This window comes from Festucalex cinctus, chromosome 8, assembly GCF_051991245.1.
Source record: "Festucalex cinctus isolate MCC-2025b chromosome 8, RoL_Fcin_1.0, whole genome shotgun sequence".
Taxonomy (NCBI): Eukaryota; Metazoa; Chordata; class Actinopteri; order Syngnathiformes; family Syngnathidae; genus Festucalex; species Festucalex cinctus.
The window spans coordinates 16,155,318-16,419,024 of record NC_135418.1 but is presented as its reverse complement, the minus strand read 5'-3'; the positions used below and the strand labels follow the sequence as shown (position 1 = coordinate 16,419,024).

Sequence of the window (263,707 nt, the reverse complement as noted above, 5' to 3'; positions counted from 1 at the left end):
CTGCCCCAGAGCAGAGAGGAAATGGGTGTGCGCGAGTTGGGGCGGAGGAGCAGAGAGGCGAGAACGATAGCCATTTTGATTTTATTATCTCAAATGTATCAACTTAATCACAGCTCCATTCTCCTCCGGTCCTCCCCTGGGCTTCTGGAAGACACTGAAGGAAAATTGGAAAAGTATCACAGGGCCGGAGTTGGAGCCGAGTGGAATGGACAGTTAGAGTGGGGGCTGGGGGTGTAACAACCATAAAGAGAGAGAGGGGGAAAGAGATAAACCTGTTAATTTTTCATGGTCAGGCGGTCATAATCTGAGTGTTGGGTGCCCTTAGAGCCAATTTGAGCGCGTGCATATGTGTGCGTGAAGGAGGAGAGATGGATTGAGCTTCATTACCGAGACTTAGGGGACCCACCGACGCCCCTCACACCCCCCTCTGCCCCTGACTGACTTCCGAAATTTATAATAGTCGCTATCATAAAGGCACATTATCCTCTGATAGGCGACTGCACTTTCTTAAGGCTATAAAAACACTCCAACTTAATTTATTTGCCATATATGGCCACAGATAGAAGTAATGAAGTGACAGAAAAGTGTCGGATCAAGTTTTTTTTTTTTTTTAAATCCCCAAGTCCACAATTTGCAAATTATATGACCACTGGCGCAGATAGAGAGTCAAACAAAGGCGACAGCATCTCAGCAACTTTCAACCGCTTTGACTTTCTTCTTTTACCAAATTGACTTTTTGGTGCGACGAATCCGACTCTGTGCACACGTGCGGCGGCGTACAGCTGTGCGTGTTTGTGTTTGTGCGTGCGAGCGAGAGTCATGCTCCGTGAAATGGCGCGGTGTCAATGACAAAACACCTGGCACTGTTTAAATAACATTTTTCTCGAACATGAGCTCCCTCCGCACACACTCGGAGCTGCTTAATAATGACCATAATCAACCATCCTCAACACACACACACAGTCTGGCAGCACATGGCCATGTAAGGGGAAAAGCAGTATGTTTACACTAAAACACTGCTTGTCTGAGAGGCTTTAGTGCTCAGGCAGAGTGGGTAGCCTTTTTAACAAGCTTCTTTTTTTTTCCCGCTAAAAAAAGAAGGAACAATAAACAAAACAAGCACACACAGCAGCCCTTCTTTCCATTTATTTGATTTCCACTGCAAAAATAACTTACAGTTTCGGTGATTAGGTCAAGGTTAAAAGTTTCAGCAATAATTTGTACAAGTAATTGAAATGACTTGACTTACAAGCAGCTGCCACCATTTCTTCCGCTGGGGGGTGAATGTATGCGTGTGCGTGTATGTGTGCATCTGCGGGTCAGAAAGGCAGCATTTGTTCTGTGAAGCCCTATAAACATGTGCGATCCCTTTTAAGGGATTGTTTAGATTGACGGAACGCAAAAATAAACGTTCTCGAGGAGGCCGGTACACTCCACTGAAAGAGGGATCTCCTCGACCGGCATTCAAATGTGTGTGCGGATCGGTGTGCATTTGTGTGTATTGAGTCTAAAATGACAGGTTCTTTTTTGGGACTGTTTTGCTGAGCACTGGACTCTATTTCATGACCTCCCCCTTTCAGTTCTTCTCAAATGAGTGGGGGGGGGGGGGGGGGGGGGGCGTGGGGGGTCGTGATGCCCCCCCGGGAAGCATGTTTTTTGTTTGTTTGTTTGTTTTTTTGCCGTACTAAAATAGTGTAACTGCAGATCCTTTACAGTAGGAGGCAGTGACGATTTCAGGCAATCTCATGTATTTTTTTTTTTTTTTTTTTTTTTTTTTTTTGCATTTCAGGAAAATTGATGCTCTTCAAATCTTTTCTGTTACAGACCAAAAAAAATTAAAGGGACTCCTTGAGCCATTTTCAGTCGTAAAAAGTGAATATTTTGTGTGTCATTAATGTGGTAATTTCATTATTTTTCATGTACAATTAATACTTTTAAAAAGTATTTTTTCTCCTTGCTGTCATCTGATGATGACATCACCTGTGCTGAGGAAGTAGGTAATGACCAATCATGGCTCAGTTTGCTTACCAACCCCAGAAAACAGGTGAACCATGATTGGTCGTTAGCTACTTCCTCAGCACAGGTGATGTCATCTTTAGTCAATAGCAAGTAGAAAAAATTGTTTTTAAAGGTATTAATTGCACATGAAAAATAATGAAGTTATCAAATTAATTATGACCAAAAAAACTATATTTCTCTTTATTTTTTTTCTTTAATTTTAATAAGGATACAATGTTAATCAGAGGTGAATTTGCATAGCAATATTAGACTTTTTTATTTTTATTTTTATTTTTTACCTATTGTATTTTATTGACTGTTTATTTTTACAGTTGGTTTTACGATTTATATTTTAGCGTGCAGATCTCAATGTGCAGCACTTTGGAAACGCTTGTTTATAAAAAGTGCCATAAAAATAAAGTGGATTGATTGAAATGATATGATTTATAATCGCAGTGGACAGTTGGGTGGGTGTAAAAAAAAAATCTTCTTCGTCGTGGTGTGCATGAAATGTTTTGTTCTTTTTTTGTGCAACAGAAAATAATTGAGAAGCACTTCTCTACCTCCATCTTGAGCATTGTAAAAACTAGGGATGTTTGATACCACTTTTTTTCACTCATTTCAACTATTGAGTAGTCACGATACCAAGTACTGATACCACTAGCACATTTGAAATCTAGAATTTGTTTAAAAAAAAAAAAAGACAGATAATTTTGAAGGGCCTATGCTATATGATCCAATATCGCATTTTTTCCTCTTAAAATTGCATGACATTAATGATGATTTCCGATTCTTGTAATTTGAAGTTCCTAATCATAAAACGGCCACAAGAGGACGGGTGATGCGTGTATCAGTTGCCATTGCGAGGACCAAAACCTTGAAATTAGACCTTGAGTGGCTCAGCAACTTTGATTTTTCTTCCTTAAATTGGGGTTCTTCAAATTTACCCAAAATGTATTATGGTCAATTTAAGGTGGTTGAATGTTACAGTAAAATGCTGCAGTTTAATTATTATTATTCTTTTTTTAAAACAGGCAGACAGTGCCTTGATTCATATTTGTAGTAATAAATACCCAATTCTTTTTTTTGGTGTGTGTGGTTTTTTTTTTTTTTTTAATCATTTGTTTATGTACAGTTTCTGTTGATGTTGTGCATGACATGTTATTGTCATCTTCCGCTGAATTTTTGGGGAAACTGTCTTAACCCTTTAGCTACCAGAGTGTTTTGCAGTAAAATATTCAGATTTGATATTTCAAAAGGTTGTAGCATGAAAATGGTTCGAGAAAAAGGCCAACTTTAAATGCTCCTTGTAACAGATTTGCTACTTTGGTGCTTAATGGGTTAAAAATGGATGCTACTGCTACAATTCCTTCTTAATCACCATCCCATAGACTCAATAACTCCCTGCACACCAGCAGAAACATCTCCCCATATACTGTCTTTTTTTTTTTTTTATTCATAACACCCCTCCTCATGCAGAGGAGTTGTTGTGTCTGGGTTGCTAGCAACATGTGGTACATATCAACCCTCTCCTCCTCGCTCGCCCTCTCACTTCTTCACACATAGACACGCACGCACTTTCTCGCCCACAGGTCTGCTCGCGGAGCGCCCGTCTCCTTGAGAACGTGCAACTTTGAGGAAGTGGGGTGTCGTCCAATTGTGATTTAGGTCATAGAGAGGCAAGGATGGGAGGCTTCTCCGCGCTTTGTTTATTTGAAGCGGGAGCCATTACTGCTGTCTCTGGGGCTGTATTTATACACAGACACAGACCAGACGCACGCCGACACAACTGGACTCTGCGCATGGTTCTGTCTCGGTGTGTCAGAAAGTTCAAGAAAGAAGTGGCTGTGTGTTATCGTATGTGCGCAGTGTACAGTAAAGATAAACTGCAGTGATTTGTGTTGGCCTGCTTTGAGAAGTCTTCATCAGCGGGCCTCAGTGGGATAACTTTAGCAGGCCACTCACTACATTCATAATTTAACGAATGAAAGACGTCTAATCAAGCACCTGGTCTAAAATAAGCAAGCAAGTCCAGCTGTGGTGTGTAGTTATGCTGATGTGTCGTGAATGTTAGCTGGGTCCAACCTGTGGACCTCTTGCACGACACCAGCGAGGGGGGATGGGAGAAAAAACAAACAAACAAAAAACATCAACAACAACAAAATAGACAGATTGTTAACATTGAAATTGTGAATGTTCAATGTGGAGTTACTGAAATTAGACGACATTAGCAGGGTTGATTTCTGATTTCTTTTCTGAATTTGCGTTTGCATTGAAATTTTGCATAGAATTTCTTTGTAGTCTTTTTTTTTTGTTTGTTTGTTTTCTCCATTCACATATGCAACATATGCAACAGCATCATTCTGAGTGGGAAGAATGCAACAGTAGAAAATTTTAGGCTGTAGCTGACAACTGCCAAAGAGGAGTAAGAAACAATAGAAAACTTGTCAAAAGTTGAGCCAAAATTGTTTTTTTAAATTTTCATTTATTGAATTATTTCTTGACACTGTCAACTCAAATCATTTTTTTTTAATAAACTTTTTGTAAAGGCACAATTTTTAGGTCTAGCTCAAGTTTGTACCTAATTTTGTGGCTTGTGTGCTTATTGAGAACAAAAAGTCATGAAAAGGCTCATACATCAATTGGGTTAGGTATGCATTTTTTTTTGCTGTTGTAATTTTTCGTAACCTCCTGACTACCAGCAAGTCAAATTTGTACTCTGTAGTGGACCTTTTTAAACCTGAATATCTCCCATCCAATGCATACGATTGAATTAACTCTTTTGTGCTCTATTGAGGACATTCAGAGCTTTCAAATGATACCAAATGTGTATGGGTGGGGCTTTACTACCTTTGATTGCATCATAAAAGAAAATGGCTTCCCTCAGTGCAAGCACTTTTTAGGGAAGAGGAAAAGTAAGTGTATAACACTTTTTATTGAACAAATTTAGGCTTTAAATGTTGTTAGCATGTTTTCTATAAGACTCTTAAGAACACATTAAAGTATTGTTTGATTTATTTTAACTGTATTTGAGCCTGGCATTTAAGTTTAAAAAAATGTCCTCTGTAGTGGACACATCATAACTTAAAAATAAAAACTTTTTTTTCCCCAAAAATTTCTTTTGCAGTATTCCAGTTATTTCACAAAGATTGGGGAATATCAAAATAAACATGTTTGGACTTTTTTTTCTTTTCTTTCCTGGTAGTCAGGATGACTCTGCAGAGCTGGACTGGCCATCTGGCATAAAGGGCACATGTCCGGTAGGCCGACATCTTTTGCAGCCAATGCAGTGCTATTTAATTATTTTTTCACCATCTCTCGTTTGGTTCTTGCAGTCAATGTCAATTCTAACCTTTATTTTCCACACCATAGCTAGCAAACAACATGGTTGAGAAGTCATTGTTTGTCAGATGATCCACAGTCATGTTTTCATGAGATTAAATGCACTTCATATCCAGAACCTTGCTTAACACATCCATCCATCCATCCATTTTCTTGACCGCTTATTCCTCACAAGGGCCGCGGGGGCTGCTGGCGCCTATCTCAGCTGGCTCTGGGCAGTAGGCGGGGGACACCCTGGACTGGTTGCCAACCAATCGCAGTGCTTAACACATTCATAATACAAGTAATGAGCAAGAAAAAAAAGAAAAAAAGAAAAAAAAACTAATGTAAAATGCAATTGCCGATTTTTTTCAACCCTGTGACTGTTCAACATCCCTAAACATGACGTGTGTGTGCATATGTTTGTTTGCGGGTCCGTGTGTGTGTGCCTGCAGCCTGGTTGCGTGGATCCGGTGTGGTGTAAACTAGTCCCATGGCGTCTGCTGCCTGTCGGCCATTACTTCAAGGTTGCTGCAGCTTGTAAAAGCCTCGTTAACACAAAGGCCCGCTCACATGTTAATTGGCTAATTGACTAATTAATTTTTACATAAAGGCGTGCATGGGGAGAAAGGCTGCCTAATTGAAAGTGACTATAGGTTTAATTACGTGAAAGGGTTTGGAGGAGGAAGTCGTGAAGGTGCGAAGCTCAGATATATTTGTCTTCTTTTGTATGATGCCATTTTTATTCCAGGCCGTTTTGCGCGCATCCGTCTGTTTACTCCTCCTTTGTCGACAAATAATTGCCTGGCAGTGAAAAGAGCAAGTTCGTCAGGATCACAAACAGTCTGACGCGTGAGTGCGTGGGCGAAAAGATGCGCAGCCAGATACGCGGGATTGAGTCACAAAGATGGCAAATAAAAGATAAAAGCCGCGACAAAAGTGCTGCTTGTTCTCACAAACTCCTCGCTCGACTCTTTTGACTGCGTGCGGCGCGGAGACAATTTGAGGGTAAACGCTAAAGAAGCCGCACCTTGAACCATCTGCGGACATCTTTTGCAGGCAGGCATCAGTGTGATCATGCATTCACATCCACAGTAATCCAAGTCCAATTATTGAACGGTACGGAAAACGGACAACGACGTGAGAATGTGCGAGCGGACGAATGTCTGTTAATTCAATTCCGATCCAGCGCTCTCTAAAACGCCACCGCAAATTAAATCGGCCAGGGGAGCAGACGGCTAACAAAGGAAATTAACAATGATGCCGCCTCTTGTATTGGGGCATATGGATTCGCTGCATGTTTGCCGCGTGTGCGTGGCTGCTGTCTCACGCCGTCGTGCGCCGAGAGGAAGGAGGGGCGTGAGGGGCAGTTTTAATCAAGAAATCCATTCCACTTTGCTAACCCCTCTTTACTTCCTCCTCCTCCTGCCCGTCCTCGCCATGGCGGGCTTGTGTGGAAACACAAGTGCTAAATTACCCTGGAGCAGTCAGACAAAAACATCTTGTTGGCTTCTAAATTGCTTTGCATGCATGTTAATTGGAGAGAAATCCCTGCAGTGTATTTAGGTTTGTGTGTGCATCGCTACTGTATCTGTTTATGTAAGCGTGTGTACGTATGTGTGTGTGTTGGGCCAGCTATTATAGCTGCGACGCCTTTCCGAGATTGGGAGGTTATCTGTTTTTGTTGGTTAATTGTGAAGCTGATAGTATCGAGGGTCCGGGCCAATTCAAGTGGGCTTTCAGCCAAATTACCTCAGTAATCGTCTGTGTTCAAGTCCCTGGGAGCCCTCGCCAAGATACGGCCTGCCAAGCCCCCCCCCAAGTTCATTTCGGAAGGCCAGATCGGACCCCTGCTTTAGACAGCTTACACTGTAATTGAAATGATTTTTTATTTTTTTTTTTCACACGGCGTTATTGGATTGCTGACAGGGTTTCACCCAAAATTCCATTTGTGGTCAATTGGATCCTGTTTGTTTTTAATTAATACAGGCAGCTAATGAAGTCAGAGGGGATCTTAGCCAAACGATCAGAATTTCCTCCATGTTTCCCTGTTATCTTTTAACCAAGTAGGCTTTAGAATTGGAGCATGAAATTGTTTGAAACTAGGAGAGTAATTCGTTTGGATGGAGTGCACCAAATAAAATAGAAGCCAAATACAAGCAAGAAGGGGCCGTGGAGTTTTGAATCTATGATCATCGAGTATGTCGAGAAATTTCACAGACTAAAACCAGAGATTATTTTTAACTAGTTTATCATGGCAAAGAAATGAGAGGCGAATCATAGTGGTTTTGTTTACATGGACGGCAATAGCCCAAATACTGATGTTATTTACAGTGCGCACTATAAAGTGAACCTCCACATGCTCATTTTTATTAAAAGAAAACATAAATACCCAAGAGGATGTTTGCTCCCCACCACCACCCCCATAATTCTTTCAAACATTTCTCATGCTGTCTCACGCCTAATTTTAGAATTTTTTTTTTTTTAAAAAGAAGCTTATTTTTTGTAAGTGTAGAATGAATGTATTTTATTTATCTATCTATCTATTTATTTATTTATTTATTTATTTATTTATTTATTTATTTATTTATTTATTTATTTATTTATTATTATTATTATTATTATTTTTATTATTATTAGGCAAATATAAGTGAACCTCAAAAAGCCTCATTAAAAAAAATTTAAATACTATGGCAAGTCAAAAATGTTGCTGTCTTTATGTTTAAAAAAAGCAACCTGTCAGTATCTGGTGTAACTAAAGTAACTTGTAATCTGATTTAGTTACATTTTAAAGCAAGTAATCAATAAAGTAATTCCCGGTAAGTTACTTTAAAAGCAAATAGTCAGTAAAGTATACTTTTTCAAGGTAACTGTTGCAGCACTGCACTCGGCTGCCTGTGTGACCTCAAAGTCATCTGCCATTTGTGATTGGATGAAGTGGGACTGGGGGCGGGACCAGTGGAAGGAGGAAGAGGATCGCAAGCCTGTCTCAGCGGGATGGAGACTGACGCTTGTTGGATGTTTTCTTTGGCGATATTAACCGTCCATTTTGAAAATATTTGAGGACAGTCTCGGATATTTAACAAGTGACGGTGCTGGTGGTTTCATTTTAGAGAAACACTGCTGTTTGGTGCGAGAACCCACCACCAGTTGATTTCAGCGAGATATCTGCCTTGTTGCCAAAACACTATTGGCGATTATTCAACAGTGTGGCTGAACTTCCCAAAGATGATCATGTTGTTCTCTGTTCACCACAAAACTAGTTCAAGCTGAATCATCAGCATGGTTGCTGCCTATCCCATTCCAATCATCTGAATTATTAAAACTCATTCACTGCCATCCATTTGAGAAAATTTCAAAATTTGTAATACCCATGTGATATTACGTTCAATAATTATCTAAAAAAAAAAACGAATCTACCAAATGACAGAATAGACTCCCTACATTTTGTCCCGTCCCGTTTTTTTTATTTTTTATAATTGACAGTAGAAAAATGTAGGTTTGCCAAAATACAGCCATTTCTCCCATGGACTTTGAAACTGTGTTTATTTCCTATAAAACGGGGCAATGATGTCATCTGCCGGTGGTTGGGCATCAGTAAAGTTGTTTCCAAGTTTGATATTTACTGTGGAGCATAGTCAGATTAGCCCCCATTTATCTCCGCTCTAAAAAATACAATTGACAAGTATATTTGTCAATGGCAGTGAATGTTAGTCGTCAATTTATCAGTCATGATACACAGCTTGAGTCCCAACCTCCAGTCCTATACATCACAAGGGAAGGTTTAGTCACATTTTAAAGTTCAAATTTAATCCAGCAAGTTTAAAAAAATGACCCAAATCGTTTTTATTCATCCTTCTGTTCTTCTTGCTGGACTGCAGGCCAAGAATCCCCAGACAGTGACCTCATATCTCGCCCCATATCCCTCACACACACCCACACACGCAGTTGTCGTTCCCTTTCCTTTCGATTTACCAGTCAAAGTATTCTGTTTGATTCAACATGCCACTCAAATCAAACCGCTTCCTATTCCTCGGGTGTGTTCTTGTGACAACACGTCACCGTCTTCTAGCAATCATTTAGCTTTTGCTGTCACTTTGCCTCCAAACGCGTGATGGAATATTCTGCCACACATCACAAACACGTCGCGTAAAGCAGACAATTACACACGCACGCACGCGCGAGGAGCCGAATGAGAAGCTGCGAGCGTGAACACTTAACCCTGGAAAGATTCAATGATGGCGGATAAAAGAGTGATTTGTGTTCCGCTAAGGGGAAAATGAGTAATCCTATCATTCAGCGTGACATGCAACACAACACGCCGCATCAGTCACAGGGAAACACGGGCGCACGCACACAACACTAAACACGGCCTATCAGGATGATAAAAGCGCTCCTCACCCACACAATAAAGTGTTTGATTTTTCTATTTTCCGTGTCATGCGTTTTCTCTTGACGCGGCGGTAAACCTCCGTTCCCTCCCGCAGGCAGCGCTCCTCACACAACGGCAGTCATATTTGTGTGTTCATGTAAATATCTTAACTAATCTCTATAAATATATTTATGAGACTTAATACCTTTGTGCTGTCATATTTAGCAGGCGGAATGAGCGTAGGGTTTTACACTCTCATAAAGAGACACGCACACACATCTAGCTTTGGGTAGAAGCCAATCACTTGGTCTTTCTTTCTTCCTGTCAGGGCATTAATTCTTGCCCATATTTCCATCTGATTATGGTCCGGTTATACCCGCAACTAATTGAACATTAAATATAAAGAAAGTTAATGAAAATGTCCTTTATCCCCTCCAAACTAGGCCTGAGAACGCATCTATTAACACAAATTAATCTGGCCCGGGTGCATGTTTCAGGGGAAAAGATATATGCACAGTTTGCTGCTCTCATCGAGGACCTAAATTATCCTACCTCTCTGAAAGCTGGATAACAAATTACATGTTGCTTTTCTCAAATTTAAGCATTCTGGGAAGTCGTGCAGCTTCACAGTGAGACAACATTCTGGGATACTGAGAATTGGGGTGTGGGTGTGTGCTCGTGTTTGCCTAAAAATTGGCAGAATAAGACGAAAAATGCTTCAGTCCTTTTTTAATACATTATGAGGAAAAACAAACATTTTAGTTGAATGACTATACTTCCACCGAGCGAGTTTAGTTCACCACGGTACAGTTAAGATCAGGTTTTCATTTTCACTTGTGATGGGTGAGTATCGATACGAAGTATCAGTATCCATTAGAAAACAGGCCCTATTTCAGTGTATCGATACTTGCAACACCAACCGATACCAGTATCAGACACCCTCTTATAGAAATTACTAGGGATGTTAAAAAAATAATAATAATCGATTCGGCAATATTTTACAGTGCACAATTCGCGTATCGAGTCAATATGGGCCGAATCTATGTTTTAACATCAATTTTTGATGGAAATATTCAACAAAATGTCTTACTTGGGGTTAGGGTTCACACTTAAAGCATGGAAGAATGTTATATTAATGGAATATTAATCCTTAATATTTTATTTCAATGCTGTTCAAACATGAAACAGTTTGCAAACTGAAATACATTTTCATACAAATCTTACACTGTACATGTATAAATTTACTGATTAGTATTTTCTAAATTTGAGTTAAAAAAATTGCAATTATCAACTTATAAATTCACAACAGGATTAATCTGTATTGAATCGAATTGTGACCTATCGTGATACGGATCAAATCACCAGGTACTAGGAAATTCACACCCCGAGATATTACAAATGAGAAGAATAGAAAATTGCCATTAATTTCATGCAATTTTATGGGTAAATTTTATTTTGTGATGTATAGGTATTTCTATCAAATTTTTTGTCATTGTTTATTTGGTGAAATTTCATGCATCAAAAGAACTAGTAGTATCGTATTGGTACTTGCTATCGGTTACTCCAGGATTGAGTACTCATACTGGTGTCGGCCTGAAAAAAAGTGGGATCAAACATCCCAAATTTTCATCGCAACGTGTGTCAGTGGATTTGCTAACAATGCACTGTGTAATTTGCCAATTAATAATTGTAACATTGCCATCAATATCACAATAATTACACAATAAAAAAAAAATATATATATATATATAAAATTAGGGTGTGTACTATATAGTGTTGTTCCGATACCGTTTTTGGCCCCCAATACGGATTCCGATACCCAGTACTGCAGTACCCATACCAAGGTTTTTTTTTTTACCATGAAAAAGCTGCCCTGCCATTGGTTCAGAGCTTTCAAGGGCCAATAGGATATCTTGGCTCGGGATGCAGTGAACATGTCACACATCAGAGAATGTCGTACACAAGCAAGACACAATATGCTGTATCCAAAGTCCTATATTAGAGTTGGAAATAATGGTATCGGCATGTAGTATCGGGGTCTCTCCCGATACAAGTATCAGTATCGGAACAACAATAGTAATATACAAGGGGGTTAATAAGAAACAACAAATTTTCACGTTGTATAGTTTACCAGTACCTATACAGTACCTGGGGGGTTATTTTAAAAAAAATGAAGTAAAAGAAAAAAGATTTATATCATATTTCATACACAGCATAATGTGCTTCACATACTGTAAAATAAAAGTACAACCTTTACAAACAGTAAAAAACAAAAACAAAACATAAAAAAAAAGAAATAAAAGAAATAAAAATATCCATCCATCCATCCATTTTCTGAGCAGCTTGCTCCTCACTAGGGTCGCGATGGGTGCTTGAGCCAATTCCAGCTGGCTATGGGCAGTAGGCGGGGGACACCCTGGATTGGTTGCCAGCCAATCGCAGGAAATAAAAATAGCTTACTAAAATTACTTTTAAGTGCCTACAGTAATAGAATATAATTTTCAGAAACATGATTTTAAAAGTACTTGGAAACTTAATCACAGGTAAATTAAAAGAGCTTTGTTATTAACTTATGTTTTGAATCATTATTCATTCATGTTATTCACTTTGATATGATAATGTTTTTTGGGGGTCACATACGCGTGTTATTCACACATTTTATTATTTTATGTTGATGAAAATAAACCTGGTGTGCTATGTGCTACCAGAAACATGACCTAGAATACTTGGAATGACCGTATGTTTTGTAACAGGTAATTTGGCGAACAATTCCGCTGTCCAATCATTGGAAAGCAGTGCGTCGAGCTGTCCACGAATACCAACGTATACTCCTGTGATGGTCGCAATGCAATAAGATGCGTACTGAACTTAAAACCACTTGGTAGAAGCAAGGCTTAAATGACCCAATATGTCATTTACACTTCATACGGTGAGCCCTATCAAAAATAAAAGCCTCTCCATCATCTGGAGTTATTGAATAAAACATATTTTGCCAAGTTAAAAAGCAAACTGTCAGCATTAAGCTTGAACCTGCAGTCAATTGTCTTGTTAGTTTTACTCCTTCTGTGCTTTTCCCTTTGGAAAGGCTTCCTGTGCAGTTGGCTCCAGCAGCGCTAAAGACACCCGCTGAGCATATGGCCAAAAGATAGTTGGACGCACAAGGAAAAAAAACAAAACGGCTTTTTCCCAATGAACGCGTGGATGCTTTTATTCAGATGAAAGGAATAAACGCAAAGGCATTTATTTTGTCCATAATCCCACTAAAAAGCCTTCTCCATTCCTGCAACCCCCTCTGGCTCCCCATATTAGCATCTCTTCTGGACAGCGAGGGGTTAACTAACCCATTTAAGGGGAACCACAGAAAACAATACTTGGAACCCTGAAAGACAATGGCGATGCCTTTCTCCTCCGTATTTGTAATTTAACATCAAAAGGCTCCTCTCCAAGCGACCTCTGAGAGCCTGCATCTCTTTAATGAAGCGCCCCACCCCCCTTAATCACATTCAAATTGGTTAGTGTTCAGAAAATAGAAATATGTATTAGATAGCAATAAATTTTCATCATTGGCTAAGCCTGCTTCTTAATTGTCCTGTCCCAAGGCTTGGGAATTTCATTGTTCGTTAGGTGCTTAAGTCCCCCATCTCATTCAGTCTCTCTGACATTACTGCTGAGGGCTCTAATGCCCAACTAATTTGAATGGGGATTTACATGATAGAGCAGGGAGCATTAAAATGTGGACGGGAGCGAAGAGAAAAGAGCAGGGGAAAAAGGGGAAATGGCTGCTTTCACTTAAAAAGTCACTTTGTTCAAAGTCAAATGACAGTGTTTAAAGATGCTCTATCGCTCCCTCCTCAGGATTTTGGACAGCGGTGCCAAGTTTAATGGTTCGTTATCTTAGCCCCTCTCCGTCTCGCGCTCCCTCTCTCGCCCTCTGATGCCAACCATGCTCCTTTGGAACCCTGCGGTTTCAGAATATACATTGCTTTAGAGTGGCTTTGAATTATAAAACACCTTTAATGCCAACAGTTGTGACCAGAGGCGTTCAGATTTAAGCTTGTCTTTTTGTACATCCACACTCCCCGTGCTAAGAGCAGCTAAGAGGATTCAGAAGTTCAGAATTATCAACATTTCTGCTCAACAGGTATCAGCTCGTCTTGCGTTTTAATAAATTGTACATTCCAAAACATAAACTTCAAACTGATAACATACAGACTCCATTATGAAAAAGTTTTGCTATCATTGCAGCATTCTTAGCTAACATCAAGCTCGCTTGAAGTGCTAATGCTTCGTATTTCTATGCGTTTTCTGTGACTATCACCACTATACAGTGTTCCCTCGTTTTCCGCTGGGGTTAGGTTCCAAAAAATACCCGCAATAAATGAAATCCGCGAAGTAGTTAGCTTTATGTTTTACAACTCTTATAAATGTTTTAGGGCTCTAAAATCCCTGACCGCACAATTTAGACACTCATTGAGGCATTTACATGTTCTCACATTTCTCTCTTGTTCAAACTTTGACAATGTTCAAACCTTCATAAATTGCATAAAATGGGTATATTATTGTAAAAAAAAATATGCAAAATTGCACTTAAAAAAAAATCCGCGATACAGCGAGACCGCGAAAAGTGAACCGCGTTATAGCGAGGGAAGACTGTACACACACTATCAAATGCATGTCATTATCAATGGCTAGGTTTGAGAATCATAATTGTCACAGAGACACGACTTCGGGGGGATTAGTGACGTGAGGCTACATTTAACTATTGCTATTACAAACACCCTTTTCAAACACTTTGAATTAATATTGCCTGTTAAGTTGTTTTGAACTGTTTGACAACATTCAAGTGATGTTTCCCATCCAGACGGTCAATTCACATCTTCGCTGTTACATATTATTCGTATCATATTATTCTGTAGAAACCACATTAGTGTCATAATTCTGGATCAGGAAGGGATTTCCTAAATTAGTTGGAACATCCACTTAGTATTCATGTCATCATTTTGGATATTTTATTTTGCTTAATAACCTGTTAAATCACCATCTGTCGCAATAGTTATTGAGCTAACACCCCAATGCTGCGGTAGGTAACCCTGGTCCTCGAGAGCCACTGTCCTGCCTGTTTTCCGTGTCTCCCTCTACCAACACAGCTGATTTGATGAAGAGGATCGTTATCAGGCTTCACACAGAGTTTGCTGATGATCTGTTAATATGCGTCAGCTGTGTAAGGCGGAAAAGTGCTATATAAATAAAGGACAATTAACAATGGCCTGTGACTTTCCAATATAACGTAATCTGTAGGCTATGGACTAAGGGGAGACATGTGAAACTCTCCTCAGAATCGGCTTGGTTCTATGTAGTCTTCACGTAGGTGTCATATATGTAAAATAAGTATATACGTAAAATGTCAATACTGAGAAAGGAAGAAAGTAGTTTGTGCACAATACTGATATACACTGAAACACGTCTAACTTGAAAATTGCCAACAACTTGAATCACAACGTATTCTTGCCTAAAACATTGTGTTGAACAAAAGTGGGGCATATTTTTGAAAAATGTCATGTACACACATTGAAGCAATACTATGAAATACATTCATTTGTTTGTACCTCCCCCTACACTTATGAAATGTTAATGTTAAAATAGTGCAACAAAAACATGGGCTGTGTGGCCGAATGTGCACCCTACTCCCAATGAGTGCCCATTGAGGGAGCACGCCATTTTGTAGTCGTGTCCTAATGTCCAGGGAGCAAACGATGCGACGAGAAGAAAGTAAACTAGCTGTCCGAATCGCCAAACAGAATGAGGGCACTACATATTAAACCACTATATAGTGAATGAGCAGTTAGGGGACAAGGGTGGACATTCGGACACAGCCATGGTTAGAAGCTAACGATGCTATATGCTAAACCATTATAGTACAGTAACATTAGTCGCTATCCAACTGCCAATACAGTTTATGAGCTAAGAGAAAATTGATTTTGGTCAACCTCGTCAGTTCCACTGTAGAATTTTAGTCTTCATGTGATTCTAGTTTGTCCCAGTTAAGAAAACCCGTGCCTGTCACAGTTAGCTAATATTAGCGTAAAGATGAGAGGTAAAACACCAAATTATAACATGATGTCACAACCTCATATTTACCGCAACATTCTGATTTTTGTTTTGCTATGTTTTGCTTCTAAACACGGACACGCTCTACCTAGAATTTCTCATAATTAGTGTAATCTTCTTTGACCCGCTTGTCACCTGTGATGAGAAGAGGTTGCGGAGGGTCGCAACTAATGAGAGAGAAGGCTTGACCTTAGACATGGAGTCATCCTGGAACAAAACACACAATAGTGCAGTGAAATCTTGCTGAAGAAGAATGCCTCATTACTTAATTACCCTCCAGTGTTGACAGCGGACTTTATTCTTACGATTCAAGGGGATTACACATTGTTTTTTTTTAGTTTTGATGACTTGCAGTTTAACTTGGTGGACTTTCACTTTTGCCATTGAGCACCCTATCAATACTTTACTTTACAATATATATATATTTTTAACCATTTGGTATAAGTTTTAAGTAACTTTAGCTTTTTATCCAGAATAATGCTACTTAAGGCTTGGTGTACTCAGATCTCAAATAGTGGGCATATCAAGATTCCTATATATTGCTAAGATCTCAAATAGCAGACGTTAAATAGCGTATTCAAAATGTATAACAAATTACTTATAGTATTCGCAACAGGATTAAAAGTCATGCAGACAACCATATTTAAGAAAGTTTTGCGCTTTAGGTAGCTCTAATGTTTTTTATTCTGTGGAAAATTTGGGAAAACAATTAAATTAAAAGTGATGGAATCGGAAGTGCCTCATATAAGCCATTTGTTGTTTGATTTAACCCCAAAGTACGTGTGAATTGGATGTGACTGCCTATCCTGCATAATATTGAATGTAAAACATGAAAACCAGCTCTGAGAAATGACAGAATCAATTCCTGTTTAGTTGAAAAGAAATTTGTCATATGTAATATGGCATGACTCCTTCTTGTGACTGGCTCCAAATCAACCCTTAAATATTGCAATTCAGGAACTCCAAAATTATATGGCTGAGTAGACAATATATCTCCGATAATTTTTGTGTGTTTAGACGAGTGAAAACATTTCCCTGACAACTCTCACCTTATGGTATATATAAGGTATTCCAAGCCGCAAAATCAGCCACTGCAGTTCGTCTCAATTATGATAAATCAAGATCAGTATGCTAAATGAATCATATTTGCATATACTCCACCCAGAGAGTGCAAAATGAATTGCACAGCAATTTCCCAATTCGTTGGTCAGCTTTCACATCTGTTTACATGAGCAATGAAGTTGACACCCGCTTTTTTTTTTTTTTTTGCAAGTGCAACCCGTTAGTAAATCAGCCTCTAAGTGTCCTCAGTCAAAAGATGAGATTCAAGGTGTGAAGGGTTAACTCCGGTAATCACCTCTATTGATCTGTGTGTGTTAGAGGAAAAATCTCTGGTTCCAGAGCAGCCAGCCATGAATGGTTATTGATCCTATCATAAAGAGCCTCTGTCTCTCGAGCGTACGGCTTTTTAGGTAATCACTGATGCCTGTTGTTCTCTTTTTATGCCCTTCTGACCACTTCACATCTTACACCTGTCCTCCTCATTTTCCCTTTGGTATTTTTCAAACTAAGTGCAATCCAATAACCACAAGATAATGTCCTTCCCATTTACTTATTAATCCCCTATTTATTTTTTGTCTATAAATATATTGGATAGGTACCGATAAGTTCCTGGTCAGTGGTCTACAGATTTCAGCCATATAGTCTTTTATCAAATACTGTCTGAAATGTAATGTCGGTAATGTAAATTGTTCATAAGGTGGTAGAGAAATCAGTACAGATTTATTTTATTTGTAGTGTTTGTTTTTTTTATCAATCTTAGATCATTTAAGACATCTGACAATCTTGTGTTTTCAATTGATATCAGATTTGAACCTACATGACTGAGGTGAAATTTATGACGAGAACCTTGCAACCAATTAAATTTTCTCCTGATCTTCTTGAAACTTTTAGGAAATTATATAAACAACATATTTTGCTTGCCTGTGTTCAGTTTGAAGCGCACTTTGTAAGTGCTTGAACAAATGATCTTAGTACTCATTCAGTGATTGGAGCAACATGATCATTGCTTATAAGTAAAAATAATAATAACTAGATCTGCATCTTTCCAAAATGATCCTATTGTAACCGTTGTTGTGTTCAGGTCAGCTAGTGAAATTACCGTACACGTTTTCTGCTCCTGTGCTAATAGATTCAGCATTCTCGACGACTGCTATAAATGATTTTCTTCGCACTGGCTAAGCTGCATTAGCTGGACTGCCACCACTGATAGCTCCCAACTTTATCAGTGTGATAAAGCTCCGCTAGATCCTGCATTAGAAACAATCAGCCAATCTCCACTTCAGTTTTGTGTCTAGGTGGGAATGGCTGCCACATATTGTTGCCGCTGAGACAAGACTGAGAACAGGATGACGATGCGATCCCACGATGTCTGTGTTTGATAACTCGCGCACACAGAGAGGGCGAGAGACGCAGCGGCCAAATGTCTGATGGTCAAAGTAAAAGTCGATTATGTGTGTGTGTGTGTGTGTGTGTGTGTGTGTGTCCGTTATTGGTGGTAGTGTTTGGGCACATTTTTACCTTTCAACGGCTTTTTCGCAAGGGTCGAGAGCGCTTAATTTGAGGGCCACTCATCACCAATGGGAAGCACATGCACACGTGCGAGCACACGCATCCTTGGACTGGCATGCAAACGTGAAGCAAAGTATATTTTTATTATGTGCACACAGGCTTATACAAATAACATGCCTATACACGCACACACCTTCGCTCACTAGGTGCACACACACAAAGACCCAGACAAATGAGACCTGAGTGGAATAGTTGGTGTTTTTTTTTGCTATGGTCATGATTTCCTTCAGGGCTGTGAAAACACGCTACATATGGAGTCCATCTCCTCTACGGCTTACTGTAGAGACAAAAACACACCCAGCATCAACACGTGCACTCACAAATACAATCTTTCCATTTTGACTTCGCCACTGTAATAGTAAAGATGGCCTTCCAAGGTTTTCTGATAAATATTGCGATCAAATTCTTTCATAGGAAATAATGTTTGACCGAATGAAGACTGGTCGAGAGCATACCACTACTGTGTTAAGTGAGGAACACAGAATGTGAGTGAGTGCTTTGCTTTCTTCCCGGTGCTCTGTGTAGATTTGAGAATTGTTTCATATGATTCGTACTACTTTTATTATTTTATACTATTTCAAAAACAACACAGCAGAATTGAACTTTTTGGGGGGTGAATTTTCTTGTCTTTGTTTCAGTCTCTAAAAGTCTTGGTCTTGTCTTGGTATCGATATCCAAAATTTAAGGTCTTGTCTTAGCCTCAATGCTCTCTCGTCTCGATTGGTGAGGTCAAGCAACTACACTATTGTTTACCATTTAACCACCGAATCCCAATCCCATTCGAATGTATTACTAATTGTACTTTTGCCGCAAAACAGGTCAAATCCAAAAACTGAAAAATTCAATTTGATTGTAATGGTAAGTGGTAAACGGGAGTATCGTATTTTTCGGATTATAAATCGCAGTTTTTTTTCATAGTTTGGGTGCGACTTATAATCTGGTGCGATTTATGTGTGAAATTAACACATTATTATATCATTTCACATGTTATTTTCACACTAAACCGCAAGAGGGCGCTCTAGGCCTGTGTTGATATGTTCAACATTGCATCGTCTACCTCCCGAGTTGGGGGAGTTGTTTAAAAGTGACACCGAGGATGAAGATTTCATTGGATTTAGTGATTTGGTAAACTTGTTAGCATGTTCTTTATGCTAGCGTTATATGAATAACTTGTAGTGATGGGAACATAATTCACCCACGGAACGTTGGGACGAAGGGAGAGTTCTGGGTGGGAAGGTTTTGTTTTGTGGAAAAGGGGAGTTAGCCTGTTAGCTTCTAGCTGACTGGGGAGTTGCTGTTAAGACCTCAGAAGCTGATGTCAATAAAACGCCAGCCTTTGGCTCCGTGCTTCAACACTCCGCCTCCAACTCCCGTCACTGCTCGCTACAAACTCTTAATATGTTACGTCGTTACTGACATTACCAGGCATGTCAGTCATGTAACGTTAGTATACCGTGCACTTATTCAGCCTGTTGTTCTCTCTTTTATTTTTATTTTGAATTGCCTTTCAAGATGACATGTATGTTTTTGTTGTTGGATTTTACCAAATAAATTTCCCCCAAAAATGCGACTTATACTCCAGTGCGACTTATATATGTTTTTTCCTTCTTAATTATGCATTTTTTGGCTGGTTCGATTTATAATCCGGAGCGACGTATAATCCGAAAAATACGGTAAGAGCGATTCATTTGCATCATGTGTTGTCCAAAGCGTTTTAGGAAACTTCATACTTACTTTTTTGAAACCATATCGGAGCGTAAATGTGCATCTACCCATGCAAGATGTGCCTTTTTAGTTTAAAATAACGTGAAGTAATGACAATGGCATTGATACATTGCAAAGATAAGCCGTGATATATTGGGGACAATTATAATTCACAATCAAACAGTCGCCATTATAACGTTTTTATCAGCTCTTGTTGATAAGTATGCTTATGCTGCATATTTCATCTGTGTTTGCAGTATGAGTGAGATAGATGATTTGATAAAGTACATCAGAGCTGGAAGCTATTGTGGCATGTCGTAAAAATCAATAGGAAGCATTTTGTTCTTTAGAGCAACTGTCTATTGGGTTACCGTCACTAATGTGTTATCTACTCCGGGGGGATGTTTGTGCGATTGTATTTATTCATTAACATCCTTATCACCAAGAAAAAAAAATTGCATCCGGCCCGCGTCTCCTTCCCTCACTTCCGCGACTGGGTCAGGGTGTGGAAGTATTGACCAGTTGCTGAGGGAGAGCAGCTATCGATTGTGACTTATCCAGCTGTTTATATTTGAACCCCGGGTTTAACCTCCCATCGATTGACACGCACCTCGCAGTCGGCAAGGTGTTCAACTTTGCTTTCCACTAATGGGTCGGAATGCACAACAGTGTCCCTCTGCGTGCGCTTGCATGTGTGTGCGTGAGACTGAGAAATGTAGTGTAAACGTAGCCACCGATTCCCTCACTGATCTGCCATGGCCAATAATAATACAATGCAGACATTTGCACGAAATAGTATTTTTACAGTAAAGGAAGATTTACAAAAGCTATTCACGTTTCATTCAAGCAATATATTAATGCATAGCTGACTATTACGCTTGAGACACATTTCAGTCTCATGCCAACAAATCTTGTGCTAAATTAGAGGAAATCTTAAGAAAGCCCCTTTGTGGGAAAAAAAAAAAGTTAGATGACTTAAACAGGCAGTCTCTGCAAAAAATGAGAATGAAGCCTTCTTCATTCACTGTATTTTTTATATTTACGTTTAGAAAGTGCAGCTTACAAAATGCTTTTCCTGTAAACATTTACAAATAATGGAACTATAAATGCTGTTAGTTTTGTAAAGGTTTATCATACCTTTACTGGTACATGAACTGCTATATGCAAAATGCCATTTTGAAAAAAAATAAAATACCTTCTACTGTAAATGTCTTGTTAAGGGGGTAAACCACTATTAAAAGAAAATTGGATACAAGTCCAAAGCAAGGTGTTTCTGAATCTGTCTTTTAATCATGGTCAATAATTGTGTTGAAAATATAGTGTATCTCATGCTTAAATATATTCTAGCAACCCTTGTGGGTGGGTCGCGGGCTTGGTAGTTTCCCATGGTCTGAATGGTCCATGAAGGCAACACAAACTTTTGCTTTCGCAAGCTACGTGAGTTAGCGAGCTGTTGTGGTCTGGCGTGGTTACGGACTACAGTAACTTGCAAATTGTCAGTAAAAACGTATTAGTTTTTCGTTTGGTCTGATTATTTCATTGATTATTAGATTTGCCAAAAAAAGGAATAGCACAGTTTTCACTTCGTTTTCACAGTTCCGCACCTTCTATTCTAAGACATTCATAATATGTATCATACTGTGTTGGGAATGTTACTTTATAAAAGTAATTAGTTACAGTTACTCATTACTTGCGCAAAACAGTAACTGAGTTGATAAAAGTAATTAATTACCATGCAAAGTAACTGTTTTTACTACTTGAAAAGAATTGCTTCATATCAAATAATTTTTATTTTTTTTATTTTTTTTTAAGCAGTTTTAAAATTCTACATAAACTTTCACTTACCATGTAACTAAAAATAGGGTCTACTAAGTACTTATTAAAGTTACATATTCTAAACTGTACTTAAGTACAACTGTACACATTCATTTTACTGTCAATTATATCTGCAATCCATTTTTGTCTCACACTGAGAGGAATGGAAAAAATCGTTAGCAGAGGTGGGCAGTACTGATGGACTGTCTGTCAGTCTGTCACGAATGGAATAGCTACCTTTGTCTGTCTGCTCTAAAATATTGGTGACAAAGTGATGTGGTTAAAATAAAATGACAGACTAATGATGACACAAGTGTGCCCATGATGCTGACGAATGACGGACCAGCAACATTTTGAAAATTGACAACCTCTTCTTAAAGTACAGAGAGTGAAAATCAAATTAATTATAGTGTATTGGTACAAGTTATAAGCTTACAAAGTACATGAAATGTAATTTTTAAAATGTTATATGTTACTTTGTATTCACCGTCCTGCCGTGTTCTACTCACAGTGATCTTGCGTGTGCGCGATGTGAGTTGTAGTTATTCGTTGATCATCTTCCTAGGACTTCTCATTCAGTGATTAATTCAAGTATGCTGTCCCGGTATACAGTATAAGCAAATCTACATTTGTGTTCAGGTTCCAAAATGTGAAAAATATTTTTAATAAAATGTGTGTGTGCGTTTGCATATTCACGTCTGCCTACGTTCTCTCTCCGTCCCCATTTGAAGGCTTGTAATGAGTCATCAGGGAGAGCTGATGTGAATTATTAATATTCAATCATGATGCTGTTCGTGTATTAACTGATTCTAGAGGAGGAGGGGAGGACAACGGGAAACTGAAGCGCACACACCCTCGAAAGAATACACACACAGATCCGTGGTGATGGTTTTGCAAACAAAATATCCTGTGTCACATATTTAAAGGAGAGTTTTGGGAGAGCACCACTAGCTCAAAATGAATTTTAAAGTGATGGAATTGGAAGTGTTAGTGGGAAAGGCAACAAACATATTACTAAATGTGTTGCGCTTATAATTTGAGTTAAGCCGTGCTTTGTTCGATTTAATTCACGCTAACTGAGTGGAGAAAGAATTGTGACATTGATAAGAGTTTTGACTTGGCATGACTCCTTCTTGTGATTGGCTCCAAGTCAGCCTGTAGATCTTTCAGATGCTACAAAATTGCATGGTTTGTGATAATGTTTGTTTCTGGCATTTCAATAATGCTGCCACCTCTTCCTGGTTTGCGCCTGCCTTTCAGACACACTAATTAAAAAAGAGCCAGTGGACCTCGTCTTGGTTTTTGCATGTACCTCCCACAACATCCAAATTAAATAGTGCGGTGATTTACCACATTTAGCAGACGTAATCCTGTTTGCGTGTGATCAATAGATCAGCTTTTTTAGCACTCAAAACCTTAGATCCGGCCCCCATTTAGTAAATTTGTGACAAATATGTGTGAATGGAAAGGAATTTCTGCGATCGTGAGTCAGTGCGTAAGACAGGTCAGAGTTCAAATGGTAGAATGCTGTATTCAGAGCAGATTAAATGAAGGTTTTGTTCAGTTTGCTCCAGATGTTGGGTCTATGTGTTTTATTTTTACATTCTTGGCCTGTGGCCTGTATATATATTGGATTGGGCAGGGAGTATATAATATCAGTGGAAAATGCTGCGGTCTGGTACCTTTTAAATAACATTTCCTCCTTTTTCTGCTGCTGTCCTGTTTTTCTTTCCATTTTGTCTTTTATTCGGAAGGTGGTGATGTTTACAAAAGCGCTCAAATGAGGCTGGCTGTGCGGCCGAGGGGAATCACTGGAGACCCCCTAAACTCACACACACACACGCATGCAGGACACACAGAAAACATACACATAAGGCAAAATCGAAGGAATGGGTGAAGAGGAAGGAGGTCTTAAATGATGAGGGTCAGTCGGGCAAACGCTACTTCTCAGGGTGGGCCAGCTTGGACTGTGAAGGATGTACTTGTACTAATATTTAGCTCACTCCTCTTGCTCCAGTGCAAGGAATTATACCAAGGGTGCTTAGGGAGCCACATTTTGGATTTTACTTTCCTCATTTTCTGATTTATTTGCGAACAAATGTGGTCCGAAGTGGGCTAAAATCTGCACCCGCTAAGTTAATGGAGTTGTAAAGCTGGATAGACTCGTGGGAAATATTACCACAGGGCTTGAAATGCTCGTCTGTGTGTGTCTCGGTGGTGACCCCCACTTCTGTTTGGAACGGCGTACTACTCAGTCACATGCACCGTCGTGGTGGGCCCTGTCATCACTAATCCTGTGCCTATAGTAAATGCTATATGCATGTATGTAAGTGTATATATAGCTTCAACATGTCTATATTATAACAGTGCCATATCGTACCATCTACGATACACTATTTTTTGAGAAGTGACATTTTTGACCAAACGATATATTGACTATTAAAGATTTTGCCACTGGCATATCCTTCATCACACTCAAATATTATGAGGTCAAACAGAGACAGCTAAAGCAGGAAATACACATTTGTTTCACCGGTCAAGCAAAATCATGTAGTAAAGTGGGGATGTTCAATACCACTTTTTTGTCAGACCGAGTACCGATACCAATACCGATACCAAGTACCGGTACCACCAGTACTATCGATACGTAAAACTGACCAAAAAAAAAATCAATTATCCCAATACTACGATGCCGCATTAGGGCCATCTATAAATATATAAATATTTTTAGAGGCGGAGCTAATATTTAGAGAAAAAAAACAAAATTATGAGAAAAAACACTTGAATATTTGTGACATTATAAAGTGGCAAATTAAATTACCCAATTCCAACCCGTAATGCTTGAGTGTCAGGCAGGGAGGCAATTGGGTCCCATTTTTATAGTCTTTGGTATGACCCGGCCAGGCGATTGAACCCACGATCTCCCAGTCTCAGGGTTGACACTATACCACTCGACCACTAAGTTTTTGGTTTTTTTGAAATTTGCAAGAAAAACTTGAATATTTTTGGCAAATTTGTGAGAAAAAAAAGCACAAATTTATGAAAAATTTGATGCCATTTGATGATTTGTGCCATTTGATGGAGGAGGCAGCAGTGTGTTGATATGATATAGTTAATCTCTGCTAAAGCAATTACTATCAACTTATTTGAAAACCCGACCAAATGGTATGATTTAGTGAGTTCTTCCACCTTAGGTATTTTTTTACACTTGAGAATTGAGACTTGGCACAAACATCCGAGTGGGCTATGTGTATTTCTTGCAAGTTTCTTGAGCTTGTTTCTCGCAAATCTGCGAGTTTATTTCTCCCAAAATTTTTTCAGTGCACTTGTGATGATGTAGTCGGCCGCACAGTGCCTCAAATTATAATCGTCCTTATTATTTTTAAATTGCAAACTATACTCGAATCTACAAGAAAAAAAAAAGAAATGAATGTGTGATGTTACAAATCGTTACACAATATGTGCACGTTTCAATATGAAATAGTAAGCAATGAATCCTGCTCTCTTCAATTTAAAGTCACTGTAGTTTCTTTTAAACATCATAATAACTACTGTAGGTGTTACTCCACTAACACGAACACCCTTGAAACCAGTATAGCGATGAGTCTTGAACGCAAACGACAGGACCACGTCTTGAATTTTACTATTTAATAAAACACAAATAAAATACAAGTACGTCCAATAAAGATCAAATCGTATGGTCAAAAAACTATGTCACTTCTATCGTGAGCTGGTTTCATCTGTTCCATGTCCAACTTGTTGCCGTTCTATCAATGCACATTCGCGAGTCACGTGACGCTGCAAATAAAGTAGTTCCAATAAAGAAATAATTAAACAATTTGTCTCTTTGTACTTTTCAACCAATAAATTCTAATATACGCATAAAATAATATTTGTCATTACTTTTAGCTAAATTATCCAATATCAAATGTGTAAATATGACTAACGACGATATACAATATATAGAACATACTACAAATTAACCAATGCACAATTGGCCCCTACATTATCCGGCCCCTAATTGGTTAGGCAGGCAGGCTAAACAATTAACACTTCTAACAAAACATCAAATTACAATAGCTTTGTTCATAAACAAACTATTGAAAATCCTCCTCTCATCATTTCTTTTCTTTTTATAAAGTTCCTCCTTTCTGAGCTGCTTCTTCTAGCAAGCACAGTTTGTTCACTGGTCTCTCCAGTACGTTGGTCTTGGTTCGTATCCTGACTCGTCGCACCATTCCACTTGCGTCCGGTAGAGTCTCGACCACTCTCCCCAGGATTAGTGTGGCAACTCTGCTGTGCTTCGATATGATTGCTGGGCGTTTGGCATTTTCTGGCATGGCTGACTTGTTGAGCCTTCCGCCAACCCTCAAGGTGTTCTCGTCAAGTACAGGATCGAGTCTGAACAACTGACTGTTACGACGAACTTGTCTTCCCTTTTGCAAAATTTGGAGTTCGTCACTGAAATGTTGTCTCTGGCTGTACTCGATTATTTCCAACTCTGCGGCAATTAAGTCATCCAGCGTGAGCTGTTTCTTTTCCATTTTTGCTTTATAGTTTTTCATGTCACTTTCAATCTTTGACCTTTGCTGCTCGGGGTCCTTTTCTTTTTGGTTATTACGCTCCAACTCTTTTCTTTTGTCTTTCAATTTTCGCAAAGTTTTCCTTACTTCTAAAATCCACGACACAGCTCTTTTGAGTTTCTGCCACTCTGAATAGTAATTAATCAGCTTGTCCAATGGTTCCACTTCGTCTTTCACTCTGATCATGTTAATTGTCTCTATATTTTTTATTTCAACATCATCTTGCAGACTTTCTTTCCTTTGCATGGGTTGCTCCGGCCAGTCACACTCATCCTTAAGCAAGAAATCTGGTCCGTCAATCCATGCTTTTAATTGTGTAAAATTCTTGGCCTTGACACCTCTACTGGATAGATCTGCTGGGTTTTCTGTGGTTCTGACGTACTTCCACTGTGAAGGTTTGGTGGCTTCTCGGATAATGTGTATTCGATTCGCCACAAAGGTTTTGAAGCGAGCAGTATTGTTGTCTATGTATCTGAGCACTGTAGTGCTATCGGTCCAGAAGATGGGTGGCTGTAGTGGAATTTTAAGTTCTTGGCGTAACATCTTGTCCATCTTCACAGCGACCACTGCTGCCGTCAGCTCTAGTCTGGGAATAGTAACCTGTTTGAATGAGGCTACTCTTGACTTGCCCATCACCAGAGAACAACACTTCTGTCCTTGCTTGTTCTTCAGCAACAGATAAGATGCGGTACCATATGCGTACTCTGATGCATCCGAAAAGTGGTGCAACTGTGCTGAAACAGTGTGTCCAAAATTTGCAGGTTTTACGCACCTGTTCACGTGATAGTTGAAGAGGTGGGTAACATCTTCCTTCCAGCTCTTCCAATCCTTTTCATGTTTCTCACTGATGTTTTCATCCCATCCGTGTTGCTCTCTACACAGATCCTTCAGAAGAAGTTTAGCTGGCAAAATAACAGGAGACAGCAAACCAAGGGGGTCATAGATTGAGTTGACAACTGCCAAGATTCCCCTTCTGGTCATCGGTTTGTCAGGCAGTTTGATGCTGTAGATGAAGGTATCTGTTTCTGTGTCCCACTGTATGCCAAGCGTTCTCTCCACAGGTAGCTCTTCATAGCTGAGATCCAAATTTTTTATTTGAGCTCTGTGTTCTTCCGGTACTGACTTGAGCACATTTCTGTTATGACTTGTCCATTTTGTCAAAGTAAATCCGCCTTTGGCACACAAGATGCAAAGGTCTTTAATCAATGTCACTGCTTCCTCTTCTGTAGCAACACTTTTCAAGCAGTCATCTACATAGAAGTTGTGCAGGACTGTTTGTACAGCTTCGTGTGATGCAGTGGCTTGGTTATCCTCTGCAGTTCTTCTCAGTGCATACGATGCAACGCTTGGAGATGAGGTGGCTCCAAAAAGGTGAACTGTCATCCTGAACTCTTTCAAGGGCTCATTAAGCTTTCCGTCTGGCCACCAAAAAAAGCGTAGAAGGTCTGCGTCATGTTCTGGTACCTTCACTTGATAAAACATTGATTCAATGTCGGCAGTCATTGCAATTGGCTCCTCACGAAATCTCAAAAGGACGCCAATTAGCGTGTTCGTCAAGTCAGGACCTTGTAGTAGTCGACTATTCAGGGACTGGTCTTGAAAAGATGCGGTGCAATCAAAGACCACTCTCATCTTTCTCTTCTTGGGGTGGTAAACCCCATGGTGCGGTATGTATGACATCAGGCCATCGTCTCTGTTCAGTTGCTCAGTTGGGACTTGAATGGCATATCCCTTTTCTATGATAGCATCCATGAAGGCCTTGTAGTCTTCATAGAAGTTAGAGTCCTTCTTAAACTTCCGGTGCAAACTCACCATGCGCTGCTCTGCCATACATCGGTTGTTCGGCATGGGTAGTTTGACGTTCTTGAGTGGCAATCCCACACAGTAATGTCCATTCTCATAGGTTGTTGTTTTTTCCACAGATTGCATGAATTGTTTGTCATCTTGTGACATCTCTTGCTTGTCATCATAGATGCGCTCTGGGAAGTCTGTGTTGTACTGCTGTACCAGTAGCTTTTCAATTTCCACCACTGTGATCCTATTCACTGAACAACGCTGTTTTCCATCATTGTCATTTGGTTCTTTTCTCACAGGACCATTCACGACCCAGCCAATAGCAGTTTTCACAGCGTAAGGTCCTCCGTCCCGACTGTTTATAATGTGCCATGGCTCCATCGCTCTTGAACAATTTGCTCCGATAAGTATGCCGACTTCCGCTTGAATCTCTGGTAGGTGTACTTCACGGAGGTAAGACCACTTTCGTATTTCTGATTGCTTGGGAATGTTCGAGTTGCACACTGGAATGTCACCATGAGTGTACGCCTTGGGTAACTCGATATACATTCTTTCTTCCAGTCCACAAACCTCCAAGTCTGTTATTGCGTAACTACTTATGCATTTCGGTCCTCCAGATTTGCCTTGACTCATGGTGCTCAGGAGTATTTGGGTTGGTTTCCCTTTAACATTCAACTTCTTGCGCAGGTCTTCTGTGATGAAAGTTGCTGTGCTTCCCGGGTCCATAAAAGCATACGTTTCTACATGCTTGTCACTCTTTCTTGATTTGATTTTCACCGGTACTATTGACAGCACACATTCACTTTCTCCGGCCCCAATGAGGCAAGCAGACTCTTGTGCAACTGCAGCCTGTGGGCTAGGATCTTCTTCTTGAGCATCACTGTTCTTTTCTTGGGAGGCAGAATCTTCTTCTCTATGCTTATGGAGGATGTCCGGGTGTTTTAATTTACACTCTTTGCATTCAGTTCTTCTCTTGCAGAATTTGCTGATATGTCCCAAAGCTAAGCATCCAAAGCATGCTCCTTTGGACTTCAAAAACTCCACTCTGTCTTTGTAGGGTTGATTCTTGATTTTGCTGCATGTGGCTAGGGTGTGAGCTTGCTGACAATACATGCATGGCTTCTCAAAGGCATTTACTTTATTATCTTGTTTCGTTACCTTCTCTTCTTTTCCTTTGACCTTTTCTGTGGAGACATTCGTTGCAAAACTTTTACGTTTTTCTTTCTTAACTGTGGGCTTTTCAATGTCATTTTTTCCATAGGTGTTTGAGTGGCTGTCTGGAATTTCACCGAAGAGAGGGTCTGTTACTATTTTTGCTTGATGCTCAATGTAGCTCACGAGGTCATCAAACTTTGCTCTTCTGCCTCGCCTCTCTTTGATGTTGTAAGCTTCAGCACGCCATCGCTCTTTAAGTTTGTAGGGCAACTTTGAGACCACAGTTCGTAAGTTGGTGGGGTTGTCCATTTCCTCCATTGATTCTATGTCCTCCATAGTATTGCGACATCCTACGAGGAACATTGCGTAGGCATTTAGTGCCTTACTGTCTTCAGACTTGATCTGCGTCCACTTCAACACCTTTTCTATGTACGCACTGGCAATTCGTAATTCATCTCCATAATGTTTGTGAAGCAGTTTCTTTGCTTCCTTGTAACCTCGACTGGGTGGCATATGAACACAGCTGCGTACCAGTTCCTGAGGCTCATCACTTGTAAATTGCTCCAGGAAGTACAATTTGTCTCGATCGTTGTCCGTCTTCTGTTCTATTGAATGCTCAAATGCTTGAATGAAGGACTTGTAATGTAATACATCACCCCTAAACACTGGGATATCTTTGGTTGGCAACTGAGACTGCTTCTGCTGCTTTACAAGCAACTCTGTGATTAGATTCTGTTTTTCCATGACCTTCAACATGTTATCTTCTCTACATGTGTTGGACTGCAAGCTGAAGTCTTGTCGAACTAATTGTGCTGCTTGGATGCGCGGCAGTTGTGGCTGTCTGTGAAAGTTCACGTTGTCCCGTTGAAGAGACAGCACATGAGTCACTTCCTGTTTCACAGTTCCTTTGCTTCTTGCCCGCTGCGCTTGGCTCACACCATCTTCTGATCTTTCATATTCGTTAAGCACCTTCAGCTTTGCACTACTTTCTGCCAACGCAGTCTCAATCTCAAGTTCTTCTTTTTTAGCTTTAATTTCAGCCATTTCTTTCTCCAGTTGCTGCCTTTTCCTCATTGCCGCGGCGCGCTCCAACAATGCTGCATGCTCCGCTTCTTGTCTCGCACGTGACGCCGAGACTCTAGACCATGCTGATGAGTTGCTTACTTGTGACCCTTGTGGGACATCAGCTTGTGATGCACTATCATCTGGTTGAACACCATTTTGCAGCTCCTCTTCAGTTTTAAACTCCTTCTGTTTTTGCACATCATCTTCCTGTTGATAATTTTCTTGACTATTTTCTTTTAAGTAGGACATGTGTGTAGTAGCTGCAATCCACTCTTTAGTTGTTTTCATAAAGTGTCGTATGGGTTCCATTTTGGGTTGAAACCAATTTTCTTGGTCAAATATTTGCTCATCTTCAGGTAAAAGGCTCATTATTTCTTTGTTGTGATGATTGAATTCCTCTAACAAGCAAATAAAGTCTTTTTCCATTCTTTCTTGCACCAATGCAACGTTTTCCACATCCTTCATCAAAGCTGTCATTACATTCATTCTGTTAGACAACTCTCTTAATCTTTGTCTTCTCAGGGAAATGCATCTTTGCAATTTTTCTTCCATTCCTTTCTCTGTTAGCCTACGTGACCTCCCTTGTTCCAGCTCTGTTGTATTTATTACACATTGAAACTCCTTTTCTTCATCCATTCTATCAATTGCGGAGTGGCTCATTTTGCATGCAACGTTCAAAAGCACCGTTACTTCAGTGGTTACTTTTCTTCATAAAACGAATGCAAACAGTTTCTCATTCAATGCCAAGCTCTGCGTGGACGAGTTAAAGTCGTTTCGTGTTTATCCGCCGGTGAAAGTTACGTGTTACTTTCGTTTTCAATCACATCGGCTCCGTGCAGCTAGTTAGCTTGCAGCTAGCGCTAGCTTACGCTAACTTTAGCTTCGTTCGTCGTAGCTTTCTATCTTCACCCCTTTTCTAGTGGGCATAAAAGACACGAAGATTTCTCTTTACCTTGCTTCGTAGTCTCAACGGATTATTTCCTTTCCTACTTCCAAGCTTCTCCCGTGTCTTGTATCCAGCCGCCTTTCGTCCTGTCCGGTGACCGTTCCTCTCTCTCTCTCTCTCAGCCACTTTTTTCTTCCCACAGTCCGGAGTGGCGCTAGCTTGTTAGCGAGTTTTTTGACTAAATGTAGGTGTTACTCCACTAACACGAACACCCTTGAAACCAGTATAGCGATGAGTCTTGAACGCAAACGACAGGACCACGTCTTGAATTTTACTATTTAATAAAACACAAATAAAATACAAGTACGTCCAATAAAGATCAAATCGTATGGTCAAAAAACTATGTCACTTCTATCGTGAGCTGGTTTCATCTGTTCCATGTCCAACTTGTTGCCGTTCTATCAATGCACATTCGCGAGTCACGTGACGCTGCAAATAAAGTAGTTCCAATAAAGAAATAATTAAACAATTTGTCTCTTTGTACTTTTCAACCAATAAATTCTAATATACGCATAAAATAATATTTGTCATTACTTTTAGCTAAATTATCCAATATCAAATGTGTAAATATGACTAACGACGATATACAATATATAGAACATACTACAAATTAACCAATGCACAATTGGCCCCTACAACTACATTAAGATATTCCCTAGTCATTGTTGCAATATAATTTTGAGGCTATAAAGCCTGCTCCTCAACTGGCTCTTATCATCATGACCATTGTTTTAACTCCTAATCATAAAGACATCTACAAACACACGTTACCCAACTTCACAGAATTCTCCTGAAGTGCGGCCTCTTCTCGAGAAACGACTCCCAACTGTCACAATGAGAGAGTTGCTGCTGCACTCAGAGCAGCTCAGTGGCGGGGTCAAAGGTCAGTGGCAATGGGGGAGTGGGGTTGGGGTGGGTGTAGCATAGTACGGGGCGTGCACTGAGAGATGAGGGAGCGAGAGAGGAACAGCATCTGGATCCAGAAATGTTTCCCAGCCAAGTTACATTTGTTTAGTCTGAAAGAGAAAAGTGTGAAGGCAGGGAGGGGCTTAAGACTGAGAGGAAAGTAAAAAAGGAAGCGTGGGGCGGTCAGGTGTGAATGAATTGTTGAAAGTATTTGGACACCTGGCCGTAAAACATACAGGAAGTGAAAATATGGAGATGGCCACACCCTTTGCGGTCTGTGGGAATTTTTGTCCATTCACCCACAGCAACGTCATTTGTGAGTTCTGTTGCAATTCATTTCAAAGGTCGTGATAATGCTGGGGTCAGGGCTGCCACACCAAACTCATCTTAAGTTTTATGCACTTGGGCACTGCCATGCTGGAAAACAAACAGGACCTTCCTCAAACTGTTGACAAGTTAGAAACACAGATGTGTCCACAAATTGTCAGTCAACAACACATTTGGAAACACACACCTGCAGTGGAACTACAATGTTACAATGTAAGCACTTCAATTAGTAGCTTTTACATAAGTCTATGCTACACTTGTTTTTATCATCCTTTATTAATACAAGTGACTTTGAAAGGTGTGAAAGGCAAATATTAAATTGTGTATTCAAGAGAAAGGAAATAGAAGCAGGGGTCAAAACTTAACGTCATGTTGGTAATAAGGAGCTAAACTGCGATGCCAGCTTTATAAACAGAAATACATCTAAGTCAACAGTTAGCATTAGCGTTAGCCGCTTAGCTTACCAGCTATCGGCTGCTGTATGGCTAGATTTGCAACTTGAATTTGCTTGATTGATCTACAAACCGGATACACTGACAATTGGCAAAATTGGTGCACAATTCTTCTTGCTACTAGGAGTAGATGCAAATAGATTAATTTAGCACACAGTAATTTGTCAAACTCTATATGAATTGTGGTGGCCACCTAATTTAGCACCCATGTTTGGGACTTTTGTAAATCAGGCCTAAGAGCAGTATATATTATTTCTCTAAACATTTGGTACTCCAGATATTAGTTGCAGCCAATCTTTGGTCAAACAATCAAATCTAACATTGTTTCTCATGTCTCATTGTACAAGCACCATTCTGAGCTATGATGGCCAACATTATCCACCTTTTGTCTGAAACAGCCAACAGTATATATATGTATAGTTGATGAAATCTAACAAAATAACTAAAACTAAAATACAAATAAAAATTTTTTTTTTTTTTTTTAATGAACTTGCTGCTTTTTTTGCTTAAATGAAAAATAACTATATAACTAAAAATAGATTTTATGTTTAGAAAACTAAAACGAATCATAATTCAAACAAAAGCGTCCTATGTTTTCATATCGGTCAATTTATTTAATACGTGAGCTTTCAGGGTTTAATGTGTTTATTTCGGTATGACTGCATGGTCGGACAGAAAAAAGGTCAAACAGACATTTGAAAAATTTTACTTTATTTATTACACTTTACATTCATGCTTTATAACCTTATAACAAGGCACTTAAAGAAAAATCTACAAAAAAATAACCCTCTAAAAACTAATTAAAGCCAAGGTTATTTTAGTTAACTAAAACTTACGAAACAACTATAACTAAAGAAAATGCTTTAAAAAAAAAAAAAGAAAAGAAAGAAAACTAACTGAAACTGTATTTTATGTTTAGAAAACTAAAACTAACTATAGCAAAAATGGCTTTCGTTTTAGTCTTTGGTAATTAATTTAATGCATGAGCCTTTGGGGATGATTTTAAATGTGATTCTTAAGTAATTTATTTTGATATTAAACAGAATAAGGACGTTTGAAAGTGTTTCACGCAGAAGTGACGTAATCTAGCAGCAGCTAATAGGAAAGCACCTTCAGATGAGGTTAGCTCCCTGGTGTTTTTTAAATATTGCATACAAGTAATACACATTTAAAAAAAAAAAAAAAAAAAAAAAAAAAAAAAAACTAAGTCTAATACTGCAACTAACTAAAACTAAGCATTTATTAAATAACTAAAACTAATAAAAACTAACAGAACTATCCTGAAAACTAATTAAAACTAACTCAATTTAAAAAACAAAACTCAAAATGAACTAAAATAAAATAAAAAAATCCTAAACTATAATAACCCTGATTAAAACTAACACTAAAGTCAAAACTAAATAAAAACTAACTATAATGGAAAACTCTAAACTATTATAAGAATATTCCACGGAATGTGAACTTCAAACTTGTTTTTAGTGGCGCTTAAGTATGTGTTTGTGCATTACGCCTCGAACAACCTTCACCTCACCCATCCCCCATCTCACCAGCTTTCAGATGGTGGCAAGGTCAGCCTCCTCTTGACCTCCGCGTTCCACAGCCCGGCACCACGAAAAGACCACACACACACATAAAACACACACAAACATCACCGTCACCCTGTGAGGAACGCAGACAATTAAGTTGAAGGCTTGATGCATCCCAAAGGCAACAATATTTTGGGGACCCCAACACATACATTCTGCATTATATATAGGAGTATGTACAGTAAGACAGACCACCATAAAGGCTTTTATAGTGTGTGAGCATGTGTGCCCTCGAATACACTGCAGTTGACCGTGTGTATGTGAGCAAATGGGATTTCATGTCGAGGCTGCTGACAATTTAGCAGTAATTGTAAGTGGAGACCTACTGAACCGGGTAAAGTGAGTTTTTTTTGTGTTTTTTGGACATCAATCTTTATGGTTTCAAGACCTTCGACCTTTTGTCTTGCCTGTGACCTAATCAAAGGGAGAGGACAAAACAAGCATCCTTCAGTCATTCATCACTCCATCTCTGTCCCCTTAAAGAGCGCTCTGTCTGTCGTAAGGAGAAATCAATGTGGACGGAGGGACACAAAGACCACAGGAACACACACACACACATAGCGCTAATGAAGTAAAAAAAAAAAAGGGAAAGAAAGAAAGAATCTTCGCAGAGAACTTCTTTACGAGTACTGTGGAATGGCAGTCATTTGTTGGGGTCCAAAGTTCTTGACCTTGAGAAGAATGAAATGAAAGGATTTGAAAACTTTAAAATGAAGTGTTGAACTCCTTCATCTTTAAAAATGTGAACAACCGTATATAGTACTCATCAAGTGTATGAATTGAATACTGCACATTGGAATTTATTGTTCACCAAAGGCGGTGATTCTGTCAGGATGGCAGTATACACTTGAGGCAAAGGAATGATTGACTGCACCAATCAGGAACATCTTTCATGCTTGAGGTGGAAATTGTCAGAGAAATGGTTTTATCAGAACAGGACGAAATTGGGAGCTTGTCTTTGCCTCTCTAGACTTGATCCTGGAAGAGACATTGGGATAATGACCCATTAACTTTTGCTTTCTTCTTCTTTTGGTATTTTTCCATCCATCCATCCATCCATCCATCCATCCATTTTTTTAACCGCTTGCTCCTCACAAGGGCCGTGGGGGTGCTGGAGCCTATCCCAGCTGGCTTCAGGCAGTAGGCGGGGTCCACTCTGAAATGGTTGCCAGCCAATCGCAGGGCAACCAGAGACGAACAACCATTCACACTCGCAAGCACACCTAGGGATAATTTGGAGCGTCCAATTAACCTGCTATGCATGTCTTTGGAATGTGGGAGGAGACTGGAGTACCCAGAGAAGACCCACGTAGGCAAGGGGAGAAACAACTCCACCCAGGAAGGCCGGAGCCTGGACTCGATCTTGCGTCCTTAGTGCTGGGAGGTGGATGTGCTAACCACTCACCACCGTGCCACGGAGTATTTTGCTAGACTAGTGCAAAAAGAAGAGAGTGTTTGCCCTGTTGTGCACTCTTGTGAGAGGGAATGCAGCTGACTGCCAGCTAACCGAAGTGGCTCACACGTGTCATGTTTATATATGGAATATGATGAGCTCCGAAACTGTTTGCTTTCACCAAAATTGCGTTACACCACCTGCACCACAATTTAGACCTGCTTTTAACTAGTCTAAATTCTAATCTACTTTTGGTCACCAAATTGCCAGATTGTAACAGAATACGCCGGAATGCCTATCGAGGTGCAATGTTATCTGCCAAATTCACCAAACACGGTCAACTCGACTTACGTCAGCATGAAATTGAAGATGCACCCATTTTTACGCCGAGCACATGGGCAACTGCCTACGAAAATAGGGCTCACAGGCCTCTATTTTTATGACCAGCCCAAGTCTTGCGCGAGGTGCGGTTTGAATCTGCATGGAGGAAGGGTATGTGTGTTTGCGTGAGTGTGTCATGTTTTGGTTTTGTGGGGGGTGGGATTTTGTTTTCTTTTGGTGTTTTTGGGTGTTTTGTCATGTGTTCCTTGTCTCTTCCCTTGTCCCGTTATGTCAAACCACGTCCACCTGAGTGTGTCTTCCCTTCCCAGTGTATCCACCAATCAGCTTCCCTTGCCACTTGTGTCTTGCCCAGCTGTGTCTAGTCATTGTCAATTAGCCTGTGTGTATTTGGTCACCTGTTTTCCGTTCGGTTCTTGTGGAGTCATTGTGCATGTTCATGTTCATGTCCCTGATTTCCATGCCATGCCTTGTGTTTGTTTTTGATCTTGTTAATTTTTTCCATAGTCCCTTGTTTACATTGTTTGTTAATTAAATCCCTTTTTTACTTGCATCCCTGCCTTGCCCTGTTTTTGTTGCCCCCTGCATTTGGGTCCTGCCTCCAACACCGCCACATCGTGACAGAGTGTGCGCACGCTCATGTGTGGTCTTCTGTAATGGAGCAGTACGTAATCCTCGTTAGCAACCGCCACTAAAACCTGAAGGGCCTTCAGGATATGAGCACCGGTTTCAAGAGCCGCATTTGCCACCGCATTCTTGCAACCAAAAACACAACACTCAAGTCTCTCTCTCACGCACAAGTACACAAAATAGCCCCAGCACACACTCTCAACAAGCACTTTTGTGTGTGGGCAGCTAACAGGATTGTCGAAACAGGATTCCGCGTCCTCAGTGGAGCTGAATGCAAATGTAGTCATTTTGCATCGGAAAGGCTATACCCAGTTTTTCGTCGGCGTGATGAACTAAGAAATGGCCTCAAGGTGATGACGGTGCGAAGATGATAGGCAGTCATTCTCCTTTCCATCCACTTTTAGCGCTGTAAACAGTTGGCATCATGTAATATTTTGTTTCACCTTCCTTGTGTTGCCCATGATCCTGTGTTGTTTTAATGTTTGGTAACCCAGATCCACCCCCACCCCCACCCCTTTTTTTTTTTTTTTTTTTTTTTTAATTAATCACCATCACACACGACACACACAGGCACAGCAATGAAACTTTCTCCTGGAGTTTTCACAGCGAAAACCAAACAAACATAAAACGCATAAGATGGATGGCGGTACGGAGGAGGAGAGAAAAGAGGGAAGTTATTTTCTCAGGTTTTTGAGGCTGCGCCGCATGCACTTCTGACAGGTGGGAGGGGAGATGAAGCGTGCATTGTGTGCACTTGCTAATTGGCATTGTTAGCGGGGACCATTCGCCGTGAATGGCGGAGATAGCATTAGCGCGCTTTCTGCACAGTGAGCGGTACAGATAGGCAGGAAACGCGCGTCACAGGCAAAGGCTGCTTATGCTAAAGGTACGTAAGGTCTGATAAACTTGTAGGTCTTTAATGGGCTCAGTGGGAGGAGGAAGGCGAGGGGATGGGGATAAAAATAAAAAAAAGGTCTAAAGTAGAGCGCAATAGTCAGGCTATTCTCTAAATACTCTGAATAAAAGCTCTATGGGACTCATGAAGCCAGGTGACACACGCAGCAGATAATGAGCCATTGTGTTGGTGTGCGCGCGCGCGTGTCAAACTTGTGTGCACTTGAGGTGTCAGGTAACACGCAAGGTGTGTGTTACAAGCCACTGGCCACATGAATACAGCAATGGATACATTTACACACACACACACGCACCTGCATATACACACTTCGGGCTGTTCTTTTTTCTAAGCGCTGTACAGCACATCTGATTTGTTTTGTAAAAATGTGAGAGTACGTGATCGCCCCAGGAATGCCATCCACCTACACTATATTTCAATTGAACTTCAAGAAAAAAGACCCTTGACTCTGTATTGCTCCTAGTCTCTATACAGTACGTATATTTTACACAGAGCTATTTCAATGGCCTCACTTTCAGTGTGGTTGACAGTGAAGGATATGACTATGAATCAAGGTCCAATGAACTCTCCAAGATTCTTGAAATCCCTTCACACAAAAGGGTCGCATGACCTGAGGAAGCTTTTGTGAGGTCGCATAAAAACAAAAGTATATTTTTTTCCATCTCAAACATATTGCAATAACGTAGGTGAGCATTAAAAACAACCCGAGATGCACCCTCATCTCGACCCCTCAGGTGACATTGCATTAGAAACCGTTATCATTGTAATTGCGTTGCACCGTGGGCCCAGGAATACTTCAGAAAGTAATTGCCAGTCATCGATGTTTGTCGCTATATCTATAACTTAAAACTCTACCACGCAAAGCAAAAGCCGGATATCCAGTGCCGGACTGGGCCATCTGGAGGGGTGGGAAAATTCCCGGTGGGCCATCCTATATTTCGGGCGTGAATCAGCAGGCAGGATGTGGTGGACCATCCTATATTTCGGCGGCAGGAATCGGCAGGCAGGACTGGCAGGCTTTCGGGCATGAATTGGCAGGCGCAGGAGGACACGTCGTTTCAAAATAGCACAGGCGGTACAGGTAGTAGCCAACAAATAAAGATTATTTAAGCCATCTTATGTTCACTGTCACATTGTCATTCAACTGTAAATCCAATCACCCTTACAGGCCATTATATATAGCACTAAATGTCTGCCTTTGTTACTAAGGGTGTCACCAAGTTACAATAATTTAACATCAAAAATAGCAAAACTTGAATCCACTAATAGAAACAATAAAGAATATAACTATATTTAACCTTGTCTGTACAAAAATAACACATAAAAGAGGCAAAACACAATCACAAGTGTTACTCGTAATAGTAACAAATAGGGGTGTTAAAAAAAATCGATTCGGCGATATATCGCGATACTACATCGCGCGATTCTCGAATCGATTCAATAAAAAAAAAATCGATTTTTATTTTTTTTTATTTTATTTTTTATTTTTTTTTAAGAGCTCAGAATTGTTCATTCGGTAGTCTTACCGATTCAACGTCTTATCATCATTGCCTTTTTTTGTTTGTTTGTTTGTTCTTTGTGTGTGTGAATCGATTTTTAAACTTCCATTTTTAATGGAAAAATATTCAACAAAACGTCTGACTTCGGGTTAGGATTCACACCTTGAGCATGGAAGAATGTTATATGAACGGAACATTAAGCCTTAATATTTTATTTTAATGCTGTTCAAACATGAAACAGATTACAACCTCTATAAGACTGAAATTTCAGATAAATAAATAATACATTTTCATATAAATCTTACACTCTACAAGCTTACTGATTAGTATTTTCTAAATTTTAATGAAAAAAAATCGCAACAATCGAGTTATAAATTCGTATCGGGATTAATCGGTATCGAATCGAATCGTGACCTGTGAATCGTGATACGAATCGAATCGTCAGGTACTAGGCAATTCACACCCCTAGTAACAAAGCATGGTGGGAAAGCCTCCTTTGGTTACCATTGCTCTCTTCAAGTCAGCTCAGTCGTGTGCACCAGAAGTGGTGAGAACACATTTCAAAATAAGAGTACTAACAGGAAGTACACAGTTAGCTGCCTTAATTTTGATTTAACTTCTTTCAGTAAGTGTTTATTGGGAAGTGTAAAATGTCTTCTCTCATTTGATGTACATTTGCTTCGTGGTTCCTTTTTTTTTTTTTTTTTTGCCCATTTTATGTTCACATACTTGGTCAAATAAACAAAGTCCGTGCTCTTGTAAGAGCATTTAATTGTAAATTACATTTTTGATCAAATGCAATATGAATATCATTGGAAGGAATGCTCATATATTTTACATTGATACACAAACTGTAAAATTGCAAATGTGAACTAAAGCGGGCCGGTCTGAGCCCTAAAACTCCAGGGCTGAAAATGAGTCCCAGTCCGGCCCTGCATATACCAACAACACCCAGAAATGCCGCCGGGCCCGAGCTCATCCAAGATGGACTGACGCAAAGTGGAAAAGTGTGCTGCGGTCTGACGAGTCCACATTTCAAATGGATTTGGTTAACTTGGACTGTTAATGCTGAAAATGCTGAATTTCCTGTGGTGCTATTTGCAATTGGGACGCTAACCTTCGCAAACTGAATGCCTCATTCACTCCAAATCTTCCTCTCTTAATCACGTTGTTTGTTTTAGAAATGAAATGAGAGTTATGTTTGGATGTATTGGGCTTGGCGTATGCCGGCAATTTGATTGCGGAATCAAGATGGCCTGAAGCAAAGCGACTTCCCCTTTCCCGTATGTTGCTTGTATGGATTTACAGTTGCTTCTAATGAGCCTCGTTATTTCTTACTCCAGTCCATTACAAATCCCTTAAGATAGACAGCATGTTGTTGGTCTGTATTATCCTTCTCGAGCTCAACTGAGTAGCATTTCATTCCGCTGCCAGCAGTCATAATCCTCCGACCAGCACGGCCCTCATAGAGAGTCAAACAGATGATGTGCAACCAGATGGCAAACGTAAGATGATGCCGGCGTAATGATGCATTTGAGTCGCAGTGGTAAATAGCAGTTTATTTAACAAGCATCACATCATAGCAGCACTTTCACCCTCTGCCATCGCTGTGTTTCTTCCTCCTCTTCATCCCTCTCGCTCTTCTGTCGGCCTCTGCGGTTACAGCAGAGAGCATTAATAATAATAACAATGATAAACAGAGAGCGGCGATAACCACAGCAGTGTGTGTATAAGAGGCCCTCACGCTCCGCCGGCTTACAGCGCTTAGCCCCCATTAAAGACGGGATGCTGAGGGGCGGGTGGCGGGAAAATAAAAAGCTGTTATTTTGCATGATATTAACCACATGAAAGCGTGCCAGGACAGTAAAACTGGCTGAAGACGGAGGGGGGTGGGAGAGGGAGATGGCGGAATAAAGTAAATAGCGGATGGCGGACTTATCGGGCAGAGCACCGTCAAGACGCGTGCGCACGCGTGCGTTATCGTGCGCAACACTGTCAGGCGGCCTATTGTTTGGGAAGTGATAAAAGGCAATTTCCAGAGTCCCTTGTAGAACCGCATGCTTGGCTTAATTTGAGGGCCATTTTCCATAACAATGTTGACAGTTTATACCGTACATCTCTTCTTCTGTAGAAAGTCTTCGTCTGTATTCCCTTGTTTCCCCTCCTCATCCTTCCCGTACGCGTCTTTTCACTTTGTACTAACCTGCATTCATGTCTGTGTTTATTAGTATGTCACCCCCGTGTTTGCCGTATTCCCTTTGAGGAGGCAACAATAGCTGATAGACTAATACCTGTCAGTAACGGCGCGCGGCTTTCTGATTGGAATGTTTTTCCCTCTGCCCCGTCCTAATCTCGTACTGACACAGAGCATTGCGAGCTGCCATCAGAGGAGAGCGTGTCCTCTCATCATGGTGAGAGAGGGCCTATTAGAGGAGCTGAGGGTGATGGGAGCCAGGGAAAATAAGGGAAGAGATCGCAGGTTCAGGGCAGGATAATTGACACGGATGCTCCGAATGCCTGTGGAGGAGTTTTTTTGTTTGTTTTGTTCCCCCCCCCCCCCCCCCCCCCCTCTCAAAGGCCTTTAGAGCAAAAAGCAAACAAGACTTTGTGCACAAATGCGCGTTCGCAAACATGTACAGTGCATTCATGTGTTTTCAAAAACTCACGTGCTCTCATTTGCTCGTCTGTGCGCTGCGCCCTCGAAATAAAAACTGATACCTGTTATCCATAGTGTGTGTACATAGCAGACAAAGGGCAGAGAACACAATTCTGACAAAAAAGGAAGACTGCAATCTTGTTTCTTGACTTTGGGTGAGACAGGAAACTGTACAGCAAAATGAAACTATCAATTATACCTTCATAGATTCCCACTTTCTTGATGGCACTCGGCCTATTTCCTTGGCCAGTCAAACTGTGCTATTTATTTGCGACTGTGCTCACTGTACGAAGGAAACCTAGCTAGTTGTCGTAGTAAAACGTGGTGCATCCAGCTAAACCAGCACGCATGTAATAGGGCGTAACATAAGTGTGTGGTGAAGTCCTTCCGAGTTGTCTCACATTCTGCTGCATCTTCTCCTGATTTGTCACAGATCTCACGGTTAGCTTGGGTGCATGCTAGCTGTTTCGTCATGTTCAGTGTAGCGGAAATTACTGCTGAGGAGGGCTTACCTCATGTCAGACTTCCTTTTTCTTTTGTTGCCATAAGTATCGGTGGCTGGTATCGGTAGCTTCCATGAGTACCGGATATCTAAAATAAAGCTGTTATCAGCGTGATAATTTCGAGAGGAAAATAGTGTGCTGTTAAGCGCAGATTAAATTTAAGTAAAAAAAGAAAAAAAAGTGGATCTAAAAATGATCATTCTTTACTCAGTGAAAATGTGATTTTGTCTTTTGTATTGTATTTATTATTTGTAATATAATCATAATTTTGTTCTTCAAGCAAGCAAAAATACAAAATTACATATTTTAGAGTTCGATCATTTCTTTAGTCTGCTCAATTAAAAAAAAAAAAAACACTGGAAAAACTGGAACATTCATATTAAGCATTATTTTTTACTGTATTGCAATTTTTCTGTGAAAATATTTTGTTTCTATCTCATGTACTCAATTTAATGAGACATCTTGTCTTGTGGGATTTGTGTCTTTTTTTTTTTTTTTTTTTTTGGCAAATGGTATTTGTTACTGTGTCCAAACAATTTTTAAGTACTGTACTATTATTTGTCAAATTCATTTTGTGCTACAAAAATCAGTCCAAATTAATCTTACAAAGTTTTTAGATTAAAATAAATTTGCATCTACATTCTGAAACCTTTTTTAATTGTAATTGAGAAATTGATTAAAACATATTTTTGATCAATGCCTCCAGAATATGTTGTGGACAAATGTTGCTTTTTACTTACTGTACACATTAGGTGCCGTACACCTGCACAATCTAATGAAATCCAAACACGAGCTGCTTTCGAAATTCTTTTACACTGAAAACATGACTTCCGCGTTGGATACTCAGTTTTCATTAACCATGTCAAGGAGAGGTTTTAACATACCAAGAAAAAATTTTAATGTTATTGCAGCTTGCATTGTAAAGCTGCATGGCATGTATAATACATCAATATTTTGATATTAGAATATGAAATGTATGAGTGACATCTTAGAATAAACCTCACGAGCATTTTGGGATTTATTTAAAAAATAAAGTGCATTCGAAATACCATTACAATTAATTATGATACTCTATGCAACTAGATATGTTAATGATAAAACTTATATACTATTTGACAGTATCACTCAAAAGGGAACTTTAAATTCACAAAGTAAAATGTTTACAAAGACTTTGTTTTGGTCAGAAACATTTTCCATTTTCCCACTTTGGACTTTGCTTGGGCCATAGTTATTTATTGTCATAGAATTGCTGAGAGAAAGCCAGAATGACAGTATACAGGAAGCTGTTGCTTTTCTTCTTTCAGCCCTCAAACTTGGACTCACAATCGAGTTGGCTATTGGCAAAGATAAAGCTAAGGTGCTATCTGCTTACTATAATCTATATATAAAAAAAAGAGGAGAAAAGACTGGTGGCCATTCTATTCCTTAAACCTGTTATCATTTTCCAAAGCTGAGCTGCCGCTTGCTTTCTTCCCTGCTTCAAGGCTGTTTTATTGTATTGCAAGCAGGGAGTCTTCTTATTGTAAAGTATTTTTTTATCATCATATTTTATTGTCTGGGGAGACATCCTCGGGCTGGTGGTCTCGTGAACAAAGCCAATGAGGATGGGATTGATAAAGACACTTTAATGGGACGCTATCTGCCCTTGATGGGACTTCAATACCAAGTGGATATGTGACAAACTACTCTGCGCTTGAAATGTTGCAGACAGAAAAAAAAAAAAACAACATAAGGAAGACTTTTGAATGGAACATTAGAGACATTTCTCCCTCATGTAAAGCCTTTTGGAGGACTCATAAGGTAAATAATGTGTGCGGGGACAGGCCCGAACAATCGTTGCTCTCCTCACTTGATCCTGTCCTCCTCCCCGTTACAAATGGCCGCCCGTAGGAAATGAGAGGATTGTTATTTCAAACTTAATAATGTTACACGACTCCATTAAGAAAACGCTGCTCTATCAAACTCCCACAATCTCCGCAGATAATTTAATCACCAAATGCCAAACTGCCACGCCACATTTAGGTGTAATTTTCATCCATGCAAAGGTAATTTGTTTCGGTATTATGAATTAATTAAAGCCTAACAAAGATGGAGGAGGCTGTAGAATGTCTAATCAACAGACCCTTGAAGACTGATTGATTCTTGCTCCTCCACACTGCGGCCTATCATGCTTTGTCCTCCGCGTCTCATCTCGAAATTGCTTCTACCTTTGCGTAGTGGCTCTGTTTTCCTCTTCACATCGTACACTGTTTGCGTGAGTGGGTTGATGTGGACATTAGAGAAGTGTAGGCGACGTCTTGTGTAGTCTGTCCGATGGTCGGATTCTGCGGGCGCCAGTCCCGTTTTTTTACTTGGCCACATAGCATTTAATAAGCACCATCTGTGTTACTATAACGGTTGTTTATCACACTTTTGGGAATTATTTATATATATCCATGCAGAAAACTTAATTCATCTTGGGTTAGGGTAATACAATATTAAGTGTTTGAAATATTGACACTTTGAGCATTTTCATTTTGGGGTGTACTCACTTTTGTTACCAGGGGTCTAGCTGTCAATGTCTGTGTTTTAAATTATTTTGAGGGAATAATACATTTTAAGATTTAAGATGTCATTTTCAGTGTTGTCCCATAAAAAGCGATGTACTGACTTTTGTGATATACTATATACTTTAAAATATGGATGCTATATACCCCTTTTTTTTTCAGACCAAATCCAATATGACTACTCAACTCTTCAGTAGTCACTGATACCGATACCAGGTACCAATACCACTAGTACTATTGATAAATAACATTTCCCCCTAAAAAACAATGACAGATAATTTTAAAGAATGAACTATATATCCCAAATAGCATTTTTCCTTAAAATTGCGTGAAATGAATGGCAATTTTCTACTCTTCTAATTTGTCATTATCAACAGTGGTGTAGTGGTCCCTGGAGAAGTGGGTATACAGTGTTCCCTCACTATAACGTGGTTCACTTTTTGCAGCCTCGCTGTAGCGCAGATTTTTTTAGTCCAATTTTGCATGATTTTTTTTTTTTTTTTTTTTTTTTTTTTTTACAGTAATGTACCTATTTTATAAAATTCATGAAGGTTCTAACATTGAGAATGTTTAAACAAAAGAGACATGTAAATGCCTCGATGAGAAAAGTGTATAAATTGTGTGGTGAGGTGTTTTAGAGCCTTAAAACATTTATAATAAATGTAAAACATCAAGCTAACTGCTTCGCGGATTTCATTTATTGCGGGTATTTTTTGGAACCTACCCCCAGCGGAAAACGAGAGACCACTGTACTCACAATTTCACTTTTTTAGTTTTTAAAGTAGTCTAGAAACTACGTCCTTTTTTAGAAATTGTGATGTAAGAAAAATTACTTGTACTTGCTACCAGCCTAGCTACTCTAAAACTATAGATCATGTAGGTTATTATGTAACCGGAGACGTCCAACCCGAGGATTGAACCCACAACGCGAGCAAGTGTCCGGTGTATGAGAGCATAGTGTTTCCCATAAGCTAAAATTTTGGGCCGCTGTAACTGCTCAGGATTTTATTTGAAGGCTGTTGTTCCCGGCATGAGCCGCCCTAATCCGGGTATCAGTACTTGGCCATCTCTAATTTGAAGCATAATGCGAATCTTTAAACAGTTCAGAATGACCAGAACAGATAGATGATCAATTCACGCCGCTTTCGCTAGCTGGGTGTAAACATTTGTGTTAATTGTATTAATTTAGGAGATATAGGCCTACAACTGTCACGGATGAAGGTGTGTGGATGTGGAGGATGGACCCAAAGGCGAAGAAACAAGGCAGGGAAACAGAACGGAAGGGCAACGTGAGGAACTTTATTTCCAGCAAAGACAGTGACAGACAGGACGGAACGGAACGTGAGCAGACTGGTTGCCATGACTGGACTTAATGCGGACATACTGGGCATGACGTGGACAAAATTGGCAGGACAGACTTGGCAGGAGGTGCGTGAGACACTTGACCCAACAGCAACAAAGCACACCACGACACGACAGGACAGGACAGGACAACGCGTGAACAAACACCACTGACTAAATACAACACTAACGAGACACTAACAAGACACACCTGGGAAACACAGCAGGCAGAGGGCACTAATTAGCAACACACACGGGGAGGAGACACACACACAGGTGGACGAGGTTAACTATGACAAGACTAGGGGAGACAAAACCGGACAACAGACAAACACCCAAAACCAAACCAAAACCCAACCCCCCCAAAACCGAAACATGACAACAACACAAGATAGCAAAGGAGATGATGTCAAATGTTAACTCAGAACTTCATGAGTATTCTCGGAGCTGCCAAATGTACAACCATTTTTTGAAACTAGATTTGTTGTGAATTGAATGAGCAAGAACATAATCCATCTGAAAGGAATTTCCAACCAAACTGTTTTACACGGTCGTGGTCAAGTTCAGGTGGATACAAATTTAGTTCCATTTTCTTTGGACTTTCAGAGATTAATTTAAAGCCAATATAAGACACGGGGAGATTAATTTAAAGGCCAATCCAAAATCTTGTTGTGATCCTTATCAGCACGCTTTTCATTTATACATTTTTAACGCGACACTTCAACCGTCTTGAAGGTGCTTCGATCATAAACTCTATTGAATCACATCTTACTTCGTTTTTGTCATGATGTAGCGTCCAGTTGATTGTAGTCACTATAAATGGAGTGATGCATGACATTTTAGTCTGATATTGTTACATTCCTTTTTTTTCTACACTGTATATGCTGGCGTGAAACGCATCAGGTTGTCACTCAATCATTCCTGCAGCTGCTTGTCCCAGGGGATAATATTGTGTTTTCACATACACGCGCATGCCGCAGGGTACCTGAACGCGTCCTTTTCACCCCTAAACACGCACTCCCAGACGCAGAGCACAGCAAATAACACAAGAAACTATAAATCAAGGTTATAACATGCCAAAGTCATATGCAGACAAGCCCTTCTCACGCACACGCCACACATGTCACTTGTTATCTGTTTTTCAAATCTCCTGTACACAGTCTTCCAGCTGCACATACACACGTGCATGCACGCTACAAAAATGTTCACACCCAGACGCATACAGTAAATACAACAAATACCTTCGCATCTGCTAGCAACAACACACCTCAAACCGAACCCTTGCTTATGTCAATATTATTCCTGCCAAGGTTGAGATATGTCGGGCATTGGACGTGGCGAAGACAATAGACTCTTGGTTTCTTGACTGAAACTAATATTTTCCAAACACCAAGTACACAACCCACGTTTGAATTGTGGCAAAAAGTGCCGTAAGGAACGTTTTGTTTGCCAGATAGCTGTAGGTGCATTCCTTTGCACTGTCAAGGGGGGAGGTGTTTGGTGATTTCAAAAAAGAAAACTGTGAGAGAAATAGTTAAGCAGAGGCTGGGGTCAGTGTGAAACTGGTGCACTTCAGATAAATCAACCTTGTAAAATAAACATTGTTTCGTGACAGGCAGGAACCTTTTTGATGTTTGGGCTTTTCAAGAGGAAACTCAAGTCGGGTTTGCCCTAAACAATCACAACTACAGTACATATTTAAAGGGTCTACTAATATTAACAATCATGATGAACAAAATAAGTTACAAATATTGACATCCCCAATTTTTGATTGTTCAGCATTTCAAGACATTTCTTATTTAAAAACGAAACATGACATTTGCCCCAATTCAAAAAATAGATTATTTTGCCTGGGAAGACCTTGACAGCCTGACCTCAACACTTTTGGAATAAGCAGAAATTGTAATCACGATGAATAGATAAACTTCCCTGCAGGCAGAAAGTATTCCCATAAGAGTTTCTACTTTAAAATTACATTATAGGACACTATAGGCCTTTATTCTATTAAGCCAGCCGCACAAAGACTACATTTTACAAGCAGTGAATAAATCAATTTCAAAACCCAAATATTAGCAATATTCAGGTTTCGAAAGGCCATGTAAACACTTACAAAACCCCAATTATGCTCTTTGAGTTTTTTAAAACATGGATATGACCCCTATAACGTGACCACCAGAGATGGGCACTTCCGTCGTTATGTCGGCCCATCATTGACGGATGCCCACCTTTCGGCGAGTGCTTTATGAAGTGAAGCCTCAAAAAAATACGGGGACTGACAAGGGCCGTGTGTGCTGACATCCGTCAATTACAGGCCGGCGTTACGACAGCAATACCCACCTCTGCCGAATACTTGATCATATAAACAAGGGGTGGGCAAACCTGGTCCTCGAGGGCCGAAGGGTAATGCAAGGGTTAAGCTTACTGTCATGACTAGGGTCACGCAAGGTTTATGTTTACTGTTATGACTAGGGTCATGCAAGAGTTATGCTTACTGTCATGACTAGGGTCAAGCAAGGGTTATTTTTACTTTCATGACTACTGGTCATGCAAGGGTTATGTTTACTGTCATGACTGGGGTCACGCAAGGGTTATGCTTGGGCCATGCAAGGGTTATGTTTGGGTCATGTTTGGGTTTGGGTCACCGTGAGGTCAGGTGTCTGTTTTAAACTGATGTAATCAGCATCTAGTTTCAACTTGTCAGACGGTATGTGATGTCAGAAGCTATGTGATGTCAGGAATCTTTAATCTCTTTATCTGGTCAACAGCCAATCAGAGAATTCCATGTCAGTCCTGTTTCCTACATGTCTAGCCACAGTCAATCAGATCGATTCGCTGTCTATATAAGCCTGACTGAGAAGTGTGTGTTTTTGTCGAATTATTAACTCTTTTCATGTGTGCACCGCCACAGCCCAAGTTAGCTTAGCGTCTCGTGATTCTCGATACATTCTCGTTGTTTCTCGTCTAGTCAAGTTTGTTCTATGCCTCTCGATGTTATGCGAATAAAGAGTTAGAATCTTATTTGTGTCTGCGTTTTTGAGATCCAACCCCAGAACAGAACGGGAACAGTTGATTCTGTCCCCAACTGATTATATGAAAGGCATGCATTTTAAACAACAGAGCAGGTTTGCATATTAAGAAACGATGATGATTCAAATCCTATTTGGCCACTTTACATGCCTAGTTAGTTAGACCCCAGGAACTCCTGCTGTTAATCTGGTGGCTTGAAGCAGATGACCAATTAAAAATCCTTTGGCAAATACCCAATCAGTGCTGTGAGGATCTTCCTCTCCACAGTACACCACTGTTTTTTTCACAGTCCTCTCCCCTTTTCCATTGTGCCCATCGTGCTGAGCCACGGGGGTCTTTTCACTGCAAATGGACACACGACGACACTCCTGCATGCACAAAAGCACATACACACACACACATGCGCAGCGCACCTTATTACTCTTTATTAATCTGCAGGACGTTAATTGAAACCCCCCTGAGTCTGAGCCACACCTGTATTCCCGCTCTCATTATCATCCAAGGTGCCTTTGGGAGGGGGGTTGGGGGGGGGGGGGGGGGGGGGGGGGATGGTGACAGAAAGGACTTGAGAATCTCTTGTGACAGGCCAGTTCTACATCTACAGATCACAGTGAATTCAACTTAGCACTTGCTTTCTGTCTCCTTGGTAATCAATTGGAAAGAAGAAGGCCGCCAAGATCAAAAGATGAATCTATGAATGCTTGCATGCACAATACATTCTGTGACTTCTAATTTTCATGTGGTCAGGTGCGTTTCAGTTTCTTTACATCTGCCATCACATGGAAATGCCCCCAACAAATGATTGTTTTATGCTCGGTATTAAGGTAGTGACAGATAAATACTGCAGGTGCAGACTGTGAGACGCTTTTTGTCGGGAGAGCACACGTACAGGACTCCTGGATCTGGATCACATTGCCTGGAGCTGCTACAGGTGGACAGGCAGATGCTTTGAGTCACAGTTCCCAATTTACTCACACACACAACAATATAAAAAGCTCTGAGGTCTTTGGTTCTTTCATCTGGACCAAGGCATCAAATCTTATAGTGTGTTTTGCATTTGGTCCTGGTTCACTTTCTATTCAAACTGGTATCTTTTAACGGATACTCAACACAAAACCAACTTATTTTTTTTTGTGCTGATAAATGTTTGTCATCTAATTCTGTCTACATGTCCTGGTCATTATTTTTGACATTTTAGTGCATGTTTGTCGAAAGATTGAATTTGAGGAGAAACTGTCTGTGTTGGCGCCCTCTTCAGGTTAAAAACTGAGATAAACAATTGGCTGTTGGCCTCTAATTGGACAAACACTGATTTACCAAGTTATGTGCACAGTATGATGTAGTCGCTTTGCCACCCAGCACCTCAGTCTTGTACATGCCTCCTTAGTAGAGTCGAGTCTGGCAAGTCCTTTTCACACTGCACTTAGTAGAGCCGATTACATTAACTATTAATGTGCTGCCACGGTGCAATGCTGGAATGCTTTGTCCTCTCCAAAACAGCTTGTATAACAATGGTCGTAATAGCCTGTATTGTAGAATGATACATGGTCTAATACTCAAGTAGAATACTTTAAGGATAATGATTACAATAAATGCTTGTTAGAAATATTTAAGAGGAATGTAGCAAAATAATATTCCAAAGTAATTTGTAAGAATAACGTGCGGTCTAATGAGGCACGAATAATATTTTAAAGGGACCGCAACATGAAAAATCAACTTTTTGGAGCTTTTAGCCATGTTAAAATGCTAATTCTTCACCAAACACATGACCGAAGTGGTGTTTTCCTCCATTCACCCCTCTATGAGAAATTCTAGGTCTTTCTGCTCTCCAAGCACCAGCCCCTTCCAACCTGAGAAAATGAGCTGTTTGCATTTTTTGACGTCATAAGGTGCAGGCATACCCCCGCACCGCCTCTGCAGACTAAATGTACATCAACTTTCTCTGAGATCTCCACGGGATAGTGACAAAAGTAGCCTTTATCAGTAAACATTCTGTCCAAATGAATTCAAAGTAAAACCTTTGCAGTGTTAAACCTAACTGAACGAGTAGAATAGTGGTTAGTGTGTTAGCTATGTAAGCAGCAAGTCCCTGGTTCGGAACTAGCCCAGGTTTGTTTGTTTTGTTTTTTTCCCTCCTTTTCTCTCTCTTCTTCTCTCTCCTCCCCTCGTCCTCCATGATTTCTTATGGCAAGGAGCCATTTTGTTTCAAATGTTTATTGAAGAATTGGGTTGCGTCAAGTTGGGTGGTGTACGCAGATGAGTGCTCAAACGCAGAGCTACAACAGCAAACTACAGTCGGGGGCGCGGAAATCACACGGGGAGAGGCGGGGTTTTACAAACCGGGCGTTTTACTTCCACGTTACAAAAGTGCAAAACACCTAATATTTCATAAAAATGACATCGCCATGGTGTCAAAGGTAAGATTTAATCATTATATGCTTATAGTTAACTTTTGGAAGGGCTTAATATACCGTGGTGTAATCCCTTTTTAAACCGTATGACAAAAATGATATTTAGAATGCCATAACATCAGTAATACTTGAAGTACTATAACAAATCTTTCTCTTGACATCAGTTAGTCTGAGGTCACACGTCACATAGCGGAGCACAAAGTGTGTGTCTTCCAATTTGTGACACTGCACTTTGAATTGAAAAATGTTGAATTCCAGAACGACGTCAGTGACGTCAGACGGTGTGTCCAATACGGGAGGGGTTGACGGAGTAATTCCAAAATCCAAACAGCAAAATATTTGGACAGACTTGGAGAGAGACCTCCGCTTGTTCCAGGGCGCCATCATCCCTGATTTCTGCCCAGTGGGGAACACCAAGAAAACTAAGTGCAGCGTGAAAAGGCATTTGTCCTGTATTTTGTGACAAATGTCAAATTCCCAAACTAAAATTCCCGAGAGCTATAATTGAGAATATATGTTTAAATTTGCTACACACGGAGCCAACTTGAAAAGACAATACTTACAGTACAATACAGGAATGAACAATTATTGTCACACATCACCAGTCTTCTCCACCACACTTTCATGCACTCAAAGAGGGATTTTTCCGAAATGCAACAGGTCCCCGTGGTGACCCTCTTGAGCTTGGGAAAGAGGAAACGGAGCACACAGAGAAAGGTCAGGTGAGATTGTTCCAACACATTGTTGTTTAGTTTCTCTCTCAAAATAAATCCTTGCTACACTTACGATACATCTAAAAGCACTGATGTGCACAGACTGTGCTGCGCAGGTGTTTGAGGTAAGCCCCCTCGGTCCAGACTAACCAGGCCAGGGTTCAGTTTACTTTTCTGGTGACAGAAGTTATACACTACGATGAAAAAGTGTGGGCACATGAGCGTCAATATGTGCCAGGAGGGAAGAGGATCCGATTAATACTACTCTGAAAGTAATTACCTTAATTAAAGCAGTAATGTGTGGAGGCAGAAGGGAGGCAAGAGTGGGGAAAGGAGGGGGGGGGGTGGACAGGAGAGAACCTGCCATCTTTTATGGAGCAGTTTAGGGACTCTGTGATTTAAGGGGCACACTCAACAGTGTGTGGGCGGTGGGCAGAGCAGCAGTTGAGGGAAGGGGGTTGTGGGGGGGAAAAAAGTGGTTTGTTATGGCAGGATAACAGGATAGGGGATCGTTAGCGATGGAGAGATTGGAGGATTGTGGAAAGAAAATCTGTTTCTTTTGCCACTTTGTCATAGCTGGAACATTTCTTTGTACATAGAACACACACAATTGTTCCTCTTGGAGTCAACATAATCTCCCAAGAATTTACTAATAAATCATAAATCATAAAAAAAAAAAAAAGGAAAAAAAAGCTGAACACTATACTCTGATCATGTGGTTTTAACTATATATTATTACTTTGTATCGTGTGAAATGGGTAGTAAATATTTGAAGATAAAATTGATGACTTTTAAAGGGATATTGTTTAACTCATTTGCTCCTAATAACGTGTAAATACGTTTTTTTAATGTTCTAAGTGTCCCGAAGACGTATTTATACATATGTTTGTTTTTGTTTGTTTGTTTTTTTATGCTAGAGCATACAGAAGGCTTTGATGCAGCCTCTCAACTGCAAAGAACGGTTGCAGAAATGGTAGTTATTACACAAACGGCCAGCAGGTGGCAGCAGAGCAAAGGAGATCAACCAGGGCCATGTAGAAAAAAAGCTAAATTACTTACAATTTTGAATAGATTTGTGAAAACTGATTAAACTTAGCTCACTTCTAATGCTAATTGCTGCAAAACGGAAACAGACACATACTTTTTTTCCCTGATGAAAGAAGAGACTTTAATCTTTCTTTTGATAGATCCCATGCTTTTATAGCAATAGAACACAATATTCTGTGGGCCTTGCAAAATCAGTCAAAATCCAGTTAAACGTCCGGGAGCGAACGGGACTGCTTCTGTGAAAATGGCTGGGAGTGAATGAGTTAAGTAGCTTGCATGTCAGTTTTCACTGTCGTTAGCAGGCATTTTTCCAAGTTCAGGTTCTAGATGGGAGGGGCATCTTATTCACCATGAGCTTCATTTCTTGCGACAGCATTGATAGTGCAGTGGTTCACGTCACTGACTTTCATGTTGCTGGCAATCTATGCCCATTCAAAATTGCCTTGAACTTGACAGTCAATCAATCAAGGAGGGAAGAATAATTTGTCATCAGTGAAACTTGGGGGCCACATAGGACCATACGCTTTGTAACCTGATGTATGACAAAAAAAAAAAAATGCTATTGTAAATCTGTACAGTTATGTGCTCTTAATCTATACCATTTTTTATTCTAAATTTTTAAATGCAGTCCACTATCCTAAACCAACTACAAAATAATCACATACTTTTTTTTTCTTTTTTTTTCACACCCAGTGAAAAGAGCTCTCTTGCATGAAAATGACCATTCAAGGACGGCACAAAACTGGTGAACAAGAAACCAACATTAAATCATTTTGCACATTTCTTCACGAAAAACAACTCACTCTAAATGTTAACACTGTATTATTGAGGTACTATATTTGTCTTGCATATCACCCTAAAGCTGCAAAAAAATAAGACCGACTCACGTCATATTATAGTATAAGAGTATCTAAATTATGTATGCCATCTAGTGGTGTATGGTGATATTACAACTTAAGTCTACAGTTGATCCCTGCATTTTCTTTCTTTCTTTCTTTCTTTCTTTTCATGTTTTGGATTTTTTTACACACTTCATAAAAAATTTATATAGTGTTTATCAGCATTTTTCAACAATTTTTTTTTTTTTGGGGGGGGGGGGGGGGTTGTAAAAAAAAAAAGACACAAATAAAATGTTATTTATTTATTTATTTATTTATTTATTTATTTAAATTAATCAAGAGGCCACTCAGAGTATGGTCACGACCATCCCCAACCCATAACCTCCGATAGAAAATATGCATCCAAGAGAGAGAGATTTTACACTTGTGTATCTCGTGTACTTGTGTATGTGTATTAGGACTGCTTCTATTGTGCATTGGATGGGTGTTGTTTACCATCCATATGTACGAAGGGCCTACTATGTGTGAATGACAACATGTAACTGTGTTAACTCACTGGATAAACATGCACAGTAATCTTTTTCGCATCTTACATACAAGTTGGATGATTGCTCGGGGGAGAAGGAAATCAAATACAGGCCTGTAACAGTCTCTCATGTGTCCTGCACACATCTTACAGGTGCGTGCACGTGTGTGAGTTTGAATTGAATAGCATCTCCTTCGATGTAGTGATAATAAAAATAATAACATCCCTGACAAAATATTCATAAAGGTAATGATGAATGCCATATTTCTCAGAGAGATACATCAGACGACGTCTCGGCTAAAGGAAAACAGAGAGCGACGTTTCCCACACCCTCAAATTATCTGCCGCTTTCACAACTCACTGATAGCATAGATGAGAGCTGAGGAAAATGGACACACAATTATGCTCACTTGTCGTATATTAATACTGCTTCTTGACATCTTCCATGGACCCTGGGCTGTCATCTCTTTGTCTGCTTTAATTGAAAATTAATGGTTAGTGCGTTGCCAGGGCAACCGCGGCAGCAATGATGGTAAGTGAGTAACGTTGGAGCAGACACCAGTGGCATTGTTTGTCCTGTCTGACCTTGGAAGTCAAAGTAGAGGACAGGCAGACGAGGACAAAAAAGACATTAAAAAAAAAAAAGAATGGAGTGTTAAGGGTTGAATGCTGCGCGCTGGAGCGGGGAGGAAAAATAAAATAAAGTTATTGTGGCCATGCTTTTTGCCAGGTAAGGAGAAAAAAAATCCAGTCCAAGGGGTGACTGAAGATATGATGTCAAAATGCCAAATGGAGAGAATTATGTTTGAGTACAAGAGAAGAAAAGGACTGTGAGTTTTCTGTGGAGTCTTTGTGTTGATGGAGTCAGAGGGCATCTTATAGCGCCATAATCATCTGGACACGTGTTTGTGTATTTTTGTGGATGTGTGTGGACATGTTGGTCCTTATGTTTACAAATCAGCCAAATGGACAATGACATAAAGGCCAACTATCTTCACATTAACACCAATGCATAGATGTCAGTTGTGGGGGCTACAATATACTGTAGATCAGAGATGTCCAAACTACGGCCCGGGGGCCATTTGCGGCCCGCCGTCCATTTTTCAGTGGCCCGCGACATATGCTAAAAATGGCATTTGACTCAGTTCAAATAAAATAAACAAAACAAAAATGTTTGGAGATGGTCAAAGTAAGAAGGGAGGGTATAGAAAAACAGGTGCCACTAAAGGTTATTTTAGTTAACTAAAACTAATGAAAAAAACAAAAATTAAAAAACCAATATTGTTACAGAAATAAAATAAAACTGAAAATGCTTTTTAAAAAATGAAAACTCACTGAAACTACATTTTATGTTTACAAAACTAACTAAAACTAACTATAATTATAGCAAACGTGTCCTTCGTTTTAGTCTTTGGTAATTAATTTAATGCATGAGCCTTTGGGGATGATGTTAAATGTGATTTTTAGTTGATTTATTTTGATATCAACCGGAATAATGATGTTTGAAAGTATGTCACACAGAAGTGATGTCATCTAGCAGCAGCCAAAAAAAAAAAAAAAAACTAATACTAATACTGAAACTAACTAACTAAAACTAAGCATTTTTTACTATATTAAATAAATATTAATAATATTAATATAATTTAAACTATAATAACCCTACTGCCATATTTCAAATAAATTGGTTTATATACTGTAGCATTTTTTTAAGTATGCAAAAACACAAATAAATTATTTGTACAATTTTTAGGACTAAACATAATTTCTCTTCATAACATTATGTGGCCCTTGCGTCCTTCTGATTTTCTGTATGTGGCCCTCAAATGAAAAAGTTTGGACACCCCTGCTGTAGATAGAGATAAAGGGTTGTTGCTAATGAAATGATAATACTTTGTTGAGAGGTGACAGCAAAATCATTGAGATTTCATTTGTTTCACTAGTAACCTGCATCACTCACAAAAATCTTATCTGTCTGAAATGATTTATAGCTGATCAAAGAAAAGTGGACCAATCATACATTTTAGATGACTCAGTGTTACTAGCTGTGTTTGTGGTTTAGATGTGACATAGGTGAACAGAAATGGCAAAACTTGAAAACATTTGAAAATGTCACATCTATAGTTTAGTTTAACTGGACAACCTCTCACCATTAAAATATGAACAAAACATCTTCAATTCAATTCAATTCAATTCAATTTATTTCATTACTTAAAAAAAAGAAATGAAAAGAGACAGAAAGAAGTAAAACTTACGTTATCTGCCCCTGCCCCTAATAAAATAATAATAATAATAATAATAATAATAATAATAATAATAATAATAATAATAATAATAATAATAATAATAATAATCAACACAAAGTAAATGACAGCAAGCGGTCAAGACGCTTTCAATATAGCAATTCTATATAATAATTAAGCAGCATGTCCTTGAGCTTTCTGTATTTTTTCCAATAATTGAGCTTTTGTAAAGTTTTTAAAGATACAGATAGACTGAGAAGATTTTGTTGTCCAATCCAGATTATTCCATAAACTGACACCGTGAGTTGAAATGCATCGTTCTTTTTGTTTTGTTCCATTTTTTTTTTTTTGAGAAAATATCTGTTCTTCTTAATTTATACTCACTTTCTCTTTCTCTTTTTTTTTTTTTTTTTTTTTTTTTTTACATTTAATTTGTATATTAACTGGTAAACTTTCATGATGGGCTTTAAACATCATCTAGAGATTGTTAAACTCCATCAGTTCATTACATTTTAAAGTTTTTGTTGTATAAATAATGTTCTTCGTTGTATAAATAATGGATTAGTGTGATCTCTGTATCCGCAGCCGCAAACGTCACAAATAGCACTTTTGGAATCGGTCTGGGATTTGGCTGCACACCCCCACACTTCAACGCAATAGGTCAGGTATGGAACAATCAATTAATTATATAACAAAAACAAAGCATTCTTGTTCAATTATTTTGTAGCCTTGTGTAAAACCGCTACAGTTTGTAATACCTTAGATTTGACATATTCTATATGTGGTTTCCATGTTAGTGTTCATCAGTCATAATACCTAAAAACTTTATTTCATTAGTCCTTGCACTGACAGTGTTGCTTCAACATCAATATTCCTAAAGCTAAAAATCATAAATCTGGTTTTAATCATTAATCAGGTCTTCTCAACAGAAAAAATAAAATAAAATGTTAGCAGCCACTTCAATGCCGCAAATTAAAATGCTGTTTTCTCGTGCTCTGGTTAATCATAGACCCTAACAGTGTCCTTTGTAACACCTGCAGTTACAGACTGAATGGTAAACTGATTTCAAACTCTAGCACCAGACAGGCGTGAACTGTAAAACCTCACATTATGCATCACTCATATTAACTTAATTAATTTTTAAATGTAAATATTGACAGTAGTTAAGATGTATGCTATTACTGGAATGATTCACACTCTAAAATATTTTGTCACATCACAATCAGTCACAGAACTAGTTGCAACTTGTCAGAAAGTGTGTAGCTAATAGATTATCATCGATTTGAAACAAAAAAAAAAAAAGAAAAAGGGAGGGGGGCAGTGAATTAGCTTGTTCTTGCACGTCAGTTGCTCCAGTGTTTCAAAAATTATTCGAACAGATGTACTTTACTTTGGTAATAAGAAAAAAAACCATAAACATCAGTTGATCTTTTTTCAGTTTTACATTGTGAAAAACTTCCATGGATCATTTTGGGAGGTGTTTCAGTACAGTGTTTTTCAAAATGACTGACAAAAAAACAAAAAAAAGATTAAATTAGAATTTTAAGGACACTCATTGAGTAGTTTTACACCCCTGCAAGCTGCTTGAATGCAATAATAGCACTTGGTAAAGTCTAATTTTCTGCCAAGGGCAAACAGCCCTAATTTGGATTGGCACCAAATGATGCTCCAACCTCATGCACATGCCTGCAACTAACTTAAGATGACAACTGTATTAGCAGCACTGGCGACGTACTTGTAAACAATGTGGAAACTACCGACTACATTTTTGCAAAAATATTATTATTCTTCACAAGATTTCCCGAAATATTACTGTCACCAAACCCAATTAAATAAAACAGCCGAGTGTCTGCAGGAAAGCTGTGACTGTTTCTTGAGCGGATGACAGATGGAGACTTACTGAAAGTCTCAAACTATGAGTCAGTTTGTGTGAGGCAAAAAAAAAAAAAGTCACTTCATGTGGATGATATGGAAGATTGAGGTAAGAAATTGGGGATGGAGAAAGATAGAGAGGTTGTGAGAGCGAATGAGGCCAATGGATCACTTTTCCATATTGCATGTGTAGCTGAATCCATCATCTTGGGGAGCCATTATATGCGTCATTCACATCAAACTTTCCAAATTAAAGAGTCACCTCATCTCCTCTACTGTACTCTGCTCGCTAATCCACGCCCTCCTTCTCTGTTACTGTTTAGCCTGCGTGCACCCTCACGTGCACGCCAACTTCTCCGCTCTTTGGAGTAAAGTTGCTGAGAGGGCTCATATATGATGTTTTTGTAGCTGCAGCGTCGCCTCGGGATGCAAAACACATCTCCGAGCTGCCAGATGAGGCCTTGGTGGTTATCTTATCTGATGCGAAAAAAAAAGGGGGTGGTGAATTTTATTTGCATGCTGCATTGATGTTCAAATAGCTGTTTGAATGCTTCCTCAGCAGCCCGGACAGACTGTGATTGTGTGGCTGGCGAGCAAACAAGTGTATCAGATGATATCAGCCGTGCCCTACTTAACTAGCCCGGGTGAGACGTGCAAGCGCGTCAGACTGTGTAAACTTCACTCCACTTCTACGTACGTCTTTCTCGAACTTCGCTTCTCAGTAACAAACAAGTCCGCAACTATGCATCTATTTAAGTCTCAAAATCCACCCATTTTTGTCCATCTCAGGGGGCGGCCATTTTCCTACTTGCTGTCGACTGAAAATGACATCACAGTTACTCAGGGCTCAGGTAATGACCAATCACAAGTTGAGCCATGATTGGCTGTTATCCGAGTCTTGAGCAACTGTGATGTCATTTTCAGTTCACAGCAAGTGACAAAATGGCCGCCCCCTGAGATGGATAAATGCAATATTCATCTGAATACTGTGTTTAGATGTGTTTAATGGAGGTAGATATTAACATATTATTGGTTGAATTTCCTTTAAGCTGCAAAATCCACCAATTTTATCCATCTAAGGGGGCGGCATCACAGTTGTCCAGGGCAGGTAACAACCAATCAGTGCTTAGCTTGTGAATGTCACATGAACAAACTCAGAAAACAGGTGAGCTGTGATTGGTTGTTACCTCAGCCCTGAGTAACTGTGATGTCATTTTCAGTTGGCAGCAAGTATCAAAATGGCTGCCAGCTGATATTTTGGGGAGGTTCTGTTTGGTTCATGTTCCACAAACACAATATTCATCAGAATGATGTGTTTAGACTACTAGTGTGGGCATATATTAAAATCCACCGGTTTTTATTAGTGTTGTTCCGATACTGTTTTTTGGCTCCCGATACCAATACCGATACCCAGCTTTGCAGTATCGGCCGATACCGATACCATACCGATACCGAGTTTTTTTTTTCCTCAACATGAAAAAGCTGTCCTGCCATTGGTTCAGAGCATTCAAGGGCCAATAGGATATCTTAGATCGGCATGCAGTGAACATACCCATACCAGTGAATGTCGTGCACCAGCAAGACACAAGATGCTGCATCCAAAATCCTATATTAGCGTTGGAATTAATGGTATCGGCATGTTACTTGTGAGTAGTCACCGATACCGATACCACCGTTTTAATGCAGTATCGGCAGTTTTTAGTTTTTATGCATCTCAGGGGGCAGCCATTTTGATACTTGCAGACTGACATACAGTACTCAGGGCTCAGGTAATGACCAATCATGACTCATGGGTTTTCTGAGCTTAGTTAAGTGATGTTCACAAGCTGAGCCATGATTGGCTGTTACCTGAACCCTGAGCAACTGTGATGTCATTTTCAGTCAACAGCAATTGGCAAAATGGCCGCCCCCTGAGATTGTGTAAAATAGGTACATTTTGCTCCTTATTTCATATTCCACTAATTGAATATGAATCAGAATGCCGTGTTTACACTAGTGGCGCTGCATAGAACATATTGGAAAGAAATGTTTTGGGTTTGACTACCTCATATTACAGCTATAAAATAAAGTCTGGCCTGGAAGTTGCTTGATGCAGTTTAAAAAGTTGTAATCTCGCAAATCAGACTGTACTCTTTGGCCTCACACACACGCGCCCGCCTGCCAGAGGGGCCTGTCTGGTTTTCAGACGGACCTGAAAATGACAAAAGGAGAGGCGAGTACGGGAAAAGCGATGCGAGAGGAGGAGAAACAAGAAGACAGATGAAAGGAAAAGTGAACGAAATCAAGACAGTTATTGGAGGAAGTGTGAATTTTAAAATATGGAGGCGTCACATCAGGGCGAGTGGCGGGCTTTTATCCATCACTGTATTGTGTCCTTTCTCCTTTCAACAGACTGCGAGAGATCTGTTTTCACATTTCACCAACAATTTGAACCAGGAAAGGTGAGTCAGGACGCACATGCAAAAATCTTCCCAGCGAAAACTTCTTTCTTTGACAGACTTGTGAGGTTTGATACCCGCGATTCGACACTTAATCCTAGTTCCAATTTAAATAGAAGCTAAATCATTGTCTTTTTCTTACTTCCCATTCCTGCCTGGGTGATGTCGCCCAATCTCCCGCAGAAAAAGCCTGACCTCTGCTTTTTTTTCTCTCTCCTTCCTTAAGATTGGTTTTAAATACTCAGCAGATTAAGGCACAGGCATGAAAGCTCACATTAGCCATATATTTAAAAAGAGAAAAAAAAAATCCCCCCTGGTCGATAATCCATGTATTTGTCAGAATCAAACACAGGGGAATAGAAAAGGGAAGCAATGACATGATGGCTAGCCAGAGCCAGACATATTGTGAAGGGGAATTAGAAAGAGAGAGATACATTTAGCACGAAAAAAAAAAAAAAAAAAAAAAAGTCCTTCAGGGTGATTATTGAAATTCACTCAACAATGCCTTCCATGAACGTTTTGATGTAACAAAAAAAAAAAGCACTGTGATGACCTCTGATGCTTTTCACAATCTGTTTTTGTGAACACAAACACACATACATTCACCTGGAGCAAAAAGGGAAAATGATGAGTACTTGGTACTGCATAGGATGTGCAGAATTCACATACTCCAAGTGCATTCCAGGTATAAGATGTCTCAAATATTTTAATGACGATTAAATACAGTGCTTTAACTCACTGTTAGTAGACAGGCTGAATGAACGGTTTAAATGCATGGCACATCAAATTCTTCAACAGAATTTTTTTTTTAATTTATTAAAAAATAAATTCTAATTATAAATGGGTTGCATCTTTGTTAGTCTGAAGCAAAGAGATGAATAGTCCACGAAACCGAGGTGGAACTCAATGGAAGTCATTGAGCGTTTCAGGCCACATATTATACACATTCCCCAAATGTCAATACATCGATAGTAAATTCCACATTGCAACTTTTATGAACAAAAAAAAAAAAACGCTTTTGATGATCTTAAACCTCCAAGGCTGTGAAACCTACTGGACATGAATGTTTCTTTCTTTCTTTCTTTTGGTTCAAAAGAGAGCTGCAGTTTAACATGAGGTTACGAAACACGCATCTGCAATGAGAATGGCACTAAATAAAAGCTGCACAAAGAAAACTGTTTTATTTTCAATGTCAAAATACTAAGAGGAGTATTTGTGCATGTGAGTTGTTGTTTTTTTTTTTTTTTCTCCCAGCTCACTCCTCAAGTACAGCGGACCAAAGCGCAATATGTTCCACAACCAGAGTGGAAATACAGTGGTGACTTGAGATATGAGTTTAATTTGTTCGCTTAACTCAAACATTTTCAGCTCAAATCATCTTTCCCCATTGACATGAATGGAAATTACATTATAAAAACTTGTGACAGTAAACCTCAACAGGAATTTTTTCAAGAATTATTTACTACAAAATAGGGCTGGATTTTTTATTTTTTTTTAATGAATAATCAAATTGCATTGATTCCTTTTCATAGCCCTGATTCATAAAACCATAAATTGATACTTTAAATCTGTCTTTTCCCCCAAAATTCATGTCAAAATAGAATTTTACTTAACATGAACTTAGAATTTTACTGAAAGGATTACATTTATCTATTTTTTGGTAGCATGCGGTTTTCTAGAAATTATTAGTTACTTAATGTTTAGGAATTTATCGTTTATGTAGGGCTTTATTTTCGCTCTCTCTTCTTTGCGTATATGTAATGGATAAGGACTTATAACTCATACAGACTTAGATATCTGTGCACTTAAGATAAACATGTTTTGTTTATTTTCTATTGTTTAACTTTTATGTTAGTAGGAACAACTTAGTATTATATAGGAACAACTTTAGTATATTATTATTAGTATATTATTAGGGAAAATGACTAGATAATTTTTTTGTACTTCTTCCTACTCCTTTTGAACATGTAAATTATGATACTATTGACAATTTCTATTTCTTTTCCTTTTCTCTTTTTTAACTACAACTTGTATTTTATATTTGTGATGTGTTTATATGTTTAATAAACCCAGTCAATCAATCAATAAATCAATCAATCAATGAAAAATATTTATATTTACGAAAGACCTGATTTATTGCACAGTAGGACAATTCAGAATCTTTTTAATGACTTACAATTCTATAAATAAAATGAAATTAAATATTACATAAACATGTATTAACGCAGATTAATCACACTATTAATTTTGACAACAGATGATCATTCATCTTGACAGCAGATGGTTACGTGACAGGTCGCACACGTGTTAATAAACAATAAGCAATAGACATAAATAATTACATGCATTAAAGTAAAGCATTTAATAAATGTTTGCATATGACATTCACAATATTTGTTCATGTCAAATTGTTGGGCTCATTTTCTTTTCATTTTAAATTATGCAAGTAGTTAATTGATGAGAAAAAGAGGAGGATGAGAGTGTTCAGTGGATCAAAAAATGTTGACGACGTTCTCATAGCATTTAATGTGCAAACAATTAACACATAACAGGTGCTCTTCAAGTTTGGCAGGCAAAAAATATTGAAAAAAAAACATTTTTAATGAAGTGATTATCAAAATTCTAAAATGTGATTAATCCTATTTAAAACAAGTTGAATTGTTTGACAGCTCGACTAAATATATGTAGGGATGGGCGAGTACCGATACCAGGTATCGGTATCGGGCCGATACCAGCCTTTTTTCAAGTACTCGAGTACTCGTGACGCAGACGAGTACAAGCGACTGATGGCAGAGGGGGAAGACGTTAAGTGAGTCCTCCTTGCCTGTAACTGGCGCTAGCTTGTAGCAGTTTTTCACCAAAACTTCACCGGTTTAGAAACACTTCAAAATTGTGAATCTTAAACTAAAAGCATTTTTGTGTTTTATTTTGAGCGTTAAGACTATTGAAGAGTGACTGTGCTGTTTTTTTTTGTCGAAATTAAAGGAAGTATATTTGTTTAAAAATATCTTTTAGTGTTTTGTTTATTTTGTCAAAATGTACTACTGGTATCGGCAGTTGGTATCGGTATCGGTGAGTACTGAGGGTCTGAGTATCGGCATCGGTCTGAAAAAAAGTGGTATCGAACATCCCTAAATATATGTAATCCTTACCGAAATCAAAAATCAATCAAAGTGAATCATAAATCGAATCAAATCAGACCCTTGTGAATCAAATCAAATCGATTTTGGAAATCTGAATTGATATCCAACCCTACTGCCAAACTGTTGCTTGTTGTGAGTTGAGTTGAGTTCACCGCCAACACTTGGATTTCAATTTTTTGACTGGCAAGTCAAAGCAAAAACAGCAACAAAAAGCAGCAGAACGGCACCAGCATAATCAGCGTATCAATTGTTCATTGGATCTATGTCGGCAATTTAAGGATATTTTTAGACTTCAAGTGCCGTCAGTAACTCATCATCCTCACATTTTATAAATTATATTAAACTTTGCAGTGTTATAATAACTCATTTGAGAAAATAATTTACATTCTCTTTTCTGTTTGATTGGTGTGAAATAAAACAGTCCTTCCTGCTATCTATCACCTCATCGCTATACATGCTGATAGAGTCTTGAGCTGGTTATTGTATCTGGGCTGTTCTACATGTCAGCTTAACACTGATGGCCACACTAATGTGACACAGCACTCTGGGTTACATCTTTTTCTGTTGGATTAAACAGATTGTGAAACACACACACATGCTCGCATTCCAAAAAGGTTACTGAAGCAAGCCAGTCTCATCCTCGTTCTCCCAAATACGTCGCGGCCTCGCTCGCGCCTTGAACCAGTGACTTGCAGCACACAATGAAGAGGTACAATCAGAGCGCCGTTTCTCCATTCGAATGTGTGTGTGAGGCTTTCGGAGACAAAGACCCCTGCTGGAGGGAGTCCTGTGGGAAAGGCGTGCGGCCGGAAGATGTGAGCGCACTGGCGAGTGATAATGTCAGCTCGAGAGATACGGCGTGTCATTTTACACAAGCGCGCATCAAAAGTGACAGTGCGGGAGAAGACAGCATGTCATTTGTTTGCTTTGATACAAGATCGCCCAGGGGAACGGACTGCGTGTGCGTGCGAGTTGTGCATCTTTGCAGGTCGCTACATTTATTGATACAAGAAGAACCTAAACTCACAAGAATTTAGGAGCGAATCCGACAAAAGTGAGGCCTCTGGTATTGTAATGGCTGAATGTGAGGCAGCCATTTTAACAAAATATGCAAATTAACTGAATGGCAGTGACAGCGGCAGTTAAAGCTGCTAAATGGCGGCAGCAAACTTCACAAAGAACTTTGGCATATCATATATAATAATGCCACTCCCAGTAGAGGTTTACTTACAAACTAAACATAAAACAAAGAGAATTACATGTTGTGTTTTAAACAAAGCTAACTTTCTCTTATTAAAATTCATACGTTAATGCTAACATACAACGTAGCATTTCATAGATGGGCTAACAAAACTAGAGTTGATATCAAACTGTATAATTTGACCAACTTATATTAAAAAAGGGCGGCATGGTGCATGAGTGGTTAGCATGTACGCAAGATCGAGTCCAGGCAGGTGGCGTTTGCATCTTCTCCCCATGCCTGTGTGGGTCTTCTCCGGGTACTATGGTCTCCTCCCACATTCCAAAGACATGCTTGGCAGGTTAATTGATCACTCTGAATTGTCCCTAAGTGTGCTTGTGAGTGTGGATGGTTGTTTGTCTCATTCGATTGGCTGGCAACCAGTTCAGGGTGTACCACGCCTACTGACCGAAGCCAGCTGAGATAGGCTCCAGCACCCCTGCGACCCTTGTGAGGAGTCGGTTAAGGAGATAAATGGATGGATGGATGGATGGATGGATATATTAAAAAAAACATACAAAAAAAAACACACCCATGCACATATTCTTGATCTTCTGCGAAAACAACACATAATTCTTCTGTGTTTCATCAAACCAACATTTGTAATGGTATTTTAATTATATTGCCCACTGGTGGCCATGGCACACATATCAGAAGGAGCAGCACAATGTCAAATGAAACATCATAATGTTGAAACTATTTAATACTTAACATTCTATTTTATAAGGTGAAGTATCATAGAGTGCTATTTTTCTTATCAAAGAACGTTACAATATATTTTTTTTGTTGGTCTTTTTTTAGCTCCTAGAACGGATTACTGGCTTTCCCATTCATTTCAATTGGCACAGATGATTTGTGAACCCACGATTTTGTGTTACCACCGTGGTTCAGTCCCTTGCACATTAAGGCACTACTGAGCTTAAAGAGTGATTGTTCGTTTTTTTTTTTGTTTTTTTTTTAAATTTTGCCCCACCTATAAAACTCTAAAACAGTCAGGCTAACAATCTTAAATTCCAACCATGTCTAAAATTTCCACTCAGAAGTCCTGTTGTGTGTAGTCATCACCGAGGACAGACGAGTAACATACCCCGTGATTGGACGTAAAGTGGAATGAAAGCCAATCAGCTAGCTAAGTGAAGGTTGTACCGTTCCTGTCACCCGCATTGTACTGAGCACTTCTTTTCTATTTTAAGAGGACACCTAAGCAGGGCACACTCTGACTGGCTGTAAACGAGTAGCCTCTTTGAAGTTAATTGTTTCTAATTGACTTTTTTTTTTTCCTCCTTCTTCAGCAGCACTGATGCACAGCGGAGGGAGAGTGCAAAACAAAAGAGACACTGCAAACACAGATGCCTCTTTTGCCTGTGCATTGTCATAAAAAAAAAAAAAAAAAAAAAAAAAAAAACTGTACCAGCGTGTTTTATTTAGCCCCTAGGACAACATGAGTAGCTCACAGGTCTGTTTTAAAAATATCACACTTTGACTTACTAAGAAGAATTAAAATAGAAGACGAGTGTTAAAATGTATTTATTTATTTATGTATCTATTTATTTATTTATTTAAACTTAAGATGGTACATACTGTTTATTTAACCAAATAATAAAAAAAAGGTTATTTTGAGCTGCAACCTGAATAATAACTATATATATATATATATATATATATATATATATATATATATATATATATATATATATATATATGTATGCATTAAATTCACTCTAAAAAAACAGGTCCACCTCAATCATTCATCTTGTATGCTCATCTGGCGCCTCCATCACTTCTCAATGTTTTCCATCCCATTTAGCCCGGATCAGTTTCAAGCCAAACATCAAAGAGACATTTTCACGGTGTATGTGAGCTCAATGGTACATGAAAACACGCACATATGGTGAAAGGATTGAGAATTACACCAATCAAAAGCAAATCTGGTTGTTAATAAACAAATTCAAACATTGACTTTTCTGAGCGAGGATAATGAAAAAAGAGATGGTTTATATGTGTGACAATCAAAGTGTGTGTCAAATTTCTGTCTCTCGCCTCTGCAAGTCGTCACGCACAGCTTCAACTGTTGTGTTTGGGTTGGTGTGAGTGTGTGCTTGTCACTGACACACACATATATACATACGCACAAACACACATGCAGGCTGAACACTTCTTCCCAGACTTGTTGGTCACAAGTGCCAAAAAATGAAGGCAGTCCTTGAGGTATTGAATGAGACCCTCCCTCACTTTTCTTTGGCTCTCTTTGCATGCCTGCATGTGAGTGTGTGCACAAACATCTTGTTAGCACATCTATGACTTCCTCAGACTAAATTGGGACTACAAATTATTCCAACCTAAGGCCGTGCAACGTGTGTTTTGTTGTGCAATGATGCTCACAAGGACTAGTGTTCATTTAATCAGCCATTTTAAAATTAAGTCTCAACTTTAGTCCAGTTTTTATTTTTTATTTTTTTTATTTTTATTTTTTTTTTATCACATTTAGTCAACATCCTGGTTTTGGCCGATGACATTTTAGCTTTTATTTTAGTCAAAAAAAAGTTTTACTCAACAAAAACTGTCAATTTGTTTTTTATCTGTTTAGTCCGAACAATCATTTGACCCTTTTACACTTTTTTTGGATTATGTGTGGCATATTATTTTATGTTCGTTTCGTTTTTTTGCTCCTAGATTAGCTCATACTTCTGTTTTGACTAAACTTCCAATCCAACTGAAAGAATGTTTCCCATCTTTTAGCACAAATTCAGCTTTAGGACGACTACTTTAAGTGGCTAATATCGCTACCTGCTAATAGCTAGTAAGCTAGCCAGCATCAGTTTGCAGTCCATTTTATGTTATTGTTGAAATATTGATTTAATGTTACGTTATAAACAACCGCCACAAAACTCTATGCTAACACTAATGTGTTAATGGCGGATTAGATCATAATTTCCGTCTCGTCTTTGTTAGTGAACTAAGATGTACAGAAATTTTAGCCCAGTCTTCATGAACTACATGTTCATCTCGTCTTTATTTATCCACGAAAGTTCATGTTGATCTAGTCCTTATTGTTTATTAATGGAGTTTTTGTCTCGTCTGCATTGATGAAAATATTTTTGTTTAGTTTTTATTAGCAGTTAGCTGTGCTTTGAGTGAATAATTGAAAGTTGTGATGAACTTTCTCGTTCACTGTTTTGCATACTTCCGTAAAACATTCACACGTGTGAGCACTTAGCTTGCGTATGTTTGTATAATTTGTTCTACACGCAATATCTTGTTTATTTGTATTTATTTTGGGCCTCCCCTCAGCTCACAAGGCATTGTGGGAGTTTACTGGGGCTTGTTTGTAAACATCAACAGCGGCAAGTTGTTTTGTAGTGCCGCTTTAGTTTACCACAAATGTTATTCCCAGAAGGCTGCTAAATCTCACAGTTTGTTAATACCACGCATGCCACACTCCCTCCCCGCACCCTCGCCTCTCTAAACGCTGTAATGCTCGCACATAAACAAACAACGCAACAAGGGAAACTGATTCAACAAGAAAGGGGAAGCAGGGTGGAATTTTGCTTCTGCACACATGCCACAATCAGCCCGACTGTGTACTGGAGGGATCAGCAGCTCTGTGACACTTTGGGTGAGCACTGCCATATTTTTCTTTAATTAAGCTTGGAAAAAAAAACTTGTAGTACAGCCAACCTAGCTCATGAAGCCACTTGTGTTTTAATTTAATGACCTGTCCACATTGATAAATTTTCACCCTGATTAACATGGGCCACAAGGGTTCCGAAATTCCAATGGGAGAGATGAGAACCAGACTTACTTTAAGGCGCTTCTCATCCAGTTATGCAGCCTGCCCCTGTCAAGCCTTTGCCCAGTTTTGTCACTTTACATCATCATGGCCCAAACTGCTTCTTGCCTCAAAAGTCACACAGCCATATATTGTACTTTTACTCAAGCAGAGAATGTTTCTCTGCATTAGTGGAACATGAGTTATGAAGCAAAATCTAGCCTGTTTTTTATCCATCTCAGGAGGCGGCCATTTTGCCACTTGCTGTTGACTGAAGATGACATCAATGTTGCTCAGGTCTCAGACAACAAGTTACAACCAATCGCAGCGCAGCTGCAGAAAACAAGTGAGCCGTGATTGGTCGTTGTCTGAGCACTGCGCAACTGTGATGTCATCTTCAGTCGACAGTTAATGGCAAACTGGCCACCCCTGAGATGGATAAAAACTGCTGGATTTTGCTTCATAACTCATATTTCACAAATGTAATATTAGTCAGAATGTCATGTTTACACTAGTGAGGTCACATATAACATATTATTGTGAAGAAATATTTAAGGTTGACTTCCATTTTAAAGGGAGCGTTACCTCAAGACAGTGTTTCTCAATTGCGGTCCTCGGGCCCCCCGAGCCAGCCTGTTTTCCATGTCTCCCAATTGCAACGTAGGTGAGGATCGTTATCAGGCTTCTCCAGAGCTGGCTGATTAGCTGTCATTGGAATCAGCTGCATTGGGAATTGTGAGACATGGAAAACAGGCTAGCTAGGGGGGGGCCTGAGGACCGGAATTGAGAAACGCTGCCTCAAGATGACAGGGTGGACAGAAATTTCAGGGACACAGACAAATTGTCCAATATGAATCTGAAAGTAGAAAAAGCATGATCATAATTAACTGGTTTATTAAATTACTTGTGAACAATTAAACCGTGCAAAAAAAATAATTGAAAAAAATCTAATGGTTTAACTACCGTATTTTCCGCACTATAAGGGGCACCTAAAAGCCTTCAATTTTTTCAAAAGCTGACCATGCGCCTTATAATCCAGTGCGCCTTATATATGGATCAATATTGAGCCGCAACAGGTCTCGCTGTCAAGACGCTATCGGTGACCCTGCACGATCGGTGACGCGCATGCACAGAAGAACCCGCCATCTTGGATTGCTAGCTAATACTAATACTTTACCTCAGAGAAAATAACAAAACAGCAGTTTATTCATTTTGGGAGTGAATGGAGTTGTCAGAAAGCTGGTTTGTAATCTATTAATAAAGTTTGACTGACCTATCTGACTGTTTTGTTGACATTCCCTTTAGCGCAGCACCATCTAATGGATGCATAACGTAATCCCAGCGTCGACTATAGCGCCATATATATGGAAAAAGTTTTAAAATGTGTCATTCGTTGAAGGTGCGCCTTATAATGCGGTATAGTGCGGAAAATACGGTACTTATTTGTACACAGGGTAGTTGTGACACACCAAAATCATATAGTGTACTTTCAATCCAATTCAAATTTAACGTGACTGCAACGAATGAGAAAAGGATCCAGCTGGACATGCACTTTCACACATAAACACACACGGATGTACAATATACATATTTTTAGCCTTATTGATTGTACTAATGACTATGTTGCTTTACTGCTGTGGTGGCCCTTTGTGAGTTTTGCTCTGATAGACTGCCATCATTTTCCAGTGGTTCAATAGAAAAAAGGTAGGAGGCTGAATCCCTTTTAATAGCCCGTGCCAAATGATACCAAGATTCCCCTCTGAGTTATAACACTTTTTTCCCCTCCCTCCTCGAACATTTTTTTTCTCCTTTTGCAACGACAGGCATGATGTAATTCCCAAATTTCTTCAGAGACAGTAATCTCAACACTGATTATGCTGTCAATTAGTAAATGAATGAGGCGGTGAGGGAGAAAAAGGTGGTAATAACTCTGCAAAAGGAGTTGTCAGGCTTCCAAAGTACATCAAGGACATAGTGAGCTACGCAGACAGTAAAAATTGTCCAATCACAATATAACTGTCTATTTGCAAGGAAAGCATAGAAGAGCAGTGAACCCATTTAAACTACTTTTTTTTTGTGGAATAGAGTTTTATTTAAAGACTGACATCAGTTCTTTACACTTAAATCAATATGCTGAGAAAGAGAGAGAGACATTAAAGTTATCTACATTTATAGCTTCCTCGAATACGTACTCCCGACTGCTGGATTGTGCCGCGTTAAGGCAATTATATGCACCTGTTTGCATTTAAAAACACTGCAGACATGTCAGTGCAGGAAGGCAAGACAAAATGTTCATGAAAGTGAAATGTTCTGTTTGAATCTTTTTTTTTTTTTGTGAGCTTCAGCACGGCAAACCATCTGTTGTTCCCTGACTACATAATGGCAAGACTCAGCCGGGATGCGAGGATGTCAAAAGGTCAGTAGCTTCCCCTCACGCACACACAGCAAGAGAGAGAATGTCACGACTATGTTTTGTCAATTTGCTATTTTATCCTTTACAATTAAAAATAAAAACAAGAAAACACACATCACAAAAGTTGATGTTCAACATTCCTGGGATTTTAAATAAATCTCTTCCCATAGATTTTTCTGTTTCAGGCTGTCAGCGTCAATGTGTGCAATGTCTTTATTATCTAATACTTTGAAAAGTAATCCGAAGGCTGTCACTGTTGCTTGCTTTGAGGCTAACTAGCAACTAGCCACAAACTAATACAATATCAGCATCATATTTTTATTGATTTTATTTTTTAGTGTCTTTAAGTAGCTATTGAACTTGATTTCAGGACGACATTGTGTTGTTGATGTTGGTAACAAACGTTTGCAACACATTGCAACCAGAGTGACGCAAAACGTGAGTTAATTAAGTCAGCAGTCACGCAGCAGAGCTCTGCCAGGAAGAACTTCAAAATAAAAGCAACCAAGGCACCAAAGTAAGTGTGTTATTGCATTTGGAAAGATTTTATTTTGACGTTGGCCTCACCACTGGCTGCCGTCATAGATAGCATGAACATTTTGTTGCTGCTTTTAGTTTGACTTTTTTTTTTTTTTTTTTTTTTTTTTTTTTTTTTTTTGCTCGTCTATACACACACACGAGCATTTATTTATTTATTTATTTATTATTATTTCTTAATATATACTACTTAATTACATAAATTTGTAGACATTAAATATGTTGGAATGTAAGTACACCTTTTTCTCATGTTATAAAATGCTTCTTTTTTTTAAAATTAATCTGTAGCCTGTATACAGTAATCTGGTGGGACGATTTAATATTTCTAAAAAACAAAAACAAATGTGCATGGGATTTTACGGTATATGTTGTTGGAATGTGGAAGGAAGCCGGAGAAACTCAATCATGGCGGCAAAGTACCAACTTGTCACAGGAATGTCTGCTGCTGAGATTTGCACCTGCAACCTCACCAAAAGTGGTGTGCCACCTTGCAGGCAACTTTGAGAGTTTTTTCATTCTTAAGTCGGTTGCTCATTTTACAATAGTTGTAATTTAACGTGCTTTGTAAACCATTGTTTAATCAGAGAGGCTTTTGACCTTTAACAAACACTTTACAAAACACTTTCAGAAAAAAGTTGAATAGACCATCTGTCGTTTTTTTTACATTAGGGATGAAGAACGCAATAAGAATCACTCAAGACGTGAAGCACAAGTGATTGTTGAGCTGGAAAAGACGCAAGAATCCCCAAAGTAAAATCAACTCACTCGGCATGAGGAGGGAAAAAGAGAGAGAGAGGCGCTCTTTCCTATTGTAGTGGCGTTTTGAAAAGCCGCACCTGCTTTAGAGGCATTACGGTAGAGCCCGAGCTGTCCCCTTGCAGTACGCACACACACTCGCGCGCGCACACGCACGCACGCGCACGCACGCTGCCCTGGTGATTCAAGGCTGATTTCCAGCGAGGGAGCGTCAGAGTTGATAGCAAAAAAGAGCGGAGCGGCGGCGGAAGAAGTTTGTGGCTCTGGGAAAAAAAAAAGAAGCAAAAGACAAAACCGGGAGAAGCTTTTTTTTCTTTCTTTTTTTTTTAGGAGATAGCGGGAGAGGCGAGACAAAACGCGAAGTTGCGCACGGTGGCACACTTTGAGCCGCGCAATTGTTGTGACTTGACTCCAGAGGCGCACAAAAGAAGCCAACAACAAGAACAGGACTAACTCGCGAGCACGCTTTTGTCGTCTTCGCTTCACTTCTTCACGCTTTATTTCTCATCATTTTTTTTTTTTTTACTGTTATTTTTTGAAGTTTTTTTTTCTCCGTGTGTGTACTATATCTCCCCCCCCCCCCCCCACCGGCGTGTGGCCTTTTTGTTGCCGAGAGCGAGTGGACGCACGGGGGGCCGAGAGGAGCCGGAGCCGGGCTGCCCACATGCTCCAACCGCTGGCGTGAAAGTTGACTTCTTCCCAACACGAGAGAACAGGTTCATGCACAGCACACACACGCTTTCACGCTCACTATCGCATTTGTCTGGTCCACGCTGCGAGAACAGGCCACTTTTGCCACTTTCCTCCTCGTTTGTCAACTTTTAAGTCGCTCGAAGCACGTGGAAAGGTGTTTCTTATTGGTTTCAATGTGAGCACTTTTACGCATTATCGTGATTGTGTGGGGGAGTTGCTCTTTCACCCTCCTTTTTGCATTTTCAAAAATGTGCTCTAAAAGGGGGATTTTCACCTTGTGCTAAAACCCCAAAGGTACCCCTGCAGCTGCTTCACAATTTATGAAAACCATTAAAAAAAAAAAAAAAAAAAAAATGTTTTTACAAAAAATATTTCTAGATACGTATTTCCTTTCTGAGGAATGAACTTTGGGTTAAAACTGTTAGTCTTTTATTTACAAGTAAATTGTAACTTCACTTAATTAATCCCCACACGTCTTTTGACCATTAACGCCGACGTGAAGTTATGTGGTGGTAATTTTACAACACGTGAGCTTTAACGTCCTCACTTATTTAAAAAAAAAAAAAAGTGGTTATTTTAATTTACGTTTATCTTTGTATTACAGCGGGTTTTTTCTTCTTTTTTTAATGCGACTCTCACTGATGATAATAAACTCATTGTGCTAAAAAGAAAGAGTGAAAACGACGGGGAAAAAAGGCTCTCTAGTCAAAAGGTCAGGGAACAATACCTTCTTTTCAAAACCGTTTTGACTTTTTGAAATTTTAACCGCCATGTGTGAGCTCTCTGCTTCTAAGTGAAGATTTGTTCATTTTTTGCACCATCCAAAAATACAATTGAAACAGAAGAAAGTTGCACCTACCGTTAAACTTGAAGCAATTGTATTTGTATTGGAGCTACTTAAAAATATTTTTTTTTGTTTTAAAATTTGAGAACCATATGCATTCCTTAATTTCAGAAATATCTTTTGTTGTTTTTGATTGTAATACAAATACTAAATACTTATAATAAATAAATAGTATAAATTTGTACCTTCATTTAATTAACAACTTAGAGGTACATGTTCCTTTTGTGAGTACTTAAATTGCTTGTGAAATATCAAGTGAACAAAAATGGTTGGAAACCCGAAACAACAATTAATTGCTGCTTATGCGTCAGTGTGGTGTCCAACCTGACACCCGCCTCATTGCCACTTGATTGATGGGCTCCGAGACATTTGTCAAATTTGATTTTATTTACCATGTCATCCATCTCTCAATTTTTTCCGTCTGTTTTGTTTCCACTCCTTCCTCGCTGCCCCCCCAACCCCCCCCCCCGACCCCCACCCCCGTCTTAATTGCACTTGAACAAAAGATGCAAAAGCTCTCAATCATGCTTCCTGACCTTGTCACATCGGTGCTGTCAGACAGGTACTTGGTGGCGACTGCATGCCTACCAATCAATTGGAATTTCGTGTATAAAGGAAAGGAAAAAGGCCAGTAAAAGTCTTAAAAGTGAGATGAGAACTATTTGTTAAATATTTCCATTACTTTCAATGAACTGACAAAAAAGAAATAAATATATTAAAATACAGCCACTTAAAGAACAAATGTCAGGAATCATCACTTTATGTCAGCAGCATATTTTACACTCTTCTTGTGTGTTTTTTTTTTTTTTTTGGGGGGGGGGGGGGGGATTTGATTCAAAATGGTGCATTTTAAATGACCATTCACATTTCTATTTAATTTTATGAGGGAGATAATCAAAGCCATGTAACGGTGAAGATGGTAATATGTGTTTGTCTTGTTCAATCTCACCAATTTAAAGGCACATTGAAACAAAAGTTGTTTTTGAGGAGGAAAAACTTTGTGTGTGCGAGGCTGACGTTCTCTTGCCCTTGTCCACTATTGTGCAGTTGTCTGCCCGTCAACACCTTTTCTCCCCCCCCCTCTTCACATTTGCCTCCACACTTTTGCTCCTTTTCTCTTTTTCCCTTCTCGTCTCATCTATCCCGACAGCTGTGTCTTTTCCGTGTCACGTTTTGCATGTCGTACACTGCTGGTCTATCAGCCCGAGTGTGTGTCTTTCTGACTGATGTAAAATTGCAATGAATATCATATGCTTAAAAAAAACTCTTCATCCAGATTAAAAGCCAAGCCATGATTGTTTTAGTCCATAAACTCACTCAGCGGGTCCTCTCACCTCCATCAGAAGGGCTAGTGATAGTATGTGTACAATGGGGAGTATGTACAAAAGTGCTTTTTTTTTTTCTTTTTTTCCCTAATTCACCTGCGCTGCTTCAGTGAAAATGGACACCATTTGAAGTTTTAAATGTCCTGTGCGTCGGCTGTGTCCGTAATATGCTGCTCACCCCAGCCCACAAGTCTGAGTGGGCTTTTGGATGCAAAGTGATGTTGAAGAGTGCCCATATATGACACTGCCATAGTAAACATGTTGCTTTTCTTTCTATGGTGCCACTTAGCTGCAACCAAAAGTGAAATGGTAACATTTTCATTAAGGTTGTAGAACAAGAAAAAATGGAATCATGATAAGCGTCATTAAAAAAATGTTTGACAAGATGTAACAATTGTGTGAACATGTGTTCAAAAAAATACATTTTATTTCAATCATTGCTCTTTTTTTTCAGCAAAAGATAGATCAGCTCAATTATTAAATTTGTGCAGCAAGTGGTAGAATGTTCAGGTTGCATATTCAAGTGATTGACGGCATGGCGAAACTGCCGCCACATTGCTTTTGACTGAGTCCTGATTATACATGTGGTTCAAATTGAGCTTGTTATTTAGGAAAAGTCGAGGGCTCAACGCTCGTGTGTGTGTGTGTTTGTGTGAGCGCGTTTAATAAATCCCTGCACATTTTTCAAAGATGAGATGTGTTTTCCTGACGGGTCAGGAGGCAAGCGTCGTACTGTAAAGTTGCAGGAGAGCAAGGCGAGGAAGAACAAGGGGAAGAAGCAGGGTGGGGTGGATGAAAGATGCCATGAGACACATCTTAAATAGATGTCGGCCACCTGTGAGCGAGACATGTTCGCTTTTGTTGCCTTTAGAGGAGCTGTCATGGCCTCAAACAGTTTTGAAAATTATTCCCATTGATAGGATGGCTTATTGGGTTTCGATTCAAGTGTCTGACATGAGACGTATCCAGCCCATTAACAGCTGATGGATGTGGGAAGGAGTGACCCAACAGTTCGAAGCGGAAGGGACTGTTTCCTATGAGCGGGTGATGGTGGGCGGGGGTCGGTGTGAAAAGGGAAGTGAGGGACAGAGATAGAACATACGAGTGAAAAGGCTGGTAGGAGCGTCCAAGAGTTCTTGAGGCGTGGGTCATTACAGCTGAGGAAGCATTAGATCAGCCTCTCCAGGGTGCGTTTGGCACCTGAGGCCATGGTTGGAGCAAAGAGCTGGAACTGAAGGGGTGGGGCACACTCGAGTGTGTGTGTCTGTATTTGGTGGTGGTGGTGCTGTCAGTGTGAAGTCTGGAGGAATGAGAGCGAATCGGAACGCAAGGAGGCGGCGGTACGAGCTTTTCAAGTTTGGCTAAGGATCATGAGGTCAGAAGCACACTAGATGCTAAGTGCGTTAGCCATTGTCTATCTAAAACAAATGAAACACTTTAATACGAACATGGAAGCGCAGTTTTCCTAATTGCCCTCATAAAATAAACTCTGTGGTAACATTCACGATGGAGTCGATGGTGAAGCAGATGTAGTGACTTTTGTAGCGACGCTGTCACTTGCTAATCTACAGACGCTAAAGAAGAAATATGGCAGAAACTACAATGAAAGTAACCAAAATTCGCCAGGGAATCCATCCCAGTCAGTAAATTTACCTGAAGACTGCTATAAAAACAGATAATTAGAAGGATGGCAACTGAAAAACTGATGAGCGTCCGCGTTTAAATGGAGCATCTTGATGAACAGTCACGAATCGGTCGTCGCGCTTACGCTAACTCCGCATCGCCGCTGACAGCTTTATTTGTGTTATGGATTTTCCTTCACTCCGTCGCGACTCCCTTTCCTCCCCTTCCTATCCCCGCAGTCGGCTCCCCTCGCCTCCGAGCCTCTGACCTTTTTGTAAGCGCTTCATCAGAGAGCCGTTGGTGTTTTCTAAAGCGCCGCGACAGACTGACAGGGCGGCCGTCAATCGAGCGGAGGAGCCAGCGAGCAGATCAGTGGAAAGCTTCGCCCGGAACAACAATGTGACTCAACTTTGCGCGCCGGCGCTTTAATGTGTATTGAAAAAAGGATGGTAGTGAAGGCTTAGGTGACAGCTGCGAAGTGCGCGTCTCGCTGCATTATGGCTACGCTGAGGCGCGTTTCATAAATCGTCTGACTGGAGGGACGTGCTGCCGGGCCTCTCCAGTGCAAAATGCTTTCACTCCAGCTCTCAGTTTAAGTTTAGTTAACCTAATTGACACTTTAAAATACACTCGTTTGGTCTTCTCATTTTTTACTTCACCGTCAATTTGAGCTTGTTGTTGTTTTACTCAGTTTTGAGTTAGTTTTACATTTAATTTTAACACTGTGGAAAGAGTTACTTTAACACCAAATCTGATCATGACCAAATACATTCAGATAGTGAAGTTGCTTGGCATACGTCAGAAGATTTGGCCTGAGCATATTTGCTCCTGTCCCACGTCACGGTGGACCGGTGAGGTAATAACCATGTCAACGCATCTCATTACGTCTCCTAATCCGTCAAGTATCGGGATGTCGGCGAACGCAGGCAAAAAGAGTTGCAGGGGCTCTTTTATGGTATTAGTATTTGTGGTATTAGTTCCGGGGGGGGGGACACGGGATGCCGACTTAAGCTATTAGCATGTGAGGCGCCGCGCGGGATGATCCATCCCCTGACAGGACGAGCTGTTAGCCGGTGTCGGGCTAAATCACAATAGGCGGCCCGGCTTGACGGATTGACGGAGCTTTTGACACCCGTCTGGACCGCCCTTTTCCTTCCTCCTCCGCCGTGTGTAACCTCACATGGGAGATTAGAGGAGGCCTGTGCTTGGGAACTTTGAGTCTTTCTAAACAGTTTGCTTATCTTCTCCACAAGAGGAAAACAATAAAAGAGGTTTCTTTTTTTTTTTTCTTTTTTTCTGGGCAGGCTTTAGTCGGTAGGGGTGCAGCTACTATCAGGAGTTGAGGGGATGCTGTTGCGCTTTGGATACACTCATTGTGTGTGTGGGGGTGTGTGTGTGTGTGTGTGTGTGTGCATGCACATTCAATTAACTGCCAATCACTGCGTGACCCTCCACCTCTCTCTCGCTCTCTCTACTCTCCGGACTGAATTCCTCTGGTTTTAGGTTCTGTTTTTCAAGCAGCTGTGACGGAGAAGAAAAAGCAAACAGGTCATCAGTTTTCCGAACTTGTATGTATTCTTTAGGGCTAATTCATCACTGTGAGGAGATATTCTTTTTTAAAGATGATTTCATCAGCGGTGCAGTTGAGGTTTAAAGTGTTGAGATCTTTGGTGTCGCTATTTCACTGGCTGTTTTTGCATTGAAACTGGTGTTGGCGTCTGTGTGCGGTGGGCATTGTTGGCCGAGAGACATCTGCCACTAGATTATTCCCAGCTGTTATCTGAATAATTGTGTAATCCCCTCCTCCCTAGGACCCTTCCTCCACCTTCCTTGCCTCCCCTTGTCTCTTCTTCCTCCACGGCAGGGAGGGATGAGCCTGCTTTCTGAGCCACTTGATTATAAATGCGTGAATGCGGACGTGCACTGGCCACTTCATTGCAACTGTCAATACTCAATTCGATTCAGACGGGAGGAGTAAAATAAGAAACAAATTCCTGATTATATTGTACAGGTGTACCTAAACCTATAGATATATGTTGTTGTCAGCGGTCATTTTCTGACATTTGTACAAGGATTTGAACACACCTGCCTCCGACTTCGCCCTTCCTTCCCTCTTGGCTCTCGGGGAAATAAAAGTATCGTAATCCCGCCAGATCAAGATTGCTGTCCAGCGCGGCTTTGCCAGCCTGTGAATTAGAGACAGCTCTCATGTTCCTAAGGACGGAAGGCCGTGCGTGTGTGCGCGAGTGTGTTTGTGTTGTTGGGCTTTGAAGACTTGCGGGATTGAGAAGGGATGCGATAGGAGGGCTCTGTCAGAAAAGAAAAAGAGCAACTGAAAAGTCGGCACAAATGAAGAGGGAGGGTTTTATTTTGTGGTAACTAAATTGTACACGTCTATTCTATCTATTATTTTGTGAAAACATCGTTTATCGGTTTCAGTTATCATGTATTGCTTTGTTGCAAAAGAATCACACTCATTCTAAAAAGAAAGAAACACTTTTTTTTTTTTTTTTTTTGTCTCTCTCTTGTTCAACAATTCCAAACTCAAGGCCCGGGGGCCAAACACGGCCCGTCATATCATTTATGTGGCCTGTAAAACTAAATCATGTGTGCCAACTTTCATAATTCTTGCTAAAATATGTAACAAAATTTCAAATTGTTATGTTGTCATAGATAATAACGTTGAGATTTTGCAAGATTTTTTTTTTGGTTACAATTTTACGGTAACTTGAACAATAATTGAACAAACTATTATTTTGGACTTCTGATTTCAAAACTGGTAATTGGTAAACTATCAAATAATTTTGTATATGTAATTATTAGAGCTGTCAAACGATTACATTTTTAATCAGATTAATCACATCTTAAAATTTTGATTAATCACAATTAATCGCTTAATTATAAAGGCTTTTTTTTAATCAACATTTTTTGCCCATCAAATTTGAAAAGCACCTGTTATGTGTTAATTCTTTTGACATTTATTGTTATGAGGACGTCTTCAACGTTTTTTGATCCACTGCACACACTCGTCCTCTTTTTCTAATCAGTCAATTACTTGCATAATTTAAAATTGGGGGTGACCCAAATAGTGTGACATGAACAAATATTCTGAATGTCATACACAATAATATTAATAGTGTGATTAATCTGTGTGAAAATGTGATTAATGCAATATTTTTTTGTGATTAATCAATGAGTTAACACTTTAATTTAGCACTAGTAATTATACAATGCGGCTAACCACAAAAATGATTTTGACACCCCTGGTATATGTTATGCTTCTTTTTTGTGGTAATCAAACAAGCTACCTTCCTGCGTTTGTCTTTTTTTTTTTTTTAACATGAATAATATAGCTCCTTAACTGTGATTTGTTTCCCACTGTTCTTTTAGTTACCCAAGCTCCGATAGGCCACCTCCATCTTGAACTTCCAACTTTCTTTTTTTTTTTTCTTGTTTGCTTTTTCTTCCTTCCCTCTTCACCTCCTTCTCTGTCTCTGCCTCACTCCGACTCTCGCCGTCAAACCCGTTGTCTCTAATTACGGCGTCTCTGCGTTCCCTCTCAGCCTCTTCATTACATCCCGGCTGTCATCACAGTTTACTTCCAACATTTGCTACCTCTCCTCGCGCTTGTTCAATAGCAATCATTTCATTCCGCGGCGGTGATTTGACAGGAATGCGCCGCAAGGTCAATCAATCAGACCCTTTAGCAAATTCAACACAATACAGCTGAAGCATTGAAAATGGAGACGTTTCAGACGCATTCCCATCTCATTTGTTAACTAAACATTTTCATGCTCAGCCCTCGTGGATTAACACAAATTTCTCATTTGGCTGCCGTGTAAGCTCATAGATTTTTCTATGCTTTCATCATATAAAAGGTCACAAATTGTGTTTGCTGGTCTGAATACACTGCTGGCTGAATGAACATTTTGTCACTACACCTGCTTGTCCCTGAAATAAATTAGATGGTGCACTGACTATAGAGTACAAAATATGCTTTACTCCTCCTATTAAGTTTTTCGTCAGTAAGTAAAAGAGGAGCGCCGCGTTGAAAGGCGCCCGTTTGGCTAGCGAAGGTCGGAGCCGCCGCATTGCAACCTGTAGTCATGTGCTGCTGCGGCTTTGCATTGTCTAAAGGTCACTTAGTAACAGTTTATCAGGGCGGGCAACAGCGACGAAGGACGAGGATAGATGGGACAGGAGGGTGGGGGGCAGGCTGGATTTTTTTTTTGGAGGGGGGTGTTTCCAGTAGGGATCTAACGATAACGGGAATGTCGTGATATCACCATATTAAACCTGCCACATCTGTTAAAAAAAAAAGTCAGGTTGATTTCCATTTGTGTAGTTCAAGCAACCCCTGGTGGCTAGTTTTTTAGTGCAGTTTAAGTTTCACAAGGCATGTTTTGGCCCTTCTATGTTTAAAATCCACGCTAATGGTCAGAGGAAGTAATATGCTTGTGAAGCGAGTCAATATGTGGAGGAACTCAATGTGTGCTTGCATTAGCAAATAAGTGCCTCAATATTAATTGTTATTAGAGATTGTAGGTTGTTTATATGCATTGCTGTTATGTACAAAAGCACAATATTGTGCTTTTTTTTTTTTTTTTAGTATGAGCTCTTTTTTTTTTTTTTTTTACCTTTTTTTAATATCGCCAACATCCCCACAATATCGTGAGAATTATCGTATCGCGACTTTCAAATTGTGATAATATCGTATCGTGATGTTTGGATGTCGTTCCATCCCTAGTGTCCATCAGGGCTTATTTTCTACTAATATGCTCAAGCTGATCACCTGGGCCGTACAGTGCACTGATTGACCTCCAATGTAAAGGTCAAGTTGAGGTGTAATACCCCTCCTATACTGCTTGCCAAAATTTGAATGTCTCATCCTTTGCCCACACACAGCATTAATTGAAGGGGAAATTGATAGTTGTGTGCACTTTAAGAATTCTCCCGTCTCCCAGGGAGAGAGATGAGGGCAGCTGGTGTAAAGAGAGGAAAAAAACAGGGGGACTCAAATCCTGACAGATGGAACTAGGAACAACTCCACCCCGGAGCTTTAATGGGGGCCGACTGGCTGATGAGGACACACGTTGATTGGTCGATCTTGAGATCTGTCTGGATTGTAATATTCATTCCATTGATGATCCAATCACAGAAATATTCCATACTCCTCTCTTTCCGACTGATTCTCCTCCTCGTGCGCCCCCTCCTCCTTCCCCCCCGTCCCCCACCTCCCAATCCCTGCTCGCCTCCCTGAGGAGGCCGGGATGGACAGATGAGCCGAGTGCGCTGTATCTGTTCGGTTCTGCTCTGCTGATCGCTGAAGTAGAGAAGAGAGAGAACTTATCTTCTTCGTCTGATGGCGCTCAATGGACTCTCTCTCTCGCTCTCCCTCTCCTCCTTTGAGAGGGGCTTTCCTTTGCCAGGGGCAGAGATTTTATAATTAGTATTCCTCCAGAAATAGAAAACTAGTTTTCTTAGGTGAAGTCACCCTCTGATGAGTAAATCTAGCCGGATATGGAATGAAATGAAATCTATGTCAAGGAACTCTATTTTTATTACTTTCTCGTGTTCACTTTTGCCCAAACAAATATATCCACCTGTGCCACCCAGCCAATAGTGCATGTGACTGCATCTCCATATCAACTTGGTCTTTTAGTTTATTTCACAAGGATTTCTAAGGATGGGCGAAATTTCCCTGATCAATTAAGGCAGTGTTGTCCAAACTACAGGCCATTTGCAGCCTGCCGTCCATTTTCTAGCAGCTCTTAGCATACACTCGAAAAATAATAGGGTAATAGAAATAGCCCAACTTGAGTTGGGAAAAAAATAATAAAAATACCCGACTTTTTGAGTCATTTAACCCAAACTTTGGATCAATTTAAATTGAAACCCCACAAATTGTTTATTTGAATAATTGTGAATTGGGTCAATTGTTAACCAAACTAACTTTGAGTTGTTTAGCCCAAAATGTTGGGTCAGGTTCAATTGATAACCCACAAAGCAACCCAATTAAAACAAAAATAGCTGGGTCATAAATAAACCAAATTGGGTCAAAAATGGGCAGACCCATATTTCTAAGACATTTAACCCAAGGTTGGGTTCAAATTAATAACCCACAAAGCATGTCAGGGTTTTGTGGATGTTGCGGACCCAAATGAGGAGAGGCAGAGCGAGGAGGTCGAGGTAATGTCCAGACAAAAGGCTTTTATTACTTAAACAAAAACAAGGTGGCGCACAAGGTGCCGACAGGAAACAACGAAAACAACAAAGTCCTAAATCCAAGCAAACTCAAATAGCATGATAAAGAATTGGCAAGACGGTGGAATCAACAATGGACCAGCAAAGACTCAAACAAAAACACGAGAATAAATCCACACGAACTAATTACACAACAAGTGACACCTGGACAGGACACACGTGGGAACTGATTGGCTGAACACAACTGTGACAAGCACAGGTGTACTAAACGAGAGACATCGACAAGAAACAAAGAAAACACAACTGAAGTGTTAATCAAAGACAAAACATAACAAAAACCCAACCCAAATCATGACAAAGCAACTCAATTTTTAGTGGTGTTTTGCGGGTTATTCATTCGACCCAACTTTTTGGGCGAATTGAATCATATAAATTAAAATGGGTTAAAAAAAAAAAATGAATTGACCTAACTTTTGAAGCTATTTAACCCCAAATCTTAGTCCAAATTGCAAAGCAAACGATGTTTGGGTTGTTTTGTGGGTTATTCGTTTGACCCAACTTTTTGGGTTAGTTGAATAAAAAGTTTAAAAAAAAGTTGGATCGGCCCCGTTTTGACACAGTTAGTTTAATTTTGACTCAATTGTGTTGCTAATGTATGTAGAAATAACTTTTTCGCCAGAGCCTTGAGCTCAATTGGGTGCAGGTGATGAAATAGTGCAAATAAAGTATTTGCAACGAAATTAGTCACAACGATTCTTTCTGTAATTGAATGAATGAATGAAGATGTTTCATTTTCAGAAGCAAAACTGTTTTCCTCAAATTTCTTCTGCCTGTATCATGGTCTGATTTGTGAATGTATCACATGAATGATTGACTAAGACCCTCAAGTAAACAGCTTTAAAAACAGTAATCTAATTATCAATTACTCTTACTTTGATTCTGCCAGGCCAAAATCATGAAAAACAAACAAACAAACAGTTTGCCTTATCACCTTTAACTCGAAATTGTGCAAGTACCGATACCAGCAGGGCTGGACTGGCCATTTGACATACAGGGCAGATGCCTGGTGGGCTGACCTCTTTTGGAGCTGATGCAGTGTGTTTTAATTATTATTTTACAGTCCATTATTACAGTCCATTAATCTCTTTCAAATATAGATAGCAAGCTGAAACATCATCAGTAAACACCAGGAGCAGAACTACATGGGCCAGATCGGGCCGATGGGCCTAAGTCAAAATGGCAGGGCCAATTTTTTGGTGTCATTTCCGTAATGGGCCGATAACAAACTTTGTTTACCGGTACTTAGTATTGGTATCAGTGACTACTCAAAAACATGAACTCTTTTACTGCCACACGTTACCAAAGAAAAACTTTGATATGACAGAGGCTTTGATCATTGACGAAAATAGATACAATGCTTCCATCTGCTGGCCATAGTTTAGAGTGTGTTAGATTCCACAACCCATTGACCAGGCAGCGCTGCACTTAGACGTTGCACTGAGAATAAAAATTTAAAAAATTGTTGACGTTATTTAACGTTTATGGCAATATACGTCGTAATTTTACTGATCGTTATTAAACGTTTTTGGCGGTCAAAGAGATAACAATCACTTGATTAATGATCTGTTATTATTTCAGTGGACTCAATATTTTCTCTATTCCACACAATCAATCGATTACCATCCTGTTATGGTAAAACGTGACTTCATCACTTCCTGTTTTTGCCGCCTCCTCCCCTTCTCCTTTTGCTTTCTCTGTCCATTAATGAGAATGTGTTAACGAGAAAGAAAGATCTATTGGGTGTAGCGCGCCGACTTATCAGTACAGCCGAGGTTCGGAAGAGGGGAGAGACAGAGAAAAAAAAAAAAAAACGTCTTCAGCGAGCCCTTCAAAGAAGTCCTATTCTTGTGCTGGTGAATGTTTGATGAGACACTGAAAAGTTCCCCTCCAACGTCATGCTGTCTGAACAGGGGAGAACACAACCGTTCTTAATCATGCGGCACCCAAACGAAAGAAAAAAAAAAAAAAAGACTTCCAACCCGATTTAATTAACTGATAAGAAATGGCTTCAAATTAATTTTTCAAGGATGTTAGATTTTGATTAAGAAGAAACTCTGAAAAGAAACAGACGAATAATCCGTTTTTTTTTTTCCATCAACATGCTCAAATTCCAACCGGTTAATATGATAATTGCGGCAATTAGGGCAATTTTTGTTGCGTACCGCTAACGGAATCTTCACATCTTATTAGCACGTTTCGATTTTTTGGAGGTGCCTACCTCTTCATTTTTACTATTCTTTATCCATCTTGGGATAAAAAACGATAAGAAACGAGAGAATGAGTCCTTTCATGCCGCTTGATTGCAGTTCGGAAATGGACTTTATTTCTGCCGGTTTTACATTACAAGGCTGAGATGGATCTTTAGATTAGCGTAGCTAATAGCCGCTGGCTTCACAATCACAAGCAGGCAAACGAACTCGCCATTTCTAATCCGTCAAGTTGGAAATCGGTGAGAGGGAAAATGGAAGATTGCGCCGTTCACCTGCTAGTGGCCATCAAATGCGACTGCGTGCGTGCGGATGCTAAGGTATTAAAAAGGAGGTGAAGAGGGGCCAGAGAAAGTGCTGGCAGGGGGTCGGGGGACTTTACAAGAGCTGCAAGTTCTTTACTTCAAAGACGCCTTATAGCTTGGATGGACAAACGCGCACGAGAGGTCCCTCTCTCATGAGATGAGCGTCCATCTCATCCTCGCTTCCCACTCACTGACAAATTGTTTGGTTGCTTGAATGATATGCTGCTCATATGATACATTTGGCAACACACGCACACAAACACAAAGCAGGTATTCCTGGCCAAAATCCCTGGATCTAGCATACATATTCAATTAGCAAAACTCATTAGCAAAACTTGGCATTTGTTGTTGTTTTCCTCCCCTCTCGCCGCTCGCCTCCTCGCGCCGCTCCTTGTTGCGCAGAATTAATGGTTTTGATATGCTAATTAGCGGGTAATTTAATTTCAAAAGGCCTCAATTAACAGCAGCGTTGTGGACACGAGGAAGTTAAGCAGCGTAATCTAATTTGCATTAGTAACGAGCGGGGAGTAATTAGTCTCTAATTAGCCACTTCAGACAGCACTTGTGTTTACTTTCCTAATGAAGTGGAGGGGATTTTTTTTTCTCTTCTTCATAGGAAAGCCCGTGAGTAAGCAAGCGTCTTTATGAGGTGTTTGCATGTAGGTGTGAATACGTGATACGTTTGTTTACCTGGATGATGTTGGAGTGTTGCGCAACAACTAACGATGGCGACATTAGGCCGCTTGGTCATTCAGAAGCCGAAATGGGTTGAGCATCATTGGGTCAGAGAAAAATGCTCTCGTAGGGTTTCTTTTTCATTCACATTAGTTGTTGTCTTCTGTTATTTTTTTGTTTATGTGGAGCAGGGCTGTCACGATTGAACATTTTTAGAATCGATCATTCTATCGATTAGTCCATCGATGAATTAAAGTACATTACAAAATTGTTTAATTTATTTTGATTTAGAGGTGTAACATAAATCAGCGATTTTTGACAATAAATCAATTATCAAATTAATTGACCACTATTTTAGTAATCATAGTTTAGTCATTGATTAATTTAAAATTGTCCACCCACTCAACAGTCATTATTCCATCCATCCATCCATTTTCTTGACCGCTTATTCCTCACAAGGGTCGCGGGGGCTGCTGGCGCCTATCTCAGCTGGCTCTGGGCAGTAGGCGGGGGACACCCTGGACTGGTTGCCAACCAATCGCAGGGCACACAGAGACGAACAACCATCCACACTCACACGCACACCTAGGGACAATTCGGAGCACCCAATTAACCTGCCATGCATGTCTTTGGAATGTGGGAGGAGACCGGAGCACCCGGAGAAGACCCACGCGGGCAAGGGGAGAACATGCAAACTCCACCCAGGAAGGTCCGAGCCTGGACTCGAACCGGAGACCTCAGAACTGGGAAGCGGACGTGCTAACCACTCGACTACCGTGCCGCGTTGTTGTTGTTGTTATTGTTATTATTATTATTATTATTATTATTATTATTATTATTATTGTTATTACTATTGTTATTATTATTAACTAGCGTGATATTGCTTAATTGTTTACCTGTAGTTATTTTTTTTTTACATTTCTTAACGATACCAAATAAACATTTGGTTTAAAAAAAAAAGAAAAAAAAGAAAAAAATAGTTTTATAATCCATTTTAATGCAAATTAAAATTGTATCTGATTATTTGATTAATTGATCTAGTAGTTATTTCTTTATATTTCTTAACAATACCAAATAAACAATATTTGGTAAAAAAAAAAAAAAAAAAAAAAGTAAAAAGAAAGAAAAATGGTTTTGTAATACACTTTAATGCAAAATAAAATTTTATACGATTATTCGTTTAATCGATCAAGTATTTATTTCTTTATATTATTTAACGATGCCAAATAAACATTTGGTTAAAACAAAAAAATCAAAAAATAAAATTTAAAAAAATTTAAAAAAAGAGAGAAAAAAAGTTTTTGTAATACACTTTAATGCAAAATAAAATTTTACCCGATTATTCGATTAATTCGAATAACCAACAGAAAAATTGATTTTAAAAATATTCAATAGTGACAGCCCTACTAATTTGATTTAAAATGTAATCAGTCTGCTTTCATGAATGACGACAGAAATCAGAGGATTCATGTTGAGAGGGTGAAATTATGAATAAAACAGTGATCTATTCATTTGATCACCAATTACTAGTCAATTAATTACATTTTTACCCCTCTGTTTGTCATTTGTGTTGTGGGCCACCTCATAGTTCTGATTTCTTTTGGCGGGCCAGTATAATATATGAATCCGAAATATGTCAAGTATGAATCGCTTTATGAAACACAACTGATGAATGGTTAGTTTTGAAATGATGGGCCATTAAAAATGGTTTTCTCAAATATTATTCGATTTATTTAAAAAGATGGATGCTAACAAGAAATGCTTGCACTATCTTAACATTTTTTTTATTTTTTTTTTAAACAAGAAACACCAAGTCAATGCACGTGATTTAGTTTGGAGGGCCACATAAAACGATGTGGTGGGCCGGATCCGGCCCCCAGGCCTTGAGTTTGACACCTGTCGAGCGTATGTCGTTTGAGGGCAATTTAGTCTATATTTCAGTAAGTTTAAGTGGGGGCAGGGAATAAAATGTCTAAATTGGCTCCTGAGCTGAAAGATTTTGTGTCAGTTAGCATTAGCAATTAGCATCCGTGAATCGAAACCAGCATGATGTCGCTGTATGAAATCATCATGTGTGCTGATTCTGTCTTTTCGGGAAATATGTACTTGCCTAACTTGCAAAATGTTTGGATAATCTTGGGAAGAATTTACTTTGGGAACTGAAGGGAAAACACCGGCCCAGAAAAATGCTTTCATCAGCGACACTTTCCACTTTTCCATTCACATGCGCATCAATAACAATCTGAAAACAACATGTGTCCTCCTGGGCTTGATTTTTGAAAGGCTCTCAGGGAGCAAAATAGCCGAAGAGGGGGAGCAGCAGCTGCCCTATGAGCCCAAAATCTGTTGTTCGGGGGAGGTGGGAGGAGCAACAAGCACTGAATGCTCAAGCCCAACTCGTCTTTTTGTCACCCATAATCCATTGCATGGGATTGCTTCCTTTCCTGTTGGGAAGGCGCCTTGCGATCAGCTTTTTTTTGCGAAAGGTCGGAAAGTGAGGCAACTTCCTGCTTCAAAGTGACTCGTCAGACCGCCGCTTGGCACGAACATACACAATCACAATCATGCGTATATAGTGTTATATAGTGCTAAAAAAAAAAAAAAAAAAACTTGACTTCAATAAATAAATAGGATGAAGTCTGTTTGGATGTTTGACCTGGGATATGGAGGACCAAAACTGCCAAAATTCAAAATAAATAAATAAATAAATATATATAATATAAATATAAATATAAATATATATATATATATATATATATATATATATATATATATATATATATATAGTTATTTATTTATTTAGTCATTTGTTTATTTTGAATTTTGGAAGTTTTGGGCCGTCCTGCCGAGTCAAAATGTTATTCAAATGAGGGGGCGTTATGTATTTATTTATGGATGTATATATTTTTTGCTCTTTTATTTCCATTTATATTTCTTTTTTTTTGGGGGGGGGGGGGGATATTATTTTAGAATTCTAGTTTTTGAGATCCATTTTTATTTTCACTTTTAGATTTTATTTATTTATGTAGTCATTTATTTCTTCTGAATTTTGGCAGTTTTGGTCCTCCATCGTACGGAAGTGTGCCAATGTGGAGTAAACATTTTTCAGTGGTAAATACAATCAAACGTTTTTGAAAATACATTCAAATGATTATTTCAGTCATCGATTAATCGGTTGATTATTTATTTATTTTTTTAATTAATCGATGAATTTCCATCTTTTTTCAAAACCAGGACATGATTTTAAATCAAGAGTGCAAAAACATATTAATCATGATTACGGATAGACCGATTATCGATGCCAATATTTGGCATTTTGACAAATATCGGCATCGGCCTTTTTATGAATCTGAAGGCCGATCAAGCTGGTATCACAAAAATAAATAAATTAATGAATAAATAAATAAACAAATTAATTAATTAAAAAAATCAAATTATGTTGAACTTTTGGAAAACTTTATTTACAGTAGAAAACTTTAGGGAACTATTCACTTATTTATTTATTTAGTATTTAATTTAGCTTAACACAAGCCAATGACCCTGGCTGCTCCCTGCAATTTTTTCAATAATTTTTAAACAAAGCTGTCAAGGCTTTTTTTTACTCTGTAGCACTTCTGAAATCTAAAGTGCATTACAAATAAAATTATTATTATTATTATTATTATCATTATTATTATTATTATTATTATTATTATTATTATTATTATTATTATTATTGTTATTATTATTATTATTAATTCTTTACGTTTAAAATTAAAAGAAAAAGTAATTTTGAAAAATTTCAAAGCTAATTTTTTCTCTTTTACTGCAAATGAATATCGTCTTGAAATATCGGTTTATCTGTCTCCTTGACTACTAATAATCGTGATCAGTATCGGCCTTGAAGAAAACCACATCGGTCTGTCACTAATGATTGCGTTACCAGTTTGGTCTGTAACGTGAGCAAACAGGCTGTTATTTATTATATCAATAATATAACGTCATTCTTGTTTCTCCAAAAATATGACTTAAAAAAAAAATCATACGATAACAAAACTCATTTGAGAGATAGGCCTATGTGTGTGTGTTTTTTTTCCTGAAAAATTTAACTTTTCTTTTGAGCATGCAACTTTATTGTTCTGAAATGAAACCTTTTAATCTGGAAAAACATTTTTTTCTTTTTTTCTAAAATTACTGGAACAATAGGACTTGACTTAAGGAAAAAAACAAAAAACAACTTTATTCTTGCAGGACTTCTACATTTTTTATTTTTTTTTTCACAAAAAAAGTACTTGAGTTACTGTTTTGGTCTGTAAAGTGAGAAAACAGGCAACATTGTTGATGGTTGTTTTCCAAAGTAAAAGTACGTGTTAATTGTGTTTTGATTAATCGTTGCACCTCTAGTTAAAAAGCTCTTAAATGTGTATTTTTAAGCTGTATTTGCAAATAGGTTCCACGTACTGAGCTTTCCCCAATCAGGTCAAATTTCCAGCCACCGACATTGAGCTCCATTCCCTCCAAACAACATCCATAAATGGGCAAAAGTGATTTCCAAACGAGCTGACCCGTACGTCGGCCCTGCGCTCGGATCGGCCCGCACCCCCGCGAGGGTGGCATCAATCACAATGAAAATGCATATGCATGAGCCTCTGAGGAGGCGGGGGATAAGTGCGCATGTGCGTGATTGCCGCACGCTATTGAGGCTTCGTTAAGTGCCTTTTATTTCATTGAGTTCAAGTTAAGGGCCGTGGACGAGCCGTGTTGCTTTTGAATGGAAAGAAAGAGAAATACACTTTTTTTTTTTTTCCCCCCTCCTTTTTAGTGGTATCCTGTGCGTGCGTATAATGTGAGCTGCTTTAACCTCTGCTTGTTTTATGGACTTGTGCGCGGCTCCGCCGCCGCTCGATTCATTTACACACCACTCACGCCGGCTTGCCAAATCTCCCCGCAGAGCAGATATTGCCCCGCGAGGTAAATAAATTACTTCCATCGATTGCTGTAGTTGTCGAGTGACTTTATCTCGCGCGGACTTGTCCAGATACGCATCAGCGTGTGACAGGGGGGGGTCTTTCTTTCTATTTTTTTTTCTATTTTTTTTTTTTTTTTTTAAATAATGTGCCACTGTGTCTTATTTGACGTGTTTGTGCGGGTGGCAGGCTAAAATCAGATCTTCCTGATGGCAATCTCGACTTATTTAAAACCTTCGTCAAAGTTACGTGTCAGTCTGTGTCTATTCCAATTGAAACATTATGCCTGGTGCATATTGAAAAGCCGATGCCATCGGTCACTATCAGTATGCTAAAGGCTTGACAGTCGATTATTTTGATAATTCATTAGTTGTCGATTAATCAATGCCGACATTCATCAAAACGCCAAATATGAGCAAATATGAGCTCATAATCGGTCTAATCGAAGTATGCTAAAGACTCGGCAGTCAATTATTATGATAATCTTCTGATAATCGATTAATTTTGACACCCTGAGATATGCCGAATATCGGCACCCATAATAGCCCGGCCGATAATCTGCGTTGCCCCATTCAAAGTATACTAAAGACTTGGCAGTCAATTATACTGATCGATTAGTTGTCGATTAATTGCAGACATTTGTTCAAAATGCCAAATATTGGCACCGGATAAAACGTCCTGGCTGATAATTGGTCTCTCTCTAGTCATAGTATGCTAAAGACTTTGACAATCGATTATTTTGATAATCAATGAATCGATTAATTTTGACACCCCTAACTGCCGACATCAGTAAAAATGCCAAATATTGGTACCGATAAAACGTCCTGGACAGTAATTGGTCTCTCCCTAGTCAAAGCATACTAAAGAATTGACAGTCGATTATTTTTATAATTTACTAATGTCAATTACTCGAGAAATTTTTACACCCGTAGATGCCGTCCTTACTCAAAATGCCAAATATCGGAAGCAATCATTGGCCCGGACGATAATCAGTCTATCCTGAATCAAAGTATGCTAAAGACTTGAGGAACGATTATTTTGATAATTGATTAATTTTGAGACCACTAGCCGCTGACATCACTCAAAACGGCAAATATTGGCACCCGATAAAATGTCCTGGTCGATAATTGCTCTCTCCCTAGTCAAAGTATGCTAAAGACTTGACAGTCAATTATTTTGATAATTTACTGTCAATTACTCGATTAATTTTGACACCCCTAGATGTCGTCCTTTCTCAAAATGCCAAATATCGGAACCGATCATTGGCCCGGACGATAATCAGTCTATCCTGAATCGATGTATGCTAGACTTGACAATCGATTATTTTGATAATTGATTAGTTGTCGATTAATCAGTTAATTGCCAACATTTGTCTAAAATACCAAATATTGGCACCAATATTCGAACCAGCTGATAATCACTCTATCCCTAGAGAAAGTATGCTAAAGGCTTGACAGTCGATTATTTTGATAATCGATTAATCGATTAATTTTGACACCCCTAGGTGCCGACATTAGTCAAAATGCCAAATATTGGCACTCGATAAAAAGTCCTGTCCGATAATTGGTGTCTCCCTAGTCAAAGTATGCTAAAGACTTGACAGTCGATTATTTTGATAATTTACTAATGTCAATTACTCGATAAATTTTGACACCCCTAGATGCCGTCCTTACTCAAAATGCCAAATATCGGAACTGGATATTAGCCCAGCCGACAATCAGTCTATGCTAAAGACTTGACAGTCGATTATTTTGAGAATCGATTAGTTGTTGATAATTGGCTCTGCTGATAATCGGTCTTCCCCTGCTATAAAGAAATATCAAATCAAATCCTCGTGGATGCCAGCCTGTGTGTGTATTTTTATCTCCATAGACGACGTTTATGCGGGAGCGTTGGGTACATTTTGCCGCCAGGGCCCAGATGTGGCGGCGTAGCTCGAGGTTACAAGTTCAGTGTTGAAAGGCGGAGGGTGTGCGCGGGTGCGTGTGTGTGTGTGTGTGTCGGCGGGCTGGGCCCACATGCGGTTTTAATAGACGCTATGCTGACATGACTGCAGAGGCCAAGAAGCCACCGTTAAAAAAGTTTTGGAAAAAGTGTGAAAGTATGCCTCATCTGTTTAACAGTGGAACAACTGACCAGCGTTCGCAGACCAGCTCATCCATGTGCTCACATTCGATTTCATACACGATTGTTCTTGTCTTTGAGCTTGGGTGCATTTTTGGGAAGTTCACTGCTCTCACAATTGGGATTTTGGAAGCTAGTTTTATTACCCAAACACTCCATTGATACAACACAGAATCGATGAGTGCAACTAACTTTTCCATCATTTTCATGAAATTGACAGTGCAAAAAAAATGCACTAATGTGATTTAAAAAAAAATGTTTACTTGTTTGGTTGCTAAAACATTTGAGAATATTTACTGTGGAGAAGCTGAAATTCGGAGTATTTGGACAATTGCAGGTCTCTAAACAATTGATCGATTATCAAAAATAATTAGATATTATTTGATTTTCAATTAGTTGTCAAATAATTGATTCATCGTTTCACCGCTAAAGTCAAGAAAAAGATTAAGGCTGGTCAAATAAAATAGAGAATAGATAAGAGTAGGGCCGCAACTAACAATTATTTAAAAAAAAATAATAATTTGACGTCTTTTGCCGTCAATGGCAGTGAATGAGTTAATTAATATGGCGATAATTTTGTCAATGAATCAGATTTTAAAATATGTTTTATTTTTAATTCTTTATTTTGAAATAGGATTTTTTTTCAAATTGACAAAAAAAAAGATTGATCAAATAAAATAGAGAATAGATAAAGTAAGGCTGCAACAAACACTTTTTTGTTTTATTTAACCTGGTGATAATTTTGCCAATCAGATTTTAAAATATGTTTTAATTTTGATTACTTAGTTTGAAATAGGACTTTTTTTTTTTAATTGACAAAAGACAGATTAAGATCAAATAAAGAATAGATAAGAGTAGGGCTGCAACTAACAATTTTTTTTTTTAAATCAATTAATCTGACAATTATTTTGATTCGATTATTTGATTAATTGTATTTGGAAAATTATGTTTTCATTTCCATCTCTATATTTAAGAATAGTTTTGTTATTTTTTTTCTCAAATTTACAAAAGAGAAAAATAAAGAATGTTCAAATGGAATAGTGACTAGACAAGAGCAGTCTGAATGTGATGACTCAACAGTGTGAGTTATGACAAATTAATTTTGACAGAAGCTCAGCAGCTGATGTCCGACAATTATTCGTTTGGTCCTTTGCTTGATTCCTTGAGATTTGTCAAGGCGAGAGCCAGACATGAACAGAACAGAAGCACATTTTCAAAGAAATGTGCGGCAAAACATGATTAATTGAATTGCATAAATAAGTCATGAAAAACATAATAAAACATAAACTCCATCTTCAGGGCTTGTTGGGCCTCCTTATTTATTTATTCTCTGCTTAAGTTTTATTGCTCTGATAATGAACAAAACTGGCCTAACCTGCATATTTCACTTGTGATTTTTTTTTTTTTTTTTTTTTTTATGTCCCTGGGCGCTTCCATGCAAATGAGTGGTAGGGAAGCGAGCGCAAAACAAAACCAAAAAAAAGAAAAAAAAAGATTTGAAATAAAGCTTGAGATGAAACAATACTTGCACTTGGATGTTGTTCTAATTGGGCCAAATGGCCGTGTAGTGTTTTCAACGAATATATTCGTCACACCGTCATAATACCCTCCACGACCATCGTGTGGAAAATGTCTACATTGGAAGAACTCGTTCTACTTTTTAGTTGGGTTTTCAAATAAGGACATAGTCATTGCTTTAGCAGAGATTAATCATATCATATAAAATATCCAAGTTTATTTTTTGTAAATTTGTGAGTTTTTTCCTGACAAATTTACTACTTTATAATGTCGCAAATTTTCAAAAAAAAATTCATAAATTTGTGAGTTTTTTTTTTCTTTCATGTTTGCTACTTCCTAATGTCCATATGTCCATATTTGTGAGTTTTTTGTCGCAAATATTCAAAAATTTTCTCATAAATTTGTGATTTTTTTTCTTGCTAATTTGCCAACTTATAATGTCGCAAATATTAAAAAAAATTCTCAGAAATTTGTGAGTTTTTTTTTTTTTCAAATTTGCCACTTTATAATGTTGTAAATATTCAACAATTTTCTCATAAATGTTTGAGTTTTTTATCTCATTATTTTGCCACTTTGTCGCAAATATTCAAAAATGTTCTCATAAATTTGTGAGTTTTTGTTCTCGCGAATTTGCCACTTTATGTTGTAAATAGTCAAAAAATTTCCCATAATTTTTAGTTTTTTTTTCTTGCAAATTTGTCACTTTATGTCGCAAATATTCAAAATGTTTCTCATAAATTTGTGATTTTATTTTTCTCACTAATTTGCCACTTTATAATGTCGCAAATATTCAAAACTTTTCTCATAAATGTGTTTTTTTTAATTATTATTTTTTTGAATCAAATTTGCCACTTTATAATGTCGCAAATGTTCAAAAATTTGTGAGGTTTTTTTTTCTCGTGAATTTGCCACTTTATGTCGTAAATAGTCAAAATTTTCCCATACATTTTTTTTTTATTGCAAATTTGTCACTTTATGTCGCAAATATTCAAAATGTTTCTCATAAATTTGTGAGTTTATTTTTCTCACTAATTTGCCACTTTATAATGTCGCAAATATTCAAAACGTTTCTCATAAATGTGTTTTTTTTAATTATTATTTTTTTGAATCAAATTTGCCACTTTATAATGTCGCAAATGTTCAAAAATTTGTGAGGTAAATAGTCAAAATTTTCCCATACATTTTTTTTTTTTTATTGCAAATTTGTCACTTTATGTCGCAAATATTCAAAATGTTTCTCATAAATTTGTGGGGTTATTTTCTCGCTAATTTGCCACTTTATAATGTCTCAAATATTCGAGATTTTCCGCATAAATGTGATGGTTTTTTTTTTTCTCGCTAATTTGCCACTTTATAATGTTGCAAATATTCAAGATTTTTTTTAAATAAATTTGTGATTTATTTTTTCCTCCTAATGTCGCATATCTGCAATTTTTTATCTGGTAAATGTGTGAATTTTTTTCTCTGAATAATTAAAATTTCTTAACATGAAACAATTAGTCAACCTTGTTTTTAATGCCATCGAAATATTTTCCACATTTTCCTTTCAAGCCATTCCTATCGAAAAGGCCTTCAAGGCAACGCCGACTAAATAAACAGACTTGAGTTGCTGGAGCTTCCTCATATCTGCGCTCTGGTTAAAAATTAAAATCTCAAGCAGCATAAATCAGAAAGGGGAGAAAATTAATATACAGCGAGGGAAGATTAATCAGATAGCCGCGCTTTCATTGTCATTTTCTCCTTTTTGTCCTCAAGTGTGACAAAAACATTATTGAACATCTTTACCTCGCTTCTCAGCCACTCGGGCTAACCTAACAATCTTTTCATATTGCCGCTTGTATATTGTAATCCTGACAGCACTTGAAATATAATTCTTTCCCCCTATTTGAAATCATGAATGTGAAATTGCATGAAGGCGGGAGTGTTAAATGGACATATGAATGCGAGGGTAAATCCGGCCCTATTAAGCACTTTTCTTATTATTTCTGAAAGTGGAACGTGATAATTAGTTTGGTGGCAATCCTATAGCGGGGTGGAGGGAAGGGTCTCAATAGTTGAGCCAAATTAATTTCTTCTGTCACCTTCAGCATACGTTCCTCTTAATAGGTTTCATCTATTTCACGGTGATTAACTTTTATTTTTATTTCACCACTTGACTGTGATACCGATTTTTCTCTTCTTTCCTCAACGATTCTGCTCGGAACGGCGTCCGTGTCCGGACGCATGGCGTCATGAGTGCTTGGCTCCCGACTCGCCGTGATCTGAGGGATGGCGGCGGGCCCTTTTCCCAGGGGTCCTCGCAGCTGCGGCCCGCTCGTCATGTGATCCGAGCGTCTGGCCCGATCGCCCTTTTCCTTTTTTTTTTTTTTTTTCTTTCCCCTCAGGAGTCGCTCCAAGTCGTTTTCGTGCTAAAAGTTAACAATCATTCCCGATGTTAAATCCATCAGAAACGTCCGTGTGCCACGAGGTTGCTTAAATAATCTCCCCTGCGTGCGTGCGTGCGTGCGTGCGTGCGAGTGAGCGAGCGCAGCTTAGGGTGGGCCATGGGAACGCGGAATACCTGAGAGGATTACAAGCATCCCAAGGACACTTTGTGTGGGACTCCGATCCAAATGTCATTCCGCTTCATTTCAGATGCGTTTGTGGCAGCTCAGATATATCTGCAGTCGTTTCGCACAAGTTGTTTGCGTACTTTGACTGGGGATGGACCGATTATTATTTGGCATTTTGACCAATGTCAACATCTAAGGGTGTCAAAATCAAGTGATTAATTGACAACTAATCGTTGATCAAAATAATTGACTGTTAAGTCTTTAGCATACTTTGACTATAGGATGGACCGATTATCAGCCAGGCCGATAATCGGTGCTGATATTTGGCATTTTGACCAATGTCAACATCTAAGGGTGTCAAAATCAAGTGATTAATTGACAACTAATCGTTGATCAAAATAATTGACTGTTAAGTCTTTAGCATACTTTGACTATAGGATGGACCGATTATCAGCCAGGCCGATAATCGGTGCTGATATTTGGGATTTTGACCAATGTCAACGTCTCGGGGTGTCAAAATCAATTCATCGACAACTAATTGATTATCAAAATAATTGACTGTCAAGTCTATAGCATACTTTGACTAGGAAGAGACCGATTATTGGGCTGGCCGATTATCAGTGCGCATATTTGGCATTTTGACGAATGGAAGCATCTAGGGATGTCAAAATTAATTAATTAATCGACAACTAATTATCAAAATAATCGACTGTCAAGTCTATAGCATACTTTGACTAGGAAGAGACCGATTATTGGGCGGGCCCATTATCAGTGCCCATATTTGGCATTTTAACAAATGCCAGCATCTAGGGATGTCCAAATTAATGAATTAATCGACAACTAATCAATTATCAAAAAATAATTGTCTGTCAAGTTTTTAGCACACTTTTTACTAGACCGATTATCACCTGGGCCAATTATTGGTGCAGATATTTGGCATTTTGACCCATATAGGCATCTATGGGTATAAGTTAATTGATTAATCGACAGCTAATAGGTCATCAAAATAATTGAACTGTCAAGTGGATAGCATACTTTGACTGGTGAAAGATTGATTATCGGTGATCGATTATCAGTGCCGATATTTGGCATTTTGACAAATGTAGGCATCTTGGGGTGTCAAAGTTCGTCAATTAATCCACAACTAATCGATTATCAAAATAAACAACTGTCAAGTCTGAAGCATACTTTGACTAGGGATAGACCGATTATCGGCTGGGTCGATTATCTGTGCCGATATTTAGCATTTTGACAAATGTAGGCATCTTGGGGTGTCAAAGTTCGTCAATTAATCCACAACTAATCGATTATCAAAATAAACAACTGTCAAGTCTGAAGCATACTTTGACTAGGGATAGACCGATTATCGGCTGGGTCGATTATCTGTGCCGATATTTAGCATTTTGACTATTTTCTTGGGTTTTTTAACAAATATGCTTCATCAAAGTTAAGTTCTTGAATTTTGACGCTAATATTTTCTCGGTTATTCGCCTCCTTGACTACTAATAATCAGTATCGGTCCTGGAAAAACAAAAACAAAAAACAAAACAAAACATCCATCTATGACTAACTTTGATTGTATGGCTGGTGTTTTATGTGTTTGTGTGTATATGCTCTGATTAATTATACATGCTTTATGTTTTGCTGAAATCGCACACGTTTTCCTGTCTGGTTTCAACTTACACTGGTAAATTACACCCAGTCACTAAAATTACATCCTATAGAGTGTGTGCGTGCGTGCGTGTGTTTCCCCTCATTGCTGACATCATCTCACAGAGACGCACTCCACGTCAGCTTTGATTAGTCTGAATGAAGTCCAACTGTTTTTGTGTTTTCGTCATTTAGGGGAAGAAAAATGGAAATGCAGCTGTTTTCGTGCGTGCGCGTGTTTGTGTGTGCGTCTGAGCGGATGGGTGTGTGCGTGTGTTGGCGGCAACGATTGTGTGCAGCGTTGAGTGCGTAAGAGTGGTTGTCAACCGGAGCCGCTTGCGCCCGTTTGAAGGTAAAGGAAGCTGGACGGGACAAAAAGTCCCCAAAATAAGCAGGCTGGAGTTTGCCAATTAGCGCGCCGCAAACGTCGGTTGTTGTTGTTGGCGTGAGATGCGAAGGAATCGTTGCGTCGGTTGTGTGCGCGTCTGCTGTGGTAGGTTGGAAACGATCCCCATCTGGGACCAGTTGCTTTCTTCAATATTCTTCTGGTACCTGCACTATTTTTCTAACTTGTGTCTTTTGGTCGACTTTTTTTTTTTTTTTTCAGCATTTTGGAAATGTAAACATGTCTAAAATACATCCAGATGTGACCAGATGTGCTGCGCCACCACAAACACTGGGCAGGGAGCGCGTGTGCGCGTTGTATGACTCTTTGCCCGGCCGTTTGCAAAACGATTGGCTGGTTTTGTCAAACGTTTTTTTTTGCTTTTTCAAATCGTTTGGCTGCTTGCATGAAACGCGCTTTTAAGTGAAGGAGAGTCGGCGTGCGACAAAGGCAGCAATTTTGCAAGAATATTGACCCTAATGGGTGCTCAATTCTGTATCTGACGCGCACACGCACGCGGGCAGACATTTTGTGTGGCAAAGCTCCATTTGGATTTGTCGCTACAAGAGGTTGGAATGAGTTCAAGCGCTTTGTGTAGGCGAGGTTGAGAAGGCTGTAATTGTGGGCTAAATGCTGTAAATGATTGTTTACCGCGTGTTCGCATACACACACATGCGCAGAATAATATTAGAACCATAATTAGGCTCCATTTCACTCACATGGTCCTGCGCACACACAAACACACAACTTTCTGATTTTTCAGCAGTGTACATATTGTACACACTTGTGCTATGCGTGTACACGGAAGTGTAACTGCCAGTGTGGAGTCAACATTTTTGACTTTCAAAAGTATTTGCAAATATGTTTAAAATTATTTAAATACGTTTGAATATACTCACAAATAGTGAAATTGAAAATTGTGAAATTGAGGTACTTATGAATGGTAGTTTTGTATAAGATTACCAAAGTATTATATTTAACTAGACTAAGTGCAATTTCTGGAGAAATTGCGTGGGAATGCTGAAAGCTGAATGCTAAAATTTGAATGCATGTGGAATGCTTATGACGTAAATTGAGAGATAAATTATGAAATTATAACCTCCTGGTTAGTGGAGAATGCACTTTACCAACTCTGCCACCGACTAGGAAGTGGGCGTGGAAAGCAATATGTAGAAAAAGTTCATTGTCTGTCCCATTGAAAATGAATGGGGAAAGTTGATCTTAAATGTTAAATTGTGCAAATACTGTGGAATCAGACGCTATATACCTCGGGAGGCGTCAATTTTTAAAGCTAGTTGAAATTTGAACAATGTAAATTAAGTATTATGTGGGAGTTGTTACGCGGCAATAAAGTGTGGAGATAAAAATCACAATAACGTATGTGGGAATGCTTCAGCATTCCCACAACTAAATCTTTAAATTTTAGTAATTTTGACTGAGTAAAAAGATTGTGTGTATGTTCAAGAAATCCAACCTTGTGTATGATCCGCAAAGCACGTTTTTCCAATATGACTAATGGCTCTATTGTATACATTTAAACATTTTGTCAATCCAAAATACCGACTCCACATCGGCAATTCCACGCGTCCGTATGTGTGCGTATATTTTTAAGTGCGACGGTCATGTTGAAGTCTTGCCCCTGGGGGATTAATTACGGGATGAGGCCGTTTTTCTCATTACCGCGGTGAGAAATGGTGAGCACACACGCGTCGAAGAGCGGTGTGTAATGGCTGCAGCTGATGCTGTGATTCTGTACCAGATATACACGGTGCACTTCCCTCACCGCAAGTTTATTTCGTCCCGTGTGTGAGCAACATCTGCTCGCTCCTTCAATTCAAACGTCACCTTGTTTGTTTGGCTTCACCCTTACAAACACACCATTAGCGCCGACGACTATTCCTGGCCTCGTCCTGAGTTTAGCTCAGGCCTGCTGCCTGACTCACTGGAGGTCCCTGCAGGCAAACCTCAGTCCTACCAGAACCGAGGAAGAACCGAACCACAGCGCGCCGCCCAACCACCACAATGTAACCCTAGCCTGTACTTGAAGCTCCACTGTCAGATGGTGTCTCTCATGTATGCGTGTGTCCTCCGGCAACCACCTCTGATCTGTGAAGTCCACCTTGTCTGCTCACAGACAGACAAGCAGGCCCGGTTTTATGGACGCGCATGAAAGCCGGAGACATGAAGAATGGACGGCAAGCGGCGGTTGGAAGAGGGAGAAAGAAAACAAGAAAGGTGGTCAGGACAAAAGCAGTATTGTATCATTGCCATGACTTGCGAGTTGAAAGGCTGAAACGTCGTCCCCAGAGTTCGCTCATAAAGCCTGGAAGACGGCCTTGGCAGATCAGGCCCCAGCCAGACAGTTCTGGCGGTCCGGCGCAGAGAGATTCCAGTAAGAGGAGATGTAAAAATCAATTTGCAGTGAAGAAGGTAAACAATCGGAAATGACAAACGCGACGGTTCTTTCCATTGCGCCTTTTCTTTTTCTTCTCCGCTCGTCACTTTCACGGTTATTAAAGAAGACAAATGCAACGGCGAAGCCAGTGACTAATCAGTAATGTTGCGGTAAAGGATCTCTTCCAGAGTTTTACCCTTTAAATACCTGAAAATGATTTTCAGCTACCATGCACGCTCTGTCTTAAAATGTGTCGACCCTCTGAAGTTGAAAAGCTACTGCAGACCATGAGGGGTGAGCGCAATGTATGAATGTTTTTTTTTAATGGGGGTTGGGGAGTAATATTCCGAGAATAAACTCACAAATTTACAAGAAATAAACTCGCCAATTTGTGACATTACAAAGTGGCAATTTTATAAGAAAAAAAAAAAATCACAAATTTAGGAGAAGTAAACTCGCCCATTGCGAGAATCAAGAAAACAAAAAAAATTGCGAGAAATACATATAGCCTATTTAATGAATAATTATGTGTAAATGTGTGAAATGCCTATGGTGGAAGAACTGGTTAATTATACTTTTCAGCTGGGTTTACAAAAAATTAGACACTAATTGCTTTAGCAGATATTAACCATATCGTATAAAATATCCAAGTTTATTTCTCGTAAATTTGTGAATTTTTTCTCACAAATTTACCACTTTATAACGTCGCAAATATTCAAAATTTTTCTCATAAATTTATGACTTTTTTCTTTCTTGAATTTGCCACTTTATAATGTCGCAAATATTCAAAATCTTTCTCGGAAATTTGTGAGTTTTTTTCTTGAATTTGCCACTTTATAATGTCGCAAATATTCAAAAATTTCCTCATGAATTTGTGTTTGTTTGTTTGTTTGTTTTTGTCGCAAATTTGCCACTTCCTAATGTCGCATATCTGCAAGTTTATATCTGGTAAATGTGTGATTTTTTTTCTCTGATTAATTACCCTGATCGCCAAAATATATATATTAGGGGTGTTAAATCGATTTGGCAATAAGTCACGATATTACAGTATTTCTATGCAGAAATAATCAACAAAACGTCTTACTTAGGGTTACGGTTCACACCTTCAGCATGGAAGAATGGTTAATGGAACATTAATCCTTAATATTTTATTTCCATGCTGTTCAAATATGAAAGATTACAACCTGTTTGTTAAATACAGTGGCTCACAGTTATAAGACTGAATTTTCAGATCAATAAATAATACATTTTCATAAAAATCTTACAGTGTACAAGTTTACTGATTAGTATTTTCTAAATTTGAGTCAAAAAAAAAATATCTCAACATTCGGCTTATAAATTTGTATCGGATTAATAGGTATCGTGATATAGTTAAGTATGAAGGGATTATAAAAAATAAAGCAATCACATGATGTACCATCACAACAGCCACAAGTTGACTTCTGAGTGCAACCAATTCCCTCGGCCTAGCAAGATATGTGCGTCTTGACCCCCCCCCCCCTGGAACCACCAAACCCCTTTTTGATATTCAAGTTCTGCATCCAAATATAACCTGTTTTGCACCGACACAATGTGAACTGGTAAATAAATATGGCTTGACTTGACATATTTGACATTAAAAAAAATAGTTGCTCAACAGCCAGTCTGTTTGAGTTCCGAGGGCCCTCAAATGAGGAGACGTCGGCGGCCCGTAGAGGCTGAAGTCAATACAGTTGTGCGGACGGGGGAAACAATGGAGAGATGAGCGTGAAAGGGATTGAAAAGTGAATGGGGAAGCTAGTCCTTGGGGCCTGTTTGGTGGTTAGGGGCCATCGGGGGCCCCAGCAGAGACCTCCATTAGTGGAACGATCTAACCCTGGGGGAGCCGGTGCAGCGGCGGGCCTCGGTGGCGAGGGCCGTCTGTTTAGCAGCAGTTTGTCCGCATTGCTCATAACATCGATCGAGTGCGGAGAGCCCAAACTGCAGGAAGGCTCTTTGCCGCTGAATAGGCCGAGCGGCGGCGTATCGACGGCGTAGAGTGGACCGTTTCCGAGCCGCGCACCCCTTTGGTCATTTGGCCAAGACGGACACATCTTATTCAATACGTACGCCACATGGACGCCCGTTCGAGCTTTGACGGTTATGTGTGTGTGTAATGATTTGTGTCTTACACACGCTAATCCTCTTGTGTGTCGGATGAACAGATCTGCTTTGACTGTCTGGGAACAATATGAAAGAGAAAAAGTGAGGAAACAAACATGTTTCCCAGGCTCACATTATCCCTCCTTCACTGACCCTAAGATCTCCATCTTCCCATTTTGCACTCTCTGAAGTCACATTCCATAAAATCACCTACAGCTAATTGAGAGATTATGTTGTTGTTGAAGACTATACAATAATGCTGGTTTATACTGCACAGAACAGCATTGGAGCCTGACCAAGTCACAGATAGTCACCCTAGTGGCAGCATAGTGAGTAACACACTTTGAGATGATGTTGTTGGCTCACTATGTGGCTTTACAGCTTCTTGGGTTTTACCCCTTTAAATACCTGAAACTGGTTTTCAGCAACCAGCACAGTCTGGGCCGTATTTGCTTGACTGCTGAAGATAGAAGAGGGGATTTGTGCTGTTGTGGGATGGAACGCACCTGACTCCTGGACCCTCATTCCCTTTAAAATCAAAAGTGGTCAGGGCTCATACAGTGGTTGAAATTGCGGAAGCAGAAATTGACTTGCATGAGATGACTTCCACCACACATCTTCACGGAAATCAGCCTGTGGCTTGTTTAAATGCACCAAAATCATGTGACGCTGCATATGCCACAATTTAGACCTGGTTTTAGGTGGTCTAAAATCAAGTCTACTTTTTGGTTATCACTTTGCCAGATGCAGTTGTGTGCAGTGGAATATGCCACAGCACCAATCACGGCACAAAGTAGTCTACCAAACGCAGACACGCCCGGGCACGGAAATGAAAATGCACCTGTTTTTACATGCCTTTCGCCCAATATCAGACCCTAACTCTTAATATGTGTGAACCTTCTTAAGTTAAAAAAAATAAAATATAGTCTAAATATTGTATTCTGGTTTATATTGCGTTAGTGGAATATGAGTTAAACAGCAAAATCTAGTAGTTTTTTTTTTTTTGGGGTAATATCAGAAGTCGGCCATTTTGCCACTTGCTGTCACTGAAAATGGCATCACGGTCTCCGGTAACAACCAATCACAGCTCAGCCTCAGAAAACAGGTGAGATGTGATTGGTTGTTGTCTGAGCTCTGAGCAACTGTGATGTCATCTTCAGTCGACAGCAAGTGGCAAAATGGCCGCCCCCTGGGATGTATAAAAACAGCTGGATTTTGCTTCTAACTCATATTCCACAAATGTAATATTAATCAGAATGTCATGTTTAGAAGAGTGAAGTCACATATAACATAATATTGTCAAGAAAAGTTGACGGTTGACTTCCCCTTGAAATGGAAAGTCAATGAAAAAATGTTCTTTACAATAATGTCTAAACAGCATTCTGATTGATATTGCATTTATGGAGTATGAATTATAGAGATAGCCCAATATGTTTTTTTTTTAGGGCCGATACGATACCGATTATTAGTAGTCAAGGACGCCGATAACCGATATTTTGAGCCGATATTCATTTTCTAAAAGGGAAGATAACAGCATCAAACTTTGAAAAAAATACAAACGCCAGCTCTTAAATTTTTGGAATTTTTAAGAATATGTTTATTGAACAACTTTTAGGATTCGTAAAATCAGCGATCTCCCAGGGGCAGTGACATATTTTCAAAATTTAAATAACAAGTAAATAGCTCCCTATTGTTTTTTACAGTAAATAAGGTTTTCCAAAATTTTAAATATCTGAAGTAGTGTATTAAAATTGTGCTTATCTTAGTTTTAATGTCAAACAAAAACAGAAAATGCAGAGCCAGCATTATCTCTGGAAATTTAAATAATTAGATCCCTGAAGTTAAAACTTTTTTAAAATGGATCTATTATCGGGCATATGATTATTCAAAATGGCCGATGCCAATATTCCTGAAAATTTGCTGAATATCAGTCTGTAATCGGTCTGTCCCTAATGAATTAAGTAGAGGAAATCTAGTTGTTTTTATCCATCGCAGGGGACGGCCATTTTGTCACTTGCCGTCTTCTAAAAATGACATCACACATTCTCAGGGCTCAGGTAACGACAAATCTTGGCTCAGCTTGTGAACATCACAAGACCAAACTCGGGATTAGTCGTAGTAGTTATTAGTTGTGATTCCATCCTATGATGTCATTTTCAGTCAACATTGACAAAATGGCCGCCTCTTGAGATGGATACAAATAGCTTAACTCATATTCATTCTACAAACATAATATTAATCAGAATGTTGTGTTTGGATTAGTGGGGCTGCATAGAGCATATAATGTATGTGTACCCGGCCTAAAAGCGATTCTCTTCTTATTTTACATTTGTTGCATGTGTGTGAGCCGCATCGAGCGAGCGTGCGTGTGTGCTTTGTGGTTGTTATTGTTTGTCGAGCCTGACGCGCTGGCAAACGAACCGGTTCGAAGCCCTTGTACAGAAAGCATCAATTCTTAATGGGATAATGACATACTAAGCGACTCGCAGCGGCATCTCTGTTTACAGACAAAGACAAGCCACAAACAATAGACACACATGCGCAGCTCTCCACTTTCATGTAACATTAAGCTCGACGTGTGCGCCAGTGTTGTAACGTGGCTTCAGACCAGATTCCCTTATAAGACAAGAATGTCGTCCGTGGCATCCCGAGTTTTCCACTGGAATCATCCATTCATCCATGCAGCCCGTTTCCTGCCCCAGGGTCTTCCTCTCGTCCCGGGCAAGCGAGGAGAGGGAACCCTCTGTCTCCCGCTCGTCCACAATCCCCCCCACCGTCCCCTCGCTCGCCACATCCTTTTTCATCACTTTTCCTTTCCCCTCGCTGCGTCGGGGTCACTTCTGGTGGGCGACTGGAGTCTTGTCTTTGCTGGATTTTGCTTGTCTGGCTGTGGAGCTGACACAGGCACATGACTCACTGTGAGTCACGGCCATTCAGGCTTATTGCTGAGGAAACGCTGCTGAATAGGAAGAGAAGAGTCTTTCTCAGACTGGTACCGGAAAGCACACTCATGCGTACTGTACAACTGAACAAATAACCAAACTCTCCAAATTAGCACAGGACTTCTAACTTTAAGCGCAAAGTTTGGAAAAATAAATCAATTTAACCTTGAAATGTCCCCTCGCCCAGGCACAAGCTCCCTCTTCCATTTTTTTTTTTTTTCATCTGTTAAATGTTTGAGTGTTTGATAGTTTGAGGTCTATAGCAGAACCCGCCCGGGAATTAATGTCATTCATATGCCCCGCGGAAATTACTTTTGAAATGCATATAATCTAAAACATGCAAATGAGGCTGACTTTGTGCACCCTGTTTAATATGAATTATCATTTTCTGAATACCTATTATTACTGCGTACATTTCTCCAATTATATTGTTCCTTTTTGTCACTTTTGGATATTGACGCACACATGCACATCACCCAAAGCATGCACTTGCGTGGTCACTTGTGCTCACACACGCACGCACATGCAGAAGAATGTCTTTGTGAGGGTTGTATTTTAATGAGGAGTAATAAGGATGGTAATGACCCAGTCTGCTCTCTTTCTCTCTCTTTTTTTTTTAACGTTCTCTATTTTTGTATAAGAGCGCTCTCGTTGAAAAGTCAAAACATATAATGCAGATTCTGCACAAACGTACCAATCAAAAGTCCTTAAACAGCACATGAAAATAACAAGTGTTGCTCATCAAATTTTTATCAAGGAGCTGAAATATTGATGTGTTTTAAAAGTGAGCAGTGCATGTTTAGTTTGTCGCTTCCTTTTCTGTTCTGGTGATCGAGCACTTATTAATGTCCTTGTCTGAGAGGCAGACGTTTTTTTTTTTTGGTCTTAAATTGAATGGAAGGCATCCCTTTTTCAAACGAATTACTCTATTAATTTATTTATACTGTGCCATAAATTATTCTATTAATATTAGTATGTTCCAAATTAGTACAACTACTCTCAATGTTCTTTCTACTTTTATTAATTAGAATGCTTGTCACTATATAACAAAGATTTTTTTCTTTCTGTGATAAATTATAAAGAAGTCATTTTTTTAATGCAATGAGAAACTGCGAAGAAATTATTTATGTTCTAATATAATGCAGTATAATATGTGCAATGTGAGACAAAAAAAAAGTGATGAAAAGAGCAAGAGGAGCAGAAAACTAACAGTCGTGTTGAACGGGCTTTGCTTGGTGTTGATTTTGACTTTGCGTGCTCGTCTGAGTGTGTTATTTGTGCACACTGTGGGATATCATCTTGTTTTACTACTTTTGGATAGCATGTAAATTAATTACCTCAGCTTGGACCAAGTTCAAAAGTACTGAAATTCAATTAATTTGAAAAGTGGACATGCTATCACTTCCTCCCCATGTCTCCTTTTAACGTCTGGCCTGTTTTTACTGTGCTCTTATTCAATTATATTTGATTAAACTTGCTCTGATCCAATCTATTAATTAACTCAGAAATGCAAAGTGCCCCGACTTGAAAGCCCGCGTATAATATTATATTATGTCCACTTTGATACTTATTTATTTATATACACCGCACTGTTTTAAATCCTTTGTAACACTTTATGAGCGTTGTCGCGCCGGTCGCAGGTAATATTAAATCTACTCATCGTCCTTGTAATGCAAATTCTGATCATAAATTGTGTCATGGAGCTCTTTGGCAAATAAAGTTCCTCCTTTTTATCTCTTTCACAATTTAGTGCTTTCACGGAAGGAAATGTACGTTTTTATACCTAATTGAAGTCTGCCTTTGTTCGGTTAGATTCAGTGCTCAGGTAGGAAGACTTTTTGTGTTGGAAGTTTCGGAAAATAAAAGATGGACTGCAGAATATTGAGGATATGTACGCTTGTTTAAAAATACATAAAACAACAAGATGACATCAAAATTGAGGCATGAGCAGTTTGAAGTTTCCTTGATTGACAACACTTTATTTATAATTTATTTTACAATATTTTCAGAATGTTAAAGATTTATGAAATATGCTACTTTAAATAATGGCAAAACATCAGCATATCTGCAAAAAATGTGGTTTTAATATATTTTATATTTCATAATTAATTTCTTAATGCATGTATAAAAGAAAACCCAACAACAATGAGTTTGAAGTAAACAACAAAATGTTTTGCTCATCTTTTTTTTTTTCTTGGTGCAAAGGGCTATCTACCATTCAATGATGGTACAGAACTATTGAACAAGAAACAATTTTTTGTACAATTTTTCGCAAAAATCAACTCACTCAAATTTTTAAATGTTTGTCCTGCATATCCTTCCAAATGTGCAAAAAATTTCTGTGGCCTACTCAAATTGTAATGTAGGGCAGTATAAGACCCAGTGTAACAGCGCAAGTACGACATTTCTGCCATCTAGTGGTGATTGGTGATATTACAGCTTAAAACTACTGTCGACCCCAGCATATTCACAGTTTTCGGATTCACGGATTTGCATATTTGAAATAGTTTTTAGTTTTTTTCATATCTTGATTTTTTCCCACATTTTTTTCCAGGATCCCCCCCCCCCCCCCCCACCCCACCCCCCCCAATCTTTGTAGAAAACATATCTAGATATATTTAAGAGTGGGTTGTAATAAATAAATATATTTTTAAATACTCAAGGGACCACTCAGTGTGCCACCAACAGTTACCCATCCTTGATCTAGATGCTACGTGCTGGTTACTGGGAGGGGATGGATTGTTTACACATCACAAGTACTAGAATTGAGTACTCGTATTGGTATCACTTTGAATAAAGTGGTATCAATCATCCCTAGTTAATTGCCACTGATCAATTAATCGATTTTATTGTCCACGTGTAGTCCTGGTGTTCAAACATCTCAATGATCATTTCATTTGTAGCATTTCAACTTCTATTCCTGAGTGACACAGTTTCGTCAGTATTTCTCCTCCTTCCGCCCTTCCATCACAGTTGAAGGTCATCCTAATAAAGCGCTCTCTCAGGACACGGCTGCTAATTGCTCAGCTGCTTTCGTATCCAAATAAAGGCACGCTGCCTTTTTCTCAGCCCTTCATTCCTCCAGCGCCCGCCTCACCTTCCTTCCACCACTCTGAGCATCAACCTGACCTCTATTTACCTCTCTGGACTGAAGGGGAGCGATTAAGCTGAACTTTAAAAAAAAAAAAAAATGTTTTTCCATTTTCATCCTCATGATCACGTACACGTGAACTTTACCTCGTTTGGAATGCGCAACCCGTGATTTTTAGGCCCAGATCAATGAAGTGTGCATGAAGTCCACGCCTTCTGCAAATATTTGTGATGTGTGCACCTTTGTGTCTGTATTCACTGTTTTAAACCGGCAGTCCAGCGAGCTGGTAAATCACTGACTGCTCTCTGAAGGAAGGGCCCAAGAGTGTATGTTTGCCCCGGTCACACAAACATACACACACACGCCGAGCGATCTCATGGGTGCGGAATGCTTTTGTATGTTTACCTATGGCTCCAGAACCCACCTGACCGAGGGAGGCTAATCTTTATGGGCTCTGTAAAAAGGGACTTTGTCTTCACAAAAAATACTCCACGCAGACATGTGCTCACATATGTAATCAATCACTAAAATGCGCCGCATTCAGTCTGATTCATTTTTCATTATCCTTTCTCACGTCTTCACTTAAGACTAAAGTCTAAGCTAGCTTCTCCCGTACTTTGCCGATGCTCTTTGAAGCGACGGAACTGCGTGTGGGATAGTAGCGCTCACCTGTTAGCACTGGAGCGGGGCCAGGGCAACCGCAGACATCCAGCCCGAGCTGTTCAGTGTTAGCCAACCTGTTAGCACTGGCAGGCAGCCAGAGTGGCCCGGAGCAGCGCCGTTAGCCTGTTAGCTTTAGCGCGCGCCTTTGAAGTTTACCTGCCTCAAGCGCACATACTTTGCGTTCACGACCAGCTCCAGAGGAAACAAAGCGATGATATGGTGCTCTGTGTGTTTGTACGCTTGAGAGGGTGCGTTATTTGCTTCCTATGTAACCTCATCACTTCTCATTTTAAACCTAATAATCTGCTCAGATATGCTATGCTAGATATTCAATTTATCTCTGGTCCTCCTGTGTTGAGTTAGGTTGCATTTAACATGTTGAGATGTTGCATATCTTACATTACTCTTGTGTTGTGTTAAAAGACTTGAAAAGAAATATACAAATATTTATTAGATTTTATCTTTCATCATTTATTATTTTTAAAAATATATATTTTCAATATTCTCACAGAATTTTTTTTTTAAATATATTAACAGTTTTATCATTTTATTAGTAGCACATAGAAGCTAAACTTTTGGAGATTCACTGAAAAAAATACACCGTGTTCATGTTTAAAGTACAACCTACACAATTTGTATTTTCTTAGTTAAAACATATTCATTTAATGTGACACCATAAAAATATTAAATGCAGTCTTTTAATGATGGATTGATTGATTATAGAGGGGACTTAAAAGTTAAAAGTACAACATTTAAAAACAGTTAAGAGTGTTAAAGTGATATAAAAAGCAAAGTAATGAAATTAAAACAAAAATAGCTTACTAAGTTTACTAAAACAGCACGCAGAAATAAAAAGATTTAAAAAACATGATTTTAAAAATACTGTAATCACGGGTGTGGGAAAAGAACACAGTTTATAATGTGTACATATTTAAAAGCATTTACACGTTATTGGTGTGTTTTGGATCTTTATTCATTCATATTATTCACTCTGATATTACCGCAAGTACAGTGGGTGTGTGTTATACACGGTATTCTATGTTAAATCGCAATAACAAAACTGCAGTTGTATGTTGTTCAAGTCATATTCTATATCGACATTATTGAAATAGTAAAATGTCTTTAAGTAGCAAGGTACACAGTCCCGGAGGTCCAAACTGAACCCTGAAACTAGGATTATACGCACACACGGTGTTTCTGTGATGTCCATAACTGCTTTTACACAAATGCAAATGTGCTGCAAAATCTTTTCAGTCAATAAGTTCAACGTTTACTCTCTTTCTGGTGTGTCAAATACAATATCAATGGCGGTCTATGAGGCCAGACTTGATTGGTGGGTTTGTTCTGGGGATGGGAATGAGAGCAGAAAGTCGGGGGATTTGCGGGATGTCATGGTTTATGTAGTTGAACTGGTGTGAGACTACGGGTGTGTAAAATGTCTGTAAATGATGAGTCGACTGTGTGGAGTTCAGAAAAACACAGTTGGGATTTTCAAAAGGAGAAATCCTGAATGTGGGAAGACTTTAGTGGACGCAGGCAGCAAGCCGGATACAATAAAGAAGCACCTGTCAGGAAATATGTTCATTCAATGACAACACGGACTCCTCCAATTTCTTGTCTTACTTGTTGAGAAATCGGGATGGAACAATGAAAGATCATAGACGTAACCTATATGGATTCTATTTCAGGGGGAGGACTTTAATGTTTTCCAGGGTTGAACCTGCCACTAGTTACCAGGCGCAACCACAGGCAGGGGAAAGACAAATGATTCAAGAGTAGGATGAAAGCAGATTGGATGGAGTGCACATACTGGTACAGACATTTTTTCCTCCTCCTCTCTCCCTCCCACACTTATTCCCTCACTCCTTTGCCTAATAAGCAGCGTTCCTGTGAGCTGATGCAAGGCGGAGGAAACAGAACAGTCGTTCTGGGACCGCTAGAAATATTCCCACATGAGGCATAACATGATAAAGACTTATTATCTCACTAAGCTGCTGTAAACACAGATGCGCGCGTAAATACACACTGTACACAACGCTCCCGCTCGACGGCTCGCGCAACAAACTCACACGCACACTCGGGGTGAACTTGGTGATGAGCGCTGACCAGGAGGAATCTGACAGAGGCAATCCGGCTAACAAAGCCACAGTGAAGCCGCTCGCTGGGCATTGAAGTTGTTTGAACTCCCCCCCGCAACACACGCAAGTGGGGGGAAGGAGCAGTCAAGAGTTTGGCTGATTATGAGCGCAATCTTTTCGGGAACATCTGAACAAAGCTGCGTGTCAAAACAGGACTGCTAACTGCTCATCAATCACAGCAGTCACATATATACACGTATGCAACCTGGCTGTGAGCTAATCTATTACAGTACAAAGGTGAGCGTCGTCAGGAACATGTCGAGTCCTATTTTCTCTCCCCTCCATCCCGATTCGACAGCTTTTTTCTTTTCTCTATCTCTCTGATCAACCTTGCCTCATCGCTCCATCCCTCTCGCTTGTGTCCCCTTGGGCTACGGTGGGAATGCCTCTTCCGCACACACTCTCAGGTCAGAGGTTCAGCTCGAGGGGGTCGGATCTTGTCGAAGACGACGCGCAGACGGAGTGCGCTCAACGCGTCCGGGCACGCCTTTTCGCCAGCCGCTGCCAGAAACACTTTAACCTCGAGCTGAGTGTGTGCGTGCATCATGGGCCTAATCAAAGACTTCAGGCGAGATTTATGCCCCTGCCTTTTCCCCGACCTCCATTACAGCAGCTTATATACACCCATTAACAGGATACGACAGAGTACACACCCTTTGGAGCACTGTGTGTGTGAAAGACAGGTTATGTGCTCACTTCCCCATTAGGTCCCTGTCCACCTGCGAGCTCTTATCTCCGCAGCATATTGCTAATAAGGTCAATGAGAAAGCGTTAGCAGCAGATGGGCGCGCAGTACATTACAGCAGCGCGGGCCCCCGATAGGCGTCCGGTGATTCATGCTCAGCGAGACGTGCGATGACGCCAAGAGTTTGCAGCACGCCGCAAAGTCAGTGGATCTGTTGATCACTCAGCACTATGCATGGCTTCATTATATTACCCCGGGGAGTGGTTTGACCTAGCAGGGGTCCGCGCGGAGGCGGGAGTGACGCTTGGGTAGAGGAGTGAGGTTGGAGATTAAGTGACGAGCTTTAAATGTCACAATAACGCTCTACTTCTTAGTCTTAACCTCCCAGGCGGACGGTGCCAGGAGCGAGAGGGGAGGAGGTTCGGAAATATTGCAGTCTTGATTTATGCTCTTCAAGTGACTGCTTATGAAGGAAGGATTCTTGAGCAGACTGTTAGCACCTTGTTCTTCTTAACCACGACATGATTGGAGCACATTTCACAACATTTTTAGGCCAGCTTTTTCCACTTTTTAATTATTTTGGTATACCACTCTTATAGAGACAACTTTTTTTTCATAAATAACACTGGTCAAAGATGCAAGTAAACTCTTCTAGAGAATTTTATTTTGCACTGATTCCAAAGCAGCCCTCTTTTTTTTTCTCTCTCTCTCTAGCACATCACATTTTCATAATAATAATAATAATAATAATAATTATTATTATTATTATTATTATGTTCAATATAGTAATATATGTAGTAATATTTATGAATTGAACGTGAGTCGAAAATGTTCTTTGTTTTTCCTTTTCATCCCAGGGGCAGCCATTTTGCCGCTCACTAACGACCAATCGCAGCTCAGCTTGGGAACTTCACATGACTAAACTAAGAAATCAAGTGAGCCGTGATTGGTTTGCCACCTGAACCTTGAGGAATTGTGATGTCATTTTGAGTTGACAGCAAGTAGCAAAATGGCCGCCCCCTGAGATGGATAAGAAGGGGTGGATTTTGCTGTTAGTTTATATTTCACAAATATTTATAAGAATACCATGTTTATATTAGTGGTACGACAATATTTTTCTTTTTACTTGACTTCTCTTTTTAAGATATTTTTTTCTGAAAGCTTTTATAGTTCATACTGGAAAATAAAAAATGAAAATATCTCAAAACCCTAAAAAAAATAAAATAAAAAAACAAAAAAGAAGTGAAGCCATTTGTTAAATCAGTGTCAAAATATGTTTAGGGACGCATAAAGCCATCTCTGATTAAAACTTAGTGTTGACTAGTGTAAATTTTAAAATTTTATATATATTTTTCTGATGTGGAACTAACTAGACCTAAACAACTGGATCAGATTGGCAGGAACTAACTAGACCTAAACAACTGGATCAGATTGGCAGGTATTTTGCTCTTTTTTTTTCCTGCAAAATCAGTGATCGGTTGTAAATTAATTACTTTTTTTTTTTTTTTTTTTTTAATGGTTATATGGGGGCCTTAATTTTCCATGTGTTGAATTATTAGGAGTGTTTTGGGGGTCATTTTTTGGGGTTTCTCTTTGTCATTTTTTGTCCCTATGCATTTCAGTTACCCACAATTACACGGGTATTACGCTTAAAAAAATAGTTTTAGACAGATTAGTCCATCTTCTCATCAGATGGTGATTGGCTTTTTTATTTTGTAACTCGCAAATCTGCTTTGTCTCTTTTGTTCAGTAAGAAAAGACTTTGTATAACTTTATTCTGTTCCATTCCATCAACCATCCATTACATTTCCTCCTGGATTGGCTTAGAGAAATCACAGTGCGGCCTTATAATCAGGAATGTGGCATCCTTGTCAACTTTAGCAGCAAATGTGACATTGATCTTTCGTTTTATTAGCCGTGATATCGGAAACAGGAAGAAATTTGCTCTGCACACTATTGCGCAAAAGCAGCATTAATAAGGTCAGAGAAGGTCCGTAAACCAAATTAGTTGTGGTGGTAGCAACAGAGTGGATGGACAACTGGATAGGTGACAGCAGTTCAAACTTGCAATATCATTTCACACGTTTAGCAAGCATTGATCCATTTTCTATACAACCGTGACCAGTGACTTCATCTTGTGGTTGCGCAATCTGTCTGTAATCGAGCCTTCAATTTGCAGATTTTTCCTCAACAGATGTTGTAGATGTTAAAGCAGCATTAATGTCACCGCAAAAGACTACTGAGCTGTTTCCAGGCTGAAGAATGAGTTTGAACTATTTATCAAAAAACCCACAGTTGTCATTAATTCTGGTGCTGAGTTGGAGTTGGTGTCTTGTTTGATATAATGACATCCCAGGACTGCCATTTATCAGCAAATCCTATTTTTCGGATGTGACGGCGCATAAGTAAAATCCATTGTGTGAATAGTATGCACCAGAACCACAACATGGCAAAAGTAGAAAACGTTTCTGCGGATTTCACAATTGTTGACCCTTTTAACTTGCATCCTTTCCACCTGCACAATAACATGTTTAGGCCTCTGTCCCCCAGCTAGCATGTGGCAACATCCCGTTAATGGGGCTGCTCGTTTTCTATCCCAACTTCACCTGCTGTCACATTGAAAATGTGCTTGCACACACACACATTGCCTCAGAGGCAAAGAAAAGTTGGAATCTCTGATGAAATGTCTTTTATTATTTCCACAGAAGGCACAAGTTGTGCTGCTCTGAAAGCCACACACGCACACAATCCCACAGAGCTGTTGGATAGAATGTCTCGATGGCATTTTGTGTACAGAAACAAACGCATCACAAGTTTCCATCTAAAACTCGGGCTGTCGTGTTAATTTCCAAAAAACTGCGTAAGGCGGCGAGGCGAGATTGAGCTTGTCATTAGGAGTTCGCAGCTTGCATGAAGGTTTGTTTTGTTTCGTATTAGCCGCGTTCTGCGAGCTCGTACGAGTGCGTGCGCGCGCGTCTCCGCACTCCCACGCTCGCGCTCCCTAACGATGGCAAATGTGCCCGTGTGTTTGCAAGGCGTTGTTTCTCAAAAAACAACAACACATCCAGGAACGGCGCGTTTTGTCTAGTTTTGTGGAAGGAGGGCGCTCTAATTAGAGAGGCCCTATGAAGGTGCTTCAAACGAGCGTTGTCAAAGAGCAACCTGCTCGCGGCTTACACACAGCGCACACATGCCACCTCTGATTATTGGAGAAATGCGTGTTTTATTTAACTATATCGCAGGGTATTAGCAGCCTTGTCAGTTTAGATTTGCTGCCTGTCTGATCCTAATCCGCGCGTACGCTGGCAGACGCGCACATCTCCATGCAGACAAAAAGTCTGCTTCAGGTGTCGCTTTGTGGCCACTTGTGCGTGGGTGGCTCATGACCATAAAAACTTTTTAACAAAACGCCCATGCCATGCGCACAAGAGTATGGAGGACTAAAACTGCCAAAATTACAAATAAATAAAATAAATGAATTAATTAATGAATAAATAAATAAATAAATAAATAAATAAAAATGATACGAAAAATATAATTCAAAAATTAAATAAAAAATATAAATAGAAAAAAAACTATATATATATATATATATATATATATATATAGTTTTTTTTCTATTTATATTTTATATTTTATTATATATATATATATATATATATATATATATATATATATAGTAAAAATAAATACAAAAATAAAAAGCAAGATTAAAAAAATAAAAAATGTAAAAATAAATGGAAATAAATACAAAAATAAATGTATAAATAGAATTAAATATCAATCAATCAATAAAACTAAAAACTTGTCATCGAGCAAGTCAAGTATCAAGTTGTGGTGACAGTGGACAAGATAGTCGTCCATGCAAGCTGGCGAGATTTCCTTGATTGCCAACCTGCTCACTTGACCAATGAAAGGCAGTTTGTAACGGCGGAGTCCAACCCAAGTGACACTTAGGACCGCCCCTTCATTTGAATAATATTTCGTCCATCTGCAGCATGAAATAACTGTGAGACCATAGTGTTTTAATTTATTGATTGATATTAAATTATATTGATAAATTTTTGTATTCCACATTTTTTTTGTATTTATTTTTATTTTTTGAATCTCGTTTTTTTATTTATTTTTTCTTTTTACTTTTATCTTTTGTATAAACTTGCATATTATGTTGTTTTTATTTCATTAATATTTTTTGTATTTAATTTCTTAATTATATTTTTATATATTTATTTATTTATTTATTTATTTATGTATCTATCTATTTTTAATTTTGGCAGTTTTGGTCCTCCTACATGAGCACACACAATTCACTTCTCTATCTCGGCATGTTTGCTTTAGCTTCAAGACTTGTTTACCCTCTCAGATAGGAGCGAGATTTCTGTACCAAACCGCTCATGTTTAACCTTTGTTGTTGTTGTTGTCTCCGACACCCCCCGTCTGTCATCAGGTGCCAGTGATGATGGTGGAATCGGCCTCTGAGACCATTCGAACGACACCGTCCAACCAGAACGGCGTCAGCAGCCTCAGCAGCCAATCAGACGGAGGAGGAGGGAGAGAGGGCGGGTCCAACGGGGACACCAATGGAGAGATCAGCCCCGTCGATCTACTGCACCTGCAACAGCAACAGGTGTGTGCGTCTAATCGTGACCATCCCACTTTTGCAACATATGTACTGTATGTTGTGTAGAGCAGCACATTGTTGCATAACATACACATGAGGCAACTTATCGACAAACTGGCTTGTCTGGCCTATTCTTCATTCTTCATTTTCCACTGAGCTCCAATTAGGTTAAAGGAGCCTCTTTTTTTTTTCCAGCGTTGACGTTCTCACAGTGCAATGCAAACACACACACACAAGTGTGTCAGCGTTGTGTGTTCATTTTTTATTTTGTTCCTCATGCATGAAGTGTTTGTCAGTGTTTGTGTGTATGACACATCCGCATGAAGCGTCTCCAGTTAGGTTGTTTATTTTGCCTCCAGTGCGTCAGACTCCACTCAGCCACCCCCCCATTCCCAGAAACTCCACATTATATACAACACAAAGACATACACACACAAACTTGAACCACATCTAATGGTGACAATTCCTGCAGAGGTGGGTAGTCATGCACTCCATTCACTCCATTATATTTATATGTATTTATGTTCAATTTATTATTGCTATACAGTGGTACCTTTACTTAGGAAATTAATTGGTTCTGGAAGAAAGTTCTTAAGTCGAGAATTTTGTAAGTAGAGACACATTTTCCATGTAAATGCCCTAATCCGTTCCAAGCCTCCCAAAATTCAGACATAAATGTTTTGTAAAGCATAAAAATGCATCAAAACATGTAACAAATGCATGTTACAATTAGATTATTGCACAATAAATGAGAGCTGTGCATAATGTAAAAAACAAAGAATAGGGTAAAGAATAAAAATGATGGTCATTTGGCCTTTTTAACTGCTGTCCTCTTCGTTTTTTGCACTCTTTTTGGTTCATGTTGTCTCTAAGAAGTGTTTTTGCTTGGTGATTTGTAAAGAACTGATCCAAGGATGTTTTTTTTTGTGTGTGTGTTTTTTTTAACAATCTTGTTTTTTTTTTTGTTTTTTTTTTTTTGTTTTTTAAATCACTGACTCACTCACTTACATCATGTAAGCCGCATATGATCTCCCAGGTGGATAAGTGAACAAACGGCATCCGGCACTGAAGGCAAGTGACGGTTCGACTCCTCCACCTTTTTTCTTTTTTTTTTTTTTTAACAATCCTTCGAAAATGTCCAAGGCAAACATCATACTGTAATTTTACCTTTCGTATCCTGAAACTTCTTTCGTAACGAGGCAATATTTTCCTGTTGAGGAGTTTCATAACTTGACATTTTTGTATGAAGGGGCGTTCGTAAGTAATTTAGTTTGTCACTTGGGCGCTGTCGCATGACTGTTTCATCACTCCAATGTAACTATTAGTGGCGTTTGTCTCCAGTTGACCAATCAAACGGAATCTGGAAGTCACATGACCGCACACAAAGTCTTGGTGGCAAGTTTTGGGCAACATCCAAATTTTTATTTTTTTTCCCCTTTTTCAAGTGTATGATCTTGTCCTTTTATCTTTGTGAGGCCCAACTTGTGGCATTGCAACTTTACCATATGTATTGTACATTTCTATTTGTGAGGGTATTTTAGCTGGCCCACATGACAAATTTGGTTGCGTGGCGTTTTGGCTTCATTCTCCATGACACCTGTTCACATTCTAGATGAGGAAAGCCCTGCCTGCTCAAATAATCTGGCTAATTATTATGATGAAGCCTCGGGCTTTTTATGAACACTCGAGGCCCTTCACTTCCAGTTTTAAACCCCCCACCCTTCCCCTGACTGCATCCTCACTCTGCTTCCTCAGCAACCTTCAGCCAAGGACACACATACTTGTACACGCAGACACACATGCAGTTCTGCACTAATGCACATGCATAAACACCCAACCTGTAGCACACACAAAGCGAGTCTTTCTTCTCTCGGACGGGTCTTTGCTCTCGATGTTTTTGCACCTGTGTATGTGTGTGTGTGTGTGTGTGTATGCTGGTATTTCCTCTCTTGAGCGGGTTACCGACCACAAACATGCCTCCTTCTCTCTTTCCATCTTTTTCTCTTCCTCTCACTCACTGACTCTCTTTTTTTTCACTTCAGTTCACAGTTTACTGTGAAAGACAAGCGCAACCTTTCCTCCAGATTTGAACCACACCTAAAATATGTTGCAGCTACGAATTATTAAGCAGTAATTATCAAGCAATCCAACAATGTAACAATGTAAAACTATGCCTATATATGTATCATTGTCGTTAGTTTTTATTTTATTCTGAATTTTAAAAAAAAATCGTTTTTTATTCATTAGTGTTTTAAATGCATTTTCTTGTCCTTATTTTTTATTTTATTTTTTTTTTCCAATTCAATTATCATTAGTATTAGTTTGTTTCATAAACATAAGCTGTAGTTTCAGGCAGTTTCTTTTTTAAGCATTTTCATTTTTATCTATTTTCATTAATTTTCGTTTCAGTTATTTCTAGGCTTTACGGGATCAGGATTTTACGGCCTATCACAGATCAATGAGTTTGATGAATAAAAATGATAATCGATCACCGATTTGATCAGAAGATGGAGCAATTTATCTATTTCAAAACTTTTATATTTACAGTCGAGAACCGTCAATTGAAATGCATGTTGGAATAAAAAAAGTTCTTCAAAAACTGCTGATAAACATCAAATATAACATGTAATGTCTTAATTCGTGGAGCTAGTCAATGACATCATTGATATAAATTAGACACAGTCCTTATGAGATAAGGGGTACAAGTGTCGACAAAAAACCCAAAACAAGAACAAATATTAAGCAAAGGTGTGTTTCTGTAAAAGGTGTTAATTTTTGGAATAATTTGGGAATTGACCTGAAAAGATGTGACTCACGTGTTAAATTAAAAAAAAATGTTTAAAAACAAAGTTAAAAAAAAAAAAATATATATATATATATATATAATTTATAAATGTATTATGGTATATGTTTAGGAATTCCATTTACATTTGTTGTTGGCAAATGTACACATGTCTAAGTGCACTTGTATACGTGACCAGGTTTATACATTTTCTTTTTGAAAAATATTAACCTCGTAATGAATAATGAAATAAGTCTAAATATACAATATATAAGGGGAAGGACGAGATACGTTTTTAAATTATTTCTCCTACCTTTTGTAAACTGTGATTGATGATTGTAAAGGTTCTCCTTTTCATTTCTTTTATTTTTTTTATTTTTTCTGCTACTTGTTTATATGTTCAATAAAAAACAAAACAAACAAAAAACAATCAGGTAAATTAAGACATTACAGACGATCATTGATTTAGCATAAAATGCTAAATATTGTCCGATCCTGATCAAACCAATCTGATCTAACTATTTCGTTAGTTTTCACTAACTTCTATAATCTTGGTTGGAATGCGCATTTTTCTCTTGGCAACCTGGCAGAAATTATTGTTGCCTCATCCCCTCATCCCACCTCTCTTTCTCAGTTTAACCATCATAGCGCCACTGAGAAATGCCTTTACAGTGAATATAGGTAGGCCAGAACATTTGGAACATTATACTGAACACGCATAATATAATGAGATCTAAAAAAAGTTATTTTTCTAATTAGAATCAGAGAGTTGTTCATTATTGCACCCCATCGGATTGTGCAGGTGTACCTAATGTTATGTCCGGTGAGTGTTGAGGGTGGCACGAGGCGAGGTCGAAGCGATTGCTAAAACAGCCGCAGGGTTTGAAAGTATAAAAGGAGGGGCAAAAGGAAACACGCTGGGAGGGAAGGCGGTGGTCACTGGTGGGCCTGAAGAGAAGGAATAGAGGGATGAGGGAGGAGTGTAGCGCTGAGACGTGTCAGAAAAAGGGCGCCTGGGCCCCCCTGTGGAATGTGGCCTGTCTGCCTCCCCAGAAAGAACAGAGCAGGGAAGGGGGGGCAAAAACCAGTTCTGCCCCATCATGTAGGGGAGGGGAGGAAGGGGGGAGCCAGAACAAAGAGCGGCATTACAGGAGAGGGTAAAGAGAGGCGGAAAAGTGAGAGTGTGTTGCACTTTGTTGAGGTGCACGGGTGTAGACATGCGATGATGCATAGCCAAGCAGAAATGTAAGCAGGATAAATCCTCACATACCTCCAAACGGTATGTGTGTTCTGACGAGAACCAGGTGTCTTCACTACTTTCCCTTTCCTTACATCTCTCATCCGCCTCCCCCCGCTCCGTTTTTGTAGTAAACGACTACAGTACGTTGCTGTCTCCTCTTTTTCCCTCACCATCAATTAATGGCTTCTGGTGTTCCAGGCCGCCACAGTAGTAGTAGCAGCTGGCGATGACAGCAAAAGAGGGGAGAGGAAGGAGAGAGAAACGGCGACAAAAAGGTGCCGTTTCCTTTTAGGAGTGCCACTCATCAGTTTGGGCTTTTCCCCCTTTCTCTCTCTTTGCCTTGTTCTCCTTCTGCCTTGGCCTTAAGTTACTCCTGCAGGCAAATAGAAAGTGAGAGGCACATACAAGTAGTCGTCATGCTCTGCCTTCCCCAAGGCTATCAAAGACAAAATGGTTGAGGAAAAAAACAGTTTTACAAATTGGTCTGGACCCTCCATCCATACTCCCATTTGTCATGTTCTATTTTTTTATGCCGTCTATCCTTGCTTTAGCCCTTAATACAACATACCCACACTCGCTCACACATATAGAACATCTTTGCAATGCCATAATGTCTTCAGCAGCCCTTAACCATCACTGTTAAGTGACTAGAACTAGATCTATCTATCTATCTAGCTAGCTAGCTAGCTAGCTAGCTATCATTCATCCATCATCCCTCCGTCCCTGACTACCTACCTCCATCTATCATGAATCATTCCTTCCTTCCTTCCTTCCATCCATCCATACCTGTCAATTTTTGTTGAACTTAGTCTTATCAATCAATTGTGAGGAGGTGTCAGTGTTTCCTCTCAGAGGCTCCAGTTGGAGCTTGGGGACATCTTGTTTACCTGTATAATCGCCAGACTCATGTACGGACCCCAGCGAATATCAATGACTGTGTGGAAATGAGGGGAGCCTCTTCGATAGTCCTGGAGTCGACTGTGTTCTATCCCATGATGGCACAAATGTTCTGTTCTACCTGCATAAGGAAAATACCAAAAGAAAGAAAACTCCACCTATGTGCACAGTTAGACTACAAAAATCGAGTGCAACGTCTAAATTCGCAATCATCCCTTTGAAGTTGTCAACCGTCTTCAACCTAAAATTGGTCCTGATGAAGCAAGGTGGACAAGTATAAACTGTACTCACACACACACACACTCGCGCTCCCACATGTGCACATGGGTGATGTGAGTTAATGAAGGGTGTAATTAAGTAGCCGCAGTGATGATTTGAGATCGGAGTGGGGGACTGATACAGATCTCAGATATACACAAACACTGATAATATGATAAGTGTTCCAGGAGCATGTGCTTTACATGTGAATAAATGGACGCAGAACAGTTGTGATTGGCTGGTTGTGGTGGAGGTGGGGTGCAGGGAGGACTTGCAAAGTAATGCGAGGTGAATCCTGGTCACTGGGACACTAATGTCCTGTTTGACCTCCAGATCTCGGCTACAGTTCACTTTCAGGTCAGGGCTGTACAGGAGATAGGGGTGATGGGCTAAAAAGAAAGCACATTTTGATTTCTTACTGCTGTGGGATTTCATTTAATCACATTATGCTCGTGCATCTGCATGAGCAGTGGAGTCCCCGTGCACTTCTCTCACTACGAATGTGTGTGTGTGTGTGTGTTAGGCCCAGGATGTGCACGCATGTTTCCCACTGTCATGCACAGGCCACTAAATCAGTAGCAGGCCTCTCTAAGAGTGCTGTCACCTCCTAAAAGCGTTGCATTGGTCTCAGCCAGGCTGTCCTCTTTATGATTGAGGTCAGTGAAGTTCAGAGGTCACCAGAGGCCAGGCCGGGTTGCCAAGCATCACAGAACACCCACTGCTGGATGGGCCACAGTACAAAGAGCACTATAGTGCACCGACTTCCTCCAAGAGTCTCCAAAGCACCAGTGGCACTATTTTTCTTTTTCTTTTCTGACTTTTGCTCCCCTAAAGACACGAAAATATAGCTAAGCTTCAGATTTATGACAGGCTCGTAATTGCTTACTTATACGTGTTTGGCTTTTTTTAGTTACCGTATTTTCCGCACTATAAGGTGCACCGCATTATAAGGCGCACCTTCAATGAATGACATATTTTAAAACTTTTTTTCATATATAAGGCGCTACAGTAGAGGCTGGGGTTACGTTATGCATTCATTAGATGGTGCTGCGCTAAAGGGAATGTCAACAAAACAGTCAGATAGGTCAGTCAAACTTTATTAATAGATTACATCTCTAAAAAAACTAAAACAAAAAAACAAAAATTGCCCCATGCCATTATGGAAAGCAATGCTATGTTTTTAGCATTTAGCCTACAAGTATGTTCAAGCAGATTTGTTTACATGTTTGAACGTATTTGCTTATATGTTCGAATATCTTTCTAAGTATGTTCAAATTCATTTGCAAGTATGTTCTAACTTATTTGGTATTGTTATATGTAAGTAATGTTTTGAAATGTTCTTCATAATTAAAAAAAAAAAAGGGTTTTATAGTTGATTAGGTTGTTGTACATTATGCTGCCAGTTACGAGAATCCTCATATAAGATTGGTGATATAAAATCATTCTTAAATAATTATTACATTTGATTATACAAAACATATGAATAAAGAATTAACAATTGGAAATATTTCTCTATATATTCAACTCAACTCGACTATTTATAGAGCACGCAAACATACATACATGCATACGGGGCGGTGTGGCTCACTGGTAGAGTTGTCCTCTCCCATCCGTGAGGCTGTTGGTTCGATCCTCACCCCTGGCAACCATTTGAAGTGTTCCTGACCCTAAACCATGATTTGTGAATGGGTGAACGTGAGGCTATGTCAAACACTTTGGGCTCTGTAGCTAAAAAAAAAGTGCTATATCAATAGCAGTCCATTTCATAAAAAGCAGTCAACAAAGTGCTGTACATGGAGTAAAAATCAGACAAACAAAAACAGTTCAAACAATACATTTCGTTGATAACAAAAATAATGTCCTTAGTGCAAAGTTTTAATAGTTCATTGAGTCTGATCAAGACTGAATTCCTCCATTTGCTTCATCATGCACACTGCGTGGTTTTCAGGTGCAGCCATGATTCTCTCCATTTCTGAGCTGATCAAAAATGCCATCATAGCGAGTGTGACTTAACCAAAAAGTGTATTAAATACACTTGAACTAGCTCACTGTCTGCTTTGAGTCTACAATCCATCGACAAGGCTACACGGATAAATCATAGACGGACTGAAGAAATGGTTCAACAGGCCAGATAAGCCTGCATGGACACAGTCACGGTTGGTTGACCCAGTCAGCCAAGAGGCTCTGAGACAAGAAAAGACAGATAGCAAGCCAGCTAAAAAGGATACGTGCGTGCGTGCGTGTGCGCGTGTGTCTGCCCCGTCTTTGTTGTGGAGACTGAGTTATACACACTTGCCTGGGCACCTGGAGTGCTGAGGTTGGCTTTGGTTGCCATGGGAGTGTTTAGAAGCACTTAAGCTCAGAGGGCCTGCCTGTGCTGTCAGGTAAATAACACACACACACACACACAAGCAGGGGCAGCCTTGCCGAAATGTTTTTTTTTTTTTTTGGTTTTTTTGGGGAGGGGGGGGAGTAAAATGTTGACTGTTCAGTTAATCTGCGGAGGGCATCACCATAGTAACCGTTTTAAGGGGTCAACGAGCAAAGCTGGATTCTCTTTGGTGTCCTGCATGTGTAATAATTAGCCGCTACTTGTTTTTGTTTTCACAAATAAAAGCAGCAGCTGATGTCGCAATCATTTGATACTTTTTTTTTCGTTAGAACTTCTTTAGAGGCAAGTGGATCAAACAGGTCACGTGATGTCTCAACTCGACTTTCTCAAAATCCTTCATTACAGCACTCAGCGTCTCACAAAGAGGTGAACGTCGAGAGGCGAGTGAGTGCGTTAAGACAGAACAGCAACAATTAAAAAGTGGCAGATTAGTTGCCCGGGAAACGACCAGATGCACACACACTTGTGTGTGTACACAACATGCACACAATAGATAGGTCGAAAGTGTAGCTAATTAGCGAGCTCTTCGTGTGGGCAATTTTCAAGCAGAGGTTAAGGAGGAGAAGAATGTAGCTGTTCCTCCATCCTTTGCCTTTACTTGGACTACCAGGGACGGGGGTGATGACCATTTATCCAGTTATATATCCATAATGCTTAACATGAAAAAAATGTCAAGTATTTTAAAGCTGGTTGTATTAGAATTGGTTTTGTCAAGAATTCTATGCAAAAAAAATATAATATTGTATTAGGGATGGGCGAGTACCGATACCAGGTACCGGTATCGGGCCGATACCAGCCTTTTTTCAAGTACTCGAGTACTCGTGACGCAGACGAGTACAAGCGACCGATGGCAGAGGGGGAAGACGTTAAGTGAGTCCTCCTTGCCTGTAACGGGCGCTAGCTTGCAGCAGTTTTTCACCAAAACTTCACCGGTTTGGAAATACTTCAAAATTGTGAATCTTAAACTAAAAGAGTATTTTGTATTTTGTATTTGTTTTATTTTGAGCGTTAAGACTATTGAAGAGTGACTGTGATGTTTTTTGTTTTTTTTTGTCAAAATTAAAGGAAATATATTTGTTTAAAAATATGTTTTAGTGATTTTTTTTATTTGTCAAAATGTACTACTGGTATCGGCAGTTGGTATCGGTAGCGGTGAGTACTGAGGGTCTGAGTATCGGTATTGGTCTGAAAAAAAGTGGTATCGAACATCCCTATATTGTATGCTACAAATTTTCGAAAATCATTTATAAGACACTTCCATAAAGGATCCTGGTTACACCGACCAAAACATGAGCTATAGATTTATAATTCATCTGTTTATGTCAAACCTAAGTTATGCATGAATTGAGACGGATGAATAAATGAAATAGAAATCAATGTAGATGTAAGCTTTTTGTATTTTTTTTTAAATAAATATTCTCTACTGCGATTGGCTGGCAACCAGTTCAGGGTGTACCCCGCCTACTGTCCAAAGCCAGCTGGGATAGGCTCCAGCACCCCCTGCGGCCCTTGTGAGGAGCAAGCGGAATTATTCTCTATGAGCACATGTAAAAGTCTCTTTACGCTTTCTTTTTCATCATTTGCAGCAAAAAGACACATTCTATAATCACTTTCTTTGATATTATGAAACAATTATTCTACTGTAAAATACAACTACTGAACAGCCTTACAGGAATCGTCATCTTTCTTTGAGTCTTCCATATATATGAATTGTAATTACATTAAAATTTGTACCATTCTTACACTAATTATGTCATTAAAAAGAAACCACTTCCTCTTTTTGGAAGATCCCCCACCCACCCTTGCTTCTGAAGTTCAAGGTCTTATGCTTGCCCATCAGTACGACGTTTAGACCACTTCCGCAGTTTGTGTTTGTGTGTGTGTGGCGCAGGGTTGGGTGTGAGGGTGTGTCCTGGCTGCCCCCAAGCCACAGCCAGGTGTAAAAACTCTCTGAACCAACAACATGAAACAAGTTTATTTCTATTGAAGCAGGCAGGCCACTGATGAGGAGCTTTTTTTTTTTTTTTTCCTGAGAATAACTAATACACCATTGTGCATACGTTTGTGTGCCTTCACGTGCACGTGACAGTCTCTGTTTACGTCTAAGTACGCTTTCGCTCTGTCTCCCGAGCCAGGTCTTGGCAGTTTCTTGCACGTGTTATTAGTTAAATTTTTTACTCTCTCCTTTTGGTTATTTATAATAACAGTTAAACGGCTTCCATATGTGCGGCCTGGTTGCCAGGCTGGAGCTGTGCTCATCATGGCCCGGCCCGCACAGGGGTTACTCTTGTTGGGGCGGAGGAACCCTTTCAACTGTGGAGGTCAACCAAATAAGAGCAAAGTGGCCTTTTCTGCCCTGGAGCATGACCAAGCTACTAAACTGTCCTACCTTATACATGATGAGGGTGAAGTAATCGAAGGCTCAAGGTATAGTATGTATGAGTGTGTGTGTTCCCATGTGGGCCAAGTCTGTCTGGAGTGAGACCTTCCTCTCTTGCCAACAAACGAGCTGTTTTGGAAACCACAGGGAAACTGCACATGTCCATATAATGTATGACGTGTGTGTATGTGTAGACCTATTTGCCATCAATTAGCCGTTTGGACGGCAAAGAAGCTCGGAGTACGGTGGAAGCCCCTTTTTATATTGTCAGGAAGGGAGTTTCTTGCTATTTAAGGCCCTTCTCACTCCGTAAATGCTGAGAATCCGTTTGAAGTTACTACTTCTTAAGTTTTGACATGCGAGTGTGATGGTAAATTATGTAATGATATAAAGCAGCCCTGGGTATTCAGTCATCCGGCATTTATGAGCAGGTCTATACCCCTGCGAATCAATAGAAACGTTAGATGAGTGTCGGGAAGGGGAGGTTTTCTCATTCCGCCACACTGAAGAGAACCATCTGGAAAACAACGTCCTTCCTGGATTTTCAAACAGGTCGCTTTTGTGAAAAATAGGATGTGAAAAAAAAGAAACACATCTCAAATCGGCGAGCATTACAGCATATTTTGATGTTCCTTTTGGAGTTTGTGAGTTTTTATTGCGTTGGCGCCCGAGCACGGTCTTTCCTCTCTTTAATGGTCAGTCTGGGCCCAAAGAAGCTGGCTGCAGCCGTTTGAAAACCTCAGCTCTCTAACTGAGACTTTATATTGCGGAAACATTACATTAAATAGCTGCGGAGGAGAGCGTTGCGGTCGGCTGATGTTTCTGTAGGTGTCCCAGATAGCGAGAGATTGAGGTGCCGTGCTCGTTCTGGAGGTGGGCAACGGGTTTGAAGTCGCGCTGAGTGGAAACAAATGGTTGCAAAGCTGGTGAGGGAGATGATTAATTCCAGAGAAAGAGAAGCCCTTGTGTGAGGACGACTCAGACGAACGGGGCAAAAACTTGGCACGGCCTCGTCTGTTTGTAACTCACTGTAAAATTGGGGGGCTTTAGCAGGATTTGACCGCGTCTGCTCATATATGTTTATGTCCAGGAAATATTGGCCCACTTACTGTTTTGAGAGGAGTTTGCGCCATAGCAACAATAACAACACAAAATTCAACTATTTAGTTTCAGTTAGTTGGTTGTGAACAGATTCATTCTGACAGTTGGCATAATGATTCAAGTTTTAAATGATGCTGCCAGCTGTTTAGCAAATGTATTTTCCAATGCTTTTGCCCACCTCCCAAAAAATAGGCTATACACTATGAAAAAAAAAAAAAATGCAAATGTCAATGAACCATAAACTGAGATGATATAAATGAATCCCGCATACTGTTTTGTACTGAAATATAATGGTCATCATTGTTAAAAAAGTAAAAGTTACTCAATTAAAAAAGGTATTATCACTATTTAAATCCTTGGTATGTATTTCAATAATTTTCACCGACACAGTCTAACGAGATCCACTATAAGAGATGAATGAAAAATACTCACGTTATAAGGTATAACTAACAATATTTTGTACAAGAAATGCTTAATTCTTTATATTGGCAATACTAGCTGGCAGGTCAAAAATTTCCAACATTTTTGAGCCAAGGCATCTTTTTAAAGTATGACGGCACATCACCAAATGAAAATGGTACATACAGTACATAGTATGAATACTGAAATAATGATATCATCACAAATTGACTTCGATGAAATATGAAACATATCTAGTTTAACTTCTGCCATTTTATGGAAGAGGATTCATAATTATTATCCATGCAACTTTATGGCACTGGCATAGATTTATAATGAATAAATCCTCATTTTCAGACAAATTAAGTAAAATTAGATAAATTCCCGCCACGTTCCTAATAATCTCTCATTCTACCTTATTTATCTCTTTGTGATGCAGCATAGTATTGATAATTCTGATTCTGATGGTATGATAACCATGAACAAAAATATTGAATAAAAATAGCACTTTCCCCATTAAACACAATCTATTTTATTTGTAAACAAAATATTGAATATTTGATACAGAAAACTGTATACCACATTAAGTTTGAATAAATAAATAAATAAATAAATAAATGTTAAGTGAGTATGGTGAGCTAAATTTAGAACAGACCCACAGGATACTCATATTGTCCTTCGGGCTAACTAGCGCCCACTGGCACCATTTTATTTATTTATTTATTTATTTTAATTAGGACAATGCACGCTAATCAGAGCAAAACATCAGTGTTTGCAGTGTCTCTTTCGTCGTGAGGAGGAAAAAAAAAACTTTGGAGGCAATTAAATTAAAAAAAAAAAAAGCAGGTTGTTTACTCATCTCTACAACCAGCCAATCATATTGTGCCCTGCTTGAACGTCCCATCAGAAGCGCTGATTACTAGTGACAGCCAGTTTTTGAGGTTATTGAAATCTTGACTTTTTAAAACCATGATAAACCATCCAACACAAACCATGGCGGGTTCGAATGCGCACAAACTTCCGAGGCCTGGTATTGGTATTATAAAGGCATGGTCCTTTGACTAGGGGGAAAAAAAAAAAAAAAAAACTAGTAGAACTTTAATAGTCAAAGTGTGTCAGTCAAAGTAAAGGTGGATTTGGTTTGGAGGTGCATCCATGATGATGCCCAGTGGACAGGGGATAGTAAGGATCACGGGGGTGACCCGGGAGGAAGGGCAGCTTTGACCCAGCTCTAGCTTGGCTTTCAGCTTCAATAACAGCCTCCGAAAAAGTGACGAAACTAAAGAAAAGATTGTGAAGAAAAGAAGTCCCGCCCCTCCCCTGTGAAGCCACGTCTCCTGCCGATCCAAAATCAGAAAGCATGCAGGCCTGTAGAGAAGCAGCTGGGTGTGACGGGCTTTTCTCTGCATCTTCACCCACTATATCCATCCCCTTTTTTCCTGCACTCCCCTGGGGGAGGAGCAGATCTATATGGATAGAAGTGTATTACAGCCCCTTGTCCCTTCAGACCTACTGTACTCGCGCTGCGTTTTGTGCACTTGCTCAGTCATGAAACAACTCTTACTCCTCTTTCCCCCCCAAATTCTTCTTGGTCAAAGTGAAGAAATGTGATACCACCTGCCTCCTCCTCCCTCAAGGACAGCAACCCTGTGCTCGCCCCGGGGACTGTTTACCGAAGAGGGAGGGAGGGGTGAGGAATGGATGGTTGGAGTATAGGGGAGGTGAGAGGGGGCCACGTTTGTTTCGTTTTGGCCGTCAACAATGGACCTCAGTCAGTGCTGATGGATTACTCCAACATATGGTGCCCACCTGTCTTTTCCCTCCCTATTCTAGACTTCACTCTGTTTAGATTACTTTGCTTCTCTCTGCCTGTCTCACCCAAACACACTGGATGGATTAGAGACGAGATTCATCACACAGACGCACATGCATGCGCAAACACACACAGACCTGTTTGCTTTAGCAACCTGAACCAGACACGCACACACACACACACACACACAGTCTAATGGAGTGAAAAGGAGCTCATTCGAGCATTTTTGTGTGTGTGCCTTGGCCAAAATGTCCACACAAACAGAATTGTCCACAGTATAAAGGTGCAACGTCAAGTTCTGTGCCGCACAAAGACTGAAAAAAAGCACAAATGAAGCAGCAGCTCAAGTTCAAGCAGGAGATATAGTCCTGCATTTGCACAGAGAGTGAGTAGAAATTGGTCTGTAAACGGGACAGTCCCGATTTTGAGCCTTCCTTGGATTTCACCAGCCCCAGATTGTGTCCCACTCTCCCATCCTGGCTTCCCGCTTTTTCTTTCTAGTAGTCAGCAAGCCAATTGTTTGGGACCTATATTTATCAATCACACAGATTCATACGATAAACTAATTAAAAAGGAATTAAACTTTTAAATCACTAGCTGGCATGTTTTCGTCATACCAGAACTACAAGTAGAACTTCTTTCTGCTTCTGTCTACGAATCGTGTGAAATATAGTCCCACTAGCCTAACGCTGTAGTCGCCGGTCAGACACAACACAGGTGAACTTTTCTGGCAACAGATTTCCGAGGCGTGAGGTGAACGGCACTGCCAGCTTCCAATAACAAAAAAAAAGTTGGATAATGGTGAGTGTATTGGCTTGTTTAGCACTGTTGAACTGTCAACCAAGATGGTGTTAGCATTAGCTAAAGTAATGACAACCAGATTGACTCGCAATTGAATTTGTTATGAATACTTCCTGGTAATAATGTATTGTATTTTTGATCATCATGGTAAATGGAGTACACTGAAAACACTTTATCTACACCATTACACCATATATTGTCCAAAGTGCTTTACCAAGCCTCATATTCACTTGTGTCTTTTAAAAACATTAGCGGAGTTGACGCGCTAACACAGAAGCATTAGCCAATGGAAATGTTTTCGTTTAAAGTTTAAAATAACTTACTTTAACTTACAGTATCCCTCATTCTACACTGGCCACTTTTGGTGAAGTTTTAAATCCTTCTGGCGTAGCAGTTAGCTTGCGCAAAGCTAGCCTAGGAAGGTTCCTCTCCTGTCCAGCATCCAAGTTAGCAAACTCCTCCGTGCTAGTCTGACAGCGAAGTAGTGACAAAGGCGTTAATACACTGCCTATATGTGTTTTATTGACTGATTTCTGAACAGTTTAATATAATGCTCATTAGATAGCGAAACATCACTATACACAAGCAAACGCTTCTGTTTGACGGGTTTTGAAATGTGTGCGTCACACACAACGTTGTACACTCCCCACATATGTATTATGTCACACATTGCCACACAACAATAAGCTATGATTCAGTGCCACTGATCCAAAAATTCTGATTCGACATTCGTTTTTAACGGCCAATACGGATCTTAATTGGAATCTTTAGTCACCCATTGAACAGTGAACTTGAGAAAAATAAATGAAATGTTTTCCTCCCTCGCACACTCGTTAAAAAGAAACGTAGTTGTCAGCTGGTTTTCCCGAACCGAGTTTAAGACTGGTCCCCACCGTAACCAATGATGTGTGTGTACGTGTGTGAGTGACGCTGCTGAATTAAAAAAAAAAAAGAAAAAAAGCACTGTTATTAAAGGCTGTGTCAGGGGCGCTGATTTACAGAGGGGAGCGATGACAAGTCAGAAGGGGCACATACACACAAACGTGCACACGCACACACTGTGTGCTCTCAGGCCTCCAAGCTGAGCGCTGACCTCGTCACCCCTCCTTCCCCTTCCTCCTCCTCCTCCTCCTCCTCCTACCTCTCTCACTCTCATAAAACCTGTCTGACACCATTGATGTGTACGTGTGTGTGTGCTTGTTTGTGAGCATGTGTGCGTGTGTGCTCTTCGGCAGCACAAAGACTCTGTTGTTGGGCCTCCCTCTTAGGCCTCTCTCATATTTTCTTTAAAGGTGCAGTGCGCCCCCAGGAATGCCACAGGGGGAACAGAGAGTTGAGTTTGGGGGGGGGGGCTGTTTGTGTGTGTCTATGTGTGTGTGTGTGTGCGTTACAATGCTGCAGCTCACCAAGGTCACAGAGAGAAAAAGAGATGGTGAAGATGAGAGATGAGGAATGAGTGAAGAGGGCCAACAACGAGGAGAGCTTCTTGACTACGTTGAAATGAGTGTGTGCACATGCATAATTGTGTGTGCCTGCGTGTGTGTTCAGGACCACCACCATTCCGCAAACCTTGACACAGAAGTATATAGGATTATGAATAGACAGCCACCAAAATACAGATTTACACTATTGTACACTTATCGATGAATCAGCTTTCCAAGACATTTTCTCATGAAACCACGTGGTGATTGTTTTAGAAACATTTTTATGTTTTTAACCCTCACACATTTACAAAAAAAAAAAAAAGCCGTATAAATTAATAATACTCAAGTAAACCTTTGTGGTATGTAGGCCTACTGGAGATAGGGACAGGTGTTGACATGTCAACTTTTAAATAGGAAGTTAAGTCAAAAATACCTTCTAATACGTCCCATGTGCCCCCACTAGTCTAAACAAAATATTCTGATTCATAATGTCTTTCTAGAATATCAATTAAGCAGGAAAATCCCCCGTTTTTGTCGTTCTCAGTGGGCGGCCATTTTGTCACTTGTTGACATCACAGTGCCAGGTGAGCTGTGATTGGTTGACTGTTCGACAGCAAGTGGCAAAATGGCCGCCCACTGAGAGCGACAAAAACGGCGGATTTTCCTGCTTTCTTACTAGGTATTTTCTTTGAAAAGTTAAGTTAAAGGAATCTTATACCATAATTGTGAGAATGCTGAAGCATTCCCACAATTATGTTATTGTGATTTTTATTCTCCACACTTTTTTGCCACGTAACAACTCCCACTTCTGATTTACACTGTTCAAATTTCAAGTAGCTTAAAAAAAATCACGCCTCCCGGGATATATATCATCCGGTTCCACATTACTTACAGTATTTGCACAATTTAACTTGTAATATCAACTTTTCTCCATTCATTTTCAATGTAGTTTCACTTTCCACACCCACAGTTGGTAAAGTGCATTGTCCAGTAACCAGGAGGTCATAATTTCATAATTTATCTCTCAATTTACTTCATAAGCATTCCACATGCGTTCAAATCTCAGCATTCAGCTTTCAGCATTCCCACACAATTTCTCCAGAAATTGCACTTAGGCTAGTTTACACTAATTGTACAAAAACATGGAAATAAAAAGCGTACTGTTTTTTAAATAATTTTTAAAGGTATAAATGACAACGCATGTCAGCCACATTTGTGTGTATGCGATCAGCCCATCCGTGGCCTCTTAATAAGTCACCAAGCAGTGCGTCATTGTACTGTTTGCCAACACTAAAAGTGTAGACATGTCCACTATATACGTACAGCCAACTTGTGTTTACTCTCACACCTCCACAACTGCGGAATGTGGGAGATGTACACTCACGCTTCACACTCAATTTTATGCTCATTTCCCATTTTGTGTGGAAGCGCGAGTCGTGCAGTACTTCATCTTGAAAAGAATGTTGGAAAATGGTGACTTGTCACAATTCAAATTTAACAACCGTCCATGTTTTTTTTTTGTTTTTTTAGCCCTACTTTCATTTTTTGTTGTTGTTTTGTGCTGGAAGTCAAACCTAAGCACATCTATGAATAGCGGCATATAGGAGAGGAGACAGGCATCACCTCTGCTCTGTTCTAGCGTTTATGAAAGCCATAAATGGTTCTTTAATATAGTGGTAATCAGGGTGGTAATTTGGGTGGAATTGTCCTTTATTGTTGCCAGACATGGCTTCCCAAGTCCTGCCAACACACACACACACACACACGCATAGAGACAAAAGCGCACACTCGCTCTTGGGCAGACATGGTGTTCAAGGCCTAATTCACACCACATGCCAACAAACTGGGCGGTTGTGCGTATATGCGTCTGCTTGTTTTAATGCTGAGGTCAAAGCAGTAAATGGGAGGGGGTTCCCCAGATTTTTGCTCAAGTGTTAAAATTCACGTGTGTGCGTATGTATGTATACAGCCACATCTGTGTATGTGTGTTTTAATTGCGGTCTCGGCAAAAGTCGCAAGTGCGCTCCGTCCAGATGGTTCTCATCACGGCGACTGCGCCGAGCATTTCTGTCTCTTTCGGCCTCCCTCTAATCTCCCGCTCTGTTTTTGCAATTAGTCGTTACTTAATGTGCCACGGCGTCTAATTTGACAATTCATTAAATGTGTGACATTATACAGTCACTTTCGCAACAACGTTCTTCTCCTCCCTCTCGTCGTTGCGTAAGAAGAACATCCCGAGTCGTTAATTTGTGGTGTCGGCACATGCACACGCAGACTTTCATAAATCAATATTTACTAAGGAACCTTTCCCCTTTGAGTCAGAGGAAGCAAATGTGCATCCTGCTGTCTCCCCTCTCGAACCCGCCGTCACGTGCTCGCGTATGCGCTCGTGTTTTGAAATGGGTGTTTTCTTGTTTTGTTTTCGGCACAGTTCGGACATTCCAGCAAGAGGACCTTTTGCCTCTGGAGCCGATTTGTCTTCACAAAAGCACAACAAATGACAAACTTTTTAATATGAATACTTAAATGTGGACAAACATGAAATGTAAGTTAAGGAAAGTGGAGTAAGGGGCTTGACTCTCTCGACTGGAGGGTAGAGAAGTGGAGGAGGAGGAATGGTGGGGAAGTTGCATGGCTCTTCAATGTGCATCAGGGTCGCCTTACATCACTCTGACACATATAAACACCGTGCAAGTGACACACATGACGATATCCTGACACACTTCTGCCTCAGAGGATTGTGGACAACCCAATTGCAACGGTTGCGAGGAGGAGGAGGAGTTGAATGGCGCAAATGAGAGCATGAGGCAGGACCAAATATTGGAAATAGGACATTTCAAACAAGTTTGGAGGAGATAAGTCACGTCAAGAGTCAAGTCTGCCGTAAAAAGGAGTGGCCGGGATTACACTGCAATTTATTCTTCTTAAGTTGACGAGCACGTTTTGGTGTGCGGCTCAGTGTACATGAACACACTTAAAACACACAAGATCAATTTGGGAGTGCATCTAAATCATGAATTGACATTGAAAGTAATGGGGGGGGGGGTGAAATGTTGCCGTTTAAGGTAACATTTTAACTTTTTTCAGACCATTGAGTAGTCACAGATACCAACCACTGATACCAGTCATACTTTTTATACATAAAATACCCCCCCCCCCCCCCCCCCCAAAAAAAAAAAAAAAAAAAAAAAAAAAAAAAAAGACAAATCTAGGGGTGTTCTATACTAGGGGTGGGAGAAAAAAAATCGATATCGCAATATATTGTTGCGCTCTCTGTTGCAATAAATAATCGATACTCTGACGGTAGATATCGATGTAAAGTGTCCTTTTTATGGGCATTTGTTGGCTTTTTCAGTCACATATCGTGATGTATTGCTAAAAAAAAATTTGGACAATATATAAAAAATCGTAGCAATCGTGTATCGTGATATTATCGATATCGTGAGCCAAATATCGTCACAGTATCGAATCATGGTTTACCCGTATCGTCCCACCGCTATTCAATACCACTTTTTTTCAGACTATACCAGTTTGAGTACTCAGCTAATACAAAGTATTGATACCACTAGTACTTTTAATCCATAAAATTCCCCCCAAAACGCAGATAATTTTAAATAAAGTCCAATATATCCCAAGGTAGCATTTTTATGTTAAATTGCATGAAATTAATGACCGTTTTATATTCTTCTAATGTATAATTTCTACTTCCTCGTCATAAAACAGTCACAAGAGGCGCTGTCACAAGTGGTGATACCTTGAAATAAGGTCAGGTACTGGCTCGATGTGATACGGTATCGGTATATGCCCATCACTAGACAGATCTCAATACTGCATTTTTCATTGCAACTGTGTGAAATTAAGATCCTTGTAAGGTGGAAAAATGCTATATAAAACAAATGAGAGAAATTTTTTTTAATACTGCATGAGTTACACTGAGGTTCAATGTACAATATAATGTGCACATGACGACTTTTGTGCTGCCCTTCACAATCAAAAACAGGTTGAAAAGCCAGATTTGATTCAGTTTGAAACCCAATTGTGTTTGACTTGATAGCCATATTTATGGTTCAGTTCCAAACTGTTTCCCCTTAGAATATTCCACTTTTGATGCGCCACTTATTATCACCATTTGACCGAATGTCTCCAGATGTAAACGTTCCCATCATGTCCGCTCTCACTCTTGCAGGCTCTTCAGGCAGCCAGACAGTTCCTGCTCCAGCAGGCCTCTGGACTCAACTCCCCGGGCAGCAACGAGGTCAAACAGAGCCCCGTGCAGGTCAGAACACGCTCGCTAACACACACATGTGCAGAGGTCTGTGTCCATGTCAGCTACACAGCGTGATATAGGCACATTTCTTTCCTTCCTTATTGCTCGGGCTTCCTCCTTTTTATCACCTTTGTCACATTGTGACAGTTTGATTTGTAGCCGTAGTTCACATTAGGGTCTTCGGTCTGGAAAGTCACAAGATGGTAAAACCTAAAAAAATTTATTTAAAAAAAAAATGGGAAAAAGTCTTTTATTTATTTATTTATTTATTTATTTATTTTGAATAGTATCTTATTTTAATAATAATATTTTTTGCTATATATAATTTATTCAAATTATATATTTTGAATAGTATCTTATTTTAATAATAATATTTTTTGCTATATATAATTTATTGAAATTATATTAATTTTCTATTCATTTATTTATGCTTTTTTTTGCGTTTTATTTCTCCAGCAAAAGTCTAAAGTCTTGATAAGAAATTATTAGGGACAGACTGATTATCAGCAAGGATATTCAGCATTTTAACAAATATCGGCATAGGCCTTATCTGAAAATCAGATGTCCGATAATTGATCGGTTTAAAACTGTCTTAACTTTAGAGAACTATTTGTTTAAATTTTCATTTTACTTTATAAGAGATGCTGCTGACCCTTGGAACTCTAAACCTTCAATTTTTGTTGAAAATAAGATACTCTAAGTACAAATTTAACATTTCAGACATTTTATAAAATAATTTACTGTAGCAAACAATAAGGAGCTAAAAAAAGAAAAAAGAAAAAAACTTTAAAAAAAAATTATAATCTGAAAAGTTGTTAAATAGACACATGGTTAAAACCATTTTAAAAGTTGGGCTGTTTTTTTGTTTTGTTTTGTTTTGTTTTTTCCCCAGTTTGTTGCCAATATTTTCCCTTTTAGTGCACTGAAAAAACAAACCAGTCTATCTCTAGAAATTACTATTTAATAAAAAAAAATATATATTAAGTTATTCAATTAAATTATTAGTTACAAAGTAAATGAAAGCAGTGGCAGCTAGCATTTTTTTTATTTTTTTTGCATTATGCTGAAAAAACATTTAGGCCCTAGAATTAAAAACAACAAATATATATTTACAATAACACTTTAATCAAAAACAGAACAGCAATCATGAAGACTTTATTGACTTTAGATCAGCATTGAGACATCATCATGTCATCATTGTGCTTTGTTTCTGAATTCAATATTAACACCGAACAGTGTAAATCAACACATACTAAGTGGTGATGATGATACACATACGCGTCTGGTCGTGTCTTCCCCATCGCAGCCCTTCAGAAGTGACACATGCCTTCAATCTGCGCTTTATTTAGTTTGTGGCTATACAAATGACATCTTATATGAAACCGTGAAGACTACAATTTTCAAAAAGTTTTATTTTCTGTTGTTCACACATAAAAGTGTTACCATTGACCTGGAATGACAGTTTTGGATGCAAAACACGGATTGAAAACACGCTGACTTGACCTGCCTCATGTGCACATTGTGATGTGGGGTGTTACCTTCTACTTCCTTCCCTCGCTTTTTCTCCTACCGCACGGATGCAGACACACAGCAAAAAAAAAAAAAAAAATCCCCTCCTCCTCCCCTCTCTCCATCTCTGTCTTGTTTGTCTTGTTTGTTGGTGCCTGGCCTGCTAGCCTCCCTGCACTATCCAGGGCACCCGAGCTCCATCTCTGTTGTCTCAGCTGTCAGCTCAAATGGTCACACACATCCTGCCAATGCGCTCGAGGATGTGTGTTGGCAGGGCATGGGTGTGTGTGTCTCCTCAGTGAGAAAAAACATGGTGCGCACACACAAAAAAAGGGGGGGACTAATTACTAGATGCCACGGTAAACTTCCAAGATTGTAATTTGTGATTTGAAAAACTGTACTAAGATTTGTTTTAGGCCTGGTTCTTGTAAACGAATAAATCCTAAAAAATAAAATGGTTCTGCAGCTTGAGTATGATCTGATTTGATTGTAATGTAACAAGTTAACATCACTAGTATAGATAGACTGATTTGTTTTTCCAGATACCGACAGTCAAGGCTGTGAACCAATATTTGGAGCCGATATTCATTTTCACTAAAAGAGAATCACTCTCAGGGTTTATGTGGGCCATTAAAAAGTATAAAAAGTCATTAAATAGATTTTTGCTCAAATTAAGGCCTTAATGGGCATTCAAAAGTATTAAATACGATGTCCAGAGGCATTAAAAATAAAAATACAATTGATGTAAAAACATTCAATGTTGTACACAACAAGTTATTTTCACATAACTTAGCAATAATAATTGTGATTTAAAAAAAAAAAAGTTTTTATTTGTGGGGACCAAGGTTATTTTAGTTAACTAAAACTAATGAAAAAAACTCAAACTAAAATTCACAAAACAATTTTGTTAATTAAATAAAACGAAAATGCTTTTTAAAAAAACAAAAACGAACTGAAACTACATTTTATGTTTACAAATATTACTAAATAATTAAATAAAATAATTGTACGCATGAACCTTTACGGATGATTTTAAATATGGTTGATTTTAAGTAGATTTATTTTGATATTAACTGGAATAAGGACATTTGAAAATGACGTCATCTCGCAGCAACCAATAGAAAAGCACCTTCAGACGTCGTTCCGATGGTGTTTTTTTAAATATTGCACACAAGTAATACCCTTTAAAAAAATAAATAAATAAAAAATACATTAATAATAATAATAATAATAATAATAATAATAATAATAATAATAATAAACGATCAGAACCACCCTGAAAACTAATTAAAACTAGCTAAATCAAAACTCAAAACAAAATTAAAACTAACTAAAATGAAAAATTCCAAAACTATAATAACCTCAGTGGGGACTGGTGACTAGTTGTAATTTACAATGAACAAAATGTCCCGGAGTCCACGAGTGTTTCATGTTCCAATAACCAATTGCTCTGAACTTGAACAGAAAAATGTACTGTTTCTGTCACTAATGTCCAACATGAAACACTAATTCCATCTAGTGGCAGAAAAAATGACCTTGACACAAACGTACAACTCAATGACTTACACTCCTTTTAACTTCAAATAACTTTATGATTTACTGACTATAACCTTACTGCATCAATGGTTGAAAAGATTTCTATTTTCTATTTCTATTTGGTAACCCTATTTGTCCACTTTCAAGAGTAAGAAACACTTGAAAAAAAAAATATTGTACATTAAGCACACCCAGTCTTAAAAAAAAAAATCAGCAAATAATTCACATCATTGATAAGATAATTGAATTGTAGCATGCCATATTTCAACGGCAAACGTTAGAGTGGTCCACGCCAGGCACACAAAATGGCCGTCCTCAGGTTGTTCCATGGGGTGCTCTCTCACATGCAAATGAGTGTCAGACAATAATTAGATCTTTAGGAGCCTGATAATTAGATTTTTCCCCCTTTCTCTCTGAGGGATAGAGCGAGAGGGGGGAAGACTTCTTCTTGTGTCTTGACTTCTCTGATGTCGTGGTTTATGCTGACAACAACTCTAATGCTAACCCCCCCCTCCCATTCTCCATCATATTTCTCTTCTTTTTCTTCATTTGTAATGGAAGGGAGGATCCGGACTGCAAGCGAAAGAAACTCACTCAAGATTGTATCTGCTCTATGATTGGTTGTTCTGAGATGGTCTTTGTGTTGGACTGCTTGCGTGAGATATTATCAGTCCGCTCTGCGCGTGCACGCGTGTGCGTGTGCGTCACTGTCTCGTGTCACATCCAGGAGAAACTTGACAATAGCTCACGTCTCTCGACAGGCAATTGCAGGAACAATTGATGGCGCCCAATGGGAGTGTGGCTGCACTAAAACTACAATAGTGGGATCAAATTAAATTAATAATAGAATCAAATGCATTTTTATTGTTGTTGAATTTATTGTATGATTGTGTGCTGGTCCATTGCTTGCTGCCAGTAGGATGCGGACATTTATTAATACTAGACTTTACAGAGACCTGATTGGCTGGATTAAATTGGCACATATTCGTTGATCGGTTGTAATGTCATAATTTGCAGATCGATCAATGACGTCATTGATCGTACCCGCAAAATAAGACATTACAGCAAAGGCCATCTCGTTTACTCCAGGGACGTTCTGTGTCATCGTTAATAACACAAATTATCTAACGTTTCTCTGTCACGTTAAAGGGACACGACTCATTGAGACATTTTCAGCAGTAAAAAGTGAATATTTTGTCCACAGTGAATTTGGCAACGTCATTATTTTTTCAAGAACAATTAATACCTATAAGAACTATATTTTCCACTTGCTGTCGACTGAAGATGACATCACCTGTGCTGAGGAAATAGGTAACGACCAATCATGGCTCAGTTTCCTGATTAAACGCAGAAAACAGGTGAGCCGTGATTGGACGTTACCTACTTCCTCAGCACAGGTGATGTCATCTGTCATTTAGTCGACAGCAAGTGGTAAAATTATTAGATTTTAAAGGTATTAATTGTACATGAAAGTTAACAAATTAATTCTGGACAAAATAATTTCTTTTAACAGCTGAAAATGGTTAACTGTGTCAAGTATCCCTTTAACTGTTGGATGCCTGTTTTCTCGACTGAATAGATAGAATAAAGTTTTTGTTTTATAAAAAAATCAAATATTGACATACAATAAAATCTGAAAGAAACAGGCATGACTGCAATGTTTACATAACACTATTATGTTATTACAAAGGCCACTATAACGATAATTATGTGCAAGTAGTAAAAATGTGCTTTATTTCTGGAGCGTTCAACTTGAGGACTATTGCTTTTGATGCACCAACAATATAATCTGTGAAATTTTGCTTTTCTGGAGGATAAGGTTTGGAGAAAAAAAGTTGATGTGCTAAAAAATAAATAAATAAATAAATAAATAAATAAATAAATAAAAATGGGTACAATTTTTGAATTAGCATGCCAATTTTACTTTTAATCAGGTTTTTCAGCATATACCGTAAATCAGATTTTTTTTTTTTGTGCCGCTGAGGTGTATATATATATATATATATATATATATATATATATATATATATATATATATATATATATATATATACACAACTCATAAGTTTAAATATCCTGGGGGTATGGGATCTTAAGAAACTTATGAGAACAACTATACACACATTATAACTAATACAAAATCTTTAAAAATAAAAAATAAATGAAAAAAAATGAAAAAAAAATGAACTAAAATAAAAAAATAAAATAAAAAAAAGACCTACCACCCCACTCTAAAACTAACTGACCTTACGGTTCCCCTGATCCCAACTGTTTCAACCCTTTTCTTAATATTCTCACTCATAATTCAAGACACTGAGATGCATCATTTTGGTGTTCAGTTAAGCTCAAATGGCAAACATTTAAATGCTAAATTTGTCATGACGACACCTGAAAATATTCCCATCCCCTGAAAGCGATCATGTAGTTGATGTTGGACTTATGAGTCGCGGTTATCGTAATTGCTGGTGGCAGGAGTGGGTGGGAGCTCAATTGGCTGACACATTAACAACTGGCGGATTAGCCAGCATGATGCGCGCCTCCACGACCTGCCACGCTTGGCACGCGCTCATATGGCGGGTGGCACATATACCGCATACCCACTTAACACGCCGCCACTTGGCACGCACACACACAGATTAGCGCGCGTGCTTGGCGGAGGCCCATACGTGTGTAATTGAATCGCGAGGTGTCCTGTTTTCATGTATTCTTAAGGAGCGTGTTTAATTAGGAGAAAATGCGAAAAGACTCATTAGAGGAATGTTAATTAGTTGCGGTCTGAAGAGGCCTGGCACCAGCACAGCAGGTTGTAGAGAGCGTCATGGCAATCCAAAGCCAAGATTTTTGCTTCATTTTCGGATGCGCTGCGCATGTGTGAGAAACTCAAGCATACATTGTTTAAAGGTCTTTATAGTAAGCAACAAAAGTATGTGAAAAGATGAGTGCTTTGCCCCTCTGAGTGGGACTCAAGCAGCCCTTCTTTCCTTTCTCCATTATTTCCTTTTAAAGTGTTTTTCCCAAAGCACTCCTTTTGTCCACTCACTGAAAGTGTTTAGTCGACAGTTTCTCTCATTTGATGTGCGGGGGAATTGCCAGGCCGCGCATGTGTGTGCGCGCGCGTCCGCGTCGGACAGGCGGGGACGGAACAAAGCCGGGGGTGTGCGGGGTCCTGACAGTTTGTGAAGGGTGGACGGGAAGAGGTTGGGATCGGGCCGGGATGGAGAGAAGGGAGCGCGCTGGACTGTGAAACTTATTTTGTGATTTGAAACATGAGTGAAATCAATAATGAAATATGGTCAATAACAGCCACTCCTCACACTTCCCGATGAAGTGGCCCGAGTGTGTGTTCGCGCGTGTGTTTCTGGAAGTGTGTTGTCATTTTTATTCGGAGGCAGTCGGGCGTTAGATGGACGGTGGCGCTGTGGGGAGAGGACAAGGGGAGGGGGTGGGTAGATTTTCCACTTGAACTTGATGGTCTGTCACTGTCCTCTGAAGTTTCTTTTCTTTTCATTTTGTCTGTGCCCTGTCAAGGAGAGTATTTGGCATGAGTGTGCGTCTACATGTGTATGGCCACATGAACAGGACACCTCCCAGCTCACTAATAAGCCCCCCACACCCCCTCCATCTGTTCTTCAGCGCTCTCCGAGGCCTGCATATGGAGTCTCTTTCACACCTGTGTGTGTTTTAATATTAACAGCATATTTTGTGACGAGTATGTGAATGCTAAGTAATAACTCGCATGTCATCATGTTACACACGTCTGACAATTCAAAAGAAGTACAGCTGAACCGCCAACATGAAACGTCTACAAGGTGGTACAATTTGGAATGTGGCGACATTTGTTGGAACAAAGGGCACCTCCAAAGTCGCTCAAAAATTGTGACTCAATTTCAACAAGACTTTCTAACAAGGAACTGTAGCAAATGCGACAATATTCTACAGATGATATTAAAGGCACGGTCTTCTGTTTTCACTCAGGAAAATGTACTTTATAAATACAGGTTGTATAGTCACGAATTCCTTCTCAATATACACCTCTGGGCTTCTGTTAATGTGTGGTGGTGATTTTTTCCTAAACCCCCAGCCTGTATTTTGCCATTTTGTGTTTGTTTTGTCAACAGCAGGACGTTTCTGTGGACAGACAGCTGTTTAACCCTCCAGCCAATCACAGAGTGTGTGTGTGTGTGTGGGTAGGTGTGGGGGTGGGGGTTATCATTCACTGTCGGCAGAAGGGGCCGGGCGAATTTGTCGGCTGCATGACGTCACTCCCGCGGCAACTTGACAGCACACACATAATTTTTTTTTCCCACTCACTCAAGTTTGTGTGAGTGAGTGAGTGAGTGAGTGAGTGAGTGAGTGAGTGAGTGAGTGAGTGAGTGAGTGAGTGAGTGAGTGAGTGAGTGAGTGAGTGAGTGAGTGAAAAAAAAAATCTGTGCGTGCTGTCAAGTTGCCGTGGGAGTGACGTCATGCAGCCGACAAATTCGCCCGGATTTCAATACGTTTGAACGTACGTTTTAACATACTTGCAAATACATATTTTATTTGCAATGTTCAAACATACTTGTAGGTTAAATACTAAAATGTTCCATATTTGAGAAGTCTTTATATCAACGGAAGCGTGCAACTGGCAATGTAGATGAAACATTTTTTTGACTGGCAAATACATTTCAACGAATGTCAAATGCATTTTCAGTAAATTAGTTTGAACATATTTGCAAGTATTCAATGCGCGAACGTACTTACAAGTATGTTTGAAGTACGTGTAGGCCAAATGCTTAAAAAAAAAAAAAAAAAAAAAATTCACGAGTGCAATTCAATACATTATTGGAAAAAAATTTTTCCAATGGAAATCATGCACTGCAAACATATTAATAAATTATAATAAATAAATAAATAAATAAATAAACACTATTTTCATACTTACTTTTTAAATAAAATTTTAATTATTATATTTATCAAATTTTGAATTTTATGAACACATTTTATACTGTAGGCCAATTGCTCCAAATATATATTTTTTTATATATTTTATTTTGGCATTATGTGAAAAAATGTTTTTAGCATTTAGCTTACAAGTACATTCATATGTATTTACTCTAAATTGGCAGTTTCTTGTTTGCAGGTATATCCCCTCTCCTCTAAAATATGTAAACTTTTCCTGAACCTGAAAGAACAACCACTTTCTCTCACTTGCTCTCCAGTGATGCATTCTTCAGATAATCCAATTATTCCAGCTTTTAAACAGTTTATTTTTCTTCAAATCCCCAACATAGTATGCAAATTTTTATGCAGTTTGAGCTCGCAATTTGACACATATCGATGATGTAAAAGAAACAGGATTGTCCATTGGGGCACACTTATTTGGCTTGATGCCAGTAAGAGTTGTTGATGTCCTCGTGAGGGAAATAAGAATTGGAGGCGAGATGATCAGAACATCCCCAACTCCGCTCACCTTTACTTTGCTCATCAATCCCCCCCCCCCAGGCTAATGTGGCCCCTGGCCCCACTGTGGATTAGTGAGTAGGGGTACTCACCGCATACAATGGAAGCCCTTTTAATTCTAGTAGTGGGCTGACCCTGAGCTCCAAACACTCTTCACACAGTAGGGACTCCTTCACTTACTTTTTTCCCCTCCTTTCTCCTTCAGTCCTCTCTTGTAGAGCCCACTTACTCCTGAAAACCCTCCCACCCTTCCATGCCCTCCTTTTATTATTTTTGTAAGAGGAAGAGACAGGTTGTTTACCTGGGGAAAGATAGCTTTTGTACAAACAAGTCCGAGTTCAAGGAAAAAAAAACAAAAACATGGGGCTTCACTTTATTAGGAATGGAGTGTGTATCCCTTCAGTGGCAGCGGAGGGTCATGCATGCATGCAAACAACACAAGTTCCCATGTTGTATGCACAAGTCAGGTTTTCAGGCACATCAAGGTTTGTGTGTGACAGGGAGAGTAACAGAGAGGGGAGAGGTGCTAATGCTCAGTGACAGGGATAAACAGCACTGCTGGGGTGGGAGGGGTTGCTCCTACCAGGGGAGCAAGAGAGGGAAGGAGGAGGAGGAGGTGTGTCAGCCTCTCTCTTCCTCCTCCCTTGTCATTTTTTCAATTATCCCTCTCTCCGATGTGTCCCCGTAGACCCAGAGGCAAGGTGCACATCATTTAGACTGAGAGCCTGTTTAGATGGTGATTATGGCGGCGTTTCTTCTCTTCTCTCTCTCTCTCTCTCTCTCTCGGGGCCGCATTCGTGCCAGTTTGGCCTTGAATCAGATTGCCCATTGATAATTATTAATATTATTATTATTATTATTGTTGTTATTAAGCTTTACACGATCAGGATTTCTCGGCCGATCAGTGATCGAGTTTGAAAAAAAAAAAAACAATCACATATTCGATCTGAAGATGTAGCAATTTGTCTATTTACTTAGTTGACAGCTATCATTTGCAGGACTCATGACTGGCCCGGCCCAAGAATAGTGAATCGTCATGTATAATTGACATCAATTGAAATGCATTCGGGGGGGGTTAAATCTTCAAAAAATGCTAATATAAACATTAAATATAACTTCAAATGTTATATTTTGTGGAGCTGATAAATAATGTCATTGATCAATCGAGCACATTAAAAATATTATAGTCGATCACCAATTATGCAAAACATGCTCAATGCCCAATCCAGCCAATCAGATTAGTTTAAACCCTATTATTATTATTAGTATTAGTATTAGTATTAGTAGTAGTAGTATTAGTATTAGTAGTAGTAGTAGTTGTATTGTTGTTGTTATTATTATTATTATTATTATATTTTTCTTTTATTTATTTATTTGTTTATTTTTTTAATTTTTGAAATTATAACATGTCGCACATCTTCAGTTCCTGATAAACATGGACTCCAGTGAGTATGTTATACTTGCGCCCGTAGCCTCACCTACGCTGAATTGAATGAGAGAGAATGAGAATGAGGAAATGAGAGGAACTGCTTTGATTGGCCAGCAATCAAGACGGCTGTGTCCACTCCCACAACGGCGTAAATGCAAATTTTTAACTGCGCTCGGCTATGAAAATACGGAAAGGAAAGGAGACGTCACCCATGTCACCTGTTTATTTAATGAATGTAGAATTTAATGTAACTTGTATGGACCAAGTTGGTTGTTTGTTAATGCAAGCGATGCGATCAGAAGACGGGATCCAAATGTCATCCCTTCCTTGGAGATAATGCCATCATCTGAGCAGCCTGTCTGTATAACAACATGGAGCCTCGTCCCTCTCCAAGGCACCGGTTTAATATCCGACCGTCCTCACCATCTTGCGAGTTTTCATCCGAGATGTAAAGTGGGGCTTTCCCTCCTTCTTGTTTGAATGAAAGTCATCAAGGGAGAAGAGGAGAGAGGGATGGATCCCTCATTGAAATGCAAGTTACATCCCCCCTTTCTCCTCTCTCCTCTGGGGACTCCCTGCCTTTCTCCTCCTCCTATTTCCCATCTTTCAGACGCTCCCTCTCTTCCTTTGTTAATCAGTTAAACTCCCTCTTCAAACAGCCCCTCTAATTACTCCTCCACTCTCTGTAAACGACAGGGCTGTCTCTTGCATCTCGTCTCCATCCCTCCCCGCCTCCCGTCCTCCCCCAGCTCCCGCTCTCCATGGCAGGGGTTGACCTCTGTCATCCACCAGTGTGCTCCCGCGCACGCACGGTATAACTGATTCCTGCATGTTAATGAAAGGAGCAGTGTGTTAGGTTAGAATGTAATGCTATTTAATCTCACTATTGGTGATGCATTTCATCTGGTTGCACAATCACTACTAGTGGTTCGTTACCTTGTTGGAGGTACTCAACCCAACCAGTTTCATCTTGAGTTCTTGTATTGCCCATCTTCATACAGCTTAAGGAAGTGTTCCTTTAGATTAGCTAGATAGCTAGTTGTGCTAAAGTTTGAAAATCTTCCAGTTAGGACGCTGATGCCATCACTCAACTCAACACTGTATTTATAGAGCACTTTAAAACAACCACTGCTGACTTATTTTAAGATAGAACCCAGTGGCAGCAGATACAATGAAAACAGCAGAGGCCCCGGAATTGAACCCTGTGGGACACCATATATTCTGTTAATGCATGTGAATTCATATTGCACATATTCATCCAGCCACTTTCTTTTATTGCTTGACCTAGTTGGTATGTAGGGATTAAAATAATAAAGAATATCATTTAATAGGGATGGATACCAGGTGTTTCAAGGTATTGGGTACTTGCGACAGTGGCTGATACCAGTATTGATTGAAAGAGTTTTTGATTTGTGGTGTCCCAGCACATATTTTGATTGGGACTTTTTTCATTTTATCCATCCACCCATTTTCTTAACCGCTTCTCCTCACAAGGGTTGAGGGGGTGCTGGAGCCTATCCCAGCTGGCTTCAGGCAGTAGGCTGGGTACACCCTGAACTGGTTGCCAGCCAATAGCATTTTTTGATTTTATTTATCTATTTAAATTAATTTCCTTGTTGTTCTAATATATATATAAATATGTATTTTATGAATAATTAGGGTTTTATTTAGGGGGATCTGACCAATTTTCCATGTATTGAATGTTAGCATTTTTAGAAGGAATTTTTAGAGTTTAATTTGTTATTACTTTTTTCCCATTGCATTTCGATGGGTGTCAATGTTGTGCAAATTTTGGCTATTTGTGGTCTGGACCAGTCTCCCTCGAATAGCAAGGGTTGACTGTACAGTAAATAAACAAGCTCTTTAAATAGACATATTGGTCCATCTAATGATCGTAATCATTTTCCTTTTTTCTGTTTTTACTTGTTGATTGGTGATCGGCTCCAAAATCCTGATCGTGTAAAATAAAATGTAGTGATTGGAACTAGGGATGTAACGATAAGCGCGATATAGTGATATTAAAACTGCCACAATATCGTCGTCGTCATGTTCACGATATTTAAATATTTCGATATTTGAATATATATCACGATAAATATCACGATATTTAAATGCAACACATCTGTTAAAAAAAAAAATCAGGTTGATTTCCATTTGTGCAGTTCTAGCACCCTCTGGTGGCTAGTTTTTTAGTGCAATTTAATTTTCATTAGGGATGTTTTGGCCCTTCTATGCTGAAAATCTACACTAATTGTCAGATGAAGAGATAAAGTCAATATCTGGAGGAACGCAATGTGTGCATGCATTAACAACATAACATAATAACATAATACATAATAATAATAAAATTAATAATAATAACATAACATTGCTGTAACATAACATTATGTACAAAAGCACAATATTGTGCTTTTTTTTAAGTATGAGCTCCTTTTTTCTACAATATCATGACCTTTTTTAAATATCGCCAACCTCCCCACAATATCGTGATAATTGTTTGTATCGTGAGCTTCATATCGTGATAATATCGTATGTGACGTTTTGATATCGCTACATCCCTAATTGGAACTTGCCATTCGAACAAAAAGCTTGTCTCTAAAATAGAATAAAATATGATGAAACTTCAGTATAAAAATGGTGGTGTGACACGTTCTTCATTGAGTAACTGTTGGCCACACTTTGTTTTACTTCATTAGGGATTTCTTAATTTTTCAACAGTGACGTCCTCATTTTCTCCCTCTGCCACCCGGCCCCACCTTTCTGGCACTAATCTACACACACATCTCCCAGTTTTAAATTAACATGCGACAAGAAAAAAGGGGGGCGACAGAAAGGGGGGAAAAAAATTAAATGCATTTAATAAATGGCTGACTTCAAATCGGCCAGCTTTTCAGCCTCCCCCTATTCAACAACCCAATGAAAGGCGAGAAATCATTCACAGGGAGAGACAAAGCCGAATGAAAATATAATTCTGCATTGTGAGGCGCTTTTGTCCCGGCCCGTCAAATCGTTAATGGCAGGGCTTTTGTTTTGTGTCGTCGCTTACCGCCTGGCGGTGTCGTATGGCGGTGGCATCGCGTGCCCCCATAATCACCACGCTTTGTGATATTAGATTATAGGGGCAATTAATGGCATCAAACCTTAACTGCTCAGCATTCAGGTTGTCGCGCACACATGCATTCAGCTTCATCTACATCCTCACCACACGCGAGTCCCGTATATCAGCACTGGCGCCCATGCGGGGCATTAGCCGACATGTGGAAAGGTGCTATAACTCCAATAATTATTATGCCTCTGACTTGAAAATGTCAATGGCGGTGTGTATAAAATAGAACGTAGGAGTTGTCAGCAGGAAGAATGGGATGCACAAGAGCAATTAATTACAGCTTTTCATTTGGCAGCATCAAATGACAAGGCCCGGCGGAGGGAGCATGCTGGCGTGATGCCAAGCGGTGGCCAACATCGCTCCCACCTTGCTCACTGCCCCCTCCGTGTACCAACTGCCACGGCCCCTCCCTCACACCTCGCTCTACTCCATCATTAATGCCGCCTGTCTCTGATCACAATTACATATTTTGTAACACAGTTTACTCAGCTTCATGCTTAACTTAGCCACATTCTACTTTTTTTTTTTCACCCTTCTCACATTACTCCGCTAAGCCAGACTTCCACAAAGTTTCGTTTAGCTCAACATGTCACCTTACAGTTTTTTTTGTTTGTTTTTTTTAAGAATAAAGTGTAATTGCACATCCACTACAGTAGGTGGCAATGGTGCGCTCGTATATATATATATTTTTTTAATTTTCAGACATTTTTTTTTCAACATTAATGACATTAAACTGCTATATGGAAGATTCAAAATTTCAAATCGCTACTGCCACCTGTGGGCGAAAACTGAAACTGCACGCTCGTACACACTGTGTGCACTCGTACGTGCACAACCTTTTTTTTTTTTTTTTTTTTTTAACCTTCCGCGGAGTAACTGCGGGTGTCTGGGGCGTGCTAGATGTAGATGGTGGTCTCTTCTGAGTAGACTCATGCTAGCTCTGAATGAGCGAGAACGCGTTTGACGTCACATCTGCAGACAGAGGACGGGACATTCGAACCCGAATTCTTCCTGAAAAATATTGGGCAGAGGCTTGTAGGAGTACCCATTGTGAGCTAAGATGTTGATCTACTAATTAGAAGTCATAAATGGTCAAATAAAAAGGCTGTTGAAAAGATATTTGGGGGGGGGGGGGGGGGGGGGGGAAATCCTCCATATTGCAGCTTTAACAAGTGTACATGAAGTTACTATTGAGTTATTATTATGTTCTTTTAAAAGTCCAAATCAGCTCTTCACACTTTCCCTTGCAACTTCCCTAGCATTCTTGTAAGTGAGGAACAGTGACAGCATTTGACCGTGATGGTGACAAATAATTCTACGCGGAGTGGATGTAGATAAATGGCCAGTTTGTGAGGTGATAAGTCATGCTTGTATTTCTCTATTAAAGTGCCATCACTGCTTAACAGGCGGGATTATTTGTATTGCGAAGGCAGTATAGTTTATTGACGTGTAGGCAGTGAAGGAAACGCGAGTCATCCCTCAGCCTGTTAAGAGAGACACTATATCCACTCTGGCAGTCACACGCTCACTGCCCGTCTCACTAAATATCTGTAATCTGCTTTGTCTTTATTTCCCTTAATTGTTTCCTCTGTCATTTGTCTATTAATTTAAAATGTAAATATGTTTTTAACACACATATCCTGCGCTTATGCCTGACTGAAATGTGTGATTAGTTTGCTTTCACTCGTATTGTTTGTAATCAGATTAGCAACCCTGTCTATCTGTGTGTGTAACGTTTGCACACTGCTTTTTCTCTTTGCAGTGTCTTTTGCTTGCCTGCTGCACGCTCTGATGAGATAGACATCTCGCAGTGACAGCCAGGATGTTGTTGTATGTCTTTTCGTAGCCAGCCTTGAATATGCGGGAAGTAAATCGCAGGCAACCATAATCATGTGTTTATGGAGGGAGATAAGATGTATTTATTATTTTTTAGATGAAGATTGCCTCTCGGAGCTTGTATATCTGCTGCTGTCCCATAAATTGCCTCAATTATTTTCAACAATGCCAGTGAAGTGGAGGAACGTGCCAGCAAAATATGTCTTTATTTGTCTTTGTGTGATGTTGATCTATAACATTTTAAAATATGTATTTTATATTTGATACAAAGTGCTGATTCTCCTGTCAGATTTCTGTGCATAAATAAACTTGTCTCGGAGTCCTTCATAGTCTTGTTTTTGGCTAACTAGCACAGGCCATTGTTTTCATTGGCATATGGGGCAGTATGATTGAGCTCTGTGAACTCCGCCTAGCAAAAAGTGGCCACTCAAGTCTAAATTGTATTTCAGTTTTCAAGTTTTGTAATAAATCATGACTGGTTTAATTTTTTTGTGCTATTTATAACATTGCCATTAAAATGAGCCATTGAACTACCTGAAACTTTGCGTACATGTTGGGCATAGCGAGCTAGCTAGCTAGGTACAGTAGTTAGCAGCTAGCTAGCTACTGTAGATAGATAGATAGATAGATAGATAGATAGATAGATAGACAGACAGACAGACATTCTTTATTCATCCCGTGAGGGAAATGAAATAAGTATTAATGGTGACTCTTTTCACATAAAACTCAAGATTTGACTGTGTTTGTGTTACTTTATCCAGGTCCCCGTATCCATGGCTATGATGAGCCCCCAGATGATCACTCCACAGCAGATGCAACAGATCCTGTCACCCCCTCAGCTCCAGGCCCTGTTGCAGCAACAGCAAGCGCTCATGCTTCAGCAGGTGAAACATATGCGCCTAAGCAAACAAACACACGTACGCACGCCGGCGGTGTTTTGCTAGTATGTCTGGTTGGACTCGCTCCCACACCAACATGTTTAGATGTGTCTGATGCTTCATTGTGCGATGACACAAACTAGGTGCGCCTGTATCTCATTCAATGCTGTGAGATCATTGAAGGTAAACAAAGGCAAACATTCTGACTCATGCACACATTTTTGTTAACGTTCCTCCTCTTTTTGCATTATTACTACTGTGCATGATTGTTATTATAGCTAAGCATGACCCCACCTGTAGGAACACACATGCACTAACCAGTGTTTTAGGACGGCTTCAGGTATTCATTGTTGCCATGGTAACAGCCAACAAACAAACACTGCTCATCTGCAAAATATCTGTCAAATGTTGAGATGTGACGGGGCGGCACGGTAGTCGAGTGGTTAGCACGTCCGCTTCCCAGTTCTGAGGTCTCCGGTTCGAGTCCAGGCTCGGGCCTTCCTGGGTGGAGTTTGCATGTTCTCCCCGTGCCCGCGTGGGTCTTCTCCGGGTACTCCGGTCTCCTCCCACATTCCAAAGACATGCATGGCAGGTTAATTGGGCGCTCCGAATTGTCCCTAGGTGTGCTTGTGAGTGTGGATGGTTGTTCGTCTCTGTGTGCCCTGCGATTGGCGACCAGTCCAGGGTGTCCCCCGCCTACTGCCCAGAGCCAGCTGAGATAGGCGCCAGCAGCCCCCGCGACCCTTGTGAGGAATAAGCGGTCAAGAAAATGGATGGATGGATGGATGTTGAGATGTGACCTCTTGGCTCCATGTGTGAAATACACTTGCACTCGAATAGTAGGACCTTACGATAAAGTGTAAATCCAAAAATAGTCTTTACAATATGTTCTATGTGTCCCCCACTAGTCTAATTCTAACTCATTCTGATTAATATTGTGTTTGTGGAATATGAATTAAGCAGCAAAATCCACTTATTTTTATCCATGTCCGTGGTGGCCATTTTGTGTGGTTTTTGGGTGACTTTTAAGCTATATTTTCCTAAATGTTTGGTCCTTTACAACCTTATCCAATCAATAAAGGACGGTACAAATCACATTATGAAGGTAAGGGTGGCTAAGAACCTCCTCACCTCCCCTACGACAGTGAAGTCAGACTAATAAAACCACGCAGTTTAACATCATTCTCCCCGTTAATTAACCACAGTATGGACTTGCTTCCAGTCCATATCTGCAAGCCAGCACTTTTGCACAGACACGCACACACAGAAGCACTTTTGCACAAACTGACACAGACACACACGGAGAAAAAGAGACAATCAGCTGCCATATCACTCAGCAGAGCGTTAAATTTCATAACCCCATGGCAATACAGCATTGTATAAAAGTGTAAGGGAGGTTTACGGTCCACTACCACATAATATTTGTGTGTATGTGCGTGTAAGTTAACCTTTAAATTTCCTCTAACCTTTACTTATGCTAGAACTGCTCTGCCTTTCCTTCCTTGCTAAGGCAAGGTCGTGGTAATAGGCTGAAGAGGTGAGTGCCTCACTACTATACTCTTAATGCATAGAGCCACTGAATCAAATCATTAAAAGACCTTAATTATCACTTAATTATTCCCTCAACTCACCACTCAGTGTGTGCGTGCTTGCATATGCATTTGCATGTGTGACGAGGAGGGGGATCAGGACTAGTGAGGCAGAAAAGAGATATTAACCCCGCCTAAGGAACAATAAAAGAAAGGAAGGGAAAGAAAGAAAAAAAAAAGTGCCGCGTCTTCCATTAAAACAAATTAAAGATAAGAAAGTATGTCATTGTTGAAATGCAAAGTAAATTATGCAAAACTCAAGCTATGGCCGGGATAACATTGAAGGCGGGAATGTAAAATGGCGCGTCGCACAAAAGGAGCGTGACGCCGCTCAGTTAGGATGTTCGCTGGTGTCTGGTCGGCTCGATGGCCGGTCAGACGGATGAGAGACTGCGGCAACTGCTGCTCTGTGAAGTCATTCTCCTCGGAGAAGCCTCTTTGAACATTTGATGCGCCATGAAACAAAGACAAACGGCAGAGGCGTTGATCTCAAGAGGATAACCTCGCATGCACACACGCACACTTAAAGCGCGCACTGTGGTCAGAGTTTCCCCGCCTGCGTTGCTCCCCTCGTGTGCGAGATTGTAATCTTAATGGAGCGGCCTGACTAAATGACTGATTACGAACACAAATGCACAGACAGGCTGTGGTCAGTCAGGGGAGACAACGCGTTGGGTGTTTGCGATGTGTGTTTTTTAAATTAAAGAACGGTCCCGGCGGAGGGGCCCGCGTGTGGTGCAGTGGATCACAGAGCTGATTTTTGTGCGGCTGGCGTCGGCTCAATTCACACTCGATGTCATCTGGATGTTTTCAGTGGACTGCATAATAAATGGTTTTTGATTTTTAGTGACTTTGTTTCGCTCCTTGACAGTAAATGTATGGATTTATTTGTGGGTGGGACCAAGTCATAAGGTTTAATTATGACAATTAGTTTAATTAACAGGTGTTTCACTGCCACATATTCACACTAGTATGTTTTGCATGCATTATGCATTAGAGTCAAGAAGTGTCATTTTAAATGATGAAAGACAATTTTCCATCAGTGCCACATAGGACCATACATCTCCTAACCAGATGTATGACAAAAACGCCATTTTAAATGTGGACAAAATATATGTTTTAAATACACCGGTACACATTTCATTTTTTACAATACAGGTCTGAAGCAAGTAAAAACCAAAAAAACAGTAACGTATTGTGATTTTTTTAAGGGCTCTCTTGAATAAACATTTCCATTCAAGGATGGCACAAAACTGCTGAACAGCAAACCAATTATTTTGCACATTTTTTTTCCACAGAAATCAACCCAATCTACATTTCAATATTCTTGAGATACCATGTAAATATTAGGCCTACTCGCGTTGAAGTCGTGCCTGCCATCTAGTTGTGAATGGTGATATTACAACTTAAAACTACAGTCAAGCTCGGCATACTGACGATTGGGCATCTGCAGATTTAGAGTTTGCTGAGTCTTTTTTTCCAATATTTTTTCCTGGTTTTACGGATTTTTTTTTCTCCCTTTTCCCCCTGTTCTTTGTTGAAAACGTATATTGAATATTTATAAGTGACTTTGTGAAGAATTTTGTGGGTTTGAAAAAATATATATTGGTGTAACGTTTGTGGCCGCGAGTTGCCCATCCCTGTTCTAGTTAGTGCAAAAGATAACTATGTAAATAATAAACAAAAATATTGAGGTATTGCAAGTTGCAGAGGTACGACACGGTGCGAACATTCAAATGAATACGATTACAAAATAAAATGTAAATATTGCACAATGTGGTTGGCATATAATGATGTCATTTGTCCAGGAGTCTGATGGTAGAATCTGTTTTTGTCTGTCCAAATAATTTCAATGTAATTATCTCAGCAAATACTGTAGTTGTAGTGCGACTGTATATTTCTTCCAACAGCAGAATGGAAGTACTGCATAGGAAGTTGAAGTGCAGCGCTTAAGTAAACGTGTGGCGCAGTCCTACTAGTGGCTCTCAGCCAGTGTCAGCTGGGATCGACTACAGCCCCCTGCGGTGATCTCATGAATAAGTGGGGTAGATAATGACTATATGTGTGTAATTCCCTCGGAGGGATGCTCAGCATTATAGACCTTGTGGATGGATGTAAAACAAAAATGAGAGACATCTGCCATCCTCGTATCATTATGTCCTTGTATGCAGTCAGAGGGTATTTCCGGCCACAGTCTGATTCTTGGATGTAGTGTTTAAAAGGGAAGTCAACTTTTTTTTTTTTGACAATGATATGTTCTATGCAGCCCCACTTGTCTAAATATGGTATTCTGGTTAATATTACGCAATATGAGTTAAGCAGCTAATCCATCCGTTTTTTATCCATTTCGGGCCGGCCATTTTGCCACTTGCTGTTGACTGAAAATGACATCAATGTTGCTCAGGTTTCCGGTAACAACCAATCACAGCACAGCTTCAGGAACCAGGTAAGTTGTGATTGGTCGTTGTTTGAGCCCTGAGCAACTGTGATGTCATCTTCCGTGGACAGCAAGTGGCAAAATGGTCGCCCCTGAGATGGATAAAAAAAAAAAAAAGCAAAAAAAAAAGCAAAAAAAAAACCTGGATTTTGCTTTATAACTCATATTCTACAAATGTAATATTAACCAGAATGTCATGTTTTGACTAGTGAGGTCTCATATATTATTGTTGACTTCCTGTTTAATTGCTCGCCATACATAATTGCCTTACAAGTCAACACCCATTCGTTGTATGTGGTTTGTCAGTGGACCGCACACTGCCGCTATAATTAAGGAAGGAAACCTCGTCATGCTGATGATTCTTGCGCTGTTGTTTCGATTCTCTCATGTTTCCTCTTCACCTCCCTGCAGCTCCAGGAGTACTACAAGAAACAGCAGGAGCAGTTGCATCTGCAGCTCCTGACTCAGCAGCAGCAGCAGCAGCAGCAGCAACAACAGCAGCAGCAGCAACAGCAGCAGCAACAGGTCGGAAAGCAAGCAGCAAAAGAGGTGAACATAAAGTGAACACTCATTACGTTCAAGTACACTTTGAGATATTTAAGTGCCCTTAAATGCATCAAAAAGTGGTTGACATGAGAGCTTGCAGAAGGAGAAAAATTCCATCAAGTGTCCGATGTATTGAATGTGCGGTAAGCTACATATGTTGGCCGTCCTCTTCTTCTTTCCTCTTCTTCCTTTGTGGTTTGCGGTCAGCTCATCTCCAGACAAGCATTAGCGAGCGCGCGCTGTCATTCTCTCCACGCGCCCGCCGTGCGGAGGCAGCGTGGGCGTGCGGTGCCAAGCCATCCGCTACCTTGCCAAAGCCCTCATTTACATGCCTTCAACTGTGGGCCTGAGGTGAAATCTCCACGTAGGAGGGGTCTTCCTCTCTTTTAATTGTCAATTAACCCCGCCGAGCGCTGGAGGCCTCGGACGCGTTCTCGCTCGCTCTCTCGTGCGTAAATACAAACGCGCCGCTTTAACCACAGCTGCAAATCACTTCCGAGGATCATGTCAAGGCCCAATCAAAAAAGGATTCCGCTCCATGGGACAAGATTGTCGTAACCTGTGTTGGACTGATTGTCCTTATGTGCTGTTTGTCTATTTTTGCAGGTTTAATACTTTGCAAAAAAAATTGAGAATATGCCACACATTCTTGAGAGACAAATGATACATTCATGCAAAATTCCAGAGCCTGAACTTTTTGCTCTTCTTGTGATACTATTCCATACACCACATACCAGAAAAGCACCAAAGAGGAAAAATGTCATCAGGATCATAGAACCAAAGATGAAGCTTATTCAAAAATTCATGCTTGTTCTGGCTGCTCAGTATAATAAGCTAAGTTGGCAATAAGTCGCTAATGATAATAACAGAAGAGTAACAGAATGCACATCGGAAAGTATTCACCAACCAAGCTGTAATCTTCCCTCCGTGTTGTCATATTTCATTGAAGTTATGGTTTTATTTCTAGCTGTGGTTAACTTCTTTTAAAATTCATGACATCTTCCAAAAATTTCTCCACTTCCCCATACAAGTAGAGAACACATTTTTACTCTTCGCTGGTTTTACTATTAACGGTCGTGATTTATACTTTTAATTTAAAATTGTCCCTGCACTTTAAATAATGTGAATAAAAACCCACTTCAAATCCATATGTTGATCAGGGTTCTAGTTAAGGTAAGCCGTTTTTAACAAAAAAAAAAAAAAAAACAGAAAAAAACTCTTTAAAAAATAGGAAGAAAACATAGCAAGGTACCACAATAGAGGAAGTAACAAATGAAAAGAATGCACTAGAGTGAAGGAGAGCTGGGCAATAAATCAAATTAATTCGATCAATCGTCATTTTAAAAATCTAATCGAAAATTTGCTGAATCGTGAAATTGCATTTTTGTCTTCTGGATTTTTAAAAGCTGTTGTTTTTATGTTTTGTTACAAGTGGCAAAATGCTAGATGGGTTGTTTACAAGACATGTTTACAATAGCTATCAATTACACGCATTTAAGTGCAAAATATGAATTTTATGTTTATGTTAACACTGATTTAGAATTAATTCTAATTTTTTATAATTTTTTATAAATTATAAATGTATAAATGTATTAAATTAAATTAATTTACAATATAATATTATTTATAATATAAATTTATAATATAAATAAATTGTAATATAATTTATAATAATTATATAAGAAAATATAAATATAAATAATAATAATAGTAATAATAATAATATTTGTTTAAAAAAATAATAATAATAATAATATAATTTATCAATTAAAATACATTATTTTTATCTGAACTTTGCACAGGAATATTTGAATAAATTAAACCTTTAAATACATGTTTGTTGGATTTATTAGATTAAAATTGATAAAAAAAAAAAAAATGTCATTGTCCTGAATGACAGATTTAATTTTTTAGCTATCAGCCCTAGAGTGACGCCACAATAATAGAACCGCAGGTTTTTGGGCTAAAAAAAAAAACCACACATCTGCAAAGAGCCCAGATTCGAACCCTGAATCTCCAAACAATAAAGCAGCATGCAAACCACAAGGTCACCATGCTGCCCCCGAACTTGCTCATTCAACTCACAAGCAGCTAAGAACCTTTCTGACAAAACCACAAAGAGACACGTCCTACATTTCGTCTCATCTCCCAGAGGGCCGGAACCGGCACACCTCACCTCCCCAGCAAACCCCTTCGCCAACAGCAGCCGACCACGTCGAGCGTGACCAAAGCAAAGCAGTTGTGGTCGCCTGCCATGTTTGAGAGGGGTCTGGATTGCTTCCTCCATCCCCACCCCTCCTCCCTGCTGCTGTCCCACTTTTCAGCTTTTTGTTGTCCTGTAACAAGTTGACAAGTGCAATCACTGGTCATACAAGTACACATAGACGCACGATGAGTGGTGGGTCACTGCACAAACGCATACACTCGGGGGAATATGGCTCCCAGCTGAGCTGTATGCACTTTATGTTGTGGTCGTTGTTGCAGGTGACAACAGAACTTGTTATAATATCGAGCTGTGGTGTGTTTATATCGGTTGTGAGGTTGGTGACTATGAAGCAATCAGTGGTATATAATAGCACTCGTTTTCAGTTTGTGGCATACATGTGGAAAAGGAATTTTTACAGGCTAACAAGAAGACAGTAGGAGGCAGAGAAGTGTGAGCAGAGGCAGGGTAAAACCTTTAATCACTGCTGAGAGTTTTGTGCTCAAGTCGCTTTGACTTCTTGACCTTTTCCCCATTTTCTGCTCTCCTTTTTGTGCGCGGAAGTGGTTGGTTCCAAGACGATGAAAGTGTCAGTGTATTTTTTGTGTGCGCGCACATTTGGGACTGGTCAGGAGTCAGCTTAATGAAGTGACTCTGAGCATCGCAAGAGATGTGTGCATGTGCGTGTCTGTCGGTGACTGTCCATTTCGTGCATGCGTGTGTGTATGTGTGCGCATCTGTGTGACTGGCAGGCTCAGACAGTGTGTGATGTGCTCATAAATCACATTGACAGCCTGTTACAGCGCTAGCTTTGGCCACTCAGCCACAGCTAATGTAAACAGAACACAGACATGCACACGCACACACACAAACGCACGCACGCAATGTGCGCTTTAAAGAAGGACATATCTCAAGAGAGAGTGAGGGACAGAGGGGGGCAGAGGAGCAAATGAAATGGACAGACGGGAAAGAAAAAAGAGGGACAGTAGGACTGGAAAGAAAAGAAAAGCGCGGAAGAAGTTTGCTTATGGAAAAAACAAATGCCGCAAATATAAGAACTAAATGTGACTCTATGTCCAAATTATTACAAAACAACAAACGTACAATATAATTCAACAGTATAACACAGTAAGAGTTTTATTTTTATTTATTTTTTTTTGGGGGGGGGGGGGGGTGAATGGGGGAGGGGCTTATCTTAATTGTATGTATTTTTTTTTATGATTAACTCTGTCATGCAGGGTTGCAAAGGGGCGTAAAATTGTCAAGTGAATTTCTGGAAACTTTCCAGAAACTTTCCATGGGAAGTTTAGTGAGTGAATTTTGGAACTATTCCAAGTTAGACACATCATGATGCAGTATGCCGGGGGTGTGGTCCAAATTACATTTGCCATAAGTGACACATCGGGATTCACAGTGCAGGGTACAATTTCAACAAAATCTGATCATTTCTATCTATCTATCTATCTATCTATCTATCTATCTATCTATCTATCTATCTATCTATCTATCTATCTATCTATCGAGAGAGAGAGAGAGAGAGAGAGAGAGAGAGAGAGAGAGAGAGAGAGAGAGAGATAGTTACTGTACCTAGCTAGCTAGCTAGCTATGCCCAAAACGTACACACAATTCAAATGAAGGCAGTCCAATGACTCTTATGGTGGCAATATAGTACCAAATATTATTTATTTTTAATAAATAAATAAAAACAGGAACCTGTCATGATTTCTTACAAAACTTTACAACCGAAATTCATTTTTGACTTGAGTGGGCACTTGTTGCTAGCCAGAGTTTATGGGGCTCGTCTGTCTGTCTGTCTGTCTGCCTGTCTGTCTATCTATCTATCTATCTATCTATCTATCTATCTATCTATCTATCTATCTATCTATCTATCTAGCTCGCTCGCTGTGCCCAAAATGTACACAAAATTCTAACTAAACCTACTTACCTACTTACCCATAGTTTAAACTATAAAGCAAAAGAAAGAAAACTCCACCCATGGCCTGTTTGTTTACTTGTTCCAGAGTTAAACCACACTTTGCGCCGTATCCTTCCACTGGGCATGAAGATAGGCCCAAAGAGTTTTTGCACATTGCTGAACTCATTGCTGTACTACTTAACTAAACTAAACTAAACTTATGCATAGCCTATTCTAAGCAGACTAACATTTTACCCCGGTAGTTGTGAAATGATCAAGTAGTGAATCCCATTGAGCCCACAGAATGTTTCCTGTTGTCCTTCCACTTACAGTACCTAGTGCAGCCCTTCACATACAGTCAACGCTGCCAGCACACATTCTGTCCCCATGCAGGCTCCAGTCTGAAAGGAAGTGACCTAGCTGCCCTTCCTGTGAGTTGGTCTCTGTTCAAAGGGTTCCATGCTGCCAACTCACGCTCTCAATACACACAATAAGCAGGTCCTCAAGTCGTATTTATTTTATTTTTTTTCTCCCCGCAAGTTATCTGTGAGAGATAAAGCTCATCTCTCTGGGGTTGACCTGCAGGGACTTCAAACAGCTCAGCACAGTCCCGGCTCAAGTCTAGCCTGGGAGAGCAGGAAAAAGGACATTTATCACACACACGCACACACGCGACACGTGACCTTTCTTCTCTTCATCATTACGGCCATTTGATGACAGTAAAATCACATTTTACTGTGATTCTTATGGTCCAAATGTGTGGCTTTGCTCTTAGATTTATTGGCTGTGAATAAAGTCATAAATGGTGGGAAACAAATCACGGCCAATTTATTGCACGTGTGACATTTAGCTCCAAATTTAAATGCAGAAATAAGTGTGGAAGATGCAGAGAAAATTCTTTAAAGGCATGATTACCACAAAAAAAAAGAAAAAAGAAAAGAAAAAGGGAAGTACGATCTCAAGATTGTAGAAAAATGAAATGACAGATATAATCTGTCTTGGCATAATATTCCTTTCCTTAAATTGTGTCCAAAAAGTTAAGGAGTTGCATATTACTACAGAATCGCAGCAAAACCCGACTGACAAGTTATTCCATTTTTTTTTCCTTTCCCCTGGCGTGCAGCAGCTCGGCAGCAAGCAGCTGGCCTTCCAGCAGCAGCTGATCCAGATGCAGCAGCTTCAGCAGCAGCACATCCTCAACCTCCAGAGGCAAGGCCTGGTTCCCCTGCAGCCCACCGCCGCCATGCAGTCCCTCCAGCAAGGTATGCGCACTTGAAGCGCACATTTCTTATACGCGCGCAAGGTCACGACTGCCACATGTGAAGCCTGTTAAGTTCATCAAGGCTGCCAAAGACAAACGAAAAGCCCTATTGGTGGGTTTGTGGAAAGTACTCATTGGCGTAATAGGTCAAATGTGCCACTAATTCCCACCTTGGATGTGTGTGCATTCAAATTAGAAGCATATCCTATTTTTATACTCTACCACAGTCCCCCCAGTTTGTCTGCTGGGTTGATAAAAGTTGACTGCTCTGCCCACACTGACCATGTGTGTGTAACAAACATTCATTCTCACAGTAAATTTTGTAAAGTACATTTTATTCTAAAAAGAGTCTACTTGGTCCCACGAGTCAAATTTACACTTGGAAAAGAGTAAAATACATTTTACTCAAAGTATTTTTACTATGTACTGTATTGTACTGTGTACTGTGGCCTATCCCATATAAAAAAAAATAGTAAAGTTTTTTTGTTTTTTGTTTTTTGTTTTTTTTTTACTCAGAAATTTTAATTAAATTTTAGAAGTAGATTTTGTGAGTATATTTTGTTAAATGTTACTCAAGGGTTGAGGCACAAACTGATGATCTTCAGCTTGGGAGATGGCCACTCTACCACCTGAGCTATGCCACTCCTGCTGTTTGCTACTATCTAAAAGGAGACCAAAAACATTCTCTTGTACACTGAATAAAATATACTCTCTTCCAAGTGTAAATTTTACTCTGTTTAGAGTGTGAGTGGTTGTTCGTCTCTATGTGCCCTGCGATTGGCTGGCAACCAGTTCAGGGCGTACCTACTGCCTGAAGCCGGCTGGGATAGGCTCCAGCACCCCCGCGACCCTTGTAAGGAGTAAACAGTTAAGAAGATGGATGGATGGATGGATGGATGGATGTCATTAAAAAAAAATAATAGTATTAGTTAGAAGCAGATGTTAAAACCAACCGGAACTTGTTTGTCTATTTGAGTTGGATCAAGTAGACTTTCTTTAGAGTAAAATCTACTCGAGAAAAAGGAAGGTTCAGAAATGAAAACTTTTTAACTTTTCCCTTAATTTACAAATGATTTTTATACTCACCTTTTCATCTGTGAGGTAGAAATTAAATTCTTCCGTGAAGGGAAAAAAAAAAAACTTCTTATATTGGATTGACAGTTTAAAGAAACAATTCTGGACTTTGGTATCTCTCCCTCCGTATGCAAGTGGAATTTCCCTGCAGTGTGAAAGAGCCGGCCCATTGTGACGGCTCAGCCAGGCGTGAACCGGAGCATTCCTCGGACCAGCCATGCCACACAAACACACACACACATAGAAACACTTGTGCACAAATGCGCATAATTAAACACTGACACACAACAACACACAAATGAACACACTAGTGGACTGCTTCAAAAGATGGTAAGCGGTGAGGGGGGGTTTGACGAGGGCACCCCCGAGAGCTGTAAGAAGACAGAGAAGCTGCTCAGATGGCTCATCAGTGTAAATGTATAACAAATACGCTGACCACATTGTGGTTACGCCAGATAGGTCCTCAGCATCGACACATCGCTTTATATAGAATATATGACTGTAAAACACTGACTTGGTTTAAAGCATTTTGGAAAAGTTACACTAGTAAATGGGGATTCAATGGAAAGGTGCAAATTGCTAATTGTTCTTTCATGGGATTTGAAGAAAAGTATGGCCATATCTTAAAAGCATTTTTGTACCACACATTGTGCATCTCAGTTTCCGTCATACAGCACAAAGTAGGCTGAGGCCACACTACAAAAGAATTGAGCTGAACGACTACATTCAGCCAATTATTGGCATTATAAATGTAGAAGCGGGGACATAATAATAATAATAATAATAATAATAATAACAAAAACAACAACAACAACGCTAACGCTCCAGGACATTCCCCTGAAAATTTGAGAAAATTTCCCCAGAAATTTGAGATTTGATTAAAATGATTAAAATGAAAATTTGAGAAAGGCTGGTATCGGTGCTGATACTATTTTAAGGTATCGGTACTTGTGACCATGATTGACACTAGTATCCGTCGCCCTCTTATGGCTGTATTATGATCAGGAACTACATATTTGAAATTAGAAGAACAGAAAATTGACAGTAATTTAATGCATTTTAAAGGAAAAAAAATGCTAAATTGTGATATAAAGGTCTTTCTTTAAAAATATCTGCTATTGCTTTTTTGGGGAGAAAATTTATGTATCAAAAGTATTAAGGGGTATCGGGACTTGGTATTGGCGTCTACTCAAGACTACTCGCTGGTATTGTTCTGAAAAAAAAAAAAAGTGGTCTCCCCTATTGAACATTTTTTGTTGATGACAAACCGTTGATCCACACTTGAGCACATTTATCAGTAAGATAGTAAAAAAAGGAGTAGAAATGTGAACCTTTATACATGTTGAATTTCAGTGTACGCTCCAAAATTCCCCAAAATTTCATAAAAAAAAAAAAAAAAAAAAAAGTCTGGAACCCCCCCACCAAAGGGACAATGTTCATCCTATTCATAAAACATTCTACTTACAAATAAATGTAAAACATTTTAAGACAAGATGATATTGTGTATTATTTCTGCCATATTTGACTTATTGTGTGGAAATATGGGGAAATACACTCAATCTGTCTTTAAGCTACAAAAAAAAGAGCCATACGAGTTATTTATCACTCACATTACATTGAACCAACAAATCCGTTATTCATTAAATATTCTCAAATTTTATGACCTAGTCGAACTTAAAAGAGCACAAATAATGTATAAAGTATACAATAACCACAATTTCCACAGTATTCAGAAGTTGTTTGAAATCATAGAGGGCTGAATTGTGATTAGATTAATTGTATATGTAGGGCTTTCTTTTATCTTTTACTTTTTTTGCGTAAGCGTTTATAACTTACACTAATAGTTGTAAAGTGTATGTTTTGTTCATTTCCATTCTTTTTTCCCTTCATTTGCTTGTTTGTTTTTCTACTTTAATTATATATTATTAAATATACACTTAAAGTACATTATCATGATATAAGTTAACGTGTTCTTGTACTTCTTCCTACTCCCTTTGAACATATGAATTTTAATAATTATTAATTATTAATAATAATTATTTTCCTTTTTTGGCTTTTATTTTCTTTCCTTCACTTTTATTTTATAGTTTGTATTGCATGTTCGATGTTCAATAAACCAAGCCAAACCAAAAAAAGAAATATCATCTAATTTTCAAATTGAAAAAAAAAAAAAAAAAGTCTTTTTTTAGGTAAAATTAAATAAAAAAAATCAATACAACAACTAAAACTAAATACAAAATGAATGTTAAATAAGTGGCTTTCATTTGGACAGTAACAATATGAAGTTTGAATTGTGGTGTGCCGGCTCCTAATGGAAGGCAGATGTATTCTCATCTCATCTCATCTCATCTCATTCTAATTTATTTCTCCAAACGTGTTTAGCGCTCAGCTGCAAATGTGTTAACTTGCCATTCACTCATCACTTGCCCACTTGAAGTGTTTTCTATTTTCATGAAGTGGTCGGCCCAGCCCGATAAGTTAAACAGGAGGAAACGCTCTGCATTTTTTTACAGCGAGGGTGTATCCATAGATCGATCGGGTTTCTTGGCTAATAAGTGCACACATGGAGAACTCTATACCAACAAGAGGCCTCATTCCTCCACAGTGAGAACTTTTGTTTTGGCGGGACCGCTGGAGAATGCAGTCAAAGCAGACATAATATTTGTATTGCTGCAAGGTCGCCGGGTGTGTATGCGCCGACACGTCTGTCTGCGTGCAGGCAAAAGTATGCTGAGCTACATTGGAGTGCACCGCGGCATTTTAAGCATCTCGCTTTGCTTTGAAATTGGAGCAGAAATAACAAAGCTGCGCTCAAAGTGCACCCTGACCCGCTTGAGACAAATAAGTGCCAGTGACAGCCGCCGCGGTGCTGCTGGACTGACGGAATTGCCATTAATGTTTGGAATGCACGTATGAGTTAGCTTCAGCTGGTGCTTCAATCTCAGAGTTGCAGTTGGATTGTGATTTGAATTAGTAGAAATTTGAAATTCTCATCAATAGGTGGGTTGCAATCACGTGATTCCGGCAGCGCGTGAAATTCAACTTGGGGTCAGGAAGTAGGGAACACCCATTGAAAATGATGGAAAGCGATTATATGCAAAAGCGTTGGGTTAGCTGGGACATAGCTGACAGGCTTTAAAAATAGTAAAGAGTGTTGGATATGATCCTTACATTCTGAGGACAAAGGATTTTCCCGAACTCGTGTCGGATTTACCTGGTGTGGAGGCAGTCATACTACACCACTAGCCAAATGAAGGCGTATAAAAGCACTGGCTAGCACAAGGTAGCTAGCTAACTGGTACCTTACCTGCTATTTTCTACGTGATGCTAGGTTAACCATTCTCAGAGGTCTAACGTATGTTGTGGCCTCATGGAAGAAGGAGCTCAATTTAAGAACCACTTGTTGTGGTAGCTAACATAGCTAGCATTGCTAAAAACAAAGACACAGCCACCTAGCATGGACACACAGTTGTAGAATAAACTCCACATAGTGTTATCAAGGTTAGCTATGTTTCCAGTAATATGACACCGACCTGTTGAGTTTTATTCAGCTATGGAAGTAGTTTCATTACTGTAGCCTTACCTTTCACAAAGTGATCACTGCATATATAAGTGTTGTACGACTTTGCTCCTCCGGATTTCAGAAAAAGGTTTTTTACTCATTTGCTCCTAATAACGTGTAAATACGTTTGTGTGTGTGTGTGTTTTAAGTGTCCCAAAGACGTATTTATACGTTTTTTTGTTTTTTTTTTATGCTAGAGCATACAGAAGGCTTTGATGCAACCTCTCAACTGCAAAGAACGGTTGCAGAAATGGTAGTTATTACACAAATGGCCATCAGGTGGCAGCAGAGCAAAGGAGATCAACCAGGGCCATGTAGAAAAAAAGCTCAATTACTTACAATTTTAAATAGATTTGTGAAAACTGATGAAACTTCTGATGAAAAGCTCTCTTCTAATGCTAATTGCTGCAAAACGGAAACAGATAGAAACATGCTTTTTTTTCATGATGAAAGAAGAGACTTTAATCTTTCTTTTGATAGGTTCCATGTTTTTATAGCAATAGAACACAATATTCTGTGGGCCTTGCAAAATCAGTCAAAATCCTGTAAAACAGCTGGGAGCGAACGGGATTGCTTCTGTGAAAATGGCTGGGAGTGAATGAGTTAATTCAGGTCCTTTTATGGGTTACTGCTTTCACGAAAGTAGGTGTTATTTTTTTTCTCACTTGCACCGATAAACAACACAAAACTTCAGCATTTTCTCAGCTTTTTCTTATGGGGGAGTTACTTCCTGTCCCCCATCTGCGGTTGGGCACTTGTCGTGACATCACATGAAACCACCTATATTATATGAACCACCTTTTCGTCCGAATTAGGCCTTTTAAACACCCCCATCGTGATCATCTTTCCCGCGTTCACTTGTTGGTGAGCTGACCGTGTCTCTGTTGCGCAGCGATGTGTCCGTCGGACCTCCAGCAGCTGTGGAAGGAGGTGTCGGGGGTGCCGAGCAGCGACGAGGCCTTGAAACAAGCCGAGGGCCTGGACTTGAGTACCAACAGCTCTAATTCTACCTCAGCCTTCCCCAAAGCGGCCAGCGCCCACATGCCACTGCACAGCCTGCCCAATGGACAGAGCCACACCCCAAAGAGAGACAGGTACACCGAAAGTTAGCTGCATGCTAACCGGCCACAACATTACGTACACCTGCATCTAATAAGATCAAATGCGGCAGTTGTTGATAAAATAAAATACATGAATTAAAAAATTGATTGCATAACAACAACATTTTAGTGGAACTTAAACCAGGGGTGTCCAAACAATGGCCTGGGGGGCCATTTGTGGCCGGCTGTCTAATCTTAAGTGGCCCCCACAGCATATGCTTTAAAAAAAAAAAAAAAAAAAAAAAAAAGTATTGTATTTTAGTTTCAGTCAGTAACTAAAGTGTAAGTAAATTAAACTAGTACAATTCTCAAATCACTGACCTTCCTGCTTCTGTAGATCTGTACACAAATCCAGAAGAAAAATACATTTAATTAGGGGTGGGCGAGTGGTACTATTATAAATTTGAAGAATAGAACATTGCAATTGATTTCATGCAATTTTAAGGGGAAAAAATGCTCTATTGAAATGTAATTGTATAGGGCTTTTTTTTTTTAATTATCTGTCGTTTTTTGGTGGAAAAAAATTTATGAAATGATTTGATGAAAAAAAAAAATGGTCCCAAATCTCTACATTTAATATGAACCCTGAAAGCTCATTGACGAAGATGGACACAAAGGACATTTTTTGCTGAAACGTGAAGATGAAGTGACAGTACTTTCCTTTTTATTTTATTTCAGTAATGAAAATGAGATTTCAATTTTGCTTTTAGTTAGTTCATTAGTTTTTGTTAACGACAGCAACCTTGACATGCGTATTACATGTTGAGCTTTACGCTGTTCACTTCACAACATCTTGATTATTGCGGTTGCATTTCTCGTGAAGCCGTCCAAAATTAGATCAGCCTTGTGCTCCAAATGTCGTGGCTGGTCAGTGTTAGCGTCCTTCCACTGTGTGACCTGTCGTCTTTCTCATTCACCCACTTCCTATATTTCAATTTCCTGCCTTCCTTTTCACTTTTTAGCCATTCTTGGCTTGCCACACTTTTGTGTGCACCAATGTGTTGTCATTTGGTAGCGAGTATGGGTTGAGTTATGTATGTTCTGCCAGTATGCTGTCAAACACATGCTAATATGATATATAGGGGAGGATGAACGGAAGGAAGAAAAGAGGCGGTATGGTTTAAAGATTGAGATTGATAGATCGAATTCTGCCGTCATTGTGTCGAATGAAGGCATATTAGCACACTACACAGACTGCATTCTATGGAGGTGATGTGGCCCCATGGCTGTACTAGCTGCTCATGGGCTTGTCTCCATTTTTAAGAGCCAGACTGTTTGAGTGGATATCCTCCTTCACCAAGGCAGACAGTGGCGATGACCACGCCCCCCCATACTCCAAAGGCAGCCAACCCCCCAGCAGCCAGTGAGTAGCATGCACACTCACACGCACGCATCACTAGGGGTGGCAACCTCTGGATAACCCACGATACGATACGATAAGCGATATGAGGTTAACGATTATCTCACGATATGACGATACCACAATTATCGATATATTGGTCAGGTAATAAATCCACGATAATCTACGATCAAACTACTCAAGAAAAAAATTGATGTTTTGTTTTGTTTTTTTCAATGAAAATGTAGTTTCTCTTTGTACCATGCCTGAAACATATATTAAAACTGGTGTCTTCTTCACAGTGACTACTTGAGTATATATTTTCTTAAACAAATACAAATGTCTAAACATAAAATATGTTTTAAAATGTTAAAATTGAAGATATAATACACATTTTTAATAGAATCATATCTTACACAAATAAAAGTAAGCTCATGAGTCTTCTTCGCCTGAAGACTTCCGCACATTTCCCCCGCCACTCTTATGACGCGTTCCCCCTAGGGGCCCACCAAGTAATTGCTCAATAAGTAATGGACATTGGAGCTGTTATAGTGGCTATATATTAACTAAAAATATCACAATACTTGCGTAGGCGTATCGATAATCTATCGGAAGTATCACGATTTATTGTGATATCGATATATCGTCACTCAGGATGTAACGATATCCAAACATCACAATATGATATTATCACAATATGAAGGTCACGATACGATAATTGTCATGATATTGATATTTTAAAAAGACCACAATATTTAAAAAAAAATAAAATAAAAAAAGAGCTCATACTAAAAAAACAACAAATTGTGCTTTTGTACATAACAGCAATGCATATAAACCACCTAAAATATCTCATAACAATAGTGAGGCACTTACTTGCTAATGCAAGCACACATTGATCGCTTCACAAGCAAGTTAGGATCCCCTTCATCTGACAATTAGCATAGATTTTAAACATAGGATAAAATATATTAAATTGCACTAATAAAATAGCCACTGGAGGGTGCTAGAACTGCACAAATTGAAATCAACCTGACTTTTTTTTTTTTTTAACAGAAGTGTTTCTTTTAAATATTGTGAACATGACGACAATGATATTCTTCTTTTAAATATTGTGAACATGACGACAATGATATTGTGGCAGTTTTAATATCACAATATCACGATATTGCCCTTATCGTTACATCCCTAATCGTCACACTCCTAACGCACACACGGCCCCCGCCTAGGAAGTCACTTCGAATGGTGGTCCAAGCTGAGTGCATCCAAACAGTGAGTGCAGTTAGCCTGCTAAGCTAATGCATGGCTGATGTGGAGGAAAATGTGGTTGCCAGCAGTTTGTCACGGCTGCTGTCTGAGCAGCTTCTGAGTTGACTCAAGCACAGCCAACACACACTCATACGCTGCCCCAACCTCTGCATGCACGTTAGATCAGGAAGAGGCGAAAAAAGGGAGCGAGAGCGAGACGTGTTTCCATCTGCAAAACAAATGGTTTGTGTTAGACGACCTTATGATGTTCATTTGGTAGGATCCTCAATCCGCACACACAATCAGAGAAAGTTTCGGTCTACATCTGCTACTGGGCCCGCCACACACCCGTATACATTCACATTCTACTCACATATATATAATGTTTGTTTTACCGAGAGCACAAGCCAAGCTGGCCCAGTTGCGCACAGTTAAGCTCACTAGAATAACCATCGAGTTGGGCTCGGCGTCAAAGACCTGAAACGCAAGAGCCGACAGCGAGAAAGAACACACACGTGCGCCGCGTGCGCGCCAAGGACAAAAAAGAGTAGAAGTCCAAAATGTGCTTCTGAGGTTGCTGGAGTGATCCCCATTATTTGCCTGGCTTCTGCAACTGACCCCACTCTGCTCTATCATCCTCCGGCTGCACTTGGCTCGGCGCGCGGCGCGAGCTAACCGCGCTCAGATGGCTGCCTCGGCGCTACTGCTGCAAACGGTTATTCATTTGTGTGGTCGATTGACACTTTGCCGCGCGCGTTCCTTGCTTTGATTGACCGCATATTGTGTCTCTCCTCGCAGTCACGAGGAGCACGCCGGTTCCCATCCTCTCTATGGCCATGGAGAGTGTAAGTGGCCTGGCTGTGAAGCACTGTGTGAGGACATGGGGAAGTTCATCAAGTAAGTGCTTTCAATCTACTTGTTCACCCATATTCTGCTGTGTTGGTGTTGATTTAAGCTTCAGACATTGATGTCTCCTTCCAAGCGTTCTTGGTTGTTATCCTCAAATTTGGCAGTCATTCACTTCTTTTCTCATTAACCACAAACTTTGTTTAAGACCACATCAAAACTGTCTTCAATTCCATCTTGAATTGTAACACATTTAAAGGGGCTCAGGGACCCAATTTCATCCATGTATTAAAAGAAACATGACATCTTATTTGATTGAGATCACTTGTAGGAAGATGAAGTAAAACCCAAGTGTAATGTCGAATGTCAGTCACACATGCCACTGATGTATTTGATGAGTACTTCTCCAAGTTGTCGGTTGCCATTGGTTGCATCACGTTCAGTGAGCGTCTGACACATCTATACATGTGTATACGTTAGTTAGGTTTCCATCCAAATGTTTTGAAATTTTGAAGCGAAATTTTCTGAAAATGCGCAAAACGGACGTGCGACCTTTGCCCGTTTCCATCCGTTCTTCTTTTGCGAATATGCGCGGCGAGATGACGTCGTAGTGAGGGATACATAATTCACCCACGGAACGTTGGGACGATGGGGAGTTTTGGGTGGGAAATAGTTTGTCTTGTTGGTTTCCCTCACGCATTTAAGTGTGTCATTACATTCAGAGCTTGTGTCAACAAAGCCATCTAAAATTGCATTCATGTTTTTTTCTTTAATTAATTTTAAAAAGAATCATGTTTCTTCATCTCCCCAAACATATCTTACTTTATCATCCGCCATTTATTGTAACTACAAACGTATGCGTGACGTACTATCGGTCAAAACGTGCAATTCCCACATTTGTTATTGTCATTTTTATTCGCCACACTTTTTTTGCCGCGCAACAACTCCCACATAATACTTCCAATTTACATTGTTCAAATTTCAACTAGCTTCCAAAATTCACGCTTCCTGGGGTATATACCGTCTGATTCTATATTACTTACAGTATTTGCACAATTTTACATTTAATATCAACTTTTCCCCATTCATTTTCAATGGGACAGTCATTGATCTTTTCTAAATATCATTTTCCATGCCCACTTCCATATGTATAACTTATCATTACCAGGTGTCTGATACTGCTCGGTGGAACAGTTGGTCAAGCACATTGTCCAGTAACCAGGAGGTTATAATTTCACAATTTATCTCTCAATTTGTTTTCAGCATTCCCACGCAATTGCTCCATTGACAAAATGCATACAAACTTTTTTTGCGAATTTTGGGCCTTTTTTTTTTTTTTTCTGGCGTTTCCATTCAGTTTCTTTTTTGCAATTCTTGAAAATTTTAATAAAAATAGAAAACTATTGACACCTTTAACCAATGACTCTAACACTTTACTGGCAGTTAATGACATAGGGAAAAAAAATCTTAGCATGGAAGCTTACCACTCAACAAAATCATAATTAGCGCAAGTTGTTTGATTTCATCAGTGTTGTGTCCCAGTCCTTCCTGTGCACATCTTCGTCGGTTGTTATTAACCAGTATGAAGTCAATTGAGGATGCCGAGTCTGGCCTTGACACGCTTTACTTCCTCACACACATACACACTCACACAGCGGACTTCCCGTAGCACTGCGGCTGCTGACGACGGCTTCACGAGCCCCTAACGAAGCCCCCGAAACAAACTCACCGTCGTTATGTTTTTTATGGAACTATTAAGCAATTTGAAAAAGCGGGAGGGGTATTAATTAGCCAAGGTGATGAAATCGGCCTTATCATGAAAGTGCGCTTGGTGATTGTGATGGCATCGGACAAGCAGATCAAAGCTCGCAGGCAGGCTGGGAAAGTTTGGAGAGGAAAGCTGTTGTTTGGTGTCTCATTTCACATAGCCTCGGGCAGATGGAAGGAGAGGGAGGGGGGAAGAGTGAAAGTGTGCGAGAGAGAGAGAGAGAGAGAGAGAGAGAGAGTTGAAGATGAGAAAAAATAGGCGGTGACAGATAATGCCCGTAAGTCCGACAATGCTCCCCCCTTCAAGGCAGCCTTTGTCATCACCCCGTGAGGGGAGCGGCAAGAGCAGAGGAAGAAGACGCTCCACTATTTCAGACTTTCTTGCACCCCCACTTGCCTCTCTCCCTTGTAAAAATCCTTTGAAAAGTTGGGTCAAAAATAACCCAAACTGGGTCAAAAAATAGGCTGACCCAACTTTTAAGGTTGTTTATGTCAAATTAACTTCGTAAACCAAGAATCAACCCCATTTTTAACTTGTTTGTGGGTTATTAATTTGTCCCAACTTTTTTGGATCGATCCAACTGAATTGGGTTAAAAATTAACTGAGCTATTTAACCCAACAAGATGAGTCAAATTAAATTAATAACCCACAAAGCAACCCAGTTTTTTTCTGGTGGTTTCGTGGGTTATTCATTCGATCCAACTTTCTGGGTTAATTAAATAACCCAGTTGAACTGGGTAAAAAACGAACTGACCCAACTTGAGTCAAATTAAATTAATAACCCACAGAGCAACCCAATTTTTTTTCTGGTTGTTTCATGGTTATTCATTTGACCCAACTTTCTGGGTTAATCAAATAACCCAATTGAAGTGGGTAAAAAAATGAATTGACCCAACTTGAGTCAAATTAAATTAATAACTTATTTGTTTGACACAACTTTTTGGGTTAATTGAATAAGCCAATTGAACTGGGTAAAAAATTAACCGACCCAACTTGAGTTGAATTATCCAACAAAGCAACCAATTTTGTTGTTGTTTTGTGGGTTATGTATTTGACCCAACTTTTTGGATCCAACTGAATTGGGGGAAAAAATAAACTGACCCAACATTTTGATTTTTTTTAAACTAAACATTTGAGTCAATTTAAATTAATAACTCACAAAGCAGCCCAATTTTTTTTACTTGGGTTATTTATTTGACTTAATTTTTTTGGATTAATTGTATAACCCAATTGGATTGGGTAAAAAGTGAACCAACCGAACTTGTTGGGTTAAATTAAATTAATAACCCAGAAAGTGAACCAATTTTGGGGGTTGCTTTGCAGGTATTCATTTGACCCAACTTTTTGGGTCCGACTAAATTGGATAAAAATAAACCAACCCATTATTATTTTTTAAAAAAATTATTTTATTTTTTTAGTTATTTAATCCCAAAAATTGGGTCAGATAAAATGAATAATCTACAAAGCAACTTTTTTTTGGTTCATTGTGGGTTAGTCACTGGACCCAACTTTTTGGGGTAATTGAATAACACAAACAGTTGGGTCGGTCAGTTTGTGTTTGTTTCTTGTTTTTCTTTATTTATTTCTTTTTTATACCCAAGTGTGTGCGGGTCTGTGGTGATGGGCCCGGGTTTAATGTGGGTTTATGTCTTGTCTGCCAGCACTCTGTGGAGTAAACAGAGCCTTATTGTGGGCCACATCCAAAAAGAAAACCTGCTACTGTTTATGTCCCATCGACAGACAGAAGGGAGTTTTTTTTTTTTTTTTTGGTCGGAATGAGAGTGAATCATTGGCATTTAGGGAGATGTGGGAGGGGGAAGAGTGGACGGAAGAGTGAGGAGAGTAAAAAAAAAAAAAAAAAAAAAAAGGGGGGAGAGAAGTGAGATCATGTTTTTGTTATTATTATCGTGCACTTGTGTTGAGCCATGGATTAGCCATGCCATGACATCATTGTTTTTGTTTCATTTCAAGACTCACTCTGATATTGCCTAACTTTCCGAAGTTGAAGTCAGAGACTCGCGCGCACGTCCGCGCGCGCTATCATGCGCAAGTTTCATTTGCCCCAAAACAGTGAGAAGAGTGCTTCCTTTGGATTAACACCACATGATATCATAAAAAGTCCCTCTTGAGCACGGGCACACACACTTTACGGATATGCGCTGGCACAAACACGCGGTGGGCGGGCGGCAGCAACCTGCGAATAACCTTGGTGATGACAGAGGAGAGAAAGGGATGGAGGAAGGGAGACAGGGAGGGGTGCAGTGGGAAAGATCAGAAGGTCCCAGGTCCTCCCACAGCGGAGGAAACAAACAGCGCCGGCACTCAGTCACACACGAACGCACATTCATACGAAGTGGCGCGAAGTTTAGCAAGAAGCGCGTCTGCGAGATAAGCTTTTGGCCGATAACGCATGAGCTCATATCCAGGTGGTTGTCTTGGAACACGGCTCACTTAGCACCAGTGAAGTATACACACGCACGCACAACACAGCTGCTGCGTCCTTCACCAGACAAAATAAACCATGAGGACATTTCGGAGACAGTTCGTAACTCTCAGCTAAATAAAGTGTGATCGCTCTCCAAAGTCATCAGCAACCAGGACTGTTTTTTGCAACCGTTCCAGAAATGACTTAACCCCGTGAAATCTTCTTTAGGCACTTGAACAACGAGCACGCCCTAGATGACCGCAGCACCGCTCAGTGTCGAGTCCAGATGCAGGTGGTTCAGCAACTGGAGATACAGGTGGGCCTTCATTGTCACCACTTCCCAAACTAAAAAAAAGGCCCGACCCGATTTTGCTCAAGTCCATCGTGTTTATGGAGAGCAGTGGAGCTTGTAATTTAAAAGGAGCATTCGGCGGGGAAGCTGCCATCGCCGCTCCAATTATAAAGCTGCTCTGGTCACCGGAGAGAGCGAGTGAGGCGGTGAAGGGGAGGAAGGAAAAGAAGAAATAAAAAAAAGAGACGAGCAAGAAAGCAAAAGGACATGCCACACTCTTGACAGCTTGCTCAAGCTGATACACGCAACTGTTCATATGTGTGCTGTATGAGCAAATGAAGACACATGAAGTCATGAAGTGAAAAATTAAAAAAAATATATGGTGTTGTAATGTCAGGAATTTAGGTGTGGTTATGGACCCAAAATGCAGAGAAGCAGGGCGAGGAGGCAGAGGTGAAGTAAAAAAGGGAATTTAATTAAACCAAACAAAAAGCGAACTTCAAAAGGTAAGCAAAGCAAGACGGGGGAAAACAACAATGACTCGACACGGACAGAGGGGAGACAAGAGACTAAATACACACACACACACACACACACACACACACACACACACACACCAATCAACACAATTAGACACAGCTGGGCAAGACACAAGTGGCAGAGGGTGCTGATTGGTTGACACATGAGGAAGGGCAGGCAAACACAGGTGGACATGACAATGCTTGACAAAACTAGGGGTGCACACAAGGACAACAACGCAAAACACAGATCATGACTACAACTAAGAAAAACAAGGATAAAATCAAACGAAACCCAAACCCAACTCAAACCATGACATTGCAGTCCCCTTTTCAGGTTCCAACAGGACTTTTAAGGCTTACTAGTGTACGTCACGTTCACACGCTCTGTTCTGGTTCATCCTGAAGGTGTTTGAAGTGGTTCTTCCACAGCAAAGGCACCCAAGCATACATTTATCGAGCAAATACGGGATTCGCCAAGCTGTTGGAAGCACAAAATCATCAAAATCAAGATTAATTGATTCATCACTTCAAGGGTAAGTCAAGCATTTTCTTTACAATATCTTCTACGCGGCCCAATCATGACTCAGCTTGTGAACGTCACATGACCAACCTCAGGAAACAGGTGAGCTGCCTGAGACCTGAGCAACTGTCACTTTCACTCAACAGCATGTAGCAAAATGGCCGCCCCCTGAGATGGATTAAAAACAGGTGGATTTTGCTGCTGAACTCATATTCCATCAACACAATATTGATCAGATTGTCGTGTTTAGACTAATGGAGCTGCATAGAACATATTATTGTAAAGAAAGTGTTTGCATTGACTTGCCCTTGAAGTGTACATCAAAACAACTGCAAATGATTATGAAATTTCACTTCAGAACATTAATGGAACACCGGGAAACCAAAACCACTGATAAAATGTTACAATATTACTGTTCATTGAATATGTTTTAGATTTCCACAAAATCGGTGCAAAAAGTGGAGTATGTATATGTACACATCACATGTTTAAGATGTATTAATATCCATTACTGAGATCATTGACACAGTTTATTTCACACTGGATTTTTGTTTTGTTATTTTTGTTGAGACATTTCTGACAGCTGTTTTTGACTAATTTTTGGGTTTGAAATCCAAAATAATCTCGTTTTCTCTAACGTGTCAAGTTCATTAACTATAGGATCCCCGATACATGTCTATGTATATGGAAAAATTACAAGCTTTGAAAACTAGACTGCACAAACAAGTTGCCAGGTAGTTGTAGATGAGTCCAATTGTAATCAGCTCTTCTTACTACAGTCTTTCTACAGCTAATCAATGCTATGTTGCTTATCTGAAGTGTAAACCATTGATGATAGCAAGATAATTTTTAGTTTTAATCAGCATAAAAATCTAACTCAGCAGATTTTTTTTCAAATTGTTATTAGCAATAGTGCATGACTGCATTCCACAAAAATAAAACAGTGACTCCCACCACTGGTGGTAAACATTCTCTTTGCGATGCTGAGACCTCCACCAGGGAACACAAAGTGACAGAGGAGCAGGCGACATCACATCACATCGGAATGTCCATCCTTATCTCACTGACGTGTCACTTCATCCCTCAACAGGCGCACACCGCTCACGCACACACACACATGCATGTTTACATTTCTAATATTCACACATGCTGTCGCGGGGTGTGTGTGTTAATAGTGCTGAAAGTACACGCATACACATACACACAGAAAGGATATCCACAGGCTATAATGGAAGCCATTTAAAGGCAGTCAACAATGTCAAAAGGGAACAAGTGTTTCTGCAGGCTAGTGCGAACGTGTGAGAGTGCTGCGGGTGCTCTCATGCTTCTCTCTGCCCAGGGTGTACTTCCACTCGTAATACTGTGTCAATATAGCCTTGTATTTATGTGCAAGAGAGACAGGGCAGTGCGAGACCATAACCTGCATTTTGTTTCTCACAGCTGGCAAAAGAGAGCGAGCGACTCCAAGCCATGATGACCCACCTGCACATGCGCCCCTCAGAGCCAAAGCCTTTTAACCAACCTGTGAGTTCACACTGGCACGCCCATATTTTTATGACAATTACATTATTATTATTATTATTATTATTATTATTATTATTATTATTATTATTATTTTATGTATTTATCATTATTGTTGTTGTTGTTGTTGTTATTATTATTATTACCTACAAATCTATAATATAAAGTGGGAGAGTTCTATTTTTGAAGATTTTTGGGCTATTATTATTATTATTATTATTATTATTATTATTATTACTACATACAAAAAACATACATAAAGTGGGAGAGTTCTATTTTTGAAGATTTTTTTGGGACTATTATTATTATTATTATTATTATTATTATAAATACTATTATATATTTTATATATTTAGATCTTTTATTTATGATTTAGTTTTATTTGTATTATTTTATTTGTCGCTAGTTATATATTAGATTATTATTATTTAGATGTATTAATTGAATATATATATATATAAATATATATATATATATATATATATATTATTATTACTATAATAATAATAATTATTATTATTATTATTATTATTATTATTATTATTATTATTATTGTATTGTGTTATTTGTAGCTTGCCATTTGTGCCCTCTATTGACCAGTGTGGGTTAATGTTCAGTCAGCTACTTCTTAATTTTATTCTTTTTTCTTTAAACAAAAAAAAAATCCAAATGGGGTTCTTCATTATTTTTATGCAATATTTAAAGAGTACAATTTCTCATCTGCTCTGAGAGAGAAATACCAAAGCAGGTTGATGAGGGCTGGAAATTAGATGTAATGGTTGTGAAAATGTGTGTGTGTGTGTTTGACCATAGTGCTTGTTATTAGTCATCTGTCTAATGAATATTTCATTATTCAGATTTACGAAGAGTCCTATTAAAATATGAAGATGTTGAAATTAATTGTCAATTAGAGGAAGTGTGTCATAATTTGAGTTGATGTAAATGGTGCACCAGAGTGGCGTGTGTGCGTGCGTGAGACTGATGTGTTGGGTGGGGGGGTATCGGCCGCCATTATCATCTAATGGGAAATGGGGAAGAGGTGTGTTCCGTCACCGCTGGAGCCGAGGCTGTGGGTCAGGGATTGGAGGAGGCGGGGCAAGGGCGGGGCGACGGGAATGGAAACAAAGCTTGGCCTCAATTAACAAGGTTCGACTGTTGCCGTGGTGATTTGGCAGGGTTGGGGCGTTAATGAAGTACCTGTTAAACAGTCCCGCCCCCTCGAGTCGGCTTAAATGGTGGCGAGAGGGAACGGAGGAAAGCCGAGGAAATTCACACACACACACACACACACAGACAGAGGTTTTAATTAGTCCTAAACTAGTCGTCCTAACCTCGGTCCCAGAGAGGCTGCGGCTTGTGGTGAAATGTGTGCGTGTGTGCGTGTGTCTGCAAGGCTCTAATTGGCCCGTATTCTTCCGTGAAGTCTTGGTCACCGCAGCGTGTTTTCTGTTTGTGTTCCTTACAAACATGCTGCTGTGTGGTTTTGTTTTTGCAAGCAGGGTTAATTGCAGAAGTGTTTTGTGTATAAATGTATGTCACTGTGGTGTTTGTGTGCGTTTTCGGCGGTGGGGTGGGATTTAAAACTAATAGCTGCAACATGATACGGTGTACACAACTGAAATGTTCTCTGTTTGGAGAATTGCTTTGCACATGTATGATGGCGTCCTCCATTGCAGGATTTGAAACTATTAGAAGTCCTAGATCAGGGGTCTTAAATCTTAGTCACAGGGCGGCCATCTTGTTACTCCGAACTCGCGAGCAGACTACAGTCTAAACTCTACAGTATACGTACAGATGAGACAGACACAACTCGTAGGCAGTTAGTATAATGCCGTTGGTCACTATTTTTTTATCCATTAAAAAAAATAATAATAATAAATTAACAAGTGGACGGTACGTGCTACTTTGAAGACCCTCTTTTTTTTCTTTTATCGCTCAGTTCCTTCGACCCCAATATTAGATTTGGCAAAGGCATCTTTTGTTGAATTACAGTTATAATTTTGTAATTTATACACAAATTTAAGGCAAGGTTTATGTTTAATAAATTTAAAACACCATAAATCATGCTATTTCTGCTAAGTACTGTCTCAAATGTTCTCCAATTTCGATACTGTAAATGTATTGGACCGTATGCCGAGAAACAATTCTTGGGAGGAGCAATATGGCGGCCTCGCGACCTCAAAAGTGTTGGCCTATCGGCTATCCAGTCATGTATATATAGATCAGTGCCCCGATTTTCTGGCCGATCACCGATCTTTTAATAAGTATGACCTGCCCATCCTGATTTTTTTCAAAACAAAGCATACACATTCCAATCTTATTTTATTGGAAAACACTGAACAATATCTGTGAAATAATTCAAATAGGTTGCTTAACTCATTCACTCCCAGCCATTTTCATAGATGCAATCCCATTTTACTGAATTTTGACTGATTTTGCAAGGCCCACAGAATATTGTGTTCAATTGCAAAAGAAAGATTAAAGTCTCTTCTTTCATCAGGAAAAAAAAGTATGTTTATATCTGTTTCCGTTTTGCAGCTATTAGCATTAGCAGAGAGCTAAGTTTCATCAGTTTTCACAAATCTATTTAAAATTGTAAGTAATTTAGCTTTTTTTCTACATGGCCCTGGTTGATCTCCTTTGCTCTGCTGCCGCCTGCTGGCCGTTTGTGTAATAACTACCATTTCTGCAACCGTTCTTTGCAGTTGAGAGGCTGCATCAAAGCCTTCTGTATGCTCTAGCATTAAAAAAAAAAAAAAAAAAAAAAAAAAAAAAAAAAAAAAAAAACGTATAAATGCGTCTTTGGGACACTTAAAACATAAAAAAAAAACGTATTTACAGTTTATTGGGAGCAAATGAGTTTAAAAAAAAAATGAAAAGCTTATTAGTCATCTCAGCAGAAGAGGACAGTGGCTGACTTTTTTAGACCTCTAAGGAGGGAGATGAGATTGGTGACAAAGATCGGTTTATTTTTGATCACCGATCCGCCAAAATGCAGGAAATATGGGGACGATGGGTGGGTTAGGGTTAGATCGGTGGAGTACTTCAACTAAGCAAAGAACAAATATGTGTGTCCTCACCTACACGTTTGCCTCTCGGCAGTTGAACCTGGCTTCCAGCGGCTCCCTGTTAAAGCGGGACAGCGACGTCTACCCGGAGGGCCTTCCTCACCCCCCCACCTCGGCTGCAACCCCCATCACACCGCTGCGCCAGGGACCCTCGGTCATCAGCTCCTCCAGCCTTCACACACACTCCCACGCGCACGCGCACGGCGTCGGGGCCATACGTCGGCGCAACTCCGACAAATACTGCACCCCCATCGCCTCGGGTAGGCCGACATCCGACAGCTCACTTGTGTCATTCAAATGTTGGGTTTAGATTTGAAGTTTTTTTTTTTTTTTTTAATCCAACTCAGAGTTGGCTCAGAACTGTGAGTTCTACAAGAACGCTGATGTCAGGCCTCCCTTTACCTACGCCTCCCTTATACGTCATGTAAGTCTCCTCACTGCTCCTCTCCCTCCTGTCCGTCCGTCCGTCCGTCTTCCCCTCTTAATTGCCTTTGCATGCCTACAGGCTATTCTGGAGTCTCCTGACAGACAGTTGACTCTCAACGAGATCTACAACTGGTTTACACGCAAGTTTGCCTACTTTAGGAGAAACACAGCCACGTGGAAGGTAAATGCATCTGCTTCTTAACCTACTTTTGAAATCAGAGGCCAGTAAAAACTGTTCAAATATGATTGGTTTTAAAAATGACTGCAATATGTCACAATTTTAAAACTGAATTTGGAATTTTGGTATTTTAGTAAGAAACATGAAATTGGTGCACATAATTTGCTTTCATGGGCCACATCAAATAATGTGGCGGGGCCGGAACTGTTGACAATTGAATTTGTCACCTGTGCCGTAAAATCTCAACATTAGTCTTATCATATTATGATGTTTCTCCTCACGATATTATTCTTGTAATGTTTTAACTTTATTCAGTATTCCATAAAATAGGGATGTGTTTGAGATCTTTTTTTTTTTTTTCAGACCAATCACCGATTGGTCTCACTCATCACCGATACCAATACAAAGTACCAATACCATTAGTACTTTTGCTAAATAATTAATTAAATAAATAACAATTTTAAGGAAAGACCCGTATATCCCAACTTAACATTTTTTCTTAATGAGTGGGATTTTTTAAATTCTTTTTTTCCATGTGTTCATAAAATACATGTTTTTTTTACAGAACACACAATAAAATTAATGTAAATAAATAAATAAATAAATAAATAAATAAATACATAAATAAATAAATACATAAATATAATAATACATATATGTCTTTAATTCCTTATTGTAAAACAGTCACCTGGTATCGGCCGGTTTCTCTGGTGCCGATACCTTGTCATAAGGCTAAGTATTGGCCCGATACCGATACCTGGCATCAGTACTCACCCATCCTTACTATAGAAGTATGAACTTATTTTCTAATATGACTTTATTCACATAAAAATATAACTGTGCTCTCCTCTTAATTTGTGCAATTTCTAAACATTTCAACCTATATCTCTTTTCTCAGAATTAACTTGCTACAGAAATCAAGCAATGGACGAAGGTCAAAGATTTTTATCAGCTCCAGTATGTAAAAGTATAAAAGGGTCAAAACATTAGAAAATGTTGCACTACAGTGAATGAATCAAAGTTTAAGTGCGTCATCTCCTGCATAGTGTTATTGAAACATGAGAAATAGCCAAAATCCACGATTCAAGCAGTAACATAAAGCACATATCGATTCTATTCATGGTAGTAAATTTTACGCTCCGCACTTTGGCATTAGCCCGAGCTCAACTCCGCAAAGACGTGACTGATTGGACAGTTATTGGCTCTTCCTGCCTTTGATGAGACACTTCAACGCTCACGTGCTCCTCTCAGGCTTCCGCCATTGTCTCACCTCACGCTGCACATGCGGCGCCTCGTTACACAACATCTCACGCACACACGTACGAAACCATTGTCGGCGCTGACCCATTTCGCTCATTTGAGTGGCAGCTCCTCAAGAGAGAGTGAGACCCTTGACCTTCTTCCTCGGGGGCCCAAAACTGAGGCGAGAAGGAGCAAGCGATGAGGGTAAAGAGATGGGCGCCTCCACCTCCACTTTATAAATATATACAGCTTAAAATATGACTCTTCTTTGGCCTTATGTATTTATACAGCAGCCTGCTGAGTCAAACAGGGCCGTGAAGATGTATGTCCCTTAATAAGCCGTTAAATTTCATGAGGGGAGCAGCGGTGTCAAGTGAGTTGAAGTCATTGATCAGGGAGAGAGCAAGCAATGGGAGAAAGAAGCAAAGTGGGAAAATGATTCAAACTGCAATATGAAGTACAGGCTGAAAAGAAATGGTTGTATTCAATAATTGTTACATTTGAGTGGTAAAAATCACTTCAAAATGTAGTTTGACTTTTTTTGTGCTTGGTGGGAGCACGTTAAGTTTTATTGAGTTGAACCTGTGGTGTGCAAACTATGGCCCGGGAGCCATTTGCGGTCCAAAATCCATTTTTCAGTGGCCCACAACATGTAACAAAACATTACCAAAGAAAAGGATGGTGGATGTTTGTATACTATAAATACATAAGTAAACTTTTTGTTACTACAATAATTATGGACTGGTGAGTAGTTATCGAGCCGATACCCGGTCTTATTTCAAGGTATCAGTACTTACTGAAAATGCATTTTCCAGTATTTCCACTACTTGTCTAGAAATATATTTAATATGTAATAGTATATAAAAGAAAATTCAAAATTGACATTAATGTCATACAATTTTAAGGAAGGGTCTTTCATAGGTCAGTAAAAAAAAATGGCCCTAAAAATATAAAAATATAAATAAATAAAATGTATATAAAAATATGTAATAATGCAAAAAATACAAAAGATACAATTTGGTAGTCTGATTTATGAACATTAACTCATTTGCCCCCAATAACTTATAGTTGTTGTTTTTTTTAATGTTTTAAGTGTCCCAAAGACATATTTATGTTTTTTTTTTTGTTTTTTTAAATGCATACAGAAGGCTTTGATGCAGCCTCTCAAGTGCAAAGAACAGTTGCAGAAATGGTAGTTATTACACAAACGGCCAGCAGGTGGAAGCGGAGCAAAGGAGATCAACCAGGGCCATGTTGAAAAATAGCTCAATTACTCACAATTTTAAAGTGAAAATTCATTAAACTTAGCTATAGTCTAATGCTAATTGCTGAAAAACGTAAACAGATAGAAATATACTTTTTTTTTTTCCCTGATGAAAGAAGAGACTCTAATCTCTTTTGATAGGTTCCATGTTTTTATAGCAATAGAACACAATATTCTGTGGGCCTTGCAAAATCAGTCCAAATCCAGTAAAACAGCCGTGAGCGAACGGGATTGTTTCTGTGAAAATGGTTGGGAGTGAATGAGTTAATGATCCCCAAGCGACAGTTTTGGTTCTGAATGTGGAGATGGGATTTGGTTCAGTGCAGAGGTGTATCTAGTCTAGTGTCATACAGGGCCGAGGCCACCTCCTAAACTACAAAATCCTAGACTCTGCCTTTCCAGCAAATTTAGCAAGTTTTAAAAATAGCTATAAAACAAACAGTATATAATAGCTTTCCTGATTGATTGATTTCAACGTGTTTAGTAAATTTAAGAATTTCAAAGTGGCCCATTTTTCTGTATTAATGAAAACGTTTGGACACCCCAGAAAACACAAGGCTCAGACATATAAAGTAGAATGAAACACATATTATGTTTTTGTGTTGCCCACAATTGAATGTGTTGTTTTTGAAATGAGGCCTCCTGAGCCGGACGGATGAGTGACAAGAGTGTTGTGACCCTCTCTAAATGACTCCTAATATTTTAACTGGGAGAATCAGGCTTTCATCACGCAGACAAATGCAAATGGCTCCTTTATAGCGGCGGGCTGTCGAGGGTGCGAGCGCGCGTGTGTTTGAGTGCGAGTGCGTCGTCAGGGTGGCAGGCGGAGATTGGGGTCAGACTCATTTACAAAACTTAGCATCGCGGCTCAGGGGTTGAAGGGATGCGGGGGAGAGAGGCTTCCTGCGCTGATTATGGCTTGTGTAATTATGTGTGTTTGCGTGCGCGGGTGTGTGCGTGTAATTACGCCAACGAGTGATGCATGCCTGGCCTGTCCCTCCCTCTCGGCTTCCAACAGCATGTCAGGGAGAATATGCAGGATTTAATTATAGACGAATTAAAATTGGTAATGAAATTGGGCATGAACACACTACAAATGGCAGATGAAAAGGGAGGCCTGTCCCTGGGGGGGCCGACCGAGATAGCCGCGTGTCTGCCGCCGTGTCTCGGTCTGTGTGTGTGTGTGTGTGTTTGCTTGATGATGACGGATAACAAAACTGCAAGATAAAATAATGCTGCCTCACATGCACTAGCCACTTGTAGTATATATATAAAAACAGATTTTAAAAATTAAAATGTACATCATGTTACTCATCACTTTCATTTCATAGTGACATTTTTTTTTAATTAAATACACCCAGTTTGAGGACTTACTCCAGTAATAAAGGGATACTTGACTCATTTAGCCATTTTCAGAAGGAACAAGTTATTAATTTGATGTCATTTTTTTACGTGCACAATTAATACCTTTAAAAACACATTTTGCTGTCAACTGAAGATGACGTGTGTGCAGGCCTCAGGCAATGACCAATCATGTCTCAGTTTGCTAACGTCACATGACCAATCCTAGAAAACAGGTGAGCCGTGATTGGTCGAAACTGTGATGTCATTTTCAGCAAGTCAAATCCCTAATGATATTAATATTAATAACAACAACAACAACAACAACAATAATACTAATAATAATACTAATAATAATAATAATAATAATAATAACTTTTTAAGGGACCCAGGCCTCATTTCAAGGTATCAGTACTCTCAACCTCGGTCGATACCAGAATGAGATTTTAGCCATTTTATGATTAGGAACTAAGATTATAAATTAGAACTAAGGCTGCACAATATTGGAAAAACATGCAATATACTTGCTGAATATAGCAATATTGATATTATTGCAATATTTAATGTAAATATTTAATATGTTCCTAAAGAAATTATATTTTTATTATCTAATGAAAAGAATACATTTTTTATGCGGCAAAATAAGCAACTTTAATGTAATCTTAGTTAATTAATAGTAATTATCTCTTGATAATGTTCAAATATTGGATGGCGATGCACATTTTAGTTAGCATCTGACTGATCAAATTCAGATAAAAGCATAAAATTCCATATGAAATTTATTGCACGTCTTTGCGATATGCAGATTGCAAGGGCCAATATCGCGATATTGATTTTCTTTCTCCAATATATTGTACAGCCCTAATTAGAACAACAGAAAATTGTTAATTATTTATTTCATCCAATTTTAAGGATAATTTTCTTTAAAATTACGTATCGTTTTATTAGGGAGGAAATTTCCTGTATCAAAAATACTAGTGGTATCGGTTCATGGTATCAGTGACTACTCAAGGGTTGAGTACTCCTGAAAAAAAGTTGTATTAATCATCCTAAGCCTTAATATAATAGATACTCTTGAAGTAAAAAAAAAAAAATAAAAATCTGCTCTGATGTGATTGTATTCAATATTTTATTTTATTTTATTTTTTTGGTGTAAGCCTAATACCACTATGGCAACTTGACATGAATTACTTTTTCATGGGATTAGCAATTTTCTTTTTCTTTTATTTGCATGTGCTTTCAAACATCAGTCTTAGGAAATGAAAATGAAAAATATAAATTGCGACATTACTTGAAAAAAATAAATAAATTCCAAACATTGTTGTATGATTTTATAGTATTTCTGTTTGTTTTTGCATTTTAATGAAGGGAAAAACAATTACATAAAAAAAGTGAGCAAAAACATTGAAATGAAATCCAATCCAATGTTTTCTCCTTTCCCAGAATGCCGTGCGCCACAACCTGAGCCTGCACAAATGTTTTGTCCGTGTTGAGAACGTGAAGGGGGCCGTGTGGACTGTGGACGAAGTTGAATACCAAAAGAGGAGACCACCAAAGATGACCGGGTACGCGCACACGCACGCACCCGCACGTTCTCACAGTTCTCCTTGCCGCACTCGCGGTTGACGTGCGCATGAGCTTATGTGTGCTGGCATGATGATTGCCTAAATGGGCCTACATTTACCGTTTTGGTTTGTGGGTGTGCGCGCGCGCGTCTGTGTGTGTGTTCCTTGTTAGTCAACACCATTAGCAAGCAGCTGTGTGAGATGCACGGGAGGAGCAAACCTTGTTAGTGAATACAAACAGATGTTCCCTCCAATTGCCAGAAAAACTGGGGTTAATTAAATGCACGCACACACCTGCACATCAGCTATCAGACAGTCTGCTATTGTGTGTGTTTAAGCATCTGTTTACAGTGTGTGTATGTTTCTCCTTATGACTTATGATTGCTTCTAAGCTGAGGATGAGGTGACATTTTCACATATGTGCCCAATCTGGCGTCCTCATCGCTCTTATTCTCTCTTTCTTTCTCATGTGTGTGTGTAGGAGTCCCACTCTGGTGAAAAACATGATTTCGGGCCTGGGCTTTGGATCCCTAAACGCCAGCTACCAGGTAAGGAATGCCCTCCTACTCCATCTTTTTCCCTCTCGGCCACGTGCACGCACACACAGCAGCAGCCAATCACAATCAAGGACACTAATATCAATTCCCTTTTATAATTAGCAGATTCCCTAACGACGTTCGCACCGCCTCCCTCGTGAACCTCACCTCCCACCTCCCTCTCTCACACGGGCGCCACCCCCACTTCCACACGCAATTTTGCACAAGGCGTCAAGTAGTAGTCAATTAAGGTTACTGCATAAAATTATGGCCCGTGGCAGCAGCAAAAAAAAACAAAAAAAAAAACACATCCCCAAGCCGATGAGAGTTCCCCGCATCTTTTATTATCACGTGTTTGTGCGTGTGTTGATGTTGAGGTTATGGCTGAAGTGTCCCTCAACATGCCCGTTGAGGTTCTCGGGTGAACGCGCAGACTTTTGACAGCCTCCTCCGTGCGGAATGTTCTGTGTATAAGTGCCCCCTAGTGGTTTGCCAAGTTGTCGCCTCCAAAAGCATGAAAACATCATTCAGTGATGATCTAGCGCATGGGTGTTCAAATGTAGACCTCCAAGAGCCACATATGGAAAATCAAAGCAAGCAAGGGCCACATTATTCATTTTGAAAATGCTGAAGCATTCCCACAATTACATATGTTATTGTGATTTTTATTCTCCGCCTAACAACTCCCACATAATACTTCCACTTTATATTGTTCAAATTTCAATTATATTGAAAAATTCACGCCTCCCGGGTTATATGTCGTCTGATTCCATATTACTTAGAGTATTTGCACAATTAAACATTAAATATCAACTTTTCCCCATTCATTTTCAATGGGAGAGACATTGAATTTTCAGTTTCCACACCCACTTCCATTTATATAACTTATTATCATTACCAGGTGTCTGATACTCCTCGGTGGCACAGTTGGTAAAGCGCATTGTCCAGTAACCAGGAGGTTATAATTTCAGAATTTATCTCAATGTGCTTTCAGCATTCCCACACAATTTCTCCAGAAATTGCACTTAGTCGGGTTCATTGAATGTGGTGAAACAAATGCATCATTGTTGGTGAACATATGTTATGTCTTGCTTTTATATAGGTGGTCAAGCAAAAAGTCAAGGATTTTTTTTCAGGTTTTTAGGGTGGCCAGCAGCATATGTTCAAATAAAAATGGATACGCCCCTGACCAACAGAATCACATCTCCACATTCACAAGCAACGTCAAAACAATCGAAGTGTCAAAGTTCAGCTTCATATTGGGGTGTTATGAATTAAAATGTCACTATTTTAGTTGTAAATAATTTTTGCAAATTGAGAATATCTCTATATAAACACAATTTAGGATTATTAGCAATATTGGGTAAAGGCTGAAGGCGTATTTTATTTTATTTTATTTTTTATTCCTCACAATTATTTGACGCGCTTCTCCTTCTTCATAATTCATTCAATTCGCATAATTCCAACTTCAACATGTTCCAAACATTCAGGCCTTGGGGGCTTCTATATTGTTTATTCCAAAAATTCACAGTTTCCCATAATTTAAAATTTTTCACCTTAAAATTCCCCATTCATTCCAACTGAGGCTGTATTTCTTATTATTACCGTTCATTTCCATTGGCACATTCAAAAGAACAGATTCAGATCGTTACCATGTGAAATTTAAATCATTCTGCTTATTCAATTCACCTAATGAATGATTTTCAAATGTGCCAAATGTGTGCATATACCGAAAATAGGAGGGAAAAAAGGTGTTTGCATATTTCAGCCAGTCCTTCAAGTATTTGTTTTTAATTGCTTACTGTTGGGCCCGGATTTGAGTTGGTAAAATGTTCCGGAATTTGCCACCAATCTGAATGATGTGATTGGTGGAAAACAAGAAAGTGAGCTAGAAAACAAATACATTTCTTCTCTTCTCAACCCTTGACATCCAGTGTAGGAAGAAATGTGATTTCTATGGATGACATGCAAGCTTACTGTACGTGTGTGCGTGTGCAGGCGGCCCTGGCAGAGAGCAGCCTGTCCCTGTTCAACAGCCCTTCCCTGGTGACCCCCCCATCTGCAGCCAGTCTCAACATGCTGCACGTGGGCCATGATGATGTCAGCTCCACGGTGGAGCAGGTCAACAGCAACGGCAGCTGCAGCCCGACGCTCAGCCCTCAGCAGTACAGGTACAAACGCACACACAAGGTTCTACTTCTTCGCTATTTGAATGTCATTTGGAGATGATTTTACCTGAGGAATTAATAACGATTGTAAGCAATTCCAAGCAACCAATTACGACTGAACAGAATGTGACTTTGTGTGGGTCTTTATGTCTCAAAAAGCCACGATTATAAAAACAAGGCCTTAATTGGTATTAAAATGTATTAAATCAGTCTTTCAAAAACCTTCAGTCAATTTTATTTATAGGCCCGCATCCAAATATGATAAGTATGATTTATTTTTTTTTTTTTTATTTATTTTTTTAAATAGACACAAATCTCAAAATAAATAACATCCTTAAAAAAAATGATATGATCACACAACCACAATAATGGAACCAACAAAATGTCATGCATGTACTGTAAGAACTTTGGACATTATGAGACATTAGGAACATTCTGAAGTTGGTTTTAACCACTTCGGACCAAGGTTATTTTAGTAAAGTAAAACTAACGAAAAAACTAAAACTATAATTCAAAAACAATTTCGTTAACAAAATAAAATAAAGACAAAAATGCTTTTTAAAAAAACGAAAACTAACTGAAAACTACATTTTATGTTTACAAAACTAACTAAAGCTAACTATAATTATACCAAATATGTCCTTTGTTTTAGTCTTTGGTAATTTAATGCATGACCCTTTGGGGATAATTTGAAATGTGATTTTAAGTAGATTTATTTTGATATTAACTGGAAAAAGGACGTTTGAAAGTGTGTCATCTAGCAGCAACCAATAGAAAAGCAGCTTCAGATGACATCGCTCCCATGGTGTTTTTGATATATTGCGCACAAGTAATACACTTTTTTATTTTTTTAAACTAAAACTAATACTGAAACTAACTAAAACTAAACTAAAACAAAGCATTTATTAAAGAACTATAACTAATAAAAACTAATAGAACCACCCTGAAAATGAATTAAAACAAACTAAATTAAAAAATCTAACACAAAACGAAATCAAAACTAACTAAAATGAAAAATTCCAAAACTATAATAACCCTGCTTTCAGTGGACATGACATATTTGCATGTCGAAACCAATAAAAACGCAGAATTTGGATGATAGCACCTTGAGTTGCATTTGGATGTATGAAAGGTGCTATGTAAATAAGGTTTGATTTGATGTCAACACTTCTGGTTCATGATTGGATCCTAGCTAACCAATCAAAATCGCAAGTTGATATGCATGATGTTCAAGTTGAAAATGTTACATATAAGTTTGCATCACGTTACAGCCATAATATACTGGCGTCCACTAGAAAAAATAAAAACATGAGATAAACCCCCCTCCCCCAAAATATTCCGTGTTGTTCTTATGTGGGGAAAAAGAGTCAAAATCAGTTAAAAAAAAAAAAAAAAAAAAGTTATATCCAGTAGCAAGTTTTCAAACTAACTCGAAAATATAAACAAGATATAATTGCTTGCCTTATAACGATTGCGTAGACGTCAACGACTAACACTTACGTACGCACGCCCCCCGCAGCCACGCGGTGCACGTGAAGGAGGAACCCACCGAGATCGAGGAGGACTGTCGGCCCGTCTCCCTCCTGGCCGGCATCACACACAACCTGGCGTTGCCGAGCGACGACCGCGACCTGGAGGACGACCTCCCCGCCGACGACCTGGAGTAAGGCGGAGCCGACGGACGGGGTCGGAGGGGCGGGGCTTAGTCAGCAGAAACCCCCTTAAGCAAAAGGAGAGAAAAGAAAGCAAACGAGAATGTTTTTTTTATTATTTTGATTTGTCGTTATGAGCAAGCAACCAAGGACGACATTGAAAAACTCCAAACAGGGTTTGAAGACCTTTGTTACTTTTAAGTCTGTGGAGCACTGCTTTAACTTCACGTCTCTTTACGCAAACACACACAGCGCACACACGGCGCACTCCTTCACTAGTCGAAACCTCCTTCAGCTTCTCTGCGGAGACCCGAAGAAGTTTGGACGTAACCTCTTGCGCCGTGTAGGCCCTTCACAACACATTACACACGCGTGTATATAGATTGGGAGCATTCGCCGGGGTGGGGGGGGGGGGGGGTTTGGCGGTGGTCGTGCAGTATCTCCTGACACACTTTGGAGTCAATCTTTCATCAGATCCAAAGCAAAACGGGAAGAGAGGAACATGCTTTCAAAGAATACCTCGGACTGCGCCCCAACACATCCAGAAGGGGGCGTGGCCCCTCTTTGCTTGTGAAATATTGAAAAAGGAAAAAAAACAAAAAACAAGAAGGAGAAAAAGACATTGTCCCTGCCACCCAAAAAGACTGCAAGAAAAGGAACATCCAGTGCTGTCTCTTCTCCTTTGTTCAGGATGGAGAGATGAGTTTGGAACACTCATAGAAGAAAATAGCCGGGAAGTGTCTATAGAAATATTGTGACTTTAAAAAAAAAAGAACAAAAAAGGAACCTGTCAACGACATGAGAAAAAAAAACACGTGGTAGCTTTATCCTTTCCTTTTATTTTTAAATTTGATGTTATTATTATTCTTTTCTTATTTTGGAGGAGCATTATTCCCTTTGTGGTGTTTCTGTTTCGATGTATGTTTTCTGACGATGCTGTTTTTTTTTTTTTGGTATGGATTTTGTGTCCGATTTGTTTTCCACGCCATTCCGAAAGAGTATGAAAAAAAAGAGAACGCGCAGTATTGTCCCCCTCTCCCTTTCACTCTCAAGTGTAGCAGGCTAGAAATTTGGAAATAGCACTTAAAAGTTACCATTATCCAAACGGATTATTTAACAGCATTTTATGTGTGACATTCATTTATTTTGATTGTTTATTTAGTTGAGAGATATCAGTAAGGCTTTAAAAAAAAAAAAGATATATAAAAATATATGAATGCAGTCAGAGAATACCTCATCCCACAATTTCCAAAAGAAACAAGGGGGGGACTTCTTTGCGTGGGATACTACCAAAACCATTCAAAGCTCTGTGCTCGTGATTTGTTGCCGTGGCGACGCGATCTTTCATTCAATGTGTCGGGATGTGTTAACGGAATATCAACTGAGATTTTTCTGTTTTTCTTTTAATTGTATTTTGTTCCTTGAGCAACAAAGCATTGCTTTCTCCACAGTATCATGCCAAATTTAACATTTGTCATTTTTTCAAATCTATTACCTGCTTCTTATTTCCGTCTTATTTTTTGTTACAGGTAACCAAAGAAATAGTTAGATAACCAAAAACCCTGTCGTTTGTTTCACCCCTTATTATTATTATTATTATTATTATTATTATTATTATTATTATTTCCATCACCTTTTTATTCTTAGAGAACTGGCCAAAAGACAACAAACCAGGAAGGAGTTTGAGCTCTTTTTATTTTATTTTTTAATGTATTGTTTGAAAGTTAAACAGTGCTGACCATTCCCAAACCAAAGTGTGAGAAGCAAACTACAAATTTGAAGTGAAAGCTTTTTTTTTTTTCGTTTACAAATTAGGTGTGAGGCCAAATAGACAAAGGAGTGTTAAAGCTACACTAAAAAGAAAAGGAAAAAGGAAAAGTATGAGAAAAAAAAAAAAATCAAATTTTTACTTAGCAAAAACTAGGCATGTTCAATACCACTTTTTTCTTTCAGGCGGATGCCAGTAAGTAGCCAACTTTTGAGTATTACCAATACTGATACCAAGTACCGATACCACTAGTAGGCTACTTTTGAAAAATAAAATTTCTCCCCAAAAAACTAGGAATTTTTTTTAATACCACTTTTTTTTTCAGACCGATATCAGACCAAGTAGACAACTTGCTCGTCACCCATACCAAGTACCGATACCACGCGTACTTTTGAGACATACATTTTTCCCCCAAAAAACAGTTCATTTTAAGGAAATAATTCCTTAAAAATTCATTAAATGAATGTCAATTTTCTATTCTTTTAATTTCACAATGTCTAGTTCCTGATTTTAAAATGGCTACAACAGAGTGGGAGATACTGGTATCGGCTGCTGTCGCAACTGCCGATACTTTCAAATAAGGCCGTGTATTGGCCTGATATGAATACCGGTACTCGCCTATCCCTAAAAGAAAGACCTATAATATCCCAGTATAGCCTTTTTTCATTACAATTTTATGAAATTCATTTCTTGTTATTTCTAATTCCTGATCGTAAAACGGCCACGAGATATCGGCCACGGAGTATGATACCTTGAAATAAGGCGGGGTGTCAGCCTGATACAGATACATGCATAAAGTTGTAATTTGAAGAACTGAATGTCAAATTCACTCATGATTTAATACTTGTTAAATCCCAAAGTTGAGTTTTCTGTGTGTGCAGTTCTTTCTTCAGGAACAGACACAAACATTTACACCATAAACGTACTGTAATTTTTCATTCTCATAACATTTTGAATTATTTTCATAGTATTTTTTCTCTCTCTATTTTCAGTGTGGCCGTAATACTCCTTGGTACAATTAAGTATTAATGTGTACAGTTCCTCGTATTTAGGCAAAAGAAAAAGCACTTAGAGGCGAAAGCGTGACTCTGCCATGCTCGGGCGAACGTGTGTTCCAAACACAATCCCACGACTAAGTCATTCCAAAATGTGTGTAGCGAGGAATCTTTCCGTAAAGAGGGAACAAATAATAACACTATAAAATGATACCAATGCGAGAGGACAGCAGCCAAGGGATGTCACGTTGTCATTTTCATTAACGTTTGCACTTGGCACCATTTTCTTATTTAATTGAAGAAGCTTTGCGTTCAAACTGCAACTTATTTCTTCGAGGCAAAAAGACAGACCAAAAAGAACACTACCTCCTTTTGGAACTCTCTTTGGATATTTTTCCCCTTCTACATTCTTCCTCACTATTAACAATATGTGGACTCCCTGACACGTGCGTGTGCTTCAGCCCAAAAACTAACAAAACGGACTGTCAAGACTACCTCGCCTTAGCTGCGACCTGAAGCATGACGGAGAATTTGTCGTTGCAGGGAAACTGTTATCAGGTGTGATGATGATGATGATGATGATGATAGGCTGAATAACACACACATGCACATACACATTGGTGACACAGAAGCATTGAAGCAGGGCAACAAGGGTTCGTGCAAACACAAGCTCTGACCAAATATCCAAAGACCCCCCAAAAAAGCAGTAACCACTCCCCGAGTGCAACATTCAGTCCAACATGTAGATGATCTTGTGCTTTAAGGTACACCTGTAAACAAGACGCTTTTATAAAGATTGGTCACAGGTCGTAACATTTCTTGGCATAACATGATGTATTCTTGTATATTAATGATTGACTTATCTCTCCAGGGCATTCTTTCCTTTTCATTTCTTTTTGGGGGGTTTTCTGTGTGTTTTCTGCACCTGTTTCGCTATTGTAAAGCTTTGCAGCAATGGTTGCGATACTGTACTGCTAATGCTGTATTTATCATTAAGTACTGCAGGTATCTCGGTTTTGATAGTTTTCTTTTATTTCCATGTTTTCAGTTCTTCATAAAAAAACGTCTGGGACGCTGATTTTTTTTCAAAAGTGTATTATCGCAAAAAAAAAAAAGAAAAAAGATAAAAGTTAGATCAGTGGTTTTAGGTAAGATCTGTTTGTATATTTATCTTAGCTAGGTCTATTTTGATACTTTTTTGTCTCTGTACTGCATTTATGCGTTTTTAAGGAAAAAAATACACAAATGGATGAACTATAAATTTATTTCATTGTGTATTGATACCTCAGAAGGACTTTTTTTTTCTCTCAATGACAGGACCAAAACCTTTGAAAAGAAAACGAGTGTAAGAATATTTAGCCTCTCTCCTGCTTTACACAAATGTTTGTTGGTCCTTTCAGGTGCCAACATTGTGTCCCTCTGACCCCTGACCCTTGTCATTCCTTAGCTGACCTCTGACCTGCAGAGCTGTCAATCATCCGCAGGCGGGATGGGGGTGTGACTAGTCACACAGTTCCTCTTTTAATCCCCAAAAAGCAGATCAAATGCTTGCATTGTTTCGCTCATCCTTATTTTTTTTTTTATTTTTTTTTTTTTATTTTTTTTTTTTTGGTGTGGTCACGGTACCAAAATGTGGACTCCGAGATGCAGCTCTCCGTCTGACTACCAAAGTCCAAAACTCCTGAACTGTAACCAAACTTGATACCTTAACCAAACCGAAAGCGAGCTACTTCCAAAAGTCTCCATTGACGCCACAGATCACCTTCACTGATAGCTGTTATCTCTTGTACGTGTACGTGTGTGACGGTGGGCCCTCCAGCCCCAATCGTCACGTGTGATTGGACGCTTTTCAAGTGGGGGGGGGGGAAGGGACTGTCAAAGTGGAGCATTGACGGTTTATTAAACAAGTCCGAATGACCACTTCAGCTCCCCTCCGGTCAAACCTTAGGAATGTGTGTACATTTTCAGCAGTGATCTTGTTACTTTATTTCACTTTATCGCTTTGCTTATTTTGTTGCTATTTGTTGTTCTTTGCAAGTGTCACCAGATTTAGAGGCGGGGGCTGGGTGCAGGTGGCTTTAAGACACAGAGTGGAGCCTCCATGCCGGGTAGCCATGTTGATGCCAGTCACTGCCCTTTCTTTCATGCTGTATAAAACACACACACGCACACACACATGCATATATCTGTGTATTTGTAACCTGAATCTTCTTGTGTCTGTCCATGCAGACAATAAAAAACTGTACAGTAGGTCTAGTTGCATGTAATCTGTACTAATTATTGACAATGGCATTATAAAATGCAATAAAAATACTTATTACACTGTCCCTTGTTGTGTGTTACTTTAGGGGTTGATATTAGTAGTGCATTGCGTGTAACATTTATGATGAACTGAAATAGATTTATTATTATAACAAACTAGACTAAGTGCAATTTCTGGAGAAATTTTGTGGGAATGCTGAAAGAACATTGAGAGATAAATTATGAAATTATAACCTCCTGGTTACTGGACAATGCGCTTTACCAACTGTGCCACCGAGCAGTATCAGACACCTGGTAATGATCATAAGTTATGTATATGGAAATGGGCGTGGAAAGTGATACTTCGAAAAAGTTCAATGTCTGTCCCATTGAAAATGAATGGGGAAAAGTTGATATTAAATGTTAATTGTGCAAATACTGTAAGTAATGTGCAATCAGACGATATATACCCCGGGAGGCATGAATTTTTGAAGCTAGTTGAAATTTGAACAGTGTAAATTGGAAGTATTATGTGGGAGTTTTTACATGTCAAAAAAGTGTGGAGAATAAAAATCACTAACATATGTGGGAAAGTGCAATTTCTAGAGAAATTGCGTGGTATGCTGAAAGCTGAATGCCAATAGCTGAATGCTAAGCTGAATGCGTACGAAGTAAAGTGAAAGATAAATTATGTGAAAATTACAAAGTTTTAATTGAAGTTGAAAGAAATCAATAAAAAGAACTGAGCAGTATCACAGAGCTGGTAATGATGATCAGTTGTATGTATGGAAGTGGGCGTGAAAAAGTTCAATGTCAGTCCCATTGAAAATGAATAGGGGAAAGTTGATATTTAACGTCAAATTGTGCGAGTACTGTAAGTAACGTGGAATCAGACTATATATATGTGTGAAATTTTTAAGTAAGTTGACATTTGAACTGGGTAAATCGGAAGTATTATGTGGGAGGTTTTTTTTTTTTTTTTTGGCAAACAAGTGAGGAGAATAAAACTCCGAATAACCTATGTGGGATGCATTCAGCATTCCCACAATCAGATAGTGGCTCACTCAGAATTGTGAGGTGTATGTTTTTTTTTTTTTTTTTTTTTTTGCTTTATACTGTGTATGATTTTAAACTAGAATGACCAGACGTCCCCATTTAAACTGAGATAACTGATAATTAGCTTGTCCCGAGTCCCCGGTCGATTCTCATTATTATTATTTATTTATTTATTTATTTATTATTATTATTATTATTATTATTATTATTATTATTATTATTATTATTATTATTATTATTATTATTATTATTATTATTTATTTATTTATTTTAAGACTAGTCACTAGTCAAGACAATTGTTTGGGCCATGTGCATGTCAATCACATTTGCCATAGAGATTCATTAAATAAACAAAACAAACAAAAAGAAAGAAATCTAACTGTTCAATGGTCGCAAGCTCGAGTGCTTTCGTCATACTGGAACATCCTATTAGCCTAATGCTGCGGCCATCGGTCAGACCCAACGCAAACTGAGCTTTTCTGGTGCCATATTTCCAATATAACTGCCAGAAACGAGCACAATAAAAAAATAACGTTGGATAATGGTGAGTGCATTGTATTGTTTACAGCTGTTGACCGGTCAACCAAGATAGATGTAGTATTAGCTAAAATAATAACATAACCAGATTGACAAGCAATTACATGTTTTTTTCACATAAATAGTTTCTGTAATTATATATTTGATTTTCATTTAAATTATAGTGTCCCAGTTTTTAAGTTTGAAAATCTGGTCACTATTTTAAAACAAATGTGTCGGCGCTAACTGGTCAGAAGCTAATGATACCCAAAACAAGAACTGAATCAAAATGTCTGCCTTTGTCAAAACAATAATGGTCAGCTAGATTGACACTGTCAGAAAGGTATTAACTTAACAATATTGATCACTATTAATGGCCAAGCAGAGCTAAATATCATTCCTTCCATTTTTATGCAACTTATTATTGTTCAAGGTAGCAGGGAGCTGGGAGCACACAGAGACATACAAAAGAGAAAAAAGCTCCACTAAAAGTATCAGGTATATTTACATTATTTAAGATAAATATTTAAATCGTTTAATTTTATAATACTGTATTTTAATATATTTATGACTTGCAAGCAACAATTTTAAAACATTTATTTTCTGTACCTGAAAACTTATTCATTGATTTAGCACGTCATCAAATGGACCCATATGAGTCACTGTGAGGTTGAAAACACGGTCGAACATACCTTGAAATGACACGATAAGTAATGCTGAGTCAAGTTTGCTGACGGGTTGTTGTGATACAAAGAGCAGCCACCAGGAGGAGTAAACAAACCGGACAACATAAGCAGCAAGTCACAAACATGCAGACTGGGACAAACACCCGCTGACAGCATCCTGCCAACAGGGTGCGCCAGAGAGTTCAAAACATTGAGCGTGAGCTACCTGCGCGCTTTTGTGATGGAGTAACAGTGACAAGCAGGCGAGATGGATTGATGGAGTGTTTATGCTTCAAACTACTGTAGTTCTTGTCACCTTGCTATATACTTCCTTTCTTTCCTTGTGCTTTCTCTTGCTGCAGGTTTGGCACATGCCCTCCAGCTTGTCTTTGAACCTCAGCACTGCTCTCTGCATATGTTGCCACAGGGAGAGGGGAAAAAAATGGCTGCATGTTTTTTTTTTTTTATGCTTTATTTTTTTGTAGGGAAAGTTGAAACTTTGTTTAATCTTTTGCTTTTAGGGAACTTCTTTTAGTCATCTGGGAGGAAATTCACTCACACTGAAATCCAGGTGACTTTTACTTTTGGGAGAAGTGTGCTGGAGACGTGCGTGCAAACATGCAAACGGAAGAGGAGACGATGAGGATATATGCTTGCGCAAGGTGAGCCAGGGTGCAAAGCAACATAAAGAGGTTGTTCTTGGCGTGTCTTTGGTGTTTGGCACTGATGCTCTGGCTTTTTTTTTTTTTTTTCCTGACTTCTCATCTGGACTGAGTAAATATTAGGTGTGAAGGTATGGCTGAGTTTAGACTTGACTAGTAGTACTGCTTGTGAAAATTTGATGCATTTTTATAACGCATATCAGCTTGCATGTGTATGTGTGTGGCTTGGTGCGAAGGGCCCAACATCATGCCGAGCACTGAGGTCCAGGCAGACCCTATGAGTCACTAAATGCATTTCGTGTACTGTACATAGAGACATGCTGACATCTTTTCTCTCCCTGTCATCCACTCCTCTCGTCCTTCCTTTTCCCATTGCCTGCCACAGTGGGCTGTCCTCCAAACATGTTGACTCACTAAAAACAACACAACATGCCGAGTTGAAATGTGACTGCAAGGGTCTACACACTCTGATCAACCCTCTCTGATCAACTCAAACGTACGTTAAATGCCATTTACAGCTCAAAGCAAACATGGTGAAGCAGCATTTAGCTGTTGTGCTGTACACAAATGGAATAAGCTGCCAACAGAGGTGGAATCAGCCTGGAGTGTAAATGCTTTTTAAATTCAGGTTAAAAAACTTAAATAAAAAAAATAAAAAAAATCTCCACACCTTTGATTAAGGTCTGAAAAAAAAAATAATGTCACTGTTTGGTCTTTTTAATAATTTTAGAAGCCTACTTAACTTCTAAATGTTTTTAAAGTCTTCTGTTCGAATGTTGTCAATGTTCGTTTTTTTTTTTTTTTTTTTTAGTAATTTTGGTAAGTTAATTATAGGTGCAATATAAATATATAATAAAGTTGCGCCTTGCCTTGCTTATGTTATGTTCTGGAGTTGGATCCCAAAAACGCAGACACAAATAAGATTTTAACCCTTTATTCGCATAACATTGAGAGGCGTGGAACAAATTAGACTAGACGAGAATAATCCGACAAAAACATACACTTCTCAGTCAGGCTAATATAGACAGCGAATCCATCTGATTGGCTGTAGCTAGACATGTGGGAAACAGGACTGACATGGAATTAGCTGATTGGCTGTTGACCAGATAAAGAGATTAAAGATTCTTGACATCGCATAGCTCCTGACATCACATAGCGTCTTGCCAGTTGAAACTAGATGCTGGTTACATCAGTTCAAAACAGACATTGACCACATGGTCATGACCCAAACATAACCCTTACATGACCCAAACATAATCCTGGTATGCCCTTGCATGACCCAAACATAACCCTGGCGTGACCCAGTCATGACAGCTTACAGGGCAGTTGTAAACATGGGGGGTAGTCACATAATAACAGATTTTCAGTGTTTTCATCCATCCTTGCATATTTTTTTTTTAACAGTGCTTGTCGTCATAAGGGGCGAGAGGCTGAGTACACCACAGATGAGTTATCAGCCCCTCGTCGCATAGCACATATCGTAACAACCACTCACATTCACACCTTATGGAGAGTGAGGGTGAAGGTGAGGACTATATTAGCTTGGCTCCATGTTTACAGAGTAACAGGCTGCTTAAATACAGTCATCCATCCATCCATCCATCCATCCATCCATCCATCCATCCATCCATCCATCCATTTTCTAGACCGCTTATTCCTCACGAGGGTCGCGGGGGGTGCTGGCGCCTATCTCAGCTGGCTCTGGGCAGTAGGCGGGGAACACCCTGGACTGGTTGCCAGCCAATCGCAGTACAGTAATTCCATTATGAAATAAAGAAAAAAAAAATCATTACAATAATGTGTTCTGCGCAACCCAAGTTGTCTAAACACTGCAATCTGATTATTATTACGTTTGTAGAATGTGAATTCAGCAGCAACATTCACCCGTTTTTATCCATCTCAGGGGTGGCCATTTTGCCATTGGCTGTTGAGTGAAGATGACAACGGAGTTGCACAGAGCTCAGGTAACGACCAATCACGACTCACCTGCTTCCTGAGTTCGGTCACGTGATATCTGAGCCATGGTGGTCGCTGTTGTTTTTACTAAAACTTTGTGTTCTGCGGTTTAACTGTGAATACTATTAAATAGATATAGTAGCATTTCATGCATACAAACACAGTATATTCTCTCTGCTGTGTAGGAATAACAAATATTAAAATGGCTTTTCGTTATTAATTACATTACGTCCAACAGGCCTTAGCACTGCATATTGCAACACATTGAAGTACTGCACTGAAGGCGCATACTCTAAATGTTATCTGTATCAGGCTAAAACTTGTAAAAAAAAATCTGTCATAGTGGGGATTTGAACAAACACTTTACTGGTTCTTAAGGTTTTCAATACAAGAGTTTGCAGCAAAAAAGACAATAATACATAGGAGAGGTCAAGAAATGGAGAGGACTGGACTGATTCATGTAAATAGAGAGAGAGAGAGAGAGAGAGAGAGAGAGAGAGAGAGAGAGAGAGAGAGAGAGAGAGAGAGAGAGAGAGAGAGAGAGAGAGAGAGAGAGAGAGAGAGAGAGCGAGAGAGAGAGAGAGAGGACCACAGCTGCAGAACAAAAGCATCTTTGTGAGTGATTGGAACCATATTTTCAACCTTCTCCTCCTCCTTCTCTCTCCCATCCGACCGCTCTGAACGACTCAAACAATCTACGTCTAAAGTTTCTAACTATTCTGCGTGTGTGCATGCGACTCTAGTTTGACTTGTTCGTACACAAACAAACCTTCTCTCTTCTCTTGTGTCACTCACTCCATGTGCTTGTGAAGTAGTAGGGCAGTGGAGCAGTTCTTTGCTCCTCCTGGCGAGGTGAACTTGCTCTCGCTCTCTCTCTCTCACTCTGCTGGCTCTTTGCACAGTGGAAAGCCTCAGCAGAAGCCTCAGAGGCCCAAGCCAAACAACGAGCATGTCTGCGTACTATGAGACAGGTAGAATTGCTTTAAATATACACGAGCACGACATGGCTTTCCTTTGTGAGGACAACGTGCCCTTGTGCACAGTAGGGAGCGCACCGCCTTCTCTTTAATATGCATTTGTACTTGAGAGCAAGCACTCAGCAAGAGTTGGTTTTACTCGCTGAGAAATGCTACTTTAAGTGCAAACTGTCGCAAACTACAACACCAGTTGTATTGGAGGGTCTGTCAGATAAATTGAGTGAAACATCATGTCTCATAAAGCATTCCTTTGCGATTAAATAAATCAAATGGGGTTTAATATAAATAGTGTCAAACTTCTGCAATCATAACATTTAAAGCACATTTTAAAAAATATACTACATTGTCTTTCTAAGTTATCTAGCTAAGTAATGTGTTAGCCAGGAGCCACTTAGCTTACCTGAGTCAATGAAATGCTAGCTTAACTTTTAAAGCACTACAATTAGTCTGCCAGTACCAGGTTGAAGTAATAACATCATATTTTATACAGAAAAAAAAAAAAAAAACAGTTAGCCTATGTGCAGAGTAAATCAAATTTGCTAGCTTATTAAAATTTAGCTACTTCATGCTAGCTAATTTAAAACGTGCATTTTCATGTTTATTGTCTAGCTCGTTCCTAATAATGGCATATAATTCATGTAATACATATGTGCTGTAACTTGTGCAAATACTAAAATAATGCTTGTTGTCATAGTAGCCGCTACTGAATCATAATTGGAGGCTGATTTAAAAGAAATGTTAGAGGTGAGGAATGTGGAACAACGCTGTCATATTTGCCTGCTTGGTGCGCTCTGCCACTGGATGGCTTGGCCTTGTTCACCTCAGAATCAGGTCAAAAGATGAGCCCATCTGCACCACAAGATGTTCACACTAGAACACATCACCATGTGTAATGTCTTTAAATTATACCAACATCAAACAATATGGTGGCTTGAATTAACAATAAATTATACATGCCTTTTTACAAGTGTCATGTGTAATGAATAATTACACCCTGTCACAAATATTTCACACTTGAATACGAGGTGAGCTAGAAAGGTTCCAGTATTGGTGTCACAAAAGATACATTTTAAATCCAAACTACATGTTTTAAACTTTTTCCTTGGAATCGAATGCATTTCCATAGCATTCCCTGCCATGTTTTCATGCACTCTTAGAAGGACTCTTTCGCATCTCTGTTGCCACAGCTAGCTTAATGTCGTCCGCGACTTAAAAACGGGTCCCTTTTAAAATAAAATAAAAATGGAGCCAGGTCATGTGAGGATGGAAGTTGCCCGAGTATGGCAATGTTCTTCTTGGCCAGAAACTGCCAGATGCTTAGGTCATTGTGAGCTGGCACATTGTCATGGTCAAATATCCATGAGTTGTCCTACCACAACTCTCATCACTTCTCGTATGAAGTGCCTCATGTACTTTTTGTAGTTTGTGCTTGACATGAATAATTTGTGACGCCAGTCCTGGAACTTTTCAGACGCATCTTGTAAGACAACAATCTAGGCCATCTGTTTGTGTTTGTCAGTGTGTCCAAACCACTAGCTATTGAGCAAACTCAAATATTTTACATGCGAGAAAAAAAGAAAAAGAAGGTGAAACAGCATTTAATTGCTGTGTCTGTCAATATGTTGCTGGCATAGCAAAGATACATTATTTGTGGTTAATAATTATTAGTGAAATTGGATCATTTCCCTCAGCACATCTTACCTCATAATCTTTCACTGAACACTAACGTGCCATGTGGTCTAAATTACCAAATTTGGTTCCTTGCCCTATAAAGGGCCACCAGAACAGTAAATGAGATGCTGTGGTGAGGCTTAAATGAGGGGAATGTGGATTATTGGGACGTCCACGTGTTGGTTTGGTTATCAGCACAGAGGTATTGCATTTGTCTTTCTCATTGTACTTCAGTCTTCATTTGAAATAGACCTCAATGTTTACATCACAAAGATAGTATGTCCAGTTAAACTTGAAAAACTAACACAGTGTGGCTCCTTTCTCAATGCAAAGAACAACAAACGTGCAAACTCCCGTCCTCCAAAGACCTCACTGTCAAAGCTTTACAGGCTCAGGTGATGATTGAGAGGCCAAATTGAAAAGGAGGCCAACAGGTTGTTAACAAAAATGGAAACGCTGTGAAAAGCCTCCGAAGATTTGCTGCCGCACATTACCCCCTTCGCACGTCAATCAAAAGGCACACTCTCATCAGTTGTACATGTAACCTTCAAGTGTTGACATGAGCTGACTATCCTGCGATTGGTTAGGCCTGTATCATCATGGCTCGGTTTGTTTGTTTAATCTCCTGTGCAGGCCTGTGCTAAACACTGCAAATATGTGCGATGAATTGTACCATTCAAACCACTAGCGAAAGAATCTCAAAAATATGTTGTTCTCAAGTCAACTTGGAGATATGCTGATCAATATATCAAGGCTGTCTTGTCTTTTTTTGTAATCTTTCAACAAACTGTTGACTACTAATACTATGTCAAATTGACTGCTGTTTTATTGAGCATTTTAAGTTTTTGGTATCTAGCATGCCAACGCTAACCATTAGTAATGTGCACGAAGGATGACTAAGTGGAGGCAAATGCTTAGTAATGTCCTGAAACCTGCCATTGTTTACGGCCTTTTACTGGAAGGAGAAAGGAAGATTCCCAATGGGGATTACAACAACACCATGTAATCTTAAAAGCGCAACCTGGCATCAGGACAGTCATTGGTTAATATAGATACTTACTAATAATACTAAATTGTTGTTCATAGCTGGTTGCTCTCCACCATAACATGGTTCCAGCCAGATGTCTGTCAAATGTTGCTGTACACTGAAGCACTGCAGGACAGGTCTTTGTTGATTCTGCATTTTACATTAATTTAGTGATTAGCATTAGCCTCTCTATCTTCTTGTTCTCTCTTCTTGATCTTTAGTGATAGCGCTACTTATAGAAGTTATATTTGCCGCCATCGATGTGGAGATTTGTTTCGTGGGCTACTGTGCATGTTTTTTCTCCTGGCAGTTTTCGTACACTTTCATGCTAGCTTGTTAGAAGTCCAACTACAAGTTTGTGGATTTACTTTTTTTTTTTGTCTTAAAGGAGAAGCTATGGCTTTAGCTAACTTGCGTTACAGCTATGAGCAATGCAATGTGAAGCGTTAGTTTAGCACACGCTGCCTCGTGTTCCTTTTTTTATTTTATTTTTTATTTTTTTTACCAGCTCAGGGAAGAATAACCAGTCCATTAATAGCATGCTGCTTCTGATTGGTGAGCTTGGTAGTAGAATGCTGAGGTTCAGGGTTCAAATCTCGTCTCCTGCCTTCATTTTTAAGAGTATGTTCTCACCATGCATGGTTTTGTCGTGGTACCCCTCTCACTTGTTAGCTTAAGTGAACACTAAAATGTTGATACAGTTGTTGAAAATGTGAATATTATTATGTATTTTTGTCTAAATGTGCCCTGTAACTCAGTGCTGGAGACCAATCTAGGGTGGACCAGGACCCTGATGAAAAGTGATGTAGAAAATGGAATCGAGGGATAAAATTATGTAGTACAGTGTTATCCCTTGCTCTAATACGGTATTGTGGATTTTTTTAAGTACAATTTTGCATGCATTTTTTACAGTAATTTTTAAAACCTATTTTCTAAAATTTATGAACATTTGAACATTGAGAATGTTTAAACAAGAGAGAAATATGAGAAAATGTAAATGCCTCGATGAGAAACGCGTATAAACTGTGTGGTGATGGGTTTGAGAGCCTTAAAACATTTATAATAAATGTAAAACATAAAGCTAACTACTTCACGGATTTCATTTATTGTATTTTTTGAAACCTAACTCCAGCGTAAAACGAGGGAACTCAAAAGAAATTGAGCACTATTTTAGTAACATGCTGCCTGTGTATAATTTCTTGGATTTGAAGAAATGAAACCAAATATCACAGTAAGAGCAGTGAGTCATCATGATACTTTCTGTTGATTAACCAGTGTTTCTTCAAAATGTTGTTGTATTTGCTACCTGCATTGTTGCCATCTGTGACACAGTCTATTATTAATGTGAAAACATGTGGTTACTGGCCTCGTAATTCACTGGCATGAAAGCTAGCCGGTAGTGCTAGCTGTCTGCTTCGGGTTTAAGAGGTAATTATATGATGGCACTATAGCTCAGCCCAAGCATTTTGTAGCCCGGAGGAAGCACAATCACTGCTTACTATACTGCAGTTTCCTGCCCAAACGTTGCAGCAGCACGCTGGGACCGTGAAGGTAGCACACGGGACAGACACGGATATCACAAGTCACTTATAGCGCCGATTTTTACTCGCGTGAGAGCGAAAAAAGCCACACTCCAAACTTTTTTTTTTCTTCCCCCCGTTTCTTCTCTCTCTTTCTCTCTCCCTTAGCGAGCTGCCAAAAGCGTCCCAACATCTGGAGGACGAGGGGCGAGCCGGAGAAAGTTTTAAGGGAGGCGGAGAGGAAGAGGAGGAAAGGGGGAACTCGAGTGGTGAAAAATGCACTGAAAAGTCAAACTTTTTTTTTTACGGGGTGTGCTGTGCACGTACCCGGCGTGCAGTGGATAAGTTCCGTGGAAGTGTGTCGATAAAAGTGGAGGGGGGGCGAGGACGGGGAAGGAGGTCTCGGAGGGTGAGAGAAGTCCACCTGGAGAGGTCAGAGAATGAATTAGCCAAAAGCTCGGATATTACTCGATTCATCCACACACAAGGTGAGTTCGTGTCGTCGTCTTTGTTGTTGTTGCGGTACAAAATAACTTTCTATTGCGAGCTAATCAAAGTTCTTCCCACTTTACTCCTCATCATGCAGGGACTTGCTAAGGGAGGCAGACGCGTGTAATTAAAGGAAAACCAACACAGTGTTTACCTCGCAACTATCACACTAAATATTGCCTGAGTTCGAAAGTGTTCTGTGTGACTGAGTTTGACTTCTTTTTTGGGTCGAAACTTCTAGAAACGGTTTCACCTTCCAAAATGAACTTTATGATGAACTTGTAAGTGCGTAATGCGAATAACGAACACGTTGAAGTTGGTTTGTTCGGGTTTGTTTTGAGGCAAAAAGTCGTCAAGGTAGTGGGGTTGACGAGTGAAACAGCGGGAGCGCGCAAACAGCTGGCCAGCTGAGTGGCACGCGCACCCCAAACACAGTAGTGGCACGTGATTGAACTCGAACTCTACTTTTCAGATCACTCTGGGGGAAAAAGGGAAGGGAAAAAAAAAACATTTTTCACAACTGTTAATGTTTCATCTCCAGCTGAAGAAACTGACTTTAAAGTCATACTGGTTGGTCAGAGCTGTGATTGGAGTCTCTTGATCAAAATTGTCATTCAGTAACACTTAAAATCTATTCTATTTGACCTACTTGTTTGCACTTATTGATGGTGACACATTAAAATAACATGATATATGAGTGTTTTGATGACTCAAATGTGCTGACCCAGCATCCTTTCTCTATCATTGTCAAAACACCCCATTGTGGGTTGTCCTGGTGACTCACACTTAAGACCTGTTTGTAATCTGTTATACTTCCTTTCTCCAACATTCCTTTTTAAAAAATTTTTTTTTATTATTGATAGCCCAATACGACTTTTTCAGGGCTGAAAGCGATACAAGTGATTGGTATTCAAGTGGGCTGATAAGTTGCATTTAACTTTTTATTACACAATACATATACATTTAATCTTTAAGAACACTTTTTCAAACTTTTATTTAATTTAAATGTAACTTTTAATGAAATATTTCGAATGTATGATTTTTTTCAGTCTTAAAAACCCTTCATATCCATAACCTTTTGATTTTTGTCTCTAACAATTGATTCTGATGGACTCTCCTGATAAAATGGTTCATATTATTACATAAAAGCAATTTCCAATACAACAGCAGCATTGAAGTGTTTCATATTAGCAAAAGACTTAGTCAAAACTAAATGTGATGAGATCTTTCCAGCTTTGAAATAACACATAACCTGTCTGCTGTGTCTTTTCTACTTGAGGAATATTTTAATCACGCTCATGAAAAAGTCACTTAACACAATAAAAAAAATGGTTCCTGTTATTCATCCAGTGATCATTTTCCCCACAATGATAGATTTGACTCTCCCTTTCCCTCAGGCTAGCTCCTGGGCCCCTCCACCTCCTCGGAAAAGAGCCAGGCCAACGCCCATGGATGAGGAGAGGAGCGACCCTGCCATCTCCCCAGAGCCACCAGATGACGGGGACCCCTGTCCCGCAGACCCCCTGCCCACTATACATGTAAACGCTAACATACAGATTGAAAATAGAACCTTCAACCCATCAACAAGTAGAGGTAAGACTTTTGACTTGTATTATTGGGGTAATATGAATGATGGGTTGACTAAGCTGTATGAAACACAAAATAGTTACAAAGCGATTCTTAAACTTCTCAGTTTGCTTGTGAGCACATTATCATGAATGTAAACATCATCAGGCACCACAATGGACTAGTGGTTAGCACAACTGCCTCACAGTTCTGAGGTTTCAAGTTCAATAAATAAAATGCTTTACTTTTCATCTTGAACATCTTTAGATAAAGCACCCACAGTTTCAAGACAATCAGATAAAATCTCTTGGTGGAGTTCTTTCAAATGTGAACTATATATAAGGAAATAGGTTAAGTTTATTAATTTGTGGGCCCATCCTTTTCTCATTTTCACCAAAAATGTACATTTTTTTTTAAATCTTACTTTTATAAACCAATCTAGCGATGAGAGTCAACCACACCTCTTTCTGTCCATTGTTTGCTCGGAGTTCTCTGAGAATGTTCTGGAATCATGCCTAAGCTAAGACTGCTTGCTAGGAATTTTTAGCTTCAGTTTGGAGCTCACTGAGAGGATTTTTAAAATCTTTAGGAGTATGCTTTTAGAAAAAAAAAAAAAAAAAAAAGAAAAGAAAAAAAAAAGGAGTATGCGCCCGGGTTACCTGCGACCCTAGAGAGGAAAAAGCAATATACAAAAAGGATGGATGGGTATACATCATTACCTGCGACCTTTATGCGGTGACATAACAAAGCATTCCCCATTCAACCTGATCCGGTGATATTATCAACTATTGTCTTCTATTGACAGAAACAAATTAGCATCTACATTATGACATATGACAGGATTGAAGTTCAAATGGTCTTTCCAGAACTGAGCTTGTCTGATGTTGTCCAGAACAGTATCAGTATTCAGCCAATAAATCTGTGGTTGCAATCTCTACTTCACTGTTGAGATTTTTTATATACTGTATGTCAGTAGTGGGGCGGCACGGTAGTCGAGTGGTTAGCACGTCCGCTTCCCAGTTCTGAGGTCTCCGGTTCGAGTCCAGGCTCGGACCTTCCTGGGTGGAGTTTGCATGTTCTCCCCGTGCCCGCGTGGGTCTTCTCCGGGTACTCCGGTCTCCTCCCACATTCCAAAGACATGCATGGCAGGTTAATTGGGCGCTCCGAATTGTCCCTAGGTGTGCTTGTGAGTGTGAGTGGTTGTTTGTCTCTGTGTGCCCTGCGATTGGCTGGCAACCAGTCCGGGGTGTCCCCCGCCTACTGCCCAGAGCCAGCTGAGATAGGCGCCAGCAGCCCCCGCGACCCTTGTGAGGAATAAGCGGTCAAGAAAATGGATGGATGGATGGATGTCAGTAGTGACTATGAGCTTTGGTTTGTGGCAAACAGTTGCTTCATATCGCCATGACAGTTGCTTGCCGACGTATGTGCTTGCTTGGGTGACGTGAGGGGGTCAAGAAAAAATCAATTCATTGGAAAAGCCAAGGCCATCAATGGGGCTCCTGGGAATTTGCGAGTGACCTTTAACCTCTGCGTGATTGGTCATGGGGTGGGTATGCTGGTGGTGGCCACCTTGTGCTTGAACGAATAGTATTTACAATACATGTGTTGCCATGACATCCTGTAAGAAAACTCTCTATTGTAAGCTTTTTCGTTCTAAAATTGCCATTTGTCATGTTTACTGAATTATATTTGATAGTCTTGTACTGGCTTCGCTTTGGTATATCCTATAGTCATATTATGGGATTTAAAAAGATTACCATTTTTAATGAAAATACCTCAGGAAAGTCTTTTAAAGTTATTAAAAAGTGGAGTGCTGCCTCGACATGTTCTTGGAATGAAGCTGACTTTACCTGTGCAAACTCGGGAATCCATCGCAAAGCATAAGTGGAACTTTTTTTCTTCTGTTGAAGTTCGGCTGCCAGTCTGCCTGACTACTTGTGTGCGTTGAGGGTATGTAGGTGAGCCAGGGCGGGGAGGAGACGATTGGTCAGGCTACCACAGAGGGCAACAAGGCCCTGCTTTCAGTGTCTCCCCCACCCCCCTCCATCTGGAGAACGCAGGACTTTGGGGCAACACAACATGCGCAAGTACAGTGTAAAACACATCTGACAGCGCACACATAACACTTACAAGAATTCACCAGATATTTGCCTTGACAGCGCACACATGAAAACTGTTTTCTTTTGCTGTTTGCGTGAACAGCCCAGGACACATGACAGTGCGTCTCTTTGACTTCCTAAGAAGTTGTTAGCCCACTGTGCTGATGTCATGCTCAAAGATGATTTTAAGACAAAAATATAGCAGGACCAAGAATTGGTTGATGATGTCTGAGTTGTGCTGTCAGCATTTTTACAAACGTGCAAATAAACACAACAGCTTTATAGGCCTACTCAGTACTGCTTTTCAAGTGATCCAAGGATGCTTATTTTATTCTACACATTAATTGTTTTAAATTTATTTATTTTTTCTCGCCATGAGTCATTTTGTTTCCAGTCAACAGTATGCAGTCAAGACAGCATGATGCTTATTTTGTAAAATGAGTAAGGATGAAGTGAGTCTTTAAGTAAATATTAGCGTAATTACCAATGTTAGCAACTAAAGGCTAGCAGCTAGCCACTGCCTGGCTGGCAAGAGTTGTTAAGACTACTTCTCAAAGGCAGTTTAATAAGCGAAAAATACATTTTGATGCTGACAGCTTGACACTGTTAAAGTTCTTATTTGCTCAATTTTTTAACAAACCAAGCTTACTCAAATGAGCCGTTTTAGCTAGCAAAATCGCTACTGCGGTTTTAACCAAGCAAAACAAAATAGATTTTTATTTTATCATCATACATTTTTTATTTGAAAGAATTTTTAGTAGTTTATCTGAATACCAAAATATTCTATCGCTACAGCTCTAAAATATGGGGACAATTTGAGTAAAATTAGCATATTTGATAAGGCTTATTAGATCTTGTGTTTGAGAAAACACTACCGCTGATATTTTGCTGTGTTCTAGTAAGATTTTCCGAATGTTTAGAAAAACCCTCTTTGCAAATGTAACAAAATTAGTCTTACTCGGGATAGGTGAGAACCGGTTCTCGGTATATTGTACCGTTTTGTACTTAAGGCATAACAAATAAATACAAAATCCGATATGGAGTAAGTCCACTTTGGTAGTAGTTGGCAAACTGTGGCGGTGTGACACATCAGCGAATCAACATCCACATCAGAAAGAAAAAGTCTTTGTTCACAATTTTTTTTTTTTTTTCTTGTCAGAAGTATCCATGAATGCTCATACTGGTATTCGTTTTTTTTTAATGACACAATTTATACCAATGAGTGCACAGTTTAATGATGAATGTGTCCCTTGAGTAGTGACCAAGCATGCACAGCAGAGTGCAGAGAGATCTCTGTTAGCAATCCGGTCATCCCCGATTGTGTTCTCAGCCTTTCCTGCTTAAAGTAAGTCAAGCTCCCCTCAGCAGCTCCAAGGTCACGGAATGGTACTGTGTTTTGACAGATGTGTGCTCCTCACGGTTGGGAATGTTGCTCTCCCTTAGACATGAAGATGCAATGAGGCTATCTGTTTATGTAGGAAACCCTCAGCTCCATATGCTAAGCCCTGACTTTTTTTTTTTTTTTTTTTTTAACCACTGGCATCTCCTTTTTTGGCTCATCTGAAGTGTTTTTGACCCACTTCTCTCGTGTTGTTCAATCTTGCTCTTCATTGGCATCTGTATCTAAGCCTACTAATGACTTCATTTGTATATATAGCCGATGACCGAGGTACTTTCAATATGAAGGAAGTCAAACTGCGTCATTCTTTTAGGAATCAGCAGCGCTGAATTTTATTGCTTCCTCTTCTTGTTTGTAGACCAGTGGTTCACATAGCTGAACGCACTCAATTTTCACAGTTGTACCTGACTGGCCACCAGTGCAGCTTCTAATCTGTTGATTCTATTGAAACTGACACACTTAGAAAATGGATGGATGGAACCCTCTTTTGGTGATGTTTGCAAACAGCGGTCCCTGTTGATTTTCTTATAATAATAACTTGCATAATGAAGTCTAATATAATAGTTGTATCAACAAATCTGGCTGCAACAGTCTTTTGAAAAAGGGTCTCATCTGCAAGCTCTTCATGTTGTTGCTGAAAAAACCCAACATACGACTTGATTTATTTAGTTATGACGTCTTGTTTTTAAAATTTTCAGCCTCAGCTCATCTGCTGGATGACTGGCCTAGTTATAGCCTCAGTGCAAGCTGACAATGAAAATAAATGAATTGATCTTCATGTTTATCTAGCTCTATTCCAAAATGATTGGGCTATTCTTTGGCCCATGCGCCTGTATAACAAACCATGTAAACTTTAAAAACAAACTACCCAACCAGCAGACTGCAGGGGGATTCATTCAGTGAGGTTACATATTTACAGTATTTGTTGACAAATCCAACATATAGATCCATATTGTTAGCTTAACATAATTGTGACAATAATTGACAATTCAACCATAACCATTAACCACTGTAAACAAGTACCAATTTGGAAACAGCTTTTGGTTTGCCGACTTAAATCACACCGTTGTACATAAGTCTGTGGTGAATAGGGATATAACGATATCCAAACATCACGATATGATATTATCACGATATGAAGTTCACGATACGATAATTATCACGATTTGTGGGGGCGTTGGCAATATTTAAAAATGATCACCATATTGTAAAAAAGAGCTTATACAAAAAAAAAAGCATGTTATTGTGCTTTTGTACATAAAAACAATGCAGATAAACCACCTACAATCGCTAATAACAATATTGAGACACTTACTTGCTAATGCAAGCACACATTGATCGCTTCACAAGCAAATTAGGTTCCCCTTCATCTGACAATTAGCATAGATTTTAAACATAGAAGGCCAAAACATCCCTAATGAAAATTAAATTGCACTAATAAACTAGCCACTGGAGTGTGCTAGAACTGCACAAATGGAAATCAACCTGACTTTTTTTAACAAATGTGTTCCTTTTAAATATTGTGAACATGACGACGACGATATTGTGGCAGTTTTAATATCACGATATCACGATATTCCCCTTATTGTGACATCCCTAGTGGTGAAGTCATCAAGATTTAGTTACTGGTTCAATGATGATATTGATTCAGATATGTATTAATACTTGTATTTGTTTCTCCCAAAACAAGCTACAGTCTAAATATTGGTGATATTTTGTTTGATCGTCTCATGTTTGTTCCACCCTGAACTGCAGCATGTCTCCACTATGCTGTTAGGATGCAACTATGTGCCCGCTCGTCTCATTTCAGTCACAGAGGTTCATTGAGGCCAGTGTCTAATTTAGTTTCCCACCGAGATTGAAATAACCAAGGTGCAATTTGGGGCATTTTTACAGCAGCATATTTGAAGTAGAGCAATGTGGGAGCTTTCTTCCCCCACCTCTTCACCACCTCGCAAACGTTTGAGAAAGTGTTGCTCTCGCTCACCAGCACACAAACACGCATTAACTGATGGCAGACTGCGTCAACATAATGTGAAAGGCAATAAGCACGCCTTTTGATATAAAACCACTTGAATTTTAATTCATTTTCTAATCAACAACTCTATGTCACAGCTACCAAAAAGTCATACATTAGCATGATCTGATTCTTGCTTTCTGTTTTTCTGGAAGATGTTTTCTCCTCTGAACACCCATTTTACATATTTCTGACTCAGCATTGAAAAATGGACGACTTTTCTGCCAATAAAGGCAAAAGCCTCATTGATTTTCTTTTGTAGCAATATTTGGTAAGCTCAGCTGCCTTTGCTACGGACGTGAAGTCCGCTGTTGAAAAACACTGAAGGAGACTGAATCGAATCTGTGAGAAAATAATTTTCTGTAAAGAACTTTTACTTGTTGAATCACACTTTTACAGATATATTTGTATTATAACTCAACTTAAGGCTGCTGTTGCACACATTCAAATATTATTGAATGTTATAAGAGAATATAGGTCAAGTTGTTGCATGGTTAGGTATCTATTGTATTGTCTTTTTGTTGGCAATTGATTCATTATCTTCTATTCTTTTATATGGTATGTTTGTAGATTGTGTCACATTCTTATTTGAACTGCCATCTTGTGGAAATGAGCAGAAATGCCTAACAAAATGTAATGAGTTATTAAGTTGTAGAAAACAGACAAATCTCCGAGACACTGTAACACAATTAACGTTTAAGAGCAGACCGTTTTAGTTTTTAATGAGCTACTATCGCAGTCATTCATTCAAGCAATAATCCCTGCTTGGACATATTCCAGATATTTGTGTGTGTGTCAGCCAGACCGCAGCTAAACAATTAGTTCCACTTCTCTTTTCATTGTGTGCGTGCTCCTGCATGGATTTGTTTTTGTTTGTTGTTGGATTCAGATAAAAAATACGTCCTAACCAGAGTTGTGTGTTCGCTCGTGTTGGTCTCGTTCTGGTCAAAGGCCTCAATGTTCATGTGTGGTTTCAATCAGTTCCAGTCGTTACCGCTGGCCAGGCAGATACGGCAGCACAGTCCCCACTAGCTCTGTGCTACTAAACATTAGTATGTTTTGTTGCTCTCTCTCTTTTTCGGGTATTCTTACACTTCTTGCTGGCTATATTAGCTATGTGCGCTCAAATGAGTCTTCATAAGCTGATAATAGTGCATGAGCACATAATTAAGCTTAAAACCCAGCCAACTATTCGGGGTAAGGCATTTACTGGGGTAAACATTTCATGTAAATATATAATTAAATAAATAGGGGGGGTGTAGTAAAAAAAAAACAAAAAAAAAACAATACAACAAATTTCTAGACTTTTATATGGAGTAGACTGGGAGGGAGTACTACTGGGTGGGATTGGTGTGTGGTGGCACCTTTGAGTGTCTTTCACAGCTACAGACATATCGTCTTGTTTCCATGGAGACAACCTTCATCCACCGCAACTAACAACTAAGCCAAGTGTGGAGACAAAGATCTAGTGTCCAAAAGCAGTTATTCATCCAGGGGACTCTCAGTAGGGCTTCAGTTATCAAAATTAGCAATCCGTTTGTCAAAACGTGACTTCAACTTCTCCTTGGTGGTAGCCATTTTGTGAAGAAACTCAAAAAATTGCCTCCATTTTGCGACTGAGTTTGCACGAGTTGGATTTTTGATTTGTTGATTGCTTGCCCCAAGAAAAAAGGGAGGGAAAAGTGTTATCGAGCATCCCTATTCTTTTGTTGACAGTAGATGTCACATAAAAACACAGTTAGGTTCTGTGTTTATAAATACGAATAGTCAAGCGGATGAGAAAAGGTTGAGTGCATCTGAAAGGCAGCAGAGATCCCAGTGAAAGAAACAGGAAGTTGTGCTATCCTGCTGCGAGTTTAAAATATATCACATCATTTGCATCAGCTCATTTAGTAGCCTCAGTGTATGCATGTGTATGTGTGCGTTGTCCATATGTTTTTGCTTTAACAGTTGTGTTTACCAGGACAGCAAAATTCCTCTGCATTGCCCTACAGGGACACCCACCCAAGTGCACACATACAATACTATAAACACATGTACAATATGTGAACAAACAAACGTGCATTCTCCCAAAAAACGCACGCAAGGACACAGCCGGGTCTCTTCAGACCTTCTTGATTGCTCTGGTCTGATTCGAATTAGAGGCTCATCATTCTCAGATCTCCCTAATGGCTCTGAGGTCGAGCGGTTTGGTGGTTTGATGCTGATGCCAGCGAACAATTGGTTGAGGGCCTGTGGATGGCACTGAGGGCTTTGGTGGGAATGTCTTTAGTTTTCAGGAACTCAAAAACAAGACCTGCACATTTTTAACCCATAATACTCCTTTGGCAGCCGGTGTCACTAGGCTGCACATGCTCAGAATCAATCGGCTGACCACACGATTGACACGCGGGATATAAAGTGCAGATGTTATCCTAATATTCAGAGAGCAGGTGTATACACTCACTGGTCAAATCGTTAAGTGCACTTGTGCATTCTGAGACCTAACGTCATGGTTTGGCGCGGTTGAGGACCCAAGTAGAGGTAAAAATGATATGCAAGAAACCAAACCTTCCTGTATTATGTTATGAATAAATATAGTTCAATGAGCCCTTTGTTAGCAAGAGATTGTTGAAGGTCGTGGTACGCCATTGTTTGACATTGGAGCACTTGATACTTGAGCACCAAGCATTTAGCACTCAAGTAAAAAATATATTTTTAAATTGATCATTTTTACACTTGAACAGCTTCACTACCTTCATACAAAGATACTCAGTTGAAAAACTGCTGCAAATGACCAATTGCCTGGAGGAAATTACCTCTGAATGGTGAACAATGTTACACGGTGTTACATTTGACGATCACATGGACACCACAAATTATGAACTGTTTGCTTCCCAAAATACAAATTGTGTGCCTTTCAAATCCTGCTAAGAATACACTGAAGAAATAGTGCATGTAACTAGTATAAAAAAATATAGCCATCGATTGTATTGTACACATTTTACCAATAAAACTGGACACACAGCTGACTGTTGCAGAAAAAAAGGGGTTTTAAAAACTGTTAAAATCGTATTTTAGAGTGAACCCATTGAACTTAAGGTTCAACTTACTAAAGTCATTCTCTTGAAAGTATTTGGTGTAGATAGTAAAAGAGATTGTCTTTGTCTCCTCATGTCATCATTTACCACAGCTCCACAATTGGTGACCTCGACGTAAGAACTGTGGTACATTAAAATTAGGGCTGCACAATATATGGTGAAATATCGATATTGATATTAGCCCATGCAATATGCATATCGCAAACACATGCAGTTAGTTTAATTTGGAATGTTATGCTTTTATCTGAATTGGACCAGACAGCCGCTAACTAAAATGTGCACGGCCATCCAGTAGTTGAATGTTATCAAGAGGTTGAATTTGAGTATTTTGTTGCATGAAAAAAATATATATATATTTCATTAAATAATAACATTCATTTCTTTAGGCACGTTAAATATTGCAATATCGATATCGCTATATTCAGCAACTATATCGCATGATTTATCCAATATCATGCAGCCCAAGTAGATTACAGTAAGACAACAAAAAAAAACCTTCAACATTTTGCATATCTTAAAAGTTGTTCAATAATCATATCCTTAAAAAATAGTTATTTATGTTTTGTTTTGTTTTTGTTTTTTTTAATGTTTCACTTTTAGTGAAAATGAATATTGGCTCCAAATATTGGTTATCCGCCATCTTGACTGCTAATAATTGGTGTCTGTATCAGCCATGGAAAAAATAACCATATCGGTGTATCTTTAATTTTTTTTCAGAGGATGCCTGTTCCGGATTCGAGGATATCCGCAGCAATGTTTCGTTCTTTCTTTCTTTCTTTCTTTCTTTCTTTCTTTCTTTCTTTCTTTCTTTCTTTCTTTCTTTCTTTCTTTCTTTCTTTCTCTCTCTCTCTCTCTCTCTCTCTCTCTCTCTCTCTCTCTCTCTCTCTCTCTCTCTCGCTCTCTCTCGCTCTCTCTCGCTCTCTCTCTCTCTCTCATTGCGCTGCCTTGACCCACATCTCTGAATTGTGCCAGTTGGGAGCAAAAAAAAAAAAAAAATGGAAGTGTGCCATGTAGTGTAAATGAAGTAAAATTAGTGCCTATTTCTGAGGTATAACGGCTTTGTTTGTCTTTGAAAAAAAACCTCCCCTGTCATTTTACCATTTTACCATTTTACGTTTTTCTGAGCAAACTACTTTTCTTTCACAACTCAAACTGAAACGCCTTTGCAAAGACTTGACAGAAGTGTGAACTTATTTATAAGGCTTTGCCAGCTATTAGAGGGAACATATTTGAAGTGAGTGTGGAGGGAATGTGAATTCAGGGCTGAGAAGCCGGGGACAGAGACGGGAAAACAGATAGAGAAGTGAGCGAGAGTTGCTAAAATAAATAAACATGGCCGGAAAGTGTTGAGTCCATGCACAGGACGTGGTTTGGCTCGTTTGTGTGTGCGTGTGTGCATATATGAGTGCGTGTATGCGTGTGTTTATCAAACCCAGCTGGCACCCATTTGCCTTGGAATGAGTCTGCACCTCTCGGAGGCCCAAGCTTGCCCTGCTTTCAAGGCTTCCGTGTTGTATAGATGTGCATGCACATATATGCGTGTCTACATATTAACAGCTTCATTAGAGCAGCCTGTGGTGCCAGGCAACACATAAACACCCACACATGCTGTGTGTGTATATACATTTTATTTTATATATTATATGTGTGTGTGTATATATTTGTATATATATATATATATATATATATATATATATATATATATATATATATATAAATGCGCATACTTATAGAGCCACAAGATTCAGGTTACGCAAGTGTGCACATAGACCCCTGAGAAGTCCCACGGGGTTGCCTATAACGACTTCCAGATGCAGGTTGAAGTCAGCAGAACTGCTTTTGAAATTAATGAAGTGCGTGTGGATGTGAATAATAACAAGAGTTGACATGTTTACACAGACAAAGAGTATGGCTTGTTCATCATATAGATATGGCCAAGAAAAGCAACTAATCATACAGGAAGATGTATAGCGGGAATGGATTTCAAAATAAAGTTCACTGTGTGGTCTCAGGCGGCACGGTGGATGAGAGGTCAGCACGTCCGCCTCCCAGTACTGAGGACGCAAGATCGAGTCCAGGCCTTCCTCGGTGGAGTTTGCATGTTTTCCCTGTACTTGTGTGGGTTTTCTCCGGGTACTCCGGTTTCCTCCCACATTCCAAAGACATGCTTGACAGGTTAACTGAACGCTCTAAATTGTCCATAGGTGTGATTGTGAATGGCTGTTCGTCTCTGTGTGTCCTGCAATTGGCTGACAACCATTTCAGGGTTACCCTGCCTACTTCCTGAAGCCAGCTGGGATAGGCTCCAGCACACCCGCGACCCTTGTGAGGAAAAGCGGCTCAGAAAAAAAAAAAAAAAATATATATATATATATATATATATATATATATATATATATTTATATATTTATATTATTTTTTATGATTTATTTTTACATTTTTTAATTTATTTACTATTTATTATTTATTGATATTTATTGTATTATTTTATTGTTATGTATTATTATTTTATTTTATGATTCATTTTATCGTAGATTATCGAGGATTTATTACCTGAGCAATATATCGATAATCACGGTATCATCATATCGTAAGATAATCGTTATTGTGAGCCTTGTATTGCATATCGTATCGTGAGGTAGCCAGAGGTTCCCACACCTAGTCACTAAACAATACCAAATAAACAACAATAATTGGTTTATAAACAGCCATCTGGTAAAAAATGGTTTTGTAATACACATTCATGTAAAACAAAATTGTATTCGATTAACCTGGAATAATCAATAGCAAAATCGATATTCGATAGTGACAGCCCTCTAAAATGCTTGTGTTTGCTTTTCCAGATGTGGCCAACACCTACACTGAGCCCCTCATATTGAGGTCAGATGTCATCCCAGAGAGGACGCAAGGCAACGACCCGGAGCTTACAGCACCCGGCAGGAGTATCACATGTGAGTAAATAGCACACTCACACGCACACATTCGCAGAGCCTGGTGAGAATCGTGTTTCCATTACATATCACCAGGTCGGATGAGTCACATTGTCCTGACCTTTAACAAATAGGCCCACAAAAATATCCACATTGTCAGCCAAGTAGGTTACCTTCTTGATTTCTCAACCTTAGCAAGCCTGCGTCCAAATCAGCACACTTGAAATGAAACATGTTTCATTCCTTTACTTCTGTCTTCTGCCTCTCTTCATTATGGGAAAATGAGTGTTGTTACCTTGACGACACTGGACGAGTGCGGCTGCTACTGTGAAATTTGCCTCCATTTGTAAGTCTCATTTAATTGTTCACGGTTCACGGGACATTATGTTATCAGTCAAATCAATATGAATCCTAATGAAATATTAGATTTAATCAGTTGAAAGCCACACGGTCTGATGTGACATTCCTTTCTAGCAGCCTTGAAATCTCATTGTGTGTTTATGTGTGCTGCTTTACTGATTTTTAATGCACCATGTGTTTTAGTTGAAAAAAATAAAAAACAAAGGTTCTGCTCGGGACTTTCCTTCTTATTTATACGGACTGAAACAATGAGAAACAAAAAAAAAAGTGCTATATCAGAAATATGTATTACATATCAAACGCTCAACAACTTGTGTGGACAAATGGAATGAACCACAGAACATGATTACCTGTATTTTCCAGTTCTGACCTTTTAGAGCGCTTTCCCGCCTACCTTGTTTGGTCAGAACCAAAATAGCCGGTGTGAATATTGTCTGAGACAGCAGTCTGGACCAAAGAGCCAAAATTTGATCCGACTAAAAGAGGTGGTTTGGGGTTAGATCAAATTTTATTACAGTCTGCAGTGTAATAACAGCACTTTTGGAACAATTACAACTAAGTTCGGGAAGATGACGTTCTTGAACACTCCAAGTATTAGTTGTTATTATGTTTATGAGCAACTGATTGACTGATTAGTTGATAAAATGTATTGTTCAAAATTCGCTCCATTATGTGGAATTGTTTACTGACTAATTTCCCATAGGTGTAAATGTGAGAGTGAATAGATGAAACAATGATATGTAAACATGTGGACTGCACTTCTTAAGCACTGAAATCATTCAGACACTATAAAGAATTAGATAAATAAAAAACACATATACATACAATATATCAAAAAATAAATGTTATGAAGCCGACATGGAGCATTTTTGTTTCCCAAGGTTGCAGCCTTTGAGATTTGAAAATTGCATCCTCCTGTCGATTTGAATTTGTTTGTTCAGCTCTAGGATGTAATTGTAAATTTCCCAGAGGGAGCCATCCCAAAGGGATCAATAAAGTCAAGTCTAAGTCTAAGGATGGAGTCTAAAGAACTGCAATCAAATTATAAAATGTGTCGCAAAAATAACAACCTTGGCTATACATGGTGTTCCACAGGGTTCTATGATGGGGCCCCTGCTGTATTGATTGTACTTGCTGCCTTTGGGCCCCATCTTAAGAAAACATGGGGTTTCTTTTCAGTGCTATACGGATGATAGTCACATCAATGTCCTGTTGAGCAAAAAGGACGCTTTCTTATTAAGGCCACTTCTGGCCTGCCTGGAGGAAATCTAGGACTGGATGGTACTCAGTTTCTTGAACTTCAATGGGAAAAAAAAAAACAGAAATGGTCTTTGATCCCAGTGGCCCTTGTACTTCCTATCTTGCTGACTTGGGGCTCCTTGGCACCTTATCTAAAGCCAAGAGTCTCATACTTGGGTTTCAATTTGGTCAGTGGTTTTAAATTGGATCGTCAAATTCAGTACTGTTTTGTGATGTGCATGTCCAAAACACCTGGAAATCCCTTCTCTTGAGTCATATCGTTATCAGCCGACACCACCCACTTCCCTCCCTCATATTTCAAATCCGACGTGTCAGCCAAAGCGTCTGTCTCTCACTCTTTTCGTCTGGAGTTCAGCTACGCCTGCTGTATAATGCCAAAGATTGCACAATTATGCTGCCATTACACCACCAGAGATGTATATTTGTGTTAGTCTGGCTCCAGTTTGAAATAGGCAAATGTTAAGCCAATAGTTGTACCGTGTCATTTAGTCAATGGAGCCAAGTCCCCTGATGTGTGCTTGACATTGTCTCAACCTGCATTTCCTGCCATTCTGTAACAATGACTGAAACGAGCAAATGAGAAGTGGGAAGGCTGTTGAGTAAGGCGACATGTGAGCTGGTGTTAGAGGACGTTTGTTCCCTGGAATCCGGTGAGGGCTGACGCACGTATCCAAACTGCTCCTTGCTAATAGCTACTTTGTGGCAACTGACTGACCACGCAGCTCAGTTAGGAAGCGTCTAAGTAGGTGAATGGTGAGCGTGTGAGTGGGTGTGTGAACGTCTGCTTTGTCTGTCTGTGGTTTTGCTTCTCTACCTGTTCAGCACGATGGTGCTAGTTGAAATCGTGCTTTCTTCCTGCCCCCGTTGGATTTTATATGCCTATAAAATGTATGGAACCCGTTGACTCCATATGGTATGCAGAGAGTTGTGCAACATGGGTTTAGTTAGAATCTTAAACCATCCTTGACACCTTTCACTGTCTTTTGCACCTCTTTTCTTGGATAAGTTGTTTCAACTATAACACAACCACGTAAAGACATTTTTTGTCCTGATTTTGTTAAATACCCGACATAAGGTTGCCCTATAAAATTATCTTTTTGTCTGAAGTGTTAAGAGTGGAGCTTGTAGACTCGGTGCTGAGTGGCAGTTGAGGTAGCGGCGCCCACTATGGAAGCCCAGCTGTGCAACCCCGCGGGTCCCGGCGACGTGAAAGATTACATTAAAAGAGTACATTGAAAAGAATAGAAAATAATGGCAGACCGAGGTATAGGTTTACTGGTGAACAAAATGAACAGGGAGAGCCTTTTCATGAATCTAGCTGTCTTCACCTTGAATCCGACAGGGGTTGGTTTCTTGTATTCTCCATCTCCATGTATCTTAAAGTGTTCCTTTAGTTTCGCTAGTTAGTTGTGCTTGAGTAGAATTGCTCAACCCGGCATTACAAATCATGCATTTAGGATGCTGACTCTCATCACTGTTCATAGAGCACTTTAAAAAACCACCACTGTTTTCTTAAGTGCCCTTCTGCGATTGGCTGGCAACCAGTCCAGGGTGTACCCCACCTACTGCCCAAAGCCAGCTGAGATAGGCTCCAGCACCCCCCACGACCCTTGTGAGGAATGTGGTCAAGAAAATGGATGGATGGATGTTTTCTTAAGATGGAACTCAGGGGCAGCAAATACAATAAAAACAGCAGAGGAGCCAGAATTGAACCCTGTGGAACACCATATGTTCCACTATACAAGTGACCATTTTGTCTTTTTTTTTTTTCCTCGACATTGTTAATTTGAAGGGATTACAATAGTAAAGAAATCACATGAGGTACCACCAGATCAGGCACAAGTCGACTAGTTAGCTCATCAGATTCCCTGCTGCACAGATAAGCCAAGCAATGTAGCGTGATCGCTTGCAGCCAATGATGGCCAAGCGGGGCGTATCATCACAAATCATATTATGAGTCAGGGCTGTGTCTTGACGTCCGCCAAACCCCTGAGACTGACTCACCGAACACCTGGGGTTCAATTGAACCCAGGTTAAGAACCACTCCTCTAGCTAAACGTTTGGAGAACGTTTGACAACTACCTTCGCCAACACTGCAAACTCAGTGGGATGCAGGCTTAATCGATGAATCGGATTTATTAAAAAAAATAAAATAATAAAATAAAATTATTTTTTTTAAAGTTTTAATTTTAATTATGAATCAGTTAGGGGTGTTAAAAAAATCGATTCGGCGATATATCGCGATACTACATCGCGCGATTCTCGAATCGATTCAATAATCGGCAGAATCGATTCACCGTCGATTTTTTATTTTTATTTTTTTTTTTTTTTTGTAGGATTCACACCTTGAGCATGGAAGAATGTTATATGAACGGAACATTAAGCCTTAATATTTTATTTTAATCCTGTTCAAACATGAAACAGATTACAACCTCTATAAGACTGAAATTTCAGATAAATAAATCATACATTTTCATATAAATCTTACACTCTACAAGCTTACTGATTATTATTTTCTAAATTTGAATGAAAAAAAATCGCAACAATCGACGTATAAATTCGTATCGGGATTAATCGGTATCGAATCGAATCGTGATACGAATCGAATCGTCAGGTACTAGGCAATTCACACCCCTAGAATCAGTTATTGGTTTGATCTGTAACATGAAGAAAATAGGCAAAAATGTTTATCACTGTTTTCCACAGTAAAGGCAATTACTTTATTTTGGTTTAAAATGTTTTTTTGTCAGGGTTCAGATAAAAGCATGCTCAAAATTTCTCAGTGACAAGAAAAACTGTGTTCAACCACTTAAATTGTTTGCTAGCATCTTTGCAATCGTTTGAAACCTGTAACGATGATGAAAATCAATATTTGCTACGCTCGTAAAAACTCGCAAGCTTTCGCCGCTCAATCAGATGCTACCTCTAGAATGCTCCCGCCTCGGGTACTATTCAGGAACAATTAGCGTTTGTTTGTATGCAGAGTGTGAAGAAACAGAAGCAAAAACAGAAGGTTTCTCAACACTGACGTTGTGATGACACGGTAGCACAAGCATGCGTCTGGCGTTGGGCCTATGACGAGCCGTCTGAGAAAAATGTGCCGCGAGAGTTGTTCACATGTGTGAACGTGAGAGAAACAGACGCACTCCTCATCGGTGATGTCACGAACCTGCCGCTGTCTTTGACGTCAAGAGTCTCAGCAGGATGCGTTCGCTTAACGGCCTTTCCTCACCAGGCACTTGTAATTTATCACAGAGAGGTTAGTAGTGTTTATGATACAGGGCCAAGCTAAAAATGCTGGCTTTTGGTTCTTCTCTGACTCATGCTATACTTTTGCAAGAAGTCGTTTTTGTGCAGATGTGATGACAGTCCAACAAACAGATGGCCCTGATAAATATGTCTTTTACAAAGAGTTATTTTTTCTTTGATGCATCTTGTCATCACGGGATGCGCAATGTGTAATTGGTGGGAAATTTAGTAGGACCGTGACAAACTGCACTCAAGAGAAACTTCAGTAGCTGCAACTGCTCAATTTAATCAGATCCAATACAACAACTACATTGAACATTCTGACATTTCAAAAGATGTTGAGATTGCTGCTGTTAGAGAGGTGTTAGCAACATGGATTTCAGTGCTTTGCGTTTTAATTGTGAGAAAATTAAGTTGAACAAGTCTTGGTGGAGCAAATTCATAAACCACCAACGAATTTCGGCCCAATAAAAGCATTACTGGTACGTGAATGCATGATAGTTGTGAGAAAACAGGGTCTAGGATTGTGTGTTTTGTGGCAATATTGAATGTCATGCAAAATGTTGCCGTGTGTATGTTGTTTCTCTTCACGTCTTCAACTCTTAGCTATAATACAAGTCTGACTATATTCTTCTAATGTTTACACTATTTCCATTCATTTGTCAAGTTGGAATTCACTCAATTGAGTCAAAGGCAGAAAAAAAACAGTCGCTAGGTTGAGATAAACACATTTGAATGTCAGAAAGTCTTTCCAGAATTATTTGAGTAATCATCACTCTGAGGCACCAGCTAATATTATCCTTGATGTGTACTTGGCCATTTACAAAATGCTGTGCAAAATACAGAACACAATTTGCCTCTGCAAATCTGTGATTTTCTAGGATGAGAAAAGACTCCACAGCCAACATGTGTAGCCATGAATGCGTTTTTGTGTACTCTGAACACACAGTATTTCGCTCGTGTATCTAATTACATCAACGCATACTCGAGAATATTGGAACACTCCAACAAGTATTAGATTGCTCATGTATAACGAAAACTAAGAACGTTTTTATCAGTAACACAATCGTAAGACTGACTACTTCACGACTTCATATTATGGAAACTACTGCTTTTCTAGTTCATAACCGTATACAGTATGTAATTGTCACGATTGTTCTGGTTTAGATTTTTATTTTTTTATTTTTTTGCTTCTTAACTGTTCTTCACCTTGAATTCAGCAAGTGTTCTTGTATTCCTCATCTCCATACATCTTAAGGAAGTGTTCCTTTAGTTTTGCTAGCTAGCTAGCTATACTGGACTAGAATTGCTCAACTTTGCAGATCTTTCAGTTAGGACGCCAACTCCCATCACTCAACTTTATAGAGCACTTTAAAACAACCACAGCGGTTTTCTTAAGATAAAACCCAGGGGCAGCAGATGCAATAAAAAAACAGCAGAGCCCCAAGAATTGAACCCTGTGGAACACCATATGTTCCGTTTTACATGTGAATTCATATTGCACATATTCGTCTGACCACTTTCTTTCTTTCTTTCTTTCTTTCTTTCTTTCTTTCTTTCTTTCTGCTCGACATAGTATGAAGGGAGGTATTAAAATTCTAATACCGGTAAAAAGTGCAGGGAGCTCCCAAGCATAGCAACATGTCTTAGAAATTTAGTCCGGATCTGTATGGTGCGTTCCTTAGTCTTCATGATGCGGTTTGCTGCCCAATATTCTTTTAACAGACCTTTGAGACCATCGCAGAGCAGGTGTATTTATACTGAGACTAGACTACACGCAGGTGGACTCTATATATCATCATCAGTCATTGAGGTCAACATATTGGATCGTTCAGAAATCATCAGGGAACTTCTGGAGTCAGTTGGCTGCACTGAGAGAAAAGGGGGTGAATATTTTCACACACACTACTTTTCAGCGTCTAAATTTAATTTTAGTTCACAAATCTAATTGTATGTCTTTGTTTGAAGCCTGAAACATGGCAAAAGGTCAACAAGTTTAAATGGGAGGGGTTAATACTTCTGCAAGACACTGCATACAGTATCATAAACAGCTCTCCTCTATTGAAAGCTTTCACCATATTCCCTTCCAAACTGGAGCAGTGGCAATGAAGTAGTCATCCTGGTGACTGATGCCAACAGAGGATAAGTAAAGAGATGAGAACGTCTCTGGGCTGGGAAGGAGGAATGTAAGTACAGGGTAGGCCAGATATGCCAGCAAAGAAGGTCGAGGGTGTGGGTGTAAATGAGGAGGGTGTGTGAGTGCGTGAGGAGGGGACAAGCTGCGCTTTTACTGTTTGTGACTCATTTTTAATTGCACAGCCTGGCATGTTGCACTTAATAATATGCATAAAAATATAATACATGTGCTTGTGTTTGAGGACTGGGGACGACACATGCTGCAGTTTCCCAGTCTCATCATGTCAACAGCACACATTGGCCCGATTTTGGCTGTTATTTTTAACCGCTGCTGAATCATTGCGTGTATGAGTCACGCCTGCTCCAAATATCGAACGGCGTACAAACACCGACCCATTTCTTTGCTTTCCTTCGCTCTCACGTTCTCTTCATCTCACGTCTTTGGGTTTTCAATTTCAGACAAAGGGACCTTGTGTTGTTTTTTTTCCTTCTATTTTCAGAGTCGGGCCTTCACGTGTTCATGCATGCATTTATTTGTGTGCACAAGTGGGTCTAACCTCAAGCTCTCTTTAGAGACAGTCCTGATTCTTGGACTCTCAGAGTTTGTCTGTTTGCATGCCAGATCCTGCTACGTATATTCATACTCTCAACACACACACACCGCACTAACGCAACAAGATGCAATCCTTCGAGGACAATGCAAAAAATAAACGGAAGAGACAAGCACATACGTTGTTATTCATTCCGAGGAGAAACTATAAGTTTCTTCTAGCAACGTGCGTGAAGTGAACACACTGGCTGTGCAGCTTGCCAAACATCTGGAGCAAAGTTAGAAAACGCTGAACGAAAAGAATCTTAAATAACAGCGGATTGGTTGCGCGACGCCGGACGTAAGCCAGATAAAACAGTCCTTGTTGGGTTATCTGTCTGGGAGCGGTTATCGAACAGACGCTTTTATTGCTCATCGTGTTCCTTAGCCAGAGTTTTAAGACCACACTCTCAGCGTGTGTGCATGTATGTGCGTGTGCGAGGTGACGAGCAAGTACTTTGATTTTATTTTTTATTTTTTATTTTCGCTAGATCCGCTGTGCTCTACTGTGTCCCGTCAAGCCTCACCACGCCGCCCGACACCATATGCTTTATGGTCAAGAAAATAGTCTGACTTTTAAAGGATGCTATGAAATGCTGACATTAAAGCAAGGCTTTGACTTTATTTTTCGTTTTAAGAATGTTTGACTTGGCAGCAAAAGTGTGTTTTCACACCTCCTTGCCGCTTCAAGCTTACATTTAAGAGATTAAACATACCACGTTAGTCAAGTTATCTTTACGTTAGGAAAACGCTAATTGGAAAATATTGGCAGAGCATGTTAAGTTAAATCAAAATAGTGATTAGTAAATTCAATATTACTCGCATGTACATTTATTCTGGTTTATTTTTAAAAAATAGCATGACTAGCATGATCGCTTTTGTGTTGTTGGCATCAGTGCTAATCCTCACTATTCACAATGAAAAAGTCCCACAATAAAATGTATCTTTATTTTATGACGTTATGTTTTATTTGGATTAGAGCATTAAGGATTTTAAAACAATTGGGCCAGTAATTAATTTGTTTTGTTGTTTCGCTCGTCAAACCTTTGACCGGTTTTCACCAGGTACTCCAGCTTCCTCACACATCACAAAAACATTGTTCTTAGGGTAAGCGAAGACCTGTCCACAAGGTGTGAATGTGTCGATATGTGCCCTGCAATTGGCTAATGACCAGTTCACGGTGTTCCCCACCTCCATCTTGAAGTTAGCTGGGATAGGCCTGTGACTCGAGTGAGGATACGCGAAGTAGAAAATAAATGGAGCTCATGTTCCAATTGTTAGTTGCTCCTTCTTTTGCAATAAAGGTTGACCAAAAAAAAAGTACAAATCCAGAGAAAACAACACAACACAAATACAAAGAGTTAAGTGTGGCTACACTGCGCTCTCTCAAGTTTTGCATTTCAAGTAACGTCATTCATGACTGTGGTAGAGTCTAAAGTTTAGTGTGGCTTCAGAGGCTTATTTCTCTTGAATGTTTTTGAGGACTTCAGAATTGTCCACTTCAGATGTCTCGCTGTATACTTATTCTCTTAATGTATTTTACCTCCAAGCATGTTTTTGTTATCAAATGTGTGTTAACTGCAATTCAGTTTAAAAGTAAAGTAAGCTAATTTAGGCAGAGGTTCTAAAATATTCTGTCCTTACTGCCCAAATATTGTTTAATGACCCTGTTCAATTCAGAGATTTGTCACTAAATCCATTATACATCTTTGAAGATCATTGCTGAAGTGAAAACATCCATACTGTGGACTGAGAACTTGTGTAGTACTGAATTGTGGAAATGTCACGTTAGTGTTTTTCACCCTTTCAATGTTTTCATTTGTTGGGCATCTGGCTCGAGTGGCACCTTCCTCACTATATAAAAACTTCAGGCCCTCTGTTCGCATGAGTGTTTATCTGATGCAAGTTACTTAGTTATTATTACTAGGCCAATTTCTACCATTACATCGTGCAGTTAGTTAGCTAGCTAGCTATGCCTACACCTCAGAAATAAATATTTCTCATTTAAAGAACAGCTTGGTGTCATCATTTAAATTCTCAAGTGAGGTAGTGACACCACTAATTAGCGAGACTGTTTGCTTGCAAGCTAGCTGGTTGCTAGTGCTCCTCTGATGAACAGGTGGGATATATTCCACCCATGGAGGCTTGAAGCGCGTTCTCACGGCTCAAACATGTTTGGCTGTATAGGCGTTAAGAAAGTTGTGAGATGAAGTAGCATACATTTTTCAGTTAGGCGTGGACTCACACATTTAGTGGACATATGTCCACATCTTTTGAGTGGCGAAACAATGTTAAATATTCATCATTTCAAAGAATCTGTTCACAACATTCTTCACAAATAGTGTCTCATTTTAGAAGACACATTTATTTTCACATTTCGCTTTTTTTTTTACACTAAGGACTGAAGTGAAGAAGCACACTTGTGTATTGTTCTCTCCCTGAGACAAAACATAATCTTGACTGGGGAGAGGTCGAGACCGCAGGCAGGCCAGTCCGGCAAACTCTCTTCCTGTAACCACACATTGGACCAACGCACACACTGTGGTTTTGTATTGTTGAAATATTCATGGCCACTTGTACTTTTTGGCATTAATGGAGCCATAACATTTGGTCCAAGTTACTGACACAGTCTTACGACATGATGGGTGCTTGGCTTTTCAGTATGTAGCTGACTAGAAGGTTCTGTGGAACCCACAGTGTCCACACCGAATTCAACTGACCACAACACACATTTCTACCGCATGACGGTCCAGCCCAGTTGCCCTGAGCGCAGAGGAGTTGATGTTACTTCTGCACACAGTTCAAGTTCGACTTCCTTTTGGAGCATTGGAGTTGAATTTGGCATAGGTGAATGTAACTATGTATTGTTCTGTTTGACAAAGTGCTGCCAAAGTAATCTCAGGCCCATGTGCTTCTATCAGCAATTGATGAATAACTACTCTTGATGAAGTGAAGTGGTGTCTTAAGGATCGTACATCATGGGTGTTCAGCTTAGGCTTGACTGCTTTGTCTTTATGTGCTGAAATTATCCACGTTCAATGAATCGTTTAATTAAATTATGCACCATAGAGCGGGGCATTTTCAAAAGCCATCTTACATTTCTTTGGATGAACATCGGAATCATTCTAATTTAATAGAATGCATTTCTCAGAAAACTGCTGATCCTCTTTCCGTCTTTGCTGCTAAAAGATGAGATATTTGATATTTATGGATGTTTGACACCTGTTTTCAAATGAAATAATTTACATTAAAACCAGACAGTTGTTTTCCGGGTGAGTCAAGGTTTGCGTTATGTTGAAGGAGAGTGTCGACAATAGAGATAGGCCGATATTAAAGCATTTTTATTGAAAAAATTTTCAGACTTTTCTAAGTGTATCTTAACTCATTCACTCCTAGCAGCCATTTTGACTGAAGCAACCACCTTCACTACCGGCTGTTTTACTTGATTTTGACTGATTTTCTGAGGCCCACAGAATATTGTGTTCTATTGCTATAAAAACATGGAACCTACCAAAAGAAAGATTAGAGTCTCTTCCTTCATCAAGAAAAAAAAAAAAGTATATTTGTATCTGTTTCTGTTATGCAGCAATTAGCATTAGAATATAGCGAAGTTTCAGCATTATTCACATTCCTGGTGAAGAAAGAGCTTGTTGCAACATGGGCCCTGCCTGATCTCTTATACTCTCCTGCCACCCGCTGGCCTTTTTTTTTTTTTTTTTTTTGTCATAACTACCATTGCTTTAAGCCACCTCTTCATGTCAGAAGCTGCATCAAAGCCTTCTGTATGCTCTTGCATGAAAAAAAAAATAAAATAAGAAATAAAAAAAAATATTTTTGGGATTGAATGAGTTAAACAATTGACATCCTTTTACATTTATCAATACGTCTTGAAAAGTTAAATGGAAACTTAAGCAAGGAAATATCGCTTTATATAGTTTTCTACAGTAAATATTTTTTTTCCCCCAAGATTTAAAAATACCTGAAATCTTTGCTTTGTTTTAATGTTGAACAAAAAGAAATGGTTCAGAAGGTTCCCAGGGTCAGTAGCATCTCTTATAAAATTAACTGAAAATTTAAATAAATAGCTCCCAGAGATTAAAATGGTTTTAAATTTACAAATTTACCTGACATCGGCCGTCAGATAAAAAAAAAAAAGAAAGAAAAAAAAAAAACGGCTAAAAGCTATTTTCTGCCTTTTTGCTTGCTTTTAAATTGAGCCCAACTTTAGAGTACGTTTGCACACATACCAAGAGAAGCCTCAGGCAAGACAAAAGTTGGAGATCAAGCCTGCACATGCACAAACAATACCAACATTGAAATCAAACACTTGTAATAATAGTGTGATGGCCCCTAATCTCAGGGTATAATTCTTACTTGGGGTGCGAGAGGGTCTAGATTCAAATCCCAGGGATGCAAAAATACAAGTTTACCAAAATAGAACCCATGTTACTATTTACAAGCTCTAAGATCAATTTGGAATAATGATGATGGCCCAGGTGCCCCTGATTACAGCTCCACCCACTTACCCCCTATGATGGTCATCACAATAGTGAGGAAGTTGTTATCTTGTATTTATATGACATGAAGTCATATCACCTAACACTAGCTCCTTTGTCTTTTTACAGGTCAACCAGCAGCCAGATCCACACCCATCCACCCCACCCAGCCATGTCGGACGCAACCCAACAGCCAGCTACGCAACGGAACCAAACATCACGCGCACACACACTGCCCTCACTGTGCGCATCGCACACCTCACACACACGCGCTCCAGGCTGGCGGGGACAGGAACGGGGGCCCTCATCCAAAACTGGGCTCCCTCCCAAGAGGAGGCTCGTCCACCTCCTCCTCTTCCTCCTCGGCAGGGCCCAGGAACAGCAAGAAGTTGCAGTCTAACCCTTCCATCACCTCCCAGAGCAGCAAGAGGAGCAAAGGCAGCTCCAAAAGCAGCTCCAAGAGCAACAGCTCGCAGATTCCCACAGAGGCGCAGGATGGTAAGATGCACACGACAGGAACAATCTTAATAATAATACAGCAACATGATTCTGAGTTGCACCGCCCCTTGGCTATGACAACTTTGAATAGTTAAGACAGATATTCAACATTTACGTCATGACAAACTAACGACGGGACGATGGCATTAATCATCATAACATAGAGGACTAACTTTGCCATTTTCTTGGCAGCACAGTGGGTTAGTGGTTAACACGGTTGCCTCACAGCAATACGTTTCTCAAGCCTTTATTAAGATGATGTTCTCCCTTCTACTTTTTGACTTGGATGTAGATGACAAAAAATTTAATGTTGATGTCGTCTGCCTTGGCTCATTGCACGCCGTACAAATTGTACTGAGCTTTTACACTGTCCAGCTCTTCGTCAGGCTAGCAGTTTGGCACCAGGTAGATTTTTTTTTAGCCACTTTTGGGAGGTCTTTGACATAATAGGTCAAGTGGAAAAATCCCAGTATTATTGTTTGCAGAGGCAATTGGTAAAACCTAATCTGGTTTGCGTTTTCTTGCAGGCCATGACGATGGGGAGAGCGAGAGAGCAGCATCAGCTATGTAAATAGTATGACATCAGACATCATAGCAGAGAGACGTAATGCATACAGCACATCATTCGCCAAATAACTCAACAACGAATATCAACACAGCACAGCACACTGCTGATTAGTGACATTATCTTAGTCAACCATATTTAAATGTTGGTGTTTGTTTACTTACAGTCCACTGACATGCACAAGTCGTTAATATCTCTCGACCAATCAGTGAGCAGCTGTGTCTTTACCTCCTTCCCATGCTAGGGAGACTGTCATTGTGCCATATTTAAAGGGAGTGAGAGGAGTATCTTTGATTGGACATGAATGAAATCAGTGTGTTCACTCTAACAGAAACACAGACCACCCCATTTTAAATACGCCGGCTTCTGCTCACCTGAGAAATTACAAAACCCGGTCTAACTTGCCTCCGCTCAGATTTACGCCACCCGCCGTGCCAGATTTATGGAGATTGTGAAAATAGAGCCCTGTTTGTTTAAGGTAGAGAGAGACCAATTGGTTGTTTGTTTTTCGGGATCGATAGTGACCATTAGTAAGACAAAGAGGCTGATATTCATGATCAGTAAAAGAAAAAAATATATCGTAAAAAATACAATTCCAACTCTTAACTTTGGTTTATTTAACAGCTTTTGCAAAAAAAAAAAAATATATATATATATATATATATATATATATATATATATATATATATATATATATATATATATATATATATATATATATATGTGTATATATATATTTATTGTTTAATCTTAGATTAGAGACATCTTTGTTTTGACATGCTAAAAAAAAAAATAGTTCAAGGAGTTCTCAGGGTGATAAGTATGTCTTAAAAAATTAATGAAAATGAAAAATGAAAGTTAATGGCTCTTGATATAGTTTTGGATAGTAAATGAAGTATCCAAAATTTCAAAATAACTGAAATGGTAAAGTGTCATTTATCTTTGTTTTAATTTCAAGCAAAAAGTACAAAGAGTTCCCAGGATTAGCAGCATCGCTTATAAAGTTAACTGAAAATTTCATTAAATGGTTCTCTGAAGCTAACAGGTTTAAATCAATCCGTCATTGGCCTTTATAAATAAATAAATACATGTAGCTATGTATGTATGTTAGCTTAATGCTAACACAAAGCGAGAAACACCTCACATGGCCGAACAGAAATTAACACGTTACAGTAATTGGAAACTTCTAACAATGACTTGACCACACTTGGAGGAGCATGCAAACTGTGCAATCTGTGGGATCAACAACTATTGGACTTGGGGATCTTCTTTGCCGCTTCTTCTAGCTCTTAATTACACTCGAGATCTCAGTGCTGCCCCACATGTTGTGGCACAAAATGGTATTACACTGATGCTGTGTAACTCTAAATACAGACTTTCGGAATGTTAAAATTTTACTTACTAAGATGGAAATGTTCATGTAACAATTATAAATAACGATACATTTGTGATTTCCAAGAGGAAGAACATGTTTTTGAAGTTAGAGCGAACTTTTGTTTGTCTCCAGACTGCTGCGTTCACTGCATCCTGGCCTGCCTGTTTTGTGAATTCCTGACGCTGTGCAACATCGTGCTGGACTGCGCCACCTGCGGCTCGTGCGCCGGCGACGAATCCTGTTTCTGCTGCTGCTGCGCGTCGGAGGAGTGCGGCGACTGCGACCTGCCGTGCGACATGGACTGCGGCATCATCGACGCCTGCTGCGAGTCGGCGGACTGTCTGGAGATCTGCATGGAGTGCTGCAGCCTTTGCTTCTCCTCCTGAGGTCACGGCTTCGATCATACGTCTTTTGTCAAAGCTGCAAAGTGCTACATTCAGTCTTTGTTGTCATAGCTTGGCCAGGACTCTGTGGCTCTCACTATATTGGCTCTCACAATACAAAACGTCTCTCACAAAAGACTCTGAGAGCAGTCAATGGTGAATTCCTCCCTCTTTTATGGATCGAACCGGAGAACAGCTTTGTGTTGGCTGTCGGCCCGTCGCTACGCAGTTGGACGTGCGCCGCAGAGTTTCGGCTGCGATCCGCTAGCGCGCGCGCAGACTGGATTGTTCCGACGGAGCTTCTCGTAAGTGACTGGAGTTCTCCGAGCATGAAAAATGACCTCTAAAGGCAAATGAGAAAATGGATCCATTTAACCGGATTTTAGCGTTTCTGTTGATAAGAGCGGCGGCGTAATGGAAAAATTGAAGCTCAGCTCTCTGTAGAGCTGTCCTTGGCAAGGTTAACGTCTTCCAGTTTGATTGCGTACCGCGGCCTTTGTGACACGCTCGGCCCGAGAGGCTGATGTCGCTTCCATTGATGTCTTTGTCCGCGGAGAAATGTACAAAACAGAGAATAATGGTGGCTTGTGGCAATATTATAGACACATTTCCTTTGTTCGTAAAGTGTCTCATTTAACGGTCGTAATCAGCGAAGAATCATGAGAGAGTCATTCATCAGCTTGCAGATGGGGCGCATCAAATCAGGAGCGTTAGTGATGGACATCAGCGGACCGCGCTTGATGACATTTACGCTCACATCCTCTGCTTAACATGTGAAGGGAGAGTTCGCAATCAAACGGCTCTCCTCATTTCAGAGTTCACATCGTGTTTACTTTTACAGATTTGAGGAGCTTTTTGGCTGCGTCCACTCAAGTCTTCCTCATCCAAATGGTCAAAACTGGTAAAAGGACACAACTTGGAAACAGAATGCAGGATCTTTCTTGAATACATTCCGTCTTTCTTTGTGAACAAATGGCCTTCGCGGCTTAGCTCACTGCCTCTATTTCCAAGTAGATTCCAAATCTCTATTAATCCATTTTGGGGGGTAGATTTTAGTTAAGATATTTGCATTTCTCCTCTAATGTGAAAATCACATTTCTGTGTTATCGGGTTTGGCCAAGCTAGCTGTAGAGCAGGTACTGCTAATTGAATTCCGCCAGTGAAAATCTCATATGGCATTATGCTAAGATGGATCCACACGCCCCTGGTATGAATGGTACGTTTTTGATAACAGGCCCAAACTCTCATAACATCACCAACACACTCTCCAAGCCACACTATGTGCTTTATAAATGACCTGATACATATCTCCCATATTTTGTGCAATTTTGTTTATTATGACTGGAACATGGTTTCGTGATTTATAAACGTGTGTATAAGAAGGGTTCGTTTTATGTGATCATGGTGAATTCAAATCCTATTTTAGGGTCTGAGTTTATTACAAATACACAAAGAGCTAAAATTAGCAACACGTAAATGCAAGTTTCTGGAATTGAGCAAGTGGAACTGGAGAAGATTTTATGATCAAGAGTGTCTCAAATTTTCCAACATGTTGAATTTGATAATCCTGGAAAGCCCTGGAACACAATGCAATATTTTACAGAGATTTATGAACGGACAACTGGATCACAGAATACTACAGACAAAAGGATTATGATTCCGTGTTTGGGGTAAGATGCAAAATATCAAAGCACTTTTAACTGGGAACACGTTCTCTGTTGCCAGAACAACCATATCACAAGAATCATCAATTTTTTATGGACTAGGCGAAAACCAAAGGAAAATAAATATCAGTTATTTTTGGGGTGAATCCCCACCATAAAACTACTTTTTACCAGCAATGGTGCATAACCGATTTCCACTGATTGTATTCTTTAAAGAGGAAATCAAACCTTTTTTTTTTCTTTCTTTTTTGACAATAATATGTTCTATGCAGCCCCACTAGTCTAAATTTGGTATTCTGGTTAATTTTGTGTTAGTGGAATATGAGTTAAGCAGCAAAGTCCAGCAAATCACAGCGCAGCTTCACAAAACAGGTGAGCTGTGATTGGTGGTGCCTGAGCCCTGAGCAACTGTGATGTCATCTTTAGTCGACATCGAGTGGCAAAATGGCCGCCCTCTGAGATGGATAAAAACGGCTGGATTTTGCTTCATAACCCATATTCCACAAATGTAATATTAATCAGAATGTCATATTTAGACTATTGAGGTCACATAACATATTATTGTCAAGAAATATTTAAGGTTGACTTCCTATTTAAGTATTTGGCACAGGCCAACTATGACATCAGCACATTTTATTTGATCTCATACAGTTTAACTAAGCTTTAAACCAACACATACATAAACAGTAACTTGTCAGTGTAATTAAATATTTACTGTGTATTTTCCTGGAATACACATTTTATGAGAAATACGCTTAAAACAAACATCAGCCCCATGTTAGCAATAGTAAACAAGCTAGCAATAGTAAACAAGCTCGCTTGGTTGGCCTGGAAACAGAGAACTCAATCTGGAAGTGGATAACGTCTACAAAATGTCATATGGATAAACATGTTACTGGAAATGGAAATTTTATGTACCATACAGACAATGTTTCCTTACTCCCATTTTTTGTACCTTTACTACAAACATTGTGTAATTTTGTAGATTAGTAATCGTTTGTTTGTTTTCTAAAGTAGTTTATATATAAGCTCGCCCCCCTGCTTGTAGTCTTTAACCAATCACAGTCCAGATGAAATGTTACTTGACTGTTGTCCACAATAATGTCAATTTGTTTACAACATAGCAACTTTATGTTCATTTCAATTGCTGTCTTGGAAGTCACATTCAACTTTTGTTTAGTACTGAATAAACAATGTGAACTCCAGAGAACTTGGATCTTTGTAATTGTTGTTTGGCCTTACTTTCATAACACCAAAATAATGCAAAATCACCATTTTTGGACTTCTTTGGCGCAACACAACAGAAGATTGGTACCAGTATGACAATCTTCTATGAAGAATGTGTTCTTTGGATCAAACATTCAAATATTTGGTTTATGAAATGTACTTCCATTATGTCATATTGGGAGAACTGTTTCAAAACATGAACATATCAACGGTGGACTGCAATCCCAGAATGGGTAATTGTCCACTAGATTTGAAATTCTCAATGAATTCACTCTTGGTAAAAAGACTAAAATGACAATATTCATAAATAAAGATATTTGCTTTCATCACTAAGAAGTCGAACTAGGCCATGTCCTCACATCCAAACAGTAATGTTGCTCAACACTCCTTGAATTTCTCCAATAACATGTTTTGAAAAACATCTTTTAGTATCTGGAGGTTTTCCCGTAACCCCGGCAGATTAGTTGTCTGTGCAGCTGACAGAAAGAGGAGAAAAACGTCAGAAATACGAGAAATAGCGCAACAACTGGCTTGATGCGGAACCAAATCCTTTAATGTGTTGTTTTTTTAACGGCTTGCCAAAGTAGTTGAGGGGGAATGTGTGCTTAGGCCAGGATATTAATGTGTGTGGAGAAGTACAGGGGACATTGCTTTTTATTGATCTTTTTTTTTTTTTTTTTTTTTTTTGCTTTAATCCTTCCTTCTTTTAACTGCAGCCTGTTGCATCCAGTCAGGAGTCGACAATTGTGCCTGGTGGAAACAATGTACACTACTCTGAAGACTGGCCTTTTGCTGTCCATTAATCTGAGCTGAACTATCCTCACTTGTAAAAGATTCTCTGTAAAGTTGAGGAAATCAAGTGTAGATCAAAGTGTACGTATATATATGGCAACGATTCAGATGAGAAATGAAGTCATTGATTGGAATAGAGACGCAGAGGACATTTTTGGACATCTGCAAATGTTTTGCAGGAAGCCATGCTGCAGTCAGCCCTCATTTCCTTTTCCATGTACACACACTCGCTCACACACAAACTCAACAAATCAAAAACGATGCACATCCCTTGCAGAAATTTCACATGCAGCAAGCGGGCGAAGGGGACAAGTGGCTATTGAATATTAAGCATGAAATTACAAAGGCTGCATTCTAATGAAGGTGATGAGGTCAGACGCCGGGATGGAAATCATAAATTAATACTCCTCTCATGACAAGTCACTCGCCCTTGGCTCACACCAAATAACCCCCCCCCCCCACCCCCGTTCCACTGGAGTCCAAGAAGACACCTCGAGGAAGAAATAGTCGATTTATTATTAATATCAGGTCACAGTGGCCATTAAATGCGCCTGATAGTGGTCACATGTGACACTTGTATGTGGCGACAACAATGTCACCTCTGTGTTGTCGCTGCAGCTTTGTTTGGTGGTGTTTTTAAGGACCTCCAGACTCCAGTACAGTGTCAACTAGTTTACAACCTGCGTAATTCATTCGTCTCGTCTGTCTTTGCCTTGCTGACATGCTGAAGAAGATTGGAAGTGGCTTTTGAGGTATGCATACAGTACGCGCGTACGCTGTGTGGTAACGGATGTGGCGACTGCTGGATAGAAACCACATGCTTGACTATTAATATATACAGTGAATACATAGAATGTAAACCACTTGTGTATAATTGTTAATTAATTGCGGCTCCGTCTGGTGTGCATGACTTGGCCACAGGGGGCACTGTAATACGGTAATTCAGACACATCACAGAAGATTTTCTACTATTAACTAACTAACTACGGGTGTGAATTGCCTAGTATCTGGCGATTCCATCCGTATCACGATTCATGGTCATGATTCGATTTGATACCGATTAATCCCGATACAGATCTATACGTTGATTCTTGCGGGGGTTATTTTGTTTTTTGTTTTTTTTAACTAAAATTTTGAAAATGCTAATCAGTAAACTTCTACGTTGTAAGATTTGTATAAAATTGTATTTATTCATCTGAAATGACAGGCTTATTACTAAGTCGCAATTTAACAAACAGGTTGTAGTTTGTTTCATGTTTCTATAGCATTAAAATAAAATATTATGTCATAATGTTCCATTAATATAACATTCTTCCATGCTTAAAGTGTGAACCCTAACCCTATGTAAGACGTTTAGTTTAATATTTCCATCAAAAATTGATGTTTAAAAATCGATTCGCCCACATATTGAATCGATTCAAGAATTATGCGTTGTAATATCACGATATATTGCCGAATCGAATTTTTTTTAACACCCCTACTAACCACTACTATTTTAATTGTCTCCTTACGCTGCAATAATAGTAGTCATTAGTACTTTTGATTAAAACAAAACAGAAAAATAATAATTAAAAAAAAAATATGGATAATGTTACAGAAAAAAAAACTAGCATATCCCTGAAAATTGTGTGTTTGTGATACAATGCAAGACATCAACGGGGAAATAAAGAAAAGAAAATATAAATAAAAAATATATGAAAATAAAATAATAAAAAAATAATAATTAATACATGTGATAAATACTACTAATAATAATGAGTAAAAAAAATACAATAAATAAAAATAATTAGGGATGGGCAAGTACTGATACCAGGTATCAGTATGGTGTCAATAACAGCCTTACTTCAAGGTATTGGAACATGCGACGGAGACTGATACAAGTATTGGTCACTCTCTTGTAGCTATTTTACAATCAGGAACTACAAATGAGAAGAGTTGAAAATTGACATTATTTTCATGCAATTCTAAGGAAAAATGCTATATTAGGAATAGGATATATAAATCTTTGTTTAAAATCATCTGTCATTGTTTGTTTGGGAAATTGTATGTATCAATAGTACTTGTGGTATCGCTACTTGGTAGTGGTATCGGTTACTATTCAAGAGTTGAGTACATGTACTGGTATCGGCCTGAAAATAAAGTGGTATTAACATTCCTAAAAATAATAAGTACTAGTATTCAAATGACTCACGGCCTCTTTAAAAGCATCCGTTTCAAATCAGAAGAAGCAACATGGATGAATACTTGTTTAATTGCACATTTCACTGACTCGCCGCAAAAGGCAATAACATCTTTTGACATGTTTAGTTGTTCAATAAAGTTCTTTTTTAATCAGACAATGATGCAGTTTACCAAATAAAATGGTCTTGTGTTTACACTTGTGACATTGAAGGATGATAACATTTCAATTAAAACACGTGTGCAGGTTTTTATCATGAGCATTTCCATATGTAGAAATATGATTCTACATTCCAACACCCCCATTTCGTATTTGACCTTAAAAGCTCCACCATATTGCGTCAATTGGATCACGCCAATTGGAGGTCCGATCGACGCGGTGTCAGTAATTGCGTTCATTTGACCTAAAAATGTTTGCAAATGTTTAATTGCATGCTAGCTGTTCAGTTGGAGAAACGCATGCCAGACTATGAGTCAGTCTTTACAAAGAAACACTTCTTCCTCTTTCATGGCTTCATGTCAGCCAGAGGAAACGGGAGATTGCGGTTGCAAACTACAGTTTATCATGACTTTTGTATTACACATCAAATTTGTATGCCAAACAAAGCCCGTATTCAGATCATTATTTTGGTTGGGGTTACTTTTCAATAAAACCAATTAAAGACAATTTTCTCTATATTGAACAGTGTTACCGAAACACTACCCACTTTTTTACACATTCTGCCTTCCCGATGATGCCCGTCGGCTTTTCTGTTTTACAAGTTGAAGCGGAACTAAATCACGGCTCGCAGACAAGCTTGGATCTGCGACAAAAATGTGTGTTTACTGTATCGAGTTACTGCTGCTGCAGAGCTACCGAGGCGACCGCAACCCCGCGGCTTTTCATGAAAAGCGCACACATACACAAAGTGTACAGACATGCAGGCAGTGGGCCCGAGAGTGGGCGGAGCAGGCCAGATGACCATTTGCGTGTGCAAGACCAGAAAAAAAAAAGAAAAAAAAAAGTATCGAATACCATCTGATGTGTGTTTGACGTAAAAAGGATGAAAAAGCGTTCGACAGCTGCTCACAAGCTCTGCTGGCTCTGGAGAATAGATCTTGTATATTTTGCCTGCAGATTAGCTCCGCCCACCCAATATGTGATGTTCTCATTGCGAATATCCAACCGCTGCAAGGTTGAACAACAGCCATACATCTTCCTTACAAGACAGTGAAAGATAGATTCATCTAGTGAGCGCCATGCCGATTCTGTGAGAGCATCAGCTAGATAATGAATCACTGATGAAAGATCTCCCTCCAAGACGCACTAAAGTCATTTTAATATCCTTGCATAAGCCGTAGCAGAGCAATCTGAGATGCTGATCTCGGGTCAGTGTGGTCATTTCCCCGCAGGTGTTTCTTTATCGTTATCCTAGGAAATAAAAACGTGCGTCTCTGTGGCCGTAGTGGATAGAAGTTATCTGTAAGGTGAAAACAGACTTCAGAGTCACGACTCACGATCCGCAGCTGATAAACGTCACTGAAATTAATTATATGGGTGTCGGTTTACTTTTCTCCCATCGAAGAAACTCACTCAGGGGAATATTCTCTCCCTCGGTTGGTTGTTATTTTTGTGCTTCTCGGTCAGGTTGGACACTGTGAAGACAAATTCCTTGTGTCATTTGGTTGATTTTTTTTTTTTAATTAATCACGTGATTTTAATAATTAACTTATCACAATTAACTCATCCCAAATTAATTGCACATTTTATTTTTGCTCTAAATGGACAATAAAATGTTTTCATACTCATGCATGGACAAATCTGTTAACCTAATATGACTGTATGTATCCTTTAGTCCATTGATGCAGTAAGTTCGCAGTAGTTCATAAATTTACGTATTGTACTGTAAAAAAAAAAAAAGTGTGAAATGTGTGTTGAAGTCAGTTTCTGCCACTAGACACATTAGTGTTTCATATTGGACATTACTCACATCAGAGTGTTGTTTGAACATAAAACAAGTTGTGAACTTGTAAGCATTTTTAAGATTGTAAATTACAACTTGACCCCAGTTCCCACAAATATATTTATATGCATTATTATTATATCTATTACTGTTAAATTCTGTTTAGGTATGTTTTGTTGTGCTCCTTTACACAATATGCAAATATGTACGCTTTTAATTTGTAAAGTCATATACAGCTATACATAGAGATCCTTACGTTGACATCACGCATCCCAAAATGGCCGTTAGCGCAGCTATTTTGGCATGATAGAAAACGCATATACCGCTTTGAGTAAACGGCAAACACCACATTTGAACAATGATTGACAGCTGTTGTGAACCAGCTGCCACATCAAGAGGCAAAAGAAGGATTGAGCATGCTCCAGCTACCAAAAGAGGAATCAATGCATAGCTAATGGAGCATTTTGTACATGGTGGCTGGATCAGCAGATGCTAACTGTTAGCACACACGCAAAATGTTTCTTTCATTTTTTGTTGCTACAGTTTAATTACTAGATATTTCATTTAAATTTAAAGGAAGGCTCCTTTAATTTTACATGTATGGCTTGATTGGCAGTAAATAGTTAGTATAGCTACGAAACATGCATAAGAGCTGAAGAATACACTCCTATATTGATTTATTTAACTTTTTTCAACATAGAAGTACTTCCGTGTTGCAACGCCCCCAAGTGGTGACGTCACTAGTGTGTATACTCGCTTGGGGAACAGTAGTTCACGCAGACATAACAACGAGGAAGACACAAACGTCAGTTATGCCTTACTGTATTGCAAAATTTTGCAAGGCGTCGGCAAGGAAAAACCCGCGATAAAATAATGTAATAAAACTACAACACTTGCGCAACTGCTAACTTCAATGGCATTTTGAGCACACATAAAGGGGAAATAAATCCAGATTGTACAAACTTGTAAATCCTCTGTATGATCAGATTTGAAAGCACTCACCGGCAAGAGAGGAGCTAATTCCACATAGCAGTTTCGCTGAGTTGAGAAAAAACTAAACAAAAACAAAAAAACCTCTTGACACTTCATCGGCAATCCAACATGTCCAGTTCACGCATGTATATCATGTACTTTTCATCAAAGTGACGGTCAATGCTCTTGGGCATCGTTTAACTAAAATGGTTCCGTTAAAGCAACTTTAAAAATAATGCGCTATTAACGTGCTCATTTCGACACCCCTACTTTTTACATACAGTACTTTGGCTACTAAATCTGACTCTGAAAAAAAAGAAAAGAAAATCATTCCCTGCAGTGACAAACTAGCAGAACTTTACCTGACTGAAACCCAAGTGAAATGATCATTAGAATGCTTTATCCATCCCAGACCCTCGAGAATGCCGAACAAAAGGGGGACCAAGGCAAACAATACAAAGGCAGAAATTGAAAGCAGTTGAGCGCCAACTCTTGCACGACTCAGTAATGGCAAACACGCACACATATGTCAGACTTGGGAGGTGCATGCTGAGCAGACACTGCCACTTAAGAGTTGACTTTCATCTGTGTGGGTGGCAGATGCCAAACACACCGAGTCGGCAAAGCACTGCCCGAAATCTGCACTCTGCACGTGCGCTCTTCCACTCATTTGGCTCAAGCTGCGACTTCAGTATTTTTGAACAGATGACTCACACATGGACTTCACTTGCAAGTTGCAAAACTTCTACTTGCACTACAAGTAATGCTATTCTTCTTTGTTGTAAATTTAGACATTTTTTGTTGCTTAATAATACTAATCATTTGAAGAAAAATAGCACTCTACAATATTCTACTTTATAAAAACATACAATATTGTTATAATTAAATACAATAAAAAAAAAAAATTTTGCACTTTGCATCAATTCTATATCCATTGGGCTGCCCCTTCCAGTGTTTCCGCCTACTACAAGTATACATGGAGAAGTTGTCAGCTCCTCACTCACAGTTCCTCAGTACAACACTATTAGTCGCTCTTCTCAGAGGATAAAAAAAAAACTGCTGTGAATATTGTTACATTATTTGTTGACATCTTACTCAACAATTTGTCTTAAAATATCTGTTGCTCAAATGGTTATAACATCTACAACATTTAAGCTATTTGTTAGCCAGTTGGAGTTTCTCATTATGTTAGCATTAATTTAGCAATGTCATGTGGTTGTTTTAAATACATATAGTGGATGTTTAGTCTGACAATAAACTTCAACTGGGGGTGGCATTATATTACGTGAAGTCAAGAGTGTTATGAGCAAATATTGTAGCTAGCTAGCTAGTTAGGTAGTTATCGAACTAGCTAGCTATCTAGCTAGCTAGCGATCCCCAAAATGTACAAACATTTTAAACTACTATATGGTAGTGATTTATTACAAAAATTACAAAGAAATACAAGTTGGACTTGAGTGGCGACAAATACTGTATATCTAAAGATATATATTATTAAAATTTGGTGTCTATTTTCCTCTTATCCTCCACACTTGTGTAGTTTTTGAAATACACGCCTTAGATCAGAGGAAACACACGGCAGCAAGGTGGTCACACTTCAAAAGGACATTGTCCAAATGACTAAGAAAGCAACAAAAAAGTTATTCCTGCGGCAGAATGAACTTGCCAAGGTGCAGACAATTTGGTGAAAGTGTATTCTTGGAGTTGTTGATAGCCAATATTAAATTACTTATAGCTAATGACAACGCATGCACAATAAAGATTAAAGGTGAACCATCAGACAAATGAATGAACTTGGCTATCATTGAAGGTACAGCACTAAAAATGCAAAGAATTAATCAACATTTCGGTGATAAACATTTGGAATGACATGACCTCCCGTAGGTTTAAGGGCCCCATTTATACATCTGGCGGTCATCCAAACTCTGCTGGCGGCTTGTTGACCGCAGTGACGTCCGTCTGAGGGCCACGTGGACTCAAGGAGTCTCACCCCAGATTAAATTATTGAAACTAACATACCTGAATTGACCTTACTGTGGCACGCCCCTCCCCATGTAATTGGCGCCGACATTGTTTAGGCAAGATTAGCCAAACAGAATGGTGTGTAATGACAAAGTTGTCAGATCTTCCTTTTGATTTCTCGGTCAGATATTTTCAGGACGCCAATATTTCTCTTCGAGTAAGCAAAGGGTGATGTAATTTTTTTAGTGACGGGTATCTTCACTCCCTCACCATGCAATTTTGCCCAAAAACAAACGAAGTACGCACCGTTGTCTGCTGCTGCAGATGTAAGGAAAAGACCTAGTCGCCTCACTCACTTCGACCGATTGTCGGCATATCCAAAGTTTTGGGACATTATTTCTGTCAAGCAAAAGGTAAGAATGAATTTATATTACCTCATAGTTTCAATGTTTTGTTGACATTTATTGTAAATATTAAGTCAACAAACGTGTGGACGGTTAGCTACCCAGAGCTATCGTTAGTTTTTGGCTAAAAACATCAATGGAGAACATTACCTTAGTGCAGATGTAGTCGTTTCTGCTCATTTTGCAGGCATTCAACTGGTCGGGAGTACAAAGTCTGTTATGTTGGCATTTATATAAATAGTAAGTCAACAAACGTGCGGATGGTTAGCTACCCGGAGCTATCGTTAGCCTTTGGCTAAAAACAACAATTGAGAACAATACCTTCGTGCAGCTGCAGATGTAGTAGTTTCTGGTCATTTTGGAGGGAATCGATTGGTTGTGTGTGTGGTCCTCCACAAAGTTTGATCCAGCACAGACATTTTTTGAAGTTGTTTGAGGGTTTAAGGAAGGGAATAAACCGGTCAATGTCTCTCTCGTGTCTCCTTTACACAAGCCGTGGCTACAACGTTTAACAATTTTATTGATTTTTTTTCTTGGTTTTGAACAACCACGTAATGCGATACCGGGAGCGGGATTGCTTTTGTTTGTCTGCAGCAAAACGCACGTGTCGTCGCAGACATGATGTCTTGTGTCTTTATTGGTTTAGTAGGTCATGTGGGCGTGGTTTACGGTAAGGTCAATTAAGGATAGCATGCAACCACTGAGTTCTCAACCGGTCTCACCCTGGGACCCGCATTTTTCCATGGTCATTACCTCATGATTTCTAAAAGTAATGTTAAGTAATGTTAAACTGTCTTTAGCTTTTTGTAGCATGTGCTTCATAATATGATGTACTTTTGTACAAGATGCTTGAAAACACTAACTCCATTATGAAATGGTCATCTGAGCTGAATATTTACTTTGGCTGGAAACATGAGATCAGAGAACGACGGAAAGGCAAAAACGCATGCAATCATCGGTGGAATCAAAGGCCAGTTTAGCTCGGTAGATATGTTGACTTGTGGCTAGGTGTGTGCGTGTGCGTGTCTGAGTGTGCGTGTGTCCGGCAGGCTGCTGGCAGGCCACACAAAAACAGAGCTCCTGTTTTTAGGAGCCAAGCTGACTCATGCCACCTTGAGCAAACAGGGAGAACAGACCTTAGCCTTGTCCACATGCACACGCTAACACACGCACACATGCACGTTTTTTTGTGCATCTCAAATTGACTTTGATAGCAAGACTCTACTGCATACCACAATTCTAACATAACATAAAACTGTGCAAGAAAAAAAAAAAAGTCAATTTTAGTGAAACCGCCCAACAACACTCCTTTGTTTCTCCACAGCCAGTAAACGTGGGTGAGGGATTTATTATTATTATTATTATTATTCATCCATTTTCTTGACCGCTTATTCCTCACAAGGGTCGCGGGGGCTGCTGGCGCCTATCTCAGCTGGCTCTGGGCAGTAGGCGGGGGACACCCTGGACTGGTTGCCAACCAATCGCAGGGCACACAGAGACGAACAACCATCCACACTCACACGCACACCTAGGGACAATTCGGAGCGCCCAATTAACCTGCCATGCATGTCTTTGGAATGTGGGAGGAGACCGGAGTACCCGGAGAAGACCCACGCGGGCACGGGGAGAACATGCAAACTCCACCCAGGAAGGTCCGAGCCTGGACTCGAACCGGAGACCTCAGAACTGGGAAGCGGACGTGCTAACCACTCGACTACCATGCCACCCTATTATTATTATTAATAATTATTATTATTATTATTATTATTATTATTATTATTATTATTATTATTGTTGTTGTTGTTATTATTATTATTATTATTATAGTAGTGATGGCACAGTACATAAAGTTGAAGCCCTAAAAACAGACAAAGAATGGGATCGATGGGGGTGGTGGCCCTTTGGGAAGGCACAGGAAGGGGCGCCCTGTCCACATAAATACTCACTTCCTGTCCCGTGTCTGACCAAGCGCCTGTGACGATCGTATATGTGTGTGCGTGAACGCACGCCTCAGCGGAAACACACAGCTGCATGGTGGCGGTCACACTTCAAAAGGACATTGTCCAAGTGACCTAAATGCATGACCTGCAACTCAGCGAGGGAGCGGGCGGGCAGCGTGAGTCGCGCTAATGGCCCCGACACTATTTGGGTCCGAACGCTGCCTTGTTACCATGACGACCTCCAAAACCATTTCCTGCCTGTACCTTTCATTGGTGTGCTTGCCTACCTGCTTTAGCGTGCGGACCTCGGAGGAGTCAAACAGCAACACCACATGAGAAGTCATTCGGATGAGGAAAATAAACCTGAAATCAAACAGAATGTTCAATTTACAATGTATATGAATACTTTTTCCAACATGGTGTAATGAGAAGTGCAATGTTTTTATTCACAAAGACTTGTCATGGATCAGTTTACGTCAACAAATAAAATATCCAATATCATGAACATGGCAGCTGCAATTAAAATCAACATCATAATTTTGTTTTGTTTTCTAAAATTTCTCAGCTAAACTTGCTATGGAAACGAGGTTTTGTTCAGTCACTAAAACAAGCTCTCGTGCAATTTCTCTGCGGTTTGCATGATCAAGCAATCACACCACAACTCTTTTGCAAGTGGCCCGAGACCACTGGAAGTGTTGGGGCTCGGTTCATTTTAGCATCTCAAATTTTGGCTCAAAATGTGACTGTGCATTAATTAAAAAAAAAATTGTAAATTGGGGCACTCATGTGAAAGTACCACTGTATTATTTTAGAAGCACTTCATAACATTTGTAGACCTGGACCTAAAGCGAAATGTGTCATGTATTATTTTGTATTTTGGTCCAGACCAGAGAACGCATCCTAAGACTGAACGCCAATCAGCTGTTGCTTTTGTTCCTCTACACTGAAAAAAAAATTATTGAACTGAAAAAAAAAAAAGCTGAAGCAAATCCTTGAATCATTCTTTCAGTTGTTTTTCAAAACAAAACAAAAATGAAATAATGACTTGTTTTTTCATCCTTCCAAAAAACTAAATGAAACATTGAACATGCAATACAAAATATAAAATAAAAGTGAAAGAAAATAAAAGCCTAAAAGTAAATGAATTACCAGCTAAGTCAGAATTCACATGTTGAAAGAGTAGGAAGAAGTACAAGAACTTATCCCCGTTAACTTCTATCATGATACTGTAGTATAATATAAGTTCCGGTTTTGTGCACAACAGGAAACCGAAACAAAGAGATTATGGGCGATTTGGACATTTCATTCAAGTCTATTTTTTTTGTGTAATTTTCATCTGCCACAAGATGCGTGAACCGGAAGTAAACTTAAACTGGAAGTGAGCCTCAACATTACTCGTAGGAACTTGGTTTATTCCTTTTGAGGACAATTGTAAAAAAAATCGAAACTTACTGAATTTGTAAGCAATTTTGTGTAATTTGTTACAAACGTCAGACATGTAGCTATGATACAAAAATAATGTGCGCTGAAAATGTTTCTATACTTTTAAGGAAAAATATTCTTTAATTAAGTAGGTTTAATGCGATCAGGATTTTTTGTTCGATCACTGATCGGTGATGAAAGAGTTTGTAAAAAAAATAAAATAAAATTTTTTTTTTTTAAAAAGATAACCGATAACCTATTCGACTAATATAGTCGAGTATAGAGTAATATATCCATTTTTAAAAAAAAGTATTTAATTGTATTTATTTATTTACAGTTGACCATCACCATTCACGTGGGATAGGAACTGGCCTGGCCATGTATAATTTAACATTAAATGCATGGGGAAATAAATAAATAATTAAACCCTCAAAATTCTTCAACAAGATGCTGATAAACATTAAATAGTCAATGTTCAACCAATGCTTCAATTTTTCAGCATTTGCAACATGTGAGTGAACTGTACGACCTCGGTAAGTTTTCAACTTGATGAGTGAACGCCGTTGCTCCATTATCACGCTGATGAAGCTCATATACAGGCCACGGCTATCTTTGTGTCGTATCTGTGTCAGGGCAGGTGGGAATGAGTCTGTTTCTCCATGGTAGCATGCTGCGCGTCTCCTAGGACCATTCCGTCAGATGGAGGGGTGTCACCCAAGATTGCTGCGGCCGACGTCCCAGCAGACAAGTGGATGATGTCCTTTCATACGCCGCGGTCTGCGGATAATGGCTGCCAAGCGACCGAAGCATTGTATGAGGTGAAGTAGAATAATTGGCGTAACACAGACGGCCTTGTCTCGTCATCTTCTGATTCTTGGCCGGTGCGCTCAAGTCACTGTAGCGTGTAGCTCATTTCACACTGTGGTTCTTTCTCCCCTATCCAGACCTGTTAGCTGCCAGATTGAGTTGGAAAAAAAAACAGGATCCAATATTTTCCCAGATGTGATGAGAAGTTGTACGATTGGATATCTTTGTCTATACTGTTTGCAATTGCGTTGGTTCAGCTTCAGCTCAAACAGAAAACTACAAATGTGCTGAATGCTTTATGGCATACGTCACTTCCCCTTTTCGTTACAAAGACGGAAGTCCATTTGAATGTCAAATCACGATTACTGCTTTCCTGGCAGAAGCTGCAAAACAACTGAAAAGTTTTGTCCGTGGAGACAAAAAAGAAAAAAGGAAGCTGCCCAGATCAAAGGACAGTCAAGGATCAACATTGGCCCGGATTTCACTTGCTGGCGCGAGCTGGAAAAACGACACAATGCGCCTCATATGAAATGCGGTCTTCCTTCAGACATAACAATACCGCTTTTGTCCACATTGTGCCGCCATAATCAGCGTAAACTGAAAGTTCCTTAGTGTTTCTCTAACAACAATGTTTATATTGTTGTTGTTTTTTATCGGTGTGTTGTTCATAAATACAGTAACTAAAGAAATAAATGACAACTCAATTATGCAGACATAAAGTTAGCAAGCAAATTAATGAGCAATGACTCAGCCTTTTTGAAAACCGCTAACGCTAATACTAGCTCACGCTAATAACCACTACGAGGAAGTGTTTTTTCATTCATCTACAGAGACCAACATTTCTCTTCTAGTTTGAGGGAATCTTCATCAAAACAAAAGCTTCATCAAAACAGTCACTTCTTTTGCCACATTGACTATCTTTAGTGTCTCTTTTTTCTTCACAAAAGTAGATACAGATTGGTAGATTTCGCCAAACCAAACTGTTGCCAAATCACAAACACAAACACCATTGTTATGTTTAGTCTTTTAATAGTATTCATTTCCCCCCAAAAATGATTTATTTAACCATTATTAATCCAGCTAAAGCAACTGAAAAAGGATTCACATTTTGCAGTGTTGACATTTTAAAACACAGCAAAAATAAAAGCCATTATGATTAGTAGAGCTCGGACTCGCACCAAAATGGTGCACTTGCTTTTCAAGATAATGTCAGCGTTAGCTTCATACTAACTAGCACTAAACTACTTCGTCCCTCAGGTAAAATGTCCAACTTTACAAACTCACTTTTTCTTTGTTGTTAGGATGGCATAAGAGGCCATCAGCGAGGTGTTGATACACTACCTAGCAAGGCTTTTTAACGCGCATTAGCCGGCCAAATATCCCCATACAACATAGATGTTAGTGTGAATCCGCAAATTCTGATTCACAATTTGTTTTCAACGGCTAGTTCGCAATTCAATTTGAGTCACCAACAATTCGTGCACAGCTCTAATGATTGAGTTTCCCTATAACAATATCACCAGCAGTTTTCAATTTCATGGACTGATAATTTAAGATCCCGCAATGTGTAATGCAGCTAACCTGATTTCTGTTGGTCGGTACCTGAGCTCTGAGCGACTGTGATGGCATTTTCAATTGAAACGACAGCAAGTGGCAAAATGGCCACCCTCTGTAAAGAAAACCCTTGGGTTGACTTCCTCTGTAAGAGTTTTTTTTTTTCTTAAATATGCTAATATGCAAATAAATGCATAAATAAATGATGATTATTATATGAATACATGTTTGATTAAATTCAAATTCAGGTTCAATGAAAAGTAGCACTATTCTTTAAGAATATACTACATGCAATTCTACCAAAATGTTGACCTATCATTTTTTTATAATATGAATATTTAAATTTTTTTTTTTAAAAATCACCATAAAAGTAAAAGCTGTAGGTTCTTTCGCTGGAAAGCACTGAGGATGATAACGACTCCCCACCTGTCATTGTTCTTAAGTGTGCACAGAGGAGCAACGTCAGCTGCTTCATGCATGAGGACATTATGCAGGCCTGAAAGGCACATAGCTCAATTACACAGCTCCACTACTCATGTACTACTAACCACAGATTGACTGGTCGGATGGAGATATTTAAAAGTGTTCAGACACACCCGCGCATGCACTTTGCCTTCGCACATCAAGACTTCGGTTCAACCTGTCTGCATCTTTGTCGTGCCGTGCGAGTATTTCTCTGTGTGTGCGCTCCCTCTGTTTGGCCGCGCAGTGGCCAGTGCTGACCCGCTAAGGAGAAGAGAGGAAGCGCGGGAGAGTGGGCAAAGCCAATTAAAAGAAAGATCACTTGTGTGTCTGCTGTAGTGTCTGTAAGAGACTCTCACGGTTAACCTTTCCAGCTGGTGGAGTGAACAAACGAGTGAGAGGATGGAGAGGGAAGGCGGCTGGGGAGATCGGGCGTTTCGACTTTAATGGTCCCTCAGTGTTGGAGTGAGGCGGCTTAATTTGCCTCCCTTCTTGTGGTGCTGCGAGGCTTTTTGCTTCTGTCAGGGTACTATTCTGCAAAAAACTTACGCATGAATAATAGAGGCCACATCTTGGATGTTGTGTGTGTGTGCGTGTCATCTGAAAAACGGTATAGGCGAGACAGATAGTCAGAGAGAAAACGGCTTTCTTTTGCAGTTGGCTAATTTCATTCTAAACTTTACCTGTTAGATGACACAGTGCTGACATTTCGGTGGGGGGATGACGTCAAATGGCGAGGCGCTTGTGTGTGTGTGCGTTACGTGCCATGCATCAGAGCAGGCTAAGACAACACAAATTGGGCTAAATTAATGGCTGTGTGCGAATGTGCGTGCATGTGATTGCGGGGGCAGGGTGGCGGCTGACAGTGTGTGGCGGCATAAATTGGGGTTAGATTAATGCAATGCAGATCTGCCTCCGTGCTCTGACCCTCATCAGGGCAGAGATGAGCTTTGTGTCTCAATTAACCTTGGCAGAACGCGCATGCATACAAATACACGCGCGCACGGACACGCATACACACATCAAGATGCTGCATTTAAGACAGTACAGTACAAATGAAGCGCATTGGAAGATACAATCAAGTAAGATCTTGACGGGGCAAACTTTCCGTTCAGCAAAAACTCCAAAAAGTGCGTGCACTTCTAAGGCAGCTTGGGAACTGATAACGTAGTATTCTCTCTCCATTTTAGATTATTGATGCTGATAATTAATCTGGGATGGTCCAACCTGGATGCGGTCGACATATGGAGTTTGTGTGTTCTCCCTCTGCTTGCCTAGGTTCCTCCCACATTTCAAAAACATCCATGTTCGGTCTATTGAAGACTTTAAATTGTATTTAGGTGTGAATATGAGTGTGGCCGGTTGTTTGTTTATATATCCCTGGGATAGGCTGGCTAACAGTCCAAACAAGCTCACTTCTTGCCCAAAGTCAACTGGGATATGTTACATCTTACCGGTGACCTGAATGAATAGCCAATCAAATTGATTTGATTATTTAATATCTCATTGTGGACATCTATGGTGTGTTTTAGTAGGCTACAATCAAAAGCATTGCTTCTCCCAGTGGTAAAAATTGGTATTACACCAAATCAATTAAATGGTGATACATCTGTCCATCCATCCATTTTCTGAGCCGCGGGGGTGCTGGAGCCTATCCCAGCTGGCTTCAGGCAGTAGGCAGGGTACATCCTGAACTGGTTGCCAGCCAATTGCAGGGCGCATATAGACGAACAAACACTCACAAGCACACCTACGGACAATTTAGAGCGCTCAATTAACCTGCCAAGCATGTCTTTGTAATGTGGGAGGAAACCGGAGTACCTGGAGAAAACCCATGCAAGTATGAGGGGAACATGCAAACTCCGCCCAGGGAGGCCGAAGCCCGGACTCGATCTCACGTCCTCTGCACTGGGAGGCGGATGTGCTAACCAGTCATCCACCATGCCACCCTATGGTGATACATGTGCACTAACGACTTTTTTTTTTTTAGAAAACAAGTCGCCTATCAATTATCCCATCAATTAATTCACTGATCGCCCCGCTCTCCTTTTTTTTTTTTTTTTAAATCCACTAAGGTTGAACTTGAGTTGAATTTTGTGGATATGAATACTCATTGTTCCTTATCTTCTGCACATATTACACAAACACCAACAAAATTAGCCAATGCTAAACGATTAAAAATCGCGATTAGAATTAGCCCTGAATAAACTCGAATCACTTGCTGTACTTTTCCTGAAAAATCACTTCATAGTCCAACATAATGAAAAATCCAATTTGATCACAATATTAATAAACTTAAATCGCGCTTCATCCTCATCATATGTTTACGAAGCCTGATGTATTCGCTTGTCTCGTTCAAACATATTGAGTGGTCAAATCCTACAATGGCCATTGATGCAGCATACTAACGGTACCGCACATGCACAGAAAGGTTTTTCAAATAACTTACGTTATGCTCCAAGATCCTATACTCACCCCCCTAGTTCCATTCCATCCCATTCAAATCCATATTATTATTATTTGTATTATCCAGATTTAATGAGAGTACTTGCGTACTTTGTCTATTTCCACACCGGCTAAAAGCAGTGGCAGTGCTCCAGGTCACACATAGATTGCCACATCCTATTCACACAGAGATGTTTCCATGTGAGATGCAAGATGTGCTACATTTAAAGGTGAATGAGAGGAGCTGCTTAAGATTACCGGCAAATGGCATTGGCTGTGTTCACACCCACAACGGCGCAGCACCCTTTTTTAAATTAAATTATAAATTACCAACATGTCCGATTTGTACTGGTCACAAAAATAGAGCCCTATATCACCACAATTTAATCAACATGTATAAAGTATCTATAAAGAAATCTCTGAGTTAACTTTAGAGGGGCTTTAGTCATAAAATAAACATAAAATGTAAATCATGGACACACACCCCAAAAAATCAGGAAAAACGAAATGTGATAATAGTTTAATGGTACACATAAATTCACTACTACATCGATCTTAGTCTTTTCAGCAATTATTTTCAAACATATATAATATCTTAATCTAAAACTCTATGATGAATTTCACTTTACATGCTCCCTGAGGGAGACAAGTGTGGCAAATGGTCACGGATGTTTAAACGCGTGTTTGCATTCATCTGTGAGCTTGTGTGGCTGGCCTGCTGACTGGCCCAGCTGTTTGGCTAATTAACACGAGTCTCATCTAGGTGATTAAATAATCAAGTAATTAATTCATTAAGCGCGGGCCTCTTATGATCTTGTAGCACACAGCTTGTCAGTGTGAGAAGAGGGCGGCAGAACAGACTGCTGACACACGAGAGACTTTGAATAAGACGGGACACTCGTACGCATTTGATCCATCATTCCCAATTGTCTTGGGCCTTAAATGGCTTCATCGACCCGATTAAACAAGGGAGCTCTTGCACTATAAAATGATCATAACTCCAAAACCCCAATGGTGGGCCTCTGTATTTATATGTTTCATTATCTGAGAGGGCAGATGGAATTAAAAGTGCAGCGGGAGGAAAACTTGTGGGATTGTGTTTGGAGCAGTGAGAGTAAGACCCTCACATTGTTCTGCATTAATCTCGAAAGGCCAGAGAGGCGAATCAGCCAGTACGCTGTTGAGGTTAAAGACAGAGCTCGGTTTAGGGTTAGTGTTTCCCAACCTTAACTGAGCCAAAGTACATATTTTACATGATAAATTATAGGTTTAAGGGTGGGTTATGGTTGGGTCAGGTTGGGATTAGGTTTATCTGGGCATGATGGGTTGTGTAAACTTGGTTAGGAATATGAGGTTTGGCTGAATGAGGGTCGTTAGGGCGTGGTTAGAGTTAGTATTAATAGTGGGTAGCGGGTTAGGATTACCATATTTTCCGCACTATAAGGTGCACCTAAAAGCCTTTAATTTTTTCAAAAGCTGACCATGCGCCTTATAATCCAGTGCGCCTTATATATGGATCACTATTGAGCCACCACAGGTCTTGTTGTCAAGACTCTATCGGTGACCCTGCACGATCGGTGACGCGCATGCGCAGAAGATCCCGCCATCTTGGATCGCTAGCTAATACTAATAGTTTACATCAGAAAATAATAAAACAGCTGTTTATTCATTTTGGGAGTGAATGGAGTTGTCAGAAAGCTGGTTTGTAATCTATTAATAAAGTTTGACTGACCTATCTGACTGTTTTGTTGACATTCCCTTTAGCGCAGCACCATCTAATGGATGCATAACGTAATCCCAGCGTCTACTGTAGCGCCATATATATGGAAAAAGTTTTAAAATATGTCATTCATTGAAGGTGCGCCTAATAGTGCGGAAAATACGGTAGGTTGAAAGGGTTCAGGGTGAATGTAGGGTTATAGAGTTTTAGAGTATAAGGGCTACATTGGGTTAGATATGGGGTTGAGAGTTTGCGTTCAGATTAGGATTAAACAAAGGTACTATACCTGACACGATTAAGAAATTATTCCAAAAACAGCATCATGAGATGTTATATTATCTATACACATTTATTACAAGTAGAACGTTATTAGAAAGAAAAAGAGTTTATCTGAGAAGGAAGAAGACACGGCCGACTTGAGCCGCCATGTACGGTACCTATAATAAGTCAACACACCCCAGTTCAAATACTGGCTTTTCAGAGTATTAAAAGTGCGACCAAGATAAATTCTTGCTAAGCTTTTTCCATATTTTTCAAGTGGGGATATAAAAATAAACAATTTCGATAGTGATTGCACAAGTGCACAGGCCCTCATAATAATAATGCCAAATATCAGGAAAAGTATCGCCTTGAAGGGCATGTATCGGGATACATATCGTATCATGACACACATATCATGAAGTTCTGTGGCTGTGTTCAGAATTAACCAATCACATTGAAACTCATGGGAGTCAGCACACACCTGCCACCATTAAAAGTGCCTCTGATTAACACCAAATCAAGTTCATTTTTTCTAGTAGGCTCTTCCTGAGATTGGTGTTTTGTTTTCTTACAGAAGATTTTGTGCTAACACTGACTAATTCCCTTCACCTTGACTAAAGCTCCAGTTCCATTGAAGAAAAACATACAGCCTCGTTGTCTCTCATCTTTTCATCAATTTTTGGAGGCACATCTATGTTTTGTTGTTCACTTGTGCCATATTTTAGCATGGTTCTATGTCTTGGAAATTCTTTTGTCCCATTTCTGTGGAAACTCTGCAGACCATGGCATGTAATGTAATTTGTTTGAATGCGATTGTTGAACTCTTAACACAGCTACATCCCCAATTATAAGAGGGTGTGCACACTTGTGCTACCACATTATCACGGTTGATTATATTCACTCCCCTCCAGAAAATATTTCAGTATTTTTTTGTTTTGTTTTTGTGTTGTCACATTAACAGTAGAATTTTTTTTTGAATTATTTTCCTTGGTCTTTTTTTGTTTTGTTTTTTTTGTTTTAGTTTTGATATCGCAAAAACCTGGTATTGGAACAGGGGTGTGTAGACTTTTCATATCCATTACACGCACAGATAGAGAAACAGACACACACGCAAAAGCCCAGCCTTCCGCAGCCCTCATTTTAAACACTCCTTTAGCCATAATCATTTTCATATAATTCACTTTCATACAATTCCTTCTCCTAATCATTATCAGGCCCACTAACGTCTTAATGACTTCATAAATTTAAGCTATAAAAAGTAATGGAGAAAGACAAATGAGATAATTAGGAATAAATCTTAGTGGAAAGCCATTTATCAAAACACGGAGCGGCCCCGGAATATTCCCCACCATTAGGCGCTGCTGTAATTAACACGGGCTCTCAGTTATGAAGGAAACCTGGTAGCAGAGATATTAAGATCCAAAAGCCTCACTGTTATTAAATTGACCGATGAATCTGCGACGTATTATATGATGTGGATTATTAGGATCCTTTTTAATTAAAAAGAGCGTTAAGTTTTTTTTTATATATATATTTAAATTTTTAACGCTTTAATGGTGGCTTGAACTCATCTCTCTGTGGTTATGGGCCAATGAGATGGAGAGAGCTAAAGAAATAAAAAAAAATAAAAAAGAGTGAGTGTGAATATGTGCGGGTGTGAGATATTTCCCTTTTTTTTGCTGAAGACTATTGTAAGTACATGAGAGGAAACGGTATTCTAATTTAGACATCAAATGCATACACCGAGCAAACATTATTAATTCTTATGATGGTTTAAAGTGTAAAATGTGATGTAATGCTTTGCTCTGATTAGTAAAAGTCACATTCAGCATTTTAGATTTTTCATTATTATAAGTATACTGTACTTCCCACACACCCACGTCTTCTCCTTTGTCCTCCAAGAACAGAAAGCCTCCGCGCTCCTAAAAGGATGTCATCAAAAAGTCCGAGATTTTCCATTTTATTTCCTGACCTTCAATCTGGTTCTGGTTGAGCTACAATGGCCGCCTTTAAGACTCATCAGATCTCCATTGATGTTCATTTTCATCTGTTCAAATTGCGACTTACTCCAGAATGATAATAAGAATGTGCTGTACTTGAGAGAATAAAACACGTTCGCTGTGTTGAGCCCATTCAAAATGAAGTTAAGTTATAAATATATGAGGCTCTCTATATGATATTGCTTTTTTTTTTCCTTCTGGTATTCTAAATGCATGAATGTTGACATTTCTAAAGGATCGTGTTGAAGCGCTCGGAAGGAGAAGACGCTTGAGGAGTAAGTACAGTAAATGCAAATGATCCTCATCGAAATGACATGCAACCTCCAATCGCTGACCAATTAATGACCTTGGGGGGCATCTTGTGACACATCAGCTGCACTAATTTATACTTGACAGCTCCCCTGGTGCGTGGCGTGCCGTATGTATGTGTGCATATGAGTGTGTAACAGTTGAGCTCATTACCATGGAAACGCAGTTTGCAGATGTGTGGGCGTTTGTCACTGGGCCCTCGTCACAACATGCTACTAGTGTGTTCTTAATTCCATAATCACTCTCTACGTTTTGTTTCTGGGTTTACGTGTTCATCCCTGAGTGCACTTTTGTCCATAGTGCACACGCTTTTAGAACTTATCTGTCACTCTCGGTGCAATGCGCATTTGTGTGTGTTTTCGGATTCATCCGCCAGCAGCTCTTGTTAGGCCATTAATTGAAAAAGAGTAATTAATCCTGAGAGGGAGGCAGCAATACTGGACCGAGGCCCGTGAGAGAAGCACACTTGTGTCGGTTTAATGTGACTCAATACTGCCCCCTGTTGATGCTTTGCTAGGAATCAAGTGATCATCCCGCAGCACCTACAATGGCACTGAAACCTTATTTCATTTTTTCATTGCACAAAACAGCAATTAGATGTTTTATATTCAGTAAATTATATGAAATATATTATGATAATGCTGCGCATGGAATGAATTTCATTTTAGTTTGCTCGCTCCCTTTCAGAGAGAGATTATGCAAAATGAAAAAAGGAATTCACAAGCATATAAGTATTAAATATATAGTATTATTACAGATACATATCCGCAATTAAATTGGCATGCAGAGTTCAGTTTGAACTTACTGACAATTGGTGAAATCTTGCCTCGTCACCTAGGATCGGATCCAGGTCTCTGGAATCTTGGAACGTATAAGTACTATAGAAAATGCATGGATAGATAAATGGAGATAATTACATATTGCCGATAACAACAATCAATTCAAATCAGTTTAAATGTATGCCACTTGTATTTTTAGCACTATAATGAGAACGTATATGTAGCAACAGTACGCCGTATCTTTTAATTCCATATTCATATATAATTTCCCTCGTGCATTAAAGCGATAAAGCGATACTTTACTTATTTAGCCATTTTTGGCAGTCAAACATGAATATTTTTCCTATAATAAATTTGATATTTTCATTATTTTTCATGTACAATTAGTACCTTTAAAAACACATTCTGCAACTTGCTGTCAACTGAAAATGATTCACAAGGGCTCAGGTAACCAATCACAGCTCAGCTTGTAATGTCACATGACCAAACCTAGAAAATGTCATTTTCAGTCGACAGCAAGTTGCACAATGTGTTTTTAAAGCTACTAATTGTACATAAAAATAATGAAAGTATCAAATTAATTATAGACAAAATATTACATTTTTTATTGCCATAACGGACTAAATAAGTGAAGTATCCCTTTAATAAAATAATGAGGAATTTGTCTTCAGAGTCACAACCCGTTGAAGAAACAGGAATAATAACAATGACCAACAGAGGGACACATAACAGGAAGTCTGGCGATTCGCTAATTAGTGCCCCAAATTTCTTCGAAAGTGAAACTTAAAAAACCTATTAAACTTATAAAACCTGGTCTTATTATTATCCAAAACCTGTTATTATTATTATTATTATTATTATTATAACAACACACAATGATGACCCCATTGCTTATTTGTGTGATTT

At 39.3% G+C, this 263,707-nt stretch overlaps 3 protein-coding genes across 4 annotated transcripts; 2 read left to right on the top strand and 1 right to left on the bottom strand.

The window, feature by feature from the left end:
* Window positions 1-25,512: 25,512 nt before the first annotated feature.
* Window positions 25,513-28,816, bottom strand: LOC144024500 (uncharacterized). The gene has a single exon (XM_077530824.1). It carries the CDS (start codon window positions 28,705-28,707, stop codon window positions 26,083-26,085), a length of 2,625 nt encoding a protein of 874 aa, XP_077386950.1. The 5' UTR covers window positions 28,708-28,816; the 3' UTR covers window positions 25,513-26,082.
* Window positions 28,817-69,601: 40,785 nt separating this feature from the next.
* On the top strand, window positions 69,602-194,814 carry foxp4 (forkhead box P4). Its single transcript, XM_077529808.1, has 19 exons — window positions 69,602-69,695; window positions 72,188-72,264; window positions 119,148-119,327; window positions 138,995-139,084; window positions 154,692-154,814; window positions 159,246-159,383; window positions 164,622-164,760; window positions 170,288-170,489; window positions 171,760-171,858; window positions 173,881-173,979; window positions 178,350-178,437; window positions 180,895-180,978; window positions 184,078-184,303; window positions 184,391-184,467; window positions 184,549-184,650; window positions 189,938-190,059; window positions 190,541-190,607; window positions 192,594-192,766; window positions 194,283-194,814. Exons 2-19 carry the CDS (start codon window positions 72,247-72,249, stop codon window positions 194,428-194,430), a joined length of 2,175 nt encoding a protein of 724 aa, XP_077385934.1. The 5' UTR covers window positions 69,602-69,695; window positions 72,188-72,246; the 3' UTR covers window positions 194,431-194,814.
* Window positions 194,815-208,522: 13,708 nt separating this feature from the next.
* On the top strand, window positions 208,523-240,828 carry mdfi (MyoD family inhibitor). 2 transcript variants are annotated; one of them, XM_077530680.1, is made up of 6 exons: window positions 208,523-208,570; window positions 209,638-209,957; window positions 211,356-211,551; window positions 222,963-223,070; window positions 235,269-235,637; window positions 237,710-240,828. In XM_077530680.1, exons 3-6 carry the CDS (start codon window positions 211,407-211,409, stop codon window positions 237,961-237,963), a joined length of 876 nt encoding a protein of 291 aa, XP_077386806.1. In that variant the 5' UTR covers window positions 208,523-208,570; window positions 209,638-209,957; window positions 211,356-211,406; the 3' UTR covers window positions 237,964-240,828. The 2 variants fall into 2 exon arrangements, with proteins under 2 accessions (XP_077386806.1, XP_077386805.1); XM_077530679.1 differs by lacking the exon at window positions 208,523-208,570 and adding an exon at window positions 209,238-209,500.
* The last annotated feature ends 22,879 nt before the right edge of the window (window positions 240,829-263,707 follow it).

Bases quoted from the DNA above. Each gene is read 5' to 3' on its own strand.
- LOC144024500 (XM_077530824.1), bottom strand. From the start codon at position 28,707: ATGGAGCCATGGCACATTATAAACAGTCGGGACGGAGGACCTTACGCT.
- mdfi (XM_077530680.1), top strand. From the start codon at position 211,407: ATGGATGAGGAGAGGAGCGACCCTGCCATCTCCCCAGAGCCACCAGAT. The intron at 211,552-222,962 runs GTAAGACTTTTG...TTGCTTTTCCAG, and splicing joins CAACCCATCAACAAGTAGAG to ATGTGGCCAACACCTACACT. The intron at 223,071-235,268 runs GTGAGTAAATAG...GTCTTTTTACAG, and splicing joins ACCCGGCAGGAGTATCACAT to GTCAACCAGCAGCCAGATCC.
- foxp4 (XM_077529808.1), top strand. The intron at 154,815-159,245 runs GTGAAACATATG...ACCTCCCTGCAG, and splicing joins AAGCGCTCATGCTTCAGCAG to CTCCAGGAGTACTACAAGAA. The intron at 192,767-194,282 runs GTACAAACGCAC...CGCCCCCCGCAG, and splicing joins CTCAGCCCTCAGCAGTACAG to CCACGCGGTGCACGTGAAGG.